The sequence below is a fragment of the Opisthocomus hoazin genome, chromosome 3 (assembly GCF_030867145.1).
Source record: "Opisthocomus hoazin isolate bOpiHoa1 chromosome 3, bOpiHoa1.hap1, whole genome shotgun sequence".
Taxonomy (NCBI): Eukaryota; Metazoa; Chordata; class Aves; order Opisthocomiformes; family Opisthocomidae; genus Opisthocomus; species Opisthocomus hoazin.
Window position 1 is genome coordinate 59,575,806 of NC_134416.1, and position 243,793 is coordinate 59,819,598.

The window sequence follows — 243,793 nt, forward strand, 5'->3', positions numbered from 1 at the left end:
CCTTTTCTCACAACAGTGAGCAGCTATTCAACAGCTGAAATCCCTGGGATGATTCGCGCGAGTCAGTCACTGCTCAGCAATGCCAGTAAAGGTCTCACAATTCCATCAGGTCCCATGGAGGCCACTGCCTTATAGAAGACTTCCAATCCCTGATGCATGAGGTCTGGGATGCTGTTAGAGAGCTGACGTGTGTGCTGCAGAGAGACTGGCTGTTCACAAGCCGATACACTGTCTTATGTGATGTGACAAAACCCATGTTCCCAAGTACTCTTCAGCAGTTGCCAGATGTTGTCAGTTCTTTCTTCAGAAGATGAAAAGGCGAGGAGGATGTGCAAACTGTAGATGATAAGAGGATGTGACTATGACCCTTGGGCCTGACAGTTGATAATTAGGCTGTTCCTGTGCCTTTGCTGTCCCCAGTGCATGGCTCTCCACAGGGCCTAATGACACATCCCTGTAGTTTTCACACTCACACAGCAAATTCAGCTTGCCATGCAATTTACTGAGAAGTAACATATCAGTACAAGAATGAGCTTGTACCTGAAGAATGTCAGTATTTTAAACTAAATAACTTATGCCATTGAGTTTTGCAGCAGTTAGGAGTACAGACCGATCCATTGAACATTAGGGGGAGTAGAATACTTGCAGGACATGGCCTCCCACCATAGGTTTCATCTTATGCTCAGCCAGATTAACGACATAGAAACAAATCATTCCCCTTATGGGAGAGAGGGAACAGGCAAAAACTATGATTAAGTCTTGACTGACAGACGATTCTCTCCCCTTACACTATTTGCATGTGCACAACTAACCCTGTAAATTTATTTTAGGTCCACATGTGGGATCAAGCATGACATATGGCAGCAGAAGAACAAGCCATGAGTTTCCTGGCGTTCTTCCTGTTGCACTAACAGTTGTTGATTTGAAAGTTGAATCATTATGTTCATAAATCTAAACTGTTTGAATGCTGATCCTCCTCAAGATAGGCAGTTGGGAATATACAAGGGTCTGTTTCCTCCTAAAATGTGATCACTGAAGACTGGCTTCATTTCCCTCTCTTACAACTATGTTGGTCCTCTACTTTGTACTACCTAGGGCAACATATATTAAATAAGACTCATCTGAATTTCACTGAAAGTACTTGTTGTTCTGTTTGGCATAAAGACGTGGGGTCACCAGACTGTGGTGAGGATGCTACAGTGCCCTTGAGGATTCTCGGTAGGGTAAGGAGAGGCACCTCATCTGCCTTCCCCTCACTAAACTTTACCTGCTTTTACAAAGTAATTAACACTTCCATCATGTGCCTTACCTAAAAGTTTAACATGTACTACTCACATTAGTTAATATCCCTATAATTCAAGAAATAATAATTGTTGGTTTATTGGAGATTAAGATTCTAAATTCATATTGAAATAGCTTTTGTGCACTTTACATATTGGCCATAGCCAAGGGTATATGTATGAAATACGTATTTCTATGTAAATATAGAAATTCATTTTAAAATATCAAGTCTATTTCTCCTGGAAGGTCTGACAGAATATTGGAAATCTGGATATCATTTTAAACCCTGCAGCAAACTGTGACTGAAGAAGTGTTCTTCCTGAGTATTTCCTTGTTCCTTTCTATTGCACTTAATCTGTCCTTGTAATTCCTTAGAAAAAAATTACTCTAAAACTAAAAGCTTATCATTTAATTTCTAAAATGCAACACATCAACATAATTATACTACTGTGATTCCACTCTCCAGTGCTTCTCATTGCCTGAGTGCTAGGTGATCTTATTTGCTATTTGTGAGCCAGTAAAGCCACTTAGGCAGCTATGATATATGCAAATCCCCTTAGTACACAGCATTCTTTTTTTTAACTTTTTTAATCTGTTTTACAAAGGAAATCAGTGTGTGTTATGTATGGAAAACATCTCTATATGCCACTCCTTCATAGAAAGGGACAAACTGGATTTTCAAGAGAACTCGACTACATTTGCATTTTAAAACACACTTTGTATTTAACTTACTGAGTTTCCTTTTTTCTTTTGCATATCAGACATCTGCAGCCTGCTGGCCTCCCATCATTCAGTTACAACACTAGGTCACCAAACAGCTCAGCTATGGTCTGTGAATTTTAAACATACCTTTCTTAGTTCCTCAGAGGTACAATTCTCCTAATATGTCTGCAAACCAAAACTCTTAACTCGGCAACTCCTAACTTAACCCTCAACTGTTTTGCACAAACAAAGTTTCTCTGCAAGATTGAAGACAGGTGGGAGGATTCACTTCAGTTCCTCCTCTCGGCAAGGGTTGTGTCAGGAACATACTGAGAACAGCAGGCCTGGTCTAAAACAGGGCATCTCAAGGAGACAGAAGTTGCTGTGCTTCATTTTGCAAGGACAGAGCTAGGGTGCCGAGGACAGTACCTAACCCGGCTCCCAAGAGGGTGTGATGGGAGGCCGGACAGACTAGCCACAGATGAAGTCTTTCTAATTCCTGCATATAAGAGTTATTTTTGTTCTATAAAACAGAGATACATTTTGCTAGTGATTCAAGAAAAGGAGCATTCCTCGTGCAGCAAAATCTTTTCTCTCCAGGCCAAAGTGAACAGGGAATCCATTCCATGCTAGGGAAACAGGAACCAGTATGGCTCAAATGTGGACAAACCCACTTTAGTTCCCTGAAATCTGAAACAAAGACAAGAAAGAAATCAGTCAAAGAGATAAAAGCTGCATTTCAACAGTCTTTAGTCTGCACTTTGTGTGTTGTGTTGAGGGCAGAGAAACAGCGTTTACTTATCCTTGAGATGACAAACGAAGATTAAATGAGAGTATTCACCTGGTAATTCCACTTGTGTATTGAGCACACCAAACGCTGCTCTGAAATGTGCACTGGATTAGCGTTCCTGGCCCATGGAAAACAAAGCCTGCAAATTCTGAGGTCTGGAGAACATGCAGAGGCTGCTGCAGCCTGGCTCTGGGCAGTCTTTCCACGGCAGTGTCAGGGAGCAAAAAAGCCACGCCTGAGAGATCCTCACTTTCAAAGGTGTGCTTCAAGCTGGGCTGTGGTCTTGTCCCTGTGCTAACTTCTGTGCCAGCCCTGGGGAGCGGCAGGCACAGCGCTCTGGGCTTTAGCATGGGAAGTGAGGGAGCTACAATCTCCTGGCATCTTCTGAGACTCCTGAATTTCCCGGAGCTTTTGGAGCATGTTGAGCTATATCAGTTTTCACAAGGAGGAAACTACTGTTTTTATAAAAAATCTGCTGATATGTTTTACCTTTTTTGTCAGCTATTGATTCTAGCAAAGCATGTTTTTGTTTCTGAGAGGAACTTAGACATACATATCATCACTGACAGGTGAACAAGTCAGTTTGTTGTATCTCTTCCCCTTAATATCTGCCATGGCAATTCCTAACAAGTGAAAACTGCTGAGCATTTTGCTTTTAGGAGAATCTATGATTTCACACTATATTACTACCAGTTACAGAAACTGTTTCTTCCAGGGCCAGGCTTGAAGGTAGCGTCCATTTTTGCCCCAGCAGTTCTAGATGCTGCTTGAAAACTCTCTTGAAAGCATTAAGAGAGCCTTTGGTGTCCAGCTGAAAGTGAAATGCATTAAATAAGTCATAACTAAAGTTATTTAATAAATAGTTTATGGCTGAAAGACTAGGTGCGGGGCAGAGGGGGAAGGAAGTGCAATGAACAGAACCAAATTAAATCACCACTTCTTACAGGCCTAGTTCTTGGGAACCCTGGAAGATGCCCTAGCCCATTCATAAGACTTCAGCAATATTCAGTCTATTCCAAAATAATTAATCCTAACAGTTACGTTCTGATATTTACTTTCTCAGATTGGTGTACGTGTGTGTTTACCTCAGAGTCAGCTCCAACTTCTCAGCAGCATGGTCAAAACTGATTTCACCATACCATGAACAAGGAACTCCATTATCTATGTTGTCTTCATTATCTGTGACAAACAAGCTGTGAGCTGGGAAAAGGTTCACAGGGGTAACAGGGAAGGAAGTAGCTGAGTTAAGAGGGTTAGTACAGTACAAGGGGTAGGGATTTTTCTTCTCTCTCTCTCCCTCCAAAAGCTGGTGCTACCTGGTCACGGGCTTAAGCCTCCTGCTGGAGGACTTCAGAGTGACGTTGCCCAACACATGGCTGGGGCAGAGACATCCCTGCCCCGCCAGCTGAGCGATGGGTAAAGCACTTGCTCCCTTTGCAGTCCAGGCCCATCACTACTCATTCTGTGAGTTTGTCCAAAACAGATTGTCTTCTCCCAACTGGTCCCCAGTCTCAGCTTCTCTCCAGCAGTTTAGGAAGTTCTACAAACCATCTTCCTTCTCATGAACACCCACAGTGGTCTCTTAGTCCTCTTCATCCTTGGCCCTTATCAACCTTCCTCCTTCTCCTTCTCCTTCTCCTTCTCCTTCTCCTTCTCCTTCTCCTTCTCCTTCTCCTTCTCCTTCTCCTTCTCCCTTCTCCTCTCCTCTCTTCTCCTCTCCTCTCCTCTTCTCTCCTGTTCTTTCCTTTTCCATGTCCTCAGTTTGCTCCTCATCTGAGATGGACAGACATGGGCTCATCCCACCCACGTGCTGTACCCAACCTTGCTGCCACCTCTTCCCTTTTCCCTCCATCCATCCCACCCAGCTCCGACCCTCCCCTCCTTCCTGGCAGAGCACAGGGACTGGAAGCGGGCTCCTTTGCTACTGTCACCATCTTTAAACAGTCACCTTTTCATTAATCCAGGCTGAATGTTATCCTGCTTTTGCCGCATTATCTTTTTTTATTAGGCACTTTCCCTGTGCCACACACATAAACATACAGTATTCATTATCTTTAAAAATCTCATTTGGCCAAAAGATTGGTTTTGGCCTAGTGGATAGGGCCAGAAAGGTCACATATTTACGGATAATGACTGTTATTTCTCTGTTCTGTCTGCATTCACACTGTCCCTCTACTGTCCTTAATTCCTTACAGGATTATCCTCTAGCACAACTCTCATTGTTTCTGGACAACAGGTTTTGATCTCTGACACAAATCTAGACCAGGTCTGCATTTAAAGCAGTTAAATGAATGTACAATAAAATTACCATTTTTCCTATACACATACTCATTACACATAAATAAGATACCACAGAAATCATAAATGGCACACTGAGTTGAGCTATTTCCAGGACAAAGAGCAGACATTAATAACAGAAGTGATTTGTGCAGATTCATGGAGCTGTGTTTTTCACACTGTTGAGGAGAAGCAGCCAGGAAAATATGTCACATTTTCCATCAGTTCACATGAAATCTCAGCGTACTATCTGAAATGTGGTATCCCTGACTTCTCCTATCCACAAACTTCAGCAATTCAGAGAGCCCTCAGCGTGTGCCAGCAGCCTAAAACAAAACAAGGATGAGGGAACGACACTTTTTTTCATGCAGGAGTTGGCCATGCCTCACCAAACACAAACTCAATTCATCATCTTCCAGACACTATTTCATACCAACAATTTTGCTGTCTCTTTAATGCATCTGTCTGTTTATCTATTCTCAAGCACCATCTGCTTGTCCTGCTCTCTCGCACCGCACATGTTCTCAGCGACTACACCTCCAAGGTGACAAATGAGCAGTCGAGCTAATTTCATTGGAATAAACAAGAAAGCAAGAGCCAGATGGAAAGCCATGGAGAGAGCCAATGTCATCTGGGGGGAGGAGAGAGTGTTTGGAGGAAGAATCACCATAACAACGGCAAGTGCAAAGAAGAGGTTTCTATTCTGTCTGTATCACTAATTACTATGAATATTTTATTCTTGCCCTGTGGTTGATCCATGTCCAGATCAATGATTTACTGGCAGATGGCTTATTTTGTTTGGGGTTGATTTTATTTTCCGTGAAGTTTTATTGGTTTTGTTTGCATGACGTTTGGGGTTTAGATTTTTTAATTCTGTTTTAGGAGTTCGGATTGTTTCTATCAGACACTCGTAGAGAAGCAGTGCTTGGAGGAGTTCAATGACTTTATGAATTTTGAAATGAGCCCACCATTTTACTGCAGATTTCAGTTACTGCAAAGACACAAGTTGCTCATCGATAATGTTCATTCAGATCCTTCTTTCAGTTTACAGATAAGCTTTTGAGACTGCAACTTCTTTTCTCTGTGTGGCACTTCCCAGCACTGGCACAGCATAAAGATCTTGTAAACGATCTTGGCTACGCTGGCAAAGGTCCAGCTGACTTCAAAGCACCAGGATCTCTCTGCCTGTCAAAACACAAAGATTGTACTCATTTAACTAAATCGGTTTAAAAAATACTTAAGGTTAGCCACCGCAAAGCTTAATGCATATACATGTGTGTGTGTAGCTTTAAATTATTATATAGTGCCTTAGTTTCCCTCAGCAAGAGACATATCCTAAAGTGAGAGAAGACAGCTTAGACTGAACTAAATGAAAACTTGACATGAAAAGGATTTTTAAAACATTATTTTAGCTCAGTGCAACATTACTTTAGTTCAGCGCAACAGTACTTTAGTTCCGTGTTTATGCAGCACAAGGCAGTGCAATGCCAATATGCCTTAGCTATTGCGTGGGGAGCTAGCTTAGCGCTGGAAGCAAAACTCTTTGGCCAGGCTAATAAGCACCACCCTTGCTCAGAAATGGCCCAGCACAGTGTCTTGCAGAGCTATCCCACACAGCTATCCCACATATGTGCTTCCCACCTAGCAAAAGCCAGTGACCTCACTACACAGGAGAATCTGGTTTGTAATTTCTAGTGGCACACAAACACACAGCTAAGCCAGTGGGCTGAGAAACTTCCGAAGTTCGTTGTCATTGCATCCATTAATGGCTCATTAAATCATAGAATAGTTAAAATTTAACAATACAGGCTCAGCAAGGACTTTGTCTTAGTAACATGAACAGATAAGGCACTTTAAAATGTCTCTGCTTTTTTCACATCATCGATATCATTCAGCAGGAATTGGTTCCTATACCTCAACATGTAATATTCAAAGACAAAATAACAGGTGAAAGTAACATGATCTAACTAAAAAATCCCTCTATCTAAGCTTCCCAAAGTTCAATTTCATTGCTGTATACATTCAGGGCTTGCTTCAAAGACTAATCTGTCTGCATCAGAAACTCCTATTTCATGCTTTTCAGTGAAATGCCTGTTGGAAAAAATTTGCTCCATTCCCCAGTAGAATATAAACTTTCACTTTGAAGATACATTTTCAAACAATCTCTCTTACACCTCTTCTATAAGAAAAGAGTCATTCTTCATGTAATACAAGCATTTATTGCAAGCATTCCCTTTTAAAAGCAGTTTTAAACTCTGTACGGAAGGAGGTACTCTGTTTTCATCAAACTGGAGCTGAATGGTACAGAATCAAGCCGTGTGCTGGAAGACTTTGCTCTTTGTCTCCCTCCTCCTACTAAACACATGGTTCTCCATCAGCTTACTCGACCAGTTTGCTTTCGTTATGTTAAACACTCACGGAAAAATTGAGGCTCAGATCTGTCCCACATTCCTGTGTGTTCCAACTGCACTCAATACTATTTGCATGAGAAGCAACGTTAAGACACTATTTGATTAAATTTTGGGCAAGGGATTATACGACACAGTTGCATATTAAACGGGGGGCCTAGGCTTAATAAACAGAAGGATCCTTCTAGGACTGTCATCAGTGGCAGTGAGTCTGGTTGGAGGCCTGTAACTAGTGGTGTCCCCCAGGGGTCAGTACTTGGCCCAGTCTTGTTCAACTTCTTCATCAATGACCTGGATGAAGAGTTAGAATGTACCCTCAGCAAGTTTGCTGACGACACCAAACTGGGAGGAGTGGTGGATACAACAGAAGGCTGTGCTGCCATTCAGCGAGACCTGGACAGGCTGGAAAGTTGGGCAGAGAGGAACATGCAGGGTCCGGCACCTGGGGAGGAACAACCCCATGCACCAGTACAGGCTTGGGGCGGACCTGCTGGAGAGCACCTCTGTGGAGACGGAGCTGGGAGTGCTGGTGGACAACAAGTTGACCATGAGCCAGTAGTGTGCCCTGGCTGCCAAGAAGGCCAATGGGATCCTGGGGTGCATTAAGAGGAGTGTGGCCAGCAGGTCAAGGGACGTTCTCCTTCCCCTCTACTCTGCCCTAGTGAGGCCCCATCTGCAGTACTGTGTCCAGTTCTGGGCGCCCCACTTCAAGAAAGATGAGGAGCTACTGGAGAGAGTCCAGCGGAGGGTTACGAGGATGGTGAGGGGACTGGAGCATCTCTCCTATGAGGAAAGGCTGAGGGAGCTGGGCTTGTTCAGCCTAAAGAAGAGAAGGCTGCGAGGGGACCTAATAAATGCTTATAAATTTATTTATAAGCATAAGGGTGGGTGTCAGGAGGATGGGGCCAAACTCTTTTCAGTAGTGCCCAGCAACAGGACAAGGGGCAATGGGCACAAACTGAAGCACAGGAAGATCCGTCTGAACATGAGGAAGAATTTCTTCCCTCTGAGGGTGACGGAGCACTGGAACAGGTGCCCAGGGAGGTTGTGGAGTCTCCTTCTCTGGAGATATTCAGGACCCACCTGGACAAGGTCCTGTGCAGCCTGCTCTAGGAGACCCTGCTTCGGCAGGAGTGTTGGACTAGATGACCCACAGAGGTCCCTTCCAACCCCTACCATTCTGTGATTCTGTGATTCCTGTTCTACAGCCTAAGTTCCTTAAGGGAAAGGACCACTCATGAGAAAAAATGTCCTCAATAAAAAGCCCATAAATTATTAAATTTGATCCTTAAAATCTTATCTAAGACTTTTCTCTAAACCATGTTGTACTCCATGGAAGACAATGCCATGGTAACTCTCACTGTGTGTTGTACTTGTATAGCTGTAAATAAACAAAACAAATTGTATGCCTGGAGAACATCCCCAAAACCTTAAAAATAATGAGTTTTAGGACTGAGAACATTGTGTATCTCTAAGTGTCAGTTAAATAAATTTACACACTTTGCAGAGGGAACCAGAAAGGAAAAAACCTGACATAAACTTAGCTCTCACACAAGTGTCTGCTGGTGGACTGGTATTGTAAGGAAGAAGATCAGTTTCCACCTTGTTAAGATGTATAAATAATCTCCATAGCCAGGCAGTTTCAAGAGAACAGCCACACCTGCCTAGGCACAAATGATTGCAGAACTTCCTCTTCATCATCCATGAGATGCCCAAAGCCTAAAAAAAGGAGTATCTTGAAGTACATCCGAACCTTTCCTGAACAAAGATCAAGAACTCTGGAAGGCAACTTCAGGCAGGGCCTCCGTGATGGGCCTCCTGTAGACTGCCAGGACAACAGCACAGGAGGAATATGTTTGGTCATCTCAAACACAGAGGACACACTCTATTTTCAGTAGCACTCCCTCCATCCCCCTGCCTGCAGCACAAATGTCCAGGTGCTTCTGAGTATCAGGTTCGGCCCAGGCATCCTTGGGTATTCTTATAACCCTTTGCCCTTTTCTTCTTCCTTTTTTAAGCTCTGTTATTTTTGTTTCAAACACTCTCCTTCTCCATCCAAGGATGCACAGATGGATGAATCTGAAACTGGTGACCTTCTGTTCATTCCCAGGGTGGAAAAAGTCAATGGACTCAGCGACAGAAATTTTCCCGCCAGCATTGCTTGCAATAATTGGCACCTACGCTGGATGAAACGACCGTAGTCCTCAGTCTCCCTCTGAAAGTACAAGGCATTTGGATGAGCAAGCAGCACCCTGGAATCAGTGAAGCAGCTGCATAATGTGCATGTGCTCTGGAGAGAATTAGCTCTTCCCAGTGCTATCAGGATTGCCTGATATTAAAAAAAAATCTACAGAATAAGCCTTCTGTAGCTTTAAAACAAAAAAGCCTCTCCATCTATCCCTGTGTTAATCTTTGCTAAACATTAGCTGCACTTTGTTGAGGATCTCACCCCCATTGTACTTGAAATAAGACATGTTATGTCTTTTGGCAAGATCAAAGATGGATCTTTATATCAGGCCAAGAACCTGTGAAAACTCTTGAAGAAAATCTATTTCCAATATAAAAATTCAAGTTGTATATCTTCTGTTAATCTTTTCAGAATGGTTATTTGACTAAGGTTTACATAAACATGCATTACTTCAAAACTGTACATCTTGCAATCCAAAATACAGTCTTAACAATCAGTAATCAGCTTTGTTGTATCTCCAGTGATGGATACTAGAAAACCTGCTGCTGCATTTACCAGGTCCTGAAAATGGAGTATACGTGTGATAGAGGGAGGGAAAAAAAAGCACAAAATTCTGCAGTGAAGCTGTGACCCAGAAGGAGACACCTGCTCCTGCACTCGTACCATCTCAAATCACCTTTATTAAAGCTCTCTGCACAAATGTTCTCATCCTCTAGCCTGCAAAGCTGGGTGTCTGGGGAAGAAGTTCTGGACTGGGACTACCAAGTGAAAGACGGTTACTTTTCTGGTGGGTTCAGTGTCCGGACTAATGGCTTTAACTTCACTGTTCCTATTTTAAATCCTTTTGGACTTCTCAGCTTTGATGCCTCCATCTAGAAATACTCCTCAGAAATACTGCCTTCCTCACAGCAGCTTACAGGGCCTAGGAAGCTGGCACATGCAGAGCATTTTTAAGATGTACATTATACTCAGGTTTACTACTACAGTGCTGAATGTTCACTTTTCCTAAGGAAAGGTACCAGGTCTCATAAATAAAATACTTCTAGGCAGTTTATAGAAATAAAATACTAAAAATAGGACATGAAAAACGTCCTTTGGACTATCTCTTATCTCTGCATGAACACAACAGTCAAGTGCAGCTTCACTGAATTCTGTGTCAGCCTAATTGCCGGGTACCTACCACATCCATCTGTGTGCATTACAGTGAATTCGTGCACTGAGGGTTTAATGAGTCAGACACCTGCTCAGATGAACAAATGGCCTAGAGTTATTACTGGTAATATCATCCATACATTTAAGCTGCTCTTAATTTAAAAGGAGTGCCAGTGCACCAAATAAATGGAGATGCGCACTAGAACTGATCAGATAACTCCAGCCAGGCTGCATCTGCAGTGACGGTGACATGTTCCCGGGACCATCCTCTGGCAACACACCTGGAATGGCTGCACTCACACGACTTAAGAGTGAGAGCCCTCAGAGCAGCATAGTCCCATTCGGAATGTTCCTGTCACAGATACCTGAGAATCAGGGGGGGAAAATGTGAGTTGACCTGGATCACAGCTGCAACGGGGACTGCTTTGAATGTGTAATAGCATAGAAAACCAAATCTCACTGCTAAGCAATGTTCTCTGGCGCTGTGCAATTTACCATGATTTAATTGCTAGTGAGCCCAGAACAACAGAAGTGTCTGTCTGAAGATCTATAGTGCTCAGAGCGGGGGAAGGCATTTCAATTCAGCTCTTGTTACTCAGAAATACCATCTTCATGTTTCCATACCATTAACACAATTCTCATGTAATTTTATGTTCTCAGAAAGATCTGGCTATTAAGTAGCTTATTCTGAGTTACTTTAGATACTCCTGAGTCAAACATCCCAAACAGCCTCCTACAGCCAGAAGAGTTGTTATGGCTGGGTTCATGGTGACATTTCAGAAAAATAATGCAGGAGAATAATGAACAAAAGCATAGATACGACAGGATCATAAAAGCCTACTTCATACTCAGTACATAAACTGGCATTCCTAACCTCGTTTTCATCTATGTTACTTGAAGTATTTAGCTGACTGTTCTCTCAAGGGTTTTTTCAAGGCCTGAAGGGACACAGTTTCCAATATAGGCCTTTTTCAAAGCAGATTTTGTGGCACTCAGTTAATACTGTTTTTTTACGGTGTGGTATTCCTGTTTGCCCTCATTACCCTGAGACACCAAGACTGTGAATTGGCATTCTTTAATACTGGCTCAGCTCTTGTACCATATAGTAAGTACACCAAGCTGTCTATTTCCTCCATAGTATCTTCTTTCTCCAGAAGAGCCCAACCTGCTCTCTACACAGGTAGGAAAGTCCCAGCTGTGAGTTTTAGCTCACTTCTTGAATATTTCATCTTCTTCTTTCAATTCATTCCAACTTCAAATGCTGTGTCCTCGGGTTCTGCCATTTCAGCACTCTCTTGTCCTATGGCATCAAATACAAATCCCTCTTCCTCGTATATCCTGCTCACCTCACTTCTGCCCTGCTCGAGAGACATACCTTTATATTTGCTGAATCACCCTCCCAGCTTCCTTCACCTTTTCACTTACATCAGTCTTATCACTGATCACTAATGGGAAAAATGACCATGCCTTTCCCACCAGTACTTGGACAGGTTCTTCCACAACTATTGTGCAGACACAGTTAATGTACTTCCATCAGAAAAGCCCCCAGCTAATTAATACCAGGATAAGGACTAAGAGTTTGGAAGGTTTTTGATATGAAAATAAGAGGGTGCCACCAAGTTCTTGCAAATATAGGCTCAAACACACAGGATACATACGTGTGTGTATTTGTATACATGTATGTACACATATAAATGCATATTCTTACTGCTTCTCCCTTTTCCACTCATTACATATTGCATTCCATTTTTGCATACTGTAATGCTTCTTTTTCTTATAATCAGAAACAGCATCTGTCTCAAAGTTACTGGAGTTCCAGAGAGGCTCTTAGATGGTAGATCATCACAGACATTTCATTTTAAATCTGTCTGTAGTAACGGCTTGCCATGAGATAACATGAGAAAATGGAACATGACCAAGCAATGTGGCTGTTCCTTACTTTCATCCAGTAGGAGTAATGGAAGTTTCTTTCACTGTTAGATAAGACATCACTACCATGACAAATTATTTCCATAATATTAATATCAATAATATCTAATCTAAAAGGTCAAAAGTTAAACAACTTGCAAAATTCCCACCTGTTTTTATTACAGGTCTTGCAAGAGAAAAAGTTTTGAGACCAAACACTCTGAAAAGCAAAGCCAACTCAGCACACTGAAATTTAACAAATGAAAGTACTGACAGCTGGCCAAAGATTAGCAATTTCCTAGGTATCCATGAAGAAGTCACTCACCTATACTACTGACGTACTATATATTAAATAATTCAGTCCTCTGCTTTAATGAGTGATTTTTTTTAGAGAATGAACTTCCAGCTATGTGTTATATGCCCTTCATTGGCTTTTATACATCTGTATAACGATAACATAAACCAGAACACAATCCATCATGCAACATAACCTTCTGTAAATGCTGTAAGAGACTGTACTTCAAACATGAAATTAGCTTACAAGTGCTGAATTTGGAATGTCTATGCCATACATCTCTTTTGTGGTGGTAGAAGGAAAAATCATCCTTAAGCCAAAACCGAATGGAGTGACTAGTTTGGCATTGTTGTTCCAGACATTATATATACTACATGTGCTTCTGGTAAGCCAGAAAGAAAATCAAATTTAAGCTTTTAACCATGAATAATCATTCCAACAGTCTTTCAATTCTTGGCAGTCTTCACATGTGTAGGAATCCAACATTGTGTGGACTTTGGAAATGGTTTGACGTTAGAAACTGCAAAGGTCTCAAGATCAATTGAAAGACCCGTGCCAGACCAAGGTCCAATTTTACTTAAAAGATCACCACATCTGCCCACACTGGTTACAGCAGCAGCACCTCTGCTGCCTACTGAGCAGATACTGACCGATAGTCCTTTTGACACAAGAATTTTGCAATGAGTGAGAAGACAGTGAAAGATCCAGTATACTACCCCCACGCCGTAATCACCTTCATATCACACCACCGAAATACAAGTCTACTTCTAAGCTTTGTAGTGCATTCAGAGCACACTATACAGTACATCATTTAGGCAGTGACCTGCTGCTTTTCAGTGCCTTTCTGGAGTGGATGTGTCACCAGTCTCTGTTCCTTCAGATGTCAGTATTTTGCCAACGCCCAGTACTCCCACAGCAGATATGGAAAGGTTTAGAGATCCTTTAGCCTTCCTGTTCACGTACATGCAATGATGCAAGGGTGAGAGCAACACATTAAGGACTGCAGTATGCCAAGGGAGAACGGGACACATGATACTACATTTTTTCACAGGGACCCTGTTGTTAGCGTTCAGCAGTGGTCTGGCGTGGAAAGCATTAGCTTTAGTTAGACGAGTCCAACTGCGTGTAACAGAATTTGGTAAATAAGAGATTTCCTCTGCTCAAGTTTCTATTTGCATATTTATTTGGGATTTTATGATGTTACTTACTCCACTGTTACTCACACCGTCAAAGAGAGTGAGGAAACCAAAAGCATTTCAAGTTTGAATGAAGGCAATGACGATCAGCAGAGTCTTATTCCATCCCTAATGGCTCGGAGGAAAGTACTTCTTCCTCTCAGATGTGGATCTCTTCAGAACTGTCCATACCACTAAGGGACACAAGGAGCTTAATGGGGAGCAGAATACAGTTGCTCTTTAATACAGTAGCCCTTCTAAGTGGTGCACTAAGGGATAAGTTTTAGCTCTAAGTTGCACGTTTTTTGTGTTGCATAAGCTTAATGACTGAGCTCAGGAGGTGATTTCATCATGATAGTGGCAGTCTTTGAAGTGCTGGCTAACCTGAAAACTGGTTAATTGTGACTAAAAGACTTCTTCTGTCAATACAGTTGAAAACAGAAGAAACATTTGGGATTCAGTATCTGGAATTCAGTTTTCTTCCAAGCTAGGATGAACATTTTTAAACGAAGACTATAGGACGTGTCACCAAGCGCTTAGAAAGTTTTATATCTTATCTCAAGGATATTAAAGATGTCAAGCTTTGAACAGATGTGATTTTATTTCCAAACCAAACAAGTCTGGCCTAATTAGAAACCTAAAAAACAGGCACATTTTTACAGAAGGTGAAATTTCTCCTAGGGAGTGGATGCAACATCTTTTCAGTACATTGTAAAGCCCAGCTATACTGTTACAGATGGTATGTAATATTTGCTGCATGCTCCAGAAACTGTCAAATGATTTCCATAATGCCTCTTTTTGTTAAAATATTTCAGATACATCTGTACTTCACTAAATCATATACTGCTATTTGGCATGAACTGTATCTTCAGACTGTTCTGCAGAGTCAAATTGTTCCAAGACTGAACTATTGATTGCTACTTATTCTACACAGCATACTAATAAATCCTATCTCTGTGTCCTGGCCAGCCATATACATATAGCCCTGGAGAAATCACTTCTGCATTTTAATAGTCTTGTCCTACTGGAACAAGACACTAACAAGTACCTTTCATAACGTTCCGAGATGAAGAAATTGATCCAGCTGAACCATTAACATATACACAGTAAGCAAAAGCGACCGGCTGCCACGTCTTCAGTTTAGCTCACGGTGCTGGAACAGGGTTGTCTCCACCTGGGCTAGCGGCTACGACCGAGAGAAAGACAGAAGCTGAAACAGCTTGTATGGAGGACAGACTTTATATTGCAGTGTTCACACCACATTTTTATATAAATTTTTATCCTATGCTTTAGCATACACTGACTCCTTTTTTTCCAGATAGTTATCATTCTAACTAAGCAAGCTTTCAGGGACAATTCAAAAGAACAGTTATTGCACACTAAATTCTAAAATTATACCAATGTGCTTATGGGAAGACTGACTCATGAATCTGGAACTAAAGAGACCTTACTGTTAGATCACCCTGTCCTATTAAGCTTAAGACTAAAAGTCATTATCTCAGTTTAATTTCACCCTGACATTAATGTTCGCCATCTAGTTGTCTGGAGATGCATCTATTTTGGAGACACTATTGGCATACCTGTATTTTGTCAGAAGTCTGAGGGAGAAAAGTTGTTAAGTTGGAGTGTGGAAAAAATGTGGAATGACAGAGGGATCCTTTTCAAGCATGTCACTGCAAATTGACTACATTTTTGAAGCAGCTCACAGTGACTTGTAGAGCCAGTTACTTTTCTTCAGTAACTAATCACTGAGCAATGATACACTTCGGTAGCTCAAGTGTTCACTTTCAGTGCCTATTCAGTACCATTTTTAGCTCCGTTTACTGAGGAAATGAAGCCTATTCTGTAACATTTGGATGTCTATCTTTTTGTCCATCCTAGTAATACTTGGCTGACTTCCATGAAATCTGACATTCAGTAGAGGCTTTAATAGATAATAGGAGACAACTGAATTGCTCAGACAAACATTAGAGCTATTTCAGATGTCCACATGCATCCTCCATCTGCCACTCCAATTGTTCTTCAATATATTTTGTATCTTCACTCCAGTCCCACGCAGAAGTCTGTAGGGCAGCACATCTTTTTTAGGCAATGGCATAAATGTCTAGGCACCTGAATCCTGCCCTAAATTCCAACAGATTTTGTGAAACTCCATTGCCTGCTGAGTTAACGGCCATAGCATAAAGCTTAACATTTATCCCTGATCTTTAGAGTGCAGTTGGCAGCATACATACAGCTAAGAGCCAGCCACAGCCAGGTATGGCCTCTTTCAAACTGGCAGGTGTGGGTGTGGAAGGGCCTGGAGATACTGTGAAAAGGCTTAAGATTAAGCAGAGAGGGAACTGCAGGAATGACAGGGCTCTCACAAAAGACATGCTGCAGAGGCTGTGATCATTGCAGCGAGATCAAGGCCGGAAATCAGACATAGAGTTAAAGAAAACCAGACTTCCTTATTTCCACTGTTTCCCCTGTTTATTGTATAATAAACTGCTTATCTTGCTGCTCACTAATCTCTCCAGACACATATAACCCAAATGGCCCTGATTCACTTGCAGACTTTGCTAACCATCTTGCCCTGCAGCTCCCCAGTCAGGTACTCCTAAGGCAGAGTCACGGGCCGGCTGGAGAAGCAGCCCCTGCATAGGTGTTCCTGCACCCGGGCTTCGGTCAGGGCTGTCACTCGTTGTACACAGACCCACTTCTGAGGAAGGCATCTCTCTCTCAGATGTTTACTGTAATGCAGTAGTGTATTTGCCAAGTTTAAACTGAATTAATATTTAAGGACTAATTTAACCCATTGTTCTGACTGTCTGGTTCTAATAATGCAGAGATATATTCCTAGCCGGTAAAACACTAAAGTGCATTTTTAAATCCCATTGCCATCAGTCAGCCACATCCTGAGATAAAATGACCCTAGATCTTTGTTGAATACTTCTAGCCTGAGTGTTGAATACTTCTGAGTGGGGAAAGGTCCAGGTTTCGTCTACATTAAGCATCTCATTTGTACATTACTGTGTCAGCCATATGCATTGTGATAACTTTGTCTACAGAATTTACTGTCCATAAAGCTTGCTAAGACCCCTAACTTTTCTTTCTAAATAAGAAGCTTCCTGGTTTGGGGTGGGTTTTTTTGCTATGTACTTTGAGGTTCCCCAGAATTCATCAGAGAAACAGTGAGGTTGAACAGCTTTGTAAGCAACCGTGATAAAAAGGGTAGAAATGAGGACAGGAAACGCCAGAACCATCACTCTGAGAGAAACGAGAGAAAAGGGTAACTTGGTGTGGACCTATGATCCTGTTCCACCCTGAAGTCTTATACCAGCTCCCCTGGAAAAAACGACAGCACTCTATCCAAATTTGGAGCCTAACATAAAGCTCCAAGTGACAGCCATTTATTGCTGGATCAATCAAGCACTGAAACTATATGAGATCTTCCCATCTTATGACCCTCTTGCTGCTTCTTCACAACACCTTAGAGCAGGAGCACTACTGGTGCATTAACACACCACTGTCTTAACACTTGGGATCTTGGAGCTTCCATTTGGGCTCACTAGCCAGGTATCACTCTGCAGCATTTTGCTTCCCAACATCTGCCAGCCATGGAGGGGAAGGCGGGGCAGGGCTGTGGGCCCTGATCTCCTAAGACACTGCAGAAAGGTCCCAGAGCTCATCTGTCAAAGTAGAGACAGTTAAGTTCTTCTGCATGTTGTGGTGATCTACTGGAAATGGATGTAGAAGCGCCACATTATCCTCACTATCTGGTGCTTACACCACTGGCAAGTGAAATAAAATCATAACAATATGCTCTTGTTCTTGCATTTGGAAAAAATGCTTTTCAACATGTGGCTGTTTAAAGTTGCAATTTATAAAATTGCTTGTCATGGTATATTTGACTAATAAGAAAAAGAAATGCCTGGCAAGTTGTGTAACGGAAATGCTTTCAATGGTCCTTGCTATCTGCAGCTTGCAGCTCTCTCTGGCATTACTGATGTCTAGTCCATCTCTTTCAAAGCCCCAGTGCATTAAATCATTTTGTAAATTAAAAGAAACGTGCTATCTCCAGCAGACAAAGAGCAGATAGGAGATCTTCCAGGCTAACACCAAGCCTTCAAAAAGCTTTTGAAATCTCATTACTCCAGTGTCTAATGGACAGAGTAACAGTTGCTGCATGATCTTTTCTCTTTACTATGCATTGTGTATAACTGACATACATCAACATTCACGATGTTGGTAAATGGGGCAGATAATCTGCCAGCTTTGATTCCACTCAATACGATTTTCCATAAATGTATGAAATTCATGCTTACGTAGTATAAAAAAATAAATGTAAATGTAGTTTAAAAGGATTGCCATACTACATATCGTAGTATATTTAAAGTATGACCAGAAAGCCTCATTACAACCACTTCATTTTATCTGTTATTTAAAGTAACATAAAACACATTCATAGAAATCCCACTTTTTCCCTCATGTCTTTCTCAAAAATCCAAGGCCATTTAAGCATGACCAAGGATTGGATTCATTAATGTCTAATGAAGCACAAGGTTGAACTGCAGCATTATCCAAATCATAATTTTCTCCCTCATTCTTCCTTCCTCCTTCCCTTTCTCTTTCTCCCCAGCTGAGGTTTGATTTCACATTGATCTGTTCTTGACTGTGGACACTGATAGACCTTTTACCCCTGCAAACCTCTCCATCCTAAAGAAAAAAATACAGAACTTAAGGCTACCTGACGTGAGCTTGGACTTAAATTATATATGGATTCAAATATTACAGCACATACACAATTATGACCTCCTAAGTTACATTTTCTTACCAAGTCAGGTTAAAAAATCAATTCCAGAAAAAGTATGCCCATTCCTGAATTAACACAACAGCATTTAGCAAAACATATTTACCAAGTCAAAAGCTGTATATTCCGTAAATGTCTTGGACATTCTAGAAAGAGCAATAGAAGTATTTTCAAAAGTACACTACATTCATCTAACTCTGCCCTACCAAGCCAGTGGTAGTTTGACAAACGATCTCAACAGGGGAAAGAGCACTGTTGAGCTCTTCCAACTGTCTTCTGACTTGTCTCCTGCAGTCTTCTGACTGCAGAATTCAGTTTAAATCATCGCCAAAAAAAAAATACTGACCATCATCTGAACTTGTGGAGCTACTTGGCCCTGCAACAACTTTACCTCAATCCCCTTCTCTTTATTTTTGTTTTATTTGTCTTGGTAAGTGTGCAAGAGCCTGCTCTCCACTATGCACCCACTCTGCGTCAAAATGCCACACAACGCAGCGCTCAGGGCTGCCTACTGACAGTCAGGCTCAGGGCAAGGAAGCCATGTGTCTACATGGAGAGGTGCTTTTCAGACCTGGAGATCTTTTATACAGAGCAGATGGGATCAGCATGGGATGAGGAAACTAATTTAATGCCACGACTGTAGGGAAGTACTAAGAGATGTGAATTTTGGCTCAACTCTGAAGGAAGAACCAACATGTCCATTTGCTGTCTCTGTTCAGAGTGAAGGGGGTCTCTCTGTGTAAGCATACAGAGAGAGCAAGTTCAACAATTACTGGCTAGTAATTGCTGGACAACATTTAATTTAAAAATCCTCATTCATAAAACTTGTAACACATTGTGGAGTTGTCCTCCGTTATGACTTTAGCTGAATCGAAATCAAGTTTCTATTGAGAAGTTGCCTCGTGAGCCGGTAGCAGCACAGTAAAGCCCAGCTCTCTGCAGCGCGTGGTACCCCAGCACAGGACTGCTCCACCAGCACTTCCAGATTTTCTGTCCTGGAAACAGCAATCTGAGAGCCCCAAAACCCTCCAGAGCCTCAGTGCAAGCTGAGATGAACTTCTGGATCCATGGAAGATCTCATTCTCAGACTACGCCAAGCTTGGAGCACCACCATCTCCACATTTCTTTGGCAAATGGCTTTGCATGCCTACTTCTTGAGGAGGCATATGCCACTGCAAAAATACCATGTTGTTGGTATTTGGTGAGAATTTCTTCTAGAAATTTTGACAAATTGGATTTAATTTCAAACTGGAACACAACCAAATGTTAAAATATTGACATGTTTCTCTGAAGCACGTTTTCCTGGGTTTGGCCAGTTCTGATTAAGGTGAGCTGAGAATGAATGTCCTCAAACTGTACGTCCATCATTTATCTTCCAACAAGGAATCAGCCTGTTCCAAAAGTCCCAAATACACACGCCGAGCAATTCAAGTTGCCTGAACAGAGACAAATGAAGAGCTGAACAAAATGTGTACATGTGAGCCGGCACAGCATCGTGGCTTATGATCTGTATTGCCCTGCAGTTATGACGTGACAAGCATCCTGTGGCCAGATTGCACTTCAGTTTGGGAAGTCGTTTGCACGGTCTAGTTTGCATATTTCTTCGGGACTAACCAAAAGAAGACAGAGAACTGCCTTTGAAAGGCTGACGCATTGATTTGTCATACTATTCAGGTGTCAGATTTCTAGTTTAATGGGCGATTTAATTTACTTTAAAAATCCAAATATTAATTCCCTTTGTTTACTCCCTCCTTCACATCCAGTTCTTGCATCACTTCATTCTTCTTACACGTTTTTGAAATTCATATGCGTTCTTGCTGGGAACAAGAATGATCTTAAATTCCTGAGTGACTGGGTGGCTCACCAAGATTTCTTTATGACTAATGGATTTTTCTCACTCCCTCAAAGCTTTATCTTTAAGGCCATTGTTTCCCCAAGGAGACGTCCTTGTGCATTCAAAAATCGCACAAGGTTCTTCCCATGTATTTTGTGGCAGATGCAGCTGAGTTCCAAACACCTGTGGAGACTTGGCTATTTTGTGAGTTGGTGTCAGCCATTAGTTGGTAAGCTCTAAGGATAACATCTGCTCATGTAACTGCACTCTTATCCCTCCTCCTTTTCTTCCTGTTGTCGTTCTACAAAATTTATGGCAGGGTCATATAATTTCAAAAAAAGCTATGATTTGCTCTCCATTAGAATCATTAGGTACGTGATGGGATGTGCCTGTGAAACTGCAGATGGTGACAAAATGGGATTTCTGGATCTCTGTCTCACCCTTCTGCTGTTCAGCTGTCTCTGACCTCTCTCTGTAGCCTCACCATTCCCACATATTTTAAAGGAACAAACTTTCTGGGAAGGAGTGACCATGTTCATCACAAAGGTAAAAGCAATCTTTTCTTCTCTGTTCTTTCCAGAAAGTCTGTTTGCTTTCAGTATGAAAAGCTTTATGTTTATAAATTTGTGAGAGTGAGGAGGTCAGTAAATATTCAGTCTTGTACAAGTCTTGAGTGATGACAAGCGAGAACAAATATTTTTCTTCTGGTTTTACTCGAACTTCTGTAAAGAGAGAATGAAGCCCTTTCCTCTGAAAAAAATGGCTGTTTGAGGAGATGGCAGCACTAAGTGAGTGATAACATGAGATCTCTTTCACCTTTGTATGTGATAAAATTTTAGAATTTTAAAAGTGCCAGAATAGGAGCTACAATCCATTTCCCATGTATTTAGTTGTTATACCAGCTTCTCACACAGTCTAGCACCTTGCGGCTTTTGCTGGCTGTTTTTAGCAAGTGTGTTTTATGTGTCCTCTCTTTCTAACGCAGGTTTTGCCCTTTCTCCAGACTAAAAACCTTTGGGCTTGTTCAGCTTCACAACCTGACATAAGTAGCCAGGGCATGGCCTGAAGAAATCCCTTTCTTCTGTACGCAGCACCCCAGGTGAGTCCCATCAGCGCACTCATGAGGAACTTCTCAACCTCTCTCCACTTCAGCAACCTCCTGCCCATCCAACCCCTGCTCCCACTCCACAGAGCCAGCTCTGCCCAGTTGGTTTCTCTGGCTCCTGCCCTCCAGATGAAGCTCTTGGCACAGATACGCTTGAGAGCTGAGCCAAAACTTCCTTTGGGCCTTTTTGCTCTCAGCACATGCTTCTGCAAGCCCATCCTCTGCCCAGCAAAGAGATGTGGCTGACCCCAAGACAAAACCGATTGCTGTCAGGACCCAGAAAGATTGCTTCTGATCTCAGCCCACGTATTTTTTTGAGGGTGAGGGCTATTTTAGTGTCTTTGCTCTGCTGTTAGTCATTAGTGATAAGGGATCAATGGTCCTTTCCCAGGGAATAGAAACATGAAGTCTGTCTTCTTTGAGGATTTTGCAGGGTAAGATGCTAGCTGATAGCTAAAAGACTTCTTTCAAAGCACAAAACGCAGTGTAAAATGACTGAAGGTTGTGTGGGTTTGGGAGTGGACAGGGAAGAAAGAAGCTTTGTCAGCCTTTATTCCTCATTCTTTCTTCTTATTGACCAAACCCTCTAACTACACACAAACATGCATAGCTTATTACATACAGCTGCTGTTTGCTTTTTCAGTGTAGTGCTTGGTACCAGCCTTGATCTTCACTTCTAGTCACTGTATATGTAACTCCGGTCTATAGAGCACTAGTGATGCTAGGAAGGATTTTTGTGCAAGTCAAGGCCAAATTAGCTGAGTCCCCTTCAAGTCACTGAAAGGACAACAAATGTCAGAATCATACCCTGGCTGTTTACAAACTGGTGCCATTAGCAGGAGAAAGCACATACTAATCAATAAATTTTGGCACTTAATGGCTCTGAAGTATTGGCTGGCTGGCAATTTACATCTGCACACAGCGCTGTACATAGTCAAAATTTACCATCTTCTCTCCTGTTAAAATCCACCGATATACAATCAGTTGTGCTCTAGATAATTCTTCCTTCCAGTCTCATAAATGACTCTTACAAAGGTCTGTTTAAAAATCAATAAATGTTACACGAGAAGGGGTAAGGAGGCAAGGTGCTGTTTAATTAGTAGGTAACTGTCATAAGGTAACATCATGTTATCCCCATCAGATTCCTTTGTTGTGACTCTACAGATTCCCTCAGAAGACCGCCCACGGTACATGCAGAGCCTCCTGAACTTGCAGAGATCACTTTTCAATTTATTCAGTCTCATCTGAGGTGCTTGAGTCCCCCATGTCTCCTGAGACCCAGTTTCCTTCCTCTTACTCGGCACCTGCTCAGCTCAAAGGGCTCCATAACCTACTGAAATGCCAGCCTGGGAGCCCAGCCCTGGGCAGCCCACACTCTGCCTGGTGTTTGTGCAGGGAAAGGCAGACCCCCCCCCTCGCCAGGGGACAGGCTCTGCGCTGCAGATTGCACTGGTGGCCTTGCTCAGAGGCAAAATCCACCGGTGGGAACTTCCACCTTCTCCCACGGAAGACTTCACTCACGAGCTCCAGCTAGCTCACTTCCAAGAAGATCGACTTTGTGGAACTATTCTCCTCTAATGGAAACTTCCCAGAGAAAGAGCATTTCACAGAGCTTTCCCAGAAATTATCACCATTTGTCCCCCAGTTGCCAAGGCAACCAGCATTAGACCCCTGGCAATGTAGAGAGCAGCAAAAAATAAAAAGATTTGCACACACCTGAAGGAGTGTGAATCCTCTTCTCTAGAAGAGAAAAATTTCAAGAATATTGACATGGGCTACTTATACAAAAGACTTGCAGGAAGATTCACCGGGTGCCTTACTGATCTGAGACAGTGTAATGAATACATCCACTCACGCTTCACTGCACCATGGAAATGGGAGTATCACAACATCATTCAAAAATTTAGTGTTTGGCATCACACTTTCTCTTGCCCACCATTCTTAAAAATCATAAAAACACCTTAAAAAAAGTATTTCGTTATATTTTTGTTGTCTTCAAACAATGCCTGAGACTTTGTCCCTGAGACACGTTTATTCATTTTTGATGCCTGTTCCCCAGTGAGTTCAGTTTGATCTGGCTTCTGGACAAAGTATGACTATAGAGATGAGAGCCAATTACATGAATAGTTACAGTCTGCAGAACCAAATCCCAGTTTCTCTCAGGATTCTCCTTTATCAGTGTATTAGCCCATTGTCTCAGTTGCTTGATGCGGGAGAATGAATTACAGAAGAAATGAGACGTAGCCTGGGAGCTGGAGAAGGCCCATGGCACACAATCAATGAGGAATGAGACAGGAGAAATTTATTGAATCTCCTTCTCCACAACTGAGCTTCAAGAAGTCTGAAATTGTATCCCATGGTCCCTTTACTAGAATAATTAATACCTGGCATAGAGAATGATCTCCAAGTCCACACACTAGACTGGAACTTACAAGATGTGGTTGTCATCAAGCCGTTCACTTCATCTCTCCGTTCCTGAACACCACGTAGAACGAGAACAACAGCAGAGCACTTCGGGGCATTTTGTGAGGACAAATGTACGAAGATTCAGAGAGAGCTCAGAAGCGACTCTCTTGAGGACAAAGTAAGTTTCTAACAGAATTTATGCAAGTGATACATGTGCTCTGCAGATTTATTTTTTCACCCATTTTACCCAGTGCTTCTCTTTCACCACAGAAGTTCTGAGCAACTGAATGAATGTAGAAAAACAGATCATAGTTACATTGTGGCCTAGATTCTCAGCTGGCCTTAACTCTTCTCTTTCCACTGATTTCAAGGTGTTGCAATGCATCTAAGGCACCCTGTAGGCTCCATGGTGTTTCAAATACTTGCAAATATCACAGATCACATATATACAGGAAGATAAAACAGCTACAGATGAAACAGCTTCTCATGTTTGGCCCACCCAAACAGTCGTGGATGCCCAGAGGACTGAGGAAAATTCTAGAAGTGATCAGGTCAGAGGTATGAAAGCTCCAAAAACCTCTTGGGAGTGCCTGAACGTGAGTACTGGGCAGAGACAGGCACTTGGGGGTGGTGTGAGGAACTCAGTGATCCAGAAAGAGCACCCAGCTATGGAACTGCTCTCAGTGCTGCTGCAGACATAGAGAGAAACCTGTTGCATCCCGGCCAGGCTGAGCTGGAGTCCCACTCCACAAAACACTTACGAAAGCCTGAGGCTTCTGGAAGAAGAAGAGGAGGAAGAAGAAGAAGAAGAAGAAGAAGAAGAAGAAGAAGAAGAAGAACAAGAACAAGAACAACAAGAACAAGAACAAGAACAAGAAGAAGAAGAAGAAGAAGAAGAAGAAAAAAAAAGTGGTCTATTTGCACCAACAAATTGACAGTTACAGGTGAGACTCCAGAGGGGCAGTGTGTTTAGACAGCTGGAGACTTGCCTACAAGTACCTGCTTTCTAGGTCTGTCTTGCTGCGGAAGCCGGGATGGAAAACTTCGCCTGACTAGGTAGGAGATACGGAGAGCGAGGGCACAGTTTCATGGCAGCTCTTCTGCATTCAGACTGCTCAACCTCACCGTCCTACACAAAAGCACCACTCAGGTCTGGGGTATTTTTTAAAAACCAACCTTTATCCAACCAGCTCCAAGGTGCTCTTGTACAGAAAAAACAGGTTCCACGCTGATTGCCTCTGCAAACAGGCAGCTGGTATGGTTGTAAGGACATGGTCATCCTCAGTAACAACTAGTTTTGTTTAGTGTCTTGTCTGAAAGTCATCTTTAGCAGAAACAACAGAAGAAGTAAGGCAGCTCACAGAGCAATACAACACCTACAGCAGGCTTTGACTATTTACATTAAGGTAAGATCTGAATTCCTGTCACAGAGTTTAACACCTTGCATTTGGGCTTTTCCGCTGCCTCTCTTGCTTTCTTATCCATGCCCTACAATTTTTTTTTTTAATTAGGGTTGTCCTTTAGTCTAAATAAAACATTTATTTTAAAACAAATTCATAGATGTCAATAAATGCATTAACTGACTAAATAAATCTTGCCTAAAGTACGATGTTGATTTGGGAATGGTCAGATTATTTGAGGTCTTCAGGTCCTAGAGGTCACTGTACTGTAAACAGGCTGGCACAGTGCAGCACGCACCACAAATCTGACACAGCTCTAGCACCTGCTCCCTGGGGCAGGCACAGAGGTGCTGAGGCTGGAGGAATGGACATCTGAGCTGCCTCTTGCTCTGAAGCATTCAGTGACTTGAGTAATCTCCACGAGAGGGATGCATATACAAAGTCACAGTGTCCTGCAGAAACTACCATGAGAAAAAGCTCAGTGCTGACAATCATTTGTTTTATTTCCCTCTCTCTCTTCAAATTCAGTCTATCAGCAACTCATAAACACCGTTTGTCAACTGCATCCCAAGTGTATTCTCAGTGAATCAAGTAAGGTGCACCAGAGATACATTTAATGTTCAGATTCACTAGTTTAATTTTAGCAAGTTGCCACTACTGCCTCATACTTCATCTTACTAACAGATTTATGTCTAGGTTTTTTGTTCATCCTTTATTCCTCGCACTATTCAGCACTTTGCCTTTCTTGCCCTTATTCTTGGCAGACGGGTGATGCACACATCTCGCTCTCTGGGGCCAAAGACACTTTCAATTCTTCCTCCTGCATTAATAACACATACAGACAACTTGTCTTCTGAGGGGTTTTTACTGTATTTTGTTGCCTCTTAGTCTACAAAAAGATACACTGCTATGAAAAGGCTCATTGTAGTTGCTTTCCCCTACCTTTATCCTCGGGGTACTGTCATTGTTATCTGTTAGCTACAGAATAGCCTATGTTTTTCATGTTTCTTAATAGTCTTGTTTATTATTTACTGTTCCTTTCAGTAGAATATCAGCTCATCTCTGTTGTCTGCTATGTGTCGCGCTTTAACCGTTACGATTTTGCATTGTTGTTTCACCGTCTTCTGTACAAGCACTCAGAGCGGGGAGAGCCCATTCACTCCTGTGGCTATGGAAAATCCAACTGTGGCTTGTACTGAGAGGGACTCTTCAGCATCGGATGGAGCATCTTTGTCAGGGTTTTTCATAAACACTCAGGTTTATAGGGTTTTGGGTTTTTAAGTCTTTTGCTTTACTTGAGACTGCCCTCCTTTGACAATGTAGTGAAATTCTTTGATGATGTCCTGAAAGAAAATACCGATATTTTCTTCCCTGTTTTCGCCCGACTGAAACAGAAGCTCGGGGCGGGGGGGCTGAAAAGACGGCTGCATGGCGATACTGCAGAGACAAGGCTCCGTGTGAAAGCCTGCTTCATTCACTGTTTATATTCTCGTTGATCGTTTTGTTTAGCACAATTCTACACCACATCACTAGATCCAGCTGCCTTTTGTCAGACCTTTAAAGGTACAGGTCTCTACATGTTCCTTTTCCTGCGAAGCGTAACAATAATAACTAATCAACAAATTACTGTTAGGCAAGTTCCAACATGTGCAAGTAGTCTGTTAATGAAAATAACTTTCAGGACTGAAAAAAAGCTCTTACGGGCTCTCATAAAGGACTAATAAGTTTCCCTTGTGTTTTTTCCCTCACCGGGAGCCCAGCAGTCAAAAACAAACAGCTCTTTACCTAAGACAGGCCAGAGTTTTTTGTTGTGGTGATGCTTTGTTCTGCTTTGTCAGACATAACCCAGCTCTGGACATGGCTCCACCCTTGCCAAATAAGAACGTATCTGCAACTACTACAGCTCCTCCAGGTTTGGCTTCAGTTTGGAGAGCTACACAGCTGAATGAGATATTTTTGTCCTCAGGGAAGGGCAGGGAAGAAAAGAATGTTATTATCAGCCAGGCTTTTTCTGGAAATGTCAATAAATTGCTTATGGCCAATTTCAGCTAATGCTGGCCTCTTCCCACCACATTTCCCCATATTTCTTTGTCTCTCCCGATTATATCCAAATCTCCATTCTCTGATTTTGCTGGCATAGGGTCTTTAGGACAACAGCTTCAACCACGCCATTAGCAGAGGAGCGCACATCCGTGGAGTCATCGGTGAGTTTATTTATACACATCCTGCCCGAGCGCCCAGCTCCCAGTGCCAGGCATGGCTGGGCAGTGACTCAGCAGCAGGAAACCCGGTGCCGTCCCTCCTCGGCTCGCATCCAGGCCATCACTGCTCCCTGCTTCCTAACAGTCACCGGGGCACCGCAAAAACCTGCTAATAAAGGCACAGCCCCCTTCCCACCGCACCCCCCTTGCCCACGCTCCATCCCTGCCATGTGAAGCATCAGACAGCCCATCTCCCCTCCACTCCTTCCCCCTCTCCGCAGAGGTAGCAATGAGATTTTGGAGAAGCAGAGACCCAACAGCAAGCTTCACTGATTTTTTACCTAATCCAGCTAAGCAAAGCAAACTCAGCAGGGAAGTGCAGAGGTTTGTTCTGAGTGCTGCTTGGTTTTTGCTTCCAGCGAAAGATTTTGCTAGGCCTCACCTTGCCTGTGTTTGGAGGCACAGCACCGTACGAAGGCAAAGTCCTGTAAAAAAAGAGCACAGTCTTTTTTTTCCCCTGCATTTAAATCTCAGTAACGTCCTTGAACTGCACTGCATATATATGTGTGTGTACTATACGCACATAACGCTGGATCCTTCTTGATCTGCTTCAGTATAGCCAGCGCGTTCCAGCTGAAATGGCCTCATGCCACCTTGTCACTCCTCGGGAGAGTCCCAAGACGACGGCCGGGTAACCCACCCATATTCACGGCACCAAGCTCCTCCAACTGCATCTCCAAGCCCACAGCCACCTGCAAATTTGCCTCTGTGGGGAAAAATCTTTGCCCTTTTCTTTTTGCAGGCCTAACCCCCTGCCCCCGACGAGGCCCCGGCGCTGGCGGCCTCGGCCCCTGTGTGAGCCGTCTGCGAGGGCGGCAGCCCCGAGGCACGCACCGAAACCCCGCAGGGGACGGCCCTGCGCCTGCACCCCCCCTGCCAGCACCCTGACCGTCACCCGAAGGTGGGGTATTTGTGTTGCCGACCTTCGCCTCCCTCCTGGAGGAAAGGCACCAGCGGCCACGGCGCTCGATCTGGGCTTTGGAAGTCAGACCGCCATCTCCCCTGCTCGGTACCACGGCCGTGCCTGCCGTCACGGCCACGCACGCCGAAAGAAACCCGCCAACGCGTGAACTGGTGTGGAGTTCGTAACGCGGCCTCCTCAGGCGATCGCCCGAGGGCTGGCCAGGCCGGAGCCGTGACCCCGGCGGCGGCTGGCACGGCACGGCCGCCTGTCAGGCACCGGGCGGCCGCACGGCGGGGGCTGCGGCGCCATCGTGTGTCGGCGCCGGGACGGGGGGACGGGGAGACCTGGGGACGGGGGGACGGGGCAGCGCGGGGCGGCGGGGCCAGCGGGCGGGCGCGGGGCCGGAGCCGAGCGGCGAGCAGCCCGGCTGCGCAGCCACAGGCTGCCGGCGGAGCGCGGGGCTGAGCGGCGTCCCCGGGCCGGCAGCCTGCCCACTGCACCCAGCCGCCCTCCGGCCCGGGCTGAGGGGCCTCCAGCAGCGGGCAGGCCGCCCCCCCCTCCATCAAAACATGTCGGTTCTGGGGTTTTTCGCTAGGCTTAGGTGATGCGCGTTTCTCAAAGGCCTGGCCGAAGAGAGGAGCGTGACTGCAGGGCCTGGCCGAAAATGCAGCTGGGGAGAAGTGGTGCAGACAGGAACGGGGACAGGGACGACATCTTTCCTATGAAGGGGGAGTAATTTTGTGAAAACTGTTCCATTTTTTTGTCACTCAGCCCCAAATCATCCAGGCCTCCCGAGCCCTGACAGCCGCTCCTGGCTCCCTGTAGCCACTCCCGTGGCTCAAGAGATGGACACAGATGCAGGTACCCCATGGAGGTCACAGGCTGCTGGATGCCATACTCCCCGAGGGCTCTCGCAAGTGTGTGGACACTCCTTCAGGAGAGCTCTCCAGCACCTCTGCAGTGCCCAGGGCCTGCAGCACCCAGTATCCAGCGAGCTCTTAAGTGCAACAATACCAGAAGCCAGGTGTAAGCAAAGGTGTTTTCACCCAGCATTTCTTTCCACCGCTTGCACCTAACATAGTAATTTTCATTTGTTGTGAGCAAAACGTTTTTTGCCAGAATATAAGCATCTACACAAGATTCAAGGTAGCAATGAACCAAGCTCCTTGGCGCCAGTACAATGAAAAGAAGAAGAACTGAACAAGTGGAATAGCAGAGAAGAGGAAAAACCTATGCAGGAAACTCATCATCCTCCAATATACGCTCCTTAGCATTTCTCCTCCATACTCTTGAGAAGTGCTTCGGGGAAAAAAAATAGCACAGAGAAGCAACAGATACATTGTTAATCAATCCATGCAGACTTCTGGTCCTAAAGAACAGAGGAAAAAACCCTCAGTGAAATAAAAATCTTCCAAAATCTAGCAAAATGGAGAAACCTTGTAGGGGGAAAAACGAACCAAAGGAAATAAGAAGCTTGAGAGCACAGGAATATCTATAAAGGAAACAGTTAAAATGGAAGAGGTAAACAACTATCCCACAGAAAAGGTGAAGGCTTATTTTAACATCTGGAATATTTTTATTTAGTTCTTCCCTTCCTAATCAAAAGCCACAAGGCTAACAACTGAAAATGCAGTATAGTTGTGGTATCATTCTCTCTGTTTTACAGGTTATCTCAAAAAACACTTCTCTACTGTCACTAACCTTTGGATATGTCTGCCTCCTACATTCTTCCAAGGGAGGGCCAAAGCAGGCTTGGGAAAGGATAAAAAAAAATACAGAAAGTGAAAGAGCATAAATAAATGGATTCTGAGCATCTAATTCCCATGCATTTAAATGCTCTTCAGGAGAGTTCACGAGATATAGCTTTCTTGTTCTGGTCTGTATTTTTAAATATCATAACACTAAACACTTCATCAAACACCAATTAATGAGAACTCTGTGAGTGGATTTGGGGAAGTTATTACTTTAATAAATAATATCCTACACTTCTTTGTACAAAGTGTATAACAAAAATGTAAGCCTTTTTATAATGTCCCAGATTTCTTATTTGCAGCCTAGAGAATCAATGCCTGCCTACCTCCAGCTGAACTAACATCTATTAAATGCAAAGGTCATTTGAATAGCTGTATGTTTTTGACTGTAGGAGAGGGTTTCTCCTTTCACAGTGTTAATGGCTGAGAATAAGGAACAATAAATCCACATTCCTCAATAAGTAAGTGTACATTTAGCCTTGTCCCAATCTGAAATGACCATACATAATTTCCATTATTATGTGCTGCTCTAGTTATGACTATCATTAGTTTCCACTTAAAAAGGTATCAAATGTATTTAATTGATTCTGTATTTGGAAAGAAGGAAAAAAGCCCGCTGGAACAAGTTGAGAAGCCCAGCTTGGTCTTCTACCTGATGCTTCCCTTACAAGCCAGCATCCCTACCCTGTCCCGAAACAGCATCAACCAAACAAATCCCTAAAGCCTCAGTCGTGCACCCAGACATGCTGACCATATATGTCAACAAATGTGGGTGAAGGCAGTTTCATTTCAATAGTCGCAAAAAGTCCGTAAGTGCTCGGCAAATGTGCAGTCAGATTACTCATACTTAAAGCATGTAAACAGGGAATCCAGTATCAAATCTTAGGGGTGATGCTTTGGAAATGGTAGCTCTAGCCAGTTCTTTGCATGACGATGCAAAAAAGGGTTCAGTGCTTTTCCTTCAGTCTGGCCGGTGAACAGGTTATGCCTTGGTACACTGTACTAGGCTGCAGTGGCCCATAGCAGCGTTGCATGAAATGGGTGCTGAGCTCATCCATGAGTGGAAAAAATGTCTTTGCAGTCATCAGTTTTTAACTACTCATTGATGCAATCAGCACAGTCATTGTGAACTCCTTACAACTTCATATGGTGTGATACAAACTTACATTTCATTATACCCTTTCAGGAGACTGTATTTTCTTCTTGGTCTCATTGACAATAGAACTCCATGGAGATGAACTGCACTGTGCTAAAGTAGAGAAGGGCAGTAGCTCTGGCTTAGCTCCACCATCAGCTCTGCATAATTAATGAACGTTTTTATTTGCTCTTTTCACTCCGTACTGTGGCAATTTTGAGCAAGCAGACCCAAACGTGCTTTTAATGCATGCGTCAGGGAAACAGTGAGGAGGCAAATCAGTCATAACTCAAAGGAATGTTTGTCATCTATAAAATCATTGTCAGAAAATAAAAATATAAAGAGTAACAAAATAAATGAAATATATAATAATGGATGTCAGCATTGCAGACAAAAGAATGAAGGTACTGCTTTACCAGAAATCTAGTGTAAAGCAAAGATCACGAAGGTTGGCTGTGGATTTTGAACAGCACTCGAAGTAAGAGGCGTAGAGCAAGTGGGGGCATAGGTTAGCATTGAAGTCAACGACAATAACTTAGTTATTCTTTGATTTATCAAGCAGGTGAAGCATTAGATGAGCATTTGTGATGTTTGCACATCCCTGAAGCCTTTTACAATATTGCCATCACTTTTTATTTGGAAATCCCAAGTTTATGGACCATAGCATCTTACAAGAGTGTGACAAGTTTACAATGTCTGATTTTTCGCCTTTCCACATTCCCTGCATACCAAATGGAATAATAAACAGAGAGAAGCTCCAGTGTTGATTAATTTGTAATCAAAATATGCTGCCAGCTATTTGGGGGCTCAGGAAGGTTTTCACTTTATATCCTGAAGTCTGTAGAGGCCTATGTGCTCTCTGGTTTTAGAGAGCATTTCAGAAACTTCCAGAGGACACACTGTCTTCATGAGGGAAATGCTGCAGGAACCAGCCTACAATATGCTCAAGAGTGAGCTGGCTTGCTGAAATCCCCTGCCAGCTCAGTTTGTGACAGCACAGGTAGACAGACCTCTGTGTGCGTCTCCCTCGGTGTATATGAGTGCATGCATAAGATGTGCTCATAAACGTGTTCTAGCTGTTAGAGAAAACAAAATGATGGCAGCTGGTAGGAGACAGCAGTTTTATAACTGCTTGCTGATTTTTCCTTAGCTTATTACTGAGCTTTTCAGAACAGTGATTTGCCCGCAAGTGCCAGTTCTTTCTGTTCAGTTCAGTTTAATAGCTAAATAATGCATAATTGGAGTTCTTGGGTACTGGTAGTGAAAGGACACTATGCTCCATTAAGTACAGGATATTTATTTTGAGAAAATGAGTGAGTGCAAAATTTTCTGGGGGTACTAACAGACTTAAATGGATTTCAAAAAGCCTTTTACCATAAAAGAATAAGACTCAACTATGGGTCACATGCTCCGCTCCCGAGATGAGCCCAGGATGCCGTTTGTCACTCACTCGTTCTTCATTAAAGAAATTCTGCGGATCTTGCTGGGAGCGTCCTTGATTCATTGAGCTGTGAATGGGATCAGACTCGGGCCTCTTAAGTATAGAACAGGCAGCACTCTTTACATAGAAGATGTATGCTTTTGAAGCAAGTTAATTTAGCATTATATTGATGTTTTGTAAGGCTACCCACTAGAAATACCCCCTAGAAATTCTGTTATTGTCTGATTCGTTCACACAGGGGGATGTCGGTCTCAGGGTGTTTTTAAAGTTCTTTTATTGACTGATGGGATCAGCATTCAAACTTTCTGCAACGTCTCCTCCAGACCTCATGTGCGATGGAGTTTAGCTTAATGTAACACCTTCTCTGCTGCTTCCTCTGGACTGGGGCTCAGCACTGTGATTAGGTGGCTGCTGGGATACAGAGGTACTTAGGTGCAGTGATGGACATCTGGAGCTTGTTCAGCATTCTCCACGTCTGTAGAGCACCACACCCTTCCCACACTTAATCAGTCCTGAGTCTTCAACACAAATGCCTATCTAGCAGTGATTTCTGACTAATGGTTATTTTATGCAGCGTATCGTCTCAAGCCTCTCAGACTAGCCTAAAACTTTGCTGCTGTAAGCAAAACAAACTTACTAAGAATAGACAAAGAAAACCTGGACAAAGAGATATGACATACACAATACATTCAGCATGGTGCTGTGCAAGGCTTGCCTTTGTTTCCTTCACGTCACTGGTGGGAAAGGGAAGTTGGGATATTTTCTATTGCTCGAGCATTGGAGCTTCATTCCCTTCTGATCAGGTTGGCTCATGACTTCTCTCCCCAGCATCCCTCAGTTAGTCTTGTTAGATATTTTGATCCCCTCTTATTCGCCTTCCCACTTGCTAAACATAATGTACCCTCTGTTAAGGAGACTTTTTTTTTTTTTTCCCAAAATGTCTGATATAAATGCCCAAATCTATTCCTGACTAGGTGTCTTACTTCAACTTAACAAACTTGTTTCTCCATTGCCAGTAGCAGCAGTAAAAGTTCTTTGGAAAATCTACCCATTTTATACCAATGTCACTCATCTAATGTCTAAATAAGAAACAGATAAAATTCATGAGCCAACATGTCGAGCTGATGCTTGGCATATAAACAATAAAACAATAAAAAATATAAACAATAGTAGAAAGAAGTAAAAGACTTCACATTTCAGTTTTTATTACATCTTATTTTCACTCGTCACATGCATTTGGAAAACTGTCCTGCAACAATATTTTCATTTTCAATTTAATTTTTATTGACTGTTTCTCTTTTTTCAATCTCATTCACATAAATATGGCAATATGAGTTATCTATGGATGATTCATTTATCTTGCTGACAGCTAGTCTGTCCAATGAATTAGAAACAATCACAGCTCCATGGCATCTAATTCTGCTTTCCTTCTCTTTTTGCTGTGTTTTAGAGGAAAACAAGGTCTTAATCAGAAACGATGCATACAAAAAAATGTTTTCAATATATGTGAGGGCTTTCATTTGAATTAAAATACTTTTTCTTTCAGTTTTCTAACCATGCTGAAGGTAGCATGGTTTCCTGCAAGGAGCTGTAATGTTCTATTGAACATCAGAGTTATAATATTAAGTTTTTCTTTCTAGTTATTTGTCTCTAGTTGTCATTTCTCCACATGTAATGATGCTTGTATTTGAGTATACCTTGCCCAGATAAGGATTCACTCCATACATCCGCTTTGCCCTTCATGGTGTGGTTTGCATCGTTCTCCACCCAGGAGCTTTGAGCCTGCTCAGCTCTTGGGACTGTTGACCTGGAGCCAACCTCATACCCATCTCTGTTGATTTTAAAGGTAGTGATGCTAAAGAGCATTTCCTAAGCACAGTTCCTGAGGACAGATGGAAAGCAGAATTTGAATCTGTATTCCATAACACTTCCAAGAGCAAGGAAAGTCCTAAATAGCTTCTTTCATCACCAGCCATACTGGAGACAGGGATGCGACTCCTTGTTCACGAGTATGCTTCTGTTGCGAGAACCCTTACATATTGAAAGGCTACCTCCGAGCAACAGGATTTACAAGTTTGGATCTGCAGTTTCTATATGAAGATAATCAGTAGCAACAAGACATGTTGCTGAACTTGAGTGCAAAAGGGAGGATCTGCTCCTCACAAGCTCATACTTCACCAGGAGGTGACCCACACAGAGCAACACTTCTCTCTACTTTGATGAGTACTTGCTAAAGGACAGGGTTCCAACATCCCCATGAACTTTACTGCCTTTACCTCGTACTACAACTTTTTGCACTGATCAAGCTGATCACATACTGGCCCTCCTCTAGCTGAGGCCTGGGAAGAGTATCATTTTGCTTTGTTTAGTTCCACATTCATCCATAAGTCCTACAAAAAGTTACATTTACCAGCTGGCAAAAAGGCATAAAACTTATTGGTTTACCATGCCTCCAGTCTTTGGTGAACACTATTGCTGACACGAAGGTCCTTGTGCCCTTGTACGCACCACTGTCATTTTTGCCAGCAGGGCTGATGAGCTGCGGGGTGCCTGACGGCCAGCCGTCGCAAGGTGATGTGGTGGATCTGACTCAGAAATTTAAAGTGGGGAGAAGCAGTAGGCAGGCAACAACGCTGAGTCCTGCTTGCTATACATACAGGGTGTTGAGCTTTGGAAGAGGTGTCAAAATTATGGAATTATGGGTAAGGCACTTAAAAGCTCCTGCTCTTTTTCTTGTGTGCAGTTGTTTTTCTCGATGTCAACTTCATATAGAGTTCTCTGCAGCTGGCTTTCATTCAGGTCACTAACACAAAAAAATTCACCCACCGGTGGGTAAAGTAGCGCAAACTGTATGATAATCCAGTTAAAGGAAATCAGGAGGAAAATCAGAAGATTGTCTCAGATGTGCATATGCTTTAACCTTTATAAAACACCAAGTCTCAACTAAATGCCTTGTGGTTACCAACAGCTTCGAAATGGAAGGCTAAGAGCCATGAAATTTATCAAGATTCACAGTTATATTTTACATAGCTGCTAAACCTCAAAATAATTAGTATTGACTATCTATGCTAATCAATCTAAAGCAGATGGTGGAAATTAGAGGCTAAATTGTGTAATCCTGGATGCCAGAAGTTTATCCAAAGTTCTATTTATGGCACACCATTGTTTTGTTATGTTTTTTACTTCAGTAATAATTGAAAGATTTGGTTTAGAGCCATTAGAGACAAAAACACATTTTAATAACTGTTCTGAGTTTATCTCAATGTACATATGAGCATGCCTATTTGGAAGATTTCTGGCTCTCATATACGCGTTTTATAACCATTGCCAATTTTGGCAAACAGCTGCTTAAAAGTAAATACAAAATTTGTCTGCAAGTGTCTCCTAATTAGTCACTTTATAACTTAAGTTGCAACATGCTCTGAGAACACGTTTGTTTGCGGGTTTATGGGATGCAGTCACAGAATGAGTCCTAAAAGGGATTTGGTTGGGGGCCCAGCTCTGGGTAAGTATTTGTTCACTTGCTTCAGTCTGTCTCTAGTCACCATGGTCCTTACGTGTCTTCCTAGCGGATCATTTCCAGAATTTGGGCTGAATGAGTTAAAGAATGAATTTCAGTAGCCTTGCTGGCTTTTGAAACTTAACATGGCTTTTAAAAACAGCTGCAGCCCAATTAAAAGAATTATTTCTTCAAGCTCCGAGTACACTGTCATTTCAATGGGATTGTAAATAGTACCTGTAAAAACACCATCTGGCAACTCTCACAATATTAATGTGGTTAAGCCTTCATGAAACTTTGAAGAAAAAACATGGAAGCTAATTCTTACAGTAAGGTAAAGAGTATAGAAATACAAAGAAAATTACCTTTCTTTGCCAAGATTCATGAAGCAACAAACAGGCTTCATTGTAATGCTAGGGCAAAAAAGTCCTATTGAAAATAACAATAAAGATCCTCCTAAAAATAGTTCAAATTTTAAAAGAGTTCATTAGCAATAATAAGTAAATCCCAGCCCCTTCTGTCTGGCTATCTGTCTCACAAATCAGCAGAGTGTTTGAGAAGGAAAAGTTTGAAATACTGACTCACTTTGTTTGCACTGAAATTTCTGGAGCCTGAAAAACAGGTCCTGAATTGTTGTCAAAGCCGATCTCCACGATTTGTTCTACTTCAGCATAAATGAAAATACACAAAGAGGGGAAAATCCAGTTGTCTCTAGTTTCTTTGCTTCTTTTAAACAGTCCAGTTTAATCTATGGTGAGTTTCTTGAAGATTTGTAGAAAAGTCGCACAGAGAGAATGTAACCCTGCCTTCTCACACCTCAGGCTTCATGATGCCACGAGCTGCATAACAACTCCTTCATGCAGACAGGAGTCATGCCCTTCTTTCACCTCACTTTTTTGGTCTCCTCAGCCAGGAGACCCAGCCTAACCCCTGTGCCTCCCAGCCGTACCCCAGCTCCGTGCCGTCGGGCAGAGGCAGCAGTGTCTGTGCACAGGGAGCCCAAAACTGCTCCCCAGGGAGGCAGCAGTGCCCGGATCTTGTCACTGCTCTCTTCGTTGCTGTCCCCATTGCTCTTCACGGTGACTGCTGCCGCACTCCAGCCAGCTGCCCAAAGACCCTGGGAATTTACGGAGAGCACCCATTTACCCACTTGTCACGTCAGGAACTGTATACAGCTTTCCTCTTCAGCTCTGAATCTGACCCGCCATATTAACCTAGTTATTTTTATATTTGCATGACAGCGAGCAGCTCTGCTCAAAAAACCAAGCCAACAAAAAATCTGTGTAGAAAGCAGAGAAAGGATGAGAATAACTGCAGGTGTGAAGGCTATGGTGTGAGGAATACGGCTCTTCTCCTGTACGGCTGCATCACAGAAACAGCTGAGAAACACAGGAGGTAGGGGGAAATCACAGGGATTTTGAAAGTTTTGAGAAACGGTTAAACGATCCCAGAACAGACACAGCAGGTTACACATACCATGGAATTTGCAAGTCTTTTTTTTTTTTTTCCCTGTTCATAAGGAGGAAACGGCTAAATTTTTCAGCACATTCACTATTTTTGATACTAAACTGCAATTCCAAACCTTTGCACATTGCATGTCCTAGATAAATCAGCTCCCAAGGAAGCTCCGTTTGCTTAGAAAATATTTTTTACAATGTTAATTACTTCATAAGGGGCTTTTTTAAGTTTTAAAAAAATAATTGAACACAAAACTCTCAGGTTTGCACTTTCACATAAATCATTTGACTTTGTATGCTAAATCGGCACAGCAGCTGAAGGAGCTGTTACCTAAGTATTAACCAGACAGCTGCAGGTTATCGTTGTTTCATACTATTCAGGTAAGCTCATTTGTTATTCAGAAATCAATCAGACCCCAAACGCTGATAAAAACCTTCCAAAATCTGTGCTCAAAAAAAAGTCCGGCAGTATTCTGTAACACAGTCATCTGCACAACACAGCAAGAAGTTCCAAATATCTCTTGTGAAATCCTTTTAAAAATAGAGTTTCCCACAAACATATTGCTGGCTGAGAATATGGAGTCTGACTGGGCTTTTAGTTTAACTGGAAATAATTGCAGCCCCATCTACTGAGTCATTCTAAATTTGCAGCAGATCATCTATTTAGAGAAAATACACAGAAAATATACACTTGTCTTCTTCACCAATGCAAACTGAAAAAAGAAAAGAGACATTTTCTTTCTATATGCTTTTACAGTAAAAATGGTCAATCTAGCAGTTAGAGCCTTAAAGCAATATAAGGGTCTTAATAAGTGGAAATAAATAATGAACAAATGTGCAAACATTCTGAGGCTCACTGAGCCAGAAGTCTCTCATGTTTCTCCAAACCTACGGGGATGTCCACAGTAGGGTGACAGAAATTTTGTAGGACATGTTCTTTTACATTAATTTTACCTGTCATTTTCTAATCACTTTAAGAATAGAATTTCAATAAATTTACAGTACTTTAAACTGTTGTAACAGAGACCTGTCAGTATTCAACACTGAACAGCACAGGGACAAAATCCTTTTGGGGACAAAATCTGCCTTTTCCAGAATTCACTCCAGAAATTTCAGCTGGGACAAATTCTGAGTTTATATGAAGAGGTTCACACATCTTATCAGTGTACATTTGTGATCTCCTATCTCCAAGGAACACTTTAGAACACTGAAAGGGGATGGAGATGCAGGTAATACATAACCAGAGGGACAGAATAAACATGCCATCCATTCACTGGGGAAGAACTATATATATTACATCTGGACAAGTTGACAGAACGGGCTAGATCCTGTCCCACAGCAAGGCTTTGTACTGCTCCCCTCATCAGCACAAAGCTGTCGTAAGGACTTAGCTGGTCACCTTAAGGCACCAGCGCAGAGCGCATCTTACAGCTTTGGAAGGTAGACAGTCCGTGCTCCATCAGCCCTACTGCCTGCAGGTGGGGAGCATGGTACCAGATGCCCACCGCCAAAGCCCTTCCTGGAAGTCAGAACAGCTTTTGGGAGCATCAGACCAGCTGCCAGAGACCACATCTGCTTTGACGCAGTGTTGGTGACCCAGGGCTGGAGAGGGACACAAAGGTAGGGGAGCAGCTCCAATTAAACATGTTGCTGCACCGACTTCTCCTGGCCCCTGCTGAAGCTAATTAACTTGACTAACTTGATTCTTCTGCTCTGAGAAGTAGTTGGGTCAGTAAGGCCCATCTTGCTGTATTAGGAGGGCCTAAATATCCCCATAGCTTCTGCTCGTTGGAGTCTGCTATGAAAACTAGAACTCCTTATAGTGCAGAAAGTGTTTTGGGGACTTTCCCCTCCAGCTGTGGCAAGTCCTTGGTGCCTGAAAAGTGCCCTTCCCATCCGTGAGAGAGACGAGTCCCTCCAGCAGCATAAACAAAGCTTCCATGAAGCACCACCTGCAGCTTTCATCTGAAACACGGCATCGCGGCCACAAGTCGCCCATTGATGAGAGCAGCTGGGAGATTCAGCATGTGCCTGTCCAACAGATCTCTAGGGAGGGAAGTACAGCATGCCAGGTTGGGTAAATCCTTCCGTCACACCTGAATAATAACAAGTACCTTCAAAACACTTTCTAAAAGTTAGAAGAAACTCATGCAGCATCTCGTATCTCAACCCATTATTGCACTGCCAGTTAATTATATACAGCTCTTCCTATTCGTTTCATGAACTGCATGGGACAATACCAGGAAAAGGCTCCTTTTTTTTAACCTTGAGAAATATTTCCTGAATTTCTTTGATTGCAGCTAGCTTTCCAGTCATGCGCTCACAGCCTGGGTCTTGGACGCTTTTCCAGACTCCCTCTTTTACTCACCATGCACCTATGTTTGTATATTGCCCTCAGCAACATATACTGCCTTCCGCACAGGAAAGACATGGACCTGTTGGAGCAGGTCCAGAGGAGGCCACAAAAATGATCCGAGGGCTGAGGCACCTCTCCTGTGAGGAAAGGCTGAGAGAGTTGGGGCTGTTCAGCCTGGAAAAGAGACGGCTCGGGGGAGACCTTACTGCAGCCTTTCAGTACCTGAAGGGGGCCTACAGGAAAGACGGAGAGGGACATTTTACAAGGGCATGTAGTGGTAGGACAAGGGGTCATGGCTTTAAATTAAAAGAGGCTAGATTTAGATTAGATACACAAAAGAAATATTTTATTATGAGGGTGGTACAACACTGGCATAGGTTGCCCAGAGAGATGGTAAATGCCCCATCCTTGGAAACATTCAAGGTCAGGTTGGATGGGGGTCTGAGCAACCTGATGTAGTGGTAGATGTCCCTGCTCATTGCAGGAGGGTTGGGCTAGATGACCTTTAAAGGTCACTTCCAACGCAGATTATTCTCTGATTCTATGATTCTATGTACCGATCCCATGCAGCCTGCTGGACTAACGAGATAAACTGGAGTTCTGCATGATTTATGTAACTTTGGTGCTATACAGATACCAAAACTGAGGTGGAACAGTGAAGTGCTCTAACTAAAGAAGGCATCACTAGTGCTGGGATTGGAATCACTTTAGAAGACATGATTCAGACACCTAAATTTAGGTGCATACAGTGCAGGTGTCTATGATGAGGCAGCTGTCTATGGCACCGTTATCATAAAGCAGGTCGAAGGGTCAGTTCGGCTTCCTAAATCACAGGTGTCCTGTGCTATTTGAGACTCCCCAGGGCAGCTATTACACAGAGCTCACAGGCAATTTGTGTCCTGCTGCAGGGCAAAGATCCTGCTAGAGGCCAGGCAGGATGTCCTTGGGCTTGGGACTCCGCTTGCCCACACGGGCATCTATTACCATTTGAGATGCCCTAGGAAATTCAAGGTGTGTACAAGGCTGGAAGACATGGCACAGGACCTCTGGGAGATATATGCCCTTCTGAAATGGCAAATAAATATGCTTGTCCAGGCAAAGCACCCTGGCCACCTCAACTGGCACTACATAAATACATGAGGGTAACCGAATAATGATGCAGATATCCTTGTCTAGGCAACTGAATCACGTCCCTAGTCAATGTAGCTGGGAATGCAGACACTGACATCAGTTCAATAATCCTCTAGACTCATCCACTGCAAGGGCAGGTTCCCCAGGAGACATGGGGTCTAATGTCTGCACTAGAAGTATCTTACCTTGCTTAGTGCCCAGTTGCTGTTCCAGGAGAGTAAATGTCTCCTGTGGGTCCTGTGTCATACACACAGTCCTGCATGGATGTCCCAGAGCTGAGGAGTCATCTCAGACAGTACCAGGAGCCCATTTTTAGGCAACTGAATCCTCAGTACCTCACCAGTGGTTATAATAGCACCTTCACCACCAAACTCACACATAGACACTCACACTGTAGACACCTCCTGGTACAAGCCCGAACTGAGATCTTCACCTCTAGCTCTGCTCAGAGACTGCCACCCTGTAACATTTCAGACTACAGGCTGTTCCCTTACTTTGTGTCTACCACCGTGGGCCCCTGATCTCAGCTCCTTCCTACCACTGTACTAAAATACAATCACTGAATCATTGAATCGAATCACGGAATATACTGGAAGAGATCTGTGGAAATCATCCAGTCCAACTCCTGACCCTACACAGGGAAACCTAGAAGTTAAATTACGTATCTAAGAGCGTTGTCCAAATGCTTCTTGAACACCAACAAGCTTGGGGCCATGACCACTTCCCTGGGGCACTTGTTCCAGTGCTTGCCCACCCTTTTAGTGAAGAACTTCTCCCTAATGTCCAATCTCAACTTCCCCTGATGCGGCTTTGAGCCATTCCCATGCATCCTATCACCAGACACCAGAGGGAAGAGATCAGTGTACCCCTCTTCACTCCCCCTGATGAGGAAAGTTGTAAACAGCGATGAGGTCACCCTTCAGTCACCTTTTCTCTAAGCTGGACAAACCTTGAGTTCTCAGCTGCTCGTCATGCCCTGTAGTCCTTCCACCATCTTTGTTGCTCTCCTTTGGACGCATTCTAATATTTTAATACCATTCCTATATTGTAGAGCCCAGAACTGCACGCAGTACTCAAGGTGAGGCCGCACCAATGCTGAGTATAGTAGGACAATCACTTCTTTTTACCACTTAGCTATACTGTGCCTAATGCACCCCAGGATACAGCTGGCCCTGCCAGGGCACGTTGTTGACTCACACTGAGCTTACCACCAACCAAAACCCACAGAACCCTTTTTGTGGGGAGCACTCTGGCCTCTTGTCTCCCAACTTACATGTACCTCCAGGATTATGCCATCCAGGGGCAGAATACCCTCCCAGGTGCAGAACTGCAAGTTACAATTACTCTAGTTACAAGCAGTAACTAAAGCACAGGTCATTATTGAGACAATAACAAATCTACCTCGTTGACACTGAGCAAATCTAGAGAAAATGCCTACGAGCAAATTCCCATTCGCTATTTCAAGTTTGCTGCAACACCCAGGATCACAGCGCCATAGAGAGAGGAGCCCTTAACTTTTTCTTCCACTCCCACCTCTTTAATGATTTCCAGATCTCTTCAAGAATTCATTTAAATCTCTCCAGCTGCTGAACTCCCAAGGTTTTCCTGCCTTATTGCTTCAACTGAATCTGCCTGAAAATGGACAAAAGGTGGTGAATACCTGGTACGTTAGGTACAGGTTTCAGAGTGTTGTTCTCTGCTGTGGAGAGAGAGAGAGTATCCTCAGATGGAGTCCTCCAAATGTCATTAATTCTGCACCTGCTCAGTATGCCCATGGTATCATCTGATTTTTTATTTTTGTACGATTTCTAACGTATCTCATTATTACCTTGGCACCTGGGGACTGTGATTTGCAGGGAGGGTTCTGTTCCAGGCCAGGCTGAATTACATTACAGTTCCAAGGCATGTTTGGTAATGGCTAACAGTGGCTGGTTATTTTTAGATTATTTTTCTGTGCTTCTCTCAGTTCAGATCTGTCCTATTTAAACTCTATTTCCAAAAAACAGATATTTTAGACCAGTAATAGCTTTCATTCAAATTTGGAGGTATATTTTTACTGCTTATTAAAAGAGTTTTCAATTAGATTGCTTCCACCTTGTTTTTTCTAGAACTGTGGTATAACTATTTTGGACCTAAATCTGTACGTCTTTTTCATGGTGTGACTATCTCTCAGAATAAGGACTGAATTCCCATCTAAACCCTTTGTTCACTGGGGAATTTTTTCATATATCCAGTAATACCTATTTCTGACACCTGAATATGAGCAGTTCAGCAGATATCAGTCTTTTTGAGGGCTCTGCCACTCAGTTTTTCTATTTATTTGTGTACTTCCAGATTTTCACCTCTAATTCATAGTCAAATTCAGTGACCCCCAATGCCTGAAAATGGCTGGGGCCACTTGCTGAGCTAAGAGTAGCAAAGAGAATAGAATCTGCTGCCTTCAGTAGCAGTAAAAAGAAAAAAACCTGCTTTCTCAGTATTATCTCACCTGAACCAACACAGGCTATTGCCCTACATGGAGCTAATTTTATCTGAAACCTACAGTTCTAAAAAACGAGAGGGGGAAAAAAAGATAATTTGGAGGAAGAATGTACAGCAGATTTCCAAGGCAGCTGCCAATATTGTCACTCATGCATACACCCAGAGGAAACAATAGTGCAGTACTGATGCTAGATCCTTTCTCAAGTCATTTTTAGCATCTTGCCAAGTGTTGACATTCCCAAAGGAAAGGGGTGTACTCTGTAGTATACATTAAGTGTACCAACAAAGTATGGAATATATTAATATGCCATGCAAAGTTGACTTGGCAAAGCCAAAAACAAAGGTCTTGTTTACTTTCCATTTCACAGGTATCTCAGGTGAAATCACTGTTGTTATTCTGTTTTTTACTGCTGCAAGCTCTAAAGGAGCCATCTGCAACCTACCATGCCATCATACGTACTACAGTAATGTCTGCCCAAAATATTTTCTCTAGAACACTTTTAATTCTACTTGATTTTTGACTGTCAGCAATATCAGCTCCCATTTTTTGCTGCTAGATTGCTTTAGAGAGTAGCCATGCAATGGAGCACGGCAGCTGATGAAAAATCTGACCTTCTTAATGGAGGGGTTAAGGGTTGCAGAAAAGGAAACAAGCATTTTTTTTTCTTGGTAGCTCTTAGAAGCTACTATTAGAAGCTTCCTCAGTGCTGTGCAAACACTTATAAAGACTAATATTGCAACTGCTGCAGGTAAATTTACAGACAGGGAATGAGAAAGCTAGAATGACAACTTTAATAAAAAGGCCTCCAGCTGCAAATGCGGGGCTTGTTTCTTGTCTCCCTTGTTCTTGTATAAATCAGGATTAACTTAAATTTCAAAAGAAAGAACTTACCCTGTTATAAATCTGTGAGATCAGACAGCAGCTCCTGATCTATTTAAGTGCATGAATACGTTAGCTGTAGTACATTTGTCTTGCAACAAAATCAGAAATGCCATACAAGAGAAAGGGTTGTCATTTCAGTTGTGTTCCACATCCCTGGTAACTCCAGCAGCCTGCTTTTCTTGTATGCATGAGAGTGGCCCATCTAGGGCACAAAAGCATGTGCAGGTAACATTGAGCATTTGGAGAGCCCACACAATGTCAAATCAGACGTATCCGAGGGACAACACGAGAGGAAATCCCCATCCCGGTTTTGGCTTTACCTGCTAATCTTGCTTTCCAGCTGTTTGTCATACCATTTCTTGTAAGATACATCCCTGGAAAGATAGGCACTGTATTTCTGCTGAGTCTTTAAATAACTGGGAGCAAGCGAGCCAGCAGCTTGCAGCCAGGTACCCAACCAGCCCTGCTGCTTCATGTTTCAAATATTAGGCTGTACTGATGCAGAAACTTTGCAAATGCTCCAACTCTGTATTGGGGGGTTTTGCAGGCTGATTTCCTACTTGCTGCAGGAGAGTTTCTGAGAAATTTCAACTGTCTAGCAGGGCTTGGTAATTTTGCCTCATGTACCATGAAATAGGATGAGTTTGTGTCCTCATGGTGTTTTGCTAGTAAAAGAAAAGCAAAATCGAAAGTTTATTTATATGGTTGACACATCACAGATGGTTGCAACCATTTCCCAGCTATATGCTTGACTTCCTTTTTCCAAAATTAGCACTAATCATAACTCTGTCTAGTGAGAATTGCCTCAAGAGTACTGTAAGAATTGCTGTCTAATGGCCAGGAGAGAAAGAGCCCAAATGCTGGAAACTCAACACAAAGTGCCACTCACAGCTGCAACAGCCAGCTTCAAAGGGATTAAACTGCTAAAAAGCATATCTGGGTCATTGAAAAAAAACATGTAAGATGTTTGCTACCATACCAAGGCTAATGCAAGAAAAATATAATCCTTTTTCAATTTTTTTCTGAGTTTATCTCTTAGAGATCGGGGAACCAAAACCACACACACCATTCCTGGTGTTATGCCGGAGCATAATGTTGCCTCCTGTTTTGTTAGTTCTTCCTTCCTTAATAATTCCTGCCATTTGATTTGCCTCTTGCTTTCCACTGATATTTTCATAGAGCTAAGTGCAGAGACTGCAGGATCTCTTTCCCCAGTGGTAACAGGTAATTAAAAACCCATCATTGCACAAGTATAGGTAGGATTCTTTTTCTCCAAAGCATTGGTTTGCATTCCTTAATCTAATTTGAACTCATTACAGGGCTTCTTTCTCAGCTCATGGGTCCTGCTTCTTACGCGCACATCTGTCATTCTCTCTTTCTCCAGACACAACTGGATATAATAATGTTGGTTTTGACACAACTTCCTAGCATGGATGTTCAAGGTATACATTTCTTTCCAGCAAAGCCAAGTCTTCAGCTGCTACAAATTTCATTGCCAGACTTCTGCCCCATCCTACTGACAACAGCTTTAGGGACTGGAGTAGGGTCCCTGTGCAGACTGCCATCATGAACAGGGTCTTGCTCTGTTCCTGCTCACACTAGGTGATCCTCGTTGTTCTCGTTTAGTGAAGGGTCTCTTAGTGCAGTATTGCTACTTGGAACAATGGTGCGAGGGTAGAACTGCTGCATTGCAGCCCTCACTGTGGGAGAGCAGCAGCGGCCTGCTCCACTTGGGGAAGGAAGCTGGGAGCCGAGAGTGACAGCAAGGCAGGCAGGAGCAGGGACCTCGCCAACAAAAGTGCAGTCCCACAGTTCTTAAACACGAAGAGCAGAGCAAGTTCAGTGACATTAACCCAGGCCAGTGGAGAGTGCAGACTGGCAGGGAGGTTTTTAGTGAGAAGGCAGGTTTGAGGTCAAGCTGGGAAGCCAAGTGAGCAAGGCAGAGTCAGAATCAGCAAGGTACAAGACCAGGCACAGACGTACCTACAACATCACTCAGGCAATGACCAAAGGTGAGTGCCCGAACTTTAATGCAGCTCCCAAGCCAAGGAAGGGAAGGTGCTTGACAAGACATCTCACAGCTTTCCTACACAGCTCTTTTCACAGCAGCCTGGTCCCAGGATACGCAGCTACACCGTATCAGGGCTGGCCTTCAACACACAGGCCACTAAATCCCTGGGGCGGTGAGGGAAGAGGCTGCAGAGCTGCTTAGTGCAGTCAGGACCCTGGCATCTATATCTTCATCCTTTTCTTCCAAAAGAGGCTCAAGATCACCTGTGCTCCAAAAGTGGTACTTGAATATCAAATTGCTAATGGCAGGTGGAGGTTCTTAGGACGGTCATCAAGTTAGCACTGTAATGAGTACCACCAAGTTCCTGGGAGAACATGGTCCTTGAATCCTCTGGGTCTCCTCTGAGGAACTAATGAAGATTTCTAACCACTGTACATTGCTTATCGGTCCAGACAACTATAACAGAGTTCTCATCCCTTCCTGAAAACCTAGCGTAAAAAGGGATTCTTGGTCTCTGGCGAATATCTCAGTCATTGTCAGAATCAATGACAAAATCTGTGTTCCTCTTTGAATGATCATAAACTTGTCATTTTAGGAGATAATCTAAGGTAGAAATCCATTGTAACATTCATAGCAATAAAATTCTATATTCTTTCATTTGGCAATAACTTAAATAATATACAAACTACAAGAAACAAAGAATTTTCATCCTTTGTTATCAAGGATGTGTTCAATTAATATGATTTTCTAAACAGAAGGTTGTGAGCTTGCACACAGAAAAAGGTGCAGAGTATTATTCTTATGAATAAACCATTGATTGAACCAAGCAGTTCACTGAGAATAAGGTTAAATATGTGCTTCGTGTCCATGGAACCAGGCCCTTGGATTACATATTTTGTATTAATTTGCTACATTCTCCTCATTTTAGACACAATTCCTTTTTAATGTGGTAAACAAGCCTTTTGAAGCCAGTGTGAAAAGGCAAGCTGTCCCTGTCTCAGAAGGGGATTTCCTTGGAAATCTAAATCGTTATTTTTGTGGTAATAGCTTAATTCTTAATAGCTGAACTCTCAGGCAGAGTTCAGAGAGGGATGAGTTAAGAATGTATAGAGGTAATCTGACTAGATCTAATTAGAACTCAATAACTTAAAAATGGGTAAATTATGCATGGTGTTGGGATAGGTTGTGCTGACTGAAAATCAACACTGGCATTCCTGGTGGAAAATAATTATTGCTCTATTTAGTTTATATATTTGCCTTGCTTTCACAGTGGGAAAGACTGTGTTTGCTGCTTGTGAAGCTGTGTGGAAGGAATGCGGATGCAGGGTGCTGTATTTTTTTCAGCCTAGCTTGTGTCATTCTGTTTTAAATTCCAAAATAAGGTCACAGCAAATTTTCTGCATCCAAGTGCAAGCTTCTTTTTTGCTGCTGCAGTTGCCAGAAATGCAAGCACTTGTAAGTCTCCACAGAAAGATGAACCCAGAAAGGACAGTGCAGATTTTCCACAGCACCTGTCAGGCAAGTAGTCACATCCACTGACTTCAACAGACAAAAACCTGCAACACTGAATGCTTTCGCTATTGACTCTGTTAAGAATAGCAATAAGCTTTTTTGGGTTTGTCAGTCTCATCTAGAAAGGATAAAAACACCACGGAAAGAAGAGTTGTTTGGAAAGTACTTAAAAACACACTGGGGAAGAAAGATTTAAACAGTATAGAAGGAAAAAATGTCCATTTTTATAACACAAGAATTATAAACCAAAAATACATTCTCTTAAAGTGTTCAGAGCACGGTGAAAGCCGCTTGCCTGAGATGCTTCAGATGAAATTAGTGCCCCTGGGGGTACACTGTAGGGAACAACTCATGCTAGCAGATGAAAGGTCACCGTAGCTTTCCTGTCTATCCAGTTCTTCTCCGGGCATGGACTCTGAAAACTATATTTTGATTTGTAGGTGTTCCCTCTAATGAAGCTGCGTTTTGACATGGAAAAATTATGCTCAGTAGTTACATTTTTTTTCCTTTTGTTGGCTTAGATTACACCATAACCTTTCAGTGAAATAAGGGCAGAAAAAAGACACAAAGGGACATATTTTCTCAAGATTGCCCTCTCTCAAGTGACACAATCTGTCTTTTAGTTCTCTCTTTATATTTCTCCCTCCTGCTAAATGATGAGACTAACAAGCCTCTGGATTGTTCCTTAAAGGCATAATATATTTTGATGCTCATATTTTTATAGTAAGCACCTGGCTTTATTCCCAATTGGTCAAGCTAACACATGTTAAAATTTCTTCAGTATTGCTTCATTTAACACACTTGATTTTGACAAGCTTTCAGTTGGAGATCTTTTTTAAAACCTACAGGAATAAGACAGTGAAAAAATCCTGAATAAAATATTTCATACCATCACTACTTAAGACTTTGCTGTCTTCTTTTCTCTTATTTAACTTTTCGAGACAGTATAATATAGTTACCATATATGAAATGTAAAAAGAGCAACCTTCACAGTTTCCAACAGATCATAGATTTTGATAGAATATCTGAGTTTAACATACTCAGAAAATAGTACAACAAACTCAGAAAACTGCTATTTTATGAGTAAAATTCACAGTTTTGGTCTGATACTCCTGCTATCTGAAAACTGGAAACATTTTTTATTATTCGTTCAGAAGCATATCTGATTTGGGAATAAATACCAAATTTTAAAAGCAGTTCATTTCCCTAGAACGTGATTCAGAACACATGGTTATGTGAAGATTAGATTCAAGACTACATGTGGAACCTGAACGTAAATAAATCCATGGGACCTAATGAGATGCATCCCAGGAATTGGCTGATGTATTTGCCAAGCTACTCTCCATCATATTTCAAAAGTCACAGAAGTCAGGCGAAGTCCCTGGTGACTGGAAGAAGGGAAATATTGTGCCCGTTTTTAAAAAGGGTAAAAAGGAGGACCCTGGGAACTACCGACCTGTCAGCCCCACCTCTGTGCCTGGGAAGATCATGGAACAGATCCTCCTGGAAGATATGTCAAAACGTATGGAAGACAGGGAGGTAATCAGAGACAACCAACATGGCTTCACCAAGGACAAATTGTGCCTGACCAACCTAGTGGCCTTCTATGATGGAGTGACTGCATCAGTGGACAAGGAAAGACCTATGGATGTCACCTACCTGGACTTCTGTAAGGCCTTTGATACAGTTCCCCACAACATTCTTACCTCTAAATTAGAGAAATATGGGTTTCATGGATGGACTGTTAGATGGATAAGGAATTGGCTGGATGGCTGCATCCAAAGAGTTACAGTCAATGGCTCAATGTCCAAGTGAAAACCAGTAATGAGTGGTGATCCTTAAGAGTCTGTACTGGGACCAATACTATTTAATTTCGTCGTCAATGACATAGACAGTGGGATTGATGCACCCTCAGCAAGTTTGCAGATGACACTAAGCTGAGTGGTGACGTCAATACACTTGAGGGAGGGGATGCCATCCAGAGGGACCTTGACAGGCTTGAGGATTGGGGCCACTTTTTACCAAGGCCTGTAGTGACAGAACAAGAGGCAGCGGTTTTAAACTGAAAGAGGGTAAGTTTAGACTGGACATAAGGAATACTTTTTTTTACAAAGAGGGTGGTGAGGCCCTGGCACAGGTTGCCCAGAGGAGCTGTGGCTGTCCCCTCCCTGGCAGTGTTCAAGGCCAGGCTGGATGGGGCTTGGAGCAACCTGGTCTAGTGGAAGATGTCTCTGCCCATGGCAGGGGGGTTGGAACTAGATGATCTGTAAGGTCCCTTCCAACCCAAACCATTCTATGATTCTGTAATTCCGTACCAATGTAAAATGCTCACTGATTTTTGTTGGTGGTGGGTTGGGATTATCTTTTTCCTTTTCTCTAACTTTCTTGTATAATTTCCTAATTTCTGCCTTTTTGCTGTGATACACCACAAATGGCAGATGATAAACCGTAGTAGAGATATTGTAAACAAGAGATAATATAATTACATTATTAGAAAACCCAGTAGGTGGGCTTCTTTTTATTTCAGTACTATTTCAGAGCAAGAATCCAAAGGGCATGGAAGTAAACTATTCTCTGATTTCTGAAGGGAGTCCATCTAGCTCCAGGGAAAAAAGTGATTGACAGAGAAATTCTGGACATTTGATGTGTACTACCTTTATGCCAGTAGACAGAGGATTTCAAACTGCAGGCATGTGACTGACCATGAATAAATGTGACTATTAGTAGACAACAAGTCCATCACCCAGAACTGCTTTTAAAGTGAAAAATTGACCTGAAGGCTGAGATGCAATGATAAGCTAATGTGTGATCACTTTTACACATGGAACAGACAAGGCTGCACGTAGTGATGCCTGCCACATTTTTGTGACATGTCGCAAAAGCCCAACAGACCATCCAGAACAGGGAAGGTTAATGTCAGCTACCTGATTTTTCATGGGTGCCTCCTAGAAAGTTTTCAAAGAAGCAATTCATTACGCTCAGTTTATCATTTCACCTTTACATTACCATAAGCAGGGTTGTTTCTCGATAATAGCAGGTTCAAGTCTAGGATGTTAAGTATTATACTTAAGTTTCAAGGGGCTCAGAAAGCATGCTGGATATGTCTGAGCCCAGGATTCCTGCTCAGATAACTTCCAAACTCATTTCTGAATACAGCAGCAAAGGAAGCAAAAGGAGACGGAGAGGATCTGGGGACAGCACTGAGTTCTGTGGCAGTCCTGTGAGATTTGCGCACCACCGGTCAAAGAGAAGTATTTTCAAAGGCATTAGGAAAATCAGTCGTAAGAGCCATGGAAGCAACTCATTCATTCATCCTCTTGGTCACTATTTTATCCATGCACATATTTCCAAGGTGAGCCAGAACACCTCCTTTTCGGTTTTGCAGGGTTACAACCTAACTTTTCCTCTCAGACATATGCATTTCATACCTGTGTCATTTTGCAGAGTCTTTTACCATCTTAGCAGAAGGAATAGGTGGCTAATCAGACATCTCCTGCTTGAGATTACCATACTTGACAAAGGAATTAGCTGGACATATACCCTCTGGGTTAATAACTCAAGGGGAAGGAACTATTGCAGCTCCTAGCCTTGCTTTAGGATGGCACTTCAGCTCTTGCCTTGCACATCAGTCTTCATTGTCCAGGCAGCACGAATAATCAGTTCTTATGTTCCCTCCGTGCTGGCAGCCTAAATTGTGTTCTGCAGATCTCAGATGAGTCACCTTTATTCAAGATGAAAACCTAAGGAATTTTGCTTTGACATCTTCTAGGTGAATTAAGCTAATACCTAACAGGATATCATGCTTGTTCAACCACTTACACTAATTTCTCAGCACTAACAACTACATCGAATACATGTTCCACATTTAAATCCCCTTGAGGAGAAAAGCAGTGAACGGGTTGCAGGGGGAGGATTAGGATCCAATTTTTACCCCCAAACAAGGACAACACTAGCCCTCTTCTTCCTCTGCCAGGTCTCTCATTCCCAATCCTGTCTCATATCGTGATGATGGTTATTCAGGCTGCAGGATCATAAACTCTGCACCGCAGCAGCGTATTACAGTGACATTTGCTACTCACTCAGGGACCACTTCTGTCCCTGCTTCAAACTGTGCAGAAGGCAGGCTTCTCTCTTTCTGGGTTGCAGGGGACAAACGAGTATGGCCACCTCTTCTCCAGGGAGCTCAGGATATTTCTGGTTGTGTCCACATATGCTCTCACTCTGTGGGAAGAATAAAATATCTGTGGAGAGTTGAGCTCTTGAATGAATTTTAAAAAAACCACTGATGACTTTCTGAAAAGAATCCAGATTTAATTAATAGTTGTTATAATCAACAGTGTTATATTGGGGCTTCAAAATGTGATTGACAGCCTAAGCAGTGACTTAAACCAACAGATTCATGTTCTACATTATCTACTATTCAATAAGTTCTACGTTTACTCTCATTTGCAAAATGAAATAAGATTACTCTCCCTCCTTTTTCCCAAGTCTCAGTTATTCATATGAATATTTCAGAGGTTATTAAAGCAGGTAGGCTAGCAGCCTTTACAAAGGATTCCTCTTTTACTGATGTCACTCTCAGTTATACGAGCAGAACAAATGTTAAAAGGGTTACTGATCCTCCTCTCCAGGCCATCAGCCTCCCGCTGTGGATTTCCTACATCTTCCAAGCTAAGCAGTTGTAGAGTGTGACAGTCAGATGAAAATTGTCCCAGTGGTTAAAATTCTTACCTGACAAGCCTGCAGTTCCTTACCACAAACTCCCTCTCTGACCTTCAACAAATCACAGTGGGCCAGGACCCTGGGATATTCAGGCATCTCATCCAGACTCACTGCAGGATGCTAGAGCTTCAGGAGGTTGTGGCTGCACCTGTAAGCATGGTGCCGGGTTCGGGGAGCAGGCTTCGCAGGCTGAATGTGGATGTTTCCCTCTTTCTCCCTCCCCTGTACATGTGTACATCCCAACCACAAAGAAATTAAGTTTATCTCCCTAGACCAGGCTGAGGAAAATGAAGAAGCGCTGCTTCTGCGATGTGACATGGCAGAAGGAAGGCAGTGGGCTGGATAAAAGCTCCACAAGCCAGGAGCTGCAAGCAAAAATAATGAATAAGATCTAGAATGTGGAATCATTTTTAGTGAGGTCAAATAAGGTGGGGAAGGGGTTGGAGAAACAAATAAGGTCAAGAATAGATGTTTGAGATGGGAAAGAGTAAACCATGATTCTGCTGCAAGGGAGGAAAGCCAGACTAGGGAGATGAGTAAAAAAGCCTGAGTTCAGGGGGAAACCAGTCAAAAATAGCGAGCTGTCTGTTTGTCACATACATATAAGAAAAATACTCTGAAAAGATCGTTCTAGAGTCCTAATGTATATGGTGCACATGATAAGCTAATCTTACTCTAAGCATTGTTCTCTTTTGCTTTCATTTGCCAAAGCTACTTTGGTCATTAAGTCCTTAACAAATCTGTGGACTTCCCTCAGTTTTACCCCGAAACGCAGAAAGTGCTTGCAGTTTTTAAACTGAATTCTTACTCTTCAGAGGAAGCCAATACGTGCTGCTAACTCAGATGCCAGATGGTGCATTTGGATTTCTTTAGACGTGACCCACTTCGCAGTAGGGAGTGTTGCCCGTATAAGATGACACCCGTACTCCGTGGGTTTGTGTGAGGGACCAAACTTCAGCAGGCTGATAAGGCTGAAAGCAGAGCGATGCTGAGCGCAGCACTGCGTACTGCAGGTGATTCATCGCATTAGCAGCTCAGCTGTATGCATCAGGAATCTAAATGCCTTCCAACTGGCAGCTTTAGGAACTAATAGTTCTTGCAGATGAATAAATTGAAAAAGTATCCTTCTGGACTGGATTAGGGAGGAGAAGAGTGCAGAGACAGAGTGGAAGAAAGAAGCCTGGATTTCTTTTCACCCACATTCCTAGCTTCAGCCTTTCAGAGTGGCATCGTGCGCTCCATTTTGCTCTCCAGCAGTATAAAAACATCTGCTATGAGTCTCTAAAAGGGGACTGTTGCTAATCTGCCTGAAAAAGACAGTGTAGAGACTGACTTTAAAACTTCCTGGCATCATTTCTTAGTTAGCTGAAGGAGTGGTGAATGAACCAGTCTTTTCTTCCAAAGAAGATGAGGATGTTACATAGTGTTTCATGCACACAACAAAACAAAACCAGGAATCCACCCCACGTCTCATATGTAGCTGTGTGGAAATATGTTTTTGCAGAATTGAGCTGAGCAAGAGGCATGTATTTATTTCTTCACAGCAATAAAACACAAAAAGTCACTCACAGTGTCCATAAGGGCATTCACATTTCTCAAGTAATGCAATTCTCTGGAGCCTGCTCACTTACAGGTGTTCACTAAGGTGACAGTGTCTTACTGCACTTGATTTTCACCTACAACACTTGAAAGATCTCCTTGGGAAACAGTCATAGGATTAATATGTCACATTTAGATCAAAATGACTGACTACCGGGACATGAATGTCAGAGGTAAAATCCTCAACTTACAGTGTCTTCAAAGTCATTAATTATCTGCTTCATTTTGCAGCCACCTGATTTAGGATGCCACGAGCTAGAGGGTCTCCAATGAGCATTTCTGAATCCTTTTTGAAGACCCTTATACGCTGGACTCTATGGCATTGAGTTTCATGGTTTAATCATGCACCCTATGGAAAGAGAGCTTGTTTTTGTTTGCTCTTAAACCTGATACCAAATAATTTCACTGAGTATTCTGTAGCTTTCATACTGTGAGAGATAATGAACAGTCACTCCTTAAGCACCTTCTCTGTATCATTCATAATATTATAAAATTTCTCACATGCCCCCCTTCCCTCCCAGAGTTTGTTTTCCAAGTTGAAGGGCTCTAGATTACTTACACTTCTTCTGTGGAAGCCGTTCCATTTTGCAGATCATTGTTGCCATTCTTCTCAGAATCCTTCCCAGCTCAAGTACAACCCTTTTGAGATGAATTGCAAGAATTTCATGAAATGTGAAATATATTTATGAAAACAGAACATTAACTCTTACCATTTGTTTCCCTTTTTTCAACACAGTATTAATCCCTGAAAGATCTTCTGCCTTAGGTCATGACAGCTTTATGTGCCTTTGGTAAGAAATCTTTTCGAAATATTTTTGAAAATCAGTATGTATGAACAACTGTAATCATCTGCTCATTGACACCTTCAACAGAGTGTAATAAACTTGCAAATAAAAAGAAATCTGTGCTGATTTTCCCCCTACATCTCACATTTACACTTCACCCACTAACAGATTTTTATTCTCTCTTGTAGTTTCTACAGATTTGCTTCGTACAGAAGTCAGATCCTCAGAACAAACTCTGTAACTCTTTTAAAGACTGATGCAGCATCTGCTTTTATTTTTAATGTATAAAAAGGCCTTCAGTACTCTGGTTGCAACTGTCTCAACCTTTGTATTAATTTAAATAAAAGTCTAGATTTAAGGATATAAATAAGATCCTATATACTTCATTTCTGGAAAAAAGGTACAAATAGGCACTTTCCAAACAATGATTATCAGTCATCTGCCAGGCCTTCTTCCACTTTCACTTATTTCCCTCTCTCTTAGATCTCAGACCTTGTACTTGATCGAAAAATTCTATCTCCGGTGCAATAATTCAGTAAAATCTGCATATGGAGATTTCTTTTCCCTTTAGCTTGAGTAATTCCAGTCTTGGCGGGAGGGTTGCAAGCCATCCTATCCTCCAGAACCTGAAGGTAAATGCCATTTTTCTCTTATGGAAATTGATAGGAATAAAGTGCGGTGCAGTCTTAACATGAACATACTGCGGTGCCCACGTCTTCACCGTCGCGTTTACAAAGACCTGCCAAGTCCTGGCAACAAAATTCATTATACAAAGAAAAAAACCCAAACATACACTAAAATCTGATTCTAAAAGTAAAGGACATGGTGAGTTATCAACTGAAGAATTACGAGATGCTTCCAGGCTACTCATAAGTATGTACAAGTTACCTATTGCCACCCTGTAGTCCTTATTCAGAGAAAAAAAATACACAGGAGTCTCTAAGCTTGAGAGATCTCACAGTATTTCCTATACATTATTTTGAAAGTGTCTTCATCCACATTATCCAATGCTTTGCCTCCAGCCCAAGATCTTGTGTCTCAGACAGTATCTTGAGAAATCTGTCAAAAGTGAGACATTTCCATACAAAAGTCCTCTGATTTTGTACTCAGAGTGGGCAGAGGAAAGCCTAGGAAAACGTAGAGCTCGCAGTGGTAACATTCAGTCCACCAAGCAAAACAAACCAACTGGCTGGAAATGGTTTTCTGAAGTTGCCGGGAATTCAGCATGACAAGAAAGTGATGTAGCGCGGCTGGTTTCCTTGTAACGTGGAAGGACAGCGCAGCAGCACCCAGCTGCACACTCTGAACAGAGCAGCCTTGTGCTATGGCACTAAACGTGAAAACAAGAAACCAGGGATCAATTTTCCTGTCACATGCCTCCGTGACCATGCAAAAATTTCTTTGTCTCCCTCTATGAGTTCCCTGTTGCAGGAAACCAGTTAACAGCATGGTGATCTGAAAAAAGAGAAGGGCTATTTTTCTTGGCTAAGCCAACATACATACATGTATGTCACAGTGTGGTGGGTTGACCTTGCCTGGACACCAGGTGCCCACCAAGCCACTCTATCACTCGCCTCCTCAGCAGGGCAGAAAGAAAATACGATGGAAAAAACTCATGGGTCAAGATAAAGGCAGTTTAATAAAGCACAAGCAAAGGCCACATGCGGAAGTAAAGGAAAACAAAAGATTTATTCTCTACTTCCCATCAGCAGGCGACGTCCAGCTACTTCCCAGGAAGCAGGGCTTCAGTACGCATAGAGGCTGCTCTGGAAGACAAATGTCTTAATAACAAATGCCCTCCCTCCCCTTTCTCTTAGCTTTTGCTGCTGAGCAAACGTCATATGGCATGGAATATCCCTTTGGTCAGTTGGGGTCAGCTGTCCTGGCTGTGTCCCCTCCCAAGATCTTGCCCACTGTCAGCCTCCTGGTGAGGGGGGAATGTTGGAGAGACAGCCTGGATGCTGCTCATCAACACCTTTCCAGCTACCAGTACAAAGCACGGCACTACAAGGGTTGCTGTGGGTAATGTTAACTCCATCTCAGCCAGGCCGAATACACACGAGTCAGTGCCACACTTCGCAGAAATATTTCAAATGTTGGCAAGCAAGAACCACAGGTTTAAAGAACTTTTAATTAACATTGTCCTGTTTCACAGGGACAGTGAGAGAATGAACACACCAAAGATGCAAGGTTCTCTTCTAGTAGTAGAACTCACATAAGTATAAATAAAACCCAGTTCAATTTTTATAGAGTATTCTACCATATGACTGACAGAAATAAAATATCATATAGTCCCAAAGATCATCAGCTGCAGACTTATGTAACAGTAGAAACTGTTTTTCAGGAAAAATATTAATGGCAGCCTATTATTAGTCATGAAAACATTCTTCAATGCTATGAGTCATGGTTCTCGTCATCAAGCTAAATGCCGCAAAGTGTATTTCCTAGAAGCAATACCTTTACCTTTGCTCAATGCAGTGATGGTGTTAGCACGGTTAAATGCTGGCTCTCCAGGCTTTTATTATGAAACAAGATGGGCACGTGTGAAAGGACTTGAATGGTATCCCATGTATTTGGCCTTCTGCAGTGGAGGGCTGATGTTGCCATAGCAACAAAATCTCTGGATTGTTTGAATTTGAAACCATCACAGTTGAACTCCCTGTTGTGATAGAAAGCAGCTGTATTGCTAGCCTGTTGTCTGCAGTATGGTCCATATTTATGTTATTAGGGGCTGTATTTCCCTTGGGTTTTACATGCAGCCTGACGCGTCTGTAGTCTGTCCTCCCACATGACTAACAATTTTGTCAACACCAGATTTTCAGAAGACAGAGCTCCGTGTCATGCCTGTATTTACCTACTTAGATACCAAAGCTGTGACTGAAGTTGGATATTTCAATGGTAATATTGTCTTGATGTCACTATTATTTGATTGTACAGTATAATCACTGGACTTAGAAATAAACATATACACATTTTTGCATGTTATTTTATATATTTATATGTATATATTGCACCCTCGATCACAAACTAGGGACAGAAAAATAGGCCTTTTGCCAGATACATACTCCTGATACTTCTGTTCTTTTCTTCTGGGGCTTAGCAGAGGTCTGGTTTAGGAGATTGCCTCTCTGCTTAGAAATTGTAATGCTTGAAAGCTTGTAGATGAGATATTTTAAATTTTTGCTTTTTCCAGCATTAAACCACTTTTTGCAATATCATGCTTCAGTTACTCCAATTTTATCACACTTCTTAAAGCACTATCTTTTTCAAACACTGATCTTTTTCATATGCTCAATCTTTACAGTAATTGCAGTTCCCAGTTCTGTGAACAAACCCTGTTACAACTATACGAAGAACAGATATCAACTTTGAATCCTTTTAATGTACTGGTTTCTGCTTCTGGGTTCCATCATGTCATTTCTCAACTGCTAGTACTGTCCCAAGTAATACCACATTTTCTCCATTTATCTACAGCCACTGTAAACTTGGCTCTTCCAGTTCTCAGGCCGCTTTTGTCACTCTGGTGGAGTAAAGGCTCTGTCTAAAGGTACATTATATTTTCATCTCTTTTCAAGTCTTTTTACGTACAGTAATTGGGGTTGGGTATCTTCAAGATGAAAGAGAATCAGATGCTCTGGTGTATTTTCCAGCCCCTCTGTAATTTGCAATTGTTGCGAGTCAGAAATGGTGTATTACAAAAGAGCTTCTACCTATTAAAAAATTTCTGGTGGGAATCTATTAGTGAAAATTTATGTTCCATTAGTGAAATTTCCATTAGCGAAAATAGTTATATAGCCATCATAACTACCTACTAAGTGTTGGATCAACATTCCTCTCCCTCCCTGCCTGGTAACTGGCTCACCAGTCATAGCAGAGCTTCCGACCACTGCTACCCCAGGGAAATAAAATGGTAGTATTTTTGGATACAGAGTCCCTGCTACAAAGCAGAAACTTGCCTGTGAAGGGAAATTATCCACACAGCTATAGCAATATATCTATACTGCTGCTACTGAGGCAGTGCGACAACTCCTGTAGCTGGTTTCTCTCAGGATTTAGAATGTCTCTTTTCAGTTTAATATATGTCTCTTCAAAAGTACTTTAAGCCAAAATGAAAACAAGCTTAAAATCACATAGAGGTTCACAAGAGGACTAAAGCTGACATATTCTCAGTGATGTAATTAAACCAATGGAGATGATAAACTTCCCCAGAGAAACACATCCTTAAATAAGCTCTTCAGTTCTGCATTAGAGGTTCTTTCTCCTCCATTAATAAAAAAAGTGTACAGACCATCAACTGACTATCACATAAGCTGTTATATCTTCTGGTAGCCCACAGAATGAGATGCTAGACAGTAGGTGTTGCATCTACGTGTGTTATTGCGACAGTCCTGCATACAGGCATCTCAGAGGAACGGTTACCCCCTGGCTCACCTTATTGGGGATTTGTATTTCAGTTCTGACGCTGAGACCCCGTTGATGTTCGGGGAGCACTGGGCATCCAGGCTGCTGCATTTTCTGTGTCTAGCACCAAAGGATCCTTGACATCAGTGCAATAGTGTGGAAAATAGATGGTGAAGCTCAACCCTCACTCGGGTTTTTAAAAATAAACACCTTTATATCTTGTGACTGGAGGCTAGCACAGGCTGTTCTATTGCTCTCAATAAATTTCTATTGCCTCTAAAGATTAACCAGCTTGGGAGCTTTTAATATATCATCTTCATTACATTTGCCTTTGGTAAATTTACCTAAAATGTCTTTCCAGGGGACTAAATTGCAGCATAGCAAGGAAGATGAGAAATTGCTATTCACAAGCTACTGCCTTGCAAAGATTGGCTTATAAATATGTGTGCTGACTTAGGCAGCATTCTTCGTTGCCATTTTGGGGATGAAGACTTGGTAAGATCAAGATTTCTTTCCAATCCTGGAGTGTCCTCACACATATATAAATAAGAGGAACTGCCGAGCTCTGAAAATAAATCACTTCTAGCTTTCGTTGGAGATTTTTAGGAAGGTCTAAGCGCTGTGAAGATAAAAAAAATTGCTTAAAATACTTCCATTTGTCTTAAGAAAAGTCAGTTTTCAGTGGGCAGTGAGATACACAGCCAGTACTTTATCGGACGCATCTACCAAGGGTAGTCAGGACACAGCACTGAAGAAATGAGTCAAGTGCCAGTTCTTGGTTGACAAACTCAAGCTATTTTGGAAATATCAAGTACCCAACATCTATGTAGAGAGCTTGGCCTGTCGATGGCTGTTCTTCCTTGGACTAACAGTGATAAAGGACTGTGGTAGCAGGGAACCAGTTTCATGAGCCTGGCAAGTAAAAGCAGTGCTGGAGCTCAGTACCCAACCTCCAGCATTATGCATCCATTTGCTTACCTACAGAACAGAAGGAGGAAAAGCTGAGAAGACCTAATGTTGAGGTCCTCACTCAGACAGGTCTTACCGTTTTCTGACAACACTTCATTTTTCAAAGCATAAAAACCACATAGAAAAGAACATTTATAAATGATTAAGTAATCTGCAGTTTTATGGATGCATTCAGATGCTATGGGAGCTCTTAACATGCTGTCATGGTTTTGCCCCAGTTGGCAACAAAGAACCACACGGTCACTCACTCCTCCCGGTGCGATGGGGAGGAGAACCAGAAGGAAAAGGCAAAACTCTTGGGCTGGGATAAAAACAGTTTAACAGAATGGCAAAGAGAGAAGAAAATAACAGTACTGATAAAAGAATATACAGCATGCAATGTTCTCACCGCCCGATGCTCAGCTTGCTCCTGAGTAGCAAATCCCCATGCTTCAGCCAGCTCCTCACTTAAATACCGAGCATGACGTCACATGGCATAGGATATCCCATTGGATTGGCTAGTTTGGGTCAGCCCAACTGGCTTCTTGTGAAAATTATCCCTATCCCAGCTGAACCCAGGACACATGTTACAGGACAAAGAAAACGTCTAGTACTTCCGGTGATATGGGACTTAAAAATGATGGCAATATGTTCCCATTATTTAGTTTGCTTCAAGATTTTATTATGTGGAGCTGCACAGCCCTAGAATTTTACATGCAAATTGGTGCCTCTTAATTCTTCCTCCCGTATGAACCAAAGCATTAACTGAGCCACATTTTCAAAAAGTGGAGCTGCATATGCGTACATCTGTGCTTACATGAGCAAATCCCAAAGCTGTGCTTGCAGCTGAATGTTTTGATATCTGTTATTTGCATGAAAAATGTTGTCACTAAGGGTAAAAACGTAAGTATGTTTTGTATGAAATTATAGGCCTCCGTTTCCTGAAAAGATTTGAGCATAAGAATGAATATAAATATGAGTAATTTGTCTACTGATATGTTATCTCCTTTTGGGCTCATGCTCCATAGTTGGGAAACTACTTATCATTTGGATGGTAAGACACCCAGATATCATAAGCCGGCCCAAAACGCTGCAGTGTCATTGTGCTCCCTGAATCACTGAAGGCATGTTGGATTGTTTCAGGGACCGTCCAGCTAAAGTGGAATCATCCCATAAAATCTCAGGCAGCCATTTTGTTGGCAAAGTGGCGTAAAGCAGTGCATGCTCATCTCAAAGACCAGCTGTAAATTATCTTCCTGGTCACAAGGTGGCAATAGGAAAAGAACAATCTGCAAGCAGGCATATATTTGAAGCACAGCACTTCCCTAAGTGGACAAGTTTACGTACCAGCTTCCACTTTGCATAAAGTTCTTCCTGAACATAAAATATGCCACCAAAGCTCTGCAGGGTCAGAGCAATGTGTATACATTTTTCTTTCAAGTTATGAAGTTTGGTCATAATAGTCAGTGACATTCTTAGCTCTTTCCTAGGGCACTAATTTCCCAGAGCTTCTTTTATAGTCAGTGCCTTTACACAATATTTCAGCTGTTCTGGGTTGCAGAAAAAGTTACCTCATCCCATTGGCTATAGGATAAACAAAAGGAGGTTAATTTCCCTGGCTAAATTTAATCTGTGTGAGTAGCCCTTAATTTTTACTGTAGTTTCTTCTAACATTTTTCATTAAAGGAACCATTCAATGCAAATTATTCTGACGAAGAGGGGAGCCACAGGATCAGGTGAAGAGTATCTGATGCCTGCCACGTTTTATCTTGCACAGTCACCAGAGGATAATTTTATCAACACATTATCTCCCTAGTCTCCATTCTCCTTTTGTCCTGCGTTCTTTAGCTTGGAAATGCTCCATGCTGTCTACTGCCGGTATGCGATTCCCACCTTTTACCAGTCTTCCCTAAACGCAGAGGAAAGGACAGTCTTACCCAGCCAAACGGGGGCCCTGCTCAGTGCGCCTCTCGGAGCAGGAGAGAGCACCCCATCTCTTGCCTGGGTGGTAAAATGACATCTCCCTTCCGGCATTCAAATGGCTTTGGGAGCTTGCAAGTTGATGTGCCTTCTTCAGAACACCAGCATTACTCCCAAGTTTTTGTTCTGGCAAGCATCATACTTCAGTGATCCATTTTCGAGAGGGAAAAGACCTAACCCCACAGCTCAGAAGTGTGATTCTTCTGGATATTCAGTACCGTAATCGAGAACATGGCACAATTAAAAAAAAAAGGCCGTACAGTGCTTTCTTCCCAATGTTTTGACTTAGGTTCTTTTTAGTAGTTAACTTTGTAGCTATCTAATGAAAATGTAGATGTATATAATAAACGGCATACTACACAACAGAATTATCTACTCCACCATGTTTCATTTATTAAGAATACGCAAGCAATGTCTCGTATACATCTCTGGAGACTTCATGCTACCACGGCTAAAGTGAAAATACTTTATTACAAATAGTTTAAAACAGTTGTATCCAATGCCACAATGGACTCAAAAGCAGAAATCACTGAAGCAAACCACAGACGAAGGCAAAGAGAATTTTTGCATAGTACCAGCTACCAGACACTCTGTGCAATGCATTTCAGATTAAAATCAGTCATCCTCGGTTGTTTAACTCAGACAAATGAATAGAAACTGGATTCTCTTCCTGCAGTATATGCACAGCACATACGTAACAGCACACCGTGACACTCGCTTGGGATGATGGGCATAATGCACCCCCTTCACGACGAGTGAAGCAGCACCCTCCAGTTCACGCCGAGGAACCCTTTGCCTAGCACTTCATTTCTTTCCTAAAATTCTGCATACTTTATGTAACAAGCCCGGTGGCACCCACCACCGAACGGCAGCCACCTCGTTGCAGCTGACGCCAGCTCCGCCAACCCGGCACGCTCCGGTTCTGCCGGTATTTCCGTCGGGCCGCTTCTTTCCCCGCAGCGTCGCGGCTCACGCTTCCTCGCAGAACCGCAGCCGCCGGGGCAGGCGCTGCCCCGCAGCCAGGCGCGCCCGCTGCCCGCCCCCCCTCCGGCGCCCGGTGCGGCGGCTCGGCCCGAACGGACGCCGCGGCCGGGTGTCCCCGCAGGCGCCGGCCCGGTGTCCCCGCAGCCGCCGGCCCGGCGTCCCCGCAGCCGGCGGCCCGGCCCGGCCCGGCGCCGAGCGGAGCGCGGCTGCGCGGGCGGCGGCGGCCAGCGGGCGGCACTGCGGCGCCGCGGGAGCGGGAGCGGGAGCGCCGGGCGGGAGGCTGCGCCTGCCCCGGGAATAGTCTGAATCTTAGGTGCGGTTTTTTCACCCAGTTGGCCTTTAAAATTCCGGAGGGTCGCAGCGGGCTGCTTCTGTTGCAAGGCCGAGGAGTCACAGGGTAAGAGAGGAGCTGTGGCTGAGCAAGGCGTCGCCTCTCGCAGAAGCTGGCGGTTTGCTGGGGGTGACTGCCCGTCGCTTAGCTTAAAGCCTGCCCTTTACTTCGGCTAAATCCGTCAGCCAAACCTTCTCAGAAGAGCTCTAAGGTTGATGAAACCTTGTTTTAAGCACAGCGTTCACCATGAAGAAACGAAGAAAGGTAAGGCTCGTGAGAGCACGTAGTACCCGCTGGCAGACGACAGTGCAGTACCGCAAATGCCAGCCCTTCAAGCGTGTGCACATCCTGCAGCACCGAAACCTCATCTCTTCACAAACGCCAACCGCAGGACTTTAAAGAGTTTCCATCTTGTGTTTTTTGAAGTGAACTGAACATCCCAAAAAAAATCCTCACTAGGACTTAGTGTTTATGATTTTGCCTGCTAAAACATGGTGTCAGCACAAGCCTCTGCTTTGCACCTGCGTGTCAAAAGCTGTAACACCTGGACATGGGCACGGCTGCAGGAGGTCGCGCTGCAGACCCATCCAGTCCGGCAGCGGCCTGTGACAGAGCATGGGGCACACTGTCACAGGGTAAACAAACACCGATGGCAAATTCTTCCATTCTGAACAGCCTGAAGCTCAGGCACTTGCCAGCCCAAAGGTGATATTTGTGCTTCATAGACTTTGGGGGGGGGGGGGGGGGGTTGGTTTTGGTTTTGTTTTTTTTTTAACAGATTTGCCTTATTTGTACTTTTTCAGCATGAACACAGTTTGGCACTGATCGCTCTGCATTGCAGCAAGTTCATAGAATGCCTTGGGTTGGGAGGGACCGTTACAGGTCATCTAGCCCAACACCCCTGCAGTGAGCAGGGACATCTTCAACTAAACCAGGTTGCTCAAAGCCACATCCAACCTGGCCTTGAATGTTTCCAAGGATGGGGCCTCCACTACCCCCCTGGGCAACCTGATCCAGCGTTTCACCACCAGTACCCCCAAGTCCTTCTTGGCAGGGCTGCTCTCAATCCCTTCATCCCCCAGCCTGTATTGATAGTGGAGGTGCCCCAACCCAGATGCAGGACTTTGCACTTCGCCTTGTTGAACCTCATGAGGTTCACACAGGCCCACTTCTGCAGCTTGTCCAGGTCTCTTTGGATGACAACCCATCCTTCTGTTATGTCCACTGCACCACCACCACTCGGTGTCATCTGCAAACTTGCTGAGGGTGCACTCAATCTTGCTATTGATGAAAATGTTAAACTGCACCAGTCCCCGTACGGACCCCTGAGGGATGCCACTTGTCACCAGTGTCCATCTGGACTGCGAGCCGTTGACTACTACCCTCTGGATGCGACCATCCAACCAATTCCTCATCCACCAAACAGTCCACTCCATGAAATCCGTATCTCCCCAATTTAGAGCAAAGGATGTTGTGGGGGACTGTTTTGAAGGCTTTACAGAAGTCCAGATAGATCACATCTGTAGCTCTTCCCTTCCACACTGATCCAGTCACTCCATCATAGAAAGCCACTAGGTTGGTCAGGCAGAACTTGCCCTCGGTGAAGTCATGCAGGCTGTCTTGGATCACCTCCCTGTTCGCTATGTGCCTTAGCAGAGCTGCTAGGAGGATCTGTTCCATAATGTTCCCAGGCACAGTGGTGAGGCTGACAGGTCAGTAGTTGCCAGGGTCCTCCTTTCTACTCTTTTTAAAAATGCGCACAATGTTTCCCTTCGTCCAGTCACCAGGGACTTCAGAACCTGACTGCCATGACCTTTCAAATATCATGGAGAGTGACTTGGCAACTCCATCAGCCATTTCCCTCAGGACTCTGGGATGCATCTCATCAGATCCCACAGATTTATGTACGTTCAGGTTCCTCAGGTGGTCACAAACCTGATCTTCCCTTACAGTGGGAGGGGCTTTACCCGCCTGGTCCCCATCTTGTCATCCATCGACTTGGGAGGGGTGAGGAGAGAGGTTGCCAGTGACGACTGAGGCAAAAAAGTTGTTGAGTACCTTAGCCTTCTCCTCATCTCTTGATAAGAGGTCACCATAAAAGTTCCACATTTAAGTATGTGTTGTTTGAAAAGTTATCTCTTTTTGTTTGTCTTGAACCAAAAGAGTATTGATGGATGCACGTATGATGCTTCAGTATTACACACAAGGGGAGAAGTTTTACACTTCTGAATCAGATAGGAGGGCTGCCTAACCAGACAGACTAACGTATGCTATTTGCACCATATAAGAGAACAGGAGCTGAAATTATTTTTTACATCTTCTCTGAAGTCAGGCGATTACAGCAACTATAAGGCTCAGCCATAAAGGCTAAGACCTTTAGAACCAAACTAACATGTTCATCCAGGCATAAAAATGCAATGAAGATAAAGCTCATTATCTCAGGCCTTTCCAGACTGAGGGAGAAATGTTATATTCATAATGACATATGGGAAGTACAGTGATGTAAAGCTGCGAGGTGAGATTCTGTGCTGTGCTTGAATCATCTTACAAGATCTTTAGATGTTAAGATAGTTTTACACTTGTCCAGTTCTGAGGGTGTGTGCGACTGAGGAGCTCTGCCTGTAACCTCTGCTGTTGAAACCTCTCTAGGGCACTCAGAGGGTCACAACACTGCCTTGTATCACCCCCTTCTGCTAAAATGTTTTCTGTGACACGAAACACGTCATATATTTGAAGACAGCAAAAGGTTCAGTCTCTTTAAACCGACTGTAGATTAAATGCATCTGGAAGCTCTGTGGTTCCTCCTTTCAACAGTTTAGATCTTAGTGTATTGCTTCCTCTAGAAGTCAGACTTGGCTAATTATGGGAAAACCTACTCTCTCAAAAGGATGGGAAAAAGACTGGTGGTTGAAAGATTTTATACAGAAAATACAATAAAAATTGCAACACAAGGAGCTGGAAGTTTCCTACATTTATTCTTAAGTAGAATTTTTCACAGGCGAAAAATGAGCCTTAGCATTTTCCGGTCCTAAGATCAGCCAGAAAGTTAGGTGCAGACCTAAATTTTAAAAGTATTTCCTAATTTTGAATAAATCTGTAAACAAATCTAACTGGACCAAATTCCTTCTAGACAAACTTAAGTGAAGTCTGTTGAATTATGTCAACAGGAAAAAAATTGACCTATTTTGTTTGTAAAATGTTGCGCAAATGTAACAAATTAATTGAATAAACGGTGCCAGAAAGAGTGCATTATCATCATTTAAAGAATGTTCTAGGATACATAAGGGTAGATAGTGAGCTGAAGACTTGCATCATGGAAAAAAGCTAAATAAGGAATCAAATCTGCTCTAACACATTTAGCCTTGCTGCTCTTACGTCTTTCTCTAGTTTATGTAGGACAGAAGCAAAATCTACTTACCAATAAGACAGGACCAAATTCCCCTCTGGTGTAATTTAGCTGGTTTTAAGACCAAGACTGAATCAGTATTTTGAATGCCAGAGGATGACAGACAGTGGGCATGGATAAAGTGTGGGATACAATTCTATCTGTATACGTTGAATATCCAAAACCAATGAGAATACTTAGTGTCCAATGCATGGATTAAAAGCACTTTGGTATCTACAGGATATGGACAGGAGACCTGCTCCGTTAGATTCACAGACATCCTGTTCCTCTCCTCAGCTTCTGTGTGGTAGTATTCCTCCCGGCAGGAGTTTCTTTTCAGGCCCTGCAAAGCCTGGTAAACTGGTGTGGGTAGCAGAAACTGCTTTTCACTAACTGTTGCAGCTGGGACCTGGGGACCACCACAATGGGAAAGTTCTGAGAAGATAAGCCAGTCAATAATCCAAGCAGGCATCTATTTCTGCTCAGCTTTCAGGCAATCCATCTGTTAACAACCAAAAATCAAACATTGATTAAGCATACAGACCTAAACGTGAAGCCTTAGGTCTACAATACTGTGAGGCTGACACTGCATTGTGGTTTCTGATGGCTACACCACCTGACGATTCTTAGCCTCCAAGGCGGCAGCGGCTGAGTTTGAGAGCTCTCCAGCAAAGGAAGACAGAACCAAAGGGGGCATATTCTCCCTTCCCCAGGCTCCACTGTGTATCACTCGTGTTTATATATAGCTTTCCTGTGGATCAAGTCCAGTGTGCTCCAAAGGCTGAGTTCCTCTTTCCCTAGATCAGATCCAGTCTGTTCTGGCTTGTCAGACAGATTTTAGACTCTTCTGCACGCTGGTTCCATCCAGCCTCCTCAGGTGGGTGTCACCTGTTTGCAGACGGCATGCTGGCCATCTGATTCCTGGGTACAGTTATCTTAGCTCTACTATTTTTGTGCAACTATGCCAAGCAAACAGATATTACACAATATTTCACTTCCTACCCTAAATCAAACTGTCTTGTGGCATGTCTGAGTGCAATGCAAACAGGATGTCCCATGTTTCTGCTGTAACTCAAGCAGACTTGAGGTATATCCATGTACAACACAAACAAAATATATTTCTCAAATAGGTCTTCTCAGTGCAAAGCTGTCCCTGCTGACTCTTGCTTCCTGCCATTCTGGAGGCAAACTAGCTGAGCCCGCAATTGAGTACAGCACGATTTTCCTTCTTTTGTCAAATCACCTTTTACTCATTTAACTAATGGAGTTAGTGTCACTGACTTCCCTGAGAACAGCCTCCACTCCTCCTCCACCTGAGCCACTAAAAGCTGCCTTCTCCCTATTAGGTAGAAGCAAGATAAATGTGCATTTAAATGTTGGATTTTTTTTCAAAAAGGGAATGGGTCTTTCATGTGCTTAAATGTAGGATTACGATTGTACACTTCTCTTGACTTACAACTTGGTAGCAGTAACAATTACTTGTTTAAAGAGTGCTGGATATAAATACTAGATGGAAATTATAATCTCTTGTTCTTCAACTGTGAACCACAGCAGATGGTTTCAGTCTATGCAGATTAAAAGCAAAGTAACACATTTTGTATTTCTAGAAAAAATAGGAATAACTTAACACCAATTACAGTTAGATCACGCAAAATAGGAAAGACAGCATTCTAAGCACTGAACATCTCCTGATTTGAGCAGATTTTGAGATTATAAATATTACATTGGCAGTTTAGAATCATCCACACCACAAATGGATGAGAAACTATGTGAGAGAAGAATGAATCTGCAACAGGATTAGGGTTTGGCTCCCCTTTGCTTTACACCACTCTTCCACTCAAGCCTTTAAATTAATTTCCAATATAGTTCTTTTCCTGCAAGGACCCTTCTTAGAACTGGTTTCGTCACTCGAACAGTCTCTGAGTAAAGCCCCTCTTACGTCCTATCCTTGTCTCCACAAGGTTAAATCAAAGCATTAAAGAGGAGAGGATAGATGTACTTATGAGACAGATGGGGAAGTGCAAGGAAACGACACAACGGTACCCGTCAGTGTGACTGGTACCAGTTCCAGCAGCCTTTACAGTTGTCATGGGGTTTTCAGATATCAGAGCAAAGAACTTTAACAAGGAACTGAAAAGTTATTTTAGATATTCATACATACAGGAAATTTTTCCCCAGTGGGTAGCACAGGGAAAGCACAAAACAAATGGGCAATGCAGACTGGCATCATAGTGTGGTATAAGAGGAGAATTTCCATAGAACCACCATTTTGATGGCACCAGACCTGCACATGGGCCTGCCCAGGGGCTCCCACGTGTTTGGTTTTGGTGCATAGCTCACCATCCTCCAGCCCAGATGGCTGAATTCATGCCAAACACAAGCTGGCAATTCCAAGCCAGGCAATCTCTTGTCACTCTGTATGAGGACAACATCCAAGATGGAGAGAGTGTTCTTCTGTACGCCAGCACCTGCAGTGGAGACAGGCATTTCTGTTGATGAGTTACTGCCAAGGCAGGTCCTTGTTTACCTTTGAGGAGTGACAGTTAGCAGTGTGGTGCAGCTTGGACCATGGAATTTGTCAGGCAGGGTCTATGCTGCGAGATGATACCTAGTGTGTTTGCTGGTCCTGTGGTTCCTTTTGTCACCCATTTTCTGACACAGAAACAGCTGCTGTGCAGTTGAATCAAAATAATTATGGGGATTGAAGAGAAGAAATAAAAAATGTTACAAATGCAGGTTTATAAGGGGGGAGAGGCCCTGAAAGTGAAAATAAGCCTTTGGAGAATAAAGGAAAGTCGGAACTTTCTCTTACTTTGTGGCCAAATTTTGGGAAACATTATCTGCAGCAATATTCTGAATGACTGTGAATGGGGAAAAATTGAAATGACTAGGATGTTTCCTCAAGAGAGAGAAAAGAATATGACAGTTACTGAAACAAATTGTAGACTTAGGTGTCAGCAAAGTACAAGGGCAGAAGCTGCATTAAAGTGGGGTTTTTTTTGATGAAACCCCAAACAGCAATTGTAAACTTTTTGTTAAGTACGCTGAGAAATAAAAAGAGAAAGGATGATGAGGCAAAAACCAGGAAAGGCAGATGAGTTCAAGGGCACTGTTTTAAGATGGAAGAGGTTAAATCATGCGTGGATCTGTGGAGAGGAAAAACCGAAGAAGAGTGAGGAGAAGACTGAAGGCGATTAAAGATGGTGTGATGAGTGGGCAACAGAAACTAAAAGAGGGGATGAGATTAAGTCCTTAGCAACAGGGACAGAAGAGGACAACAAATGAGAAATGTGGAACCTATCGTGGCAGGAATAGCAAGTTGCAGGCAGGTAAGGGCATATATGTTTTGGGGTCTGGTACATGGCTCCTCTGTCTCCTGCTCCAGTGTAGCAATCATGAATCCTTGTTTCAGCTTTGGTGGTGAAAGACTGGGCCACGCTCTGGCGCAGTCAGGCTCTTGGAACCCAGGCTTGGTGCTGGGTCCTGGAAAGGTGTGAGTGTGCAGGCGGCACAGCCGTGGGAGGCTCTCATGCTGTAAGGAGGACCTGTGCATCAGGATGCTCCTGTCAACTTGGCAGCGATTTGTGTCACCGTGGGTATCAAAGTGCGGAAACAGCTGGATCCTAATAATCCACAAAGGTATCAAATCAGCCTGTCTGTTCCCAACTGACTTAATTACTCTCAAAGCTTTGGATATAAGACAAATGTAATTCCTGTGCTTGTAATTATTATCCATAGAGCTGTGAAGGTAGCTCTGATTAGGTCTGCATGTTGTGATTTACATTAGGTAAATAGACTCCTTCCCTGGGGAACCACTTTGATGCAATGGAAAGGCTGATATGACCTGGTCATAATGACAGCAATGCCAACAGAAGCATTAAGTCCTGGAAAGACCATCCAAATCAACAGATCAAAGATTAAAGGATAAATAAAACACAGCTTCTGGTCATCCAGAATCGTGTCTATGTAATAGTCAGGAAAGAAAAAAAAAGGGAAAAAATCAAGTTGCTGAAATACAGTACAACTGTCATAATAAACAGGATAATAGACAAGGATGGCAGAAACTTATTTGTGCCCTAGGATACTGGACAGGGTGAGAAGCATTTGTTTTGAAACAAGATACTAACACACTAGAAAGTCAGCGCCCTAAAAGTCTTACTAGGCAAAGTAAAAATATGCCTTTAAACTGCATAATAAAAACAACTGCATAACAGTAATTTGACAGGGAGCCAAACTGATTCCTGTTAGAATTTTGTTGCCTCTAGGGATGAAATGAAGATGATGTCTCCTTTCATGCACACATTCATTGTGTTGCACTTTTTCGTTACTATTTTTTTGTAACCTCAACCCCAAGAGGTTTAATGTGTTTTAATTTCTTTTTAAGTAGGTCACTGGTTTTCCTTTACTGCACTGCCCTCCTTCTAAAGCGACTTGTAGTCTAAGCCTTTATTTATTCTCTTTAGGACGGAACAAAAAAAGCTCTGCAGAAATTTCAAATCTACTTTAGCAATTCTACTGTATTCCACTTTAACCTCACCCACTCAATACCCACCAGGCTGTTCTGAAGTTCTTGCCTTTCCATCTGCTAGTCCTTGACAGATAAGGATCCGGGGAGGAAGGCATCTCAGAAAGATGAAAGCTGCATACTGCAGAAAAGAGGTAATATGTTCTTAAAGAGTATGACAAGGCAACGCAACTTGCTACTAAAGTTGTCACCAGTCTGGTCATGCATGATCTCTGCAAAAAGACAGTAATACACTGACCATCAGGAGCTTAAAATAAAACAGCCATCCCATGATGTCCTTCCTGCATTTATCTCCACTGAAAGTCACAGCTGCCTGTCCTCCCAACCCCTAGAAGACCTGCAGAACCTTGTAATACAATAAGCCACAACATGTCCAAAAAATAATTTACACAGCATGAGGTGGAGAGACCCTGCAGTGAGGGAGCGACAAGAACTACAGTACATTCAGGTAGTAACTGTGTACAGGGGGGTTCATGTCTGATTGCTTGCCTGAAAGGTGGAGAGAGTGCATTGGCAATTTTTTTTTGCGTGGGATGCTAGAGGCTGCAACATCACCGGCTGTATTTGGTGAGCAACCTGGAGCCCAGCTTATGAATCACAGGCCATGCCTCAGGGACTGCTGTGCTACTTGGAGTTTGTGAAAGCAAGTAGAGCAACATTCAGACTCCCACCTCTGCAAGCACAAGATGTGAGGTTCACAGGCACTGTGGGAGGAAGACATAAATAATAAATGAGCTAAATAATGAAGACTAGCTGTACCTAATTCTAGTTCTAGCTGCCCTTTTGAATAAAGAAAGTTCAAAGCTGCTGCAAAAAGATGCTGATCCCTCCTTTGAATGGTGTTTGAACTTCACAGATGATTAACATGGGAAAGTCAGGAGGTGCCAATGGAAGTCACACCAACTCTTTCATAGCCTTGCTGAAGCGAGAAGCAGTGTCCCTTACAACAGTTTATTTACACATCAAAACATTCTTAAGCTTAAATTAATATTTAGCCTGAATAAAGAAGCAATGTAAGAAGAAAAATTAAATTGTGTAGCCTATTCGGAAGCTGTTCTTCCTTACAGCTTTTGATACCTGACCTGGAAGACTAACTTAGGAAAGTAGCTCTTCAGGCTCTGTAGGTAGTCAGGAGAGAGTCAGTTAACTACTGGAGTGCAAGTTCCTAACCTGGGCATGTAAGTGTCTAATGCCAAGTGTGTGAATGCATTTACCTCCTCATCCTTCTACATTAATAGTTTAATTGAGAAGAACAAATTCCTAGTGCTCTTCCCATGCTGCAAAGCAGGGATTGTGAATGCCTGATCACTGGGAACTGAATTTCTTTCAGACTAGGGGAAAAACATTGTCCACTGAACATGTCCATAGGTCAGTGGACTTGTGTTCTTTTCCTTCTTGGTGATTTCTTGTGACTGACCGGTGGTCAGTACACATTTGCCTCATATTTTCCCATCTGTAAAATAAATATAAAAATTCCTAATCACATTCTGAAAGAGGTCTTCATCTTTGGATAACAAAGTCTTAATCATATACCAACTAGGATCATTTCATTCCCAGCACAAATATCTATCCATATGGGCATGTTTAAGTTATTATTACATATTCCTAAATAACGTGTGGAGTAGAAATAAAGGACAGTTTAAGTTAAGATTCTTTCTAAACTTAAAGTGCCTTTCCACTTCCATATATAACATGAAATGTGCTTCCACATAAAGGTGACATATAAACTGCTACAGCATATTGAAACAACTGCATTTGTAGAAAGTACAAATCTAATCAAGGGACTTATAAAATTGTACAATGCTTTTGTGTAAATAGTAAACACCACTAAGATGTTTTTCGTCATGCCTTATTCTATCAGTGGAAGAATGCTTCATATTACTGTATAGGCTGGCTTGTTAGACCTCAGTACTACCAAGGCAACATGTAGGAACACAGGCAATGTGTAGGCATGTTGAATAAAGTGGTGTGTCATAAAAGAAGTACATTATAAAGAAAAAACATATCATGTGTTGCTAATCTGTAATGCCATCTGTACATAGAACAGACTATATCATGAAGGAATGCCAACAAGTCATCTTTGAATTTAAGCACAGATTACTTTATATTTAAATATTTATCAAACTTCATGATATAAGATAGAATAACTAGCTAAACCATGTATCAATATTTTACTGAGTTTATGTCTCCACAGCTAATGCAAAACTTCCCCTGGGTGGGTGTTGTATAAAGGATGCCAAGGTTACAAGCATTTGATCTGCATGAGGTACACAGTACTGCTTGCATTTCTTTTCATTGTCTTTCTCCAGCATTTACTGGCACTGCCACCATTTGCTTCATGCAAACTGTAGAACAGAGACGCAAATTTGTTGTCTCCATTACTCAAGCCCCAGAGGCAAAGTGACCATCAACAAAAGAACTGAAATATACTTGTTGCATACAATGGTCTGTGAAAGCTCGTATCTCACAAACCAGTAGGCCTGCTCCTTGGATAAGGAAAATCAGATCAGTTCTCTCCCCTTCAGTGGAGCTATACCTCTTTCCACCAGCACAGAAGACATGGCCAGCAGCCTGTGGCAGTGGCTTGCTCCTTCTTTAGAAGTACCTTTTCAGATGCTGTAACACCTACTACACCTTTTGGTTTTCTCTGATGCAGTAAAGATTATTATCATCCCATCAAGCCTCCCCCTACAGCAGTATTCCCTGGTGTTTGCTTCCAGTTTGGTTCTTAAGTGTCATTCAGCGCTGTGGCTAAGCATTTGTGGTGGGTGTTTTTCTTTCCAGTCTCTATCCTGCCGTTATTTCTCCAAAGAAAAATGTTCTACAGAAGTGGTTCCATGTACAATCTCAACACTACCCATACCGTCATCTTTTGTTGGAAGAGTTCCTTCTATGATGCTAATAAATATCCATTCTAATGTTTACATAACTCAGGTGAGTGTGTTAAACGAGCAGGCCGTTCGTTGCCAGCTTTGCCTCTTCTTCGCTTACAGAAATGGGTCTCAGATCATGCTTTACACTAATCCTGCTGTGTAGTACATATAAAATACTGATGAATTAAATCTAATCTATCACAAGGATAGCAACATTTTTTCATCTGAAACACTCCTGGGTATGAAAGCCAGTTTTTTGCACAGTGTTGCAATGTGAAGATTGCAACTGAGAATGTCTTGTTTTCCAATGTTTTTAGGTCCTAATTATTTAATGTGATCTCTTCTGTTTGCCCCCTGTGTTTTCACACTTCCTAAAATAGATCACTGTACTGGTTAAATATGAACATACTAATGTACAATGCTGAGGTTTCAGAAAGATCTTAATAACCTTTTCTTTTTCCTTTTCTTCTTCTTTTTTTAAATAGTTGACAGCAGAGATGACTGAAGGTGTTCTAATGTGATAAGAAGCCTGATACCATTTGATAGTAGTTATGTTCTCTCCAGATGACCTGTTTTCAGAAGAATCTCTTCAAATCGCTTGCCAGCATTCACAGTCTCTACACTGCAAATTACTGTTTCTATTACTTAACATTAGAGCATGCATCATAAAATGATTACAATTTAATGTTTTGAACTATGATTTGTTAATATTACTTGTACTGCTATGGCTGGAAGTACTACTTCTGAATGTCAGAAAATATACAGCAAATGCTTGTACATGAATAATGGTTTGAAGATTAATGAAAGCTGATTTGTTTATTTTTGTGTTTCAAGATGGAGAGTACAGTAACCGTCATTAAATATCCCTAGTATGCTTCCAATTAAAACAAAAGCCTGAAAGCAATTATTTGGCATAATGCATACTAATAAAGAAACCCAGTGGCACAGTAATTAATGATTATTTGCTCGCAAGAATAATTCTCTAGCCTATATTTTCAGAAAACAATAGTATTCTCCATCTTTCCCTTACTAGCCCAAGCACTCAGAGCTTGTGAGGCTGCTGGGGACAGGGTGCGAGGTTGCACAAAGAGGTGGCCTGGCCATTTCTCACCCGCCCTTGCACATCTACCCTACATGAGACACAGGCACAAGTACGTCGCCGGCTGCATTTCCAGACCCCTGTCAAAAGAGTAAACACAGAGAGTCTTGTTCTCCTTAACACAGCTTCCCTTATTGGTGGGCTACACTGGAAAAGCAGTTGTCTGAAATCACTGTGGTCCATAACTGACCCTCCCAGGTGTCACTGGTGGTTTGAGCCGCTGTATGCATGCGCTTGGCAGTGCTGCACCATGCCCTGTGCGAGCAGGACCTTGGCGCTTCAGTGCACGTAGAAGGCAGAATGCACAAACCAGTGGGCAAGTCTGCACACCGCTTGCAGATACCGGACTGCCATTCAAGGCCACGCTGTTTTTTTAATATTGTTATCTGATAAATAGACTGAGTTTCCATTATAAATGCTTCCAGTTGCTTTTTTTTCCTTGACTAGTAACACATTTATGAAGTCCAACTGAAATATGCATATTGAGCTAACATATAATTAATAACTTACTGTGATTATATATTTTAGAGCATAAAAATGAATGTTTATTAATTAATCTGCACAGGAACAGTTTCTGAATCTAACCATACATGGCCTTTGCTATTCTTAGACTGTATGCTTAGGGCAGAGTCTCAACAGGATACAAAAATTCGGCTTAGCAACGGAATCTGTAACCTGCTCGAACATCGCTGCACCATTATATTTGCTCTGCTTTAGGCAGTCTTTTAAGTGTTTTAAGAATTCATCTCAGGGTAGTACACAAATACAGAAATGAGATTTATAAGTGACTAAATAATTAGTGAAAACATATCAATGAAATTATCAACTACAAGTGCTGACAGTAGCTCTCAGCATTGAGGAAATGAAGAATAAGGAGCAGGTAGACAACCACTTAATACAGTAAACCCAAAGGCAGTAATCTAACCAGAGAGCTACTACCACATCCTACCTGATCTGTGCAAATGAAAAGTATTCTGTTAAAAGGACATTAATTGTAGTAACAGTTGCCAAATATATACCTGCACATGTATCTCTGTATGTACCTATGCAATTATCTGAAAGAGTAGTATCTTAAATTTTTCTAAAAAGTTCATAGCTTAGTGCTTTGGGCTTTGTCTAGAGCTACATGTTGAGATGTTCTGGGGCTGTTGTCTCGCCATAAACACTGGTTTCTTTACAGGAGCCCTGAACTACATCGGCAGAGCCACTGTGGTTCTGTCTAACCTGGTCTTTTGCTCCAACACAGTGTCCTGATGGATCATTTGATCAGCACAAATCCACAATGTAGTCATGAAATCCTTTTTTTAAAAAAAAAAAGTTTGCTCTAGTGTAGTTTATCCTGCCTTTTTAAATGTGTATATGAAGTAAAAAAGGGTCATCCAACATAAATAGCCAGATGAAAATAAGCTAATATTTTGGATGAAGGAAAACACTGTAAGGAAAGCTGAATTTTTGTTTTATTATGTATATACTAGGAGTACTTCACACTCATCATGTCAACTAGCAGATCACCATAGTTTTGCAGATGTGAAATATATGTGGATAGATTTCCACTGGGTGCCGCATGAATTGAAGAAGGTTGCATCCCTGAGACCTGGTGTGGATGAGAGGGTGGGGAGCGCAGGGGAGATGCTCCTCAGAGGCAGGGAGGACATGCTAAGAGATGTTGGAACATCAGCTGAAGCTTTGCAAATCTGCGATGCTCAGTACTCATTGGTATAGAACGCTTCCTTCTTAGCTGTTATTTGAAAAATGTGAATTTATTTCACAGTGAAAAAGACACACTTGCATTCCTCATTGCAAGACCTGAATGATGAGGGGGTCTGTACAAGGATGGACCTGTGACCGATGTTGCTAACAACCTGTCGCATCCGAGGAAGAGCCTGTTAATTACATCTTCTCCCGTCCCGACATTTGTACTGTAGTGAATTGTTTACCAACGGCCAGGAAGACGATCGAAGTCTTAGTCTTGTTTTTTCTGATCAAGGGAGGCCAAAACACAGATGCAAGCAGTTCAAACACTGAATGCCCAGATCAACAGAACTGGGTAAAGGAGGAAAACGGAGGGCCAAAAAACCCTACTGGTTTCTCCAACCTTCCCCTATTTATTGCAGACACTTCCTTCCAAAGGAATTCTATTTTCGCGCTGATGTATGCCACAAAAGGTTACAATCCACCCGATATCCTCCTACAGATCCGCCGCTCTGCTCCCGCCACCGGGCACGAACCTGCCTCCGCTGACGGGAGCGACAGCCGGGCTGACTGCTCCCTCAGACCCGCCGGCGCACAGCAGCCAGCGGCCACCCGCTCGCTGGGGACCACCGGCCGTCGCGCGGGCAGCCACCCACCGCCGCCCGCCAGCGGCCAACGGCGCGGGCGCCCGGGCGCAGGCGGGCGCTGCCGGCGCATGCGCGGGGCGGGTCTCCTTGCCGCTGCGCGGAGGGCGAGCGCAGGCCTCAAGGAGAGGGCAGGAGGAGGAGAGGGGGAGCAGCCGCCGCCATGTTCCTGTGCGCTCCCCTGCGGGCCGCGGCCGCACGCTCGGTAAGGGGGAGGCTGCTGCGGCGACACGTCTGTCCCCGGCGGCCGGGACAGGGCGCCTGCTCGGCTGGAGGAGGCCGCGGGAGAGGAGGGTGGGTGGCGGGGGCCCGCGGCGGGGCGCGGCCTCGGGGAGGAAAGGCCCGGCGCAGGCGGTGGGAGGCCGCCGGCCGTCTCCTTCCCCCTCGGGACCCCCGGGCCTGCCGGCCTTACCTGACCGGCTCTGGAGTTGCGCTGCTTGTATCAGGTGAAAAAGGCTCTCGCAGTAACGGCTTGGTGCTTATTGTAGGTTATTGGGAAGCTTTCCAGGTGGAAATCAGGTTTCTGTATTGCCCGCGTGTGTAAGATTCACCATTGGAAGGAAGCCCCTTCGCTGGTTTTTCAGTCCTGAGTCAGCTCTTCACGCTAATTGAAGTCCTGTAGGCCAGTGTGAAAAACCGAGGTCTTGTCCTGTTTCTCCTTAAAGCCTGAAATTTACAGGTTTGGGTTCGTGGAAACCCAAAGTACATTATCTTTGGGTGGAATAAAGGGTTTTCAGCTGAAGTGCTGCTTTTGGTAAGCAACTCTCTCTTAGAGTTAGAAACCTGAAGTTTACAACGTGGTGGTGGTCCCTTGAGAGCCCAAACTGTGTATGTGCTGTGTTTACTTAGCACTTGGTAGGATTTATACCAGAGCGTCAAATCCTCATTTATATACTCCTCTCAGCATAGTCTGCAGAATTGCAGTTGTATTTGCGTGCTCTACTTACACTTTTTAGTCTTCTTTTGAATTTTACATGTTGTCTGGTTCACAGAGGGCACTCAAGTTGGCATGCCAGTGTAGTTCATTTGATGTGCTTCCTGCCAGCTGATAGAAACAATAGACTCCTGGAATAGGTGGCACTCGGGAACGATCTGCAGTCCACAGCATTATCCATGTATCCCACAGTTCATTTTGGCCTCTGACACAGAATGTCAGGAGATGCTTTCGTGGCTGCTATTTCAGATGAGCCAGAAGTGGAAAGCAAAGAGGAAACGGGTGCGTAGTAAATCCAGTGCTTCCTGGAAGGACTGATCATATGACAGGGAAAGACTGCAGCCATTGTGTGAAACTACATTGCAGGTGAAACTGCAAGGTGATCTGCTGATGAAAAGATTGAGCTGCTTAGGTTGCTCTTACAGAAGAGCAGGGACTGTAGTTCCCTGGTACTTAGGCTTGGATTTCGGATCTGACCTCATGCCTGTATTTTTGCTAGTTTGATGCTGATCCACTTGAAATCCCACAAATTTTATACAGTAACAGAAATTAAGTAGTTAAGGGAGGGATTTCATTTTTTTTTAATGTGCTGTACTTGACTTACTTCAAGAACTCTCAAAATTGGTGTAGAATTCAATACAAAAATATATGTACAAAATTATTTTTTATATAGAATGTTTGCTTATGACAAGATAATATCAAATGATTTATTTATACTGGCCAGTCAATCTTGATCTGTTTTGGCATAAGAATACAGAGAATAGCTGTACACAACTTGCATATGGATCTTGTGTCCTGTTGATATTTCAGGTTCTTAGCTTTGTTCCCTTACACCTGATGTCACTGATCGGCGTGATTAAAAACTGAAGAAGCATGTAAATGTTTCCTAGAGAAGAACCTCAGTAGCGGTAGTTTCTGCAAACTTTTTCAAGGGCATGCTATAAAGTAACAAATTGGAAAATTCTCCATTAAATATTTGGTGAGAATTTGTATTCAAGGCAGTTAGATTAAGCTGTGGCAGAGTGTTACCTGTTTGAAATTAAATCTTTTAACTTCTGCATTGTTTGAAATGGTCAAGGTAAGAGATGTGCTCTCCTAATAGTACAGGAAAACCCTTAATATTCTTCTCTTGACTTAATTCAGTCTATTAGTGATGACATGAGAATTAATGGCTTACTATTAGAGTAGAAATCAAGCTGGATCTGAAAGCAGTCTCTAGCAGTTTTGTAAATTATTAACTATTAATGCTGTCCACTTTTATTTTGCTTGTAGATAAGACAAATCCGATACGTACATAGAACAGCAGTGTGCAATGCCAGTGGAGGAGCATTATTTGTGGTAAGTACTTTTCTACCGTAGTGGAAGGGGGAATGTGCAAGAAGAGTTTGGCTTTTTTAATCTGCGGAAAAGATTCTGATGGGCAGAACTTGCCATAGAAGTTTGCTGGAATTTACGAGGAAGCATTTTTTCAGTTGAACTTTCTATTAGAGTGGCGATGGAGTATCAAAAGATCTTACTGTAGTTTTTGGCCTTGTGTTTCTAATATAGTGAAAACTCTTGTTTATTAGTAGTGATGGTGATATTAGCGGCACTGGTGTGTGATTGCAGATGAGACTTGGTTTAAACTTATTTCATTATATAGAACAGTTTCTATTTTTTTTTATTGAAGTTTAATTATTTTGTAATTGAAGCTCATGAAACTTCTTGCAGGTGTAATTTCTAGATTTCTAAAACTTGCTACAGAATTACTCTTAGGTTCAGGTGTAGCTCTGTTCACTAGCAGTTGGAAAGTGCAATTCTTGTTCATATTGTATGTCATATGCTGCATAATGATTCATAATCGAGGCCGTTAAGCATTATCATAATACATGTAAATAGTGATTGCAAAAAAAAAAGCCTTCAAATGTAACAGTGTAAAGCAGATGTATTGTCTTTCTGCCTCTGAAAAGAACCGGAAGCATTTCAGAGATGTATTCTCTCCCATTGTGCTCCATTTGGAACTTTTCTCTAGTCTGCAATTCATCAGCTGAATAACTTGGCATTTTTCCAGAACTTAGTAGAAATCAGTGCTTCACTAGAGATTTGACCACTTTTTTGAAAGCAGGTGCTCAGCATTTTCGGACAGATTTTTTTCATTGTTGCTGTTGCCTTTCTGCAGCTGTCCCTGCAGCTTTTCTTGTAAGATGAAGTTAATGGGATTACAATACATGCTTTGTGTACTTCTCCAGAAACCTGAGCAGGCATTGATGATTTATGGAGTGAGAGCTGGTATTCAGGGAAGAGAGGAAACTTCAAGTGTAGTTTGAGGTTGGTGAAGACAGGCAAAAGGTGTCTTTGGCACCCTCATGGATGTTGGTGTCTGGCATATGAAGCTAGACAGCTTTGTAAATTCTCCAGGCATTTTTCAAGATTTATGTAATTGCTTAAATTACTTGCTGGAGGGATGAGCCTGAAAATAGAGAAAAGGAAGTAGAAAAGAAAAAGTGTGTGTTTTAGTTAGCTACTTGTGATATCCAGCTGTTTTATTGAATAGCATCATTCACATTTTATTTTTATTCTGCAACAGAATTTTTGCTAGCAGAGCATAGGAAATTGTTGGGGGGGGGTGTTTTATGGTTGTTTTGGTTTTGTTTTTTTTAATAAGGTTATATTTGTTTTTCCATGAAGCAAAAGGCTATGGGAAGAAGACAGTTGGATGTCATTGTGTGTGCATGTAACTGTTTGCCCTAACTACAATGAAAAACCTTCAGAGCAAATTTCAGATGTTATTTTAACAGCAGATTTCAAGGGATACTCTTCCTGCTGAGTTGAGCTGAAGGCTTTATTTTAATCAGTACTAGGTGTTTGTATACAATCAGAAAATGGGACATTTTTCCCCCAGATTTCTGTAGGGGGGGAAAAAACAACATTAAAAAAGGTCTTAGTTTTCTGGAATATTACTAGCAGATGAAGTGTCAAAGGTTGTGTAAAAACTGCTTGTGGAGGAATAGTAGGCTTAGCTGAGAGTGAGTGTAACCTGTTGTGGTGGTCCTTTTTGTATGTCAGTTTACACACAAGTGTCTTGGTTTTGTTTTGCAAAGCATATTGGTGCTTCTTGTTGCAATTTACATATAGAAAATCTGTATGTGAGGAAAGGAAATGAATACAGCATATTTGTTTTGTAACAGCAGGGGACACACTGGCAGGGGACTTGGTCGTCTTAAAATCTAGCATTAAAAGGCAGTGCTGATTTGCATGCTCTTTACCCCTTTGTAAACTTTTTTCGTGCAAATTTTTTCCTTACATATTATCAGAAACATACAGAAATAAGAAAATTTCTACTGAAACTCCTTTTTATTCTGAAACGCCCAAGAAGAGACTTTCTCAACCATTAAACTCAGTCTAGTGCCATCATAATTTTATTTACAGTGGTTACCTTTCTTTCTTTCTTTAAACATGCCTTGTCTTTGACTTTTTACCTGTCTTTAGCCTCCTTAAGAGCTAAAACTAAACTCTGCTACTTTGTGGTTTTCAACACATGGACCGAGTTCCTTATTAAGAGCCCTGATGCGGGCTTTGTCATAGGGCTGCACAGGGATTCAGTACAGAAGGCTAGATAATTGCTATATTGCAGGTTTTGGTTACTTGTGAAGATGGTCAGTGAAATACGTGGGTCTGACAGCACTTCCACCATTCTTAATTTAAGAGAGGTTTACATCTTGAGTTCTGCTGGAATAGTGAATGTGGGGTACTTTCCCCTTGGAGGAGAAGTAATAAATTTCATTGCTGATTTGATATGGACTCTTAACAGGTTGTTGCCCTAAACATGTTTTGCCCTGCAGACCACACAGTTCTCTCGTTTTGGTTTACAGTGCTTTGGGCTGGTGTTTACCACAGGGCATCGATCAAGTTTCAGGCCAACTTTCTTGCAGTATTCATGAAAGCTAAATTATTCTAGTTATTCTGTTGTAATTCTTCAGCACTCTTTAATAATTCTCTGTGCCAAGGAAGACAGGTGATTAGATCACTGAAAAAGAATAACAGAAGGGCCCAGGTTGGTGTAGCAGAAAGAACAAGATGAACATTCAGCAGCCTGAGTACCTTCCACGGGAGAGCACCATCATCTGTAGGGACAGCGTGGCTTGGGTAGGCCTTCACAGTGCAGCTGTTCACACGTTGAGTAGGTTGGGCTGAATGCTGCAATACAAATGTGATACAGTCAAGCTATGTGTGGAATCAAAACATATTGTGCAAGACTTCAGGAAATTGGAGAGCATGAGAAGGGAATCGGAAAAAATGTGTGGCTAGAGATTGACCTTGCTTTTCAACAAATTGCTGTCGTTGGTACAGACATAATTGTTTGTACTTAGTTTGTGTATGGAGGAAGACTTAATATATTGGTTTCTTTTTATGAACATCTCTTATATGAGGAAAGGCCAAGAGAGCTGTGACTGTTCGAGAAGAGAAGGCTGGGGGAGGGGGATCTTATCAATGCTTATAAATACCTGAAGGGAGGGTGCAAAGAGGACAGAGCCAGGATCTTTTCAGTGGTGCCCCGTGACAGGACCAGAGGGAATGGCCTCAGAGAATTCGCGAAATGCTTTTTTACTGTGAGGGTGACCAAGCACAAGCAAGGTTGCCCAGAGAGGTTGTGAAGTCTCCCACCTTGGAGATATTCAGAAGAAGCCATCTGGACATGATCTTGGGCAACCAGCTCTGGGTGTCCCTGCTTGAGCAGGGGGGTTTGGCCCAGATGACCTCCACAGGTCCCTTCTAACCTCAGCCACTCTGTGATTTAACACAGTGTTCCTTCCACTACTCTGTCCTTAATTCTGATCTTGTTCTACAGAATCTGTATCCTAAAAAAAGGCAGAAATGCACCCATACCATTTAGGAGCAAATTGGCTCATGTTACTCTCAGATAAATGGTGCAGTGTCAGACAAATGCAATATTACGGAACATGTGACTGACAAATCTCGTAACAGCTTGGTAGACCTAAAACTCTGAAAGCACTTGACTAAAACTAACAAACTCTCCACAGCACAGAATTAGATGAAGCCCATTTAGGAAAATGGAAAACAAAAAAAGGTGACATGATCTTATTTAGTGTTCACCTGTACTGTAGCCTTTACAATGTGTTTTGGGGCCTTGCTGCACAGAACTGACTGTGGCAAACGGTAGCTTCAGATATAAAGTCTTTATTATTCCTCCATACATGTTAGGGTGTTTAAGGATATCAGTTTAGAGATGATAAGCTGAAAAGAACAGCTGTTCTAGAAAGAGGGAGACTTTAATAAATCAGATATACTTATTTGCAAAAGAAGTTGAGATCAAGTACAATTGTAACTATATCAAATAGCTCTGAAGGCGACATAGCAGCCTGAAATAGGCATGCAGATATGAGAAGGAAGAGTTAAGTTCTGGAAATACTTATCTCGAATCATGGATTTGATGTGTGCAGCTAAGACATACAACAGGTCTGTAAGGGGCAAAAAAACCCCAGAACTTGCACAGTATTTCCAACCAGTTTTTCCTCTATCAGCCTCTATTTGAGAACTTCCATTGAAACTGGCAGAAAACGTTCACCAGCACGACATATGAGGAGTCAAATCCTTTATCTGGAAGGGTCATTCTAAAAGAGTGGCAATTGTGTTCCTAAAAGCTGTTTCATGTTATCTTGTAGACCACACAATAAGCAATAAATCAATACTTAATAGAATATTAGGGTGTTCAAAGGGAATCTGTTATCTTTCTGTAATTCCTGTTATTAGGGGGAAAGTCATCCTTGGTGGTGAAGTAGATATTGACTGTAGTTTTATGTTTGACTTGGAACTGTGGTAGGGGTACATGCTCTTAAATTGATGGTGGCAGTAGTACTGTCTGCTCCAGGATATAGACAGGATAAGCAAAGGGAATCTCTTGCTAGACCAACAGATGTAATTGAAGTTAAGTATTTGGCTTGTGGATATTTCTGTATTAAAATTTCTAAATCCAGGAGTAGCTGTGAACTACGTATTTTAAGCTTTGCACTGATGACAGTCTTTCAGTATGTAAGTACCTTGCAGGGTTAAGATTTTTCATTAAGTCCTTCACTGCTTAATAATGCAGTGTGGAAACTGCAAAATCACCCTAGGTTACTTGAGAAAATGTTCAACGTGAAAAGTCAGTGGAGTGGGCTTCTTTCTCCTAAATACGCTTTTAAACCTTTTATTATTAGCTGGCTGTGAATTACTTTTAACATCAAGCCTCAAGTATAGCTTGCATTTTTCCCCAAGCTTTTCCACTTAATTTCAAACTTTCTCAATTTGAAAACTGTATAAAATTTGGAATGAAACTTAAGATATGAGTATTTCAAGGATACCATAATGAGCTTCTTAGAGATAACTGAAAATTTTGTGCAGGAAGTTTTTCTGGTGGATAAGGATTTTCTTCAGAACTAAGATTTTATTATAGGAAAATGTCACTTTCTTCAAGACTTCCAAATTTCTATTTTCTGAAAATAGAACTAAATTCAATTTGATGTTTCCCTAGATGACCACCTTAAAAATAATATGATAGAATACCTTATTTTGGAAATATTAATTCTAAATTCTGCTTCTTCCACTCTGATTCAGAATTGTATCTAAAATTAAAATGTTGAAATCAATTACAAATCAAGAGAGTATGTTAAAATGTTTTAATAATGTGTTTTTGAATGTGCAGACATGTTAGTTATATAGCAAGCTTGATGAATTTAAAGTTTTTACAGTTAGTGTCTGGTGAGAAAAGAAAATATGGGCTGCTGTTTTAGTCCTTTGTTGTTTATTAGGTATTAACCAGAGGACTCCACATGGGATGAGTTTGAACATAATTGCCAAACTGTAGTAACTGTTAAAAAATTGATATTTTGATAACAACACCATATTCCTCAAGAAATACTTTTTTTTGAATAGGAAATAACAGGAATAAATCATTAATTTTTAAGAGTGATGAAATAATTACCAACGTTGCTGGTAACTTGCCCAGAGATATTTAATCCTTTATGATTGAGCACTATGAAATTTTTATCTGGAATATATCAGTTTTATTCAAGCAACTCAACTGTAACTGCCTAATGAGAAGATACAGTACAACAGTAAATCTGTCTTGAATAATTTCCTGACAACCCTATTTTTACATGTTTTCTTTTTCTTTTCCTGAAGCACAGAGATAGTCCTGAAAATAATCCAGATACGCCATTTGAGTTCACAGCTGAAAACCAAAAGGTATGCAGACAAAGCAAGTTAAATACACAGACTTTGTCTTTAGATCAGTACTGATTTTTTTTCCCTCTTTCCCTTTAAAAAGCGAATAGAAGCAATCATAAACAACTACCCAGGGGGACACAAGTCTGCAGCTGTCATGGCAGTACTAGATTTGGCCCAAAGACAGCATGGATGGTTGCCCATATCAGCTATGAACAAGGTATTTAGTACTTAATTTATCTTTCAAGCATAATTGTACTGTTTTCTGTAAATACCTTACTAGAATATTAGCTTTTTATTTATCAAAGCATACTGCCGTGGTAATTTACATGTTGCACAGCATTGTGAGAACTCCCTGTGACACTACATTTTAAAAAACAAAAGGAAAAACTAATGCAGAAAACTTGGGGCTCTGTCGTTTATGTAATGTTAGCCTATTGCTAGAAACTACAGGCAGAACAAAACAAAAATCACATGAGCCTTATTTAGATGGGCTCTTTTCCCAGAATCATCCTGGAAGTAGGAACAGGAACTTGAAAGATTTTGTTCACTGCTGAATTTGAGGCGAGAAAAAAAGAGAACGATGGTGGGTTGTTTTTTTTCCTCCCAGATGGGTGGCACCACACGTTGCCAGGATTGTACTTAATCTCTAGGCCTGTAAAGGCTTCTGCAGAGCAGCATTAGTGTAGTAGGTGTCATGGGCAGTGTATAATGCTTCACAGCAAGTGTGCAGAATACTTATCAAATTATTTCTTAAAATTGTTTCAAAATAAGCAAGCAACTAACCTGCTCCAAAGTGATGGGTTCCATGACAGTAATCAATACCAAGACATAAAAAATTCTTGTTTATATTCGTATGAATAAATCTGTCATATTTTGTGTTACAATCTGGCATCAGTTTTAAAGTGAGAAGTTTTAAATTAATCAAGATATGCTGAGGATTGTAAGCGTTACAGAAATTACTGAAGGAGTGCACATTTAGAGAAGGGCAACTTACATCTGCTGCTGTTTCTACAGTGTAGCATGAAGCCTCAAATGTCCGTTAATACTGAATGGGAAAAGTATTATTGTTTATTTACTCTTGTTTGATTGGTATTATGTTTAAAATGATCTTAAGATTTTTAAGTGACTAAATATTTTCCATGGTTATTTGCCTGCAATAGAGACTGGAACATAAAACAGTTACACTTTTGAAAACGGAGCCAGTTTTCAACGTGAGCAGTTTGCCAGGGTTCCAGGTTCATCAGGTCAGGGATACTTGCACCAGAACCGTCTCCGTGGAGATAGTGCTTCAGTCCCTGTTCATTAGCTGTGACGCCAATCTGCAGATGTAGCCTTGGTGTCTCTAAGGCCAGCTCAGGTGTATCACAGAACCTGAGACCGACCTGCTGTTACCCGAATTAGGTGAGCATAGTACCAGCCTCCAAGTATTCCCTTACCCAGAGGCTTACATGGGTTAGTGTGGGCAGATGTGTAGAAGTTTGTTCATTTGTACAGCAACAGAGCAGACGTGCAGTGTGAGCTGGAGCTGACAGTGAATGCTGGAACCCAGCTGACTCCTTGCATCTGGCTTCTGTGTGATGCTAGGCGCTGGAGGGGAATTGACTTGCACTCCTCGCTGTGCTGATCCGTGGCTTAGTGGAGTTTGTGCTTGAGCAGGGCGACTCCAGTCGGAGTGAGTCAGGTTATCTTTTCTTGGCACTGGAATACAGTTGTGCTTTGATACCCACCCCCTCCCTCTTATTTACCTGTTACTGCAGACAGAGGACAGGTGACTTTACTGAATGGTTTGTTAAATGCCTTTACTGATGCCCTGTGAGAATTCAATATAGCATCTGTTTTCCCCTTGTTACAGGTTGCTGAAATTTTAGAAATGCCTCCCATGAGAGTGTATGAAGTAGCAACCTTCTACACAATGTATAATCGCAAACCTGTTGGGAAATACCATATTCAGGTCTGCACTACCACGCCTTGCATGCTGCGAGACTCTGATAGTATTTTAGAAGCCATTAAGAAGAAACTTGGTATGACACAAATTTGTAATACACTTTTTGCAACTTTTTTTACCTTTGTTTAATGACAGTGAAGTAAAATTTTTCATATGGTGGGGACATAGCAATGGTATTGACAATACAGGGTGAAATCATTGGAGAATAGGCATTAAACACTTCAAATTTCAGATTTGGAATTTATTCTTTAAAGATTTCAGTACAGTAGAGCAGAAAAGGCCGTTGTCTGGAGTGCCATTTTGCGCTCCTAAAGTGGTTTTAAAGGCAGTTTGCCAGGAAATGCATTATTCTAGTATGACTCGGACTGAGAAAGTAAGCCCTATCCCATGTATAGGGGAGGACTCTGAATGCCATGGCACTTCTTTATATGCAAAATAAGATTCTTAAGGTATATGCTGTACGAAAGTTGTTGGTGAAGGTTGTTTTTTTTTTTACTTAAGTAAGGTCATAGAATCATAGACTGGTCTAGGTTGGAAGAGACCTTAAAGACCATCTAGTTCCAACCCGCCTGCCGTGGGCAGGGACACCTTTCACCAGACCAGGTTGCTCAAAGCCCCATCCAACCTGGCCTTGGACACTGCGAGGGAGGGGGCAGCCACAGCTTCTCTGGGCAGCCTGTGCCAGTGCCTCACTGCCCTCATAGTAAAGAATTTCTTCCTTATATCTAAATCTACTCTCTTTCAGTTTAAAACCATTATCCCTTGTCCTATTGCTACTCTCCCTGATAAAGAATCCCTCCTCATCTTTCCTGTAGGCCCCTTTTAAGTACTGAAATGACAGAACAAGGTCACCCTGCAGCCTTCTCTTCTCCAGGCTGAACAGCCCCAACTCTTCCCGCCTTTCCTCATGAGAGGTGTTCCAGCCCTTGGATCATTTTTGTGGCCTCCACTGGACCTGCTCCAGCAGCTCCATGTCCTTCCTGTGCTGAGGGCTCCAGAGCTGAACACAGGGCATAGACACAGGGGTCTCACCAGAATGAGTAGAGGGGCAGAATCCCCTCCCTTGACCTGCTGGCCATGCTGCTTTTGATGCAGCCCAGGATACGGTTGGCCTTCTGGGCTGCCAGCGCACATTGCCCGGTCTTGTTGAGCTCATCAGCCAGCACCCCCAAGTCCTTCTCCTCAGGGCTGCTCTCGATCCATTCTTTGCCCAGCCTCTATTTGTGCTTGGGATTGTCCTGACCCAGGTGTAGGACCTTGCATTTGGCCATGTTGAACTTTGAGATACGCATGGGCCCACCTCCCAAGCCTGTCAAGGTACCTCTGGATGGCAAACACGATGTTAACATAACTGAAGAATTCTCCATGGGAAAAGTCATTTGAGACTGCTGCATAGAACTCATGGGGTTTGTGGGTTGGTTTTTTTTTTTTCTCCTTGTTGGGTGGTTATGGGGAGGAGTGGGGATAAGATCAGTAACTAAGGACTCTTCCCCTTCTAGGAAGTTGCAAGCTGTGCTAACATTTTCTAAGAACCACTGTGATAAGAGCTGCAGAACAGTTGCTTGTTATCTTGCATTTCATATATTCCGTTGTCTGGAAAATGCATATTTAGATGAAATTTGTCTTTGTTATTGCAAAGATAGCTTAATTTTAACTGAAACTCTTAGCTTGAGAAATTAAAGCATTAAGGATGATTGTGTAGCTCTTACTGAGACACAGGCCTTACTTAGCCTTTTATTAGGTTTTCTCCCTTCTAGTAATTATAGTGGAAAACCGCTTTTGAGCATTCTTCCTTCCATGAAGTATTTTGTCGAGATCAGACTCAGATGTTATTTTGGCTAACTTACCCTCTGGGGAAGGTCTGTATCACTAGAAGCTAAGTATGTCTACAGAGTTGTTCAGGAAATAAGCCTTTGTGTATAAACTTGAAGTTGTTTATGAATGTGTAGCTAACAGTGTTAATGCTTGGATCTTGGTTAATTTGGGAATTCAGTACTCAGCACTGTATATTAACGCATTTCATATCAGCACATGAAAGATATATTTTACCTTTTTTTCCATTCTGTCATACTGATTACTAAAAATGTTCCTGAGTAGAACTGTTCTGTTTCTTAGAATTGTCATTTCATGGTTATTTGTCCATAAACCATATCTAAACCTGTAAATGAGGTCTCAAAAATGTATCTGAAGACTGACTTCATAGTTTATTAGAATCTGTTGTTTAATGGAAACGTTTTGGGCTCATTTAAGAGGAGTTAACTATGCAAGTATTTTTAAGGCCAAAATACAAGTAATGAGAAGACTGTGTAGTACTTAAGACTCATGCTTTATTACTTGTTCAATAACCATTTCTGAACCTAATATCTTTATTGGTTTAGGTATAAAAGTTGGGGAAACAACACCTGATAAACTCTTCACGCTGATAGAAGTGGAATGTTTAGGTGCTTGTGTAAATGCACCAATGGTACAAATAAATGACAATTACTATGTAAGTATTACATTCCCTTTTAAAAGATTGAACTACTTCGCTGCGTTACCTGTGTTTTCACTTGTTTCAGATTCTGAAGTTTTGGTCAGTTACTTCAAGTTCCTATTGGCAGGGACAACTTAGAACCTAGAGCATCTTCTAGTTTCTTGGCCTTTTTGTGGAACACTTCATCTGGATCACAGTGTATCACTATATTTTTCCTTTCAGTTACTGTCTTGATATATACAAGTGGGGTCGTGCATTTTTGTGACAGTGGTCTGCCCATAAATCTGGAATTCTTAAGTAGGTATTTGATAAGCTTTTACAAGCACTTTACAACAGTGTTGGAAAGTATGGACTGGTTTAGCACTATTTTTGAACTTCTGAATTATGGCTCAATTGGATGCCATCAGACCAAAGGAATTAATGTATTGACTGAATTCAGCTTTTTTAAAAAAAACTTTATTTTTAAGAACTGTTCTATTGAACTGTACCCACAACATTTTTGTCACAGCTGATACCATTTTGCAGTATGTGCAATGTCATGTGTCTAGTGGGTATGCAGAGATCCAGCCCACCAATACACCAAGCAAGCTGAAAACACAAATCCACGTTACAGATGACCCATGTGAACGTTGTTAGTTTTAACATAATTTCTGCAACTATATGTAAGCCAAGAATTTTAACATTAAAATTACAGTAGGCTTTTAAATTTTCCTAATTCTTTACATTGGTATGTGTGTTGATGGACAGGATCAAAATTACGTATGCTAGGATCACACCTAAGGGAGCCACTAATCTGATGAATTTTGAATGCTGCAATTTGCACAATTGCTGACTTTCTCTTTTGTCAATGATTTTTTTTAACAGGAAGATTTGACACCCAAAGATATTGAAGACATAATTGATGAGCTAAAGGCTGGCAAAGTTCCTAAACCTGGCCCAAGGTATGCTGTGTTTGTGTAATACTGGCCAACTGCTTGAAGACTCATCCTTTTGAGAAACTAAATTCCTGTTCCAGTGATTTGAGTTAACAACCTACAGCTAAAAAGCATTAATTAATTTACTGAACAGAATGGCACGCATTCAGTGCCTTTCTATATATTCAAAGCCAAAAAGAACTGGAAAGAACTGAAAAGAGAATTTTCATGTTCTCAGTGACATAAGAGAAGCATGAAATGGGAAAACATCAATTGTGATTTTGCTTAGTACCTAAGAGGGCAGTGGTATCATGTTGGATTTTTTTTTTGTGTAGATCATGTAAATCAACAAATACTTGTTTGTTGACATGAGTTTGTGAAAGGGGTATTATTTCTGAACTTACCTGTTATTTCCCCTTGTTGTTAGCCCAACTACACGTTTGTGTGACTGGAGGCATTAATTTGACTTGGGTGTGTTACCTACTCCTATTGTTTCTATAATGATTTTTGAAAATACAAGAACAATAATGTTACAACAGTACAGTTTCCAAACACAGGGAAGCATCTTTAACAAAAATATGACTTCATACAATTGGATACTGCCTTTGGTATTATTGGGATCAACATCGCTTTTGTCTGGCCAACCTGTATGTAAATAAAAAAGAAAACTAGTGGTCCTATCTTGTACTTCGGTTATGAAACTATTTGTCACTACCTGAATTTGAAATCCTTTTGATTTAAGAGTAGCATCACGTGTTTCTGAAGGATGACTAGGAAGAATGAAAGAAAAAAAAAAAGTGGCTTCAGCCTTAAGTCAGATTTGTAACTGTCTTCTGTCCCATGATTAAACAGTATCTGAGGTTGTAACAATACCAGCAATGAATAAAATTGCTTTCATTTTTCAGGAGTGGACGTTTCTCTTGTGAGCCAGCTGGTGGCCTTACGTCTCTGACTGAACCACCCAAAGGACCCGGTTTTGGAGTTCGAGCTGACCTCTGAGGATTTTTGTAATATAGGATGAACTGTTTGAAAATAATAAAGTAACTTTAATCTCAGTAAAATGATGTACATTCTAGTATTTTTTTTTAAATGAAGAAAGCAACAGCAATTAAAGTATCTAACTTACCGTGGTTTTAACTACTGCAAAGCATAATCATGATCCTACGTTATAAGAAAAGTGCTTCTTAAAGTGACTCACTGAAAGAGTCCACTTATGATCATGGAGAGATGAAAGTCGTATCTTCTGCTATGTCACTGAAAATTCTTCCAATTTTTCTAAGGTTCTTTGAAGAAGCAACAAAACTGACTAAATTACAAGTCTGGCAAATGCACAAGGAAACAAACTGAAAGGACATTATCTAAAAAAACTTAATTGTGTATTACTTTTAACTGCAATTTAAAAACAAAAGCAAACAGGAAAGGTGATCCAAGCTGTTGTGTATAAAAAAAAAAAAAGGCAAAACAAAAAAACCCCAAAACAAACCAACAAAAAAAAAACCACACACCAAAAAACAACCCAAAAACCCCCAACAAAAAAACCAAAACGCACTTCCCAAGAAGTCTTGTAGGTTCAGTAAGTCTAGTTCTTACTACCATTCAGTGACCAGGAAAAAGGGAAAAAATGTCAAAATTATCTTTTTACCATGTTACAAAAAAACCCCCAAACAGAAGTAGTACTCTACTAAAAAAAATGAACAGCAACAAGAAACCATTTCCTGTACAAATTTATTCAATACAGCCAAGGTATGCAGTGGGGAGAAGACAATATACCTGAACAGTTTAATACATGGCTAAGTGTAACATGTGAAACCAGTCAGGTGATTCACAGATGCATCTTTGACCTTACTGCTGTGTATCAGCTACTTTTAAGAACTAATCTGTGAAATCAAAGTATTTCTCATGATTATAAAAAAAAATTGAATTTTTTTAAAAATTGACTGCATATTGACACTTAATACATATGCTTGTAAAATCTGGCAAATGCTTTATACATACATATATACAATTTATGTAAATTAGGAATTGCGAACATGTCACTCACCTGAGACCATACTGTGCCTGCCTCTTCTATAATCTCCCTGGAACATACATTCTTATTACAATTAATGTGATAGATGGAGTTTTAATTGTATTATATTTTATTCTATGCTGTAGTTTGTTTTGATACTGCGGTTAACTACTTCCCTAAACTGTTCTCCCTCTTCTGAGTCAAATTTTGTATCTACTGGTTTCCCTGCATAATGATTATCTCATATAGTCTGTTTGTGACGCACCTTTATTTCAGTAGGCTCTGCGAAGCTCCTTGATGTACTGGTAAACAACTAGTGTTACTGCTGGAGCAAAATATGTATGTGTATCACTTTATATGTGTGTATCACTTGTATGTAAAACTTGCTATCCCTTCTACATTACTAAATTCATAAAATGAAATCAGTGAAATGCATAAAAATGGAAAAGTAAATTTGATAACTGCAAGTCATGAATGAAGCAGTGACCCAATAAGCATGACAAAAAAATCTTGTGTATAAGTGATATAGAACACTGCACATATGAGTAAATAGTATATGGATTGACATATCACCTGTAGTTTAGATTTGCAAAATGCTCTTCTGAAAGGTCGCTCCAGCTTTTGTAACAGCCATGTGCCTTGGAACAGGCCAGGCATCTGGCACTATGTGGCACTTCTCTATAGACATAAAATGAGATAGCATATTACATCTTGATGGAAAGACAGACTAATTTTAATATACCAGGTCTGTAGCTAAGCTGTTTGCTCTACTGTAACAATAAAGTTGTATTCTAGGTCATACAGGATTACCTTATTCTAACCTAGCATGAAAGCAGGCAACTATTTTTAAAGTATATGTTGAATATAAACAAGGATTTTGCATGCGTTATGGAACTATGGTGCTAAAAGTATTCATGTTTTTGTATGTAACTGAAACTGATGGGATTGCATAATTGTGTTGAAGGGAAACAGTTTTAGACCTGCCAAATTTGACATTTTCAGGTATACAAACCCAAAGCTCTAGAATGACAGACTCCTCCCATTTGTAAAGCTGGACAGGAAGATTGGTTGCCTTCTCCTACTTCTCACCTGTTCATTCCATCTGTAGGTGAAAACCTTGATGTCTGTCTCATGAGCAGAACATGGACCTCAACAGTTTCCCGTTTGTTGGAGATCATCTTAGTGACGTTCCACAGACAAGTATGTCAGTCATTTTGATGCAACATGTAACAGTCCATTATTGACTAGAAAAGCATAATTTACATTATCCTTATTGCCTGGTACAAACCTGACAGACTACTGTTCAAATTGAATATTGTAGGGCAGCTGTAGGACTGTGAAATATTTGAAGAGAAATAAGCAAATAACTATTACTATTCTCTCTCATCTTCCCTATTTCATTCATCAGTTGTAGGAGGCTTTATGGTCCTGGTTTCTACATCAAAAAAAAGTTTGGCAATCATTGTATTAAGAAATGATTAAAGAAAAAATTCACATCTTATTTCAGGTTTTGTTGAAATTTGAACACTTCAAACATCTCAACTAGACATACAGATTCTGCAACACTTGTTATATGTAGTTGTTTATATGACGTCATTTCACAGTGATAACTTATGGACTGTAAGGAGGATTCACAAGGTGATCATTACAGAAGAGTTCTAGAATAGCATAAGAATTAATATATCCAAGTCCTCTTTTCTGTTCTTGAATAGCTGCATATAATACCCTGTGGTTGCTTTTACCAGTACTATTGAATATTGTAGGTAACATATTAGCAGGACATAATTTCCATTATTCTCAATCAAGACTAACAGAGGGTTACTAATAGTAGTTCTGGGCAGCTGACACAAACCTGTCAAATAATTAAACACAATTCTGCAGTTTCAGTCTACTGGTTACCATCTTGGACTGTAACAGTACTGAGTGGTGAGTTAAATGAAAAAATGAGTTAACTACAGCAACAGTCAACACCTTCCTTAAACTGGTAATGCAGCAGGAACAGAAACAATTCTGTGGGTTTGGTGGTCGTTCGCCCCTCTTCTTGAATGATGTTAAAATGAAAGAATTCAGATGTTAATTCTCCAGCTGTGCAAGTGGAAGGAAACAAAAAGTAACAGAAAGCCTTTTAACTGGAGAGAAAAAAAGACTACCTAGAGAAGATCTTAAGAAAAATAGGTACAGTCTTGGCAAAGGAAATGAGGTTTAGAACATGGAAGCAGAAGTCACACAAAGAACCCACCGGACTGATACAGTGGGTGGTGGTGGTTCTTTCCTTTGGTAAAGATGGAACGAAATTCAGAGTAATAGGAAACTCCACTAGATACCCAGTGATGCATTCGATGTTGGATAATGGAAAGCATTTCCACGACCTCCACACACCACTAGAAAAATGGTATCTGGAACCGTGTTCTGTCATTAAATTGGAAGCAGCAATGAAGTTCAGTTCCGCCTGTGCAGTGTTAGCTGGGGTCACTGGCTGGCCTGCCAATTACCTACCCAAGGTTAGCATGTGCGCTTTCACCAGCATGACATTTTGTAAGTTCTTGGGATAAAGTTCTAACTTTTAGATTTTTTTACAGTCTGAGATTCTCAGTCATTCAATTACTAGACTGAATTCAGCAACAACACAGATCAACTAGCTGCTGTGCACGCTTGTCCTCAGGGAGACCCGTCAGTTCACACAGCTGGCGAGACGCGCTGTTTCACAAGGGAAGGGAAATCAAGGGAAGCACTGTGCATGCCAACACCATGCAGCTACACAGGCATCGTGCAGCTGTGCCATGTAAAAGGGAGGGGCTTCTGGACACAAGGGGAAGAAACTAATGTACGGGTAGCAATTAACTGGCTGATGCTTTTCATTAGTCCAAACAGTAGTTCTTATAAAAGGCCTAAGGAACCGTATTTTCTAGTTACTGATACATATTATTACAAAATCTTAACACTTGCTGCAGAAGATGTTGCTCCTGAGGTTGCTTCCCTGTTACCTCAGCTGCTGGTTGTGGACCCCTCCCAAGACACTGAAATCCTGTGACTGCATGCTACTGGTGCTGATGCACAAGGATCAGAATGCTGTATTGCACCACTGTGCTACACCTGTAGCCTCTCATTTTTTAGGAGGTGAAGCATCAGTATCATCCCCGGTCCCATAGTACTGTGAGAAGAAAAAATATTCTGCCTTGGGAAATAGTTCTTACTCCACATAAGCTGGCAGTCGATAGCCTGTCTGCTCTTCAGTCTGCTTGCCACCTCAGGTGACGGCCTCTGTAATCAACCTGACGTGAAAGAATGTGAAGTGAATGCATCTCCCTTTGTTACTGGTTGCAGGTGCCACCATACCTGCTCCTGGTCAGCCAACAGTGCTCGAGGTACGCTAACGGAATCAAATGAAAAATGAAGGCACTTGCTTTACATGATCTGTACCAGCATTTGTACAAGTAAGATTTTGCAAGCAAATGAGAGAAGTCTGCCTAAACAGTAAGATGACGTGCAGCATGGAAGATCTGAGATTTGCGATGCCATTTTCTACCCATGCTGGAACACAACGGGTGGAAATCAGAAAAATTCACCTTTCAGACTCGCATAGTAAATATTAAGGAATTGTTGCTTTCTACACAGTAGCTGATTAAAGAAATCCAGTAGCAGACTGAGCACCGCAACTAAGACTATATCAAACAAAAGGACTTTGTTTAGCTGCCTTCTCCAGCTACTCCACCTGACAGCCCACCCATCTTCAGCACCTTTCAGCACCCGTCTCGAGAGCACTGAGAACCCACAAGGAGTACAGAACTCATTAAGTCTCACCACGTAACACTGTTTTAATACCCAGACGCAAAACCTTTCACAGGTGCAGAGGAGTGACCCGTTTTTCAGGCTGCAACCAGGACCAGCGTCAGCCCACTTCCGATTCATTCACACGACGCCTGGCTCCCTGGCACACGCAAGACACACCCCGCCCCCCCAAAAAAAAACCAAAACCAACAAAACCTGAGGTGTTCGCTCGGAAACCTGGACACGGGCCCGAGCTGCGAGCAGCAGGCCGCGCCCGGCGGCGGGGCCGGGGGCCGCACGCCCCCGCACGAGGTCCCGCAACGCTTCGCCCGCACCCGCCGGGACGCGGAGCGGGGGAAGCACCGACCGGGCCCGCCCTCCCCCCGCCTCCCCCCGACACCGCGGCACACGCACCTGCGTCCGGGTAACATGGCGGGCCCTGCCCGGCAGGGGCAGCGGCCCGCCCCAGACCGCCGGCGTCCGGTCCCGCCGCCGCCGCCGGGCTGCGCGCACGGCGCAGGCGCATTGCGCCGGCTGCTAAAACTCACTGCGCCATCGCTGCCGGAAAACCTCTCCCCTGGGAGGGGGCGACGGCCGCGGGGCGGGGGGGGCTCCCGCCGGCGGCTGTAGGTCGGCTGCCGTCCCGCGGGCTCCAAGGCTCTCGTCCCCTCGCCCGGTCCCTGCCCCGCGGCCAGGCGCGCCGCAGCCGCGCCCGCCGCCATTTCCAGAAAGTTCCAGTGGCCGCGGCCAAGAAGAGCGCGGCCGCCCCAGCGCCTGCGCACTGCTCGTCCCCCCTCCCCGGCAGCCTGCGAGCCCGTTATTCCGTTATTCCCCGCCGCCTGCGTGCGCAGGGGGGACAGGCGCTCCGCCCGCACGGCACCGAGGAACCCGGAGGCGGGCGGCCGCGCCCGTCTCCCTCGGACGGGGACCGGAGCGCTGCCGTGACGCTGCCCCCCCTTCCCCCCCAGCCGCCGCCCGAGCGCGGTAACGCTCGCGGCGGCGCCCGCCCGCCTGCCCGCCGTGCCCTGTGTGAGGGCCACGTGAGCGGGGCGCGGCCAATGGGAGCCCCGCGGAGCTCGGCTCCGGCGGCGGCGCTGGGGAAGCGGGGGGGGAGCGGCAGAGGCAGCGCAGGGTGAGGGAGGGCGGGAGCGGCGGGGGGGGGAGAGGAGGAGGAGGAGGAGGAGGAGGAGGAGGGGTGTTTTCAAACCCGACAGCCACAGCGGCCGGAGCTGGGGCTGAGCCTGAGCCCCTGGGCACCGCCGGTGGCGGCGGGCGGCACCCGCTCCGCTGTCAGATCCCCGCGGCCGCGCTGCCACGGAGAGAGGAAGCGGCGGGAGGAGGAGGAGGACGCGTCCCGCCGCCGGCTCCCGGGAGAAGGTAAGGACCGGAGCGCACCTCCCCACCCCTTCTCGCTGCGCGGCGGGGACCCCGGCTGCCAGCCGCCGCCGCGGTGCCCCCCCGCCTCTGAACGGCGGGCAGCGGGGCGTCCGGGGAGCCCTCGCCTGGTGCCCGCCTCGGGGAGGGGGAGGTAACCCGGGAGGACAGCAGGCTGCCCTGCGGCGGCGGGCAGCGGCGCTCTGCTGTCAGCCTGTCAGCGCGGCGGCGGGAGCCATGGCCGCCGCTGTCACCGTCTGGCGGCCGCGCCTCTCGCCCGCCGAGCCCAGCCCCTGCCCCGCCGCTCCGGCGAGGGGGGGCGGCGGGTGCAGGGGGCCGGGGCGGCGGTTCCCGCGGGAGGCCGGGCCGGGGTTGTGAGGAGGAGGGAGGGCGGCAGGGCGGCGGCGGGGGTGCTGAGCGCGGCATGGCGGTGCGCGTACAGACACCCCGCCGCCCCGCCTCCGCGTCGGGAATTTCGGCAGGTCCCCGCAGCCTCGGGAGCTGCCCCGCCGGGATCGGGAGCCCGGGCGGGCGGGAGGCGTTGCTGGCGCCTTCCGCGGAGCGCCGGGGGGTGCCCGCCGGCTCTGCGGAGCCGCTGAGGCGGCGCGCGGTGGCTCGCGCGGCGCAGGTGACGCTCGGCAACAAAGGAAGGGCGAGACGCGAGGGAGAGCCGCGCTCCGCCGCGCGTGCTGCCGCCGCCGGTCCTGGCCCGGCTCTCCGGGCGCCGGTGCTGACGTCTCTCTTAAGGCTGGGTGGCTGGTAAGAAGCGAAAGGGCTCTTTTGTTGTTTTTTCTTTTAACCTCCCAAACGCACCGAGTAGTTCAATGTCGGTATTACCAGCCAGAGGTGTTGCGGAAACTGCCTGGGCGCTGTCACTGTGTTCTCTGCCTGGCTTCTGTGGGCCGCGCGGTAATCTGGATTTTACACCTCTGAATTACAAGGTAGTTTACGGGATAAATCGGCGCTTTAATGAAGTGAGTAAGCTGCGATGCTTGTAGGAACAAAAAGCTATCGGACAGATGTGGAACTGTCCAAATGCACTTGTGTTCCAGGAAAGAAGTGTTTAATCTTGGAACGCCAGGAAAGAGTGAGATCATCGTGTCTATAAGAAATCATTACCTTTTATTAAAATGATTCGGTGTTATTGACATGCCGCGATTTGGAGGTGGGGGTCACTTCTGCTCTCTAGTTTGGAAGCAGCGAGGTTTGGGGTGTTTTCCAGCGTGCAAGTTGGTGGCACATTGGTTGTCCTCACTTCTTAGTTACTCTAGGTCCTCACATCCAGGTTACTGTAGGGACGTGGTGAGCTACACACAGGTGCTGTGCAGCTGCAAAGAGCTAGCATCCTATGCTTTTTTCCTTCTTCCACTGTAATCTGCTGTAGTTCAGTGGGTAAGAGTCCCCAGAGTAACAGATCTTCAGAATGATGCGAGACATCAGGGCATCTCACCTGCTCTTGTTATTTGAGGCTTGCGTAGATGTTGGGTGTTACTCGCCTTGCTTAATTCTTTAGAAGGAAACTCAGACTCTCAGCTAACCTTGTGACTTGATGAGCTGGGGACCTTAATCTCTCCCTCTGTGAATTCAGTAGGTTTCTGTGCAAGTTGGAGGAACTGTTCAAATAAAATTGCAGGGTTTGAGGTACAGCAGAATACTTCATTGGGAAGGTAATGGTAAACCCACTGACTATTTGTGTCTTGTGTCCCCCCCCCCCCCCCCAATACTTCTACTTTGCTGTATGTGTCTTGTAAGCTAAAATGTTGAGGAATGCCATGTTTTTCTTGGCATACAGAGGACTGTGGTGGCATTCTTGTGGTGATGTCGGTTTTTTGGTGTACGGTATGTGAGTCTCTGCTGATTTCCTGGCTTTTCTCTAGTAATCACTGAGTGCACACAGTTGATAGAGCCTTTGATTCTTTCGCGAAGATGACAGCTCAGTCTTTCAGATACAAGGATTTCTGCCTTTCCATTGCCATCTCTTTTTGTGTTCTTCTCCCACCCAGAGGATTATTCAAAATTATTTGTGAACTCTGACTACTACAGACAGCAAAGCTTAGGACAGACGTTGTGTAAGAAAGCAAGCTCTGTGCAACAAACTTAAGTTCATTTACGGTTCTTCCAGCAGGCTTGCACAATAGGTAACTTCTTTGAGCAAAAGGTCTTTTAATTAGCAGGCTCAATGAGTGCTAGTATGAAGCTTCAATGCTTGTTTGGCATTAGTTTCAGGGAGTACTACTATGTTACCAGTTATTTTGGTATTAAAAGCACAAACTGAAAGTTGAATACCTGTGTTTATTAAATTAGAGGTCATCAATCACAGTCTCAAGCAGCAGCTTCTCTGTGCCATTAGTTGTCTATTTAAACTGCTACAAAACCCATGAACTGTTGCAGCTTTAGCTTAACTAGATGGAAAAGTCCTGGATATCCTTTTAGTGGAAATATTGGCACCTAGAGGTGGCTGAGCTGGAACTTCTTCCTCAATATTGGGCATATAGATACATGAAAACAAATTCTGTTTGTTGAACTGATTTGACATGTTTAGATGATTGTAGGCTGATGAAATTGTCTGGAAGACTAGCGCAGTTTGTCCTCTTCAAAACTGGAAAAAACTATTGATCACAAAATATGTAATGATTAACCTGCTACCACACTGTTACTGTGCACGCTCAGAACAACTTACTTTTGACAAATTTGATCTTATCTTATGAAGAGGTCAACTGGGCGTGAATGTTTGATGTTTCTTCACTTCCATGTTCTATTGCAGATGGAGTAGTATAAATGTTGATTGGTCATTCAGTCTCCAGATCAGAATGGTTATTTTAACTACATCATTACACTCTACTTAGTCTCTAGTGACAGGTGGTATGAAATAAATATTAGCACAAACTTTGTCTTGCATTTTGTGTTATGACAATGCATAGTTTTATTAACAGAATTACAGAAGTCAGAGCCCTGCTAACATATTTAGGCTTTTTTTCTTACCAGTTTGTTATTATTCCAAAACCTAGAGAAGTCTTAGAAAGTTCCTCCATAAACTTACGGAGCTGTACTTTGTGTCTTACCTGTGCAGTTGAGGACCTCTATTGCCACCTTGCATAAAACCTAAATATTTCTTTAAAGAGAGACTTGAAGCCCTTGGGAGTATGTCTTTGCCTTGGCTTATTTTGGGTCATCTCCCTGGATCTGATGAAGCATCCTTACATCTGCTTTTATCTTTGGCAAGCAACAAGTGAATAAACTCTCCTCAGTTTCATGGCTGCTACTTGGGGTGCTCTAGGTAGTGATAATGTCGCAAGAAGATTGGTTTCACACTGGTTTGTGCCAAGAAAAGCCATTAGCAAGGTTAGAGACATAATTACAATGTATACTAGAGGCAAGAAGTAAAAATGCAAGCTGACAAGGAAGACTTGAAATATGTTATTCCCTGGATGTCGTGTGCTTTCTACTTGTCAGTAGCCTGGTGGAAATGAAGAGTATTGGAATGACTTTCATCTTGTTCTATATCTTGCATTCATGAAGCTGGAAAACATCAGAAGTAGAAAGCACTTTTTTTCCCCTCTCTGAGCTTGAGAATGTGTTAAAGAAATCAAATAACACTTTGCATTTCCAAGAGTGTTGTTGTGGTAGAGGTCTTAGAAAGTTCCATCGCTTCATGGCGGCAGAAATGAGCTTACTTACATGAAGACTTTTCCTACAGTTTCCCCTCTCTTTCAAAGCCTTTTGTGTTGGTCCTACTTAATAGGTGGCTGGCTTTTCAAACATTTCAAGTGCTGATAGATAGATAGATCACAGAATCACAGAATGTTCGGGGTTGGAAGGGACCTCTGTGGGTCATCTAGTCCAACCCCCCATCCAAAGCAGGGTCACCTAGAGCAGGCTGCACAGGACCTTGTCCAGGTGGGTCTTGAATATCTCCAGAGAAGGAGACTCCACAACCTCCCTGGGCAGCCTGTTCAAGTGCTCTGTCACCTTCAGAGTGAAGAATTTCTTCCTCATATTCAGCTGGAACTTCCTGTGCTTCAGTTTGTGCCCATTGCCCCTTGTCCTGTCGCTGGGCACCACTGAAAAGAATCTGGCCCCATCCTTCTGACACCCACCCTTCAGATATTTCTAGGCATTTCTAAGGTCCCCTCTCAGCCTTCTCGTCTTCAGGCTGAACAAGCCCAGCTCCCTCAGTGTCTCCTCGTAGGAGAGATGCTCCAGTCCCCTCATCATTCTCGTAGCCCTCCACTGGACACTCTCCAGTAGCTCCTCATCTTTCTTGAAGTGGGGAGCGCAGAACTGGACAGAGTACTTCAGATGGGGCCTTACTAGGGCTGAGTAGGGGGGGAGGAGAACCTCCCTCGACCTGCTGGCCACACTCCTCTTAATGCACCTCAGGATACCATTGGCTGCCTTGGCAACCAGGGCAGATAGATGTATAGATAGCCTCCTTAGCTGGTTTGTGGAAGTATCTTCCTCTTGTTTCTCTTTGCCTCAAGATTGTGTGCAACAAAGAAGGCTAACTGAGAGAAATCAGCTTTCTGTGGTGCTCTACACTGTTCAGCAACCTACTAATCCGAGTTCTTACTGCTAGTTTACTGATAAAGGGAAAATGGACAGATCGTTGTGATACTCTCTCTCTAGAGAGCAAGGCTAATCCATTCATCTTCTGACTTCAGGAGGGGTCGGGTGTCTTGACAACCATATTACCTTTTCTAAATAAATTAAAAAACTTTGTCTTTTGTCTTGAAAATAAGTGGTTCTTTGCTTTCCGGTCCTTTCGATTCTCCAGATGACATAGTAAAACATTAAAGAAGGTTAATTGCAGTACACACTGTAGTTTTACAGCTCTAAATAGTTATGATTGTATTCAAACAGTATTCTGGTTATTCTCTGTTCTTTGTTTCCACTCCATCTGTTACCTCACTCTTTTCACCCAGAGAAGAAATATTTCCATAAAGGAACTGGCATATGATTTTGTTTTGTTACTTTTGTGATATGTGGTGATGGCCAAGAGGTGGCAATAAAGACCGTTGAATATTTTGCAAGCCTTCACAATTTAGCCAGGACGAAAACCTCAGTTATCCAGTCGGGGACCTGTAAGTAAGACTAGTCAGAGTCAGAAGCTTGCGTGCTTTTTTCCTGTGTCTGCTGTTTTTTAGATCTTGGTCATGAACAGTAGCACTCCAGCACACTGTTTTACCCGTGGTGAGTCCTGCTAAAGTTGAAGGACTCTGAGTGGGTGTTGGCAGTTGATCTGCTTTTAGCCCATGAAGGACCTTTGCATGTTGTTAGGTTACGTTCCTTCTGTCAGTGCTGTAGATAAGCTGTGGGTTTTCTTGCTTTTAGGTTGGCAAGTTATCATTAGCTTATGAAGATTTAAATAGAATTTACTGAGTTTCTAGTAATAATATATAGAGTAGATTTAAAGTTTCTCGTCTTGCAGATCTTTAGAAGGTTTCCAGAGGGGATGTAGATTCCTGAGAAGGAATTTAAGCTTAACTGGCAATAGGCTTGCTTATCTGAAGTTTGGCAAAGTATTGATGGAAAAGCTTTTAAGTTTTTCTTTGGTAGGTACTGTGCTAGGTGGAATAGTCTTTCTTAGTTGACAAAGATCTACTTAGTTACATCTTTAATGAATAACCAGTAGATCAGAACTGAAGTTTACAAATCCACTTCATTTAGATTAATGGGAGTATCATATTATGCTAAACATCAGTGCAGGTGCTTCCTTTGAACCCATAGCTCATCCTAAAAAAGACTCGAGAGGAAGCACCTGTGAACGTACAAGTTTTTTTAGAGTTGTAGATTAAAAGGGAGCACTAATGGATTTTGCAATGAGTGTCTTTGACTCCTGAGAGCCAGAGTTCTTGGGCAAGCGTAACTCTTTCTTGATCCTATAAAGAGGAAACCTGTTCTGGGAGAGAAAAGAGTTTCCTTTATTTTGAGACACTACCCAGAATAAAGAGAAATCCCTTCAGGCGCTCTGGAACCTTATGTGTGTCTGATTCTCAGAATAAAGAGGTGAGGTTGATTTTTCATGTAAATGTTTATTTCGACAGCTAGGTATGTCCGTCAGTAGGAATACAATGTTGCCACTCTACGGAGCTGTCTTAATGATGTGATTTAACTTGAGTATGACATCAGTACTCACAATCTACACAGGTTCTTCTAGCCACCTGTGTAAGTCTTTGTTGGGATAAATGCTGTCCTGACTAAATAGCACAAGTTGCTGGAGAATATAGAAGACTTAAACCTTTTCATATGCTGAATGTATCAGCAGGAGGAGAGAACTGCCAGTAGACACGTTGCCGCTGAGGTAAAGAACATCTGCGTTTTTAATTCACGCAACAGAATCATAGACTAGTGGAGATTAGAAGGCACCTTTGAAGGTCATCTAGTCCACCCCCCTGCTCAGAGCAGATTGCTTGTATGCATGATCAGTTGAACCTGGTATTCACACCAGTAATGTGAGAAAAATGTTACAAAGTTCTAATTTTAGTTAGTCTGTTGGGATTCCATGCTGAACCTGTTGCTGAAGGCTTGATAAATTGTAAAACTGTCACTTTTTCTTTCAAATGTGGAGTAGAAGTGTTTTTCAGCTATTGTAGGTAGTGTTTTTCCTGACTAATTTAATTTTTAATAGTCAAAGGATGCATTCTTCTTGTACTGCCTGTGTGTGGTAGTCTTGTAAAGCTGTGGTGCATTCTACTAAGGTCTGCGATACAGATTCTTACGGAAGTTTTTTTTTGTTTTTTGTTTTAATTTAAAGGACTGCCAAATGGTTTACATAAATAAGACTTCTTTACACTTCATCTCGCTTATTAAAAATGCAGGTTGTGATTTATTTTTTTTTAAGAAAGAAAAGACAAATACATGAATGTCTTTTCTACATTGTTTGTTTGTACTGAACTTAGTTGAAGAAAGTCTGTTCCAGTGCCTGCAACACCGAGTAAGCTTGCGAGTGAGAAACTGAAACAACCTTATTTTCTACTGCCGCAGGAGAAATACGAAAAGTAGCTAAAGCATAAATATTAATAAGAGCATTTCTTCAGAAATTATCATGTGACTATTGATAACATCTGAAAAAGAACTTACAATGTTTTTGATCCTGCAGAATTCCTTTCAAGGAGAAAAACAATTATTTATTCAATCAGTTGTATTTGTACTCTCATCATTCTGTTTGCTTCTTTCCAGTGCTTCCTTGCAGAACAGCCAGCCGTATGTAAAAACAGTAATGCTGGTATCTTCCATGAAAAGACAAAGGGTTAATCTGAGGGTAGAGAAATGCACTTGAGAATAAGACAAGATTGACAAAAGTCCTTCAGATTCATCTTGAATTCTGGCACCAGTTGCAGTTCCTTACTGGCCCACATGGAGGAACGCTCTGGCAATGGTATATGTGGTTCAAAAGGAATGATGCCCCTTGTCACTATGGGAGCCATTCCTGCCCAACTGAAGTGGGAGTCAGTGTCTGACTCCCGAAAGGCGGGTTTATCACCACTTGGAGGAGAGGGAATGCTTTCTTTTCTTTGTTTCTGTTTATTGTTAAAGCCAGGAGTTAACCCTGTTCTTAAACGTGTTTCTTACGTCTTGTCCCTCCCAATTTGAAGCAAGGGATGTGTAATTGTATGCATGAAAAGAAGCTTCGCCACGAGTCTCTTGGAATCAGGGAGGATTTTCTGCTTTTAAATAATTCCTAACCATACTCTGACAAAAATGTCAGCTGGTTTATGTTATGCAAGTTGCACAAACTTTCAGTTTTAGTATTTTAAGCTGTTTTGTTTAAAATCAGTTTTGTCATAGAATACTAATTTAAATGCTTTGAATGCTGTACTTATCTTGGCCGTTAAGAGGAAATTATATGACAAGATAGAGAAATAGTGGTGACAGAATGATCTGTCTTTTTTTTTTAACAGCAAGATAATACTGGCTTATTGATGAAGCTTCTGCCATTCTTGAGCAATCTGGTATGCCATTATGATATCAAATGTCCTACTGTTTTATGCTTTTCTAGAAAAACTAGCTTTTTTCCAATCCTGTTGTGAAAATTATTAATTACTTAAGACTATGGGTTTGCAAGTTCATTTATAGCATGTGTATCCAGTTCACTTGCTTCACTATTAAGCAAGCCCACAGCCCTTCAAATTCTTCTCTGAAATAATGGATAATTCTGTAATCTTAAACTGGTAGGAATTCTGTTCTGAAAGTTTATCCCGAATATCAGTGTCTGTCGAGGTGTAAATCAGAGAGTACCCATTGTAAAGACAGTCCCTTGGCCCTGTGTATTTCTTTCACTAAACAACTAACATTTAGGATTTCAGACTTAAGCTATTTCTGTTGAAAAATAAGAATGAAGAAATCGTAGTATTTGATCTTACTTTTTGTTTCTTCATGTACCTTCTTATTCAGTGCTTCCCTGTGTCATCTATGTGTATCAGATATTCTTTTGGGATCCCTGTTGCAAAGCACCATCTTTCCCAGTCACCTGTTTTGAGTGTTGTGCCACCGTCGGTTTAGGCCACATTTGTCAACAAACCTGTTTTGGAATTCGTGTAGGTTACAGGCTTTTTATGAGCATTTGCCAAGTGTTTTCCTCACTTGTGGATAACTGCTTTGAGACTGTTTTACCTTTTTCCTTCTGCAGTGGTAGGGAAGAGGAGTTGCTTGCAGAAGCTGAAACTGAAGTTGCTAGTAGCTGTGGTCTCACCAAGTACAAAATACTATCTAATGTGAATTAATCTGAAAAATAAAGTCTGTAATGTATTATGGGTGTGGCAAATTGGTCAAACTCTTGACCTCATTATTTCTGTGAAGTTTGAGTTGCCATCTGTAAAATGAAGGAAATTATGAGTTCTCGTCTTCCAGCACATTGTGAAAATAAATTATTGTCTGTGAGAGGAAGTGGAGCCTAACCTTTCTTATTCCCAGTTTTGATTTATGGATATTAAGTTCTGTAGTGTTGTCCAGGGTAGGTCCTCCTTTTTATTTATTTATTTTTTAAAAAAATTAAAAATAATATTGTAGACACTTTCTTCTCTTTGAGAAGGTGGAAATCAAGGCAAGCTGAAGTAGTAGGGAATCGTGGTATGAGTGACAAAGAGATTCTATTTCTCTGGAAGCAAGTGAAGCTACTTGCTAACTGTGTTTCTGGTCAGTGGTTCCTCAGAACTTCACCACGTTGTCAAAAACTTTCACACAGCAACAGAAGCAAGTTTCTTCAGTTGCTGTGAGAATTTGCCTTTGCTGGTAGTAAGAATGGTTGTGGTTCACTGTTTGTTATGAGTGCTACTTAAACATTTCAGCAGGACCGTTAAGGGCTAAACTGGCTTAAAAGGAACGTTCAGCAAATGAATATGTTGCTTGATCATGTCCAAGGATGTATAAATAAAATCAGAGCTGTAAGATACCCTATAAATCTCATTTGTTTTGTCTTGGTTTATTTTTGCTTTCAGAAGCAAATTAGTGTCAGTGTATTGGTTTCATTCTGACATGTAGATTTGGGAGTTTTAGTTAAAAGTGTGTGAGGCGAGGTATGTCCAATGCTGGTCCAACAGGAGTTTCAGTCCTTACTCGGGTGACATTTAGTATAAGTGTAGTTGCAAGAAAACATTACAGAAAGAAGGGCAGGTGTATTTCTAACGATGAGCTGTGACAGGAAAGCAGAGCAATCTCTTGCTGAGATACAGCTGTTACTGAAGCATGATCTAACACTAATTTGTATACCAGTAGTACCTTTAAAATTCAAGTCAATCCATGCAGCAAATCTCAAAGGTATATTGGGGTGTGGTATTTTCAATCGGTGCATAAGATTTTGTAAATTAAATTTCAGGCCAAAGGTTTTTTTCTTATTCCACAGCATGCTGCTTGTAAAGCACCATTGCATGATTTATAGGTGCCTACAGTTAGTCAAGAATAGGAAGGTTTGCATTTTCCATACTTTCTTTTAGCTTTTTTTTTTTTACCTGCTCAAGTAACAAACTCAGCCTGGTCTATGTAAGGTACAAGGACAGCTGAAAATGTCTGACTGACTAGATAACTGAGGGACTTAGATGACCTCCAGATTAATTCTATGAGCAATGAAGTTCTTGTGTTCTTTGGTAAACATGTGTTTATAGTTAAAAAAAAAAAAAAAGCCGTACTAAAAGTCACCCAGAAAACTCCAGATTCAGTCATGTATTTTAATAGAGCATATTTGTTAGGAAGGGGTTGATAAGTCTAGATGCTACTATTAGCACAAAAAATAAACTGAAGAGTATTGTTAAATCTGTGGAACCTGACACTTGAAACCAAGCACAGGTAAACTCAGGCTCTTAAAATACGAATTTCAAGGCATTCTGGGTAGAAGCCCAAGGTCCTATATAGGCAAGTGCAGCAAAATTCCTGTAAAGAGTCTTGTTTGTTTTCTGCATAGGAGAGGGTTGTATGTCCTCTGATTTTTTGCTCTTCCTGGTAGAAATTCCTAGACTATGAGATACGTTCTTTATTTTGGTAGGAAGTAGTGGTGAGTTCCAGCTGAAGTATTGGAAAATCTTTCTTGCTGCCTGTGTCTGCTGTTTTTTAGGGACTTCATCCTAGTGCTGTGTAGTGTAGTCTGGCATGCGATGAGTAGGTACTTCAGAGTGTATTAAAAGCTGTTCTGGAGATTATGAGTAGTCACTGCCCATTCCTATTTCACTATTCAAGGACACCATTATAAAATGGGGGTCACATATTTTATTTTTCTTATTACAGAAGGATTTGTGCACTCCTTTTATGTTTGGAACTCAAGTATCTGAATATTTCAAATGCAAATGTAGAAGTACTCTCTGACAGGACAGCAAGTCCTATCTATTCCATATATTGGCTGGGATCTGAGGAGTCTCCAAAATCACATATGCATGTTATCTCATGGCATATATTTCTGAAAGGTACATTTATGTTAGGCTGTTGTTTTGTTTTCTTTGATTTTTAGTATACCATCTAAAATCTGGTAGGGAGAATTGCTGCGGGGGAGGGGTAAGTCACTTTTTTTGAGGTTACACAATAGATATAGCAAAGGAAGGAGTAGAACTGATCTCAGTGTTGCATGTTCCAGCCATAAAGTCATCAAGAGTATTGTACAAATCTTAAAGGAAAACTGTAATAAAAACTACTCCGCACATCTGGACCAAAAGTATTTTGTCATATTTTATCATCAAATGCTGTAAAATCTGCCAAACTTGTGACTCATGTCCATGCTGGGTACTGCATTTGTACTTAATACCACAACAGACTGTTGCCTTAGGCACAGTTAGTTTGAGTCTGCACTGGAGCTTGATTCTTTCATCATAACTCTGACACTGGAATCTGCATGGACTGAACTGTTGCAATTGTGTGTAAAGAGCTTGTGAATATTTTCCAAATAAAAATGTTCTTGTCACTTTTCATCTGTAAAAGCCACTGTGTGCATCATTCAGCCACTGTTCTCTCGAACATACTAAATTGTTGTGCTACCTAAAGCCGGCAGTATTTAGTAGTTTGTTTGCTGGTTACTGCTAGAGAACTGAATTACAAGTACAGTGAGACACCGTGGAGTGTAGGGCAAAAAGTGCCTCGTAAATTGTTCTGTTCATTGTATTTGATAGTATTTTAATGCACACCACACACAGGAAGTGGTGGTGGTAAAATTTAGTCTTAAATAGTATAACATATGCAAATAGCCTCTTATTTAATCTTTTCTTGTGCTAAATGTGTTTTCCTTTAAGCTTGTAAAGGACAGTATGCTTCTAGTCTGAAGCAGGAGTCAGGCTTGCCAGTAGGGATGTGCAGCAGTGTATGTTTAGTCCATTATAGCTGCATATGTCTAATAGATTATCAGCTTTTGGAAAAAATGTTTTACTGTATAGATCTCATACCTACTCAACTTTGACTTTACCACCTTGGGAGTTGAGTTGTTCAGTAGTCCTGCTTAGCAGTAACTTGCACACTGGACTCGAGCAGCACCCTCGGTTGCTTAATGATTGGGAGGAAGTCTGTTTGGGGGATCTATGTAGCACTGTTTTCATGGGACTCTGTACAAGAAACCTAGAACTATTTTTGCTCAAATGAAGCCTTTAATAGCCCTTCCGTTGTCTTCATTGTAAAGATCGAATGAACTGCTGCAATAATTATAGGGTAGCTGTGTTTATGTAGTCCTCTGCAATAAAGACCTTGATAGAAAGAATAATATTTCTGTGGCTACAGTCACTCTGAAATTTTGAAATTTCTGAACAGTATTTTATATAATGTTCTAATGACATTTTTAAGTGCATGCCCTGGTCAATGCCCCATCCTTTACTATCATTTTGATATTCTCATGAGACATCAGGAGTGTTTAAGTCTTTGTTTCTACAAGTATGTCTGTCCAAGGAGGTGATGGAAAACTGACCACAGTAGTAAGCTGGTCATTCTCCATTGAAGCTAAAAGGAGATGGAACACTTGTGGTGTTTTACAGGGCCACAGGTGTGGCAAGGCTAAAGAATTTTGGTTTGTGTTCCATGTTCTGGGGAAAACACTGTTGTGTGTTGTTCGTGGAGTCTCCTGTGCTTTCCTCCCAAGAATAATCCCTTCTTACTTGTCCTCTCAAGTTTCTCTCTCTGCTGCTTCCACATCACAGTCACATTCTCTCATTTAGTTAATCTGAAGCTTTATTCCTCACAGGCATACATTTTTAGGGGAAATATCAGGTAAAAGAAACTTTTTTTTCATACATGTGGTGTTTAAATTCCCAAGCCAGAAAAGTTCAGCTCTGCGCTACTGGACGTTACTACCCTCCTACTGCGTGTTGTACCTGAATGGTCTCTTTCGCCACAGTCCCAAATTCCTGGTCTTGTGCCTCTTAGCGTGTCCCCAGCCTCTAACCAAAATATCCCAAATAATCTCTCATTCCGTCTGGAGCCCTTTTTTCTTACTGGACACTGCAGGTGAAAAGGTGGATGCTGATCTGGTAACATGTGCATTGCGGTTTGACCAGGAACTGTTTCATTGTATAGCAGGAGGTTATGGTTGAGTAACTATCTGTCCAGAGGCAGACTTCTGTAAGAAGAAGAAAAAGTGACAATGCTGCTACATCTCCCATCACAGTGTTTCATGTAGTGCTAGTAATGCTGGAGTTTCTTAACCTCTCTTTTGGAAAGAAGTCACTTCTCTAAGTTGTTTGCTGAAGGATGCTTTTATTGTGAAATAAAATACTGAAGTCATTTGCACTTCCCTGATAAGAACAAAAAAGAACCCAAAGAGTGTTAAACTTAGTTAAATGAGCATCTTTTTGCTTCAACTCTGCTCCTTACAGTATTTAAGAAGCCACATTTTCTGTGGATTTTGGTCCTTTGTACTATATCCGTTCCCTTTCTCCCAGTGCATTAACCTCAGCTGCCTTTGACACTCCCACTGGAATACAGATAGCATGTGGCGTGGCTAAGTGGGAGCTACCTACGTACGGCTTAATTAGCCAGTATGTACATATGGGTTGGCCAGCTGGCCTTCCCTGAACAGAATATGTAATGTTGGCTTTTGCCTGCCTTTCCCTCAGTTCAGCTGTTCTTAGATGTCTCTCTCGTAATCATCTACCATTTTTATTTCCTTTCCATAATAGACTCTGAATAAATTTGAGATCTGGATCATACCACTCGTTTCTAAATAAACTTGGAAGAGACAAAGTCTTGGGAGTGGGAGGGAGGAGGTGGCTAAAAGGAAATCTACACCAGCATCTTGGTTTGAATCAGGAATACACCTTTAGAGTGACTGTCCTTATCTCTCCTTGCTGTAGTTTGCTCTATGCAGTGGCTTCAGAGATTGGATTCCTCCGGTTTTAAGCTGAGAGATGTGTTCAGGAATGTGCTGAATGTGCTCCAGCCTTTTATGTGTGGTTAATACATGGGGCTGCACTAGAACTAGTCCAGAGGAAAATTGCTAGAGGTGACTAGTGTAAATTCTGAATTTTTGTTACCAGCTGTTCCACCCTACACATCCACTCTTTGTAATTCTGTACTTCTTGCTAATGTGGATGTAGGCTTAGCTGTCATTTTCATAAGTTTAATTACACAGAATCACAGAATGGTAGGGGTTGGAAGGGACCTCTGTGGGTCATCTAGTCCAACCCTCCTGCCGAAGCAGGGTCACCTACAGCAGGCTGCACAGGACCTTGTCCAGGCGGGCCTTGAAATTCATCTCCAGAGAAGGAGACTCCACAACCTCCCTGGGCAGCCTGTTCAGTGCTCCGTCACCCTCAGAGTGAAGAAGTTCTTCCTCATGTTCAGCTGGAACTTCCTGTGCTTCAGTTTGTGCCCATTGCCCCTTGTCCTGTCGCTGGGCACTACTGAAAAGAGCTTGGCCCCATCCTCCTGACACCCACCCTTCAGATATTTGTAAGTATATATTAGGTCCCCTCACAGCCTTCTCTTCTTCAGGCTGAAGAAGAGAAAAACATTCAGAAGCACTTCTGTCAATTATTTTTAGGAGAAATTTTGTACTGTTTCCCAGCCTGGAATAAATCCTTATCAGAAGAGAGGGATATTTTTCTTCTGTTTTTGGGGGGTTTTTTGTTGTGGTTTTTTTTTTTTGTGTGTCTCTCTGCAGGTGAAATAAGATATAGGAAATACAGACAACTAAGGTAGTTCAGAAGGTTGTCTTATGCTAGATCCCCTGCTTTTTAAATTTAAATGCATTCTAGAGCTCAAGGATGAATGCAGTATATTGGGTCGCCACGCCAACGAAGGCGACAATATTGGAAATTAACTCATCTGCTACTAATACTCACATAGAAGTTTAGTTTTGTGCCCAATTGGACTGCTATAATAGCAGCCAGCTAATCTTCAAGATCAGCTGAACAACAGGGCTACCAAAGAAAACCTTCCGTAAGCATTGTGTAACTTTTTGTTGTGTGTGTTATGGGAAAGACAAGCAGGGGTAAGAAGGTAAGCATGCACTGTAAACCAGAAAGGAAACAAGTAGTTCTGTGGGCACCAGAACTATTGATGCTTAATTTCCTATAGATCTATGTGTTACGGTTGATTGACTCTGGTAACGTGTGGGTCTCAACTGAAACTTCTTCTGTGATTAGGGGAAAAGGAGAGTGGTTTATAAAGGCCATCTTGTCTGGAATTTTTTTACGTGCAGTATAGCATGAACCTCACATTGAAACTTTCCCTCAGGGAAAATACTGACAGATTATTATGATCATTTATTTTTATTACTATTTATTATCTACCAGCTACTACCTTTTCCTATGCCATTTGCGAGTGCTCAATTTATTTGAAAACCTTTCTCTGCTGTCACATTTAAAGAAAATCCATCTACAGGCTTGAAAGTCACTGGTAAATCATGTATGTGCATGTAACAGACACGTGGGCCTCAGTTTCTCAGGAGACTGTGCTGAAAGCAGGAACTCGTATAAAGGGATTGAACGACAATGGCAGTGGTGCTGTTGGAGTACTGCATGAATTCTCTTGGGTTTTTACGTAGGTGAAGGCATGCCCTTTCATTAGTGCTAGATGTAAACTTATACGTATTAATATGGTAAGTTGTTGGTATTAGAGATTTATTGTATGCTTAATTTCCTGTAGCTAGTTATATCTGTAATTCTGGTGGTTGTTGAGGTTTTTTTGTTTGATTTTTGGGGTGGGAGAGTGTTTTGATTAAATAATCCTAGTTTTTTGTATCACTGTCTGTAGAGCTGTCAAAACGCTTATGTCGGTTACTTTAAGGAGAAAGTAGAGTTTTTAATTTGATGAAAAATGATTGAGAGAGAAGTTTAACAGCATTTCAAATAATCGGACATTGGACGTCTTTCCTACACATTTATTATCAGTTATCAAACATAAAATCAGAATATCTGATTTTGTTACATGCAGAGAAGTTTCCTTAGTAGGAACCTATGTTTTCTTGGAAAGCATGAAATAGATTAGTTTGTTAGAGAAAAAGCACAGTTGTGCCTGTTTGTCGGATGAAAAGTGATAGTGCTGCTTATTGTGACAGAGGAGAATAATATGAATGGAAGGAGTTTAACTTTTAATTTAGGGTTTTGGTGATCACAGAATCACAGAATAGTAGGGGTTGGAAGGGACCTCTGTGGGTCATCTAGTCCAACCCCCCTGCCGAAGCAGGGTCACCTACAGTAGGCTGCACAGGATCTTGTCCAGGCGGGTCTTGAATATCTCCAGAGATGGAGACTCTACAACCTCCCTGGGCAGCCTGTTCCAGTGCTCCGTCACCCTCAGAGAGAAGAAGTTCCTCCTCATGTTCAGACGGAACTTCCTGTGCCTCAGTTTGTGCCCATTGCCCCTTGTCCTGTCACTGGGCACCACTGAAAAGAGCTTGGCCCCATCCTCCTGACACCCACCCTTCAGATATTTGTAGGCATTTATAAGGTCCCCTCGCAGCCTTCTCTTCTTCAGCCTGAACAAGCCCAGTTCCCTCAACCTCTCCTCGTAGTGGAGATGCTCCAGTCCCCTCACCATCCTTATAGCCCTCCGCTGGACTCTCTCCAGTAGCTCTTCATCTTTCTTGAACTGGGGAGCCCAGAACTGGACAGAGTACTCCAGATGAGGCCTCACCAGGGCAGTGTAGAGGGGAAGGAGAACCTCCCTCGTCCTGCTGGCCACACTCTTCTTGATGCACCCCAGGATCCCATTGGCTTTCTTGGCAGCCAGGGCACACTGCTGGCTCATGGTTAACCTGTCGTCCACCAGGACACCCAGGTCCTTCTCCGCAGAGCTGCTCTCCAGCAGGTCCACCCCAAGCCTGTACTGGTGCATGAGGTTGTTCCTCCCCAGGTGCAGGACCCTGCACTTGCCCTTGTTGAACCTCATCAGGTTCCTCTCTGCCCAACTTTCCAGCCTATCCAGGTCACGCTGAATGGCAGCACAGCCTTCCGGTGTGTCTACCACACCTCCCAGTTTGGTGTCATCAGCAAACTTGCTGAGGGTACATTCTAACTCTTCATCCAGGTCGTTGATGAAGAAGTTGAACAAGACTGGGCCCAGTACTGACCCCTGAGGGACACCACTTGTCACCAGCCTCCAACTAGACTCAGCGCCGCTGATGACAACCCTCTGAGTTCTGCCATTCAGCCAGTTCTCTATCCACTTCACCGACCACTCATCCAGCCCACACTTCCTCAGCTTCCCCAGGAGGATATCATGGGAGACAGTGTCGAAAGCCTTGCTGAAGTCAAGGTAGACAACATCCACGGCTCTCCCTTCGTCTACCCAGCCAGTCATGTCATCGTAGAAAGCTATCAGATTGGTCAGGCATGATTTCCCCTTGGTGAATCCATGCTGACTACTCCTGATAACCTTCTTTTCTTCCACTTGCTTCATGATGGCCTCCAAGATAAGCTGCTCCATCACCTTTCCCGGGATGGAGGTGAGGCTGACCGGCCTGTAGTTCCCTGGGTCCTCCTTCTTGCCCTTTTTGAAGATTGGAGTGACATTGGCCTTTCTCCAGTCCTCGGGCACCTCTCCTGTCCTCCAGGACCTCTCAAAGATGATGGAGAGTGGCTCAGCAATGACATCCGCCAGCTCCCTCAGCACTCGTGGGTGCATTCCATCGGGGCCCATGGATTTGTGGACATCCAGATCGCTTAAGCGATCCCTCACACAGTCCTCCTCGACCAAGGGAAAGTCGTTCTCTTTGTAGGCTTCTTCTCTTACCTCCGGGGCCTGGGATTCCTGAGGGCCAGTCTTAGCACAGTATACACAGTATGCCATCAAGACTGCGTGATAAACCAGTACTTGCATTGAGAAACAGCCCTGAAGGAAGCTCAAAGCAGACAGATCTAGGCTTCCCTGGAAGAACCTGCTATTGTTCCACATTTCCAGTTTGAATGCAGATGTGGAACAATAGCAGATTCAAAGTGTTGACTGCGGTCAGAACAGGAGTTGAAATGGCACCAAACTGCAGGCAAATGGAAGTAAAGTTAAAATGACAGTAAAATCACTTGTTCAGGTCAAAATTTTATTGTAATATACACTATGTCATCATGGGTTGAATAGTTTACTTACATTTCTGGACCATAGTGGTATCTCATGCAATAAAAAAATCTGCCCTTTGTGAGAAGTGGGGCTTTTTTTCTCAAGTATTTGGAGCGTTTATGTCTGTTGGAAAAATATTTTAGAAAGGGATTGTGAAATAGCAACTTGGTACATAAAACTTCTAATGGAAATACTCCTGTAGTGTAAATGTGATAGTTGGGATGGTTTCGCTTTGATAATCCAGTATGTGATACTCAGTTTTAGTGATCTTCCAAAGCAGTTTTCTATTTGAAACATAATTGGCTTGGGGTCAAGAATTGAATGAATTCACATTTAAGTTTGATCATGTGGTGAAGAAAATGGAAATATCCTATGCTTTCCGTTTTCATTTACGTACATTTGTGTATTATTTGTGCTAACTGTATTATCTTAAAATACCTTTAATGTGAATTTGTTCTAAAAATGTTTTCCTCATCCTCTTGCACTGGTGTGATACTGTAGGTTGCATTTGTTTTAGTCTACAATTTTTTTAAAATAAACCATTTCTGTTTAATAAGACTTGAAAGGACATGCAGGAAGGCTGTGCCTTTTGTGAAGCAACTCTTGTTCAGTTCCTGTGGTTTAGCCCCTACTGGTGAGCTAAATAAGAGGAATGGAGACAAGCCTAAGCTAATAAATTTTGCCAAACGTGTGAAGTTGGGCTCCTTACTGTCAGTACCAGAAAGGTATAGGGGATGGCATACCAAACCAGGAAAGGAAGAGAAGCAAAGCAGGAATGGAGGTAGTTTCAGAGAGTCAAGTAGCAGAAAAAAAGGAAGGAAGGAAAACAGCAGTGTATGCAATGAGAAATATTTTTATCAAAATAATAAAGATAACTTTCACACATTGGTCTGTTCCAAAGTAGTTGTAATCATGATGATGTATACAACGGGAATTGTTGTGAATGAAACCTAAAGAGAGTTTTAGAGAGGCTAACTGAGCAAAAGCAGATTTATGACTTGTGTTTTCTTTTTAAATGTATGAAAAAATGGATATTTGCTGCTATGGTAATACTCTCTATATGGTGCAATCAGCACAGTAGTCATTGTCTGTGAAGATACTAACTTGTTGTTTGTTTTAGGATTAAGAAATGTTTTTGTTAACTGCAGGAAACTCATTCTAGAGTACTCTCCATTGCACCAATAACCTTTTTTTCCTTCTGCAACTGTTACGAAAAGCAATTTAAAAGAAAAGGCAGATAACCATGTGCTTTGATGTCCATTAAAAATGAACAATTACTCCCCCTATCAATAGGGCTGCATAAATTCTATTGACAGTACATAAATGAAGGGAACACACTACTGTTTCCCTCGTCTTGGGTAAGAGTAGAACAGTAGGAATTTCACAGTATTGTATCTTGTGGAGACAAGATTCAGATTGTGAGAGAGACAGTTTTTAATTAAGCTCTTCCTGTTTTTCGTAAGCTTGTGGTTAATGTTAAAAACAAACAAACAAACAAAAACTCAGGTGTGGGGGAAAGGGAGGAAAAGAGCAGACCTTAGTGCAGCATTTCTTAATTTTCTGCCTTTAGGATTGAACTTTTAAAATTTTCTTTCCCCTCTTGTTCTTCCCCTCCTGTTCTGGAGGAGTAAGAGAGTAAGATGTTACTTTGTTGTATACAATGGTGTTAATCTGAGCAAAGTATTCTGTAAGGGAATTTTCCATAGTTTAGGTCTTGTGGGGGATGGATGGGTGGTTGGGGTGGTGGTGGGGTGATGTGGTGCGTAATTTGTTTGAATATGAAATTTTGTGTGTCAGGTCTAGTGTGCAAAATAGTTTTCTCAAAGTCATCTGCCAAAGAGAAAATACCAGTCTCTGTTGTCAGTTACCTGTGTCAAGCCAAAATAGTGGCCCTGGTCCTATAACAGGAACACATTTGCTTTGTGATAGTGCCAAAGTCGCAACTGTAAAGCAACAATAGAAATGTCACACCTGAAACCACATGTAGCTGAGACCTAAAATTACTACAAGACTCAGTAAGACTGTGATCACATAAGTAGTTGTAACATAATACATCAATTCAAAAAGACCTGTAAAATATCACCAGCTTTAAAATGATGTTAAATGCAATTTTACTTTTCACATGACCTTTCCTCTCAGGCACTCTTACAAGAAGAGTGGCTCCTCATTCTGTGGAAGAGGCAAGTCAGACCTCTTCAATTATGTGAATCTGTAAGAACAGTTACTTGGTGTAACCTGTAGATAAAACACCACAGAGCTCTTTGAGCTTTATATGCATGTATATAGTGATGGCTTATGTAATTGATTTGCTAGACAGTGGAAATTAAGGTTTCTAGTTCCAGGTCCAAGCATTAGATTTTTCTTCTAACATGTATCTCTTGTTCCAACAGAAGGGATAGCAAATCACTGAGACTTGACCACCTTCCTATAGTATTTTGGGTAGACAATATTTCAGTTTCCCAGGCTAGAAAGCTTAATTTCTCTTCATAGTGTTGCTAGAAATGACATTGTGCATCTTCCTGGTCTTATTACCTATTAAATGGAGTGATACATAGAACCAAGAGCCATCAAATACCCAAAAGTGTTCAGTCTGCCAGAGGTAAGTTGGAGGGATGAGGCAGTTCAGCAGCTGGCGTGGTTGTTTTCTGATGACACTGTCCCGAGTAGTAGTCGTGTTAGACCGTTTGGGTTTTTGCCACAAGGTCTGAGCTGCAGATGAGTGGGATGCTTGAAGTCAGGTGTCATTGTTAGTCATCTTTTTTTGAGCTACTATTCAGCGCTGCTACCACTGCAGTAACAACATTTGTCCTAAAATGACACCACAGTGTGTATATTTATATAATTTTGTTTCTTTGTTTTTCAGACACACGATGAACCCACTGATACAAGATACAGCTAGCTAAACAGCTATAAAATGCCCAAATTTGGGTCTGCAAAAACAGTTCAGGTTGAAAATTCTGACAGTGATAGCACTATGGTGGAAAAACCAACTGCAAGAAAGGTAACAAAATTATATTCATGCCCATTTGAGTGAAATGAATAGCATGTGTTCTATCCTGATTTTTGTTGCTGTAATGGGAAGAAACAAATTAAGAATCTGTATTCCGATATCTTCAGTGCAGAAGAAAAAAGTGTAAGTTTTTACATGGGTTTGAGTGTAAATTAAACTAGGGAACAGATTTTATGCCTGTTACTGTGACTTGCAACTTAGTTCAAAAGGAAGTTAGTGCATAGTTTCCATATCTTAGATCATATGAAGTCTTTATACACTCACAAGAACAATGATTCATGTTTTACTTAATTTTTTACTTAATTTTACAGTTTCTTACTCTCTGTAACAAGCAGCACAGGCCAATGACTAAACACAGGTTTCTTATATTCCTTTGCGGTACAGGGACTTGTTCCCTCGTTAGGAAGACTTGAAAACCAAATGCTGCAGAAGGGTTGAGAGCAACTCCTGTACAAGGGAGTCCACTTTAAAAACTGCACAGTCCATTTCTGAGTGTTGGAGAATGAAGGAATATGGGAGCTCCAGTAATAGTGAAGGGTCATTTGTTGTTCATAATTATGAAGTACCCATAATTTTCAAACTTCTGGAGCCAAGTTGTGAATAACCCAGTTCTCCATTTTATCTGCCTAGTACACTTGTACAACAGACAACGAGTTTTATCTGTAGTACTAATGAGTAACAGAAGATAGAATAATACTCTGCATTGTGAATGATGAGTTGTATATTGCCCTAAGGAGAGAGAATCCATTTATCTCCCAAATCATGCTGAAAACTGTCTTCTCTGGAAAAGGAGATTGTATGTGTGTGTGGTCATACTTACTGTTACTATTTTCTTTACGTCTGTATTCTCTGTAAGACCACTTCATGAAATAAGACAGGAAGAGATTAAAAATAGGAAAAGATTAGGAGATACAGCATCTACTTCAAACGTCTTAGATAAGAAGAGGAAGATAGCAGAGTAACATGGGGAAAGGAAATTGGCGTACTAGTAAAGGGATGAAAAAATGTTGGGTTTTCTTTTTTGTTGTTCTGGTCCTTGTTTGGGATATGGTCAAGTTATTCAAGTGTCATTCAATACTGGGAAAGGGAGGGGGAATGTCTGGGACCTACAAGCAGCAAGAATAGGAAGGCCATTGCAGTGAAATTTAGGGATATTAAATACTGGCTTTTTAGTTATACAGTTGTAAATAAGTTAAGTTTTGTGAAGATTTTAGGTTACTTAACTAAAAAATATTTTCTGGGTTTATAAACTCAATATCTGGACACTTCAGTATTTCTGAAAAAAAACCTTTTGACACAGGAAAATCTTGAAGATACAATCAATAGTTGGTCATGCTAGGAAAACTGACTTATGTAATCTTTTTTTAAGCTTTTGTTTGTAATTTAAGACTTTTTTTTTTTTGCAAATCTATAACAGAGGTTAAAATGAATTTTCATCTTTTGTTCACTTTCATCAAAGCAAAAATAGTGGGTTTGCTGGAATATGTCAGTCTTTAAGTTTTCCTTTTCCCTGTTTCTTTGCTAAACGTATGGCTTAAAATGCTTGGAACGCATTTGTTTGTAGGTTTGCGTGTATATAAATAGATTATCATATTTTTATAGTGCAAATTACTTCCTTCCCAGGCTTTGAATTTTACATACAAATTGCTCTGCAATCCGAGTTAAAAAAAAAAATCCATCAAAATAAAGAGTTTACTTGTGAGGCCCTTTTTCCTCCTCCACTCTCCACCTTTGACTCCACCTCGGCTCCTATCCCTATTGCTTGCTGCCGTTGTAGAAAAATGGTGCTAGTTTCCAGAGTTGGCTGCTGAATCTGCAGCCACTGCCAAAGGAACTGCCTTAGCAGTGACCCTTGTGCCCGGCTCAGTGTTTGCTGGTTGTCTTCACGCTTTCCTCTCCGGTCATCTCCTGCTTCTGATCCCCATAAACTATTCCCTGTCTGCTAATAACAGTAGCAGTCACATCTGCTGAGCTATGTAACCCCCATACCCTGCAATCTCTCCAAAGTTTGGTAATCTTCTGAAACAGAGGTGTCTAGCTCTTCTGACAGAACATGAAAGAAGATGATATGAATTCATTTGAAGATACAAATGTTCCAGGGAACAGAAGAATGAATATGGTTGTCATTCATTTAACCACCAGGAAATATGGCAAATTTTGTTTTGATTTAGAAAGGAGTAAATTAACTTTCTATTTTTAAAAGTCACATAAAACTTTTTCATTGTCATATTGGTTAAGGTGAAAGTTTGTCCTTAGCTGGTTGCTCTAACAAGGAAATGTTTGGTCTTGAGGCTGATCACCAGTACAGGAATTAGAAATACGGACAAATGTCAGATTCTACCTTGCCAGGTACTTGAGACTAAGATGCCAGTGAAAGCAGGATTACTTAGAAAACTAAAGTCTAGGGGAACATGGAAGTTTGACCAATGACAAAGTTATGGAATCACAATGCTGGACTAATTACATTGATACCAAAAAGTAAGCTGATTAACAACAGAAGATCATGAAGGCAAATCTGTATTACATACACAAACATAAATCTCTGAAGTAAAGATTGACCAGATGAGCAGTGATAATTTGAAGTGAAATATCTTTAGGAAGTAGTGGAAATTTCTGTAAAGCAAGAATTTTTCTCAATAAGTAAATATTTGCGACCATGAATTTAAAAACAATGGTCTTTGAAGAATTAGAACTTATTCTGAAAAAGGTAGGGATTTGTTAGCCTGATGTAATTGATGTGAGGAAGTATTGATGCTGCAGGTGAAAGGCATACTAAAGTAAAATTTTTGCTTTAGTGGCATTTTGTTATGGAAGTGTCTTGATTAATCAGGAAAGTATCTCTTATCCACACACTTTCCTCAGTATTGTGCGACCAGTGAGTGACCATTCACTGTGCTATCAGAGATGTCTCTGTCTTTTAGTAGCCTGAAAAGATCCTGAGGTGTTCAACACTAACATAAATCGCAGTGGTCCTTAGTACAAAAAAATGCATTCTAACTGTATTTTTCATGCAGCTTTGGGGTTTTATTTTTTCTGTAGAATAGTGCAGTCAAACCACTTCTGTGCTTTGCTGTGTAAACTTGCTCTTACTTCTGTGTCCACTTCATTACTGAAGCAGAAATGTCTTTGAACTACTCATGCAGCTGAATCTCTGTGACTGTAAATGAACAGAAGATAGGTAATTTAATTATTGGTGTTCCCTTAGATGTTCATAGATGCATTGTAGGCAGGGGAGGCCTAATGTGAATCAATGTTCATACAAAACAGTGCATCTTACAAATGAACAGTAATGTTAAAGGACACCACTCCCTAAAAAAAAAAAAAATCCTCATTCTTCTCAAAATAAAAACTGTACTGCGCTAAATACATGGTGTAAGACTATTCCAATGGTTAATATGTTAAGATAAAAGAAAAAACACTTGCAGGATTTGGTTTTCCTTTCACAGTTCATACAGTGTGTAGCTCTTACTGGCTGTGCACTCTTAGCTGTTGACTGAGGAATGCAGTAAAGTTAATGTTGTTATGAGACTTAATCTTTCATATTTGTCCAGTGGAAGTTAATGTTTATTATGCTGTTCAAGCAACCAGTAAATAGCTATGTGAATCAGCTATGTGTTTAGGTCTTCTGAGAGCTTAAAAAAAATCATTAGGAATAATGTTCCTGTTAAGAAGCTGAGTTTATATCATACATGCTTTAGTGTATGTGTATTTTTATTTCAGTTGCTCATTTTGGGAGCATTGCATAAATAAAAAAATTGTAAGAGTGTGTACAGCGGATAGACCATTTAGTGTTTACATAAGATACTTTATAAATGTAAGAACATAATGAAATTTTAATTTATCTGAATTTATGCCTTCGAACTTACATGGCCAAAAGTCAGGAAGTGAATGACAAATCACAGAATCACAGGATGGTAGGGGTTGGAAGGGACCTCTGTGGGTCATCTAGTCCAACCCTCCTGCCGAAGCAGGGTCACCTACAGTAAGGTTGTAGAGGACCTTGTCCAGGCGGGTCTTGAATATCTCTAGAGAAGGAGACTCCACAACCTCCCTGAGCAACCTGTTCCAGTGCTCTGTCACCCTCAGAATGAAGAAGTTCTTCCTCATGTTCAGGCGGAACTTCCTGTGCTTCAATTTATGCTGGTTACCCCTTGTCCTGTCACTGGACACCACTGAAAAGAGCTTGGCCCCATCCTCCTGGCACCCACCCTTCAGATGTTTGTAAGCATTTATTAGGTCCCCTCGCAGCCTTCTCTTCTTCAGGCTGAACAAGCCCAGCTCCCTCAGCCTCTCTTTGTAGGAGAGATGCTCCAGTCCCCTCACCATCATTGTAGCCCTCTGCTGGGCTCTCTCCAGTAGCTCCTCATCTTTCTTGAAGTGGGGAGCCCAGAACTGGACAGAGTACTCCAGATGAGGCCTCACTAGGGCAGAGTAGAGGGGAAGGAGAACCTCCCTCGACCTGCTGGCCACACTCTTCTTGATACATCCCAGAATGCCATTGGCCTTCTTGGCAGCCAGGGCACACTGCTGGCTCATGATTAACCTGTCGTCCACCAGGACACCCAGGTCCCTCTCCGCAGAGCTGCTCTCCAGCAGGTCCGCCCCACGCCTGTACTGATGCATGGGGTTGTTCCTCCCCAGGTGCAGGACCCTGCACTTGCCTTTGTTGAACCTCATCATGTTCCTCTCTGCCCAACTTTCCAGCCTATCCAGGTCACCCTGAATGGCAGCACAGCCTTCTGGTGTATCTACCACACCTCCCAGTTTGGTGTCATCAGCAAACTTGCTGAGGGTACATTCTAACTCTTCATCCAGGTTGTTGATGAAGAAGTTGAACAAGGCTGGGCCCAGTACTGACCCCTGAGGGACACCACTAGTTACCAGCCTCCAACTAGACTCAGCGCCGCTGATGACAACCCTCTGAGTTCTGCCATTCAGCCAGTTCTCAATCCACCCCACCGACCACTCATCCAGCCCATACTGCCTGAGCTTCCCTAGGAGGATATTATGGGAGACAGTGTCGAAAGCCTTGCTGAAGTCTAGGTAGACAACATCCACGGCTCTCCCTTCGTCTACCCAGCCAGTCATGTCATCATAGAAAGCTATCAGATTGGTCAGGCACGATTTCCCCTTGGAGAATAAGCATTCTTCTACTGCCTATCAAAGATAATTACATACTGAAGTATGTTCTGCATGGTATTAAAATGGCTTTGGGGACTATTGTAGGACTCAGATTCTAAGAAGAGGGTGTAGTACATCTGCTAGATTATATGGCAGTCTGTCTCCTTTTGTGTATTGTCATTGATTGTAGAGTTGCCAGACGATAGAGCTGGAATGAGATATCAAGAAATTGTCCAGACTGCTGTTTGTTAGCGTTCCGAGACGTTTTATGTTGAACAGATTAAAAATGTGTTCCTCATCATAGCACACTAGTATGGTTTTGTTGACAGAGAAGATTCTTCCTTGTTACTACATCCTCCAGTGAGGCATGCATTAAATGTTGAGACGTGCAGATCCAGTTCATCCATTTGCCCCAGAGTAGAATAAGCTGTACTCGGTTCTTGACAGATGTTTGCCAGACCTTTTCTTTAAAGCCTTGCCTGGTGGAAATTCCAGTCTCCTTGGGCAGTTTATTCTGATACTTAGTGACAGTGACTGGCATAGAGTTAAATACTTAGTAGAAGGATAAATAACATTTGCTTGTCTCCTGTTGCAGTCTAAAGCCATTAAATGTTCTCTGACTGTAGTGGACCTTGAGAGTATGTAATGCCTTTCTCTTTGCAGCAATAGTTTATGTATCTGACCATTAGCATATCTTCAGTGTTTTATTTGATTAGCAGTGTTCACTTCAGATTAATGAAGCTCTTTAGAAAGTCCACAGAAATTCTAAGTTACAGGTTGCTTTGTAAAAGACATCAGTTTCAGTTTAGGTTGCTTCCGTGGATCACGTTAAACTAGTACATAGACCTGTTAATGCTGCATTTTGAACCTTGCCATGGGCTCTGGAGAAGAGGTGTCCATGCTGTTTGCAGTGGCCAGGAGCAGTTGGAACCGTGAATGCTCGCTCTTTACATTGAAATGCTTGTTTTAACCCACAGGGCTTGCTTACCTCCTCTTGCCTTCCTTTGCTTGAAGTTGAATCCAAGAGGCTGTTAAGAGTTTTCTGGCTTTTAATGTGGAGTCTTCTGATGGTACCGTTAATTATTTTAATCAGTTTGTAGAACCTTGGTTTTATCCTGGCTTTTCCAGTTTTGTTGTGTATTTAGACTGTTTCTCAAATTCGCTGGTAACTATATTTTCTGTTTGCCAGTGCTCTTTGGTTCTCCCTCTCTCCCAGTTGTGATGGTGTCTGCATATCTAATTGCATCTCGCTTTCAGCATTGTTACTGATAATACTAAATAGCATTGACTTTGTACAGACTTCTCTGCTCATTACATCTTTGGGTTGGGAAGTCAACCACTGATGGTGGCTAAATGTTTATTTCCACAGCTAGGCAACAAAACACTCATTTTTTCAGTTTCTGTGTATTCTGTGTATAGCCTGTTCTTTCATTCTCAGTGCATCTTTATATGAAAGTATGCATTTTGAACTGTCTCTCCTAATTAGATCATCACAAAATTGATACTCAGTGATTCTCAAAAGTAGTACATCAGTCATAATATTTAACATAATGCATATATACAATTTAAGAATAAGAAAAGATGTGAAGCTATCAAATTATTTAAACAGCTTGGTCTGAGCACCTACCAATGTATTTTACTGATTAGTACCAAAAAAACGGATTCTTTTTAAGGATTACTAACCCCAAGAATTTTGCCTTTTTTTCTACAGAGCAAGTTAAAACCAGTATTGCCTGCTGAGGAATTTAAAATTATTTTTAATTGATCCTTCCTGTTGCATAGTACCTAATATAAGATAATATTCGAGAGAAAGCAATAAAATTTTAGTACCTCTTTATTATATTGTGGGAAATTCACATACATACATATGAGAAATAATTGGATTGTTTGGAACAAGGGATGAGAGCGCTTTTGGTGAGATTGGGCCGAAGAGAAACTCACGTAGTGGCAGAGCTCGGAATGGGCTTAACGGAGTTTGGATCCATTTTTGTCAACTTACAGATGTATTTGTGAATGGTCAGTTGTGTTAGATGGATTAGCTTCTTTCAAAAATCATAGCACAGACACGTTATCTCCCAAGGGCTTAGGGTAGTCTTAAGGGGTTTTAGATGTTCTTGTTCTAGCATGTAAGAAAAAGGGGGGTGGGGGGTGGGGTTGGTTTTGGTGTGTGAGATTTATTCTGTGTTTCGGTTTGGGGTTGTGGATGGGGCCGGGGGGGATGTGTTTGAGGTTTCCAGCCTCAGAGTGAAGGTTTTCTCTTGGGGGCATTGACCTTTTACTTCAGGAGTTCTCCTAACTGATGCCTTCTTTGTGATTTCCCTGGTACAGACAATTGTAATCTGAAGATGGTAGAGTTTGTTTGCAGGTTATTTTTGTAATCACTTCTGCCTACCCTTTTGGCAACAGTTCAAACTCAGTGTCAGATGATATAATGAAACTACTCTTCTTACCTGTGTTTGTTTTTATAAAAAGGAAAGGTGCCCTTGAGAATAGTGCCTTTGCTTGGAGTTATTTTCCAGTTTTCCTCTAATGAGAATAAATCTTTTAACTTCTTGCTTCAGAAGTACCAAGGAGCAGCCTCTTCTGCCTTTAGAAAATGAATCTGTTAGTAGTTTCATCCAATCACCTGTTAAGAATGATACAAAGCTGTGGAGTTGTGATAGCTGAGGTAGCTGGAAGATGTGTTTCTGAAGCATGTAATGAACAGAAACGTGTGTCTACATTGCATCTTCATTGGTAGGCCAAAATGTTGGGGTTTGCAGAGCATTGTCTCAAGCAGTCTTCTCACTAGCCTGGTATCTTTTACATATTTTGACCTTATCAAAGTAATCAAACATGAGTTAATATTGTGCCCATCTAGGCTTTTCTCTGTTTATCTTGAAAGATGTTTTATAAGCCAAAAATCTTAGCTTTGTGCAACTAAAAATTCCAAATAGCTTGTACCTATTTTTTCTAAATTTGATACCAGTTAAAAAAGCTTCTTCATAGGTTTTCCAAGTTCTTAGAAAATTTTGCTGTAGAAAAGGAAACACTACACTATTATTCTTGTTGAAATAGAAAGGGAGTTCTGTACAGATTGATTGCAGGGTGGGTGTGGAGGCAGGGGAGGGTTGTTAGAGGGATTTTTGCTGTTATTGTGTTACTATTCAGTCTGAACTGCAGTATGTGCTTTTAACGTGATATGTTATGGTCAGGGAAGGAAATTGGGATGGTCATTAAGACTTAGTAAATTCTTGTCCAGTTTGTGTTGTTCCTTTGCTTATTAATCAGGACTCTAATAGTGAACAGCAGTTCTACAGTGATTTATCTCAAAGTAGAAATAACACAGAAGATACTAATTCTAATCGATGGCATTTCTTTCTTTTTAGTGAAGTTACTTTAAAAGTTTTCAGATAAACTATGTAATACACATACTTACACACATGCACATACGTTCTCGCATAGCAGTCTTTTCAGTCTGTATACATTATAAGACTATTCTGCTTTATGCAAAAATTACTTAGTATACTTTTTATTTATATTAGAGCAAGGACAAGATTGCATCCTACAGCAAAACTCCAAAAGTGAATAGGAGTGATGTGGGGAAGGAGACGAAAGAAAAGTCTTCCATGAAACGTAAACTTCCTTTTACTATTAGTCCATCCAGAAATGAAGATCGCAATTCAGACACAGGTAGAAACTTTTTATTTCCTTAACTAATTATTTGTTGGTAAAATACATCCTAATTTAATTAATTGTATATTATGTTTTTATATTGATTTTTTTTTTCCCCCTCTTAAAAAGGATACTAAGTCTAAACGTTGCTTGCTTGCTTCTGGTTGTTGCATCTCAGTCTGATAGGCTTTCATCCTATCATTAGCAAGAGCTAGCATGCCAGCATAATCTATCTACATTTTCCAGTTGTTTTCTAACCTCATTCTTTTGCTTCTATTTTAGTAATAAATAGTTCTTTCCATTGTCATCTCTAGAGGTGCGTTTATTTAAACAAGTAGACTGGTGAACAGACATGTAAGTGCCTTGACTTATGACACAGCTGTCAGCCTTTTATAGCCTTTTTTGGGGAGGGAGAGTGGGAAAGATTGGCAGGTGTACTGTCCTCCATATAAAAGAATGCGTTGCTGAAGTTATGGAACTAACGAAACTAGCTATGGAGAGCAAACTTTTCTTTCAGTCTAAGCTCCTATGATCTGTTCAGGTTACCCCTTCTGCACAGGCTGGTAGTTCTTCCTAACTTAAGCATATTCTATTAGAACTGATATTGAGACTTCAGAATACCATTCTTAACATGGCTCTTTTCAAATCAAGATGGAGGGATCTCGATGTGTTCCAAAAGTACAGTTATCTCTGAGACTAGGTAGTTCATTTTCTATGTCATAGCTCCATAATAGTGCTGTGGGTGGCAGAACAGTATCCATGCCCTCTGGAAGGCCACCAGAAGGCGTGTTCCCCAAATTTCTCAGAGACTCGGTACTACAGTTTCTTATGCAGTGCTCATTGTACAATTGAATATTTTTATAAACAGATAATTCCCTTAATATGCTTAGATTTAAATCCAGGATAGAAGTATATACCTCAGTACATGTTGATTTGTTGTCCAGGATTGATTTCATGCAGGAGATTTGGCTCCTGGATATTATTACATATGTATTTCTGTTACTGTAAAGAGAATATGGCATGAAATCTAAATTTGAAATAGTCACATTACAAAACAATAGTCTTGGCTTTAGATCTGTTTTCATTGGTTTTACAGAATTCTAGAGTCTTACACTCTTCATGATATCACTTGATTCTGAAAAGAGCATGTATAAATTAGAAGTACACTCCTAGTATTTGCTTTATTAAATTCATTGCTTGGTATTAGACTCTTAACTATTTTTTGTAATGGAAATAAATATATTTAGAAGTAATATTTAGCATTTATCTAATATTTTCTGTGTTGAAAATCTTTTGTCATCTCTCCTCACTCCCATCAATTTAAATAATTCATTGTCACAGCATCTTGTAAGGTAATGTAATTCTTTCTGTTTCTCTTGCATTAGCATCTATTGTCACAGTTGCCACAAACAAGATCGATTACTCTAGGCACTTAGACATGCACAAAAAGACAACATGCACACTACAAAATCTTTTTGTTACAGGTTGTAGCAGGGAGATGAGTTAAACAGTTCAAGCAGGGGCAAGAAATACTTAATGTAACAACAGAAGGCACATAGCATTTAACTGCTGTGTAGCAAACATCATAGCTTGTTGTCTATTTCAATTACTGCTGAGGTAAGAGCAACTACCCTGTTTCACAGATGACGAACTTGGTGCATAAGCTTTCCAGAAACTTTAGGGGAAGGAGCATTACTAGGATGAAAAAACAGTTCTTGTAATGCTGATTCTGTACCTAACCAATTAGATTAGACCAGTGGGAATTAACCACTTACAGCAGTGCTAAGTTTGTCACTGACATGGATTAGGACTGATATCAGTGATGATGAAATGCAGCGCGGCTTCTGACACAAACTTGGCATTATACGTTAAAAAGGTTTGCCATCACTGGACTAAACTGTAACGTCTGACAGAAGTGTCTCCCTGGTAAATATGTACAGAGATGGCAAATGTTATTTGAGAAAGAAGTAAGTAAATTTTTGGAGATGAAAGTGTAACCACGGACAGAGGGAAAAAAGAGGAGGTGATGAAAAGCTTCTTATCAGCTAGTGGTGCTAGTGTTTAAAAAAAAAATAAAAAATCTTAGTTTTCTTCTGATACTTTGAAAATCTGTAGTGATGTTCAAGGGAAATGGTCAAAGATTGTTTCAATTCACAACTGAAAAGATTTTGAAATAATATGTGGTACTACTCCATTCTTCTCACTGTTTATTACGTTCCCGGATGTATTTTATCCTTTCCCCATAGCTTTATTTTTAATAGCCTTCCAATACGTTTTTTTCAGAATTCAGAGTAGCAAAATATTCTTACTGCTTTGCTTATTAGTGTCTCTGTAACAGATGAGAAGACTACTGAGTTTGATTTTCAAATGTTTTTAAAGATTTAGGGTGTTCTAAAAATGTGTCTGGGTGAACAATAATCAAGAAATGCCATAAAAAGTAGCTCTAGGATGAAAAATTTAATTAAACCATTTACTGAATTAAACTATGATCTGCAATACATATGATGGGGTTGTTAGCTGATTGTAGAAATCCCATGATAACTGGATTTTGTCCTGTTTAGGCAGGTAAATCAGTCAAAGAATGGGAATACCTAATTTTTAGAGCTTTACATCATTAGAGCTGTCTCTGTTCTATCTCCAGAGTATTCATTCATAAACTAAGCTTTTGTCTTTTTTTGCTTTATTTTTGTAAAAATTGCCCCCCTGCAATTCCACCTCTTGCTTCTTTTTCTGGTGGGGTTTTTTTCATTGAAGTATTGTCTAGGAACTATAAGTGATAATGAACATGGACAGCCAAAACTAATACTAACTTAATTTGGATTTTTTTTTAAATTTGATTCCTACAAAACTATCCATAAAATTAATTAATACTAACTTAATTTTGAAATTTTTTTTTTAATTTGATTCCTACAAAACTATCCATAAAATAAATTTTACACCCAGTCAGTTTTGGCAAGACTGAACTCAAACAGCATTTGTAGTGTCCCGTAAGAGTCTAGAACAATCCTAGTCCTCTTGTTTATCTAAATTTAGATTTAAATCAGTGTTTTTGCCTAAGAAACCGCTGCCATAAATTAGTATTAAATATTTTCAGATTTAGCCTTTAGGTTACTTTCCTGATGATTTCATACTGGTTAGGACCGAGTCCACTTGCCTAAATGTCATCATGCAGTGCCAGCTGAGATGCCTGCAGTAGCCGAGAAGTCTGCACAGAGCTGAGTCACAGGAGACCTGTGGCTTTCTGAAGAGGCCAGCGGGGCAAGGCCAGCCCCTGAAATGGCACTGTGTACCCGTCTTTAAGCAGCAGCATCCTGTCCTCAGTTTCTTCTGTTGTGCAGGGGGCGTGTCTGTTACACTGTCCTGGTCTGGATGGCTATCCTAAACTGAGGGCTCTGTTTTCACATCCCCATTCGATCAGAGCAACCACAAAAAGCTAATACGATATGCACATACTGCAGTCAAATTTATTTATACTGCAAATTTTGCAGTATAGCTTTAACCTTTATTTAAGTTAATCTCATGAAGGATTCTACACGCAAGCTTTGATTAAGTCTGATAGAATGGATGGTGGAAGGAAAAGCATTTTTCATACCTTTTTTAAGTTCTCTGATTTGAAGCCTCCCAATCCAAAAACATAATTTGATTGAAAAGCTGTCTCTTATTTAGACTGCTTAAGTAGCATTATTTGAATTTTGTTAATTTATTTAATTAATAGGGTTATTTTTAAATAACCTCTGATGTGGTTATCAGAATAAGAACAACGGGCAGGTGCTGTTTTTGCAAAGGACAAGTTTATTTCCTTTCTCTGCCTTACCAGTTTGAAGAGAGAAATTTTGAATTTTTCATAATAATTAAACATAGTTGCAGATCGGAAAAAAAATGTCATTGTGAAGATAAGTGTAGGCTTTTTGTTTGGTTGGTTTTGTAGTCTTGTTATATAGTTGATTATTCAGGAAGAACAGCAAGAGTTACAATTACACTGAATGTGCTAGTTTGTTATCATTCTTTGGAAATTATGTTCTCCAGATTTTGTCTTTGTAGAAGCATCTTGGTTTTGTTTTCTGACCCCTTCAATTTCTGTCTTTAAAGTAGTATAAACATGGCACAGTCATAGTTCTTTTAGCGTTTAATTGACATCCAGAAGAGTAAAACAACTGACCTCTTTATGTTGCATGCATACATCATAGTAACACAATTTCTATACTTGTGCTTCCCATAGTTACAGAGGTTAGTGGGGCTGTTACAGGGATTGTTTACACACTGTGTTACTGCTTGCTGGATTTGGACTTATTGTTCAACTATTACAAATTTCTTTAACTGTTGTTTGGGCTAGAGGCAGGAAAGCGTAACCGGGTTTGTATGTGTGTTTATGTGTGTGCTAGTTTGGTTTAATAAATATACCATAAACTTGATTAATTAGGTATCACAATAGTACCTTGATATCTCTACAGTGTACAGTATACTGTATACTGTGAGGTCTCTTCATCACATACTAATCTTTCTCTTTCACTGATGGTAGGAAGCAGCAGTCAATCATGATGTGTTTCTCTTTAAAATAACGTCAGCCAGATGACCACAATCACACAGATCTCAGTAACTGTCTCTCTTACTTCGTCATCTGCAGAATTGATCATCTTGACCTGTCTTCTACATTTGTTAGTAATAAGCGTATTAGTCTTTTGCTGTAGGTCACTAAATCTTATAAATTCCTTAGAAGCATTTATTTCAAGCAGTTCATATTATAGCTTCGCATGGTCCTATTTCTTAATCCTGTTATTCCTTACAATTTGCACTATGATAGGAGTTCTACATGAAACCAGGCTACCGTGAGCCCTGAAGTTTGAATTTGGTCTTTTTGCTTCATGTCCTTTTTCCACTAAAGTGGTTATTTTACCAAATTGAATATTCTGTTAGTTTGGTGTGATTTGTTTTGAGAAATCTACATGTTACATTATTTAATAATTTATTTTGTTAAAACATTTAGAAACTACTTGACTTGGAATTTGTAGTTTATCAAAAAAAACCCAACCAAACCCAACCAGATACATTATTGGTTGCTTTGGGACATAATCTGTCATGCTTAAGTTCTCCTAAAATAATCACTGGTGATTCTGATGTTTCTCATGCCAGTGTGTTTAAGTACTGTGAGTGAATTTCATTAATCTCTTCTACAAATAAGTTCTCAAATGCACCTAACTCACTGTTGCATCTAACTTGGCTTTTTAAAATCATTTTTAAAGTGTTAGGTGAAAAGCTTACATTGCAAAAGGAAAATCTTAAAAAGAATGTTGTCCAGATAGATTTGGCTGCATATTGTCAAGGCTACTTAATAAAGATAATTCAACATGAAGCCACTTGAAGAGTTTTTGTTTTTTAATAACAAGTAAGAAATTTCCTGATGTTCTGTTTTGAACTGCTGAAGAACAGCAAAAAGTGACAAGAGAGTGAATGTAAAAGAAGACATTTGTATTCCATAAACTTTGAAAATAAAATGCTCAAAATCTAAAACAAGAAACAAAAAAAACCCCACACCACTAATTGACTTTAACAGTCAATTTTATACATTGAATCCTACCTAAACTTAATTTCTTAAACTGATATTATTCCTCTGTTAGGGAAGTTATTACTGTTCAATTTGTATAAACATTAAGTACACAGCTGTGAAAAGTTTTCTGTTACCACAAGATAAAGAATGGCTAAGAAGTCAAAGTTCCTGAATGTTAAGTTGGTCTTCTCCTCCTAAATAAAGTACAGTGTACTGCGTGATGATATTCTTGGAGCAGTGAAAACAAATCTTATAATATATTCTGGAATAAGCATAATGTGCGTTCCCAATAATTTATAAGATTTTTTTCTATGGATTTGTGTAGCTTCTTTATCAACAGTTGCATTGTTATTTTGCTTGGATTTTTTTTTTAAGTTAGTTTTTGGCTTTTTTTTGTGTATAAAAATTTCTCTTTTATATGCCCTACTCCTTCCTTTTGCTTCCTTCCACCCCTTATATCCTCTGTTGTTTTATCTCGTACATTCAAAACCAGGGCATACGCATGAGATCTTGGGGGGTGAAAGCAATAGCCTCTTACAGGGCATATTCCAGTAAATGGATTATCAGGTGCACCTGCTGTAGTCCTGAGATTTTTTTTTTAAGGTATGTTGTTGATCATATTAATTTTGTGTATTGAGCTGTTTAGATTTACTGAAAACACATATGAAGCCTCACATAAATTTTAATAAAATTGTGTCCTTTTTTTGACTGGTAAGGGCATAATTACAGTATAACTTAGTAAGAGAAATTATATTCTTATTTAGTACTTTTAATTTGTAATCTCTAGAAATGCTTTGCAAACACTATGTTAATAACTCACAGAATCATAGAATGCTTTGGGTTGGAAGGGACCTTTAAAGTCCATCTAGCCCAACCCCCCTGCAGTGGGTAGGGACATCTTCAGCCAGACCAGGTTGCTCAGAGCCCTGTCCAACCTGACCCTGAATGTTTCTAGGGATGGGGCCTCCACCACCTCTCCGGGCAACCTGTTCCAGTGTTTCACCACCCTCATGGTAAAAAAAATTTCTTCCTTATATCTAGTCTGAATCTGAATCTACCCTCCCTTAGTTTAAAGCCATTGCTCCTTGTCCTGTCACACCAGGCCTTGCTGAAAATATTTTCCCCATCTTTCTTACGGGCCCCCTTTAAGTACTGAAAGGCTGCTGTAAGGTCTCCCCGGAGCCTGCTCTTCTCCAGGCTGAACAGCCCCAACTCTCTCAGCCTTCACTCATGGGAGGGGTGCTCCAGCCTCAGATCATTTTTGTGGCCGTTGGCCCCGCTCCAACAGCTCCATGCCCTTCCTGTGCTGGGGGCTCCAGAGCAGGATGCAGGACTCCAGGTGGGGCCTTCCTGGAAAGGCTGCTCTCAATCCCTTCATCCTTCAGCCTTTACTGATAGCAGAGGTTGCCCTGACCCGGATGTAGGACCTTGCACTTGACCTGGTTGAACCTCATGAGGTTCATACAGGCCCACCTCTCCAGTTAGTCCAGGTAATAAAGGGTAATAGAAGAATAATAATTTGCCCCACCACTGAAATGCATTGGAATATGTAGAGGAGGATCTTCATGTTCTTTGACAACACTAAACATGAAATGGGAGTAAATTACACTCATTTACATAGTAGGCTTTTATAACAAATTTGTTTAAAAAAACAACAAACCTAAAAATCAACAGATAAAAATACCTGGAAAAGTACAGTGTATAGTAAAAAAGTAAAAGTTAGATCACCAAATTATTTATTTCACTTATTTTGATGTATTGTTTTCTCAGGCTGAGTATAGCTATAAAATTGTAAGGAATAATTCAGAATGAAAATTAATGTATCTTTTAAGACAAGAATCATAAGCAGTAAATAGCATAAGCTAAGAAACAGGAGATCATGCCAGACAAACTGAAATGTGTTGTTTTTGATGAAGTACTAAATTAGTTGATGAAGAGTATGCTGTACATTGTCCTTGGAGAGAGAACAGCATATGTGCAGTGAAAAGTTGACAGTACAATTTTGTTGTAGGTTTTCTTTAAATTTTCCTATGCAGATGTTCTACCAATAGGGCAATAGTGTTGATTTGGATATTGAATGAATTTTTAGATGTTCAGGAGTATGAGATGCGTGCAGTTCATAAAAATCTCATCATTCGCTTCTGTAAAATGGATCTTGTTTCCTTTTTAAACATGATGGATAAATCTGTAGGGTTTTTTTCAGTGTACACATAGATCTGTAACTTTCCGTTCTTAAAATAGTCTGGCTCATAATGGTTTATTCTGTAAAATCATGTATTTCTTATTTGGTCATTATGGAATTCAAGATGTGCACTATTTATGTGCCTTCCTGTGTTTCAAGAGCATTGCATTACTAGAGCCTGTGTCTGTAATCAAGCCTAGAAGATGAGATTTAGAGAAAGCTAGGAAGGCAGAAAATTAATTGAGAGGAAATGACTGAAACAGGGAGGGCCACAGAGAGGGCCTAGGGCAGAAGTGGAGAAAATCAAAAGATAAAAAGAGTCATTTGGGGGCTTAATGAAAACTGGACTGGCATGGTTAGGAACCTCAAAGGAACTTAAGCTCCTAATTTGTAGTTTTTATTAATTTCTGTGTGTCTGCAGAAGGTCAATGAAGCTTGCCTCAGTGGAGTGTTCTGTTTTAAGATTTTCTGCTTTTGCACATGACAGATTTTTTTTTTAATGAAGTTTTTGTCATACAGGTGTTTGAGGTCGACATTTCAGAAAGGAAAGTGGGAAACCAGTATAATCACAGGGACAGTAATAAAAACAAAATCCCCATCCCCTACTTTGACTTAGCCTAATTGTATTTCCACATTTTTTTTTTCAGTATGGCCCAAAATACTAAGATTAGCTAAAACTGGATGAACAGTGTCTCATCAGATGGCAATCGGTCACAGTAAGAATAAGGTGAAATAACTTACTATACAACAAGCTAAAAACATCAGTGTGCCAACCAGGCTTATCTAACTGGTAGTAACAATCCCAAGCCAAGCCTCAACCAATTCCCAGCCAAATTCTAGCATTTTAGTATGGCCAAGTCCAGTTAATCAGTGCAACAAGTTTTCCCCCTGCCCTCCTTTCATTTATTACGTATTCCCCGTTGTAATTTTTAGATCTCAGCTTCGTTCCATCTTCTTGCTTGCTTTATGGGAGTTAGCACATCAGCCAGCCACAGAGGAGAAAAAGCAGGCAACAGACACCCCTACTGAATTCTGTCCCTATCTTTGTGGTCAGTAGTCCAGCCCGGAGGGTCACCTGGGATTACCTGTGACTGTAGGATGCAGAGTCCAGTCCAGCTGTTAAAGGTCTGTTGGGATGGTGGTCAGTAGGGAGGCTTCCAAAAGGAGAAGGTGCAGGAGAGTGAGCAGGATCTCTGGGAAAGCTGATACTGAACCTGGGCTTTTAGGGAAGGAAACCAAGGGAACGATTTGCTCAGAGTTTGGAGATGTTTCTGTTGTTTGAGTCTGTTAGAATATGCTTTAAACCATTCCTTCTTGACAGTGGGTGTTAGAAATTTTTTTTTTTAACTCTTTAAAAAAATTTTAATTCCAAATCACCTAATTTGTGACTAAGGTTCCTTGAGCCATCTTTTACATCCAGTGTGTTTATATTCAAGTAGTAATCTTAGGGGCTCTGAAGAAAAAGGTAGACATTTTAGCTCTAATGTGTAAGTAATATAAGCTACTTACAAGATATAAAATGTTCAATTTTATAAGAATTTGTTAAGAGCAGTTGCATGGAAGGACGAGATAGTTACAGAAAATGGATGGTCTTTGCTACACATAAATGCAAACTAATATGTCTCTAGAAAATACAGTTATACAGTAACGACAAGTTAGGGAGATCTGTGGAAAAAAGTTATAGCAAAAAAAATGTGATGCATTGAGATTTTTGTACTTGTTTGATGTTAAGATCGTTAAATACTGCTCCAGTTAAAAGTGATTTATGCAAAGTCACTTAATCACAAATCAGTTGGTTTCTATCATACTTTAACCTAAATGCCTGTGTTTGTTACAAGACCATCACACAGAAGAATGAAGAACTTTTGAAAAGGATGGAAGACATAGACCAAAGTTTCCAAATTACACAAATAAAATTCTAGTTTTGAAATTTGTTAGGTATTAAAGAACTGTCTGATTTCAGAGCACATCTAACCAATCTGAAGATTTGTGACAGTTTGTAAGTACTGAATAGCTTTAGAAATGGTCTGTTTATTCAGATGTGTAATTTTAGCTCCTGGCTTAAAACTTGGACATGAAATATTAAACAACTTCTGTAAATATTGATAAGAGGAAAGCAGTTATGTATATAAAATAGCTGTATATTTTTGAAGGGTATGAATTTTGGAGAAGAAATTGCTTTAAGGTGAAGTAACAGGATGAGTTTGAGAGGAACAATCTTTTATCCAATTACTTAACAAATACCAGTATTAAGTCTTTTCCTAATTTTTAATAGGTGTCTTGAGACAAGTAGAATAGAGCACAGTTTCAGACCTGTTTTCAAGGCTGAAAGTTGCCTAGCTGATCTTACAGAGTTTTTTAAGCACCTGACTTGATTATCTGAAAATTAAAGTTGTGACATACACAGTCTTCCTCCAGTGAAACAGGTTTTCATCTTTTAGAATTTTTTAGTAATCCTCCTTACAGCTTTAAGTGCTTTAACTCAGTAGCTTATTATCCTGATAAGATTAAAACAGGTAACCAAAACTAATGCAAATGCAGTAAATTAGAGATGCAGTTTCTGTTTTTCATCACCTGCCACCAATCATCATTTCACGTACCTTAAAAGGATGTTTTTATTTCCAGAAAAATGTTCAAGTAGAACAGCAGTTTGAGTTTTTAAATGTTAATATTTCCAGAGAAGGAAGGTCCGGAGAAAAAGAAAATGAAGAAGGATGCTGGAAATAAGAAATCAACACCAGTTAGCATTCTTTTTGGTTATCCTCTGTCAGAGCGCAAACAGATGGCACTTCTTATGCAGATGACAGCAAGAGACAACAGTCCAGGTGATCTTACAAAGTTAACAGTCTTCTTCCTCCTGCCTGTTTAATTCTGTCCCAATCAGAATATTCTGAACCCTAATGTTTTTCAACAATCTGTGATTTTTGTTGCAATTTTTAATAAATTATTCATAATTCTGTTAGAACTCTATTTTGCATTGACGAGTAATTTGATGAAAAATTCTTGACCTTCTGTATTTATGTGCAAAGCTTTGCGTTATGATACTGTAAAACCTGGAAATCTTTTTTCTTCCTTTGATTATTTTTGCTTCTCAAACACTGTTCTATAGGCATTATTTAAAAAATAAAATGTTATCTGTTTTTTTATGAAGTTTAACTACTGTCTTGTTGTCTCAGTTTGTGGCGGGTTTTTAATTTAGAAGGAAACTGGATCATTTTCTTAGTTTTTAATGGGAAAGGGGAGACACCTTGGTTTTAATTCAGAACTTCAAACTGTCCTTGGTCCAGTTATATTTAAAAAAAATCTTTATGTACATATATGTTCTACAGGTATAGTGTTTTTGCAATATTGGCATTTAAAAGTGAATGGCTGTGTTTCCTTAAGAAACTATCCAGTCCACTCAAAAACATTTATGTTGGCACAGCTGAGGAAGTGCATGGAGTACAATACACAGACAGTAATTCCTTAAACTGGCATCCTACTACATAAAAATACAATGGAATTGTGCTGGAGGAAAGGAAAGCAGGGTAGATACTGATCTGCATGGTCATGCTTTGTCTTGTTTCAGCAGATTTTATACCAGAGAACGTGAACATTGTAGATTGGGTAGACTTCATCTGTCCTTGAAACCTACTTTAACAATAGTGGGATTTTTGCAAAGCACCCTTTTACACATTGTAAATAGGCATCATATTGATACATGTGAAGTGTCAAATGCATCCTTTGCTTAAACATAATTATTCACTGACTGTTGTCATCTTTGAATGCAAGTGTTAAATGAGGTGAAGTAAAACCAGTGGTAAATAACTTACAGTGACCATTTAAAAATTCATTTTGTAGATTCCACCTTAAATCATCCCTTACAAACAACACCAGCACAAAAGAAAACTCCAAGCTCTTCTTCAAGACAAAAAGACAAAATTAACAAGAGAAATGAACGAGGGGAAACTCCTCTACATATGGCAGCAATTCGAGGGGATGTTAAACAGGTTAAGGAGCTAATCCGTTTAGGTGCAAATGTGAATGTAAAAGATTTTGCAGGTAAGTTGATACATGTTCTTTTACCTATACAAATTCAAAATTAATGCTAAAGTTGTTATCAGAGCTTACATTTCAGTTCAAGCTATATACAAATGAAAAAAAATACAACTTAAAACTTACTAGAATTTTTCAAATCATATTTTATATTTCTGATGACAGTGGTAGTACTAGGACACTATAGCACTCAGCATGTTATTAGAACAGTATATTAATACCTGGAGATTTCAGTTGTGGCCAGGGCCTTTGCATACTAGGTGTTTACAAAAATATGCATGCACGCTTACTGAATTTTGTAGAATTATACTAGGCAAAGTCAGTGACTGATAATGGGATTGTAGGCTATGTGAGGAGATGCAAGTGAAGGTGGTAACACTGTAATGTATGTTGTCGTCTTACTGGGACAGCTAATATGCACCAGGGCAGATGTGTGGTATAGCTTGCACTTGTTATCTAGTCCTACTAGATTAATGATAGTTTTGGTATGTCAGTATTTGCTGTGATTTCAGGACTGATTGATGAACTTTAATGTAAATTGTAACTTGTACCATATTTTTAGTATCCTTTATTTGGTATCTTTCTTTATGGTCTGTTTGTCTGTAAGACCTCCTAAATAATTTTTTGGAATCTGCTGACAAACTTTTTGCCTATTTTGCTTTTGATACTGTCGTGGTAGTTAAGCTTCTACATGTTTTAATAAAAAATCTCCAGCAGAGTGACTGTGAGATCCCCAAAATAATGCTTGCACAGAAGACAGAACCTGCAGTTTCGAGTTCAGTAGTTGCCAATTGTTGATTGGCCAGGCACCAAATTAAATGCATTTACATACTGAGATAAGCCAAAGTACTTGCTGGTTTTCCCTCAACCAGTGTAAAAGGGCATAAAACTTAGGAGTTGGAGTATTGGGTAGAGTCTAGGACGTAGAAGGAGGTTGGGGTAACAAGGAGGGATGGCACAGAGTGAAAGGAAGGCTAAATCAGAGGATAAAGGTTTAGGTGAGGTGTGGAGGTGGTTGTGGGGTTGGAATCTGAGACATCTATAAAAAGATAGGAATCAGTAGATGTTTCTCCCTTAAATGCAAGGACAACTCTAAAAAAATAATACAAGTACCAAGTGCACATTATATAAACAGCATAATGAACTGCTTGTAATATTCTACCTGTCAATACTGGCTCTAAGCACTTCACTTTTTTTGCATCTGCAGTAGAAGTGAATCATGGGAAAGTGACGAAGTGAATACAAGAAAGGGCCATGTTGCTTTTGGTTTTCATGGGGGGGGCTGGTTTTTTGTGTTTTTTAAAAGGCTGTGCTTCCAATATGAAGAGTAATGCTGGAGAAAAGGTGACAAAATTTGTTGGGAGCTGCTGGAAATCCAAAGGAATAAAGATGATATTGAGAATTCTCAGTAGTATGATTAAGTGGCAGCACCAGCAGTTTCAAGTTTTTAGAGGCATTGCATAATAGAAGCAAAAATGTAATGAAGACCTGAATGAGAATTTGAAGTTGGCCTACAGCAAAGCCTGCTAAAGATGCTTGGTTTGTGAGTCTGAGTGGTTATAGTGAGAATTATATTCTCAGTGAGAAATGAGTGAGATGAGCTGAAGTAGCAGGCACCAGTGGGAGAAATTAAGAACTATGTGGTACAATTAGTTGTTAGCTCAAACTTGACATCAAGAGAAGATATTAATGAGATGGACTAAAATCTTGATTTTGGGTAAGAAACAGATCAGTAATTTCTTGGTTTATGGAGGGTAGCTGAATTGATGTTTCCAGTTGAGGCTGCCCAGGACTGGCATGTAGAGGAATAAAAGAAAGCAAGTGGATGTAGAACCCTGTGAGGTCTTCAGAGAAGTTGAGGGGGAAGATGAGAAGAACTTGTTGACAGGAGCAATTTTAGAAAAGGAGGGGGAGGTTCAGGGGAAGACAGGCCCATAGAAATTACAAGGAGAATAGAAACACTTCAAGAAGAGATGTTGTGGTGGGTTAACCTTGGCTGGCTGCCAGACACCCACCCAGCTGCTCTTACTTCCCTTCCTCAACAGGGCCAGGGGAGAAAATTAGATGGAAAAAAGCCCTCATGGAGTGAGTTAAAGACCGTTTAGTAAGAAAAGCAAAAGCTGCATGTGCATGCAAAGGAAAAAGAGGACTTCATTCAGTGCTTCCCATCGGCAGGCAAATGTCAAGGTGCTCCCTGGGAAGCAGGGCTTCAGCAGATGTAACGGTTGCTTGGGAAGACAAATGCCGTAACTACGAACATCCCTCTTTCTTTCTTCTTTCCCTGAGATGTTGGTGACCGTGACATCATAGGGTATATAATATACTTTTGGCCAGTTTGGGTCAGCTGTGCAGGCAATGTCCTCTCCCAGCCTCTTGTCCAGGGGGAGGGAGAGAGAAAGCCTTGACACTGTTCAGCAGTAGCCGAAACACTACTGTGTTATGAACACTGTTTAGCCCCAAAAGCAACGCTTAGCACTGTGTGGGCTGCTATGAAGGAAGTTGTTAACTTCGTAGCTTCATCTCGGCCTGACCTCATACAGATATTTAACTGATATTTAAAGGCAGATGAAAGGATGAGGAGAATGGCTGAGAGACGGTTCTGAGAATCAGTTAGGAGCAAGTCGTTAGAGACTTCATTCAGAACTCTGGAGGAGGTGTTTGGGATTAAGTGATATACTTTTCCATTGGTACTCCAAAGTGAGAAGTAGAGGTGGCTGAGCTTCAAGATCCTGTGCAGAGGAGGAAGTCAAGAAGAGGGGGAGGATTTGAGCAGTGAGGCATGAGTGGCGAAAAATAAGAATTTAGGATGCAGTGAAGTTTAGAGAATTAGAGTTTTTAGCTAAGAATGTGGCAGAACTAAAGAAGCAGAAAATGCATTAGTAATGGAGGAAGTAACCCTGCTCGTGGGATATCTGCCAGAATGATACTGCCGTGTAAGAACAAGAGTAAAGGAAACAGATGTTGAGAGCAAGCCAGGACTAGAGTTGGCAGGCTGGACATTGTGAAAGGATAGAAAGGCAAAGCAGTAAAACATGGAGAAGAATGAATTACGGAGCGAATTAATAAGGGGAAAGATGACAGGAATCAGAGGGCTGAGAACAGAAGAGTGTCGTCATTGTGGTTGAGTGGGAAAAGGACAAATGACAAGAAAATGGAAAGGAGGAGGTGGTAGCCAGGCAGTGTTGGATGTGAATGATCCAAGTGATGACTGGAGAGGAAATTTAGTATACGATGATCAGGAAGAACTGTTTTGCTGTAAAATAAGGTAGAAGCTTTTTTCTTTTTTTTTCTTTAGCTTATTTATTTATTTATTTAAATCAGTGGCAGGGGAGAAGTTGAGTGAGAGATGAAGATGAGAAATTACCTTACTAAGGGATTATATAAACTACGGGTTTCTTGTAACATCCTCTTCATGGATGTACAAGACCATTACTGATTAGACGCGGAGTTCAAGTGAATAAACGCTTCCGGACTTGTACTGGTTTTGTTGGAAACAAAAGATGAATGCTTTCCCTGAACTGGGCTTTGAGAAGGCATCAACAGCAGGCTAGAAGTTCAGGGCAGCTATGAAGCAGAACGCATCGAGTTGGGGAAAGGAAATTGAGGTAAGGAATATAGCTTGTGGGGGTTGATTGTCATCTTCAGTTGAGGCTCTGCTACAAAAAATGAGCACCGAACTGCAGGTTATCAATGTGGAAATCAAAATTGCTAAAAATTACTAGTATTCTAGGAAATATCAGGAGTAAGTTCTCTGCCAATATTTGTTAATAGCTTACTATCTAGACGAATAGCTGCTGAATGTTATTAGTGATTCCTGGTACACATTCAATGGCTCTAGAGGAGCACTGATTATGATAATTTGCCATGCTTATTCTTTCCAATAGGGTGGTTTTCAGACTGTTTCCATATAAATAACATTATTCTATATATACCTAACACTGTGTTCAAATGCTCACTGGTCAAAGAATTTGTAACATTTTTAGCCTGGGGATTTTGTGCCAGATTTTGTCTTTTACTATTTGATTAGTGATTTCTGCATTCAGTTTAATCACAGTAAAATTTGGAGTTTGGCATGAGGTTTAACGTTGATAAAGCATGTGTTGTTCATCAGATGGATGGCATTATGTTCCTGTCAACTACTGTGTGTATTTTGAAATGTTTTAAGAAAATCGAGATCTGTAACACAGGAGAAGAAAACAAACTTAAACTGTTGACCTTTCAAACTTACACTTGTCACTCTTCACTATAGGTTGGACACCACTGCATGAAGCTTGTAATGTTGGTTACTACGATGTTGCTAAAGTCCTGATAGCAGCAGGAGCTGATGTGAACACGCAGGGCTTGGATGATGATACACCACTTCATGATTCTGCTAGTAGTGGGCATAGAAATGTGAGTGTACTGGGAGAGCAAGAGGGGAATAAATAAGTAGTTTGAAGTGCTCCGTCTTTAGAATAAATCCTAATTGTCCTGATTGCTCTCATACGGTTTTATAATTCTGCTTCTGCTGTTTTGCGGGCATCTTAAAGTTGTTTTGGTTTTCTTTGTTTCATCTTGCTTTCATCCTACTTCTATTGCCAGATATTTTCTACTAGTATCTGTTTTCTTAAATATTTAAAAGTTTCACTTTTACTTTTTTAATAAATAAACATTTTAATTACTTTTTTTGAGAGACTTCTACTGTATAGAATTCTCGAAAGAAAAATGTCTCTGAACAGTATACTGTAGGTTTGTGTATGTATATATATGTACATAAATATTTAAAGGTGTCCTGGGTTTCGCCAGGACAGGGTTAATTTTCACCGGACTCCAGGAAGGGGCACAGCCGGGGAGTGGGGGCTGACCCCACCTGGCCAGACAGAGCCCGGTATTCCATACCATGTGATGTCACGCTGGGTTCCGGTGGGAGGGGGAGGCGCGGCGGGAACGCTCTCGTGGCTTCGGGGGGCGCGGCGCTGGTCCTGTTCGGGAGAGCGGCTGTCTGGGTCGTGCGGTTCGTTGTTGTGTTTTCTCCTTATCTGTATCGTTGTTGTTCCTGTTCCCTCTGTTTGCTGTTCTGTTAAACTGCCCTTATCCTGACCCACCAGTTTCTGCCTGTTTCTTTTCATTCTCCTCCGCACGCCGGCGGGGGGAGGGGCGGCCGCGTGGCGCTTTTGTTGCCGGCGGCAGCCGAAACCAAGACATTAATTTGGCGCCCAAGCGTGGGGCAGGGATAACGGCAGGGCTGAGCGGCAGGTGTTAAAACTGCTTTCTTAGATTTTGTTAAATTTGTTATATGCATTTTTCTGTGTTAGTTAAATAGTCGCCGGTAAAAATGTTTCTGTCTGTGATCAGATGGCTGTGGTTTTTGAATCCGTACTTGCACTATGTTTTCCCTGTGGTGCTGTTCATTACGTCGGGGAAAAGGATCAGGGTGATGATTTTGCTATACTGTATGATATCGACTTATGACATGATAACGTCAATGTGCATGAAATTAGGCTTGTATTTGCATGTGGCACTGCGGTCATTTCCATACCTCGGATCCTATGTCCTAGAATTTAATAATCAAACCCAATCTGTGGGGAAAACCGAAGGGGATACCTTCCCCCACTCTTTCTCCCCCCCTCTCTCCTTCAGGCCAGTCCTAACGGCTTTTGAGAATTTCGAGTACCCGTGGGATGCTCAGGCCAGCGGGTTTCTATTGTTATGCCTCCTGAATGGGTTTCAGGTTTTGTTTAGGGTTAAGCAAGCAGTTAAGAACATCGTGCAGAGACCTGCCCCGGGGCTGGATAGCTGTGAGTGGCTGGGTGTGTGGGACAGCATGGGCAAGTACCTAGGGCAGTGGACACCCCCGATGTTTTTTAAACTCACCCCTGAGCAAGTACAGAATCCGGAAAAGCTAGTAAAATATCTGCAAAAAGTGTGCTGCCACCCTGGGAACTCCAGAGAGACACAGATCACAGCAACGTGCTGGGGTCTGGCCCACGCCTACCGAGCCATGTTCAACACTGTTCAGTGCCTTCAAGGGGAAAGGGGGGGGAAACGAAGCAGCAGGCACTGCGGCTGGCGCTGCCCCCCCAGCCGGCCCTGCAGCCCCTCCAGCCCAGCAGGCAGTCACAGCCCCCCCGACCGGCACCACGGCTGCTGCAGCCACAGCTGCAGAGTCTGCCTCGGTTTCCCTGGCAGGCACAGCAGCGGCTCCAGCCCCAGTTCCAGCCGCAGGCATCGCGGCTGAGCCCAATGACCAACCTGTTCCAGTAGCAGTCGCCCCCGTAAAACTAAAGAAAGATGCAAAGAGAGCAGATCGCTCCGGGAGGGATGATGATGAGCCAGGGTCATCGCGGGAGATAGAGACAGAGATCATCACCCGGTCCCCGTCCCTGGGCGAGCTGCGAGACATGCGGAAAGACTTCAGTCACCACCCAGGCGAGCACATTGCCACCTGGCTGCTGCGGTGCTGGGATAACGGGGCCAGCAGCTTGGAGTTAGAGGGCAAGGAAGCCAAGCAGCTGGGATCCCTGGCCAGGGGACGGGGGCATTGACAAGGCCATTGGGAAAAAGGAACAAGTCCTCAGCCTCTGGAGGAGACTTCTGTCAGGCATGAGAGAGAGGTACCCCTTCAGTGATGATTTTGTATGCTATCCTGGCAAGTGGACCAATATGGAAAGGGGTATTCAGTACTTGAGGGAATTAGCTGTGCGGGAGCTGGTTTACTGTGACACAGACGATGAGCAGGTACCCACAGACCCAGATGAACTCCAGTGCTCACAATCCATGTGGAGGAAGTTTGTGCGGAGCGCACCCTCCTCACATGCCAACTCACTGGCAGTTGTACACTGGAAAGGTAAAGATGCACCAACAGTGGATGAAGTGGCTGTCAGACTCCGGCAATATGAGGAAAGTCTCTCTTCCTCCCTTGTCTCAGCTGTGAATAAATTGTCCCGGCAGTTCCAGCAATTCAAAGACGATATGTCCTACTACCCACCTGTGCGGGCCCGCATCTCAGCTATTAGGGGCAAGCGTTTCTCTGCTCAGGAGAGGGAATACAGAGGCTACACACCACGGGGCACCCTGTGGTTCTACCTGCGTGACCACGGAGAGGACATGAGGAAGTGGGATGGAAAACCCACCTCAAGTCTAGAGGCACGAGTACGTGAGTTGCGAGGTAAAACAATCACCAAAGGGGATTCTGTTAGGAAAAATGCCGCTCCAGTTTCCAGCAGCCAGCTCTCCAGACCACGTAGACAGTTTGACCTTGATTCCGATCCTCTGGAGGGGACCTCCAAGTCATTTTTACAGCAGGTGAGCAGCAAATTCTCTGACGAGGATTAGAGGAGCCCTGCCTCCAGCCAGGTGGAGGAAAGGGACAACCGTGTTTATTGGACGGTGTGGATTCGGTGGCCTGGCACGTCAGATCCACAAGAGTATAAAGCTCTAGTGGACACTGGTGCACAGTGTACTTTAATGCCGTCAGAGTTCAAAGGGTCAGAGTCCATTTGCATTTCGGGAGTGACAGGGGGGTCCCAAGAGCTGAGTGTACTGGAGGCTGAAGTGAGCCTCACTGGGCAGGACTGGCAGAAGCACCCCATTGTAACTGGCCCCGAGGCTCCGTGCATCCTTGGGATAGACTATCTTAGGAGAGGGTATTTCAAGGACCCAAAGGGGTATCGGTGGGCTTTTGGCATAGCTGCTGTGGAGACGGAAGAAATTAAACAGCTGTCCATCTTGCCTGGTCTCTCGGAGGATCCTTCCGTTGTGGGGTTGCTGAGGGTTGAAGAACAAGAGGTACCCATTGCAACCACAATGGTGCACCGGCGACAGTATCGTACCAACCGAGACTCCCTTCTCCCCATTCATCAGCTGATCCGCCAGCTGGAGAGTCAAGGAGTGATCACCAAAACTCGCTCATCCTTTAATAGTCCCATATGGCCAGTAAGAAAATCTACTGGAGAGTGGAGACTGACAATAGACTACCGTGGCCTGAATGAAGTCACACCACCGCTGAGTGCTGCCGTGCCAGACATGCTAGAACTTCAATATCAGCTGGAGTCAAAGGCAGCCAAGTGGTATGCGACAACTGACATCGCTAATGCATTCTTCTCCATCCCTTTGGCAGCAGAGTGCAGGCCACAGTTTGCTTTCACCTGGAGGGGCATCCAGTACACCTGGAATCGACTGCCCCAGGGGTGGAAACACAGTCCCACCATTTGCCGTGGACTAATCCAGACTGCACTGGAAAAGGGTGAAGCCCCAGAACATCTGCAGTACATCGATGATATCATTGTATGGGGTGACACCGCAGAGGAAGTTTTTGAGAAAGGGGAGAAAATAGTTCAGATCCTTGTGAAAGCCGGTTTCGCCATTAAGCGAAGTAAAGTCAAGGGACCTGCGCAAGAGATCCAGTTTTTGGGAATAAAATGGCAGGATGGGCGCCGTCAAATCCCAATGGATGTCATCAACAAAATAGCAGCTATGTCCCCACCAACCAGCAAAAAGGAAGCACAGGCCTTCTTAGGTGTTGTGGGTTTTTGGAGGATGCACATCCCAAATTACAGCCAAATTGTAAGTCCTCTGTACCATGTGACCCGAAAGAAGAATGATTTTGAATGGAGCCCTGAGCAACGACAGGCATTTGAACAGATTAAACAGGAGATAGTTCATGGCGCAGCCCTTGGTCCAGTGCGATTAGAGCAAGATGTTAAAAACGTGCTCTACACTGCAGCCGGGGAGAACGGCCCAACCTGGAGTCTCTGGCAGAAAGCACCAGGGGAGACTCAAGGTCGACCCCTGGGGTTCTGGAGCTGGGGATACAAAGGATCCAAGGCCCGCTATACTCCCACTGAAAAAGAGATTCTGGCAGCATATGAAGGCGTTCGAGCTGCTTCAGAAGTGGTCGGCACTGAAGCACAGCTCCTCCTAGCACCACGATTGCCGGTCCTGGGCTGGATGTTCAAAGAGAGGGTCCCCTCTACGCATCATGCCACCGATGCTACGTGGAGTAAGTGGGTCGCGCTGATCACCCAGCGCGCCCGAATGGGAAACCCCAATCGCCCAGGAATTCTGGAGGTAATCATGGACTGGCCAGAAGGCAAAGATTTTGGAGCATCGCCAGAGGAGGAGGTGACACGTGCTGAAGAGGCCCCACTGTATAACCAGCTGCCAGAAGATAAGAAACAGTATGCCCTGTTCACAGATGGGTCCTGTCGCATTGTGGGGAAGCAGCGGAGGTGGAAGGCTGCTGTATGGAGCCCTACACGACAAGTCGCGGAAACTGCCGAGGGAGAAGGTGAGTCCAGCCAGTTTGCAGGGGTGAAAGCCATCCAGCTGGCTTTAGACGTTGCCAGTCGAGAGAAGTGGCCAGTGCTCTGTCTTTACACCGACTCTTGGATGGTGGCCAATGCCTTGTGGGGGTGGCTGCAGCAATGGAAGAAGAACAACTGGCAGCGCAGAGGCAAACCTATCTGGGCTGCCCCATTGTGGCAAGATATTGCTGCCCGGCTAGAGCAGTTGGTTGTAAAAGTCCGTCACGTGGACACCCACGTCCCTAAGAGTCGGGCCACTGAAGAACATCAAAACAACCACCAGGTGGATCAGGCTGCTAAGATTGAAGTGGCTCAGGTGGATCTGGACTGGCAACATAAGGGTGAACTGTTTATAGCTCGGTGGGCCCATGACACCTCGGGCCACCAAGGAAGAGACGCGACATACAGATGGGCTCGTGACCGAGGGGTGGACTTGACCATGGACACCATCGCACAGTTTATCCATGAATGTGAGACATGCGCTGCAATCAAGCAAGCCAAGCGGGTAAAGCCTCAGTGGTATGGAGGACGATGGCTAAAATATAAATATGGGGAGGCTTGGCAGATTGACTACATCACACTGCCACAAACCCGCCAAGGCAAGCGCTATGTGCTCATAATGGTGGAGGCCACCACCGGATGGCTGGAAACCTACCCTGTGCCCCATGCTACCGCCTGGAATACCATCCTGGGCCTGGAAAAACAAGTCCTGTGGCGACACGGCACTCCCGAAAGAATTGAGTCGGACAACGGGACTCATTTTCGCAACAGCCTCATAGACACCTGGGCCAAAGAACACGGTATTGAGTGGGTGTATCACATCCCCTACCATGCACCAGGCTCGGGAAAGATTGAACGTTACAATGGGCTGCTAAAAACCACTTTGAGGGCAATGGGGGGTGGGACTTTCAAAAACTGGGATACCCATTTAGCAAAGGCCACCTGGTTGGTTAACACCAGAGGGGCCACCAACCGGGGTGGTCCTGCCCAGTGAAAACCTCAGCGCCCCGTAGAAGGGGATAAAGTCCCTGTAGTGCACATGCGGAACATGTTAGGGAAGACAGTTTGGGTTAGTCCTGCCTTGGGCAAAGGCAAGCCCGTCCGCGGGATTGCTTTTGCTCAAGGACCTGGGTGTACCTGGTGGGTAATGCGGAAGGATGGGGAAGTCCGATGTGTACCTCATGGGGATTTAATTTTGGGCGAGAATAGTCCATAAATAATTGTATAAAGTTAATTGTTAAATAACCCTGTCACTGTCTGTTATCACTGTTATAATTGTTCTATTTGGTACCAGTAGTAGCATAGTAAGAATCGTCCAGATTAAAGAAGGATGGACTTTTTCGATGAAAACCTAGCAGAGCACAGCGATGATGGAACTGGACCTGGTTTTCAACAACTGGCATCCAGCAACTTCATCAAGATCAACATCTCCTGCAGACTGTGGGCACGGGCCACACCAGATACATCAGCCATGAGCTCCGGATGCAGCAAGTGACCGCCCATCACCACACATCACCTCTCCTGCCACGGAAGACCATTACGACAGATGGAGCCCGAAGTCATGGATTAAATGAACTCAACGGACACTTTAGAGTGATGATCCATAGACTAAGGGAATGATATCTGGAGACAGGAGAAGTGGTGGTGATCAACTGGACAATGGGGGACCTGGGCATGACGTAGATGGTATGGAATAAGGGGTGGATAATGTCCTGGGTTTGGCCAGGACAGGGTTAATTTTCACCGGACTCCAGGAAGGGGCACAGCCGGGGGGTGGGGACTGACCCCACCTGGCCAGACAGAGCCCGGTATTCCATACCATGTGATGTCACGCTGGGTTCCGGTGGGGGGGGGGGGCGCGGCGGGAACGCTCTCGTGGCTTCGGGGGGCGCGGCGCTGGTCCTGTTCGGGAGAGCGGCTGTCTGGGTCGTGCGGTTCGTTGTTGTGTTTTCTCCTTATTTGTATCGTTGTTGTTCCTGTTCCCTCTGTTTGCTGTTCTGTTAAACTGCCGTTATCCCGACCCACCAGTTTCTGCCTGTTTCTTTTCATTCTCCTCCGCACGCCGGCGGGGGGAGGGGCGGCCGCGTGGCACTTTTGTTGCCGGCGGCAGCCGAAACCAAGACAAAAGGTATATATCCTACATTTATTTTTATATATATTTGATTATAGACTTTGAAATAGAACACTGATATAGTTATATTCTTAATATATTTTTTTAAAAATTAGCCATAATGACTTAGCAGAGAAGATAAATGGAGCACTGTAGGTATTTTACATTAATTTCTGCCTTTGTTTTTATTTTCTGCAAACTAGATACAGAGATGACTCTGCTCTTGCTTTATAGCTCTTCTATTTCATTACTATATGTGCGATCTGCTATATAAAGCAGAAAATAGAAAATATCCTTAAATCAAGTATACCTTCCAAACAAGGTGTTCAGTTTGAAAGGATCTTCTGGAAAGGCTAGGGAAATGAATTACGATAATCTGATTATGAATTTTTATTAACTGTTTAGTATCTGTTTCTTATGTGTATCTAAACAAAACTTGCATAAAATTGTAGTAGAGTTTTGGAGAACAGGACCCCTTGCTTGTCTGGTCTCAGTATATGTATCTGTGACCACCTCACTAACATGTATCGGAAAAATTCTGAAATTTCATGTTAACATATCACTGTCTGCTGAATTTCCCCATTCTTGGCATGTAGGACAAAAAAACAGTAACTCATACTGGATACTGTGCTGAAAATGCAGTGGCCTTGGTATCATATTAGGTTTAACAGTTTGCCCTTGATGCTAGAGAAATTGATGATCTTGCTGTATTGTATTCAGCTGGGGATGGCAGTAGTTTGTTCCTCCAGTAAGATCCTTGGATCTGTCAGGGCTTTTCTGAAATGCTGTGGAAACCAATAGTACTGCTACTTGAAAAATTCTTCCTGTTTCTTAGAGTTAAGTGCTATAAAATTTGGAGCAAGGAGGTGAAGTGCAGAGGTGTTGAGAGCTTGGTAGGTGAGGAACCAGATGAATTGTTTGAGGAAACGCTAGGTAGCAGGAACAAAAGGCCACTGTTGTGTTTCTTTATGGTAATGCTATGTAGGTGTAACAGAGAACAACTTTCTTTAGTCTTCCCCGTTACCTCTTTTAACAAGCAGATTCCATATACCTGGACTTTGCATTCTAGTTGCTGAAGTCTTGCTTTACAGTCTCAGTTCCATGGGTAGGAGTTTAGGATTGCATATCATGTTATCCACATTTTATGTGCAATGGAATATTTTTATGCTGGTTAAGTAATGTGTTGTGGAAACCCTAAAAGTTCATAAATTTAATGCTGCAGATTGTGAAGCTGTTGCTTCGACATGGTGGAAATCCATTTCAAGCCAATAAGCATGGGGAGAGACCTGTTGATGTTGCTGAAACTGAAGAGTTGGAAATGCTATTGAAAAGGGAGGTGCCCATCTCTGATGATGAGGACAGTTGCTCAGGTAAAAGCAGCTATTTAATTGCATACTTCTATCACATCAATTCACCTGAAGTTAGGGGTTTTAAATCTTTTGCATAGTGTTAGCTATAAAGAGTTGCTGCAGGTAGCAATTGCTATTGCTAAGGTTGTTTTCCACTTCTAGTTTCAGAGGTAGTTTTCAGATCTTTCAACTGAATTATCTGAAATGTTTATTCTGACTTTTTTTTTCTTTCTCTCTCTTTTTAATAAGGCCTTCCCAGTCTCCAAATCAACCCTACCTCAGAATAGTGGTTTTACCAGAGAAAGATACAGAGAAAAATACCATATTTATTATACAAAACGGTTTCTGAGAGGTCTTCTTGGGGCAAAATATCTCCAAAGTCACTTATTTCACATCCTTAGTAGATGAATCAGGAGCTAGTGTCTCACACAGGTATAGCTGAGTTACATTTACTCAGTAAAGAAAGTCCCTGCCAGTAGGGGAATCGCTGGTTTGTGAAGGTGACCAGATAGTAGCTTGCTTACACGGAGGCAGTAATTCTTGGCCCCTACTGTATTTCTGGAGATTAAGAGGCAGGTATTACTTCTTGGGGCACGGAAAGAACTATTATCTCCTTGGAAGCAACAGATTCTTGACCATGAGGAACTGGCTTGAGTGGCAGGCAGGAACTTTTCATTCTGCTTTCACAGAATCTTCAGGAATTCAGATTATTTTGAGTAAAAGAAATCAGTTGGATTGAAAACTGGCCGAATGGCCAGGCCCAGAGGGTGGTGATCAGTGGCACAAAGTTTAGTTGGAGGCCAGTAAATAGCAGTGTACCTCACGGGTCGATACTGGGTCCAGTCCTGTTTAATACCTTCATTAATGATTGAGGTAGAGTGTACCGTCAGAAAGTTTCCCGATGACGCAAAAGTAGGAGTGACTGACGCACCAGAGGGTCATGCTGACATCCACAGGGTCCTTGACATGTTGGAGAAATGGGCTGATGGGAACCTCTTGTAGTTCAACAAGGGGAAATGTGAAGTCCTGCACCTGGGGTAGAAACAGCCCCAGACACCAGTACAGGCTGGGTCTGACCAGGTGGAGAGCAGCTTTGCAGAAAAGGATGTGGGGGTTCTGGTGGACACCAGGTTGAACACAAATCAGCAATGTGCCCTTGCTGCAAAGAAGGCCAGTGGTAATCTGGGCTGCATTAGCAGGAGCGTTGCCAGCAGGTCAAGGAGGGTGATCTTTCCCCTCTGCTCATCACTGGTGAGGCCACAGCTGGAGTGCTGGGTCCAGTTGTGGGCTCCCAATTATAAGAGAGAGATGGACATACTGGAGAGAGTCTGATGAAGGGACTGGATCATCCCTCCTATGAGGAAGGGCTGAGAGAGCTGGGACTGTTCAGCCTGGAGAAAAGGCTCAGGGGGAGCTTACCAATGTGTACAAATACCTGAAGGGAGGGTGAAAAGAGGACGGAGCCAGGCTTTTCTCAGTGGTGCCCAGTGCCAGGACCACAGGCAATGGACACAACGTGAAACACAGGAGGTTCCCTCTGAACACCAGGAAACAGTTTTGACCTGTGAGAGTGACAGACCACTGGCAGAGGTTGCCCAGGGAGGTTGTGGAGTCTCCACCCTTGGAGATATTCAGAAGTCATCTAGACATAGTCCTGGGCATCTGGCCCTGGGTGTCCCTGCTTGAGCAGAGGGGTTTGGACAAGATGACCTCCAGAGGTTCCTTCTAACCTCAGCCATTCTGGGATTCTGTGAAAATTACATGAGGGAGAGCATCGTGTCACATGATTGTTAAAGTTTCTTAAAGATTGTTAAAATGAAACCAATTAAACAAAGGAACAAAAAAAACCCCCAAGACCAAACCCCTAGGGATGTTTTCTATTCAAAGTTTCACGGTACTTCAAGCAAAAAAAAAAAAAAAAAAAGTCACATTGCCCTATGTAAAGCTAATAAATGTTCTGATGTAGTGTTAGCTTTTTTTGGCGTTAGAAGAATAGCCTGAAAAACAGTGTGTAATCATTCTGCTTTAAGGGACAGTTGTGGCGTTGCTCCACAGAATCTACTTAAGCTTAGCCAAATCATTAATCTTTAAGAAAAATATTTTTACATATGTATAATAGAAACTTGCTACTATTTAGCAATTGATTCCTCAACAGTTGTCTGTGCAGGGTATTGCTTATTTTCCATGGGCTGGTTTCCAAGAGGAGCAGAACGTTCTCTGCAGTTTCTCCAGGAGTCAGGATTAGAGAATAGGTGATCTGTCTCCTGTACTTGCATTGCTTTATCTTTGGTCATTAAGGAATAAACTCTCTGATGTGTTTGGAATGGGGAAAAACTCTTAAGAGCAGAGCAGGTAGAGACATGGAATAGAGAAGCACCAACTGCCTTGTAGGAAAAGGGTGAAGGGAAGGCACAGACAAGCTACAAGAAGTGTTTAGAGTTAAGTCGGGAAGATTATGTCATGTACATATAGGTGAGGGGGCAATATATAAAAAGCTGGTAGCACGGAACTAGTAGTATGTTTTGGGTGCTACAGATAATATAGAAGATAATAAGAACTTCTGGAATCTGTTTTATTGATACTGTGTTGTTGAATACAAAGTAGCTAAGAAGCCTGCTGGCAAGATATATGTCTTAACCATTGTGTACCAGCAGCTGGTCCACAGAGGATCCTACTGGAAATGAGGGGGAATCTTGCCGCAGAACATTTCCCCCTCCCCCCTTCAAACTTTTAATGCATTTAAACTGCCTCATGACTTTCCTTCCACTATTATTTCAAACTCTTCTGTTACTTTTTATTCCGTATGTCAAATCTCTAGTCCATGGTACTGAATATTACAATAGTCAGTTCTTTTTAAAAAGCAAACTGATAGATTCAGCTGAAGAGACTTGACTTGGAACCTTACTGGGAGAGAACAATACATCCAGAAATACTTTTTAAAGTTTTTTGAGTTCTTTCTAGATTTTCATATGGTCAGGTGGTGATAACACTCCATATGTTTCCTAAAATTTAATTTAATGAGAGGTTTACATTTTGGACTTGCAAGTCCAAGACATCCAGTACAACATGTTTGCTCCATGCTGTGCACTTGTGTGGCAGAGAGCAGTTGCAGTGAACTGTAGCATAGTTTAGGCTGTCCATATCAGGTGCATAAAAATCCATGAGGGAATTTCTTTACACGAGCAGCTCTTTGTCTTTTAAGAATAAAAGCTTATCTGCCATTGAAACATGACTAAATAGTTCATGTGGAGGAACATAGTTTAGTTGTCAAAGGGCATAAGAGTTGAAGCGTTCCTAGAGGAATGAGTCATCATGGTAAGATGTCCTTGAGAAATAGTCAGGTTATGCAGGAATTATGCAAAGTAGATGAGGTTTACAAAATTTAAAGTGCATTGATTTTATTAGATTGGAATATAAATGCTTAATATTTTTACATACTTGAGTGAGGACTGTAAAGTGTGGGGAGCACTTTGGTTTCAGGCCCTTTTGTTTTCTCTTAAAAAGCTTAATTCTAGTGAGAATGTTTATTGTGTGTTTTGAGTGTGGGGTTTTTTTTTCGTTTGTATAGCAGTGTGAGTGCTGAACTGAACTATTTTGTCCTGAATATCCTGTCCTAGTGTGAAGAACGTTCCATCAGTATTGAACTAATTTTTTATTTTCTTACTGTAGATTCTGAAGAAGCTCCATCTGTAAATCCTTCCAGTGTAGAGGGGAATGCTGATTCAGAAGCAGAAAAGGACTCTGTAGCCAATGACAGCAAACAAATGGCCCCTAGTAAGGCACCACTTCCATCTGCTCTTGATGAGTATGAGTTTAAAGATGATGATGAAGATGAAATGAAAAAAATGATCGATGACAAACATATTCTTAGAAAAGACCTAAAGAAAGAGGATGAGACTGAAGTTGAAAAGAACAGCTTATTTGTGAAACAAGAGAAAGTTGTCTTTTCAAAATCATTTAAAAGCAAGAAGCAGAAATCATCTAGAGTTCTGTATTCAAGTTCTGAAAGTTCAGATGAAGAAATACTTCAGGACAAGAAGATAGTCTCTCCTTGCTCTATTTCAGAGACATCAAATTCTGATGTAAGAGTGAAGAAAGAATATATGGTTACAAACGAACATAAGCAAAAAGGCAAAGTCAAAAGGAAAGTAAAAAATCAGAGCAAAAATAAAGAAAATCAAGAACTAAAGCAAGAAAAAGAAAATGCTAGAATAACAAATATATCTGCTTCTGGGTTAGATTCTTTAGATAAAACTAGAGAGGAAGAAACCTTTAAGAAGTCTTTCACCACAAAAGAAGATTCTTCTTTACATCTGTTTCCTATCACTGCTGGCAAATCTCCGAAGCATCCCTGTGGATTAAGTGAAAAGCAGTCAACGCCATTAAAGCAAGAAAACACCAAAACTTGCTTATCACCAGGAGGTTCTGAAATAACATTGCAATCCGAATTAGTTCGGTATGATCACAACACTGACTCTGAGTATCTAGTAGAAAGTTCTAGTGGGAAATCTTGTAAGCACAAAGAAAAAAACAAACATCATCAGAAAGATTTTCACTTAGAATCTGGTGAAAAATCTAGTCCTAAAATTAAAGAGGAAGATAATAGCTCAGCATTTGAGAATTCAGAGTATACTCTGAGAAAGATTGACAAGGAAGGTAAAACACTTAAAAAGCATAAATTAAGGCACAAAGAAAGAGAAAAGGACAAGCACAAAAAGGAACAGGATGGGGAGAAGGAAAAACATAAACATAATGTTAAAGAGGTTCAAAGAAGTATTGAGTTTGACAGAGAATTTTGGAAAGAGAACTTTTTCAAAAGTGATGAAAATGAAGATATGTTGTTAAATATAGAACATGAATCTCTTTCTTCAGACAGAAAATCAAAGCTAGAAAAAGCTGTGGCAAAAGAAGAGAAGTTAGTTAAGGAGAGACAGTTCCAGAAAGAGAGAAATGCTAAAGAGGAGAGAGAGAAAGAGAAGAGCAAAAAGGAAAATGAGAAGTTTCTTAAAGATGAAAAAATAAAAGATACAAAAGAAGAAAAAGAAATTATGCTTGCAGATAAAGAAATTGAATTGTTCTGCGTTGGTGTTAAAGATGAGGCAGCCAGCATGCATGTAACAGAAAAAGAAACAGATACTGAAAAGCAGGAAAAGAATTCAAAGGAAAATAAAGAAAAGACTGAAAAGCGAACTTCAGCCAAAGAAAAAGATGTTGAAAAGATAGAAAGAAAGAATGGAGAAAAAGAGAAAAAGCTAAAACATGAATATAAGATGGAGAAAGAAAAAGCTGAAGTAAATGAAAACATAGAGAAAGTAAAGGAGAAGCCAAATTTCCAGCAAACAGAAAGATGCCATAAGGAAAATGATAAAATAAAAGGCATGGGTACTCTTAAAAAACTTGACGACAAAGAAAGAAATAAAGAAAAACCTGATAAGAAGCACGATAAAGAAAAGACCGATAAAGACAGACATTGGGCTGAAAGCAAAGAAAAACACTGTACTGAAAGAAAAGTCAAACAGTCTGAAAAAGAATCCGAATATGCTAAATCAGAAAAAAATAGAACTAAAGACAAAGAAAAGGAACTTGAAAAAAAAGACAAATCCAAAGACAAGGAGATCTCGACAGTAGCAAACTCAAAACACGTGCAAGAGGAAAGGATATGCAGTATTACAGAAAGTAATAAAACAGTCAATGACAAACTGTCATCTTTGAAAGAAAAATCAAAAGATGATTTGTTGAAAACTCCAGACGGTAGAGAGAAAGATAAAAAAGATAAAGATATAGACCGATACAAAGAGAGAGACAAGCATAAACTGCATCAAAGTAGTTTACTTAAACTAAAACTTGAACATGAGAAACCTAAGCCTAAACCAGCTCCTGCACCAAAGGATGCTCGACCTAAGGAAAAAAGACTAGTCAATGATGATTTAATGCAAACTAGTTTCGAAAGAATGCTTAGCCTTAAAGATCTGGAAATAGAACAGTGGCATAGAAAACACAAAGAAAAAATAAAACAGAAAGAGAAGGAACGTTTAAGAAACCGCGCTTGTTTAGAACTTAACAAGATGAAAGAAAAACCAAAACACCCATTAGCTGAAGTAAAAAGCAAAGAACTGATTCGTTCAAAAAGCTCAGAGTTGCCAGATGTTTGTATGAAGGAAAAACAGCAGAAAGACGCTACAAGTAGTAGATCGCAATCAGTAGATACAAGAAGTGTCAATGTTATAAAGCCTTCACTGGTTTTAGATAATTTAAATAGATCCCCCAAATCAGAAAGTGAGAAGACAGGTCTGAGCTCTAGGTCAGTGTCCATGGTGTCAATTGCGAGCTCTGAGGATTCTTGCCATACCACAGTAACTACTCCAAGGCCTGTAATCGAGTATGATTCGGACTTCATGCTAGAAGGTTCCGATTCCCAAATGTCTTTTTCACAACCACTGTTTCTGGCAAGTGCCAAATCACCAGCCCTTCTTGAAAAGGAGACCGATGGTCTTGCTGAGTTGCCAGATCGCATTAAGCCACATTTTGCGAACAGGCTTCCACCAGCGTACATTAGATCAGCATCTGTCGAAGATGTTAAACTGGTTTTCAGTGAGTGCAGACCTGTTGTAGAGGTTCGAAGATGCAGCATGCCTGCTGCCGTTTCTGAATACAGCAAACAGCCTCAAATATATGAAGAAAATAATCAGAATGGTCTGCCATCAGTTCAGACTTACACTAGCACTTCTAAACCAGAACTACCATGTAGCATGCTTGAAAGAGATTTTCAAAGTAGCATGTCTGGTTTGCAGTCAAACTTTACATCATCTCCAACTGGAGCTGTTAGCAACAAGCAGGCAACAATGGGTACAAGTACAATTAAAAATATTGTTCAGATGAGCCCTTCAGAAGACTACAGTATGCACTCAGAGCCAGGTAATCAAAGTGGTGTGACTCAGCAAACCAAACCATCAGATGTGCCTTTTGACAGACTTAATTCATTAAACAGTGAGTTTAGCAGCTCAGGTTATGGTGTATCAGAGCAAGATACTAACAGTGTTATAGCAATGCATAATTCTGAAAACAGGACACTAAAAGAGCAACAAGTATCTGATTTTTTGCATCAGCACGCTGAAATTAAGGGAAGTTCCAGTTCTCAAGAATCTGCATCATTTTTGCCTTCACAGTCGCCTCGTTCTTTACCTATCCAGCCCCTCCCAGATGTGTCTAAACACATTTCTTTACCAGGCATTAGCAGTCAAGATTCATCGTTTCTACAACAACAAAATCTAGTTCAAACTACAACTTCTACTCTGGATACAGATGCTACTAGTACCAGAGAGCTGGAAAATGCTGTTTTGCCTTCAAACATTAAGAAGGCTGATGCACCTCTTGCTGTATATTCTGAGAGTTCTGCGAAGGATATTTCACAGAGCTATGAGAGGGTGAATGATTTACCTACGGTACCGTTAGAAGAAGATGCTCATGAAAGTGGTAGCACTTCACAACTAAATGTAAATTCGTATGCGTTCAGTAAAGCTGTTTGTAAGAATGCTCAGAGTGAAGTGGATAGTAACACAGCGGATACTTCAGACATTAGAAATGAAAAAGGCCAACAAGAAAAGCTGGTTTCAGTGCATGTTGTTGATAATAAAAACGACGCTGATCTCTGTGAACTAAGTTCAGGAATGTCAAAGGGAATTACGAACGAATTGGCTAATAAAAACCCCTGCACTGCAGACAGAGAAAATGTGTTGACAGATGATCCACCACAGTACTCCTCTTTATCTAATTTGGAAAATAGTTCACAACAGATTACACAGGAAGTGGTGCATAAATACAGCCAAATAGTTAAACTGGAAGAAGAAATTGCTGAGGATCAGAAGGTGGAACAGGAAGAAATACCTCAAAGAATCACGAGGAACAGAGCAAATATGCTTGCTAACCAGGGTAAGCAGAATCCTCTTGGTTGCACGCAGACATCAGAAAAAGAGTCTGAATCGTCAGCATCTATGAAAGCAAGGATTAGATTAACTGAAGAGGATGATGCTCAAGTACATCATCCGCGTAAAAGAAAGGTGTCGCGTGTGCCTCAGCCTGTGCAAGTGAACTCTTCTTTACTGCAGGCTAAGGAGAAAACCCAGCAGTCACTGGCAGCTGTTGTTGATTCTTTGAAACTTGAAGAGATTCAGCCATACAGTACTGAGAGAGCAAACCCGTATTTTGAATACTTGCACATAAGAAAAAAAATAGAAGAGAAGCGTAAATTACTGTGCAGTGTTATTCCTCAGGCACCTCAATATTATGATGAATATGTGACCTTCAATGGTTCATACCTACTGGATGGCAATCCCTTGAGCAAGATATGCATCCCAACTGTAAGTAACGTGGTCTTTAAATATACACTGCAATGAAAGGCATGTTTTGGTTTTATTTTTGTAACTTTCATATTCTTCCTAACTTGTTTCTGAGTACTTGTGCTGAAAATAGTAAGCTGACATATGTCAAATTAATATTGATCAGTAATGTCATATTTTAAAGCCCCATTCAGTGGAAATATAAACAGTGGTTTCACGGTCACTACAAGACAAACCATCATCTGTGACACCTGCAAAAGGCACACAGACGAACATTATAGTTCAAAGCATTTACTACTGTAAAGGCTACCCTTCTCAAAAGTGAAGTCAGTTGTTGAGAGCTTCTCCGAATTTCTGCTGGCAATAATTTGGTTAAGACTAATTATTCAAAGCTGTTTCATTTGAATGGGGATGGATGTGCAATGCTTCAAAATTTGAAGTCTATCACCAGAAGTTTTCAGTAGGAGAGTGCCTGCTAGCTATCTCAGTTTCTCCTTAATACCCTCAAGAGCAGCAGATGTAATCTGCTATGTCCCAGCGTTTGTAATCCATCAGTTTAAAGTGTTCAGAATTTTTGTTTAATAATGTGAAGTTCTTTTCCCTTTCACTGAAGAACGTCCATAGTTCAGGGACACTTGTTTAGTTCTAAGCTCTCCGTAGTTCTGACACAGGCATACTCCTGATGACAGCTGTGAAGGAGGTCTATGCAGTGCAGAACATAACTGGCTCAAGTGCAGTTGGTATTACTATTTGCTATGGAGGTGCCCCTCAAGGTGTCCCAGGATAACACGGTCATTGCTGGTCTCTGTTTTTAAGTCAGCATAATCACAGTAGCACTTGAATCATGCTTCCTTTCTTTGCTTCTCAGCACACCTTATTCTGTGCTTACTGTTCTGCATGGGGGAGAGGGGAGACCCAAAGCATTGTGCATTGAGGGTTTTCTGAAGCATCGCTACTCTTGGGAGTAGGAGGTTTTCTACTTTTCCACCTATTATCTGATCTACTTAAACTGCTCTAGTTCTGAGGTAAAACATACTAGCTTAAACCTGTTTGAATGGTTTAAATGAACACACGTAATAGCTGAAATAGGCTGAGAACCATGTATTTCATTTCCTAAAGCAGTTGTTTGGCTGACATACAGTAACTTGGTCATGTCAGAATTCAGTAGTATTTGATTGTATCCCCATTCTGTAAGGTGTGTCAAGTTAGGAAAAGTCTGAGTTTGGGAGGAGTGGGGAGAATATCTTAATCCTTGAATGGCAAAAATGCTTACTAAACTGAACTATTTGTATGTATGAAATATCATATGCACAAGCCAAGCATCCAGTCTTCAGCCTCTGTATTGCTGAATGGACTGGTTATTTTATCGACTCATTTAAGATAACTCACCCGTACTTGAGATATTGCCTTAGCTTTTTCCAGTAGAGTTGGAGATTCTTTTGATTAAGCAATGAACACAAATTTAATGTATAAAAGTAAATTGAAAAACATGTTTGCTTCATTCCAGAGGTAGTCATAATCCCCTATATAAGCTGTCTCTTCTAATTTTTCCACTATGCCCCCTGTGTCTGCCCAAGAGAATTCATGTGTATCCTCCTAGTATTGAGTTCTCTCTTATATGATGGTGACTACAGTTCTTTGAAATTAGTAGATCAGTTGTAGTCTGAGGAAAGGATGACCCTTCTACTTGGTTTGTAACTGAATTAGGATGTATAGTAAGCTTTGCAACAATGTACCAGGCTGTCAGCCTTCCCCAGTCTACAAATACTTCTCAGTAGCTGTTGCAGCTTCTATAATATATCTTTATCACTGGAAGCAGAGATTTTTTTTTTTTTAATCTTTTTTTTTTTAGCAGCTGCTAGTCAAGTACATACTGTTTCCAAGCCTACAACTTACTGCTTTGGCATCACACTTCAGTGCTTAATTTGGGATAAGCGGAAAGTGGAGAAGCACAGCATGTATTTTCCCTTGGTCCATCTTCTGCCTGGGCAATAGAATTCATTTCGCTGTCATAAATGGCAATGTCTGTAGGCAGGGAGGGTGATTGACTTGATATTAAAGCAGTGCCTCGTACTTCTTTCGTGTCTCTCGTGCTGTGTGTAACAGGGACTTTGCAGTTCATGAAAATAAATTTAGGTAGTGGGGTAGTGCAAATTCTTGGGTAACTTAAGTACTTAGGTTCAGAAAATACCAGAGATGAATGCGTGCTCCCCATTCTCAAGGGCTTTTAATTACTTGTTGAAAAGAAAAAACCTCTTAAATAAAAAAAAAAAAAAGTGAATACATACTTAAAGGACTACAGTTACTGACTTTCATCTCATTTAGATTTCTGGGTTGCTACCCTACACATGTTCTGGTGATACTGGTGTTTTAAACTGTTACTTGTTTTGTATATGCTTGCATGATACTGTAAATTTCTACAGTTGTAGAAATAACTGATAATAAAATAACTGAGAAGCCAAAATAAGTGATTAGGAAATCAGTGTTTATTTCCACTGGGTCTAAAGTGTAAGAAAGCAGCACGAGTTTTAATCTACAGAGGGGAGATATTTTAAGCATTTTAGTTTTGCTTGTCTGAAAAATTATCTAGAATGCAGCTAAATGCTTTGTTTAATTACTGTAACTTGTGTAAATACACAATTTTGATAAAATTTCTTGTTTCTTTTCAGAAAAAAGATACCATTTAAAAAATTAGTAGTTTGGATTTAATGTCTCTGCAGACCTTGCTTGTGTATACAATTTAATAATTTTGTCACAGAATCAAGGAATCACAGAATGGTAGGGGTTGGAAGGGACCTCTGTGGGTCATCTAGTCCAACCCTCCTGCCGAAGCAGGGTCACCTACAGCAGGCTGCACAGGGCCTTGTCCAGGCGGGTCTTGAATATCTCCAGAGAAGGAGACTCCACCACCTTCCTGGGCAGCCTGTTCCAGTGCTCCGTCACCTTCAGAGGGAAGAAGTTCTTCCTCATGTTCAGATGGAACTTCCTGTGCTTCAGTTTGTGCCCATTGCCCCTTGTCCTGTTGCTGGGCACTACTGAAGTTAGTTTGGCCCCATCCTCCTGACACCCACCCTTGAGATATTTATAAGCATATATTAGGTCCCCTTGCAGCCTTCTCTTCTTCAGGCTGAACAAGCCCAGCTCCCTCAGCCTCTCCTCGTAGGAGAGATGCTCCAGTCCCCTCACCATCCTTGTAGCCCTCCGCTGGACTCTCTCCAGTAGCTCCTCATCTTTCTCCAGTAGCTCCATCTCTCTCCAGTAGCTCCTCATCTTTCTTGTCACCACTGAAAATCACAATCATAATTGTTCCTATTACAAATACCATAAAAAGGAATATTGCTGAACCAGAGATCATTTCATGCTCAGAAATGAATGTTTTTTTGTATATTGTGCATGTTGCCCAACAGTGTTGAAAATAAGGGCTATATATAGTCTCTCTGCAGTTGTGGAATATTAATAACATGTGCATGTTGTTATGCATATAATGCATAATTTAATATGCAACTGCAAAATGACCTTTCTGTTGGGATTGTTAAATTTTTTCTTTGATGGTTCTTTTAATGATTCTCTGCTAATTCCCTGCTAACCTGAATTTTGCCTCATAAATTTACATAGACTATGGGAAAGCAGATACCCGTTCTTAAATTATTCCTGTATTTTAGGTACCACTGTGCAAAGCTCTATGTGAAGACTATATTTAACTCTGACACTCTACCACTCGAATAGTTTGTGTAACATATTGTTTTCTGCATTGGAATTGTAATGACGTGCTGTAGTTTAGCTGATGAACTTCAGACATCCTGTAGGTGGGAACCAGGAGATGGTGTGCTTAAGTTTGATTTCCACATCCTTGTTTATATACTGTAATTCATATCCCGTATCACCTAAGGCTGTAAGGATAATCACGTGTGAACTGTGGCTTCCCTCCCACCAGTGTAAATATAGAACATAAGATAGGAGTCATCAGGTCAGTTCAAAACAGAAGGAAACAAATCTGAATCTTCTAACAGAGTAAATTTAAATTGTACTTGGCTGTATTGCCTTTCAGACGGCTACATCAGTGTGTTCTGCAGGGTCCATCTTCAGCTGTACTGCCTCCTGAGAAGACAGAAAGATGATTTATTTCCAGCCTCCAGTGGCTATCAAGCAGATACATTTCTAGTAAAAGGCATTCTGCCCAGTCTGTCTGACAATGCTGTAGAAACTTAAGTAGTAAAAAGCTTGTTTTAGTGGTATGACTAGAAACTTGGTTCCTAGATGCATGAAATATTATAGCAATAGAGCAGGCCAGTCGATTTGGGTGGCATGGGTGACGGGAGATAGAGAGGGATGTATGAAAATACTTGCAGACAATTTGTGTATGTGTGAATCTGAGTTAGCTTCAGCGTTGCTTGTCTCTGTGACGGGCACAAATGAACATCAAAGGTTTATAGTGAAGGCTACAGTGAAGAGTTGGTGCTCTTCTTGTAGGTGTTACGAAGGATGCAAGGCATGCAAGAAGCTCTCTTGAATGATTTTTCATGTGTTGGAAATGGTGAGGGTATGTCTTGAACCTTAGCTGTTAACTGAACAAGCCTGTTGTGATGGAAGGCTGAGTTCTGTCTAGCTTTTCTGGGCAGTTTCTCAGACTGGGACTGGAACGCTGGAGAAGGCAGGGCCCCTTTGCTTCCCTCTCTTCTGTGCGGAGTGCGGGCCCTCAGGTAACTGGTTTGGCAACTGACTTCGGGTACGCGTGAAACTGAGGTCACCTTTTCCGTGTGGCATTCGGCTTTGCCTTCTGCCCTCGCAAGCCCAACGCGCGTTGCTGTTTTCCCTGCGCACGTTGTGGGGTGTCTCTACGACCCGTCCCTCTGACCAGCAGGTCCGAGAGGCTCCTCTGGCTGTCGCTGCCCGGAAGCCTTCAGCTGCGGGGTCCTTCGCGACCAGCAGGTCCGGCGCCCTGCCCGCCGCCGGGGCCGGCTCCCGTCCTCTTCGCAGGCTTCCACCACGGCAGGCTCTTCCCTCCCGCGTTTCCGAGAAGACAGGAAAAAATTCCTAATTCCGTAGGTCACTGAGCCCCAGCCCACCCCTGTGACGCCTGGCAGCGCAGAGCTGACCGGAGCGCTTACGGGTGTGTATGCGGAGGCAGCAGCGATCGCCGGGATCGCAGGGCCCTGTGGCTGCGCGCAGGCAGCCTTCCCTGCTGACGGCGTCGAGGGCTGGCGCAGAACGCTCCGGGGCGCTCGGCGGTCCCGTCTGCGCCGGAAGGCCGCCGGCACCGCCGCCGAGCGGCCCTCGCCCCGGGACGCCGGGAGGACGCCCGGCCCGGCCCGCCTTCCCTGCGCAGCGCTAGGGCGCCGCCTGCCGCGTGGGAGGCCGCTGGTGGCCGGGCGGGGCGGGCTGCGGGTGGGGCGGGGCCGCCATCTTAGCGGCTGGGTAGGAGAGCGCGGTGGGCTGGGCCGCGGGGGTGGCCGGCCGGCGCAGCAGCGCTAGGGAGGCGGGGATCTCTGGCTCGGTGAAGTAAAAGTCCGCAGAAGTTTGCTGCCCAAATAATTAAGCCCTTTCCAGTTATTTCCCGTGGTGTTGGTTCCTGTTTCTGTTGCAAAATTAAATGGACTATAAGGGAATAACATTTTATAATGGCATTTGAAACCGTCCAGGTGGCACGGATGCTCTCCAACTCTGGAATTCTTATTTCTGGGTAACTTGGCTACATAAACTCAGTATTTACAGACAGATCGTTTATCTTGCTTCTTATGCTGTGTGCTTCGCTGTTAGCAAAAGTGCTGAGATTGTTGAGAGACCTTTTGGGCTTCAGTAAAATTAAATGAAAGCTTGGTGTTAAGACTACAACAGTGGTGTTGTACTGTGCCATGAGCGCGAAGTTTCCTGGCAAAACCAGACTGCAGTGTATCTCGGGCTGAGCTTAAAGACACGGATGCCCATTACGACTGGGACAGATTATTCCAGTAGAGTATGTGGTTTGGGGATTTTTGTGTTGTGCTTGTTTTTAATACTAATGCCCTATTAAAAAATGGCATATGCTGTAAACACTACTCACTGGTTTGGGAGCCAAACCATTTTCATGGAAAGAAGTGAAGTGTGTCTTGCTTAGTAGTTTGAAATGTGAAGGAGTTGAATGTCACTTATACCAAATAATAAATTCGGGAATGAACCACAATTAGTTATTCAGTATGTTCTTTAATTCAAAGGACGTTGGCTAACTTCCACTTGGGGAAAAAAATGTCCTGAAATATTTTTCCAATATAACAATAATTGAATAACTCTTGGTAGATAAATCACTTTGTTACTGGAGTGTATAGGTGCAAGATTGATACTAGTAATGCAACGTGTCCATACTTTCATAATCAATTTATTATTTCTTGACAGTTGCAGGATCCATATTATTGAATAGAATTAGTTATGTTTGTGTGCTTGTGTTAGGTACAAGGTAGAGTATAATACCTGTAGGTATAAATTTCAGCTGTGGTTTCTGAGTATCAGTGGTAGTAAGCAGTATTTAATTTAGTTTTGATGAGTCTTTCCAAAGCAGTATCAATTGTCTTACATCTAGCAGTTGTTAAAAACCATGCTGAACTGTCAGACAGAACTCTCATAGAGAGAAGTAAACTTTGCGTGGAGCCTTAAAACTCCCAAGATGTTTATTAGCTACTTCTCAAGAAACATCTGATTTCTGCAGTTGCCATGAGGGCTCCAGGTGCCTTGTCAGTGTGTGTCATGCAGTTCAGTCAGGACAGTAATACCGTTTTTTTACTATAAGTGACTAAAAATGCAACATGTTTAGCATACAGCCAATCAATAACAGTGTTGATAGGTCACTCAAGTCTATTCGATTTTTTTTTTTTTAGCTTTTTTTTTCCTAGGCGTGAGCTTTTAAAAAAAAACTTACTTGACTAACTGACAGGAGGAAATACTTTTCCAAGCCACTGCCTGGTGTTCTAGTCTACTTATTGTGCTTGCCTGTGTTCTGCGTGATTGTAAGATTAGGAAGATGGTTGGTTATCTTCTGTGCCGTATAAAATGCCAGTGACACTGTATAGATATATGGAGTTATTTTTTTAGCAATATTTTTCTCTTTTGTACTTTGCTCTTGTATTTGGCTAGGCAGTTTTTAACTTCTCAAAATGCAACAGTTGTGCTTTACAGAGTCTTTAAAATGGAAAGCAAGTTATATTTTTACTACCTTCTGATGTATAGCCCTTTTAAAGAATAGGCATGGCATGCCGACAATGACTGGTTAAAAGCACTGAACAGTTTGAAATGCCATTTCAGTCGGGTTTATGGATGTTATGGTAAAGAATCCCTAAAACCTTTTATGGCAAATGGATTGAAATCACATAATTAATTGAATGTACAAACCTCATATTTTCCCTAAAAAAAAAAAAAATCTTGTTTATGTTCATGGTTTTCTTTTAAATAAGTGTTCAAATCATGTAGGCAATGTTAAGCATATGTTAAATACCTATTCACTATACTATTTATAAAACCTTTTCCACAGATTACACCACCTCCCTCACTGTCGGACCCACTTAAAGAACTATTTAAGCAACAGGAGGTTGTAAGGATGAAACTACGTTTACAGCACAGTATTGAAAGGGTAAGAGTAAAGTAATTTATTTTTTTATGTCCCAACTTTAAGCTTGAGAGTTTTTTTCTTTTTCAACGGACAGGCTATATTTTGCTTGATTTAACAATGCTTTAGAAGTAATCAGCCTTCTATCCAAATTTATGAATTAGAGAAACTTTTAAATTTAAAAAAAAATGGTTTGGACAACTGTTAGCAGAATACTTACCTTAGTAAGTTAGCGGCTTTTTCCTGTTAATTGTTCTAAGATGTGGCCCAGATTTTTCCCAGGGGCAGTGGGGAGTGGGAAGAAAGCTGCAGACTCTACTCTTGAAATCTAATAATGGTTGTAGACTTCAGAACCAAATTGACTGAGTTAAAAAAATTGAAGCAAGAGTAAATTTGGTATTGATAGAAGACACGTGTGGCTCTAAGACTAAAACATGGTTTGCAATATTCTGCTTGCAAAAACTGCTTAAAATTATGTTAGAACTACATCTGTAGGCTTCATGGAATTTGAACACAGAAATTGAGAAAATGTTCCTAGTTTAAGAGTATTTTTTATTTTTAAGTTACCCAAACCTTTTTCATTGGCAGCCTAGATTTAGATGTCTTGTGAGTATTGTGAGCCAGATGGCTTGCGGACACAGACAGGACCCCATGCTCACACAGAATGTGTCTGAAGGATTTCCACACAGTTATACAAGCAGCTGGTTCATTAAAACCCAATGTAGTAGTCTTTTCATTAAGTTGTGGGGGAGGAGGTGTTTTTAGTTCTGACATTCATGGAACACTCTTTGCATCATTAAACTGAAATGTTCGATTTGATTAGATGAACAATCTCTCCTCCCTCCACCAGCCCATTTCTCAGACTGTTCAAAAGTGTAAGCCCTAAAAAAGAAATGTTTAAATTAATAGGCATTTTTATGAATCAAACAGAAATGCTTTGTTTACCAAATGTGTGTTTATGTGTCATTATCTTATTCCATCAGGAAAAGCTTATTGTTTCTAATGAACAAGAAGTTCTGCGTGTGCATTATCGAGCAGCAAGAACGCTAGCTAATCAAACACTACCGTTCAGTGCCTGCACTGTTCTGTTGGATGCTGAGGTTTATAACGTGCCTCTGGATGCTCAGGTAAAGAGATTTATTTCAGAATTTCAGACAAAAAGGTCTTTGTACTCTGACTCAAAAGGAGTATTTGAAGAGAATTCTGTTCCCGTACTGAAACTGTCATTGATTTGTGTGAAATTAAGATTTTGCACATAATAAATTGTTACTTTGGTTAGGCCTCATTTGGGTGTGCAATAACAAGAGGATATGGGCATATGTACACTAGTTTTCTGTTTTGTACCATGTCTGGTTTTCTTTCACTTCCAGAAACGATGAGAAGGATAAAATGAGAACATTACTCTCCTAGTTTTTATGAAATAAAATTTTATTAATAAACAGAACGTATTTTGGAAACTTACAAACATAGCTTAAACAACAACAAAAAATCATCAGAATATAAGATTATTTTGTTACTAGTCTGGAGAATCAGAATGCAGTAGTGTGTGCAGTGATGAGATTTGGTCATGAAATTTGGAAATGTTTTGTGGACACACTTGTATAATGATTTTCCCCTCTCTATAAGGCAGTCATTAGAACCGTTCCATAAAAAACAGGTGACCAACAGGCAAATGTTGAATGCTACCAGATGAGATTTTTTTTCAAAATCACCTCAAGCTCCATATTATTTACATGCGCCATGTTATTTACATGTTCAGTGCTGGTATTTAGTTCCTGATTAAAACATAAAATAAACAGTATACTTTATAATCTGCATACATTTTATGGACTACCGCTCAGAAGTTGCTGCGGCCGTATCTCTAAGAGAATATAATTTCATGGCGTTGGTATTTTGTGAGCAGGTCTGCTAACTAACAAAAATGGAAACTGCATTTAGAACCTGCTTCAGTGACTGCTAGGAGCACATAATGCAAGGAAGAAATTTGATGTTATACATGTAATAAAAGCGTTGATGCATTGGATGTTGGGCGTTTTTAAAATGAAACACCTACATTTCCAACATAATGTGGAAGCCTACTTCATCCTGGAGCCCCTTATTACAGCTTCCAATGTTTCCTCAATCTGTTACTACATTTTTTCCCCCATCTTTAAAGAACTAAAGCTGTGCACAACAAGGTGATTCAGCAGGACATAGCAGTTTTATGGAGACTGTATTGTTCTCCCATTTTAAGCCTTATACTGACAAATTTTTAGATCATCATATGCTTAGAAAATCTAACTGATAGGGCAAAAAAGAGATATTTTTGCTTTTGTTAACAGTCCAAATATCATCATTGTTAGTTCTGAAGTTCATAATGTCCTTTGCTTTTTTTCTGCCCAAACTTAGAGGCCGAGAGCTTTTTAGAAATTTGAGATACATCTGAGTTACGCATGTAACTGCATTTTTGTAGTTATCATTTTACAGTTGATTTTAAATAAGGTGATTCTTTATGTGAATTCTGTGAAACAAAAGGAATCTTTACTGGGGAAGAAGTGGTTGTGGTTTCCACTCCCTCCCTGTCATCTGTCTGTCCGTCCCCCCCAAGTATTGCAGCTTTTTTGACCATCTATGTAATAACAGTAGTAGGAGGAGTAGTGAAATGCCTCTCCTTCCCCCTCACTACCTCAACAGCTTTGTGTTTCAGTCCGTGGCAGTTTTTCTTAGAAAATGATAGTACTTCACATAATCTTCAGCAAAGTATTAAATACATTTTTTATTATAATCGAAATCAGTGTTTTAAACTACCAACTTGATGCTTTATTTTAAATTTGCTTCATGGGAAGCACGTAGATGCACAAGAAACCATTCTCTTGCAGCGCATTCTGCCACTTCCCTGCTATCCTGCTAGCAGCTCTTAATTTTGTTCTGCAACAGAGAAATGTTTCTGATGAAATTTTTCTTGTATTGGAGCAAATAGCTGGGAAAGATTTCTAAGCAAAGATCTGGTTTATTTTGCAGGAAAATGACCACCTCAGAACTGTTTTTATGGGGTGTCTGGGTCTTTGGAGGCTTGCCTTCACGGCTGCACATATTGGGCAGACCTTCAGAACCGTACTTTGCCATTATGTGGGCCGGAGGAAAAAGGCCCAGGTTTCTGGTGAACAGACTGTTAGCTGGTCACGGCTCACCTGAATGCCTGCAGTTCAGGGTAACAAGATCAGCGTAGTTGAGGGCTCTTGCTAGAACCAACCTGTTCAGCTGTCCTTGATATCTGAAATCTCAGCTGTTTTCTAGAGGTTTCAGTCTTTGCGGGTTTTTTTCCCCTGTTCTTGCCCATTGTGTGCGATGTACAGTGTACAAATTCCTGCAGTGTAGTGTCTTCTCCCTGCCCCCCCCCAAAAAAGAAAAAAAAACCTAACAGCAACTTGTTCTATTTAGCGATTATTATCTAAATGTTAAAATTAGCATAGTCTGGCTTTGGTACTATGTATAGAGTATCTAGTTTCTTACGATGAGCAGATGTGACATTCCAGATTCTTACTAAACAGTTTTTTAAAAAAAAAAAAAAAAAAAAAAAAAATTGAGCAGGACATTAAGACATGTCTGCTCACTTTTTTAATCTCCTTTTGAGGCTTTTGATGGTAAAAATATTTTATTACTGCTTTTGAATGCTTGTGTAGCCAGTTAAGTCAGGCTGCTTAAGTTTTCTTTTATTAATGTTTTTGCTTTTCCTGAGGGAATATTCATTTAATTTGTTTACTGAATTTTAAGGAGAACAAAGAGATAGCAATTTTGTGGAAGGATCTGCCTTGTACTGATTAAGACTTTAAGGCATAAATCTTTAAGCCTCCTACTCTAATTTTCAAAAACAGAGTACAGTAAATAGCTTGAGGGAATCTGAAAATACTCATTTTTAGTGAGCAGCTGGCTCACAGTGAAAGTGGTGGTCAATGTTTATGCTCGTGTATACCTTCACACTTTGACTCTTTTTATTTTTCCATCTAAAGCATTGTTTATGAAGGCCCCACAAAAGAGGTTTTATGTTTTAAAGTATATTTAAGACTGAATCATCAAATAACTAATAGATTGAATAAATTTTTCTTTGCAGGCTGATGACAGCAAAACATCGGTGAGAGATCGTTTTAATGCAAGACAGTTCATGTCCTGGTTACAGGATGTTGATGATAAGTTTGACAAATTAAAGGTATGTTGCTTTGTTTTTCCACTTTAATAAACCAACCCCCCTCCCCCCCCAAAAAAAAACCAACAAAAACCCACAACCTCTAATGTCACGACAAAGATGAGATGAATAAATAGATTAATAAATAGTAGATTTGTATGCAATATCATAGGCTATTGTAGAGGTTTTGAGGGCAACATAAAGGAGGGTCTAGCAGTATAAAGAACTAACCTTTGTTGCTATAGAGTGTAATGGAATAATCTGCATATTTATAAATACATAGTGGGGAAATTGCTTACCTTACTACCACCAGAGAGGCTCCTAGATGTTTTTTCTATTTTCAAGCTCATTGCACTATTTTTTCAAATATTGAAATAACTTCCTTCTCAATTTCAAAATAGACGTGCCTTTTGATGAGGCAGCAGCATGAAGCAGCGGCTTTAAATGCGGTACAGAGACTGGAGTGGCAGCTTAAACTGCAAGAACTCGATCCTGCTACGTACAAATCTATCAGCATTTATGAAATTCAGGAGTTTTATGTTCCTCTTGTTGATGTTAATGATGACTTTGAATTGACGCCAATATGACAACTAGCATCTTCTGGCTCACCCTTTCCCTTGGACAACTAGAGATTGGGGTGCAGTGATACACAAAGGTATTTTTCTTCTAAGACAGGGCACTTCGTTCTGTGGAATACTACCTTTCTCAGTAGTTCAGGTGTTCCTTCAGAGGAGTGTGGCACGGGCTCTTGTTCAAACTCAGAAGATGGATGTGAATTTTGAAGTCAGTTTCCCAGTAACTGCCATTATCTGTATTTTAAAATTGCCTGTAGCTTTAGAGCTTATTGCTGAAAAAGATGACGAAACATGGTGAATTAACAGCGCTGGAAGCTGTTGATAACTAAAACAGCCACCAAAAAACAAACGATACTTAAAATCTGCTATAAAGCTTTGTATTATGAAACTTCAGTAACAGTTGAACTCCCACAGAAAAATCATGAAAAAGCCTGTGGAAGAAAATGTAAGACTTGGAGGGAAAATAGTTTATTAATCTTATTATATTTTGTAAATTACTGTACAGTTTTCTTTTTGGAAAAAGATGTAATATTGTCTTCATTTTTAAATAATTTATTTTATACATATTGTGCAAATGTAAATAGTCTTGTAATTAATGTTCAAACCTGTATAAAATAGATATTTTAACTGTAAAACTGTTTTTGTCTAATGTTTTATTGGACCAAAGTTGTAGTTTTTATTAAGTGTAGTGTGTTCCTGGTTGGGAGTTCTTTTTTTGTATGGCATGTGTTCAATTTAGCTGCTTGTTTCATCACCATAACTGTAAAAGAATTGAGACTGAACTGTACTGCATGCTTCACAGAATTCTTAACTCCTTTACGTCAGTAACTGATACCTAAACAATTGTAATACTTAGTCATATTTCATATTCGTCTGCTGTTGTAATGCCATCCCTATGACTTGCTATACTGAAAATATTTTTGTGTAAAACAAAAAAACTTTTGCTCTTACATGGTGGTCTCGTAATAGAGCCTATTTTTTCCAACAAAATGCCTTTGAATGAAAACTCTTAAATTGTACATTGTCTATTTTAATATTAATCTACGGAAGAATATGTAAATAGTTGTAAATATAATGTTTAATAAATTTTATTGGTCATGTTATTAGTTGGAATTTCTTAATATTGTAACACTTGATACATCAAATCTTATTTGCATTCCTGAAATATGTAAGGATGTTCAGTGAAAAGCTAAAAAAAATTCCTGCCTTGTGAAATTTGACGCTTTTTCATTCTCAGTACTGGTAATGAGCAGACAGTTAATTATTTATTAGTAGGAGGCTACAGGTATTCATGAAAATGATTTGTTACCCTCTAGTCCGTAAATTATTGAAGCGTGCATGGGATCTGATGTCTGTGAAATCACTTCTGAAAGAAAAGGGGTTTAGGCAAGAGCCCTGGTTACCTGGGAAGGAGATTTAAAGTACTTAGTTTGAACTGATTTTTGGTTCCTGGGTGAACTCCTGCGGCGTGCCGCGCCCTCACGCCCGCAGGAAGGCCCCGGGTGCCGGTCTTGTGGTGGAGCGTGGAGCGGGCAGTGGGCTCCTTCCCCTGTGCGCATCACCGCTCGCTCTGGTCAGGGGTAAAGTAGCAGCAACGCAAGCACGGTAACAGCCATTAATATGTGCTTCCTGCCCTGTAACTCTTTTTTCCACTTTTAATTTGCTATGTAACTGTGGAAGGAGAAGTTGTTCCTGCTTTTCTGCGACATCACTCGGAACTGAAGATGAGCTGAGGAAAGTGCAGAAGCGATATTCTTCTGAAAGTAAAATATTCTCTGAAAGCAGCTGTCAAATTTTTAAAAAGACAAAAAGGATGATTCTGCAAGGTGCTAACGCCTAGTAAGTGGGTGTGAGTTTACTTCCATCGGATACTGTGAAAAGCCACGCACCTGCCTGGAAGAACCTCACGCAGGCTCCGTGAGGCGCGGGGTGCGAAGGGCCGGGAGTCTGTCACGAAGAGCAGGAAGGGTCGCCTGGGCGGCAGCAGCGCTGGCTGCGGTGTGAAAGCAGCGGGTGACAAACCGCTGGGGACGGAGAGGAGCACACCGGGGCCCCGGGCAGCGTCGCGGTGACCGCGGGGTTGGTTGGTTCCGGCCGTGCGTTCCCTTCCCCCGGCTGGCGCGGTGGGGTGGGCCCCGGCAAGCGGGAGAGGCGAGATGCAATGGCAGGGGAGAGGGCCCCGCGTCTGCCGGGCAGCCCGAGCAGCGCTGCTCGGGGCCTCGGGGTTCTTTCCCGGGACCAAACTTGTTGCTTGCTCCCCTGGCACCCAGGGTGGGGTAACCCCCCCCGGCAGCGGCTCGGCGGCGCTGAGCGGGGCCGTTCCGTCCCGAGAGGAGCGGAGCCCCGCCACTGCCCGGCTCGCGGTCCCGCTCGGGGCCGCCCGGCCCCCCCACGCCGCAGGAAGCGCCCTCCCGAGCCGGGCTCCGCCGCCCGGCCCCGTCCCGGGGCGCGCTGCCGGCGGTGAGGGGAGGGCCCTGGCGCCTGGCGGTGCCCCGAGGCGGGGCGATGCGAGGCCGCGCCGCCGCCTCCGCGCTGCCTCCGGCCGAGGGGGGAGCAGCGGGCCGAGGCGCGCGGTTGCTGCTGCCGCCTCCGCCTCCGGAGCATCGAGAGCCGCCGGCGGAGCTGGGGGTGCCCGGCCCGCGGCGCCGTCCGGTGAGGGGGGGGCGCGGGTGAGGCGCCGGCGGGATGGAGGAGCTGGTGGTCGGGGAGGCGGTGGGGCCGCGGCTGCTTCTTTGTGGAAAGAAAGTTTCGGTGCGGCGCGGCCGCCCCGCTGCCTGCTGGAGGAGGAGGAGGAGGGGGAGGCCGGGCCCCCGCCGCCGGGAGGGGCGGCTTTCGGCTGCGCTCCCCGTGCGGGCCCCCGCCTGCCCCGGGCCGCTGCGGCGGGGGGGCGCGCGCCCTGTCACCGGCCTCCCGGGCCCCTGGCGGTGCCGGCTTGGGCCTCCCGGGCGGCGGCGGGGGGCCTCGGCGGGGAGGGGGAGCCGGGCGCCGGCTGATCGCCCGGAGAGGGTTTCGGGGGGCTTTTCCGCCCCGGGTGCGAGCTCGCCGGTGGGGGGGAGCGGTGCCGCCGGGGCGGGCTGCCGGAGCGGAGGGGCGGCGGGTGAAAGGAGGACACAGCAGCGGGGGGAGCCCGGCGGCGGCATGGCTCCGGCTCCGCTCCTCGGGAGCCCTCGGGAGCAGCCGAGCACGGCCCCGGCCCGAAACGCGGCGGGACCTCTCGTCAGCCGGGCGCCGCGCCTGCCTCGGCCCCTGGGCTCGGCCCGGCGGGGCGCAGCGCCCGGGGGGCTGGGCCGGGACCACCTGCAGCTGAGGGGAACTTTCTTCGCCCTCTGTGGGCAGCAGGGGGGGTACGCGGCGACCCCCTTCTGCGGGAAAGCTCCGTGCGTGCCCCCAGGTCTTGCGGGGGGGGGGGGGGGGGGGGGGAAGGCTTCCCTCCCAGTCCGAGAGGTTCAGCAGCAGCGAGTTGTAAGAAAGGCTGATCTGACTCGGGCGTGAAATGCCCAGATCGTGCCTTGTGGACCTGTGGGCTTGTTTTTGTACTTTTTCATGTTGGGATGTTCGAGGGATGGGGTTTTTTTTTTTGAGTTCGTAGAGCAGAAAACCTTTTCTGCGTACAGAAAGAAGGAAACCCCATGCCCTGTTAGTGGTTTGGGTTTTTTTTTCCCCTCTCTTACGAGAACAATACAGGCTCGCTGTAAGCCTGCCCAAACATGGGCTGCCTGTTACTGCAGACTGGTGCGGTGCCCAGCGCGGCGGGGTCCTGGCTGGGCCAGGCCGGCGTGCGGGGAGAGCTGCGTGGCACCCGGCTCACGGTGCGGCGTTCGGGTGCCCGGGCTCTGCCACGGCAGGAGGGTGGGATGCTGCCAGCAGACCCGGTGCTCGGGTCCGTTGGAAGCAGCTGATGCTCCTCGCTTGTTGACTTCAGTCACCTGCGTGGCTCTTGGAAGTTAAGGTCGTTTGAAGTTTCCCATACTTTTTTTTTTTGAAGTGTTGGCGTCTGTATTTTTTTTTTTTTTAAAGAACTTAACTTGGTGATTGAATTGGAAGCCTGTGAGACATCTGAATGTCAGTATGAAGACAACTCTCTGTCTACGTCAAAGATGAGACGGCACCTTACGTTACACGCCATGAAAGGGTCCCAGACAGCAGCGTGCACCTTTAGCCCGAGGAGATGCCACACAAACCTATCTGTCTGCTTTGTGCATTTGCAGTTAGGTCTTCGTTGGCGGGGTTTCTCTTCTGAGGCGTTTTTTTTTATCGTCACTGCATACAGGGTATCATATTTGATATTGCAAACTCGAAATTGTTCACCATAAGTTTATGGTGGTTTTGATGCAAAGGTGCAATAGCAGAAGGCTTGAAAGAAACAAGTTAGCTGGTGGAGGGGGTTGGGTTAGTTGCTAAGCACCCCAATCAGACCTTTCTTTTTTCTTTTTTTTTCTTTTTTTTTTCTTCTTCCCCCCCCCCCCATACTATCTTTATTGAAGAAGTTGCAAGGGGGAAGGGAAGTAGGAATTAACTTTTTTTCCCCCGTAACCTTTTCAGTTGCTGGTTTTTATTTCAGTGCTGGTTGAATTACTTGTGTAATTTGCTCACCTGCAGGAAACATGAGGTCGCAGTATGTCACGGCGCCCACAGTCACTCTCCTTCTGTTCCTGCTGTGGATCCAGTCGTCAGCGGGCTGCAATAAGGCTCTCTGTGCTAGCGATGTCAGTAAATGCCTCATACAGGTACGCGTCGTGTTTCCTTTATTTGCCATTAAGCTTTTAAGAACCAGTTCTGAAGCTGTGTCTTGAAAAGATCCAGTCATACAAATAACCAGTATTTTATATTAAATAATGGGGGTTTTTTTAAAGAAGTTAATTTGGTCTCCTGCACATATAAATGCAGATGAACAACCATTTCATAGATAATATTAAGTGCTTGTGTGTAGGGGCGTGTTTCTTTTTTTAATGGAAACGTTTTGAAATTGACGATTATGATTGCTGGGTTATAGTTAGAAGCCGCCACCAGTCACGCTGTTAGTTTTCAACCTCCTTCTTTATTAGTGATACTATGAACCAGCAGCAATTTAAAACAGACATTTTATTAGAAAGACTTCCGTGGGCAGCAGTTGGGTTTTTTTAAAGATGTCCTCAATACTAGAAGTTCAAATGTGCTGACAATGTTCCCATATCTGAGGTGTTCCCCTTACCTGTTCCCCTTAACTTGCAAATCTGCCCACTTTCTCAACTCTCCCGGCCCAGGCAGAGGGTCAGTAGCAGATGCCTGGTGCTCTCTGTAACATCAGGTTTGTACCTGGTGGGAAGATGCCTGAAAACTCGGGTGAGAGAGCTAACACGAGTAGGGACCGAACTTGTCGTAAGAGTCCTGAGGTGCATTTGGAAAAGCTTTTTGATCAGGAGAGACCTATGGCTGCTAATGGTAGTGAGCAAGCTCTGAAAGTGTGTGGAGCTACCTACAAAAAAAAACCCCAGAAGAGGAACTATCCAAACCAAATACTTAGGAGTTGAACTGGTGGGAAATGGATGTTAAATTCAAATCCAGATGCTGCTTTTGACTGTGTGTGTGTCTGCAGTGAAAGAAGCAGACTGAGACCAGGTTGCTCTTCTTGGAGCAGGAGTTAAGAGGTACAGTGTGCAGCAGAACAAAAGTACCATTTCTAGCAAAATTACAAGCAGTTCTGGTAACTACCAAGTATTTATTTACTAATGGTGTATTGAGCAGGCTTCTTGACTCCATGCTGAAAAAAGGAGCTTTCATGTGGGCAGTTGCAGCTTCTTTAAAATAAACTGGTTCTTACTGCCTGTTTGTAATTGGAAATGCAATAGCAGAGAGTATCACATGCTGGTAGTGTGCTAGTACGCTTGCTGTAAATGTATGGTCACAGTCTGAAAAGTGATGCAGAAGTGGCACGAAGCATTTCCATGTTTACTTCAGTTCATTGACTTCCGTATAAAACTTGCCTGGATTACACATAAAAATGCTTGCTGGATTCACAGATCCATCCTGTGGAATGAAGACTGACTGTAGGCTGAACCGTCTTCTTTCTGGTTTCTGCACTGCCATTGCTTAAAGAAAAAAAAAAAAGGAAATTGCTGCTTCTCCTGGCCCCACCATGGTCTGTGGAGTCGTTACATACAGCAGCAAGAAAGAGGCTTTTGACGTTTACCTTTTGAAAGGTGATGGCAGTGGTTTTGCTGGTGCATTGGGCATTGTGCACTGTGACAAACTGATGCACATACAAGTTCCTTCTGTTGCACTTTTTCAGCCCACCTCTTAAGTGAGATGCTAGTTGGGGCATTGGACGTGTGAGGCGCTTAAATAACAGGTGCAGTGGTACAGATTTGTGGATTTAGGGGAGAGCTGTTGGGCCATATGAAGGGGAGAACAGGGAAAAGCTGTTGTCACCTGTTGTCAAGCTTGAGACGCTCAGCGTTTAATCTTTATTTGTGTGAGCTAGTCTGAATCGCGTACAGCCCGGGAGGAGAGGAGCTGATGCTGCCGGAGCCCTTCCTTGGCTGGGAGCAAGACGGCTGAGGTTTCGGCGCTGCGTGGACGTGGCTGACGTGACTGTTACTTGGATGATGTTGGCATCTCTGTGGCGACACAGCCCTGTGTGTGCAGAGAGAACCCTGCACTGCTTTTCTTGTTGTCGGTGTGTTCTCCCTTGCTCTGTACAAGTGATGTGGAATCCCTTTTTAAAGCATTTCCCAAAAATGGACATCGCGTGCAGTTCTCCGAGACCCTGGAGTAGCGCGGGCCGTGTGAGTTGTGTACAGTTACCGGGGAATGCCGCTGTTCCTTTGCACCGTCTGGCTGCTCTCCTCCTGCAAACAGGCCTGACATACCAGTCAGTATTCATTCTTTACAGAAGAACAGATCAGGTCAGACTAGTCTGATTGTGGATATGAAGACTCCTAAAGCTTTGACTTAAAGCAGTTTTCATCTTGCTTCTTGGCTTTCTTTAAATCCTCAGTGCTGTTGTGGCAGAAGCGCTGTACTGCTACGTGAAGTGTGTGTTGTTTCTTAGGTAGGTATAAAAGTAGAGCATATCCATGCAATTTTTGTGCCCTCAAAACTCTTCCTTCTGGAGAAATCCGAACTTAAAAATAGAATACTTTGTTGAGTGAATTTGCTTGACTATTGCATGACACTTTTCCCTAACCTATTTTTATAACTGTGCTAGTTTGGCAAAATCTCTGGCTTGAAACCAAGATAATGTCACTCGAAGACAACTCGGGGAGCAAACAGAATGTGAATGTTTGCCATCTGTGTGCAGAAAGTGAGGCTGCCTGCCTTAGAGGCATAATGAGACAAAAGACCCGCTCTCTCAAAAAGCATGTGGTTAGCGCACGTATTTTTGCCAGCATGACTAGAAGTCAGTACAGTCATTACTGCCCCTCCTTAGGAGCTGTTTTGCTTAAGGGTGGTCCCTACATAAATATTTATTTTCTTAGATCCAGAACAGAGCATGAGATCAACAACTCGCATGCGTTCAGCTTTCCTTTTACATCTTGAGGCTCTAGCTTCACTGGTGCTCTCGTCATCTACTGCTCGTATTTTCTGTAAGCAAAGACCTGGAGGAAAACAGCTTGAGCCATCTCTCTGCATAAGCTTAGCCTTTGCAAAAAAAACTTTGTGGCTTCCTGTAGTTGTTGAAGGAGTTGTGGACAAGACTTGGGTGTGTAGGCAGAGTGGGACCACAATGTTAGTTCCCTTGAAGGCTTTGGAAGTAGCTCCTTCCCGCATCTCTGGGACTGGGGCGTTGAAGTCAGTAACTGACTGTTACCTTGCTTTTCAGGTGGGCCAGCGAGCCCTGGTTGCACACGCCGTGCCTATTGCAGTGTTTATTCTGGCACATCTGTTGTTGACTTGGCGACATGGGTTGTTGCGGTGTTTCCATGTGTGGGAGAGATGAGAAGGCCGGTTACGCTCGCAGGGCGGAGTGGGAGCGTACTGTGTCCTTGCAACATGGAGGAAATCCTTGAAGGCAGAAACCTCTCGGGTGGAATGTTCCCACAACTGTCCGTAGCAAACGGGTTTGCGGCGAGTCCCAGGCCGGATCTTGCGGTGCGGAGCTGCCTGCAGCAGTCAGGCTCGGGGGATATGGTGTGTTGTGCTGGAAGCCAAGCTTTGCCGTCTCATCTGCAAACAGCTCTAAACTACTGTATGTAGGAAACAAACAGTGCTGTAGTTCAGGTGTGGATTTCAGGTCTTTCTAAAGAGGGGCGGTTTTCCAGAGAACGTAGAGTTTTCTCTCCAGAACACTACATGCCTGCAGTCACCTTGGCTGGTGCGGTATCGTTCCGATTAAAATCTCGCTTCATCTTTGTCTTCACCTCCTGTTAATCTTGTGTACAAACTTGTCAGCTTGAAAGGATTTCCAAGACTTTTTAGCCCTGTGGTATGAAACAAACACCACTCCTTCACTTCAGGGCTTAGGCATCTAAAAGTTACTTTTAGTGTGTATGTTGTAGCTGTGGTATGTAACGCAGCTGGGTGAACAAAACAGTTCTGGCTGGTTTGCTTCCAGGAGATTTTCTGTTATTAAACTGTTCTGGGAAAAAACATGAGCTTTTTTCTTTCACTCCCCCTTCCAGTTTGCAAAGATGTTGCCAGTGCCTTCAGGTCCTATTTCTCACTGCACTGAGAAAATAGTCTCTGTCATTTCAAGAAAGCTTTGAAAAAATGGAGATGTTAAGTACCTTGTAAAAATCTTGATTTGCTCTCTGGAGCAGAAGTATCTTTATTGTATGAACATGCCTCCTTCCTACTTAATGCTGTATTTTTAGACCAAGAGGCTTATTTCTTGCCTAGCAAAATACATTCTCCGATGCACCTTCAGTAGTTCAGCTTGGGAATTTGCCAAGTTGACTTATGAGTAATATTTTCTTCCACTGACGCCTCACCACCCCCAGCTATCAACAAGGAACGTTTCTCATTCTGCCTCACTTCACCCACGTCTCATGTAAGCATTCTTTTAAAAAGATGTATCCAGTACAAGTATCCAGTGCGGGTGAGTCAGGCAGAAGGACTCAAGAGTGGTTAGGGAAACCACGTACATGCAAACACATATATGGAAAAACATACAGTTATTGCCCTGAAGAGACAGTCGAACTGTGAGGAGGAGGGAGCTGGAGAACTGTGCAGAAGACTAATTAGGTTGCTCTTTCTTCCCTCCTCCCCCTCCAAGTTAAAAAAAAAAAGTAAAAAAAAGAAAAATAAAAAAAAAGAAAATTAGAATTTACAGTGCTTATAAGCCCTTCCTATAAAAATAAAGTTGTTAAAATACTGGTAGGTATAGCGATGATATCCCAAGCTAGTGCTTATACATATCGAAGCTAAGCAGAATTTTTTTTATTGTGTTGCAAATGTGTAATTTAAGGTTACATTTAATTCAGTGAGAGTGCTGTTCTCTTAGACTCACAAAGTGCGATCTATAAAACTGAAACAAATTGGTGAATTTGCTGGCTTCGATTCATGCATTACATTTAATAGTTTATGGAGAATCACCTCTTCCCACATACTGGCTTGTTGTTGTTGCAATGTCTTTAAGAAGTATGAAGTTGTTTGCCCAGTTTTACTGTTGAAGAATCAAATATGTAGGATATTTTTAATGCTAATATGTATTAATACTATTCTTTGGCCGAGTTAACAGTACTTTACTTGTGGTTGTTTCTAAAGTAGTTTTATCCAGGCTTTTTGTTCTCAGGGCTGACACAATCTGTTTATCAAATGGTAAGATAAATATTTTAGAAATGCATCACTCATTCACATAAGTCATCTTTCTAAGTTTGTGGTGTCTCGTCTTGTGGAAAAAATTGTATACTTTATTAATGAGCCTGTTTTTCATCTTTCACTTGGAAACAGCATAGTAATAGGTGACATTAATAAACTTTGAGGATAAAGAAGTAAAAAATCTTGGTAGTTTTCCACTCTGTAAAGAAAAATTAAAGGCTTACTAGGGCTGCGTATTGTAAAAATGCATGTGGAGCAGGAGTTCACGCTCGATCACTCAGCAGGGCAAACAGTTCAAGCTAAGCTGCAGGCAACAGCGTTGTCTCAGCATTGCGTACAATATGCAGCAGTTTGTCAATTCTGTTGATCTGCTGGCTTCAAGGAGATTTGTGATCTGGGATGAAACGAATGGAAAACACCAGATCAGTGTATTTATACTGCATTAATACATTGTAGCACATGTGCAGTGGGTTTGGGGGTTGGTTCCATTTTTGTCCAGAACTGGGAGCCCTGCAGCTTCGTTTGCTGTGTTCTTAAGCCCTGTCCCCAGCGGGAGCTGGCTCTGGCCTCTCGCTCCAAAATGCCCTTGGCCGTGTCCCGTGGGCCTGCGTGAGTTGGTGCAAGAGAGGGGCGGTCCCTGTGCAGCTCCACAGCCTGTGGACGTCTGCGGTTGCCGGCGTTGCAGAAGAAAGAGGGAATGGGGGTGGCACGCCATCCGGCCCATCTCTGTGCCTTGCCTTGCCTAGCAAATGTGGTCCTGATGTTTGGTGTAAAAATGCCTGCTTCCTCCCCTGCCTGATGCTCCTTAACAATAGCAAGCAAAGGGTTATTTAGAAAGTGGAATTTTGCCCCCTCATCTTCTTCCCAAAGCGCTACAGAAAGCCTGTGTGGGTGACGTTTGTGCCTGCCTGCAAGGAGCGGTGTCCCTGACCCACCCGTGGCTGGCTGAGGTGGAGCCTCGGGTGATGACTCCGGGTTAGGGGATTTCCATGCCAAACCACCTTCCTGCCCTTCCCTCCTGTCCGCATGCGTCTCCCGACCATGCCGCGCAGCAGAGATTTGCCGATGGCGCTTCCAGTAAAGCTGAAGGTGGGAAGGATCCCGTGGTCAGTGTTTCCAGTAACGGGATTTTGTTTTCTCACCAGTTGTGAGCTAGACAGACATCATCAAAACCAAATTCTTAGACAGGACGACCAAATGTGACTGCTTGACTGTCCACGTTTTGCACTGCGGCACGATTGAAGCCCGTATGTTACCGTCATGTAGCCACAGTCCTTTGGCTGAACTGGAGTTACTGGTATGGATTTGAGCTAGAGGGAAGGAGAATGCCTGGGTTTTAGATTTCCGTGTAGGCTATTTCCATGCTTGAGGTCCACAAGTCTGTCTTCAGCGGAACTGCTAAACCAGTGCCTTCAGGTTTAGGTAATTTGAAGAGAAAGGTTTGACTTCTTGCTTCCACGCCTTTTCCGTTTTTCTAGCTTAATAACAGTTAAAGAAAAATGTGTATGCATGCCATTCCGCTTTTAGAGGATCCAGAAGTCTTGGAAGTATCCCAAGGTGTTGATTTGGGGGGAGAGGAGCGAGAGGGTTGTTTTCATAATAGCAAGAATGAACCAGCTGGACCCGGGGAAAAGAAATAATCTGATCACTAATACTGCAAATGGAGAGTAATGTGTAACAAGCACTCAGGGACACACAACATCCTGTGGTCAGATGACTTAACCAAGAGAATCCGTGAATAGGTGTGATGGTAGGTGTTGGGTATCTTCTTGGGTATGCACATGCTGCTTATAGTAACTTCCTTTTTTAGCCAAATTATAACGTATGCATGCTATTTATATATAAAGAAACATCCTTCTTTGAATTTCCTGTTGTGGTGGGGGAAAACATTAAAAGAACTTGTAGATTCAGGCATACATAGAAGTGCACTCGCCTTTTCCATGGATAGGATTCTCTTTTCTTACAAATGCTGCTTAGCTGACTTCAGATTTGTCTTCAGAATTTCACCTTTGAAAAAAAAAAAAAATACTTGCAAAAGATCCTTTTGTAAACTAAGGTCGTTTCTTTGGCTGGAACTATTTTACCGTTTACTCACTGTATTAGTGTACTAAGCTTTTTTAATGCCGTAATTGGAGTTGCGGCTTGAGGAAGAATTGCTCTGCCGTGTTAGCGTTCTACAGCTGGGATTGCTGTGGTGTAATGAGTTTCTGTTGTTTTCAGGAGCTGTGTCAGTGCCGCCCTGGGGAGGGGAACTGTTCCTGCTGCAAGGAGTGCATGCTCTGCCTGGGCACACTTTGGGATGAGTGCTGTGACTGCGTTGGTAAGCTTGCATTTCTTTTGGATTTTCTTCTTTTTTTTAAATTGCTTCCTCCTGGCGCATGCTGAGCTCACAGTCTTGTAATAGAAGTAAAACATCAGGACGGAATCTGTGCTGTAAACATCTTCCAGCTCATTCTGTGGGTACTGAATAAATTACTGTGGGGAACCAAACATTTGAAGGCCGTATCTGCTCTATGGAGCGAGGGTTGGAGGATTTTGCTTGGTTGGTGTCATCACAGCCAACTGTTAATTTTGTCTCTAAAACATAAACTCCATTTTTAATTGTCAGCTTGAGGAAGCTATGCAGTACCTGCTTCGTGGGGTTGGATGCTGTATGGAGGTTTCTAACTGTAAAGCGGATTGACAGATACCACGCAGGAACAATTTTAGGTATCAGTTCCCTTGTGAATCCTTGGGACTCGTAGTGAATATGCATGGCCCAATGTTTTCGTTGTTCTTTTGTTTGCAAAAGGAGCTCTTTGTGGAGTGGAAGAAAAAGGCATACAAGTCCTAACTGTAGGATTAGATGATAGTCCTGACAGGAACAGCATTACTATTAACAGGAAGTGCCTCGATCTCTACAAGTGAATGCTGCCCCTGCTTAAGGAGGATGTATTCTAGTTCTGTCTTCTGTTTCAAATGTATTGAAAGCTGCATCCTCCTGTGGTTGCTGGAAGTCTCCCTGTGCTGCTACTCAAAATACTTCTGGCTTCCATGAAAGGGAAGCGCCTGGAGTGTTGTATCTGCTCTCAGTATCTCCGGCTGGCCTGGGACTTCCCTGAATTCATGAAGGCAATTAGTGTCAAAATGCTCCTTCTGAGTGCAGTCCGTTGCTTCTCCTGTTCCATCATGACGTGAACGTGCTTTCTGACATCCTGCTTTCTGCTTGGTTCTGGCTAGCTTACCTTTGCTGTACTCTTTCAGTAAGCAGTGGAGTGGCGTGGTCCTGCACATGTGATTCTTCCTAACAGCATGAAGTGTTTTCAGCCCCTGCACCTGTGGAGGATGTACATGTAGAAAGAGGCCCTAGAGTTTGTTTTTTCTATTTGGTCTTGGTCTCCTTTAAAAGTGAAATATATGTCTCTCTGTCTCTCGTTCTCTTTGTTTCCCCATCCCCTTTGCCCTTCCAATGTTTTCTTGGTTTTTGGGACGTAATACTGTAAGTGCACTGTTGTCATATTCAGTCACAGGGGTGAGGAATAGGATAGTAGGGTATTTCCCTAGTTCAGAACCATTATCTGCTGTAGAAAGCAAGGCATAGCATGCTGATCTCCTCTAGGGAGAGGAAGAACCTACCTCTTGGGATTGTGAGGGAAAAAAAGCGAAGTCCACACACAGGGTTTTTTTCCTAAATCTGAAAATTACTCACTGTTCTGCTGCTCTTTCCCATGGTGTTATGCAGGAGAGAAATTAACGAGGTTTTAGGTTCAGTTTCCCAGTACTGAGGAAACTTGAAACATCTGGTGGTTCTGTGGGTGCCTCAGACCTTGTTAGTTTTGTGGTATGGTCCTATTCTTCATCTCTGCAGTGTAAGGTCATCCTTGCTGTAGCCTTATTTCATTGAGGAAACAGGAGTGCATGCCCTGCCCAGCTTCCTGGAGACGGTTCTTTGCTGACACTTCGGCTGATATTTAAGTCTTTATAAGCTGATCACATCTGATGTAAAAGCAGATACGTTGTCATGTCTTTCGGGTCATTTCTGCTCTGAGGTCAGGAATTACCTCCTACCTTCTAGCATTAATTTTACTTCTGGTCAGTTGTTGTCCTGTGTTTTCTGTGGATCCTGTCTCTCTTCTCAGGCAGGCAGAAAGACGCTAGAGGAGGGAGAACAACAGGTTTCTCTTTCCTCTGTTTTTCTGAGATTTGTGAGTTAAGGTGGTCTGGTCCCTGATGTAAAGGCTTGTCTGCTTCCATTGTTTCAATAGCCCACTCCTACATCTTCTCATCCAAGAAAGGTGGATTGGGACTGTGTACACCTCTGGGGGTGGGCTAGAATCTCCATGTGAGAACTCTGATGCTGGAGGGGTACTTGGATTTTCAGTAGCAATATGTAGTAAGAGGCGGGTAAAAAGAGGAGGCAAAAGAAGGAAAAATACTTAAATCGAAAGGATTATTGTGTGGCTTGTTACAGTTGAATACATTTGCATTTCTTTCAGTTGCAGGAATGATAGCTCTAGCATAATGGCGTAGTTATGCTTTAAATTTTGGTAATCAAATTTTCTCTTAAATCATTGGCTTCCAAAGCAGTAACGTAGGCATGATTGTTCCTTACCAGTTGATCTTAAGTTAAGCTTTTTTATTTTTGCTTTAACCAAAGCTACCGTATTATAATAACTATTATAAAATTATGACAGAATCACAGAATGTTCGGGGTTGGAAGGGACCTCTGTGGGTCATCTAGTCCAACCCCCCTGCCAAAGCAGGGTCACCTAGAACAGGCTGCACAGGACCTTGTCCAGGCGGGTCTTGAATATCTCCAGAGAAGGAGACTCCACAACCTCCCTGGGCAGCCTGTTCCAGTGCTCCGTCACCCTCAGAGGGAAGAAATTCTTCCTCATGTTCAGACGGAACTTCCTGTGCTTCAGTTTGTGCTGGTTACCCCTTGTCCTGTCACTGGGCACCACTGAAAAGAGTCTGGCCCCATCCTCCTGACACCCACCCTTCAGATATTTATAAGGTCCCCCTCTCAGCCTTCTCTTCTTCAGGCTGAACAAGCCCAGCTCCCTCAGCCTTTCCTCGTAGGAGAGATGCTCCAGTCCCCTAGTCATCCTTGTAGCCCTCCGCTGGACTCTCTCCAGTGGTTCCTTGTCAAACTGGAGAGCCCAGAACTGGACAGAGTACTCCAGATGCGGCCTAACTAGGGCAGTGTAGAGGGGGAGGAGAACCTCCCTCGACCTGCTGGCCACACTCTTCTTAATGCACCCCAGCAGATCATTCTTGGCAGCCAGGGCACACTGCTGGCTCATGGTCAGCTTGTCATCCACCAGGACACCCAGGTCCCTCTCTGCAGGGCTGCTCTCCAGCTTTTTTTTTTTTTTTAAATCCTTTTAAAAAATGGTAAGAGGAAAGGATCTTTATGGAAGAAGCGGTTACCCATTGAACTGAGCAATAGTTTCATGGTACCATCTTAAGATAATATTTTCATGGATTGATATGCACACATACTGTCCACATTCTGCTATAATTTGATAAACAGTCTTGATGTTATTTTTTTTCCTGTGTGTCCTTCTTGTCAGTGAAATTTATTTTCTGAATCCAGTGTGACGGAGGGGGCCTGTAGCAAGGCTCACTGGTTTTCATTTCACAGCATTAATAGAATGACATCAATTAAAATGTACGTTTCTTGATGTATCTATATGAAACTCTTACCTGGTTTGATATGTTCCTAGTTAAATTTTAGGTGATTATCCTTTATTACAGTTGTATGGTGAATATTCCCGGTGCTTACTAAAAGGTGATAATGCAGTGATAGAAATTTTTCGATTAAAGCAGTGAGTCCAGGAACGTCTGTGAACAGCAAACCTAGTTGAGAGGAGTAGGAAAAAGTTAACTGTTTATGGTAGGAGGTTTACAGAAGTGGAATTATTTTTTAGTGTGACCTGATGTTGTTTGGAGGAGGGGTGTTCTTTTTCCCCTCCCCTACATAATACTTGGCTCACCTTTTTTATAGGAGCAGACTATCATGTGTTGTTCTTATTACTAAATGCCAGTAATGCTAACCACTTGCTTGAGATTTGCCAGATCTCGTGCTAATCGTCACGGACAAACTTCACTCTGTTTTGTTCATTATGGAAATCCATCTACTTAGATTGAAAAGATTGTGGGTTTGTATAAGGCTCCAGTTAAACAAAGTTTCTGAAGCTGGAGTCCTGATCTATCCGCAGGGCAGGAGGCGCTTCTCTGGTTGTGTGGGGCAGGTAGACTTTGAACATTTATGTCCCCTATCGCTTTGATACTTTAAGGGTTGATGTGCTTTGTAGCTGTCTAAAACTGTGTCTGTGAAACTACCCAAAATGATATCCAGATGTACATGAGGAAAATGAATTTGTCTGTCTCTTGCCAGGTGTCTCCTTCTCTGGAGATATTCAAGACCCGCCTGGACAAGGTCCTGTGCAGCCTGCTGTAGGTGACCCTGCTTCGGCAGGAGGGTTGGACTAGATGACCCACAGAGGTCCCTTCCAACCCCTACTATTCTGTGATTCTGTGACTGCTGATAGTATTTTATGGCTTCTGAGTTTAAATAGCTATGCAAATACAACTTTTCTATTTAATCGTGGTTGTTTCAATGTTTGGATTAAATCAAGATACCATTCAGTTTCATTGCTAGTAATAAATATTAGTGTTTAAATGATTAATGAAAAACTGGCACCTGCATTGCACATCACAAGAACATTTTGTAGGAAGTGGCAAAGAGAAAAAAGATGACAAGGTTTCAAAAAAGATACCACAAAAGATGTTAGAAAATGAGGAAGAGGTAACCTGGAAATAAGCATTTTGCCTGTAGTGACCCCTCCAACTAAGCAAAATGAGGTTCATCTCAGCTGTCTCTGAGCAGGTGAAGTAATTCAGACTCTTGCTCGCTCCTGATAGTGATCTCTGCATCTCTGGCAGACAACTAAAAAGGCCTAGTGCACTGCTGCAGTGGATGAGACCAAATACTTGAATTGTGATCAAAAGTTTCATGTACCTCAGGACTTGTCAAGATACCATCTGTGTTCAGTCGTAAGCTTTCATTCTAGGTTTATGCTAGGATCAACTATACTGTGCTTTGTTTCTTTCCCCAGGGGAAACAAACCTTTCATTGAACTCTTCATGTTCTAAACTGTAGTGCTAGCATAAAAAGGGAAGCAGAGTGCTGTTTGGATGAGGTTTTTGTTTCCACTTGAATCTCACAAGTCGCAGGTGTGTTTTGTGGAAGTCTGCAGAGATCTGGAACCTGCCGTTGCGGAAAGCTCGTCCCGTTGTACTTGGTGGCATTTCTGCTGTTGAGCTAAGAGCGGGGGGTGTGTGAAAGGGCTCTGTTCCGCTTAGCGAAAAAAGCGCAGTTTTTAATTTCCTAAATATCCCTGCCTGTTTCAAGGAGAAGAGTTCAGGACATTCCATGTAACTTACTGTTTCGTTCCTCTGCAGGTATGTGCAATCCTCGCAATTACAGTGACACCCCTCCAACATCCAAGAGCACCGTCGAGGAGCTGCATGAACCAATTCCTTCCCTTTTCCGGGCGCTGACAGAAGGGGATACTCAGCTGAACTGGAATATTGTTTCCTTCCCTGTGGCAGAAGAACTGTCGCACCACGAGAACCTCGTTTCCTTTTTAGAAACAGTGAACCAGCCACAGCATCAGAACGTCTCTGTTCCAAGCAACAATGTCCACGCACCTTACTCCAGTGACAAAGGTAATGAGTCTAGTGTCTAAATTCCTAGCGTTTCCTCTTGTGTCTTCCAGGAGCCTTCTCAGTGCATCTTCTGTGCTTGTCTCTGCTCACTTCTTCTTTTCCCATAAAAAAGTCTCAGAAGTTCAGTCTAGTTTTGAGCATGACATAAAAAAAGGAGTGAGACAAAAGTACTGAGGAACATGGAAGATGGTGTTAAAGTGTCTGATGATCTTAGGAGACGCTGAACCACGTGAGTTTGTTACCTCTATAACTCCTTCTGTGGCACGAGGCAGGTGGTTCACATTATTTCATGTGTGCTGGCATGGTGTGTTCTTTGACTTTGAAGCAGTTACCTGTAGCTTGGGAAACAGGACAGACCAAAAACTGACTCCAAATCAGAGGTGGGCGGCTGAAACACATGGCTTCAGAGGTTTGAGAAAGCCACATGCCATGAACTGTTGTATTTGGAGTAGGTGTTTATTTTACTTTCGTTTAAGCTAGCATAACTTGAACTCTTTAGAAGAATGGTTTGTAGGAAATCCAGGATTGATAGTAAACCTGAGTGAGGTTAGCAAGATCGCTCTTTACGTTGAGGATGGATATGTGACCGACAGTCTTAAAAATAAGCAATTTGGGGATGAGGGTTCAACTTACGGACTCACTGCGCTTATTTTCTATGAAGTTTTTTATATTCTCACCTTCAGATTAGAGGACAGATTTCAGAATATTGTTTGCTGGGGGGGAGATGTGAAGCTTGAAGTAGTGACAGCAGTGGCATAAGCAAAATATTCTCTGCTTCTTGATTTCCAGACTAAACCTGAAATACTTTTCCCTGCAAATCATTACATCAGACTGAAAAGAATCTCATAAACAGTTCACGGTGGAATTGCTGCTTAATAGGGGAAAAAAGAGCATCTGATTTGTTTTATTAGTGTAATTAATGCTTTGCTTCCTTCCCAACACACACTTTAAATATTCTTAACCCCATATGTTGCTGTTGTGATGACTCTCCTATTTTATCAATGAAAGATACCCTAATTGATGGGCACACTGGTTTTCCATACCCTTGTAACCTTTGACCTAGTTACATTCCTGAGTAGGACTGCTGTTGATTAAATGAGATGGTAATGGCAACTTTTCTAATTTCCTTTAGTTAAGGTATGTTAGAAGAATAAATTAATTCCAGATCTGGGAAACCAGATGGTCAGAAAGCGTTTCATTCATATGTCTTTGACGTTATTAAAACGCTTGCTCGCTATTATGAGAATGATGCAGAAAGCCATGTTAAATGGCAAACCACAAAAAGCCCTGTGTGCAAACACTACAGTATTTAAAGATGTAAATTATACTTGGGGAAAAAAAGTACACTTGGAACAATCTTGAATATATCCCACTGTACTTGGGTACTGCAGCCCAGATGGCTGTTCCCTGACAGTCCTTTACTACCATACCAACAGGATGGGCTAATGATAGTTTTGGATTAAATGTGGAATTTGAATTGCATCTCAAGGGTGTGGAGGAGTTTTGAGTTGAACAACACACAAATACATAACGCTGCAATTTTTTCTTAGTCAAAAGTCTCCTTCATTTCATTTGCTAAGAACATATTAGAGATTAGGTTAAGAGAGCTTTCACTGGAATGATGACAGTCCAAAAACAACAGTTGTATTTGGAAATAGTTACCAAGTGCCACTGGCTTTCAGGCTTCCGTAGACGCTTAGAAATAAATGTCATAGCTGTTCTTTTAATCATTGACTGTGCCTCCTCCATCTTAGTGATTGGTGAAGAACTGGAAAAGGTAGAAAATGGCTTTCAATATACTGTACTTTAAGTATCTAAATATGTAAGCCTGTTGAGAAGTCTCTTTTCTTGGTCACAGTGTAGATAACTTTTTAGTGCTCTGCTTTTCCAGAAGTCATTAAAATCTGCTTATATAAACATGGATGATTCAAGCATTGAGAACAGAACATGGAAAGAAAAGTTGGCTGCTGGCCTCAGTCAGTTGATGTTTATTGTGGTGGAAGCAAGGATAACTGGGGAATTGTACCTCTTGTGTCGGATGTTGTGTGAGCCATGGGGTGGCATTGGTTTTGATAATTTTTTTTTTTAATGCGTTCATTGGGGAAGCAGTAACCAAAAGGTGGACGGGTAGTAGGTCAAGGGCTGAAGAGCCTTGCGAGCATGGGCACAGAGAGGGAGCCCAGAAGCTGCTGGAGCGTGATGGCTTCTGCCCATGCAAAGGTCAGTCACACACTCAGGTCACTGTGGTTTGACATGTGTTAGAAGAACCACTGAAAGAGATGGTGGGTCTGCGTGTGTGTATGTGTGTGTGCATGCTCACTTGCAGTAAATACAAGCTTAGCCTACAGTGGAGGAAACTGAAGACCATCTCTCTGCCCTTCTCCCCAAATGTGCTGCTACGCTAAAGGGCAGATCTTGCAAATGGGGACGTCCTTAAGGTGACTCGCTAAGCGGTGGTCTTCAAGGCCATGACATTCAGGGATTTGAAAGAATATTCCGGTGAGTGGGAACACAGATGCTTTATGTTTTCCTTACAGTGCTGTGCCTCCTCCATTTTGTGGTTTTTCCGTGGCTCCTTGCATGCTTCACTCCAGCATGGTGCTGGTAGCAGCCTTATTGCATTGCCTGTAAAGGGAGAGGGGCTAATGAGAGGTGGCTTTTGGTAAGGGGACAGTAGTCTCTGTGCTCTTTCTGGAACGCATCCCAACATTTGGAAAGGCTCTGCCTATAAATACCCTTTGTCACGCTGTGTAACACAGTTCTGATTTTAATTTCGACACGTGTTTGTGCAGGGGTCAACATTAAGCTGGTCCAGAGTGCCAGACTTGCTCAGTGCAGTTCTGGGTGAGTGCCAGGAGAAGCAGCACCAGCCACGGAAACCCACGAGCTTTGTGCCCGAGCGGCGTGAAGCCACTGGCCCCGGGAGGGCGGCTGTGGATCCGGAAGGAGGTGGGGTGCGGTGGGATATAAAGCATTCCTTTCTCGCCCCAGCCTACTGCGAGCCCAGCCACCAGACCTTGAACTTCCCCGTTATTATCTTAATGAGTGTCTTCCCTTTCCTCCTGTGAATTGACTTTTAACGGTTTAGCTGCCAAAGCATGCGTGCGCTGCTGGAGCTGCTGCAGTTCTTCATGTCAGTAGTTTCTGGCATTTGAGCTGCTTGTGATGAGCGAAGACAGGATTGTGATGATTATTAATCTAGAGCTGTATTTATACTTTATTCTTTTTGCTTCACTTTTAGCTGATATCCTCAAGAGCTCTGAACTGCGAGTTCAGATGTTTAAATAAGCTTAATGGTTTCAGATGATGACAGGATGTTGGCGAGAGAGAGAGAGGGGAACGAGATAATCTTTTGGCAAGTGATGAAACAAAATCTGTGTTGTAGCAAAGCGTTTCTGATTTACGCTGCTTGATGACACAGGGGATGGCGTCTGCTCTGCAGTTCTGCTCCCCTCCAGTTCCAGCCAGGTAGAGGAGAGCTAGAAATCCAGTCAAGTGCCATCTACCTCTGTAGGTACTCTAGGAAGAATTTGTTTGTTTCTTTCTTTCTTTTATAAGTTCTGATCAGCATAAAATAGTATGGCTGGTGGATGGACAGTTACTTTTTTAAAGTAGTTTTAGAGCTACTGATAGACCAGCAGACAACTGAACTTACAGAACACCTTTGACTTCAAAGGTGGCATACAGGGAATTGTCATTAACTGGGAAAGTTTTTTCACTTTGTAGGTAGGCATTTTTCCTTAACTTACAAGAACTGAATTGTTTTATCTTCTCCAAGTTGCTAAATTCCCCCATAGTGCAGCAAGACAGATCTCTCTTGCAGCACAGACAGTATCATAGCAAAGCCTAATGGAAACATGAGTCCATTTCCTCTGGTCATTTTGAACTTAGACTTGATTGTTGTTTCTCCTACACAACCTTTGTTGAATATGAATTGAGGGGGGAAAAAAGGTGAGAAACTCATGTTCTGGGAAAAAAGAATGCTGCTGCCACTTTCTCCCTCCCCACACCTGTAGTCTGTAGTTCTTATTGTGTGAAAACTGGCAAAATGCAAATGAAAGAGCTGTTACTGCACAAAGTAACATCCTTTTTGTCTACACTGAGGGAGCCAAGTGATGACTATGTAATTAGGTTCGTGGAGCAATTTAAATACCCTCCCGGAGTTAGGTATGTATTTTTTCCCCCTGTGTAACTCTGTTTCTGCAGCCTATAAAGAGGGATTTAAAGTGACGTGAGGAACTCTCCTGCCTTCAGTAATTAACGTGACGTGAGGAACTCTCCTGCCTTCAGTAATTCAACATCTACGTGGGCACACAGACACTGCTGAGGGGGGGACCAGGAGTGTCCCATGACGAACAAAGTGGTCGCTGGCCAATCTGACTCATTCACACCTGGCAACTCTCGGAACGAGCGAGACTTCAGCAACAGTTTGCTGGGGTATGCATGGAGCGTGTCCTCCAGCTGCCTACAAGAGCTGCTGGGAACCAGCCAGGTCTACTGCTGGCTCTGGCCTGCCGTATGCAGTCTGTCCTCTCCCCTTTGCAGAGTTTTTGGACTGGTCCTCTAAGACCTAATCCTCTTGGATTGTGTGCAAGTGGAAATAAACTTTCTTTTCCACTCTCCAGTCGGTCATGGTTAATGCCCTTGGTTGTTGCTGCCACCTTAATAAGGTTGAGGTCTGGCTTTGGTTCCCCGTTTTGGTCCTGGGACAGTGGTCAAGGAGATCAGTCTCTCCACTCTCACAGGGCCCAACTGCCGCCATCTGGTTCTGCCAGAGTTACGTGCCTGGTGCTGCCCATCTTCCAGTCTCCATCCCCCTGGAGATATCTTCACTCCTGCAAAGTGCACCTCGGTGTTACTGCTGAAGAAAGGCTGGTGCCTCCAGCTGGGGTGTGATGCAGAGAGAACATGCCAGGCTGAGTGGGTCCCCATGGGGAGGGAGCTGCTCTGGGCATTGCAGTCCTCTGAGGAGATGATGCTTGAAAAGAGGGTCCAGCAGAAGTTGTCTTTGTAGTGAAGAGCTACGTGGTGCCTCTGTGTGGGTCAGAACTACTGCAGAGATTCTCAGCAGTGCATTGAAAACTGGACGCTGCTGCTCTGAAAACAAGAGGAACAGCTGGGACTGGGGACCTCCTGCTACGAGGAGGAGTAGAAGGAGAACAACAGCCTTCAGGTGGACCAAGCCTGGACATTGAGCCCAGCTGTCGGAGGAATAGCAGAGGCGAGACTGCTCGGAGGGGGTGCCAGTCAGAGCCACTAGCTGCTCAATAAAGCATCCTGCTGCTGGAGGAGGAGCAGAGCTTGGTTTGCTTGGGATGGCGCTGCCGGTTGTGCCCATCTGCTGCCATATGTGTGCTCCGCTCTTCGTGTTACATTCCACAGGCTGTGCCTGTGTCCTGAGCCACCAGCGTACTGCATACGTTGGTTGGATTCCACAGAGCAGCAGGCAGGAACTTCAGGCACAGGTAGTCCAGTGTCATTGATGTTTGCATCCTAGAAATCACACACTGCTCTTCCACAAGAGTTTTATTTCAAGTTTCAGCAGGCATAAGCTGATGAATAAGCTGGTACCGTCACAGAGGAGGCTAACACAAAGGTGAAGGCAGGCGTCCCCTAATGCAGATGGGACTGGTCGTTCTCTGGTGTCAATACTGCAAGTGCTGGGAGCAGCTAACCCACCTCAGTGTGCCCAGCCTTCCTGACTGCCTTTCCTGACCTACTGGCTTTCCTTTGCGTGTTGGAAGTCAGAGTGCAGCGATCAAGGTGATAGCAGTGAGCACTTCTAGCCACGCTTTGGAGAGGACTCCAGATTCTTTAAAGAGTTTTTCTACTGTTGTCTAGAGAGAGCCATGGGTCATTATGCCTTCCCAAGCTGATCCGGAGACTAGGTCAGTCAGGTGGAGATGGCATCTGAAAAGCTGATTTTGCAGCAAGAAATCTTTCTGGATTAGCCAGGATTGCCTGTTTTGAGGCAGAGGCTGCGTGCCTCCAGCTGACACCTTCTACGACTGACCTTACTTAGAGCATTTGAGGTCAAACTTGGGAAGAAAACTACTTAAAAGGGATCAAAGGAGTGAACTGCAATTAAGCAAGAGGGTACAAAGAGTATGAATGCATCTTAGAGGGGCTTCTGTAAGGTTCCTGTGCTTGCACACCAGCGCTGAACTGGATGACTGATGGGACGCTGGTGCTTAGATCTCGTGACAAACACTGCCTGCAGACTCACCTCTACTTTTTCACACCCTACTCTTCCACTGAAAGCCTCCTGTGAGGTGTCGATGGGACAGATACCTGGGAATGCTTGGGCCTCCTGAGAGTGGAGGGTGTATGCTCCCTCTTGGGACGCAGGCAATCTTAGGTTTTTGTTGCTGGTGATGAAATGTGGTCAGCTCCTTGAGCGTTCTCAAGAACAAGATGGAGCTGCTGTGGGGCACCTAGGTGGATTCTTGCCTATGAGGGTGTAGTGGCTGCATATCCCTACTGCTATCCAGCTTTGTCTGAGCACTTCAGGTATATACCTGGCTGGTCACTGTTTACTTGCACTGCTGTAGCATACACTTGTGTTTTGCACTTTTTCCCTCCCCTCTGTGAATAAAGTATCCTTACTGAAGCTGCAGAGATCTTGGTTGGTTTTCGGCAGGGGTTTTGTTCTCTGAGAACTCCTCCTCTGGTTGCTGTGCCTCCCGGTTTATTATAAACGGTCATAGAAATTACATGTGCCAAGAATGGGACAGGACTTACACAGCCACGGTGTATTTTGTTGACATTCCCAGCAGTACTTCAGTCACTCCATGATTTCTTGGACAATTGCAGCGTTACTCACAGCACAGCGTTCCTGGGAGCAGGAAACTGCTTCAGCTATGGGTCTGCACTTCGTGCCCAAGATCCTTATTGCCTCTTGCACTGGGTAATGTGTCCGCAGGAAGTGTGCATCAGTTCAGAGCCTGAGCAAGGCAGGTCATGCTCTCTTGCTTTTACTGGCCTGGCAGCATGTCCTGTGACCCTCTTGCAGCTGTTTAGGTAATAGTAAAATAGTTTGACAGTGACCAGGGTTCCCTCACACGTGTTTTGACAAATGATAATTCTTAAAAAGGGTAGGCAGGGTTTCCAGATGTCAAGGAGGAGGACGCGTCCATGGAAAAGCTGGCAGGTACACTGTGCTCTCCTCTGTGTTGTGCTGTCCCTTGCTGTGTGCCCGTAGAGATCATCTGTTGTTGGTGCTGGGGAAACTGACTGCATAGATCTGATGGGGCTTGTAGGGTGGCAGAGACCCTTGCTGGCCTCAGCTCACCCTTGGACCTCACCTTAGGAGCTTGCCATGAGACGTGTGTACTACTGAGGCTGCTAACCTGTGGGGCACCGGTGTTTTGAAGGGGAGGCTCTGGTGCACCCCAGCCTCCCAAGACTTGCTCACAGCTGAGAGACTGAATAAACCCTATGGCTAACAACTGCTCCAAGAGTCCTTTGGTTACTCGCCCGTCTCAGTATCTACATAATCATTCAGAAAAAACCCCACTGTCTTGATTTACCAGTTACATTTGGATTATACTTTTTTTAATCCACATTGGAATGTAGGTCGGTATGTTTCTCCTGGATCCACGCACTGTAAGGAGTAATAGGCTAGAAAGCCCCGTGACATCCCCCGCTCACAAATCTGTCTGTTGTGTGCAAGTGAGACGTGCACGTTTGCAGATGGCTTTCAGTTGTGCCTTTCCCCAAAGCCTGCCAAGTTACGCTGGGGGCAAATGTGATGCAATCAAGGTCCTTTGGAGGATGAACAAAGTTACGGTGTAATCACCCTGTCAGCGCAGAAGGAAGTTGGTAGAATTTGTCAGCTTGGAGATCTGGAAGTAGACTAGGAAGGGGTGTTTTTGTTTTACAGTTGTGGTGAATGCTTCAGGTCCAGTTTGAGGTTGCAACACCAAAATTCATGGCATTTCAGGTAATTGCGTGGATGTTAGAAGAATAAAGTCGACACTTAGGCGGAAGAGGTTTCTTAACCTTAGTAGTAAGGCTGGTGGTGTTGCTAAAAAAAGAAGAAAAAAGTACACAGTTTCAAGCTGAGGGAAACGTGATTCTCTAGCTCGGTGATTTAATGTGGCTGAAGAATACTGTCAAGTTGTGGTGGGGGAGGAAATGTTTACACATAAATAAGTAGGTTTTGGTGTTTTTTAAATAACTTCTCTAAAACAGGTTTTATCTGATAGCATCTAGTAACTGCTGGCAACTGTGGAAGTGGTATCTTGGTGATAAAGATGTTACTTTCAGACGACACATGCTTGCTGGTTAATTTGGCATAGCCCATCCTTACGCTTTAAAAGGTATCCCTCATAACTGGGGGACACAAAAAAAAAACCCCAACAAAAACATTCATGCTGGTGATTGTAGAAAGAAATTAATCCAGAGGCAGAGCAGACAGCAGGTTGAATTGTAGACACTGACAATGTGAAGTGGATAGATCGCACCTTGGGTCTCTGTCTCCTCTCTCTGCTTCCACTGTCACCTGCTTTTTAATTCCTGCCTCATAGTCATGATGATTTGCAACCCTACTTCAGAAGCTGCACGTTTAGTTAATTTGTAACTAACCTTTAAAAATACTTGAAGACCTTTTAAACCAATTTTCTTTTCCCCTCTTGGTTTAGAACACATGTGTACTGTGGTGTATTTTGATGACTGCATGTCAATACATCAGTGCAAGATCTCTTGCGAGTCCATGGGAGCGTCCAAGTACCGATGGTTTCACAATGCCTGCTGTGAGTGTATTGGGCCAGAATGCATCGACTATGGCAGTAAAACTGTAAAGTGTATGAACTGCATGTTTTGAAGCAGGAAAATTGTAATATAGCAATACTGAGGCCAAAGTAATCTCTCTCGGTTAGAGACTGGGATTGCAAACACTGCGTTTTGGTGGAGTGCCTACTGGTTGCAATTAAATGTACCTGGCTGAAAAAAGATGTATAAAATCTGAAAACTTTTTCCTTTTTTTTTTTTTTTTTTCAATTCATGTAAGCAAGGCTAACTAGTAGAAGTTTCAACACTATGTTTTAGGTTTATTTTTCTTTATTTCTGCTCGAATGGTACAGCCATGTTCATCCTTGCCGTTCTGATTGTTTTACTTTGATTTGAAAGTATTGACTATACTGGTTTTCAGAATGTAGAACTATATCTAGTAGTTTAGAGTAGGGAAACCTTAGGAGTGTGGTAATGAGATTCCCATTAGCTAAGTTCAACAACTAAATGGCTGCTAAGTTGCAGGGGGTGGTTGTTCTCTAGGGACTGGGGGTTTTGTTTTAGTTTCTGGTTTTTGGGGTGGTTTTTTTACTTTATTACCTTCCAGTTTTTGAGCTTAGCCTCCTGTTGTGAAAATGGTGTTTGGGGAAAGAGAAAAATTCATGCTTTCTCTTCAGGTTCAATGCATGGGCTGTCGTGGATAAAATCCTAACTTCATAGAAGGGCTGCCCAACAAAACACTACGTACAGGACACTTTTCTTCCAAGTTTCATGTGCTCTGCTGTCATAAGTACATTGGGGCCTATGCTGTGTAATTAATATATTAAAAAAAAAAATTTCAGTCTTCTCTTAGAGACCAAAATAAAGCCCTTAAGTGCAGTTGTATCTCCCTCCTTCTGCACTGCTCTCTAGGGTTGCTTACTCCCTGAACGTTCAGTCCAGTAAAGGAAACATGAAAGATTATTAAGGATTTAATGACTAAATGAATAAAGAAGAATGAAACGACGTGAACTAGCAAGTGGTACAGGGTTACCAGTTGAGTGGCTGTCAGTAGGCGTGTTCCCATCTAGTAGTTTGCTGTGAATATTTATTCCAAAACATCATTCCCCCCCCCCAATGAAATGTTGTCACTGAAGAAGGGAAGATGTGTCCGCAAGGGCAAAATTAAGATGTTCTCAGTTTAGAACATTCTGTCCATTTTTCTAAGTAAGAGTTTTAATATGTTGACAGTTACATAGCAGTTACTATGACCCAGTTTAGGTCTCCATTGATAATGGTACTAAGTACAAGGATAAAGTGTGTAAGTAGTTAATGATCAGCTTTTGGTATTTATAATGTTGTGGGTTTTAATTCCTTGAAATTGCTTTTAATGCATATAAGCATATGCACACACAAAAAAGAATTTGACTATTCATGTTTCTCTCACTCACCTCAGTCTAGAGGGATTAAACTGTTTTCTAGTCACACCTGTCTATCTGTACCATGTACAAATGAAAGCAGTCATTTTAAATTTATTTTGTTGAAAAGTTTGCCTGAATGTTTTTTTTCTTTTTTTTCTCATGATACGGTTCTTTCAATGATGAAATAATAATAAAAAAAATCTACTCTTGTGAAATAACGTTACTTTCTTCAGTCTCTTTTTCAGCTGTAAAGAGGTACTTGAAAGATAAATGTTTATTGTTTTGAACTAGTGGATAATGGAATACCTTCATACTTTAAACTTCCAAGTGATAAAAAATTATAGACCTGAATAGAAAAACTTAGCTTATCATGAAGGGAGTTCTTCTTCCTGTATTTGACAATACACATTATCTTTTCTTCTACTTGAGTTTCTTTAAATGAACGGAGAGAAATATGTTAGAGCAGCTGTGACTGTTTTTAGCTGGAGGGTGATGCATCGTTGTTCTTGACCGAGACAGGAGACAGTAAGCGTTGCCGCAGGTCATTAGCATGCATCGGATGCCTGCAGTGTTAAATTATTGGAAGCATGGTGGTAGTTCAGAATCTTCTTGGAGGAAAAACAGGGCTGATGTTTCTGGTCAGGCACCTGCTGCCCCGTGGATGTGTGACATCGTCTCCATTTACATCATCAGAATTTCACGGTGAGGTGACATCGGGGTGGGGAGCGAGGACAGGCCTAGCAGTTGTCCAGGAAACACTGTGGGGAGTGGCATAAAAATGTAAATACAGTTGTCTGTGTAATGGCCTGAGAGAAGGTAGTGAGGAGGCACACTTTCTGGGACTTGCCTTATATTTTGTAATTCCTGATGTTGTCTAGAGTTTGCTGTAGGTGTTGTATGTATGCAAATGTCATACAACAACATCCAGTGTATTCTATTACAATGAGTGTTTTAAGAGGTATTTTAATAAAAAGACATTACTGGTTCATGTGTTTTCTTTCTCAAGATTTTCTCAGGACAAATGTTACCAGGAAGCATATTGTAGAAGTTACTGATCTAGGTGGATGGAGTAATACAAAGAATTAACTCTTCAGCATTTTTTTTTCCAAAACTAAAATTGTAATTTTAGGGGTTTTTTTCTTTACATAAATGAATAAAATAGAATTTTATTAATAGTCAAAATGTTATTTCTGACAAATCTAACCATTTTGGAAAGTTGTTTATGTAGTCTTACTCATTTTGCAAGAAAAATTGTAATTTATTTTGGGGGCTCTTACTTCACCTACATCTGGATACCAGCAAACCATCACCTACATAAGTGCTTTAGAATACTTAAGAACATGTTTAAAAAAAATTTCTGGCTAGGAATCTTCTCCAGGTAAAGCAGCAGACAGTTTTATCCCTGTCCTCCGGGATAGAATTGTAAATTGCTGAATTTAAAGGGAAGTAAAAGGGAATTCATATAATAAGAAATTATACAAATCCCTAGTCTGTTGGGCTTCTGACTGAGAAGGGGTTGAAGGCCTTTTGTTACTCTTTCTCTAAAAATAGAGAAAGTTTTTGTTTAGTTGCCTTGGGTTTTGTTTGGGGGATTTTTTTTTGTGTTTTTCCCCACAGGCACTTGTTGCTCCAAAAGCATTGACACCATGCCGAGAGTGAGAACAATGGCCATAATGTGATATTGCTCTCCTGTCCTGTGCATGTAATGGATTTCACATCTAGTACTTAAAAAATAAATACAAGAACACCTGCTTGTGTCTCCAATAAACGTATCTGTGGTCTCTCCAGTATCCATCCCAAAGTGATGGCTACTCTCGTACCTGGCTCCCAAGCCTCCCGTCCCGCTGCCTGGCTGGGCTGGCTTGATGTTTGCTGGCCATCGCACACTGACACACGGACCCACACAACACACAGACGCTCCAGTCTCTCCAGCCACAGGCACCCGAGATGTGCGGGCCCCTGTGACTCGTGGTCCCCTCTGTGGTGGCTGGCACTTATGCCTCCATGCACACAGCACAGAGGCCCTCTCACCCAGGAGGAAAGTTTAATGAGAAGACGGGACAGACTGTGGTGATGAGTTTGTTCCTCCCCAAACACCCTGATCCCTCCCTTTTCATGCTTTTGATCCTTCTACAAATCCCGTAGTAAGTCTTGCGCGATCCCAAAATGCTCTTCCCCTGCGTCCCAAGAGTCCCATGCTCCTGTAGGTAGTAACCCCCTAACTCACAGTGATGGCTGCCATGGGACAGCCCTGGGAGGGGCTCCCTTCTCTGGGTGCTGTTTTTGGGTCCCCCACCAGCCATTGTGCCGCTGCACTCCTTTGTGCTCGTGGAGAGGAGCGTTGATCACATTTTGCTGATCGTAATGTGTGCTGGGTTTTGCAAAAGAAACACCTGTACCAAGGTTTGCCATGTGCTTGTGGCATGACATCTTTCACCAAGCAGTACATCGTTAAACGTTGTGCTACTCACATAGCAAAACATGCTTCGATACGAAACATTGCAAAGAACAAAGCAAATCCCTTTCAGACAAATCTGTCCAAGATCCAAGGCTGCCAGGACCCAAGTTTACTTACATCCTCTTCGTTGCTTAAGTATTTTAAAATTTTCTTCTTACTGCAAAGATCTTGGAATGGTGTGACTCCGCAGCAGTGCACACGGTAGCCGTATAGGCAGAGTTCAGTGTCCTACAGCTTGTGTGGCTCTCTTCTGCTGCGCAGTACTTCTTACAAATAGCGTACTTCTTCCCCTGACTTCTAGGCTTTCCTTTGTGTATTCAGGCTCTCACTGTTTTGCATGTGTGTTTCTGTGTGTGGCCAACAAGATTCTTTCATAAGCTACACCTCTTTATGACTGCTGTGTATTCCTTTATTGCTAATGAGAATTCTTTTGCCAGAAGTAAAATAGCCTTTGCGTAACGAAAGAAAAAACCAACAACATTAGCTGCGATGTTAAGTTCCATAAACCAGTAAGCCCTTGCTGTTAAGCTGTTTGTTCTGGAGGGGAGAAAGGTAAATTGGAAGTTGCGCAGTTGTGCAATGGGCTGTGGAGACAATTTCTCTGTGCTCCAGTACCAGCCGGAGTGTTTACAGCCCTCCTTTTCGCGTGTCCTCCTGCCAGCGCAGGGTGCTGCGGGGGGTGCACGAGCCCCTCTGACCGGGACGAAGCAGCGCTGGGTCCCCAGCGAGCGGAGCAGGCGGCACCGCGCCCCCTGGCCCGGGGCTTGCGCCTGAGGCTGCGGGAACGGATCGGGCGGCTGCTGCTTACTTGGACGGATTCCCTCGTCGGCGAGGAATCCTGGAAGCGGACTGAAGCTGCGCGGGTGCTTCGCGTAACAGAAGCTCGCGCGGGAAGAGCCACAAGCCCGCAGCGCTCCCTGCAGCGTCGCTGCCAACAGGACGCAGGCCGGGACAGAGACGCGTTTCTCGGCACAGGCCGCCCCCACGCCGCAGCCGGAGCGCGTCTCTGTTTTCTTGTTTCCCGGGGGGCGGCAAGGGACGAGCAGGCGGCGGCTCCAGCCCAGACCCGGGAGGGCGAAGCTGCTCCCCTGAGAGAGCGGCAGGCGGGCCGGGGGCTCAGGCGCTCCTCACGCGCGCGCTTCCTCATAGACGCGCCCCGGGGAGCAGCCGAGGCGCCGCCCGCCCCCAGCGGCCACAGGGAGCTGCATGGGGTTCCGCCGCCGCTTCTTCCCGCCGGGAGGGGCGTGGGGTCCCCGCAAGCAGCCCCCCTCAGCGCCCTCCGACCACCAGCGCTCACCGCCCGCCCGGGGGCTTTAAAGACCTGAGGGCGAGGGAGCAAGCGAGCCCCGGCTGCAGCCGTCCCCCTCGGGCGCGCCCGTCGCTGGGAGCTGCAGTCCTGCGCCCGCCGCCCCCGCCGGTGGCGCGCCCGGGGGGGACTACAGCACCCGTCATGCCCCGCGCGCGGGACCGCCCCTCAGCACCGCCCCGCGGGGGCCGTGGGCGCACGCGCCCTCCCGCCCCGCGGGCCGCCCCGAGCGGCGGAGCGAGGCGGTGGCGGCGCCTGCGCGGTGGGCAGCTCGCGCCCCTCCCCTCCCCGGCCGTCCTTGCGAGCCGGGCGGCGGAGGCGGAATGGGGCGCGAGGCGGGGCTCGGCGCGTGAGGCCGAGGCGGAGCCGCTGCGCCGGCGAGCGGGACCCCGGCGGTGAGTGCCCGCGGGCGGGGGTCTCCGGCCCGGCCCCCCGCCGCTCCCGGGCGGGCGGGTAGCGGGCGTGGGGGGGAGGCCGCCCCCGCCCCCAGGCGCGGCTGCCGGGTGGGGGAGGGGCCGGCCCGGTCCGCCCGGCGGCGGAGGGGGAGGGGCCGCTGGGGACTCCGCCCCTCTCTCCCCCTCATACGGCCCGGGGCCGCTGCCCTCCCCCGTGGCGGTGGGGCGGCTCAGCCTCCCGCTGGGGGAGCGGACCCCCGGGGCCGCGGCTCGGCTCGGCCTGCCCGCCCGCCCCCCCGCCTCGGCCGAGGGTCCGGGGGAGCCGCCCCGGGACAGGCCCCGCGTCCCGGCGGCGCCTTCTGGGTCGGGCCGCTCGGGAACGGAACCCGGCCCCGGCGCTTTGCGTCCTGGCCCGGTTGTCCTCCTGGGCTCCTCCTGCGCCCGGCTTGCCGGAGCGTTCCTGCTCTTGAAACCGTGCGGGGTTCGCTGCGGCTCCGGCTGCGGTTCGGGGTGTGCCGGGCGGTGGGCCGGCTTGCTGTTGGCTTGGGGGGGGGGAGAGGTTGGGGTCGTTTTATTCATTTACCCTCGCCTAGAGGTCACGTCTCCCGAAGCAGAAAACTCTCACCGCTGTCGTCATTCTGTGCGCCTGGGGTGCCTAACAGGTTCTGAGGGTGCTGCGGTGCCTACCAATAACGTCGTGCTGGAAGCCTGTTACAGACAGACCGCGTATGTCCGTGTCTGATGTGGGAGTAAACAAACAGATCTGAGTGTTAAGTGTGATGTATGTTAAACGACAAAGAAAATGCCAGCAGTCCACACTGGTAATTTGAAAGTATATCTTCGTGAGAATGATGTGGGTTGTGTTCCCCCCTCCCCTCCCCTGGAGTGTCCCTGAGGTTAGTGGTCATCCTTAATGAGGAATAATAATAAAAAAAATAATAGGCTAAGGCCATTTTACCAGTTGCATAAAACAGATGGGTTTGTGTAGGTCTTCTGTTCCAGCACAGCAAAGCAGCCATAATTGCGTTCTTATACCTATTTCTCATCTGGAAAGCACTTGGAGCCCTAACCGTGCGTGTTCAGCATTGCTGTAACGCACCTGGTTCAGGGGTGATGCTAAGGCTCTGTTGGGTGACGCAGGACTGTAATGGACGTGAATTTATTAGCGAGCTTAAAGGAAAATGGGAGAGAGATCCCTTGGACGTGGGGTTTGATGTCATTTGAGGTCTTGCATCTGGCTTCTGATGGATGATGCCGTACAGCTTCCTCAGTCCGTTTTAGTACAGTCCGTGTGCAGTGTAGTTATGCAGTTGGTGTGACACATACTCTTGAGGGGCTTTTTTCTGTAGAGAAGTAAAACAGAAATAGAAGAAGCTTCCAGACTGACCTGGGTTTGAGTGTCTACTACTTCTAAGTGTTTGAAATTTACTAAACCCCTGCTGCAACATTCCAGGTAGCTAGGACAAAAACAGGGTGTTTATTACGGAGAAGCAGGGAACTTTACGTTCCCCGTTATAGGGATCTCATTTCTAACAAGTTGTGTTCTTTACTCTTCCCATATCTGAAATAGAAGCTAGGAATAACTGCCTCAAAATTGTAATACACTGGGTGCAACTCAGGCATTATTCGGACTTAGTTAAGGTGTATTCGATGGTGGGAGGACATGTTCTGTGTTTTGGTTTGGGCTGGGTTTTTTTTTTTCCCTAGAAGTAAGGACTTCACTGTAAAACCCCTGGTGTGATTGCAGTTGTAGAGGTAAAAGAGGTGTTGTTTTTTTTTTCTGTAGGGCAGCTTCTTTCCATTTCTATGTGTGCGTGTCTATATCAGAATATATTGTCTTGGTATTGCAGTAACTGCGTGCTTGCTTCAGAGCCGCATGGCTTAATTCTGTGGGTGTACTTAAAGCAACACTGAGCGCATGTGCACTGCATCTAACACTTCAGGGGTCTGATCTCAGTTGCACCCTTTAGGCACTTCCCTAATATATTGTAGCTGTATTTTCGTACAGGAAAGGTTTGAGTGTTTTCTGAGTAAACACTGCTGTTCTTGCAAGCTGTTTTTAGACTAATATGGAAGATGCTGTTGTTTAGCAATAAATAAATTAAATGCAAATCTGCTTTCCTTCTGTAAAGCTTGATGTCATGTAGTTGGCCTCAAAATGCCAAAATATAGTATGACATTTATCTTCAGTTTATTGTATGTCTAATATAATCTGGTAAGCTTTTCACTGAATTAATACATCTGGTTGTTTTGAATCGGTGAATGATTCACTACCCTTAAAATTAGTCATGGTTTACCGTGTGCCTGCTTCAGATTTTCACCTAAAGAATTCATCGTCTCTTTCTGCTGCTCATCTGAGCCTCATGGACCATGATTTTCAAATTGTTGCTCAACAAAATAAAAAAATATATCAAATGAGCACATAGTTGGGCTGGAACAGGCCTGTGGGAGGCTTGCACTTAGGCTGCATCTGCAGACATGGTGGTGTTGAGAGGTGATTGCTGTCCAAATAACAGTTATGTCTTTTGCCTGCCATGGCTGAAACCAGAAAGGTGAGGATGCAGGTTGATTTTAGGAAGAGGAAGGGTATGACTCCTTTCCTGTCCGTACTCATCCTTCTTGTCCCAGCTATCCCTCACCTTTTGGGCTTGACATCAGGGAATACAAGCTCAACTGAAGCTGTGGAGGTACAGTAGAGTGAAAGAGCCTTTGATGTTGGCCGCTGCAGCGGCAAGCCTTCATCTCTGAAGCTGAGTAGCAGCAGGGATCCCATGTTTCCAGTTTTTCTTCAGGCTGCAGCAGAAAGTGGGGGTTGGCTGCTTAGTTGAGGGAACTGCTGGGAAGTGGGATGGGGAGGGGTGGGTGGATGGTTGCCCAAGTAAGAAGTAGTGATCCAGTAAGTAGGCTCATGGAGTGCTAAGCTCAAATCTATCCAAAGAGATTATAGTTTATTCTGTGCTGTTACTAGAAGATAGTGTACCAGGAGAAAATATTTTATTTAGGTTTCATCAGTAAAGCGCTGTGACAGTTTTGAATTAGTAGGGAAGAATTTGTGAAAAAGATAAATACAAAGTACAGTGGCTTCAGTGGATAAAGTAGTTTGTTAAGAAGAGAAAAACCAAAGTTAATACCTAAGCAAAATATGGCTGACCAAAAATATCTTGGAAATATAACTGGGGTTCTTGGTGTCATTTATTATTAGTTGTGTGTGGAAAAAGCAGAAGACATCTTTTTTTCTTGTGTAATCTGCAAATTCCAAGTGCGTGTGGGAGACTGAGATCTAACAATTTGAAAACATGAGACCACAGTGTTTAGGAGCGATCAGTTCACTACCTACCAGTAGTATTTCCTTTGCTAAGTAAATAAGATGTAATTAAATGGAGAACATGGTTTGGTATTTTTTCCTTGTGTAGCTGCTGTAACACTAAGTAAACAAAAGTAAAGATAATGAACGTTTCTTCCAAAGGCAGCTTGGCACAACATCCTGATTAAAAAACAGCAACTAATTGCTTAATAAACACAGAATTTTATAATAATAATGAGAAAATGCTCACCAGTTGCTAAAACAGTAATAATGTAAATCTGAGTAAGTATAGTGAGCTGATTAATAGCACAAGTTAATGTGGTATGTAGCTCAGTTTAAAAAAAACATTAGAGAAAACGTTATGTTTAGTTTCAAATAATCAACTTTAGTATTGTCTTCTGTGTGCAGAATTAAATTGTGCAGTTGTTCTGGTATAGTAATAATTGAAGAGCGTAATGTAAATCGCTTCATCCTCATCGGTGTGCCCTTAATTGTTAATAGTTTGTCATCTGTCTGTGTATTTTAAGTGCTGAGAAGGTGTGTAGAAATATAAACCTTAAGCAATCAGTGCAACTATAAAATGTCTTTAAAAAGAAGGTTTACGACCCATGGTGTTACAGATTAATTTACAGTATGATCTTGTAGGCAGTCCCTGGCTTGCTACCATCTGGGCTACTGTCTTTCCTGGGGGAAGCAGGGAATGGCCTAACAATTCCTGCCAGCTGCAGCCCGACAGGACACGCAGCGCTGGGGAAGATGTAGTGTAAGCATGCAGAGATGCACTGTTTTACCTTCTGGGGGATACGCTTTTTCATAGGAGTAGGTGCTGCCCCCTGCTTCGGTGGAATGGACGGGGCAGTTTTGCAGTTAGTAGGAGTAGATTTCTTATTTCCACACTGCCACCTTTATTCTCCTTCTTGCTCACAAGGAACTGAGCTTTATTAGACTGGCTATTTTGGTCTCTGGAGGCACACGAGGAAGGAAAAGGATGAGTGATGGCTGCTTGCATGAGGTGGGAAGGGGCCAGATGGCTGCTGTGAAGGAAGAGTGAGGAGTGGGTGCTCGGGGTTAAGATATGACATTCCAAATCGTAACACAAGTTTGGTCCAAATTGAAAATTATTTTAAGGAAAATAAATTTAGTTTCAGGTTGGTTGTTGTGTACATTTGCTAGCAGCGAATGACTCTTCGCTCGAGTCAATTCGTATAGTTCCATATAGATAAAGTGTATTTTCATTTCATTTTTGTCCTCTGTAGTTTGAAAATTCCACGTATTTCTACGATCTAGCTTAAGCTGGCACGTAAAGTTTGCTTCCTGTTTGACAGTTTCAGTAGGGTCCCTGGGCAGAATTCTGTATTACGAGTAACTGAGCTTCGTGCTGGAAGACAGACATCTGGCAGGAGGGAACTCTTGGGACTGAACACAGATATTTGGTACCACCAGAGCCTCAGCTGGATGTATGGTTTTTAAAAACACAGTGTATGATGATAATACTGTTAACTTGACACTTAGTGGAAAAAGAGCTATCACAGTGACAAAAATTGCAGCTTATCTTTTTCACAAAAAATTTATCAAGAATTCTGCAAGGATATCGCTTCTCTTTAAAACCACACCTAACTTTTTAATATAGGAGTTACACCTAAGAGTTAGAAGCTATAGTTTTAATGTTTTTTCTGTAATAACTTTTGTGAAATTTAACATTTAACTTACCCTGGCAATTAGGCTCATTGCTACTTTAACGTTTCTAGCCTGTCCAGATGTGTTTTTTAAATATGGGCATGACCAGTCAAGGTGCAGAATTTTTTTGGATATTGCAATGAAAAGAAATGTTCACTGATTTTTATGAGCATGAATTACATTGAATGCTAAATGTAAATTCTAATGCTAGACATGCCAGCAATGAAACTCTCTAATTTGGTGGAATTACTAGTGTTTTTCTATCACGTTACTATGGAAGTCCATAATTCTTGTTTATTGTTTTCCTCTGTCCAATACACTGCTTCCACATACTTAGTATTGAGTGTATTAATTTAATGTTGCCTGATGTATGGTAATTAAATTGACAGGTATTTTACTACATTTGTAATAATCTAACTCTAGTAAATTTTAATATTGTGAACCAAATGCTGTATGAAAGCATAATGCTGATCTGTACAAAACCTAAAATTCCCCCTTTTTTTTTTTTTTAATTGGATTTGAAGAAAAGTATCATCTGGCACCTTCCTCTTTTAAGTTTTGATTGTGATGGCTTCAAAGGGTATGCTGTTCTTTTAAGACAGCCTAAAGAGCTTTTGATATTTGATGAGACTTTTTAATTGATTAAACGGACAAAAAATGTGAACTTTGGAGGGGGAGGGACACCCCAACTGATCGAACAGATTTACCCAGAAACTCTTTGAATTATTTCCGTGTAGTGGCTTTAGCTTTTCTTGGTTTTAGACGTTTTAATCTTTACAAATTCTGTAAGTTTTCTTTGTGCTGGCCGCTTGCAAGCTAATCTTAGATGCATAGGTCTTTTACAGGTCATGCTTCTGAAGTTTTGGGGTTGCAGTTCTCCAAAAATTTTACAACTCATACCACTGGTGATCAGGTGTGTTTTTATCAGGCATGTTTTGAAAAGGATTTAAACAGTTGCTGGAGGAAATGAAATGCAGCTTTCCAGCTGAAAGAGGAAGTGATGAATATGTGTAGTTCTTACTTTGTTGTCTGAATGGTTCAGTAAATTAATGCGACTTACGTACTGAGATGTAGATTCAAATCCAAGTTCCTTGGCAAAGATAATTAAGAAGAATTAATTTTCTGGCAGTGACTGTCACAAACATATCTTGGAATATACCAAAATCTGTATACTCTACCAAAAAACAATGGAGAAGTTGCATTGGTTGTTACCTGCAGCACTTCTTCCGTGTGCTACATTTTTATGATATTTTATCTACTTTATGATAAAACTGGCTTACAGTTTTATGTTTTGTTTCGGCTTCTTTTGGTTGCTAGTTCTTCATAAATCTTTCTTTTGTAAGTAAGTTTTTAGTCTGCTATTTCAGTCAGACTTTGGAGACATCTAACAGGTACACAAACGTGTGTCACAGAAGTTTGCAGTTAGTGTGTATTATTAGAAGAGTCAGTTACAGATGCCTGTTTTTGACAGGTAATTAACATTTGGTGGTTTTTAGTACTTAAGAGCAAGGATTTCGCCACTCTTAATAAGCTGCCTCCGTCAGTATAAGGTATTTTTTTCTTTCTGGGATGGGGGGGAGGACAGTGGCACTATTTTGTCTTATGTGTACTAGGGCTTCCATTAAACTACCTACACTAATTTTATTTAAAGCAGCATGATTTTTCTTGTGTAGAGAAGGCTTCACAATAGATTTGGGAATGGCAATCAGAACGTGTTTGGTCCTGTGCTATGAGATACTGCATTTTTTGCCAGCTGTGAAGCATGCATACATATTTTTAGTGTCTATTTGTGTTGTTATTCTGTTCATTTTTATTATATTTGGCAAGTAAATTGAAAACAGCAATCGTTGTGTATTGCATAAGGTATGTTTTTTTATGATACTCTGAAGCTGTGGGATTGCTGAAAATTACTGCATTACGTGCTACAGACTGAGCTGGAGCTTGTTTTAGAAAATATATGTGAATTTAATATGAAGTTTTAAGGACGCTTATGCATTTTTGTAGAAAGCTGGTGTTTCATGTAAGTTTTCTTGTAAGGCTAGTTGGCTATGTAAATTGGCGTAGAAGACAAATACTGTGAACTTGTGGGTCCTGCTGCTGTTTCAGTAACGGGTGATTTAACTGATCAGTCTTCCCCGTAGTCTTCCCTCTGAAGAAGCCTTTGCTGGCAGCGGAGGCAGATGCCCGCTGCCCAGCCGTTTGCTGCAGAGAGGAACCCTGGAGACCAGCTGCTGCCCCAAGCTGGGTGGTGCTGCACCTCACCTTGAGTGCGTTTGTGAATGTTTTCAGTGTTCACATGCATGACATTTTGCAACATCTCAGCGCTGGAGGTGGTGGTGTTAATCATAATTAATAATCTGCTGAGTTCATAAATATTTAAATTGACTTCCCCCTTGAGTGTTGAGTGAATCTGGGGCAGAGGTGGAAGACAGAATTTGTTAATCCCAACTCTACTTATGGTACTGAAAATTAGTAACTACAAATTTAGAAATTTACAGAAAGGCCAAATACTTCACATGGTCTTAATGAAAAATTGTCATTGATGGGAATATGTCTGAAAAGAGGAGATGATACTGTCCTCTTCTTGTGTGAAAGCTTATATAGCATGGTAAAAAAAAAAAATCCTTTACGTATATAGCATGAGTTTGACAGACATTGGCATCTATTTGAGCAAGTTGCACTGCTATAGATGTAACATGTATCAGTAAAATTATTATTTTGTTGCATGGCTCGAAACAGATCTCCAAATGCAATAAGCTACATAGAAAAAAAAAATCTTTTGGTGGGTAAAACTGGGTCTACAATAAGCCTTTGCTAAAACCTGGTGTGCTGGGAGCACGGGAGCATTATACTCCTATCCATTATAGTTGAGTTGGGAAAACAGTTGCATGCAACCCAATCTTCAGCGGATTTTACTCAGTATGGGCTTAATAAAACAACCGGTGGAGGCCGAAGGAGAGACTTTCCTTTTACTTGGTTTCTAGGTCAATAGCCACTGATGTTAGCTTGATAATATGCAGGACTCTTAAGCCAAAAACAAAGGTGCTGCAGATAGACATAGTTATCAAATAATTACTGCAAATAATCAGCAGGCATAGTTATTAAATAATGACTGAAAATAGTCAGAGAAGCTGTTATATAAACAGTTTTTCTAGATCAAAGTCTTTCTTTTTCTTTCTGCTGTTACAGTAGAATGGGTTTTATCTCAACTACCAGTTCTGTTTTAGTTTAATATTCACTAAAAGTTTGGTATGATTTACATGTGTTGCATTGAAACATGTAGGGTTTTGAACACAAAATAAAACCATACATGGAAACTGATCATTTGTGTTCTGTATCACACTGTGAAGAGATCCAAGCAAAGCTGTTCTTGGTTTCTCCTTATGTTACAGGGTTGTCAGTTCAAGTGACAGCCTATAATTTATAGATCTATTCATCTGTGTTCAATACATGTGGCAAAAATTCAGTGTAAAGCACAGGAAACTTAATTTTCACATTTTTAACCTTAAGAGTTTGTGTGCCTGTTGTGTGTGTGGAAGCATTAATATGTTTTCAGAAAATGCTTATTTCTAGGAATGATAAGCCTTAGAACTGAACATTCTTTGCCTTTGGTAAGGTAAGCTAGACTGTTCGTATTGACCTCCCAGTTAAAGGATTATGAAGTGACTTCTGTAAAATGAACTTAATGCTGTTTGAAAGTTCTATGAATAAAATAATGATCACAATTCAGCCAATTCAGTGAAGAAGCATGGTTACTGCTAATTGATTTTTCTACATCCAGTCTAGGAGAGAATATCTCAACAGTGGGTTAAAAAGCAGCACTCCCTGGATTCAGCACGCAGTACTTCATGCAGCATGCATGCCCTTTGTTGTTTGCTCTACGTACTGAGCAGGGTTACACAGCTAACGAAGCGTAGCTGGGCTTCGTCTGTACTAACTAAGCTGCTAGCAGGTGGTAGCAAGTGGCTTTTAAAGGAGAAAGCAGCAGACACAAGTTAAGCAATGTCTGTAGGGGAACATACCTGTTCTAGTTTCATTGTAATTGGCATGGATAGGGAAGGTGATGATAATGCGATGGCGTTGGCGTCTGCCGGTACGTGTCAGCTGAGTGTGTTCCCAAATGTCCAGAGAGCTTGAGCTCTACCTGCTAGCAGGAGTGTCACGATGTGTTACTGCACCTCTCCTGCTGCTGTTGCTTTTGCCAGGTGAATTACTGCTGTTACAGGAATACAAGGGTGTTATAATACGCATTTCTGGTGTGAAGTAGTGGAGCGAGCGGCTGTCTAGTGCTTGGTTGCTGGGTTAAACCACGACAGGTGTGTAGGGAGGTCCCAAATTTGTTATCAGTGTTAAATCCAAAATGAAATGTCTTCAATATTTGCTGTTTACCTTTGTAATTTCTAATATTTTAGCATGTGTCAGCTAATGCACTCAATGCACCGTATCCTAAGCTGCATCAAGAGGAGTGTGGCCAGCAGGTCGAGGGAGGTGATTCTGCCCCTCTGCCCCGCTCTAGTGAGACCCCACCTGGAGTCCTGCATCCAGCTCTGGAGCCCCCAGCACAAGAAGGGCATAGACCTGTTGGAGCGGGTCCAGAAGAGGCCACAAAAGTGTTCCGAGGGCTGGAGCACCTCTCCTGTGAGGACAGGCTGAGAGAGTTGGGGCTGTTCAGCCTGGAGAAGAGAAGGCTCCGGGCAGACCTTACAGCAGCCTTCCAGTACCTGTGCCTATAGGAAAGCTGGAGAGGGACTTTTTACAGGGGCCTGTAGTGACAGGACAGGGGTGATGACTTGAAACTGAAAGAAAGTACAGTTAGTTTAGCTATAAGAAGGATGTTTTTTACTATGAAGGTGGTGAGGCCCTGGCACAGGTTGCCCAGAGAAGCTGTGGGTGCCCACTCCCTGGCAGTGTTCAAGGCCAGGTTGGATGGGGCTTGGAGCAACCTGGTCACTAGTGGAAGGTGTCCCTGCCCTTGACAGGGGGCTTGGAACTAGATGGTCTTTAAGGTCCCTTCCAAACCAAACTGTTCTATCGTTCTGTGATTATTGGGGGGGAACAAACCCCAAAAAACAAAACTAGGATATATATAGCCTTAGATTTTTGGGTTTTTTTAATTGGGTGATGGAACTGAGTGTGCAGAGCTCTGACCTCTCTGAAAAATCAGATGCTGTTCTCTGTTGTGTGATCTGTCATGGTTAGTCCATAGATGCTCTTGAAAGAAGAGCAGAAATGCTTAAAACTCCAGTAAAGTATTTGATGCCAAATCTGTTGGCTTCTCTTCTGCTTAATTTTGTGGTTTTTTTTCACTCTGGTGGTTAGCACTAACTTTTTTAACAGCATTTGTAGTACATTCAGCTCAACCAGTTACAGTTTTGTGGTGGATTTTTTTTTTTTTTAACTAACTCCACTGAATGTACAGCTGTTCTAAAGTTGACCGAGTTCAGGTACTGGAGCATGACTCAACAATGTTGTAGTTGAAATCTCTGGTAAGGGGTAGTTGTCATTAAATACACCCAGCCCAGGAACTGATAAAAATTAGTCTTAATTCGCTAGATCATCTGTTGCTGTACGACTTGCTGCAGACCTTTGGTGACTTGGGATTAGACAAGTCTTCAAAAGACTTGTCAGAAAACGTGAGGTGATACTATGTTTATAGCAATTGTTAAAAAAGTAAACTGCACACCTTTAATGCATTTTCCTCCCTTCCTCTGTTAAGTGGTATAACTTTCTGTTCTGTTTTACAAGCATTAGTGCTAGCACAGTGGGAATTTGGAGAGGTGGACAGGAGAAAAGGGACAGGGCTGTCATACCAGGAATAATTCGAAGGCCAGTCTAAACAGTAATGGGTGTTACGTATGTTGTGCAATGTTGCATTTTTCTGAAGTGTGGGAGGGTTTGGTATATTTGCAGGACAGTTGGTATTGTTGAATTCAGCTCTCAATAGTTTACCGCTCATCAAAAGTTACCACATTTTTATTTGGGCTGAAAATTGCCTGGTTGGGTTTCTTAGGCTGGTATTTAAAAAGTTAATCAAAACACTCCAAACAAATTATTTCAAACTGTTTCTTAGAATTAAACTAGCAGGAAAGAAAATCTCTTTAATTAAAAGTATTTTGGTAATCAGGCAAACTTTATTAATGCTATTTGTATTTTAGAAGGGAAACCTGAATTTGACTGGAGATGACCTCCCAACTTTCCTTGCTTATGTGTGGACCGTAATTTTCAGAAGCCTTAATTAGAATTGGATGTGAGAGAAATGGAAGATGGCAGGGGAAAACCTGGGAAACGGTGAGCAAAAGGAGAGATTAGATGAGGCACTGGTTGTGGAGAAGAGGAATGGTGAAACTGAAGTTGCACAGGTCTAGGTGCTGAACACCTGCGTGGTGAGGAGGAGATTGTGAGAGAAGAGGTACAGCCCTGATGCTGGAGGAGATGGACTGCAGGAGAGAGGAGTGAAGAAACTAATGGAGGGGGACTGAGCCTGGGAAGCAGTAGGACTAGACCACGGAATGGGAAACTAGTCTACTGGGCTCGAGTATGGTTAGGGGAGGAACTGGTATTGAATTATCTTGTGGTGACAAAACCTTAGGAGCCAGGAGCAGCATTCACAGTGGCTAAGACCAGAGAATCCCAAACAGTGGACCAACACTTTCCCAAAAAGTTTGAGGAATGAGAAATTATTCTCTGGGTGGGCAGCAGCAGTTGCGATGCAGGTGGCTGATTAGTCGAGACACTTCTGCAGAGGTCTGGCCTGGTTACAGTGTCCATCTGCCTCACAGTGCAGAGTCCAGACGTTCTGCTGGTTACTGCAGAAACACGCGATGTAAAGCAATTAAACAGCCGTCTTCCCAGTTGTTAGCTGGGCAGTTATTTCCAAGAACGCCTCTTATGCATGTGGTTGCGATCCCACTGTAAGGCACCCCTGTGAAGCTGCTTGCATGGCAGTTACTGAACTGGGGAAAGACGTGGCAGGGCTTGCTGAGATACCCTTGAAGGATGGGAATGTGCGTGGAAGCCACATGAGATGCAGCTCATGTAACCTCTGTATACAGCTTTGGTCGTTACCCTGTAAAGATTTGTGCCTTTCTCCTAGACTACCTGCTGTAGCTTGCTCTGGAACAGTCAGTCGGCTGTGAGCTATCACAGCGTGCCTCACCAGGGCAGGAGGGTGTTAGGGCAAACCTGGCAGTGTGGCAGCGTAGCCAGTGCAGGAGGCAGCCACGGCACAGGGGCTTCTCCTGTGCAGTTGTGGTCGGTCTCTTTTCAGGTGCACTCTCTCTGGAGCCAAGCACTTATCCCTCCCAGGGGGGGTGCAAGTTTTGTTTTCCTCGAGATATCTGTTGGAAACATCCTGTGAATTGCATCCTGATGGAGCTCTGTGGAATTTGTAGACTAGAGGCTCTGATAGTGTTTTTCCTGAAGTGAACCAAACTGGGAAGCCTATGCTGCCACGTATCTGGAGATTTGATCATCATGTGATTGTGAGATTTTGTCATAATGTGATCAGAAGCCTTGTCTCTGTTTTTTAAAAATGTCTAGGATAATGTTTAATTATTTATTTTAAGGTTGTGTCTCTACTGAATGTATTAATGAAGAGCTGGAATACCCTCAATAAAACGGTATAAGCTGGATAGTGCTACATATTCTGAACATGAGCTGGCTCCTGCAACAGTCTGCTCAAATATGGATGTGGTCTATTGCGCTCTCTGATTGTGAGAGCTAAGTAGTTTTGTGTATTTGTGTATCACTACAGCAGAGTTGGTATCGACTCTCAGAGCAGAACTTGAAATGCTTTGGACAGTACTGTAATTGCAGCAGACTTTATCCACCTACAGGTAAATGAGAGAACACGCAAACCTGTTTATGTTGCTTTTACAGCTGATCTGATGCTGGCACTGTTTGTTAAAAAAGTACACCTTGCTCCTGTGTGACTAGAGTTGTGTGATTGCGCTCCTTCAAAGTAAGTTTTCTAACATTCTCATAGTATCACATTTTTTACTGTAATCTTAATTTTAGGATTAGGAGGTGAATGCTGCTATGCAGTTTGCATTTTTTGTGTCGTTATCTACAAAAATCTTGTGAAGGCCCTTCTTGAGGCTTTAATTATTGCCAACTGTGAAGAGTGCATGACTCACAAGGGAGTTACTTAATGCTCTGTTTATGTGATTATGTGACTTAAGAAATTTTAAACTTGCTTTACCTGTCTACATGAAGCACTTCCCTTTTCTTTCTCCTTTCATGGTCATGTTGCCTTATTAAAGAGAGGAACGGGCACTGGCTATGTACCTGGGTACTGCTTGTTAAATCAAATAGATGGCCTCTGATGTTGTTTTGCTATTTGACTGCATGGCAACATTTCAATCTAAGAGATGTTTGAGTGAAAGCAGTGCTTTGTATTAAGCTTTTCAGTATGTTGTAAAAAATGCATCTTTTTACGTCAAAGTGCAGCTTAAACGGTTGTGTTTTACTGCAGTAATAAAAACTCAGAGCAATTTGAGTAAAACAAATGGTTTATTAGGTTTAAGCTAATGAAAACTTTGTTCTTTGCCTAAGCTGTTGCTGTAGCTGACAACCATCAGTAATTACAGGATGATTAATTTGAGGCTTACTTAACAGTATCCTCTGCTCTTGGAAGGACCGTGGTTTTAATGGCCTCCCACACTTTGCGATAGTCTGCTCAAGATACAGAACTTAGACGTGTCTCAGACACTGTATGGTCTTGGTAAATAACTTCTACCTCTGCCTTTTGGTCTCTAAGTCATCTTTTTCAGCCATCTCAGCAGTTGTGTGAGTACCACTCATAGTTTCTGAAGTGCTTTGACATGCTTAGACCACAGGTGATAGGTTTTGTCTTTTCCTCTTACGGTTCATTACTTTCCATAATGGAGCTGTGCTAGGATATTACTAGGATAATTTTTGTCCAAAAGCAGTGTGCCTCCTTTCTTTGAGTAACATCAGCTTCTTCACATACGTCCAGATCTTCTGGACTGAAGGCCTGCAATAATGAGGCACTGCTGTGTCTTGGGCCTTGCTTTTGGGTAGTTACAGTAGAGCAGGTTCTGGTAGCTGAGGGAGTGTTCCCACGCTACCTCCATCCTTCAGTTACTGACTTCTTGGGACTGTTTTCACCGTAACACCCAGATTTTCAGAGTATGCCTGTTTGTTCCAAAATGGGATGACCTGGGGTCACCCGCCCTGCTTCAGGTGTGGTCTTGCATAATGCTGGTTGCAGAAAAATTCCCCGTGTCCTTCATTTGGCCCAACAGCTTTACAAAAGAACAGCTGTGCGTGTAATCACCTGTTCTCATTTGCTTCTGCTGTTGCAATTGGTTACAAGGCACGAAGACTCAGTGCCAAACAGAAATAATGGAGCCTTCTGTACTGAATGAGAGCGCTCTGAGTTTGGTCTTTCAAACTGTGCCTCTCTTTAATGTGCTCATGCCAACTTAGATGACACACTGTAATAAGTGAAATCTATTAAAGTGGAGTGTCATGTCTCTCTGTCTTCACTTTTCTGTGTGTTTTTCCAAACCTCAGCTGTTTAATATTAATTTTTGCTTACTAGATATATAGCTCAGGCTGAATTTTTTAGGAAAGAGTTCAGTTATTTTCAAAAACGAGGCTAGGAAAAAGACATTCTTTTGCCCATGCAGGCATCTTCCTTCCTCTCCCCAACCCGCATTCCTGTGCTTCATGTATGGTCTTGAAAGATGATGGTGACAGATGGCTAGTTTTTCTGTTAAGGACATACCTTCTGCTTTCCATGTTCAAAATCTTTTAATTTAGCCTTTCCTTTTGAGATGGGGGAAAGGTCACAATTCTGCATGTGTTCCGTGAGGGCAGTTTATTTTTCATACTCAGTTATACTGAAGGTTCTACTCCATGTTGAGTGGCAAGATGGTTCAAGAAACTGCATTTTGGGACTGCTGAAAAGAATAGCTACGTCTAAGCAGGCGCTGGAACTGCAGAAAGCTCTCTGACGCTGTCAGCATTTGTGGCTCCTGTGGAAGAACCAAATGTTGAGTGGATGAGCACTGGTGAGAGTGGAGGAGGCTGCTGTTGGTAAGGAGGTAGGGAAGAAGATGATTTCTTGTGAAACGAGGGGGAGAATGAGAGCCGATGGGAGAAACGGGACAAGGTGAGACAATGAGGTGGTAGTCATGAGGAAACAGAAGACTGCGGCAGAGAGGAAAATCCAGGATGATTTCAGATGGAAGAGGAGGGAGAACTCTATCTGCAAGGAAGCAGTGTGCAGCAGGAGCATAGGAGCCAGCTGAAAAACGAACAGGGAGAGGGGAAGTGGGAGACTGAGCAAGGAGCTTGGGTCACAGAGGCCAAAGCAGATGAAGAACATGTTGTGCATGATATACTGGGGGTGAAAAAGAGAAGTCAATCAAGACAGGAACCACGGCAGTACTGGCCCTGGGTGGTAAAGAAATCAAAGCTTGAAGTTGTGGGAGGAAAGGTACTAAAAAAAGTGAAATCTGGGGAGAGGCAGCTGTGCTTGCAGTAGCACAAAACCAAACTGCCCAAAGTAGGTGGTTACACTCCTGGCATCATGATTCTGCCACTCCTCTGCTTTCCGTCTTTAGTGCTTGTTGAGCTCTTCCAGGAGCCAGCTCGGCAGCAGAAGCCTGTTGGAGCAGCTATGAATTGAAGCATCTCCCAGAGGGGTCTGGGGAGAGGAAACAGTTGGAATTGGGAGTGTGTGTTAATGGGAGGAGCCGCATGGCCTTCCCCACGTGGCAGTAGTGACCTGGTAGATCTCCTGACAGATGAGGACTGCACAGGTGAAGAGAAGCAGTTTGAAGCCAAGAGCCTGCTACAGAAGAGAGGCAGGACTGAAGCAGTAACAGGCTGGGAAGAAAGGGTCAAGTCAGAGGGAGAAGTTGGCAGAAGAATTGGCATGTTAGAAATGTTCCTTCTTAAAGTGATGAGAGGATCCATGATTTTTCAGTCTCGCCATTTCTTGCCATCAGAAAACATTTGTGGAAGCCAGAGGAAAGGTGCAGATTTGTACGGCAATAGTACATTATCACCCGTTAGTAAAAGTGGAAGAGGGTTTTGCGGTAGGCCCACAGGCTCTGATTCTGCTGATAACTCTTGATATCATTTGAGCATGGTGGAATTTCTCCCTTGTTTAAAGGCCTAGGAAATTACACATAAAGGAAAGTAATGCTTTGCTAAAGCTGTAAAATAAAAAATACTAAATGTAAGTGCAGTCGTAATTGGTTGCATTTACAAATATGCACCACTATATTTTTAGTCAGTGTCTCTGCTTTAGTCAGAATAAAGAATGAACAGCATTAAAAGTCCTCATTAATATTTTGTTTCTCATCATAATTCTGTGTCCTACTGTGCCCTATTCACAGAATCACAGAATCACAGAATGGTAGGGGTTGGAAGGGACCTCTGTGGGTCATCTAGTCCAACCCTCCTGCCGAAGCAGGGTCACCTACAGCAGGCTGCACAGGACCTTGTCCAGGCGGGTCTTGAATATCTCCAGAGAAGGAGACTCCACAACCCCTCTGGGCAGCCTGTTCCAGTGCTCCGTCACCCTCAGAGGGAAGAAGTTCTTCCTCATGTTCAGACGGAACTTCCTGTGCTTCAGTTTGTGCCCATTGCCCCTTGTCCTGTTGCTGGGCACCACTGAAAAGAGCTTGGCCCCATCCTCCTGACACCCACGCTTCAGATATTTGTAAGCATATATTAGGTTCACTCGCAGCCTTCTCTTCTTCAGGCTGAACAAGCCCAGCTCCCTCAGCCTCTCCTCGTACGAGAGACGTTCCAGTCCCCTCACCATCCTTGTAGCCCTCCGCTGGACTCTCTCCAGTAGCTCTTCATCTTTCCTGAACTGGGGAGCCCAGAACTGGACAGAGTACTCCAGATGAGGCCTCACCAGGGCAGTGTAGAGGGGAAGGAGAACCTCCCTCGACCTGCTGGCCACGTTCTTCTTGATGCACCCCAGGATGCCATTGGCCTTCTTGGCAGCCAGGGCACACTGCTGGCTCATGGTTAACCTGTCGTCCACCAGGACACCCAGGTCCCTCTCCGCAGAGCTGCTCTCCAGCAGGTCCACCCCAAGCCTGTACTGATGCATGGGGTTGTTCCTCCCCATGTGCAGGACCCTGCATTTGCCTTTGTTGAACCTCATCAGGTTCCTCTCTGCCCAACTTTCCAGCCTATCCAGGTCGTGCTGAATGGCAGCACAGCCTTCTGATGTATCCACCACACCTCCCAGTTTGGTGTCATCAGCAAACTTGCTGAGGGTACATTCTAACTCTTCATCCAGGTCGTTGATGAAGTTGAACAAGACTGGGCCCAGTACTGACCCCTGGGAGATACCACTAGTTACAGGCCTCCAACTAGACTCGGCACCGCTGATGACAACCCTCTGAGTTCTGCCATTCAGCCAGTTCTCAATCCACTTCACCAACCACTCATCTAGCCCATACTTCCTGAGCTTCCCTAGGAGGATATTATGGGAGACAGTGTCGAAAGCCTTGCTGAAGTCTAGGTAGACAACATCCACAGCTCTCCCTTCATCTACCCAGCCAGTCATGTCATCATAGAAAGCTATCAGATTGGTCAGGCATGATTTCCCCTTGGTGAATCCATGCTGACTACTCCTGATAACCTTCTTTTCTTCCACTTGCTTCATGATGGCCTCCAGGATAAGCTGCTCCATCACCTTTCCCGGGGTGGAGGTGAGGCTGACCGGCCTGTAGTTCCCTGGGTCCTCCTTCTTGCCCTTTTTGAAGATTGGAGTGACATTGGCCTTTCTCCAGTCCTCGGGCACCTCTCCTGTCCTCCAGGACCTCTCAAAGATGATGGAGAGTGGCTCAGCAGAATTCGAATTCTGATTTGAGTAACTGTTAATTTTCATAAGCACTCTGTGAGTGATCTCCTGTAGTGAGATACTTGGTTTCATACATGCATTAGATTTTGACTCTGTTCTGCATACAGAGAACTGAAGGACGAGAGTTTTAAAAAAAAACCCCAAAGACCAACAACCCTCCCCAAACCCCACTTTTCTGGACACATTTATAGTTGCTAACCTGGCAAAACACAATTCCGTGTTATGTTTTTCTATATCCTGCCAATCTGTAAACAAGACCCCAAGAGCTGAAGGGTGTTCTGGAACGGATGGGCGAAGTCTGGCTTCATCCCAGGAGCTCTGCCGGGTTGCAGGGGCAGAGCGTGTGTGTCCTCGTTTTGCAGGGTGGTGTCTCCGTGCCTTTGCAGTGACATTGTTCTTTCCCTCTGGGCACTTGCCCATCTTACCCACTCTAGATGTGGACCAGTTTGTAGGTGTGGTCCATCCTGTTGGTTTAAAACAATTGAATGTAGTATTTCTAATTTCATTCTGCGAGTTACTGTTGAGATACTATCTATCGTTTAACAGCTTTTGGTAGATTTTGGTGGAGTGTTTTGAGTTCTGTTTTTGGGGTAGAGGTGGAGGTTTTTTGGTGGATGAATAGGATGAGAGGAAATGGCCTCAGGTTGCTTCAGGGGAGGTTTAGATTGGACATTAGGAAAAATTTCTTCACCAAATGGGTTATCAAGTGTTGGATCAGGCTGCCCAGGGAAGTGGTGGAGTCACCATCCCTGGAGGTGTTCAAAAAACGTGTAGATGTGGCACTTCAGGACATGGTTTAGGAGGCATGGTGGTGTTGGGTTGACGGTAGGACTTGATGATCTTAGAGGTCTTTTCCAACCTTAATGATGCTATGATTTGGGAATTTTACAGATCATTCTGATACTCAGATGAGATGCGATAGTATTGCCATTCTGTGTCACTGGTAATATTGAAAATGCTGATATAATTGAAAGTTTTGACCTTTTTTTGTATCTGTAAGTCTGAAGCTTTAGATACCTGGACATTTCTCCTAAAATGTCTTGTTGGAACATCCCATTTACTTGTTTAAACACAATATCAAAATAGCATAGCAGTGGAGTATTTGATACCCATTAAACACATAACAAAACCCAACAAGCATGACCGAAAAAAGAAAATAGCTGTGCCTCCTGTTAATGCTTCTCTCTTTTAAAGAGGCTTTCTGCTTTTGCATAAGAAGTGTTAGTCAGGTTTGTGTGATGTATCAGGAGTTCCTGCTCTTAGCCAGTATGTATCATTTATTTCTTTGAATGAGGTTTTTGTGAAATACTGGGTATCCATGGTTGTCTGCCTAACTTAGCCAAGGGATGTAATCTATACATCAGCATTGACTAGCAGCGGTACCAGAGGTGACTGCAGAGTCCAAAGGCCAGTGCAGAAGCCACAGCTGTTATATCTGGATATGCTGTTGTTGTAGCTAAAATAACTATGGAAGTATGTTCAATATGGCTTTTGTGTGTAATCATGTAACATATTTTAATTCTGTTTTTTGAGGCCGTGGCTACGGAGTCACCTTGATCACTTTAAGTCTGCAGCACAGGGCACCTTCCCCCAGCTCTCTCAGCCTTCCTTGTGCTTGCCCTGACACTTCTATGGCTGCATAGAGAGCCAGGCTATGGAACTGATGTAGCTTTAAAAAAAAAAAAAAAATCTTTTTTTCTTCTGTTTGTCTTTCAATAGACCAGTTTCCTTTCAGCAGCAACACAAGCAGGACAGATTTAAGTTGGATTAAAGTTAGCATGTAACCATGACTTGACCTCTCGTCCAATTATACCAATGAGTGCGGGAAAGAGCTTTTTGTTTTTATGGGGTTTGCTCTATTTCTGTGTTCCTTTCATTCCTTGAAAGAAGGGCTCATATCTGAGGGTGACCATTTAAGACACAAGGGCCAAATTCAGCAGAGCAGACTCCAGAGGTGTGATATCCCATACTGCATGTTTGTTCGATGGAATTTGTGAAATTTATCTGTGCTAGGAAGGGAGTTTTTTTCTTAGAAGTTCCATTGCTGTGAATGTATGTATTGGCTTCCTTCAGCAGTTTTCATCTTAGCTTTTATTTGGCCATAGCTCTCAAGCAAACAAGGTGCCAGCACCTGTGTGCAGATGACCTGATATAGCCTCTTCAAAAAGTTGTTGTTGTCTACCAGAAAAACCTAATCATTCTTTTTCTACCTTCTTTAATTTGCATTAGCATAATTAGAAGATGGAAAAAAATTAAAGTTAGGTAACTATTTATTAATAAATATTACTAATTAGTATGCAGGCTGCCTGTGAATTTTGTAAGAATTATTTCAAATGTTAAAATATTCTGATACTTAATATATAATGTTTTGTATATTACAAAGTAGAGACAGCTAAAATAGGAGCTCTCTTCTTATGCCTTGGAGTCAATAGACAGATTCTGCAAACACTGAGCTTAGGACATGAGATTGTATTATTGTGTCTTGAGAGAGGTTGGAGCATTCACTGTAGAAGGTATTGCTGTTTGTTGTGTTTTCAGGGTAGAGCTCTAAACAAGGTGTTTGGAAACCCATTGCTTAAAATTGTGTGGGGTTTCCTTTTGTTTTCCCCTGCTGCAGGTGTGATGGACAGGTAGCAGAAGATTTCACTTTGATACCAGGGAATCAGAATGACCGAGTGCTTCCTGCCTCCCACTAGCAGCCCCAGTGAACACCGTCGGGTAGAACACAGTGGCGGTCTTGCTCGTACTCCCAGCTCTGAAGAAATCAGTCCTACAAAATTCCCTGGATTGTACCGCACTGGTGAGCCTTCCCCACCTCATGACAGCTTGCATGAGCCTCCAGATATAGTATCTGATGATGAAAAGGAGCATGGGAAGAAGAAAGGAAAATTTAAGAAGAAAGAAAAAAGAAGTGAGTAGGCAACTAATCTCATGCTTACAATTTGTCTTTCTCTCTCTCTTTCTCTCTGAAAATTGCTTAATGTTCCCAGTGGAACTTGTTTAGGTGTAAAGGAAGTTAACTTGTACAAACGGGTTTTGTGTAATACCTGTTTCTCTTCCAAAAAAACCCACACCTTAGCAATTCTGGGCACATGCTTGGCACCTGTATCTGTGCAATAAAAAACAAATCCATTTTTTGGTTAATACACCTGTTTATCCAAAGCCTTCAGCAATGCACTGGAAATTGCCTGGCATGGCGTTCCTCTGATCTCACTGTTTACATTCTGAGTGGAGGTTTCCAAGTGTATTTTCAAATAGATGTTTTTTTAAATCGTAGCTGAGGTACTAGCTAAAATAAAACTGTAAGTTTGACCTGGATTTTGTACTTTTAATTTGAAAGTCAGTTTCAACAACTTTGACTCTTTTCCTTTATGTCTCCCATATTCAGAGTTTGCTGTTGTGTACCACCTCACATTTTGAAGTGCACGCTGCACCATTATCTGAGGAGTAATAAAACCTGTGTCCTTTTTTTCTCTAGCTCCTCAGTTTAGTCTAATCATGCAGTTTCCTCCAGCAGTGCCTAAAGATTATTGTAGAGTTAAAACATGTGCAAGTCAACAGTGGGATCTGAATTCACTAGAACGGACAGAGCAAAGGTTAGAAGAAAGCAAAGCTGTGACTGTACAGTCCATTCTTTGTCAGTGTGTCAGTGTCCAGAACGGAAGTTTTAATTTAAAAAGCGTACCCCTCCTCCAAAGCAACAAAAGAGAAGTCTTACTTCCCGCCTTTAGATTTGTGCAGAAGATTTTGGAAACACGAAATAGTTTTTGTTCAGTAGAGTTTTTCTGCGTATTCTGAAAGAAGAACAAAGCACGTGGAAATACTAAGCTGATACTGAGCACTCTCAGTACCAGAAGGATTCTTACTGTCCAAGTCTTTGAAACCCAAATATCACAGCCCAAATGTTAGTACTGTTTTTAACTGACATTTGTTTTAGCAAAATTTTGAGATAATGTTCATCTTCTCCATTTAGTCTCCTTCTCTGGAGATATTCAAGACCTGCCTGGACAAGGTCCTGTGCAGCCTGCTGTAGGTGACCCTGCTTTGGCAGGGGGGTTGGACTAGATGATCCACAGAGGTCCCTTCCAACCCCTGCCATTCTGTGATTCTGTGATTCTACACCACCTCTATTTCTGATGCTTGGAAGTTCTGGATGCCAATGTACCTTAGCACTTCTTGTATGTGAAATCTGGAAGATCAGAACCAATGAGACAGCACACAGTATTCTGGCGTGTTAGGATGAATATGGTGACTATTTGTCGTATTTGTAATATAAATTATTACATAATAATACATAAAGGATGAGACAAAAAATAAGACATAAAGGAATAGGGTCAAAGTTGTTGAAACTGACTCTTTCAAATTTAAAAGTACAAAATATTTGTAATATACATGCACATATACTTTTTAAGAATTTGCTGCCACTACACTGCTTTTAATCAAACCTGTTTCCTGGAATGCAGGATTTGTTTTCTACCACAGTTTCAAAGGATTGTTGTTACTAACTAAAGACTGTGTGCATAAAGTATACTGTAACTCAAAACCATATTGTCCTCCAGTTAAAACCAAGAGTTTAAATTCCTGCAGGTTTTAAGAAAACGGATTCTCTAGGGTTTTTCCTAATGTAAACAACATTAACCTAGTAGAGAGTATTGGATTGGTGATGAAATTTCAATATTGATTGGATGGGTCTAAATTCAAGCTATTAGTAGTTGGGTTTTTTCTTCTTTGCAAATCAGCTTTCTGTTATAACTCTGGATTGGCCACCGCTAAATCTGGAATTGTTAGAGGTCAGCATTATACATAGTGTGGGTTTCTTTGTGGTGTAATTCTGCATGTCTCATGGCGATAATCTTACTGGAGGCTGAAGAGGAAAAATGCTTCTTCAGCAAATACACGCAGCTCTGTGCACATTAGCGCTGTAACAGCTTTTTACCACAAGAGGTTACAGCACGTGTTACAGCTGATGTAAAGCAATTTTTGTTACTTAAAAGAAGCTTTAAAGAAATAAAAAAATCCTCAAAAATGCAAAAGGTAGGAAGAATCAAATTCTCTCTTGCAGCTGTAATGAAAAAAGCATTCAGCACTTCTTAGCCCTAATACAAGTATGTCATGTAATTGCCAGTCAGGTATAAGAGTGAGTTACATACAAAGCTTTCAGTATCTCTTGGACAGTCCAAAAATGGTCATTATTGTAAATATACCCTGAACAGACATTTTACGTATGTAAATGACAAGTTCCCCTTCCAGCTTTGCCTTTTGTTATTCCTTGTGTACCTTTGATTCTTCAGTTTCTTCCACCTTTTAAATTCCATTGCATGTGTTCAGATTGTTTCTTCTTGCTTTAGTGGCCAACTGCTTTGATTTTGGACAATACACAACCTGCTGTGATCCTTTAATTTGGGGTTTAAGCAAATATAATCGAACATTTCAATGAGAAAAAGGCAAGTGTTGATATTAAATTATGACAGAGTGAATGTGTTGTTGAACTTGCAATATTAGTAAATTAATGATAAGGTCATCCGAACTCCTGCAACTGCATGTAACTTTAATCCTACAAAGATTTTGGGGTATTTTAGTAATGCTTTAAGTGTGAGCTTCAGAAATGCTTGAAGAGCAGGAGGGTATATGGAGGAGGAAGGATAAATATCCCAAGGTTACTCAGTTTTTCAGGTAGATCCTTTTTGCTGGAGTAATACACTCTTAGCTTCAGCATTATTACTTATTTCAAAAAAGCATTTTCCTACGCTAGCAAGGGATCTTTTTTCTGATGTGGATAATATAATTGTTTGATATTTTTCATGTTAATGGCAATAACCTAATAATACACAGCAGTTAACCTAGGGGAAAAGTTCTAAAAAATTTTTGGAGGTGATAGAAAATTAAATGGAATATTGGATGGAATATTATGTGGAATGATATCTACTGGAAAGAAGTTTCGGCCACAGATCTCTTTCTCCACTCCTCTGTGACAGCCTGAGCACTGGTTTGCTGCAGAGTGAGTTAGGTTAAGGGACTTCTTAGGGGTTAAAATTAGTTTTCGTTTTACTAGGATAGTTTTAACTCAGATCTGTTTCCTGACTCAAAACAATCTTTGTCCATGCAAGAATTTGTACTGTGGCAGTGTGTGAGTGAAAACAGATTTTTAAAAAAAAATTGTTAACCTTTTGTCAGTAATCACATGTTGATAAAGTCATAAAATAAGCAGTTTCTTGCAAAAGAAAAAGTTTATAAGTAATACTCAAGAAGAAAAAGCTATTCTACCCATTAGAATTTCTGTAGATGGAGAGTCTGTGTGTAATAGATCTTACTCTGCTTATTTGTTTTTACTTCTGAGGTTGATACCGTTGGACAGGATGGGTTCAATATGCAGCTAGGATTTTTTATGTAGAATAATTTTAATTTTCTTTATATAATTCTTGGGAAAATGGAGAATTGGTTGAATTGTAAATTAAACTGGCTTGTGCAAGGACAGTAGTATCATTGGTATGACCTCTTCTGGAATGTGCAGGAAATATTTTTGAAGACCAAATCCCTAATGTGTTGGGAAAGGGGGTCCTACATGTTTTTTTAGGATGTAGATGAGGGCTGAAATATTCCTACTGTTAACTTGGGACCTGCTCCAAACAATCTTTGGTCCAAATTGGGTGTTAACCTTTATCTTCTTCCTCTGAGTTGTTGAATTGAGGTTCTAGTGATCTGCAGCTCTCTGCTAGGCACCAGCAGGTGGAAGATACCAGGCTATTCTCTCTTCCGTCATCTTAAGGGCTTTTTCTCCAGAATCGTTTCTGCTCAGGAATGTGGACTTCTAGCAACCATGCAGAAGCTCTAGTAGGATTCCTGGTTGTTACAGGTAGAGCAATGCCATGGTAAGGTGTCTCTGTGCTTATGATCCTTCATTTCTGTGCAGAGTCCTAACGAGATGGATTTCACAGTAGCGGTGGATACTACGTGTCTGTAGGGGGAGGTCTGTTAGAAATTGTAAGGTGGCCATTGTTGTCATGCAAAATAACCAAGTAGATGCTAAGACAAACAAAACATTGCTTTTACTGATCTGGTGAGAAGCTCTGAGTACAGTTTCCAGATCCACAGAGTAAGAAGTTGCTGGAATTTTCCACCTGTGATAAACATCAGAGGCTCTTCATGTGAACATTTATCTTTCTGTGTTGCTACATCCTATTCTATGGACAAATTACTGTGTATATCTATGTACCAGTGTGTATTTGTTTAGTGAAGTACTATTTGCAAATAGTTTACAAGTCTGCCTTTCAATGCCAGTAATTATTTTAAATCAAAATAAAGTAAGGCAAATCTCGTATTTCAACTTCATTAGAGCTGCGCAGCCTCTGAATGCAGAGTTTGTTTGGGAGCGCTGCGCTCACGTCAGTGAGTAGAATGTGTATTAAAAGCAAACTGATCTAATTGAAAGTTGGATAGTAAGTGCTGGTAGTAAGTTTGCAGTTTCTATTAATAATAACAATACATCTCATGGGTGAGGAGAGGAAATGGAAGCCATCTACCCAAGCTCATTATGCAGCCATGTGTGTCTTACTGTTTTATTTAGAAATGGTGTACAAGTTGATGGCAATTCCTTTGACAGACTGAAATCAGGTAACTAATGCTAGCATTGCACCTTGTTCCGTATGGTCGTATTTGACCTACTAATTCTTCCACGTCTCAAAGTAATCCATGTTTTCTTTCAGTGGATTAGTTACAGATGCATGCAAATTTCCCCAGGGAGCCAGAATCAGATGTAGAGGTATAAATGACTTAAAAGCTCATCAGAGACGTGATGTGCAAAGTGTACCTTGTGGTAGGTTTGATAAGTGGCAGTTCTACGTAATGTATCCCTTTGTGTTAACAATAAATGCTATAGCATGAATTTATAGCTTCATTGTAAGAGAGCAGAAGTATTCCCAAGCATGCAGACGGACAGAAACAGTGGCCTCGCTGCATGACAGAGCGTTTAAGCCTGTAAGTTAGGTTTTTCCAGAGTAACACTGGCTTTTTTTTATTACTATTTTTGAAAGAGGTCTTCATCATTTTCAGTAAGATAAGGGCTATACTTGCAGCATCATATTTAAAATAACATGCTTGTGGAAGGTCTAACAAAGAACTGGCAGATAGTCCAGTTGTTATGCTGATAGAATTGGAGTATTTATTAAATTAGTAGTACTGGTCTCATATAGTTGCAGGAAAATGTCATTGACATATATCAGAGTGATGGGAAAATGCAGACTATTTGTGCTAGAAGTCTTGAGGAAACAGTGAACAGAAATATCAGTTTACTAACAGTAGGTAATCTTTCTACATTACCTGATTCGTCAAGTGCTTTCGATAATTTTTCTTCTGTATAAATTCAGGTTGTTTATATTTCAATATATTGCATCACTGGCGAAAGGGATACAGCAACTTTATTACCCGAAGTGCGGTAGAGAACATCGAGCTACTCTGAGAGACTTACAAACCCCGCCTTGCTCCGGGTGGGAGAGTCCCTGTGAATCTGTAATTAGCATATATGTCTAAACTTTCTTGATTTACATTACTGAGACAAATTAAAATCAGCTGGTTTTGTATTTGACTTGCTCCTTCATGTCCTCTCATGAAGTCAAGACATACCGGTTCCAGTAACGTGCCGTTGCTGGTGTCGCGCTGCCGCAGGTGTAGAAAGGCGCTGAGGTTGTGTTGCAGCGTGGAGACGCGGGTGGCAGGAGCTCCGCTGGTGACAGCGACCTCAGGCCTGGGTGCCCGGTGCTGAGCCGCAGGACGCGCTGACACCATGACCCTGCGTGCGGGGAGCTGTTACAGCTGCCCAGCGGGAGGGGCTGCGGGCAGCACGTTCTGGGCTCTCTGGTGGAGATCTGGCTTTCTGTCCGGAAGTGACATCCGGGAAGCCCATCTTGAAGCTCAGTGCCAGCCCCGTCTCATGCTCGCAGAACCCAGCGGTGACGTGTGCTCCTCCTGTGTCCTGTAGCTGGTGCATCAGCAGCTCTTCCCGTGTCACTGAGATTTGATTCCTTAGTTTATGCGCTGCAGGTTTCCTTACCCATTTCTGGTTTTAGTTTATGAGAGTGAATGGTGGTGTAGCCAGTAAATTGTGAGGATGAGACCTGGTTGTCCTCCAGTTATCATGTGTATTTTCATATTAAAATTCACTTGGGCAGGAACAGTGCGATGGTCTTTCTCCGTCTGCTATGAAAGTGCGTATTTGATAGTCCTAGGGAAGAGTCCAGGATGGAAAGGGTCAGCTGCTCAAACAATTGTAATTATTTTATTGCAGTTCTGTGCTTTAATACATTTCTTACATTTATTTGACAGTTCAAAGCTACCTTCTACAGAGCAGCCAAAGAGGCTTCAGAATACAGACGGCTCCTTGGGTGTGCTGAAGTAATGCTGAGAGATGCTGCAGCTCAGTCTAGTTTAGAATTGGAAGGATAAAAGACTGAACGTCCCCAGGTTCTTTTGCACAAGATCTTTCACCTGTAAAAATTACAGCTGTAATCTCATCCGTGGTGCTCTCTCGTAATCCAAGTGGGTAATTTTCCACCACTCAGAACTATTCACGCGGGAAGAGCTGCCGGTGTGCTTCCACGCTCGGGCAGGGGAAGTAAATGTCTGTAGGAAATGGAAGAGCCTCAAAGGAGCTAAATAATGGGGAGGGAAGAGCCTTCCCGCTGAAGCAAGAGCTTGCTGCCCACTGCCTTGGGGGACCTGGCTGCTGTCATCTTTGCTGACCAGGTTTCAGGCTTACTTTTCTTATGTAGGGTACGGCGTATGCAAAATCATAATTAATTGACTTGGAAGTTGTGTTAGTGTGTGTGTTGCTGGGTTTGGTTGCCGGTTGTTTTTTTGTTGTTTGTTTTTTTTTTTCTTTTGTAATCCACCTTTAAAGATTTCCTTGTTCTTGCCTGAAGGACAGGCAGGGCTAGCTGCAGAGGCGGAGGCAGTAAAAGCACTGGTGCGCCTTGTAGACAGCAGTTGGTGTTCTGCTGCCGAAACAGCGTGCTCTGCCCGGGGACTTGGTTGAAGCGCTGGCATATGCTTTGTAAGGCAAACTCAGAGCTTCACTGACAGGTATCGTGCCAGTGTTACTGCAGTTGTTTTATCTGTCTAGTGGAAAAGTAAGTATGCTTGGGCTTTTTGGGTTGTTTGGGTTTTGGTTTACTTTCTTGGTATTTTATTTGAAACTTTATTAACTTCATACTTATCTTAAAATTCAGACTATTCTGGAAAGGAATTGGGGAGTTAAATGGCCGGTTTAGTTTGTTCTTAATAGAACTTTGTTACTCTTACGTGTATGTAGTAGATGATCCTTAACGGTGACTCTTATACTGTTGATTACAGGAACATAGAGAAGTTGCCAGACAGTTGTTTTTATTTTGCATTTCCTTGACTATTAGATGGGAAACTAGCCCATAAGATGGACATTGCTATTATGAGTAAGTATATAAAGTATTAATTGTTTAGATCGTTCAGGAGCTGTGTGTGGCTTCTCTTGGATGTGATTGTGCAACCTTGATTGAATCCTTGTCATCTTAATTGTGTAACAACTAAAGAAAACCTTCTGAAGAGTCAGGCAGGCGCTACTTTTTAATTCATGTTGCTGCTTCTCTCTCTCCTCCCTACATATTACTTCTTGTTCTCTCCCTGTTGCAATATGTCATCTAGAAACTAAACAGACTTACAGCTGTCCTCTTGCCTTCTGCTCCTTTGCATGATAGCGGAAGGTTACGCGGCATTTCAAGAGGACAGTTCCGGTGATGAAGCTGAAAGTCCTTCAAAGCTGAAGCGGTCCAAGGGAATACATGTCTTCAAGAAACCCAGCTTTTCCAAAAAAAAGGAAAAGGATTTTAAAATAAAAGAGAAACCCAAAGATGAAAAACACAAGGAAGACAAACATAAGGAAGACAAACATAAAGAGAAGAAGTCAAAAGACTTAACTGCAGCCGATGTTGTAAAACAGTGGAAAGAGAAGAAGAAAAAGAAGAAGCCAATTCAGGAGACAGAGATACCTCAAGTGGATGTTCCCAGTCACAGACCCGTGTTTGGCATCCCTTTGTCTGATGCGGTAGACAGGACCATGATGTATGACGGCATCCGCCTGCCAGCAGTTTTCCGTGAATGTATAGATTACGTAGAGAAGCACGGCATGAAATGTGAAGGCATCTACAGAGTTTCAGGTACTCTGGGCACACTGACATGCGGGTTCCTAAGGTCTTTACTTGCAATTTCTTCTTATTTTACCACTTTCAACACCTAGAGACTCTGTTTATGGCTGCATTAATTTTTGTTATCCAAAAGATAATTGGGTAACTAAAGTTAAGTAAGCCCTTAGGTCTGAAGTAGCAGAAAAGGTGCTAATGTGGTGGTACTGCTTCATGGCAGTGAGAACACCCTTGTTTTGGCCTTTTGTGATAGGGTGGTAACAATGAATAAAATGTGTTAGTATGGCCAGCTTATAGTTTTTTCCTTATGCAGCAGAAATCCAATGCTAGTTGATTGCAAAAGCAAAGATGAGATACAACCATTTTATTATTTAAGCTTCCCACTGAGTTGCTTTTTCCAGTTACTTCCATCGTGTGGTTTGTTTTTTCTTAAAGAATTCTTTTCTTTGAGCAAATACACTAATAAGCAGAAAATACAAGTTTCACTATTTAAGCTTAGCAACAGCAGGCTAATTAACTGTGGTAGTTGCATAACACCAGCTTACATAAATGAAACATCAGATTTAGTGATGTTAAACAAAGCAGTCCATTTGTGCACCGTATCTGCAGCACAACTCGTGTAAGTATTTCTGTGGGTATGTTTAAGGTAGCAAGAACAAGTGAGAGAATGACTTTGAGGAAAAGCATTTGAAACAAGTTGCCTAGCATGGCAAAACAGTAAGCAAACGATTCTCAAGGCTTCCTTAAGCTGCCTTCACGCTGTCGCTCTGCGTGCTGTTTGTAGGCATGCATAAACAGCGCAGCAGCTGGAGCAGCCCCTTTGCCTTGCCCATCGGAACGTTTGGCTGCACGTTTGTTCCAAGACACGATGTGTCGGGAATTTTCACAGAAGGAGGTGTGTTTTGTGTAAATCGGTGTTGACGTTTGTGCTTCCTAGGTGTTCTCCAGTGCAATAGCACCCTCTCGTGCGTGTAAGATTATTTAAATTGAGAGCTCAGAGAGACAACTGCAGCGGCTCAACAGCCTGCCAACCGCTGTGATGGCTGACGTGCTTGGAGGTGACACTGCGCATGTTGTACCTGGCGTTTACCTGGGGCTGAGTGCACCAGCACTGCTCGCCGCGTGTGAGCCGAGCCGAGGGAGCGCGCTGTGTCGGTGTGACTCCAGGGGGTGTTTGAGCTTTAAGAGTGAAATTTCCCTGAGTTTGGGAAGATAGGAATGTCACCGCGCTATAAAAACACCTTGGGGAAAATCTTGTCTGGGTTGAATAATTGTGTGACCGCACTTCTATTCGTGCAGTGCCTCAGATCACGCAGCCTGTGTGAGATTCCTCTGCCGAGGAGCGCCAGCTGGAACTCGGGAACCTAAAAAGTCCGGGTTTTATTCTGACAGAGGAAAGTTGTTATAGGTAGAACCTGCTCCACAATATTTGAGTCGATAACATTTGCTACTTGGCTCAGGGCTGTGCAGTTGAACAGGCTTAAAGACGGTGAACGCAAATACACAGCTGATCTTGCGTTGCCCTACCCTTCCTCACTCTTATGCTATGTTCCTTCGTGCAAGGGACTGCGGATTCAGAACTTGGGCACTGCTGTGGTTTTGCTTGGTAGCAGTAGTCGGTGCTTTTAGAAGCAGTGATCACGTAATTTTGAGTCATGATTTTAACTTCGCTACATGTGGATAACCTTTAAAAGGTATCCCTCAATTAGCTTAATTTGTAACGAGAGGTGAAATACAGGCATCTCAAAAACAAGACAAAAAAAAGTTTAACTATTGAACTATTGTACATTTACAGCTGATTTCTCTTAATTCTTGATCTAAATATTTTAAGGAATAAAATCAAAAGTTGATGAGCTAAAGGCGGCCTATGATCGAGAAGAATCTCCCAACCTGGAAGAATACGAGCCCAACACAGTAGCCAGCTTGCTGAAGCAGTACCTGCGAGAACTGCCTGAAAATCTGCTTACCAAAGAGCTAACGCCCCGCTTCGAAGACGCCTGTGGCAAGAGCACGGAAGCTGAGAAAGTTCAGGAGTGCCAGAGGCTGCTGAAAGAGCTGCCGGAGTGTAACCATCTCCTCATTTCTTGGCTGATTGTGCACATGGACCATGTTATTGCAAAGGAACTGGAAACAAAAATGAACATCCAGAATATTTCTATAGTGCTCAGCCCCACTGTCCAGGTACGTGCACCACGCAGCCAGCGTCAGAGCAGAACTTCAGCCCTGGAAGGACTTCTTTGTAGGAATTCTCTTGCAGGTGGGAATGGGGTCTGGTCTGGTACAGCTGAGCTGAGTTACAGCTTCTCTTTACACCTCAGGAACCTGAAATGCTGGGAAGGGGGAACAAAAGCCTTCCTGAGTGTGAGCTGGCATGCTGTGGGTCTGATCCTTGGGCTGCTGGGAGAGCCTTACAAAGGGTAGTGATTGGGGCCTTAATTCTGTTGTGAACAGAAGTGATTTGGTGTTGAATACGTCCAATAATTCATCCAGATACACAGTTTCTGTGGGCTTTTGATTCAGTGATAATTTTTGCAGTGAGGACTATAGTGTTGCTTCATTTTAATATGAAACCAATGAGCACTGTCCTGCAAACAGATCTTCCTGGTGCAGTAATGACTTGGGTATAATGGCTTTGGTGGCTGCAGTCACATGGCTGGGGAAAAACAACTTCAGTTTTCCATTAAGAGTTTGTGGTTTCTGGATTGATGAATTCCTTAATAGACATCTTGGAAATACTTACTTTAAATACAGCTCAGAATTAGTCCTGTGCAGAATGGAAACACGGCATTATTGGGTGTTTGGTCTTCGAGAAGAAAAACCACACTTTAGAAGAGCTTGGCTTTATAATTAAGAGCCTAGGCGGAGGCCCAGTAGCACAAGGGCCGGGTATTATTCTTGGCTATTTTGCTGTGCCAGACACTTTCTAGCTAACAAAAGAAGTAACAATTACTGTCAAACAAAACAGGCCCAATCATGTTTTGTTGTTAAGTAGATTTTTAGCAGTGAAAATGCAGGTAGTGACAGAACTCTAATCTTTCTTTCAGGATACATTTTTGAATTTTAATGGAAGATATACTGTCAAAATAAATACTTACTTCTGTCTTGTGTTGAAACAAGGAATAATACAGCACCAGCTCCTTTCAGACTACTTTTTCTACTATATTAAATCATCCAAGAGAGAAACTGTAGAAAATATTCACAGTTTGGGGGAGGAGTGAGAAGGTAGCCAGCAGCTGGCCGTAGCACAGCATGGCTGCTGTTCTCTCTCTTATGTGTTCCTGCCACCAACTCCCTTTACATCAGCAGAAAGAAAGATGTGGTGCGTTTCTGCATCTACGAGTGACGGCAGTAACTGTGGTAGGTTAAGGTGTGTGACAGGGCTGAGGTTAGCAGGAGAATGCCTCAGATACATGAGCAAGAGAGACGGTGAAGCGAGTCCCTGAGGACTAGGTCATTTAAAACAGCATTTTTAATCCAGAGTTTAATCTTTCGACAAACTAACGCGACTGCGACTCACAGAAAGGCTTACTAAAGGCTGCTCTGTTTCTGGAGGATGATTCTATGCTTCACAGGTGAAGATGATGTGAATAAATCACCTTAACCCATGTTTTGTCTGTCCTTCCTTTGCAGATCAGCAACCGTGTCCTGTACGTGTTTTTTACACATGTTCAGGAGTTCTTCGGGAATGTGACCCTAAAGCCAGTGACAAAACCTCTTCGCTGGTCAAATATGGCAACAATGCCAGCACTTCCAGAGACACAAGAGAGCATCAAAGAAGAAATCAGGCGCCAGGTTAGCAATTACTTCAGTGTTTTTCTGCTGATCTTTGCTCTGGCTTTTAGACACTCAATATAAATTCTCACAAGCTCGTAACATACTCTTCAGTTCTATTACAATTAGCAGAGACTACTGGAAAGAGCCCAGTGACATTTTCTGTGTCGAAAGTTGTTACGGTCTTGTGATGATCGTAGCCATGGCTTTCGTGGGTTGCTTTGCTGTGTAGATCAGTGCTTTCACCGTGTGAGGAAGGTCAGGAGAACGTGCTGACAGTGTGGTTTCTTCGCTCTTCAGCTAATTCTAGAGCGTGTGCTGAATGTGTGTTAACGCTTGGTGGTGGCTGACTTGTCAAGCTCTGAAAACCAGAACTCCAAGCCTGTTGCTGCAAAGCCAGAAAGATTTTTCCTTTCCGTCTGCCCTGCTGTGATATATCAAAGACACTAATTTCTTTGGCAATATTTCTAGGAGTTCCTACTGAACTGTTTACACAGAGACTTGCAGGCAGGGATAAAAGACTTATCCAAAGAAGAGAGACTGTGGGAGGTGCAAAGAATTTTAACAGCTCTTAAGAGGAAACTAAGAGAAGCTAAGAGGCAGGTGAGTAACTGTTCTATTTATTGGCCAAACATAAATCATAGATCCCCAATTTGTGACAATGCAGAGGCACCCAGTTAGATCAAACCACATTTTGATCTCTTTACTTGCTGATTGTTTCATCTTAACTTTGCATGGCTGACGAGCAATTGCATTTTCTGGTTAGCTGGCTCTCCCTAGGGCCAGCAAGATCTTCACACATCCTTCACAGCTGTTTGTAGAAACAAGAAATATGTAAGATTAAAAACTTGGTGTTTGACAGAGCATGTATTCATTATATGCTTGAAACAATGTGTCCCGGAGTGCCAAGAGGAATTACTAGAAGATTCAAGGTTAAACTTCAGAAGCGTTTTTAAACTCTCGTGTGTCCCAGGGAAGGGACAGAGCTTGCTGAAAACTTTCAGGACAACCGAGCTGGTGACTCTGAATTTGGAAAATAATACATTCACAAAAACCTTTTTTACGGTAAACAGAGTGACGGGGGAAGCTGTCCTTCTAAAAGTCGTTCTCTTTGTCTGCCAGGAGTGTGAAACAAAGATTGCACAAGAGATTGCTAGCCTTTCAAAGGAGGATGTCTCCAAAGAAGAAATGAACGAGAACGAAGAAGTTATAAATATTCTGCTTGCACAGGTAGATGGCACTTACCTGTTTGTCTGCTGGTGTTCCCTTGTTCCGCATCTGTCAGAAATGCAAAGCGCTCTTTTGTGCCTTCTAATGCAATGGGAAAGGGAAGGCTTAAATGGGTCTCTCTGTCCATTAAAAGACAAGGCTTTAACGGTCAGCAGAGTGAGGACGGAATGCTGACTGAGGGAGTGAACCCAAAGCCGAGCAGACTCTTGTTAACAGCAGAAAGGAGACGCTGTGCAACACCGCTGACCAAGTAGCCTTTGTTGTCAGTGTACGTAGAAAGCGATTCCACCTCTAACCAGCTTTAATACCGTTAACTACTTTCCTGCTGATTAAAGGAAGTAAGGCAACTGTGTTGGCTTTTCTGCCTTCCTTTGCTTCCCTCAGGAGCTTTCATCTTCTCTCCACTGTACCTCCCTCCTTATAATCATCTTCAGAGATGTATTTTATAGTTCAGTTTTTCTAGTTATTTTACTGGTTAGCCAGAGCTTTTCCCTGTGATTTAAGGAAAGGGGCAGCCAAACACGCCAGAGTTTGGTGCGTCATCTCCACTGCTGTTCAGTACGGCGATCGTCTCTTGTTGGTGTTGAACTTGCATTTGCTTTGAGGTCTTGGATGAACCGGAGTTCAAAGCCGGCGTGCTAACCACTTCTACTGAAAGTATTTCAGAGAACTGCATCATCTCATTCTTACCGTATGTCCCTGTAGAACATAAAGGCAAGGCTCTAAGTGAACTAATTGATCATTGCAGGAGAACGAGATTTTGACAGAACAAGAAGAACTGCTGGCCATGGAGCAGTTTCTGCGGAGACAGATTGCCTCAGAGAAGGAAGAAATAGATCGCCTTCGAGCAGAAATAGCTGAAATACAAAGGTAAAAGGGAGAGAGCGTACATCAGAGCCCCTGGCAGGCGAGCACGCTTTGATTAAAAGTAGATACAGGCTCTTCTGGAATCATACTTTAAACTGCACTTAAAAGCTCACCCTGTGAACATCGCATTTGAAAGCAGCCTGTTTGTATTGAAATCTCAGCAACTTTGGACCTTTCAGCATGTTTTCTGTTCGTGTAGTGATGGAATTATGATCTAAAAGACATGAGACCCTGGGCACCAAAAAAATCCCCCTAGTTTATTAAACTAAGCTTTGAAATTCTGATTTTGTTTTTAAAACAGATTATTCAGTGGCTGTGAGTTAACTCTTGTACGCTGCTGCAGTTCTGGCAGCCTTGAAGGAAGCGTTTAAATCTGAGTTTGTCATTGGTCTTTCAGTCGCCAGCAGCATGGCCGAAGCGAAACCGAGGAATATTCTTCCGAGAGTGAAAGCGAGAGCGAAGATGAGGAGGAACTGCAGGTCATCCTGGAAGACTTGCAGAGACAGAACGAGGAGCTGGAGGTAAGATCTGAGTCGTAGTATTAATTGGTGTGCTTCTCCGTGCTGGTCACGTGCCTTAGTCTGCGCAGAGGTGTTTGCAGACGTGCAGACTGGCCGTTTCGCCATCGGTTTTGCCTGGGCCTAACACCCACCAGCTCTGTCTTCACACCACGGGTGTGTGCGCGTCCACGCCCCTGCTGCCGGGGTTGAGAGCAGAGCTTCCCTGGCAATGCCGAACGGCCCCCCTGGCTGCAGCAGCTCTGTGGCGGAAGGAGCCCTGACCTTTGTTTCCCTTACTTGAAAGATAAAGAACAATCACCTGAACCAAGCGATTCACGAGGAGCGCGAGGCCATCATCGAGCTGCGAGTACAGCTTCGGCTGCTGCAGCGAGCGAAATCGGAGCAGCAGGGGCAGGAAGAAGAGGAGCCAGAAAAGCGCGGGGGTGCTCCTCAGCAGCAGAGAGACAGTGTCCTGGAGACAAAAGCAGCCAAAGAGCAGCCAAAAGCAAGCAAGGAGCAGCAGCAAGTCAAGCCATCGCCAAGCAAGGACAGGAAAGAAACTCCACTTTGATCCGGCTCCTTGGATATGCATAAAATCAACTGAACTGTGCAAATTACTGTAATTTGAGTCAAACTGCACAAATTATTGCTGGCTGTGTACATTCTGTAAAGAAACTTTTCTTTTGAGCCCTGGAGACTTTTGTCTCTGATACTTGTGGCTTCTCCTCATCAGACTCAGGTGAGTTTGGAGAGGCCAGAAGAGTTTTCCAGTTAGTATCCGATTATTTCAAGACTGGTTTCCTTCAGGTGATTTAAAATAATTCAGTAACAGTTTTACTTTAAACCAAAATCATCATTTACATCCATTGGAGCAGAATTGGAAGATCTCATTTTCAGTAAATAAACAAAAACCCACCCCCACTTACTAATTATTTGCCTTGTGGATCCACTCATCCTCATTCACCATTATTTCTGCTTATTAACCCAGTCACTTCTTGCTTGTGCCTTTGATACCTTTCTGATGCAGATTATATACAAGGGAGCTTTAAATTTATGCTGGGTTGGCTGAAAAGCTGGGAGACTGCGGGGTATCGCGTCTACCTGACATGCCCTTAAGCTTCGTTTTTGTTCCGAGATGTACTGAATAAATGGAGAAACTTGAGAGACGTTATTTATGTCCCTGTGTGACGGCCGTGTTCACCAAGCGCTGTTCATGTCTTGTAGCCATGTAGGTAGCCCATTTGCTCATCTGTAAACCACTCTCATCATCCCCGTTTTAGACAGGCTGCGTTCACACCGCTGCCGTATAGCCAAGAGCTTTCTCTTCATCCATTTTAAATGTCTCAGTCCCTTGGAGAAAGCCACTGGTGGATGCTCCAGGCAGCGGTGGGGATGGGTCACATCACTCAAGATCTGCCCGACTGAGCAATATCGCGTTTCCCTCTGCAGAAACGCCAGTCCCTGGTGCGTTCCTGCGATGCCAGGGAGGCACCGGGCCTTCAGCAGTGGCCTCCTCGGTTGTCGTTTAAAAAGCCAGCACAACCTGGGACTCGCTCGTGGTTTGGCTGTTGTACTGCTCCTGCCCGGAAAAAGCCTCCGGCCACGCTGGGGGTTCAGGGCCATTTCACGTGTCGGGTGCGCTCACGGGACTCATCCACCGATTCATACAGAGACAGCAAACTCCACAGCGTGCACATAGGCTCTCTTATTTTTTAATCTGGATATTTATTTTCAGCACCTGTTGGATGTGGTTGTATTCTTTATCTATTGCACTGTTGTGAATCATTGGCCATGATTTGATTTTGTACAAATAATGCTTTGATATGTTATAGAAAACAGCATAGTATTTTTTTAAAATTTGGGAAAAAAAGTTTATAAACGCAGAAAATGTGGTCAGATGACAAATGTAAACTAAAGCATTCTCCCTCGCCTTCGTTACATACATTTTATATTTGCTGGCAATATTTAAACCTCTTTTTTGTTGTTGTTTAATTCACACTAATTCCTATTGAATTGTCATGGATTTTTCTAATGTTCTTCAGACAAATCTCTTAATATTGGTTAACTTTTATTTTGTTAGGATTGTATTTATCAAGCAAATAAATTCAACAGCCATTTGAAAGTAGTTTCTAATTTACTTCATAATGCAAATGATAGTTACTTCTTCTTGGGTAGCCACCTGCAGTTGGGGAGTTTATATTAAAAATGAATTCAGGCTTTTTTAACAGCTCTTCTCTGAAAGAACTGTCTGCAACTGAATGTCATAGAAAGCCTCCATAATTCAGGTGAAGATCAAGTTTAATTTGATGAAATTAAGAGATTTTAAGATTTCGCTTCTCTCTCACTACTGAGATTTCAGCTGTGACAGCGAAACCCACCCCATTTATTCACACCGTTCCTTCCAGCACACAAACACCCTTCTTTCTCCTGCAGCCTCACAAAGCACTGGAAGCGCGTTGCCACCGGAGTCTTAAATGGAGGTGGAACTGCTGCTCCTGCAGCAATACAGCAGCTGTAACCAGAAATTTGGTTTCAAAATGCCCAAAGGATGGTTCTTTGAAATTCTTTCGCATTCTTTCAAGTGATACGTCCAGTGATAAACGCAGTTATTGATAAAACTCCTGTAGCTAAAATCCCAAGTGCGAGTCACTGCTGGCCAAA

At 42.6% G+C, this 243,793-nt stretch overlaps 4 protein-coding genes and 1 long non-coding RNA gene across 9 annotated transcripts; 4 read left to right on the plus strand and 1 right to left on the minus strand.

The window, feature by feature from the left end:
• Positions 1-78,623: 78,623 nt before the first annotated feature.
• NDUFV2 (NADH:ubiquinone oxidoreductase core subunit V2) lies at positions 78,624-93,036 on the plus strand. Its single transcript, XM_075416464.1, has 8 exons — positions 78,624-78,708; positions 80,710-80,775; positions 86,599-86,661; positions 86,744-86,860; positions 88,496-88,664; positions 90,967-91,076; positions 91,926-92,002; positions 92,881-93,036. The coding sequence occupies exons 1-8, from the start codon at positions 78,667-78,669 to the stop codon at positions 92,972-92,974; spliced, it is 738 nt and encodes a 245-aa protein (XP_075272579.1). The 5' UTR covers positions 78,624-78,666; the 3' UTR covers positions 92,975-93,036.
• On the minus strand, positions 80,772-98,700 carry LOC142360861 (uncharacterized). The gene is made up of 3 exons (XR_012763459.1): positions 98,166-98,700; positions 83,518-83,613; positions 80,772-81,886 (listed from the first exon to the last, which is right to left on the minus strand). It is a non-coding gene; the product is annotated as an uncharacterized LOC142360861 (long non-coding RNA).
• Positions 98,701-98,949: 249 nt separating this feature from the next.
• On the plus strand, positions 98,950-175,086 carry ANKRD12 (ankyrin repeat domain 12). 2 transcript variants are annotated; one of them, XM_075416465.1, is made up of 12 exons: positions 98,950-99,128; positions 119,944-120,081; positions 128,736-128,883; positions 139,271-139,417; positions 140,433-140,633; positions 144,877-145,019; positions 153,244-153,391; positions 157,040-161,727; positions 169,205-169,303; positions 170,263-170,406; positions 173,370-173,465; positions 173,843-175,086. In XM_075416465.1, the coding sequence occupies exons 2-12, from the start codon at positions 119,995-119,997 to the stop codon at positions 174,026-174,028; spliced, it is 6,087 nt and encodes a 2,028-aa protein (XP_075272580.1). In that variant the 5' UTR covers positions 98,950-99,128; positions 119,944-119,994; the 3' UTR covers positions 174,029-175,086. The 2 variants fall into 2 exon arrangements, with proteins under 2 accessions (XP_075272580.1, XP_075272581.1); XM_075416466.1 differs by lacking the exons at positions 98,950-99,128; positions 128,736-128,883 and having other exon boundaries at positions 119,997-120,081.
• Positions 175,087-176,538: 1,452 nt separating this feature from the next.
• Positions 176,539-203,277, plus strand: TWSG1 (twisted gastrulation BMP signaling modulator 1). Of its 2 annotated transcripts, XM_075416468.1 has the most exons (6): positions 176,539-176,668; positions 178,034-178,223; positions 178,616-178,743; positions 185,975-186,074; positions 191,204-191,470; positions 200,113-203,277. In XM_075416468.1, the coding sequence occupies exons 3-6, from the start codon at positions 178,621-178,623 to the stop codon at positions 200,292-200,294; spliced, it is 672 nt and encodes a 223-aa protein (XP_075272583.1). In that variant the 5' UTR covers positions 176,539-176,668; positions 178,034-178,223; positions 178,616-178,620; the 3' UTR covers positions 200,295-203,277. The 2 variants fall into 2 exon arrangements, with proteins under 2 accessions (XP_075272583.1, XP_075272582.1); XM_075416467.1 differs by lacking the exon at positions 178,034-178,223.
• A 2,344-nt stretch (positions 203,278-205,621) lies between these two features.
• On the plus strand, positions 205,622-243,254 carry RALBP1 (ralA binding protein 1). Of its 3 annotated transcripts, XM_075416471.1 has the most exons (11): positions 205,622-205,759; positions 218,619-218,700; positions 226,217-226,510; positions 234,321-234,779; positions 236,596-236,945; positions 238,395-238,556; positions 239,007-239,138; positions 239,658-239,765; positions 240,514-240,635; positions 241,030-241,153; positions 241,437-243,254. In XM_075416471.1, exons 3-11 carry the CDS (start codon positions 226,267-226,269, stop codon positions 241,701-241,703), a joined length of 1,968 nt encoding a protein of 655 aa, XP_075272586.1. In that variant the 5' UTR covers positions 205,622-205,759; positions 218,619-218,700; positions 226,217-226,266; the 3' UTR covers positions 241,704-243,254. The 3 variants fall into 3 exon arrangements, with proteins under 3 accessions (XP_075272586.1, XP_075272584.1, XP_075272587.1); XM_075416469.1 differs by lacking the exon at positions 218,619-218,700; XM_075416472.1 differs by lacking the exons at positions 205,622-205,759; positions 218,619-218,700 and adding an exon at positions 233,944-234,038 and having other exon boundaries at positions 226,429-226,510.
• Positions 243,255-243,793: the final 539 nt, after the last annotated feature.

Bases quoted from the DNA above. Each gene is read 5' to 3' on its own strand.
- NDUFV2 (XM_075416464.1), top strand. From the start codon at position 78,667: ATGTTCCTGTGCGCTCCCCTGCGGGCCGCGGCCGCACGCTCG. The intron at 78,709-80,709 runs GTAAGGGGGAGG...TTTTGCTTGTAG, and splicing joins GGGCCGCGGCCGCACGCTCG to ATAAGACAAATCCGATACGT. The intron at 86,861-88,495 runs GTATTTAGTACT...CCCTTGTTACAG, and splicing joins CCATATCAGCTATGAACAAG to GTTGCTGAAATTTTAGAAAT.
- ANKRD12 (XM_075416465.1), top strand. From the start codon at position 119,995: ATGCCCAAATTTGGGTCTGCAAAAACAGTTCAGGTTGAAAATTCTGAC. The intron at 153,392-157,039 runs GTAAAAGCAGCT...TTCTTACTGTAG, and splicing joins TGATGAGGACAGTTGCTCAG to ATTCTGAAGAAGCTCCATCT. The intron at 161,728-169,204 runs GTAAGTAACGTG...CCTTTTCCACAG, and splicing joins GCAAGATATGCATCCCAACT to ATTACACCACCTCCCTCACT.
- TWSG1 (XM_075416468.1), top strand. From the start codon at position 178,621: ATGAGGTCGCAGTATGTCACGGCGCCCACAGTCACTCTCCTTCTGTTC. The intron at 178,744-185,974 runs GTACGCGTCGTG...TGTTGTTTTCAG, and splicing joins TCAGTAAATGCCTCATACAG to GAGCTGTGTCAGTGCCGCCC. The intron at 191,471-200,112 runs GTAATGAGTCTA...CTCTTGGTTTAG, and splicing joins ACCTTACTCCAGTGACAAAG to AACACATGTGTACTGTGGTG.
- RALBP1 (XM_075416471.1), top strand. From the start codon at position 226,267: ATGACCGAGTGCTTCCTGCCTCCCACTAGCAGCCCCAGTGAACACCGT. The intron at 238,557-239,006 runs GTTAGCAATTAC...CAATATTTCTAG, and splicing joins AAGAAGAAATCAGGCGCCAG to GAGTTCCTACTGAACTGTTT. The intron at 241,154-241,436 runs GTAAGATCTGAG...CTTACTTGAAAG, and splicing joins GACAGAACGAGGAGCTGGAG to ATAAAGAACAATCACCTGAA.